This window comes from Glycine max, chromosome 13 (genome assembly GCF_000004515.6).
Source record: "Glycine max cultivar Williams 82 chromosome 13, Glycine_max_v4.0, whole genome shotgun sequence".
Classification (NCBI taxonomy): Eukaryota; Viridiplantae; Streptophyta; class Magnoliopsida; order Fabales; family Fabaceae; genus Glycine; species Glycine max.
Genome location: NC_038249.2, coordinates 15,963,735 through 16,241,664, shown reverse-complemented (window position 1 = coordinate 16,241,664; position 277,930 = coordinate 15,963,735). Strand labels below are relative to the sequence as shown.

Here is a 277,930-nt window from a genome sequence, read left to right as displayed (position 1 = left end):
AAAACTCGTTTTGCAGTCTTATTGATTCAAATTTTATTTCTACACTTATGAAGATTTGGTGTTGAACATTTGTTCACCTTATGTCATGTTATTAATTGCATTGTCAATTTGGGCATTCATGTGTGTAGCATAAATTATTTTATCTCATCTATTTCAGTGTAACAGTCATCTTAATATATCCACTATCTTGACATTTTGGAGTCTACTGCATCATGTCATAATCTGGGATTGGTAACTAAGGCCACAAATGCTGGCCTTGGGTTAGGTGTCAAAGTTTGAATAAGGGTCAGGTACGGTTTTTTGAATGAATGACCGTGGAAGAAGGGGTTACAAACCATTAATGTTTCTGGTGCAAAAATAGAGAAAAAAAAATAGCATTGAACTTTAAAAAATTGGGGGCAATTATGGGTTTGTACTCTTGTTCACCACTGTAGCTGTGATGACTATTTTTTTGTCTTAACCCTCCGGTTCATTGAGAAAAAAAGATCCTGACTAATTTGAAGTTTGATTGTGAGGTAAGTAAAGCCTAACCAAGAATTATTTATGTCAATAATCGAACTTGGGTAGTATCCGTGGTGGCTGTTTTGTTGCTTTAGTAGTTGTGACTTTGGGTATAATGACTAACCCAAAAATAAGATGTGAATGAACTCTATCACAACCAAATTTTTTAGCCTGATTGCTTTTTTGTAATCAAGTACTCTTGAAGCTTCTTTCGTAGTTCTTTACACATTTAAAATAGTGACAATCTTGCTTCTCGAAACAGTGTTTTCAAAGTCGGCTGCTATATGCCGCTATCCATGATTGATAATTGGGAGAACCACACTGCAAAAGGTAGTTGTTGTAGTTGAAGTTAGAGAGCCCTAGCACCTATACACATCATACCAAAATTCCATATTTTCAAATATCGCGTTGAGTTTCATACCTTGCAGTTGGATTCTAAAATTTCACCATTATTTGCATCCCTAGCGCTATGTGGGCACTGGCTGTGCACTAATTCCCTTACTAGTCTTGGATCAACTCTGCAATTCTACTGATGTCCCACTCATGCAGCTTGTTTGCAACTAAGAGATATATTGAAAAGATTTGACACCAATTGAGAAGAACATCTAGAGAACGGCATTACAAGTTAGTTTTGTAATTGGCCTTATAAACACTAGACCAGAATCCCTTGCTTTCAATGTAGGACCCAAGTCTCATACCTAGCAATTGGATCCTACCAGAGTTGCTTGAGTATTTTTCATTATAGCCGCTATTGTAACTGTAGAAGCACTTGTCACCTGTCATGCCATTACAGTGTTTCTAAAGGTGGCCATATAATGTTGCATTCTACTATTGATACATGTTTTTATTATATTGACTCGTGATGTTTACATTTTTAAGTGGATATTCTATTCTTAATTTAGTTTTATTCTTATGATACTAACTATACTTCCCTTGTTTCTGTCCTTATTTCCTTCTATTTTTGCAGCAGGAAGTAAGATAAGCTTAGTTCCCACATCTGAGATGATAAATTGTACAAGCCAACTGCTTTCTAAACCCCAAGATGAAGTTAACAGAAAAATCTTGAAGTTGCCAACATTAATTTTGGATCAAAAGGATAAAATGTTTTCAATGTTCCACTCTAATAATGGGTTGGTTGAAGATCCATGGGTTGTTGAGAGAGAAAAAGCTATGATCAACCCTTGGACGTCAGAGGAGAGAAAGATTTTCTCGGAGAAATTTGAAGCCTTTGGAAAAGATTTTCGAAAAATTGCTTCTTTCCTTGATCACAAGACAATTGCTGACTGTGTTGAATTCTACTACAAAGATCATAAGCCCAATTGTTTAGAGAAAGATAAGAAGAAGAAGAAGAAGAATATGAAGAAGAAAAAGGGTTGTAAGAGTCAAAAGTCAAAAACAGTCAAAACTGTCGTGAAGGTATTGGGTAAAAAAGGGAACCATAAAGCAAATGTTGATTCACAGAAGAAATCAATGATGGTGTGCGGCACTGTAGCTAATCAAAGAACACGTTCAGGAAGACTCCTCCTCTGGAGGAAATCCGATGAAAGCGAGAGGCTTGCAGCTGATGCATTGGTTGGTATGTGTGATTCTCTTTCACTTGAGGCTACAAGGCCACCATGCCAACAACCTGTGATACCTAACATTACTCATCAGGATATTGATGATGGAACTTGTGAGTGGACAGATGAGGAGAAGGCAACATTTCTTCAAGCTGTATCATCTTTCGGTGAGGATTTTAGGATGATTGCACAACATGTAGGAACAAAGTCCAAAGATCAGTGCAAGAGATTTTTCATCAAGGGTCAGAAATCCCATAGGTTGGATCTCATGCGCCACAGACTTGAAAATATTAGATCTCTACTTAATGAAATAAATCTTGGCAGGAGTGCTAACACTAATGATGCACGTGTTGTGGAGGCCATTGGCAATGATAAGTTAGACACAGAAACAAATGATCACCAGCCTTCGTCTGCTGCGAACTTGAGCCATGATAAATCCAAACATATGGAAGCTTGGAATCAGTTGATCGACTTAAATGAATCAAAGGAAATTAATAAAGAATTTGATCATGAAGATAAAAACATTGTTTCTAGCACATATAACGGTGAGTCTAAACTGGTGGACACTGATGGTTATGGGGTTGTCTTGTACAATTCTAATAAGTCGAGTTCAGTCAAGGACAAGAGAGCTAAAACTATGCCAGATATCATGGAAGTTGGAAAAGATAAAGGGGGAGATGCAGTTACAGAATTGGTGTCGTCTGCTTCTGAGATAATTGAACCATGTCACTCTCATTCTGTTGCTGAGGATAGACTAGTTTCTGTGATGTTGACATCATTTCCTACACGGCTCGATGATAAAGATGGTAAACATGGAGCTGATATGGATGATGATGTGGTTGAATTGAAAAGCCAAAGTCATGATTCAAACACCAAAGCAAATACTTGCTTATCATCTGTGGTAGTTTCTTACTCAGCATTGACTTTTGGTGCTGAAAATCAGTCCAAACTATTCCTGAAAAGGTCCAATTATTCAGGACTATCCATAGAGGATCCTCTCCCAACTGCAAATTCAATGTTACAAAATACCGTTCGTGCTGCGCATGCTGTTCAACAAGAGAAATCAGGTACCCGAGATGGACTGTCTTTTAAGGAGCCTGTTAAAAAACAAGTGAATGTGGATATGAGCTGCGTTGGTATAGTAACTGAACCAACTCTTTTGTCGCAGAAGTTTCCACAAATTGATGACCATCACAACACACAGTTGCCGTGTTTGTCAGGTTCAGAAAAAACGCCTGCAAATCATATTGTTTTGAAACTGTTTGGGAAGACAATGACCATTCCTTCATCCACTCAGAGGCCTGATTCAAGTGAAGATTCAAAGCATTTTATTGGGGAAAAAGAGAAAAAGAAAGAAGAGAAGTAGATGCAAAGCACCCCCCGTGAAGGATATTTACCCTCCTGGCAAACATTACTTTTGTCGTGCCTTGTTGTTATATAACTTTTTTTTAGTTAAAAACTTATTTGAAACCATATAATTATGAGTGAAATTCATTAAAGTAGAAGAGACTTATAAAGAGTTATAATTTCTACCGAATTTCAGTCAATAATAAAGACTATGCTACTATTATTTTTGTTTCTGTATATAGTATAATAATGATGGACAATTTGATGGGTTCTTATCGCATGCCTGCTGAAGCAGCAACTTTCTATTTGTTTATACAGAAATAATCATTCAATTTAGATGTCTCTCTCTTTGAACTCTTCTACTATGTGTTAGTTATAACTAGATTTAATTAATCTGTCTACATTGAAGAAATGTAATTTCAGAATTTGGTCTCTGAACTGAAGAATCATCTTAATTGTTTGTTAATTGCACGTGTTATCGAAAGAAGCGAGTTGCCTTGAGGCATTCAGATTCCACAATATGTGGTTTCACCAGAATTTTAGCTTTGATCTTACAAAATTGCAAATGGATCTCTATTTCTCAATGGTGTGGGAGGACAATTATGATATGGTTGTGCAAAAATCATGCGTGCATGAAGTATATATCTCGCTATTCCAAATAATCACCCTCTTCTGTATCATTTCACTTTGGTCTGTTTTCCAAAACGTTACAATTCCTTCGATTCATCTCTCTCACACACCTTAAATTTCAATGGTTTTGGTATTGTTCTTACATTTAGCTTCTAACTTTAGTTGCTTATCCTTCTTTTTTTGCTTCTTTTTCTCATTTGAGCTAAAATTACTAATTGACAACTCTACACAAGCTTGGCACAATGTTGATAACAAGACAAACTTCAATTGCTTCTTGTTTGTGACAACTTTGTTTTCATCCAAATGATTTTTTGCATGAGAAGGTTTTAAATAGAAAGAAATTAATTTTCAGGAGAAATAACTTTTGGAAAAATATATAATGCGCAACTAACCTGGTAGAATAATGTCTAGAAATTTTCCCAAATTATTATAAAGCAATATCATAATATTTAGAAATTGTCTTGTGAAAATACTGTTGTGGAACAACAAAGGAACGATAATTATGAAAAATAGATTCTTGGGATTTTTTTGGCTTGAGAAAAATATATGACATGTTATTAGGGTTAAGGAAACCCCCTATTAAATTTTCTAAAATTCTGAGGTGTCTAACTATTTTTTTAAAATTATTAAAATAGCATTTCAGCATAATTTCAATTTTAAAAATTAAATTGGAAAAAATGTTTCTATAATGATTTTTGGAGAAAATATAAGATTAAGAATTATTATTATTTTATTTACGGATTCAAGATTGTTTGAAAAATATGATTAGGCAATATTATTTCATCACTTGTACATTTATTTTTAAATTTTTGATACAATGGATCAAGTTATATATCTATATGATTGGTGAATTATATTTCTATCTTGCTGATTTTTCTTTCATATATCGCACAAATATCTATACTTCAAATATTATATTCCTGCATTTAGTTTCTTTTATATTTTAATGTTTCAAATTATCTAAATTATGGACTATAGAAAAAGAACACCACCAAATTACTGCGACGATGGTAAGTGTGTGAATGCTGCCTTTGAAGAATTATAATGGAAAAATTAAGGTTGTTGACTACTACTTTTTTTAAAATATGAATATTTGTATTTATGGATACACTACTAAAAAAGCACATTTTATGTTGGATGTTTACAACATTTTACTTCGGTTATCAACTGTCGCTAGGTGACGTGTAGAATGTTTGTTTGCATCTATGATGATAATTCCAAAACAACCGTCTTATCAAAACTACAATTCAAAGACAATTTTCAAAAAAATAACCGTCTTAAAATGACAACATTCTAAGACAATTTTAATGAAAACTATCTAATAATGTATTTTTTAAAAAAAATAAAAATTAAAAAATTGAATATTCTAAGACAATTTTTTATAGAAACGTCTTAGAATGAATTTTCAAAAAATAAAATAAAAATAAATTGAAGATCAATTTATGAAAATCATATTAAAATGTAGGTATTTTAAGACGATTTTTTGAAGAACCATAAAAAATCATCTTAGAATATCTTTTTTAAAAAAATAAAAATTTTAAAAACTTTTAAAGTAATAATAATTATCAAAAAGCACTTAGACATCTTTATCCTATATTGAAACTAATTGATCAAACATGATTAAAATTCAAAACATAGATAATCCAAGATAAATTATCCAAAGTTAATATCAACTATTTTCCTGGTTAGTATATATAATGTTGTGGCTAATAATAATAATAATATAACTATGTGAGGAAAAGATATTTATAGGATGTTGGTTTATTTACTATGTAGTGTGATGTTAATAATAAAGGGAACCGGCACAAACCAAAAATAATGGAGGTACACTAAAAGTGAGTATAAAAGAATAATTGAAATAATTAAAATTTTATGAAGTACTTTAAGAATTGAGGTCACAGGAAAAAAGGAAAGGATAAAAACAACCCGTGTAAATGTAAACTCTTAAAGCTGAGTACCTTTGATTGGCTGATTTTATTTAATATGTGTTCTGCATGTCAACATATAAGAAGCTGATCAAATTGAAGTTTTTAATGTTTAATAAACAAATTTATTTCGCTATCTTATAATTTAATTATGAATTATGCTATTTTAGTTAATTTATAAGTCTGTATTTTTATTCTTACCATTTTAATATATTTTTTGTCATTTTAATTTTTGATAATATATTTGATGTGTGAACTGGTTAATTAATTATTTCACCTCCTTCTATTAACTTTTCTCTTTAGTTTTACCAATATTAATTACAAGAATGCATAGTATGACATAGATCGATACAGTGATAGATAAAAATAAAGCATAGCTTAATAGATAAAGCATGCATAGCTTAATAAAAGCAACGACCCATTCCTTGTTTTTTGCCTAGTCTCTTATTCAATCCTCAGTATACGAACTTGTCCAACTTCTCAGGAGACAACTTGTCCCAATAAATTCTTGCGAGAAAGATAAGATGTTGGTTAGTTTTTAAAAAAATATCATTAAGTTATGAACATCCAAAAAGGGAAAGAGAAACTGAAGCTACAACATTCAAGGTTGAATACTAGTGCACAAATTACATCTTTGCGAGGGCATCTCAATGATTTGCATATTAAAAGGCAATAATAAAATGTGATTTCAGATAGGTACGGGTAGCATCATTGTTTAACCAACCTTGAGGCTTTGGGATAGATCTATTTCTAAAAATGACCTGTGTCGAGGTATAAATGATATCCACTGGTACATCATGGATTAGCAGCTTTTCAACTGGAATATCATCCACCAATTGGCAGTCATGCCCTGCAAGGATAGTTCTCAGTATGTTATACACCAAAAGAAGACAAATTGCAAATTTTACACATGGCAACAATAAACAGAGTAAAAAATTTTCTTGCAGCTCTACGAGTGACCACATCACACACCTTCACCACATTTTTTCTTGCCTTCAAGGGAACATCAGGAATTTGAGACACTCACATACATGATAAATTATTATTAGACTATTAGCAGGCAAGGGCACTGGTTTAGGGACAAAACTTATGGTATCTCATTTTGTTTACCTCAAATATGTCATTAAGGATTCTTGCTATTTCTCTTAAGTCTGGAGAATCATCCTCATGCATGGCAGCCATCAAAGGAGTCCTGAAATTCCATCAGGTAATAATTTCAATTTAAGATTTCGAGGATAATGGAACAATATGCACACTATAGAATATTTAATATAACATTTTCTGTCTAATAAACAAGAAGAAGAAAATATTTATTTTTCTTCATTTTCTCTTTATTTAAGTGATAAATGACAACCTCTTTCTTCATTTTATTTCTTCAAGACCAACTGCTTTGGTAATAACTCCACACAATTATTAAAAATGGAAGCAAGTCATCTAAGAGTTTAGGAATATAATATCAGTAGAAAATGCCAACACAGTATACATTATGTTCGCCGGCACAAAAAGGAAACATTCAAAATTACAATGTAGGAAATAGCAATTCTATTCATTTTTAAGGCATATAGATCAACTACCTTGATTGAATGTACAGGACCAAAGCTTTGTAAACTCCTCTTCAGCATCTTCTTCTAGTTCTAAATGCAGATTTTCATCACAATAATAATCATTACAATCACAACAGAAAGAAAAAAAAGATTAATTGTGATCACATAAAGTACTTATTCTAAACATGTACGTTGGAACTTTTAAAAATGTCAAAATCTTCAATAGCACTTTGTTTCTGTGGTTTATATAACTCAGTCCAAAATGATGGATAGGTCTGGCCACTTTTATAGCAAATTTCCAGTGTGATAATTGTATCCAGAAATTTCTCATAAAAACATTTCCAGAAGGTAAATAAATATTGCATTTTAATTAAAAAAAATAAATGAAAAGGGGGAACTTTCAGATGCAGCTCTAACACAATCATTCATACGTACCTATAATGCAGTATCAGAATCTGCAGTTCATGACAGCATTTTGCAATAGTCATGACAGCATTATCCTCTAGTTGAGGCTTGTCTTGAAGGAGGATTAGAGTTTGCAGTTTTGAGAATTTTGAAACTGTAACAGTCGTTTTTTTTTAATAAATAAATAATACAGTAATAAGTTAATAAATAAATAAATAAAAATATAATTAGGTCATAAATCTCCACTATATAAACAAAATGTTAACCTAGAGCAGCTTTTACAAAACACTTCTGCCCCTTTTTCTTTTCTGACGCACAAGAACCCTAACAGAGCAACCAGAGGAGGAGCTCTAGAGAGCACCAGAGACGCCACCATTGCTAACAGAGAACATTTAAGCGACTACCTCGAGGTAAGGGATGAGTTACTCACGCTTGGGGATTAGAATGAACATGTGTAGGGATCCCTAGAGGATCAATTTTTGGGTTATTTTGGGGTGTTTATGAATTTAATTATGTTTTCATGTTTAATCGCGGATTGAGTGTGTTTGATGAACCAATTGGTGTTCTGTTGCGAGTTTGTTGTGGGATTGATGTGTTTCTCTGTTAGGTGTGTACCTTAGGAATTAGAATTCTTTATAATTAACATAAAAAATTGTGTGGTGGTGATTTTGTTTATACCAGATATGTTGGCCTTTCAATCTTTTTCCTGTGCTAATGTATATTGTGTCCAGATAATTATTTTTACACCGCAGTGTATACGTGTACATATATATTGATACTGTTTTTTTTACAAACTGTATATTTTATTTCACGTGGGTAATTTCTTGTCATGAAATTCATAGGTGTAGGGATTGTTGGATAATTGAATTGGCTAAAATCATTTAAAGAAATTAACTAAAATTGTATTCACATTGTAATTAGGCATTTTCTTGATGTTGGCAACTTAGTTGAAATATATTAAAAATATAGGTATACATGTTGTTCATAGAAATCAATATGAGTATATATTTTATTGTTATATATAATTTGTATTTACTTAATAATATATTTGATATTATTGTGATTACTTTATATTAATATATATTTAATACTTTTTATATGTTATATGTGATATGTACGTTTACGTTTACGTTAATATATATATTTTGTTATATATTTTGAATATAATATACTTATATATATATTTTACGTGTATTTTATAGTTACTTGTTTATAAGCCTTGAAGTTAAATATTGTATATTATTATTATTATGATAAATTGTTATCTAATTGTTGAGTATATTTTGTAATTAGTTAGAGTGTGAAATGTTAGACTGTAGACATGAAATATGGTTGTGAATGAGTGTGTGATTGATATTTGTAGAGATATTACTTGTCATGTGAGTTATGAGTTATATAGTAACCCGACCACTGTGTACCTTGAGAGAACTTTTATGCGCAGTGTTAAAGAAAATTGTAGGATTCCTAGTTAGGATCCTGAAGGGTTAAACTGTAGCGCATTTTGTTAAATATGTTGGAATATAAGAGTGAGGTCGTGGGTATTATATAACTCATAAACAGTGTCTGCGTGCAAATAAAAAAAAAATATATTTTAGGGGTTGGACCTGAATCAGGAAGGTGAGGCCCAAACGGATTCTTCGGAGTCTAGGCCTTGGGGGTAAAGATACTCGGTTTGAGTGCTCCTTTAAGCCCATGTTGATCCCATGTGGTTGGGGCATTCTCGCAAAACAGAGTAACCCTGACTGGTCACCTTATGATGTTACTTAGTGAGAGTGACCGAGTATACCCATTGTGTGGTGTGCTTTGTCATGTACTCCTAAGCGCCCCAGTGTTGTTTTTCACTGACATGGTACCACATTGCATATAGGCTTGAGTCTTAGTATAATTGTTGCATAACGCTTGTGTTTGAATTTCATTAAGTTAACAATTGTGGTTGATGTTATTTTATGGAGTGTGTAAACTTGAATGGGTGTGAATAATGTGTGCGATTTTGTGCAGTAATGCTATTTATATAAATTCAGCTTTAAGTATTATATGTTTCACATGCTCTAATGTTTTATTATATACGAATGTGATAACTCACTCCCGGTGTGTGTTTGTGTTTGGGCTGATTGCCACTTTGTTTCAGGTGAGCCTTCATATGATGAGTCACATGCTAGAGATGGAGAGACTTAGTCTGTGATAGGGATTATGATTTACTGAATGATATAATTGTGTTATACTTTTCTTCTTTAGTTTTTTTTTATTATTTATTTAGAGTGAACGGCCTTGTTTTGAGCCGGGATAATCTTATCTCTTATTAAAAAAAAATATATTCTATTATGTTTTCACTAAGTGGATGTGAACCTTTACCCTTTTGAATTGATTTAAATTAAATGTGTTTAAAAAGAAAAATTATTAATTAATTTTGTTTTTTTTTTCTTCTTTTATTATTATGTGTTTATAATCTTTTAAATAAATTTTGTATGATTTATTTAATTAGTTAGTTATAATTGTAAGGGTAGAGGGTGTCACAGAAACAAGAGATAAGACCAAGTTATTCATGTTCTTGCTACACCTGAAGAGAGATGAATTGCAAGAACCTGTTATTACTACATTCCATGAACTCCACAATAACTACAAGCACTCCAAATATCAGTACCTTTACCAACACAGAATAATTGCAATTTAAAAACACTTCATGCCACTTAAAAACGGTTAGCCATGTTTTACAAGGAGCATTATAATTTTTTTTAAAAAAAACTCAATAGGGATTAGAAAACCATTTTTTAACCCCATATATATTACATCACATTCTCAACAGAAAATCCTAGCTTATTCTTATTTTAATGGAATAGAATCCTTATTGATCAAATCAGCATCCCAGATGTTCTAATATATCAGATGAATTAATCTCGGCAAACCAATTGATATTTTCATTGGTAAATTCAAAATATTACCAAAAATGAAGGAGAAACCAGTTTTCTCATATGACTTATATGCATACAAGAGTTGGAAATTTTAAATTTTCAATCCAATTCCATATGTTCGTATGCCAGACCTTACTTACAATATACCCCACCAACAGCGTCCTCACATCGAAAGTAGCGGGGAATCGAACCCACTAGATATGTGTCTGGTTCTTACTAACTGGACCGTGATAAAAACTTTAATAATAATAATAATAATAATAAAACAAGCAACCTCATCTCAATTTTGAGGTTTTAAATATCGGAGGCGATTGTGTTGGGGTTGATATCACGAACAAATGCAACTGATGTGGTCAAAATTGCAGTGGCGGATGGTTAAAACACCTTGATATTGTGGCCCAAATCATGGTGGTGGACCATTTTTAAAACCTTGGTGACAACAAGAGAACAATGTGTGTGTGTGTGGCGAAGCGTTAGTTACCTATTCGCGTGGACCAATGCAACGGGATCGAGATAGGACTCGGGGTTCCACAAGTAGCTGAGGCAGGACGTGCTGTAGCAGGCGCAGAGAATGCACTCGTACATCCCACCCAGCTTCTCCCTCTCCTTCTTGCTCTGCAGAATCTCTTTTCTCGGCACTGGTGGGCTCTTCCTCTTCAGTCATGGCTCGACACTCTTGTACTGATTGTAGAAGTTCGTCATGTCCATGACCAGGTCCTTGAAAACAAACACGTGCGGCAAAGGAGTGACCATCGTGGTGGCTGAGATTTTTTTTTTAGGGGATCTTGGTGAGGAACGAGAGGTCGTTGCAGCCATCGATGTTCATTGCACAGGAGCCGTAGATCCCCTCACGACATGAGCGTTGGAATGTGAGGCTCGGGTCAATCTCGTTCTTGATATTGATGAGTGCATCGAGGACCGTCGGCCCGCACTCCTTTAGGTTGATCTGGTAGTCCTTAGCTCGGGCTTTGAGGGGTTTTTGGGGTTCCAACGGTAGATTTGGAAGGTTTTGAGGGTTGGGGTTTCACGGGCCTTGGGCTCCACCTACTGGGCCTTCGCCTCCGACGCATGGGCCATAAGAATGGCCAGCTTGATCGCTGGCAAGGAGGGGACACGCTGCGCCGTCCTCTTTAGTAACTCCATCGCACTACTAAAAAATAATTTTTTTACGACGCACATTCTAAGGCGGTTTCCTAGAACCGTCTTCAACACCCATCTTCGTAGTTACGGCGTGATGGCGTTTTCGTAATTTTCACAGTTCCTTCTACGACAGGTGTGTTTAGCAAACCACCTTTGTTAATTTTAAAAACAATAAATTAAAAAATTATAGTTTGGTCCATACCTGTGCCCCCTTATACCCTAAAGCTCAGTTGACGCAAGTCATAGCTCTGTTGTCGTACCTCTCATCCTGTGTCTTTGATCTCCTCTGTCGTACCTGCCGCCGTGACCTCCTCTGCTGTGCCACCACGCCGGAGTCACCTAATCCCTAAACAAGCAACACGTCCTGCTCGATTCCCGCCATGGGCTTCCCCCCGCTCTCGAAGGTGTGTGGTTCCTCTTTATATTTTTCGCTTTAACATTTAATACTTGAATGAGGGTTTGTGGTAGTTTTAAGACAATTCTCGAATTAAGCTACGCTTGGCACTGTGTCTGCTATTCAGGATGCCGCTACGGCCAACCTGGTTGGGCTCTTTGAGGGTACCAACCTCTGCGCTATTGATGGTAATAGAGTTACCATTAAGGGTTTGTCATTTACAAAGCCGTAGTGGTTTCTAAGGGTTTTCTAGTAGTGTCAGGAAACCCTAGTGATTAATCTCATTGTGAAATGACGATTAAGATGACCGTGAACCAAAAGGTGGTAGTGGAAGCAGAAATTATCTTTCAGCACAACATTCTGATGTTGGACGTGAAGTATCATATTTGCATGGCACAAGAACACAACATGAAGATCGAGGTTTCACCAAAATCACCTCCACCTTCCGTTCCGATCTTTGGCTAAGTATGATTTTCCTCTTAACTCATAAACTTATCTACATAGGGTACGTTTGATTTTTTGCTTTGTCCCCTATCTTGATAACATGATTCCGTGTTCTTATGAATACTATGTTGATATACAGGTCGGTCGTTCGGGGAGGTTTGCACACCTAGTTTTGACGGTGAACTTGACCACCTACGAGGATCACTTCAATTTGTAATATTTATGTTAGCTATGACTAATTTAAGAGATAACTCCTGTAGATTTCTCATGTGTTTCCATTTATTTTGTTCAGGTATAGGATTGAACAAGAACTTGGCACTAAAATAAAAGAAATTCCACCACACATTGATTAGGTAATATATTGTTGGTATCTGGTGATAAATACTTGGATTGTATTCACAACCATGGTGAAAAGCATAGGTGAGTGTAGGAATTTTTTTCAATGCTGCGGTTGTAGAAATAGAGCATTATAAGTATGTGTAGAAATCTAGCCATTATATATTGTGGTGTAAATATAATTCTTTTTATGAATAACAATGCACAATATTGGATGTGTGTTTTAGCCTTGGATGACAAGTAGTGAGAGGAGAGGGAAAAGAGTGAGCACTGATATATGTGCAATTATGTTTAAAGTGGATGTTGAGAGAACTTGGATTTCGTGAATAATATTTATAGGTTGAGAATTGTGAATTAAGGAGGTGAGAGTATGTCTTACTTTTGAAATCAAAACATGTGTATACATGGCTTGCTGTAGTCTGCAGCATTATATGGTAGTTGAAGCAATCTTTCCTTTGAACTCTTCTTCTGGCTCCTCGGCTTGTGTTTACATCATGCACCTCTAACTTATAGTAGTAGATGCTGATTCTTCATATTTGTATGAAAAAATCCTCACGACGAGAGAGAGGGAGATAAAGAAGAATGTGTTTGAATTCTGAAAATATTGGAACATGTCTTCTACTACTGTGGTGGGGTGGGTCTTGGATGATTAATTTTGACAAGAAAACTATTTGAATAAGTGAATATCTCATCCATGTATATCAACATCAATAATTTTTTTACTGTGTAATATTTTTTATAATGATAAATTCAATTTAGGCAGAGGGAGTGTTGTATGTCTTAAAGGTCTCAACTCAGCAATGATGGTCTTATTTCAGGGAACATATCTGCATCACAAAGAAATCAAAGCTGCAATAGGTATAAAAATCACTGCCCAAGTGCTTCTTTGTGATATTAAATTGACCACTTTTTATGCTATTTTTTTTATCCAATTGTCTTATTCTTACAAATGTCTAAGCTTTGGTTTTATTCAGGGCCTTGAACATGCCATTCTTGGCACTGATTAATATGTGGTGAAGTCTGATGATAATCAGTGAGAGTGTTTTAAGTACAAGTATGATAATGACATTAACCTTTTCCATGGGACTCTCCAATCTTTAGCTAAAATGGCCAACAAGTTTGTGGTTAGCAGAGGATTGGAAAAAACAAATGGACCCCGACCTGTGCAGTGTTTTTCTCTTATTTCTGATTCTGACTATTATGAAGATGTAGATAAATTTAAGATTGTATTATGGTTTTGTGTACGAGCTTATTGGTTTCTTATATAGGTAATTCTAGAAAGGATTTGGTTGTCTCTGAATTCTTGGACAGACCAAAATTATCATTTAGTAAACCCAAACCTAGAAATCTGAAAGTCTTTCTATCAATTTAGTTACTAGATTGGAGTGATGAGAGATTGTAGTACCAAGGGTTTTATAATAATTGACATTCTAAGTATTCGTCAAATTGGCAACTATGTGGGCAAATGTTTGTGCAATCCATAATTTTTAGAAATTCTGTGTACATTTAGTTTAGGAATACTGGTGAAATTGTTTTATTAAATTTTTACTTTCTCATGGCTTTGATTTATGCTTATCTCTGTTTTTATTGTAATTATTCAGTGTTTTTTTTAAAATAGTTTCAACAGCATTCTTTTACTAAGTTATACAAGGGAGCCATGATAGAAAAGCATAATTTCCATTCAACAATGACTACTAACAACGCTACTGAGGAAGGAAGTGAACAAAAACAAACGTAAGTTCTTTTTTATCTGAGATGACAGATTTTTGGGAGTACGTGATCCTTTTATAAATATGTAATAGCATTCAAAACTTGCTATTGATTGTGTTTGTGTTATAATTTTGGATGCAGGAATGTTGATTAATTATATATATATAGATCATTTCTCCATTGTTTTGTTAAGATTATGGACTCTTAAAAAAACATTTAGCATAAAACACCCATGCAAAATTTTGTAATTTTCTAGTGTTGATGTTATATTTTGACAGGCAACACTTTGCAGACTAGTTGTTAACTGTTGATTTCTTGTTTCTAGCTAAGCATGATTTGGTTATTGAACAAGGACTCTCCAATGTTATAAAGTGGCCTTTTTTCTTATTGTCTAATTTTTACCTTGAGAAGTGGTTGTTGAGAGTACAATCTATGTTATCATACAACATATGCAATATTTTGACCCCCCCCCCTCCCCAAAATAAAATGGAAGACTTAAGAACTAACATAAATTTACTTCTATATATTTTTCTTCTAATGATTAATTTTTTTAAGGCATTTTCAAAATGCAGAGAATGTTAATGTCATGTGAATATATTGATTAAGGTTTAGCACTCTTCTCTAATTAAGATTCTATGTTGTCTATCATGGGGGTATGATATGATATCCGAGCAAAAGTTAGGTTGCTGCTTGATTCTGATACTTCAACCAAAATGGCAAGAATAGCAAAATCTTTAAGTCTCAGTTGTTGCAGTAGGTCACATTTCCTTGAAAATTTTCACAATTCAAGTCTCATATAAGATGGCAATAATCCACCTACTTATTAAATACTAACCTACATAGATATCCCTTGAGACAGTTGTCATTATGCTCCTTACTTTTTGAGGCAACATTATGCAGGATATCTGTAACTTTTATTGATAAGGATGGTGAAGAGAAGCATATCAAAGTCCCTGTTGGAATGTCTATGTTAGAAGCTGCTCATGAAAATGACATTGAACTAGAAGGCAAGAGCTTTGATTTTATAATTCTATTATTTCCCCTCAAGATTTTGGTCTTCTAAATACTGTTGTTTTTTTTTTCTTTTAAATGTTTGAGATAGCAGGTTGGTCATATTTGATCCATCTAGCCACCCCACCTGTTGGGTTAATTTTTTTTTTTTTTTGTTTAGTTATGCTAGAATCACTTTTCATTTTGGTAGTCTGCCTTTACTTTGGAAAAAGCTCGCCAAAAATGAGACTATTTTTAATAGGTTTAGACTCACTACACTTTTACTTGCCTACTTTAGAGACAAGTTCACTTGAGAAGAAGATTATCCCCTCCTTTGCTTATGATGGATATGCTGACCCTTCTCGTGTGCCTCATAATATTTCAATTTGCTCATAGCATATTCATTATTGATTTAGCTTACTTTTCATTTTGCCTAAGCTGATTTCCCTCCCTTGATAAACTCCTATACTTAAACTAGTGTACTTAATTTGCTTTAAACTATCAAATATTTGAAAATTTCATATTCATTGCATAAAATTTAATTAATTTCATATTGTCACGTATTTACTACAGGTATTTGAACCTTATTTCAACTCTGTAAATACAAGAAAAGTACCTCCAAATACAAAAAAAAAAAAAAAATTAACATCGGTTCTAAAAAGACCGATGTAGAATGCGGATCATTCTAAGACGGTCATGTGTGAAAGACCATCTTAGAATGCTCAGCATTCTACATCGGTCCCTCAGTAATAGTCGTAGAATGATCAACATTCTACATCAGTCCTTCAGAGCTGACCGTCGTAGTTTCCTCAGCATTCTACATCGGTCGTTGGCAACCATCGTAGTATAGGCGATCCCTTTTGACGACGGCCGTAAATCGATGTAGTTGGTCCCGAATAACCGATGTAAAAGACTGGTTTTCTAGTAGTGTTGCCATGGAACAATTGCAATTCATGGCAGGAATAATTAAAAAGGGGCTTAAAGGGTTAAAAAATTTGACCTTTTTAATTTTTTGGTTCATGAATCAAAGGAAATACCAACTTCTTGTGGTTGAGAAGTTGTTGGATCTTGGTGATAAGGACCTGAATCTAATCTGCATAATAATACAGATGAAGCAACTTTGCAAAAATATGTAGATAATAATAGTAATAACTACATGCGAAGAAGCAAAGTGAACGTCAAGGGAGGAGAGGAGGGTTGGGGAGGGGAATGGGTTTGGGTTGAGGTATGTGAGGATGAGAGGAGAGGAAAGGACGGGAGGGACCAAGAATGAAAAATTGAAAACGATAAATATGTGAGGAGATGAATGGACGCGAGGAAAGTAAAAACCCAGTCACGATGGTTACTTTGTAAACCCGACATTGAAAATTTAATTTCAAATTTGAAAAGATCTTTTAATGACCACCGCTACAAAAAAAGTTCTTTTTGAAAAATTATAATTATTTACAAAAAATATCATCGCTACCCCAATGACGACGATTTTTGGACAACCGTCTTTAAATGCGTGTCGTGAAAAACCTTTTTTTTTAGTAGTGATCACTTTTTTATATAAAAAATAAATTGAGACAGAAAAAAGAAAAAAAATTATTAATTTAATTGAAAACAGATAACAATATCGTGAAAGTGCTATAAAATTACTTATTAAAAACATATTCAAAACCATAAAATTATGAATGGAACTCATTAAATAAGAAGAGACTTACAAAGTGTTGTAATTATAATGAATTTCAATCAATAATAAAAAGTATGTTACTATTATTTATCTTTTTGTATAATATAATATGATGGACAATTTGATGGGTTCTTAAAGCCTGTTAAAATTTAGATACTTGTAATATGGCAACAACTTTCTATTTGTTGTATTGGATAGTTATATAGAAATCATCATTCAATTTCTCTGTTCTTCCATTTATTATTCAATCTCTCAATATCTCTCTCTCTGAGCTCTTCTACTATGTCTTAGTTGTGACTAGATTTAATCAATCTATCTGCATTGACGAAATGTAATTTCATACTTTAGCCTTTGAACTGACGAACCTTTTGAATTGTTTGTTTGTTAATTGTGTGTGTTATTGAAAGAAATGAGTTGGCTTGAGGCATTTAGATTCCACAAGACAACTTGATACATTGTTCAAGAATGTGGTTTTTCCAAAATTCTAGCTTCAATCTTATGAAATTGCAAATGGGTCTCGATTTCTCAATGGTGCTTGTCACAACATGCCCTTTTGCGGGCATGCGAGGCGAGGCTCACGGGTGCGCTTTCCAAAGGAGGAAAGATGCGCGGAGTCGCCACCAACATTTATTTGTGGGAAACGTCGGAAAAACCGAAGGAAACCGGTCAAAAACGAAAATTCTAAGTTCGGGAGTTGTATTTACGTTTGAGGAAGGTATTAGCAGCTCTCACGTTTGTCTCAAAGGACAACAGCCTATTTTTTAGAATTGTGGAAATTGTGTTACCTTAACTTTTATTTCTTTTTATTTTTTTGAGGTCGACAAAAGCGGGGACTTTTGCTCCTACGTACCCTCCATCGAAGAGGAAATCAGACCTACGTAGTTCTTTCTTAAGAGTGAATCAAGTGATTCTTTTTACTTGAAAGGTGATCATTTTAAGGCGTTGGACCTTAAAAATGATCCATTTACTTGATAAGGAAAATTGAAATGATAAACTTTCAAATCCCATTTAGTGACCTTTTTTGTGGACGAGCTTGACTAGGCGAATTGATTTTAGCCTTAGTTTCACTTTAGTTATTAATCAATTCGATTAAGAATGAGAAATCCCAAAGAGAAAACGTCCGATTGATTTTTCGTTTTATTTTACTAAAAGGTATTTTTTTATTATTATATTATTATTTTACCTCTTTTTTGATTTCCAACGTGGTTACGGCACGATCCAACGGTCGGAATTCATTTTAACAGAAATTAACGGATATTACAAATCAAATGATCGGTGGAAATTTATTTTATTTTTTGATTAGGCGATAAATGACTTAAATAAATGACTGAAGCACGTCAAAAAGGGGGTACGGAAAGAAAATGAAAATGAGAATAAAAATACATGAAACAAAATGTGGACCACCACACGTACATAGAATGAATTGAAAAGCTCGGTTTGAGGTACTTACCAGTTGAAGACTGAAGAAAACGAATAACGAACGATGAATGTCGAAGAACGGTTGAAAATCTTCACGTAATTACTCACGGAAACGTTACGAAAGCGCCTCGGCTAGGATTTTCTTCACGGAAACAATTTTCCTCAGCAATTTCAAGAGAATAAGAAGTGCCAAGAAGGGTGACCCCTTTCCTCTACACTTCTTCCCCTATTTATAGCAAAATAGGGGAGGAGCTTGCCACCCAGCTCGCCCAGGCGAGCAAGGTTGCTTCCTCCAGAAGCAACCGCCTTCTGGAGGAAGAAACTGGAAGGCCCAAGTGGGCTTGATTGCTATTTGTACCCCCCCCCATTTTTACTAAATGCACCCCCTTCTACTTTTTTTGGTAATTCTTTTTCCGTAACGTTACGAAACTTTACGAATTTCGTAACGACACCTATTTTCTTTCCGTAAGGTTACGAATCCTCACGGATCATTTATTTACTCTTTTTTAGCTTTCGAAGAAGTTACGGAAACTCACGGATTGTGCAAAAACACCTCCTTTTGGTTTCCGCTACATTACGGAATTTCACAGATCGTATAAGCCTGCTTCCTTTTGATTTCCGGCATGTCTCGGGACTTCACATATTGTGAAACAAAGGATGTCAAGTATCTCAAAGCGGAAGATTAAAGGTTGCATATCATCAAGTAATAATCCCCGGACGAAATTAGGGTATGGCAGTTGCCCCTCTTTACTTACCTTTTATCGGAGATAAGAGGAAAGTAAAGATAAGACACTGATTTCGTCTGTCTTGCCCTTTCCGTGATTAGTCTATGACGACTCTCGTCTCTACTCCTTCTCTTTCTGCACAACACAAAACAAAATACAAACAACAACAAAAACAACAATATTATAATATACATATACACGTTTGGCAAAGGAATCAATCAGGAAAATAAAAAAGATCACATTTCCCAGTCAAGAGGATCCGCACTTGACGATGAAAAACCCTGGAGAATGGAGGATTGCACTAGAGGGTCCTCACTAGTCAATCATGAAGTATGGCTCCAAACTCTTTGGGTGGAGGACGCATGAACGAAAACGCAATTCATGGGGCTCTGAAAAAAAGGGCGAGGATGGAGGATTGCACTAGAGGGTCCTCACTAGTCAATCATGAAGCATAGCTCCAAACTCTTTGGGTGGAGGATGCATGAACGAAAACGCAATTCATGGGGCTCCGAAAAAAAGGCGAGAATGGAGGATTGCACTAGAGGGTCCTCACTAGTCAATCATGAAGCATAGCTCCAAACTCTTTGGGTGGAGGATGCATGAACGAAAACGCAATTCATGGGGCTCCGAAAAAAAGGCGAGAATGGAGGATTGCACTAGAGGGTCCTCACTAGTCAATCATGAAGTATGGCTCCAAACTCTTTGGGTGGAGGACGCATGAACGAAAACGCAATTCATGGGGCTCCGAAAAAAAGGGCGAGGATGGAGGATTGCACTAGAGGGTCCTCACTAGTCAATCATGAAGCATAGCTCCAAACTCTTTGGGTGGAGGATGCATGAACGAAAACGCAATTCATGGGGCTCCGAAAAAAAGGCGAGAATGGAGGATTGCACTAGAGGGTCCTCACTAGTCAATCATGAAGCATAGCTCCAAACTCTTTGGGTGGAGGATGCATGAACGAAAACGTAATTCATGGGGCTCCGAAAAAAAGGCGAGAATGGAGGATTGCACTAGAGGGTCCTCACTAGTCAATCATGAAGCATAAATCCAAACTCTTTGGGTGGAGGATGCATGAACGAAAACGCAATTTATGGGGCTCCAAAAAAAAGGCGAGAATGGAGGATTGCACTAGAGGGTCCTCACTAGTCAATCATGAAGCATGGCTCCAAACTCTTTGGTGGAGGATGCATGAACGAAAACGCAATTCATGGGGCTCCGAAAAACAAGCGAGAATGGAGGATTGCACTAGAGGGTCCTCACTAGTCAATCATGAAGCATGGCTCCAAACTCTTTGGTGGAGGATGCATGAACGGAAACGCAATTCATGGGGCTCCGAAAAAAAGGCGAGAATGGAGGATTGCACTAGAGGGTCCTCACTAGTCAATCATGAAGCATGGCTCCAAACTATTTGGTGGAGGATGCATGAACGAAAACGCAATTCATGGGGCTCCGAAAAAAAGTCGAGAATGGAGGATTGCACTAGAGGGTCCTCACTAGTCAATCATGAAGCATAGCTCCAAACTCTTTGGGTGGAGGATGCATGAACGAAAATGCAATTCATGGGGCTCCGAAAAAAGGGTGAGAATAGAGGATTGCACTAGAGGGTCCTCACTAGTCAATCATGAAGCATAGCTTCAAACTCTTTAGGTGGAGGATGCATGAACGAAAACGCAATTCATGGGGCTCGGGAAAAAAGGGCGAACATGCTTTTTGCAAAGAAAAATAAATCATTCGCGAGAGCACCATATCTTAGAGAAACAATATAATTGTGCCAAGGGTAATCTTCCTTGTGACCGAAAATGAAAGGGCAGGATGTCAACATTTAGCTTCTAAATGAACATGCGGGGGAAACATCGGGCTAAGCTGAAAATAAATCACTCATAGTGTATAAAACTCACACAGGCAAGTGTTTCACCCTATTCCCAAATCATAACTGCACCATGACTTTATTTTGCACACGATTTCCTATCGAATCAAAGATCAAACGTACGATCACGGACCAATAGGATTTTCTCGAGGGTAGTGTTTTTTTGGAGAGGAAGCTGGGTGTTTCGGTCTTTTCCTCTTTGTTCATGTGAGGTGGGATATCGCTAGTCGAGAATGACTTTGAATGGCAATTCGAAAGGAAAAGACACCAAAAATGGGTTTTCCTTTGCCGACAGTCACTTATCTTGCCGAAAATTTATCTGGTCTGAAGATTTTCCATTCCCTTTCTTTCATTGATCGAGAATTACTCTATTTTCCTCCGATCTTTTCCATTTTCACTTTCTTTCGATCTTCGATCGGGAATCCTTCTTTTTCTTTCTTTTTTATTGTTCTTTTTCTTTCTTTTCTTTTCACTTCTTCCTTTCCTTTCTTTGGGAAATCGGGTTTTAGCATTCTATTTGCTCTCCCTTGAGGAGATTCCGCTGTCCTTTGCTTCGGGGGAAAGGATGAGGATTCTTTTGATAGGCCAAGGTTCAAAAAAGTCTAAGGTTGTGTTTCAATGGGATCTTTTATCGTGGGAACCCAATCTTGATATCTGGGGCAAAACAAATTTGGGTGTCAAGGTGTCGGTCTCGGGCCGAACTCCCATATTACTCCACAAGGCACGCGTGACAATGATGATTTGAAAACAACGTGCAAAATTAGTCATGGCTACAGCCAGGTGGGCACTCAAGCATCCTGTTTATGGCATTGTGATACTATGGTTGCGAATTTACACAAACAGACCCAACGTTTCCAAGTTATGTTCTTTCATCAGTTCAATGAATTCATCCATTCTTATCTCGGTTATTCCGGAAAATAAAATCTTAGCGTCTGTCCCTTGTTTCCAAAAGATACGTTTGCTCTTTACGAATGATTTATACTTCTTAACTATAACATGTCGACCTTCGCAGTCTTTCTCTATTTTTCCTTTTTGTTTCATTTTTATATATTCACAAAATTATACACCTATGGTCCTCTATGAAGAAATTTTTCTTTGTATATCTACACTCTTCTACATGACAAACGTTTTCTGTATACACATTGGAACTCTCTCTCTCTTTACGTCACATGGTCAAACCCTATTTACATTCAAAGATCTTTTACGTTTTTCTCCAACGCACACCTATGGTTCATACAAAAGTTTCTTTATATACACTCGTTGTTCACACACACAAGAATTTCTCTACACATATTTTTTTAAAAAAAAAAAAAAACCCTTCTATGCACATTTTCCTTTTTCTTTATATACGCAGACATTTTATTCACAACACTTCTTTCTTTTTTATCATGATTTTGGTTCATTTTATTTTTAGGACGACGTTCCTAAATGAAAAATTCTACGCGATTCCGGAATTTCAACAGGCACTATTGACAACAACGAAACAAGTACTAACGTAACGACTCAAACGATATGTATGTACAAAACAAAAGTCAATCAAAACGAAACAAACGTTAGTCCCTTAGTTAAACAAAAATAAAATGATACGTAACAGGAAAAAATGGAAACATAACATAAAAAGAAATACGGATCTAGGGATCTCCCAATCATGTGGCTCCGCTCCCTCCCAAGAAATCAAGCAAATCGATCATCTCCTCATTCTCGCGGGCCTCATCTGCCTCGTCGGGAGCCTCTGCTGGTGCCTCCGGCCAATCTCCGGGCCAAGCGACCTCTGCCCTGAACTGATCCGAAGTAGGGCATGGAAAAGAAGTAAAACCCTGGCTCTGTAGGTTGAGGCTTAGCTGGTAAAGACAGTCATGAGTCTGCATGTACGCCCGATGGTTGGCCGCCTGCTGGCGAACCACATGTCGTAAATACTGCTCTGAATCAAATGGCCCATCTGGGCCAGCCTGATGAGGTGGCGGCATGTCCGTGGCCTGTGGTGCATCACCTTGGACCTGTCTCTGCGTGCAGTACTTCTCAATAAAAGCCCGGGTGATGGGTGGCTGAATCACCTTGCTAGGTGCAACGGGGACTCCGAACGACTGGCAGAGTCCTGTGATCAGCGCGGGAAATCCCAAGGCCCTGTTGGACTTATCCGGGTCCAAAGGGTGCCGGGTAGGCGCCATACCTGCAAATAGATAGATGGCATCAGGAATCAACTGAGCCACGTGAATGCTCATCCGTGTCAGGATGGCGTACACCAGCTGACACTTCGGCAGGGGGAGGTCGGAATTATGGTTGCTGGGCTGGATGTTGCTGAGTAGCAAAGTCATTGGTGAGTATCAGAGCACCCCCAGAAAAAGCTTTTTTCACCACGAAAGGTCCTTTGTAATTCGGGGCCCACTTGCCTCGATTATCCTTAACAGCGTGGGACATCTTCTTCAGCACAAGTTCCCCCTTGTTGAACTTGTGCGGGCGTACCTTCTTGTCAAACGCGTTCTTTATCCTTCGTTGATATAGGCGTCCATGGCTCATGGCCGTCAAACGCTTACCTTCAATAAGGTTGAGTTGGTCGTAGCGTGCTTGAGCCCATTCTAACTCTTCTAGGTCTGACTTTGCTATTATCCTCTGAGAAGGAACCTCTACCTCAAACGGGAGTACTGCTTCCATCCCATAAACCAATGAATATGGCGTTGCCCCAGTAGAAGTTCGTACCGAGGTTCTATATCCGTGCAGGGCGAAAGGCAACATCTCATGCCAATATTTGTATGACACTGTCATCTTCTGAACAATCTTCTTAATATTTTTATTTGCAGCCTCTACAGCCCCATTCATCTTTGGCCGATAAGGGGTAGAGTTATGATGTTGGATTTTGAAATCCTCGCACATTCCCTGCATCATCTTGTTGTTCAGATTGGTGCCATTGTCAGTGATGATCTTCCTAGGGAGTCCGTATCGACAAATCAGCTCCTTCTTTATGAATCTGACTACCACACTTCTCGTGACATTAGTATAAGAAGCCGCTTCGACCCATTTGGTGAAGTAATCTATCACCACAAGAATGAAGCGGTGACCATTCGACGCTTTGGGTTCGATGGCCCCAATGACATCTATTCCCCACATGGAAAAAGGCCAAGGGGCGGACATAACATTCAGAGGATGTGGCGAAACATTGACATTGTCCGCGTATGCCTGACATTTATGACACTTCCTTACATGAGCGCAGCAATCGCTTTCCATAGTGAACCAGTAATAACCGGCCCTAAGGATCTTTCTGGCCATAGCATGCCCATTGGCATGTGTCCCAAATGAACCCTCGTGGATCTCCTCAATCATGAAGTTCGCCTCTTTGGCATCTACGCATTGTAGGAGGGTCATGTCGTGGTTTCGTTTGTACAGGATGGTACCACTTACAAAGAAACCAGTAGTCAATCTCCTCAACGTCCTTTTGTCATTGTCAGAAATCCTGGGTGGGTATTCTTTGTTCTCGACATATTGTTTGATGTCGAAGTACCACGGTTTCCCATCCCGCTCTTCCTCTATTGCATAACAATATGCCAGCCTGCCCTGAGATCTGAATTCGATGTACGGCAGATCCCCGTGTGGGGCAAGTTGAAACATGGATGTCAGGGTGGCTAATGTATCAGCCATTTGATTCTCTTCCCGAGGTATGTGGTGGAAAGAAATGTCGTCAAAGTACTTGGCTAACCTCAAGATGTGAGTTTGATAAGGTATCAACTTCGGATCCCTAGTTTCCCATTCTCCTTTCAACTGGCGTATCACCAAAGCTGAGTCTCCATACACTTTGAGTAGTTTTACATCAAAATCAATGGCCGCCTGAACCCTGAGGGCGTATGCTTCGTACTCGGCCATATTGTTGGTACAATCAAAACCTAACCTAGCCGTGAAAGGAATACACTGATCATCCGGGGATACAAGGACTGCCCCTACTCCATGGCCCAAAGCATTAGATGCCACATCTAAGCAAACAATACCTGCAACCTAGCGATTCGTCCCGTGAGGGCCAGTTTCTCAAAGATGTATTTCACGGGATCCATTTTGGAAATAAGCCACGTGGTATGGCTGAGCATGTACTGCCTAAGCCGATGTGATGCCCATACCAGAGCACAACACGTCCTTTCCAGCATTGAGTAATTCATCTCACATGCGGTAAACTTCTTGCTTAGATAGTAGATGGCTTGCTCCTTTTTCCCAGAATCATTGTGCTGACCCAACACGCACCCCATAAACTCGTCCAACACGGTCATGTACAGGAAAAGAGGTCTTCCTGTTACAGGTGGCATGAGCACCGGGGGGTTTGCGAGACTCTGTTTGATCTTCTCGAAGGCCTCTTGGCAGTCACTGTTCCACAGGACCGCCTGGTTCTTACGTAATAGCTTGAAAATGGGCTCACAGGTAGGGGTGAGTTGCGAGATAAATCTCGCGATATAATTCAACCTGCCCAAGAACCCCCAAACCTGCTTCTCCGTGCGTGGTTTCGGCATTTCAAGGATGACCTTCACTTTCTCGGGATCTATCTCTATCCCTTTCTGACTTACGATAAATCCCAGCAACTTCCCCGACTTTACCCCAAAGGTACATTTGGTTGGGTTTAGCTTCAGTTGGTATTTCTGCAACCTTCCGAACAGCTTACATAGATTGACGAGGTGTTCGCCCTCAGTCCGAGATTTGGCAATCATGTCATCTATGTAGACCTCTATTTCCTTATGCATCATGTCATGGAACAATGTCACCATGGCATGCTGATAGGTTGCCCCAGCATTCTTGAGCCCGAAGGCCATCACTTTATAGCAGAACGTCCCCCATAGGGTGACGAAAGTGCTCTTCTCTACATCTTCGGGTGCCATCTTTATTTGATTATATCCCGAGAACCCGTCCATAAACGAGAAAAGGGCGAACTTAGCTGTATTATCTACCAATACATCAATGTGTGGCAGAGGAAAATTGTCTTTAGGACTGGCTCAGTTTAAGTCTCGATAGTCTACACACATTCGCACCTTACCGTCCTTTTTCGGGACCGGGACAATGTTGGCCACCCACTCCGGGTATCACGCCACAGCTAAGAAACCTGCATCGAATTGCTTTCTTACTTCTTCTTTGATCTTCAAAGACATATCAGGTCTCATCCTTCTTAGCTTTTGTTTAACTGGGGAGGACCCAGGATTCAACGGCAACTTATGCTGCACAATGTCGGAGTCCAGACCGGGCATGTCTTGGTATGACCACGCAAAGACGTCTTGATATTCTTCAAGAAGGGTTATCAAGCCTTGGCGGATAGGTGCGGTCATACTGGTTCCCACTTTTACCTCTTTCTTCATTTCACATTCTTCCTGAGCGATCAACCTCTCCAACTCTGGTGAAAGGACGTCCTCCTCCTTTTCCTCGTTTATCGTTTGGCTTACATCTCGATCGAAATCGATCGTCAAACCCTCGTATCTATACCAAACAAAACAAGGAACGGACTTGGTTCCACAGAGGCGCAGCTCACCACCTCGAAGGATTGGAAAGCCGTTTCTAATGATTCTTCCACTGCTTCTACCTATGGTGCGAAGGAGGGGCAGCTCACCTACATATCCTCTTCACCCGATACTATCACCAAAAGTCCACCCACTGCGAACTTCAATTTCTGGTGAAGCGTTGAAGGGACCACTCCCAGCGCATGAATCCAAGGTCTCCCCAAGAGACAGTTATAGGCGGGATTTATGTCCATCACTTGAAACACCACATTGCAAGTAAGGGGGCCTATCTGAATGGGAATGTCGATTTCCCCCATCACTTCTCGCCAAGTACCATCAAAGGCTCGTACCACCATCGAGCTCGGTTTTAAACGTGATACACTAAAAGGAAGTTTTTCCAAAGTGGTCTTCGGCATCACATTCAAACTTGATCCATTGTCAATAAGTACCTTTGCGACAACATGGTCCATACATCTCACCAACACATGTAGAGCCTTGTTGTGTCCTCTCCCCTCAACGGGAATCTCTTTTTCCGCAAACGCGATATAATTATTGGTGGTTATATGATTAACGATGCCTTCGAAACCCTCCACTGAGATATCGTGGACTACATGGGCATCGTTGAGGACTTTTATCAACAGCGCACGATGAGGCTCGGAGTTTATGAGCAGTTCAAGCAACGAGATTCTTGCTGGAGTTTTACTTAGTTGCTCGACTACCTTAAACTCGCTTTGTTGGATGAGGCGGAGGAACTCATAGGCCTCTTCCAAAGTCACTGTTTTTCCTTGAAGACCCTCTTTCTTTTCAGCCCCTCTTACTACCGGAGGATCTACTTCTTTCGAGGGGGTAGCTACATCTGTGGGCTCTTGCACTATGGGCGCTTCCCCCTTGGAGGGCAACTCCACCGAGCGAGGGGAAGTGAACACCCGGCCACTGCGGGTCACGCCACTAAGGCCGGTGATGTTGGTCACCTTAATTGACAGGGAGTCAACTTCGGTTGCAACTCTTTCGCCGAACGCGGGAGGGGTATACTTCCACGAAACGACCTTATTGCTTTGATATGAAAAAGGCGTCGGCTTGGGCGCTGTCCGGGGGTATATGGGTGTGGAGCCGGTCTCTTTCCTAGTGAAACATATTACTAGGGCCTTGGGGGTTAGAGGAACCTTCTTTTCTTCTGACTGCATGCAAATCTGGGGTTCCTCCCTCCCTCCTTTGGACACTTCAAGCTGCCCCCAATCCATGAGCCGCTGAAGCAATTCTCCTACCGCGGGATAGGTTTCCATGTCGTGTGACTCCCCGAGGTGAAACAAACACTTGTCCCTTTCGCCTCCGCCACGGGAGACCATACACGCCGCTTGCAGCGATTGGTAGATGAAGCGTCTGGAAGTAGCTACCTCTCCTAAACTCTTTGCCCGCGATGGCCCATCCTCTTCGATGGCGTTCACGCTAGCCCCTCCATTACTAGCTAGCGGTTTAGTTTTAACATTTGGGCCTTCCTCTTGAAACGATAGCCAGCCGGCACTAATCAGGTGCTGTACCTTATACTTGAATGGGATGTAGGAGTAAATGTAATGTCCGGGAGCTCCACTATGGTACACACACTTGGCACCCGGGTCGTACCACTTGGGGTAGGGTGGCTGGAAGACCCTTCCAGGTATGGCCACCACCAAATGATTCTCCAATAATGAAGGTCATAACTCGGAGTATGCCATGGGAATAGGAGAGAAGTTATCTTTCGGGGGTGAGTGTTGTGCATATTTATAGCTTGCGCCGGGGGCCGTATTATTGACTGGCTGGGGAGCGGCTGGAGCTGTGCGTGTTGGCACTCTTTCTGCTGCGGGTGGTCCTTTTACTTGAGTCGGGAGGGAATTCCCGGCTCGGATTGAAAAGTTCGGGGGGTTAGGCTGGTATGAGCTTTGCATATTTTGGGGTGCTTTCATCCATGTTGCGGCGGTGGTGACCGCGTGGGTATCTCCTTCCTTTTTTCACGTGCCCAGCACTGGGGCTCTTCTATTGTTATTCGGGGCCGTGTTGGAGGCATATTCGAACTTGCCTTTTCTCAGTCCTGATTCAATTTTTTCTCCGGCGAAGACGAGATCCGCAAAGTTAGCTGGCATGTAGCCTATCAGCTTTTCATAGTAGAACGTAGGCAACGTATCTACCATGATTGTGATCATCTCCCTCTCCGTCATGGGCGGGACGACTTGGGTTGCAAGATTTCTCCATCTTTGGGCATATTCCTTAATGGATTCATGCTCTCGCTTAGTCATACTCTGAAGCTGGTTCCGATCGGGAGTCATATCCGTATTGTATTGGTACTGCCTAATAAAGGCAGTTGCCAAGTCTTTCCATGATCGGATCTGGGAAGCTTCCAGATTGGTATACCATGCTACAGCCGCTCCGGCCAAGCTGTCTTGAAAGAAATGGACCAACAGTTTTTCGTCCGCAGAATACGCCCCCATCTTTCGGCAATACATCCAAAGATGCCCTTTCGGACATGTCGTCCCTTTGTACTTATCAAAGTCTGGTACTTTGAACTTGGGAGGGATGACGATGTTGGGCACGAGACATAGGTCCGCTAGATCCGAGAATGGGTAATTGCCGAGGCCCTCTACCGCTCTCAGCCTCTCCTCAAGCGCATCAATCTTTCCCTTATCCTCTGCGAAGGGAATGGATTCGATTACGGGTGCGGGTGAAGATGGGACGTGGCGGACTATGTTTGGTTGGGGTAGTTCATGGGGGGATGGATCTTTGAGGTGGAGCAGGGGGCCGAGATGGGTATCTCCTTCCTCATCGTCTTGCACGGGATAGTCGGCATAAGGTGGGAGTTGCCCCTCGAAGGTAGGGGCTTGGCTCAAATCTTCCGGGGCGGCACGGGGAGTGAAGTCCAGAGGCAAGCCATAGGGGTAAGCTTGCGGACTATACCTCCGACCAAACACTGTCGTGTTTCTGTCTCGGCCCAGATTTAAGGCGGGTTGTAGCACTGGCTCCGCTTTCCTAGCTGTATTGGAGGCGGTTGACGTGGCTTTATCCTCTATAGTTTTCTGGAGTTTTAGCATGACCTCCGAGATGGAAGCCATTTGATCTTTTAAGGCCGATAGATCGGCTTTCATCTGTTCCTGCACGCCCTTTTCATTATCCATTTTCTGGATCGAGTGTTATAGGGGTGTCTTTGTGCTTTCTTAGTTATGATGAAATTCCTAAAGAAATAAACAACAGTGAGTATGCCACCAAAACTGAATATGCAAATGAATGATCGAAGCACTTGGATCCACCCCAAGGTTTTTTAGATAATGTGATGAGTTCAGAACTTCTCATTTTATAAAAAGAACAAAGATTTCATCTAGCCAAGATTATACAAAGGTGTTACAAGAGAACCCAACGGTTTCTAATTATATGGGCCATCAAATCTATCATGTGTTGCCAGTAATTGATTAGCCCATGAATCTCCTCGGGGGCCGTACACACTTCGGCCATGGCTTTTGCTTTGGCTAATAGACGCGGGAGGTCTTGACTTCCATTCAAGGTTAAGGCAAACCTATCCATCCACATAGTCGTTTCTTGATGCAATGCATCAATCACCCTCCCTCTTGCTTCTTTTTCGGCGTACACTTGTGCAAAATCCTCCACTAGCTTTTGTTCATGGGTCACAGACTGGTTCAACTCTTCCTTGTACTGCCCTATGATAGCTAGCATGCCTTGCTCTGTGGCTTCCAAGTGTTGAGCCAAACTCCTCTTGGACCTTGCGCAAGCAGCTAACTCTTCTTTTAAGATCATGCCATGCACCCGTGACCGGTCTCTTTCCTCTCTTTGGAGCTTGAGCTCATTATTGCTACCCCACAATGCTCCTCGGAATTTCTCTCGGCCATGTTCCTCCTTGCGGGCCCTTTTGGTTTCTTGTTCAAGGGCTCTTGCAGTGGCCGCGTTTTCCTCTTGTAACTCGGTGCACTCTTTCCGGATGTGTGTAGCAGCTGATTTGAATTTCTCCTTGGCGAGTCTTGCCTTCCCTAGCTCTAATTTTAGAGCTCGGACTTCTTCATCTTCCTCTGGAGCTTCGAAGTTCTCCTCATCGATAACTTTCAACTTGGAGAGCCAATCTAACCCTCGCGTGTGAACTCTTAGCCATCCATGATAACCACCGATGACGCCATTACGGATGCCCCTAAGCTCCTTGTCTTTCCTTAACGGACTTCTCCATGCCTTGTGGACTCTTTGTATAACCTTGAGACTTTGTGCGCCTAGATCCCTCACAAGGAGAGGCGAGAGACTCTCCTCTGTTGGCGCTCCCCTCATGGGGTACCCTAACTGTCTTATGGCGAGTGCGGGATTATAGTTAATGCAACCCCTTGCCCCTAACAACGGAATGTTAGGGTAGCCCCCACATGAGAAAAGTACTCCCTCCTTGCCTTCCTTCCATCGAGGAAACCAATTGATTGTGCTGCCCCCTATCCCAGCCAAATGTTGGTCCCAATCGACTCTTCCTTTTTCGGCGCATGAGTGATAACTTTGAAGCGGACACGGGTGTCTTGTGTCTTGTTGGAATAGGTGTGAAACCAACCACACACAGAGAGCGGGTAAACAACAGACAATCCGTGCACTGTTTTTCTCACACCTCTGGTCAAAGGTGTCAAACAAATCCGCCAAGATAGCCACCACTGGACTCTCCTTGCTATGGTGATATGCGAGGAAAGCATCAATCACGGCTAAGTCCACCAAACCGTCCACGTTCGGAAAGAGGACAAACCCAAAAATCAAAAAAGCTAGTATATCCGCAAACAGGCCCCACTTCTCTTGGCTCGCCATATCCCTTGCCTTGCCTTCCAAGTATTTCCGTGGCAGGCCTACTACGCCGTTGCGAGTTTGCTTCATGCGATCCAACTCTTTTGCCGAATCCCCGACCATAGCTGCAATCTTGCTCAAGGAGGGAAGAAACCCGGAGAAAAGATACGGTTTTCTTCCCCCAATAGGGCATCCTAGTATTTCCTCAAACTCTTCAATAGTCGGTACCATTTGGAAGTCCCCAAACGTGAAGCACCTCAACAGCTGGTCATAGTATTGGGCGAGGGATACGATAGCTTCCGTAAACACCTCCGCTGCGGTCAAATCTAGAATCTTTCCGTACACTTTGCGGAAGGCTTGCCTTTGGAGAGGTCCCATCAATCGTCCCAATTCCTTGCGGCTGGTGACATCTAGGCTCTTAACCTTGACTTGATAAAACCTTTTGCCGTTTTGATTTGTCCCCATCATTTACCTAAAAAGGGGTGGATCAAGACTCCGACATGAATGATGCAATGCGTATACATGAAACGGAAAGAAAACAAAACAAAGGGGTAATTCACACATACGAGACCGCAGAGATCCAATTTTAATGCTATGTTTTGGGCATGATGGCGCCTCAACGTAGTATTAAAAAAGTTACGTATTACTCTAAAGAAACCAAACATCACTAGCAAAACTATAAACTAGTGCTATTTACCAAAAAATGCATGAGAACGAATGGCACGGAGCGTGTTTGCTCTTTGCCCCTATTTGGGAACCTATAGGACAATATCTAAGGGTCTCTAATAACTACTCCCCAACAATTCATAACTCACACGGCTGTTTTCTAGAGGTATCATCACTCAAGATAATAATATTGTGGCGGTATGGAATATCAGCGACAACACATTATAAAGAGAGAAAGCTCTAGACGAGGTTTCACTATTATCAAGCAAGTCAGAGACCTAGCATGATGATATATTCACCTCCACTCCTTAAATTCCCATGAACCCGGGTGTAGGGCCCCTTTTTTTACTCAAACCCGTGGGTGCTTAGTGTAAAAATGTGGAAAAGACAGCAGTTATTACATTTTACCCAGTTTAATAAATGCACACACAAGGTTTCATAATTCCACAATTCCTTTAGAATAGGCCTAACTCACAAAAAGGTCCCCAGTGAAGTCGCCAACTGTCGCAACATGCCCTTTTTGAAAGGGATTAATCTTTCAAAAATATCGTTAAATTACGTACATCAAAATAAATAGAAAGACATTATTGAAAATCACGGTTAGGATATATTGAAAATTACTGTGGGAATACATCAATATATTTTCTAATTATAAGATAAAATAATCTTAATTTTTTTTGCAGAACACTCGTAATTTTTAACCAGTATCTTAAGCTACCAATTAGACTTATCCTAAATTTAAACTGGAAAAGATGCATTCTAATATTGACATAGGAAAGATAACAACTCACTATAATAGTTAACTTAAAAATTTATATCTATGTTCATTGTGTTAAATTTATGTTTACTTTGGACTATTTTTAAAGAAATAATCTTTTAGCATAATTTTTTTATCTTTTATATTTACGACTTTATTTCATTCTAATCTTTTTTTTTAAAAAAAGATTTAATTTTGATTTTTAGAAATTTTATTTTTTTCAATAATATCTATCATTACTTAATGAAAATGTTCTATATGTTTAATCATGTTATATTAATGATTATTGAATTTAACTAGAATACATTTATAATATAACTTTTTATACTATTATTTAATCACATTATTATTTGATTAATTTGTCAGATTTTATAATAATTATAGGAAAATTTATATTTAGATGGTTTTTATTAGTTCATATTGTAACAATTACATTACGTGAAAATTTAACTTATCAACATTTTTTATTTTAAAAATGTCCTACAATATAAATGAGGTATCATTTGTTGTTCTAAGCTTTAGAGCCAACCCATCTGGCTTCAATAATGATTACAAATTTTTTTATCCCAACGAATGAAGGGCCTAAAAGTCCCTAACCCACACAACCCAATTTAATAAGGGGCTAGGCCATGAAATAAGGGGTCATCTCACACCTTATGATTATTTTAGAAATGTTTTTTTTTATTACTTGTAAAAATATTTTCAATTCATTTTAGATTATAGTAGTTTCACCTCGATCTCAATTAGAGTATTTTTCACTTGATCTTGGCCAGAATATCTTTACCTCAGCCTCAATCAAAGTAGTTTCAACTTAGCCTTGAATAGAGTAATTTAAATTTGACCATGGATAAAGGATCTTCAACTCAGTCTTGATTATAATATTTTCAACTAAATTTCAGCAATAACCAAAGTAGTTTCACCCTTGTTAGAACATCTTCACCTCAACCTCAACCAGGACTTCTTCAGCTCAACTTTAGATAGGACATTCAAGTCAATCTCAACCAAAGAATCTTTAGCTTGATTTTGACTAGGACATTTTTAGCTTGGCCTTGAATAAGGCATGTTGGTTTAACCCTTAACCTTATTCGGAACATCTTCAGATTGACCTTGGCCAAAGTCATTTCAACTTGCCCTCAGCCAAAGCAATTTCACCTAAGCCTTGACCAAAACATCTTCAACTCAATCTTAACTAGAACATCTTCAGCTTGACCTCAGCCATAACAACTTCAACTTGGCCTCAACCAAACCATTTTTACCTTGGCTTCAACCAAAGCATCTCCAGCTTAGTCTCACCTAGAGTATCTTTGTTAAGTCAAAAGATATTTGTATCTTAATATAGATCAAAATCCTTAATTATTTTGATTAGATGCAAAAAAATACAAAAGGTTATAAAAGCTGCATCTTTTGCAATATCAGACTGCGCCTCATACATCTACATATATATCATCAAACGATGGAAGAGATGTGTCGTGATCTGATACAACATTAAAACGATGACATTTAAGACTTCATTTATTGCTTTGTATCTTGGATTCATTTTGTAGAGATGTTTTCATAAGATCTGTCGAATCCTATGAAGAATAAATGAAACTCAAGATCTGGAAGTTGCCAAATACCATCAAAAGACACACACTGATGTAACAAACCTGCTCTGACTTAAAGCAAGTGATTTTCTGCTATAGTGATCAACATGAAAGCTCACAAGAGAGGTTTTTCAATATGAAGAAGTACGTGCATTTAGGATTAAATGCTCCAACGAACACAATCTTCATAAGCAAGATTAAGTGAAGAAATCATTCGTTTAGAAACAACAGACACTTGTTGAAGAAGACCTATATATAGCAAAAGCTTTGGAGACATGGACACGAACCTACGTGTTTTCATTCAAATTCTTTTTGTATTTTTTTTTCTGTAAATTGTTGTATAGTTCGAAAAAGCTTTCAAAACACCCTAAACACCTTGAGAGAAAAGACTAAGTGCTAATATTGTATATTCATATGCAAGATGATTAATAGTTAGTTATTGTACAAACAAATGACAATCTGTTTGATTTATATGGAGCCAATAGTGACTTGGTAGGATAAAGAATACTGGATTATAACAAACTTAGTGTAGAGCTTGAGTTGTAAAAGTCAAAAGTGACAGTAATTAATACTTGTAACTTGTTGAAGTTAATGAAATTTGATAATTAATAAAAAACTAGACATAGTCTCAATGGTCGATACAAATTAATATAAATCTATGTGACTTATATGCTTTTATTTCTGTTATGTTTTAAGATGATTTGGGGTTTGAATTTGATTTTATGTTTAAAACTCTCGCAGCTTTACAAAATCTATTTTCATTGTTTGGAAGTGTGTTTATAAAACTTTGTCATTTATCTTTCAGAGTTTCTCTTCATATGATAATTTTATTTTTTAAAAAAAAACTTTAAAAGTTTTTAAAATCACAATTGAATCTCCTTTTTGTAATCTTTACCTTTATAATCTTCAACTCACTCGACTTTGAATACAATATTTTCAATAGGACCTTGATCAACACATTTTTAGCTTAACCTCAAGTCAAATTCTTAAATTTAAAACCTGGGGATGACCCAAACCACAAGATCCTACGAAAACATTTTTACGTGAGCCTTTTAGTTTTGTGGGCGTTTTTAGTCTTAGCCCAAGAAGGGTGGCGTGACCCATTTTAATTGCTCCAAATAAATGCTTGTTATGTAAAAAAAAACAAAAATGTTATCTTATAAATTTATAATAAAACTAATAAAAAAAATTTAAAACATCAAAATTGAATAAAATATTATTTATAGAAACTAAAATATAATATTTCATTCTAAATTCTTTTATACACCTATTTGCTCCTTAGAAGTTGATACGGATAGTGTTATAATTACGCGCAAGAAGAGCGTGAACTTGATTTTGTCACCGTGGCTCGTTGACAACATCCAACGACAGCATGCACAGTTGTACTCTGACCGCAGAATCTTGGAGCGAACCAACAAATGGTACCCCACCATCACAGCTTAACTCAATTCCTGAAAGAGAAATTTATATACACAACAAATTTTATAATAATTTTATAAAATACGAAAAGAAAAATGTTATTGTATAAAATATAAAATACTAACCACTAAACACTTTAATCAATTGAAGTAAGATTGTTTAATCAAAAGTGTCAAATTAAAATTTTCTGTATGTAATTATGTTAAATTAATAATTTCTTTTTATTATTTATAATAATTTATTTGATCTAAATAAAATTATTTTTAATGTTGAGAGTTTCACATCAAATGGTTAACGAACATGATAATTATTTATATAACTAGGTAAATTATCTCTTTATGAACTGATTTTTAAAAAGATCTTTCAGATGTTTTTGTTTTACTTTAATATGATATTAGAGGTAGGTTTGATCCGGTGGAAGCTGCCCCTTATGAACCCGCCGTATGACCTATACAAAAAATACTAACATATACTAGCATCATTTCTGAATGCATTGGATTATGCATTGTATATTAGTATATACTGTTGTTGGTGAGCGTGTGTAGACCAAGTATTTCTTTCCTGCGTTCTTTCTTTGTATTTTTTTTTCGGTTGGAGGGTTGTTTTTCTATTTGATTAATGCATTGAGATTGAAGACGTTTCATTTCACATGAGAGAGGACACTCTTTTGGAAGTTGACGTCCTAACAATTCTTTCCGACCCTCATTACTACAAGTTAAAATTTTAAGCTACAATAACAAGAAAGATGTCACCCACCACAAGCAATCTAGATATAAAAAAAGGACACTAACCAATTGTGATTAAAATTGATGAGTTTCCTCTTAATTTAGCCAATTTGGTTTTGTGCCTCTTCGATTGGCATTCTACGTTCATTTCACCCTTTTTCTTTATAACGTATTTTTTTCCACTTTATGCTAGTACCTTTTTCTTTTCAAAGTTTGATAGTGTAATATTCTTTAATATTTCCATTTTATTCTTGTTTCCCACTTTTTTCTACCATGATGATCGCTGGATTATCAGTATATCAAGCTAAAGTATTGTTAACCTTAGGCTTTGGGATACAGGTAATAAAAAGAAATGAAAAACGTTATCCCCTGCATTAAGACATGCATCATTTTTGTATATCACACTAATTTCTTCGTACCTTATCTTTCTTCCTTTAACCTTGCTTTTAAAAAAACACAGCTCAGTACATTAATTCGGTTTTGATGTGTCATAGTTTCACCTAGGTATTCTTAAAATGAAATTGAGACACCCATACGTATACTCCAAACAAAGAACACGACTACCTTGTGTGGTATAGGATGGATGCTATTCTATCAAATCATTAATACTAACACTGTGTTTAGTACATATGAATCATGAGAAAGAGAAAGAGAAAATGAAAAGAAAGAAATTGATAAGATGAAGAGAATCTTCCTTATTTGACTCAACTGAGCAACTAACGAGAAAGAAAAATACGACATGTGTCTCACTAGATTTTCGATTTTCCCTTTTGTGAGAGCTGAGGACTTTTGACGGTAATGAATAATGATACATGGATACTACTCTATTGTGAACATTTTATTAATAATACTCATTATTATTTTTTTAAACTCTCATAATATCGTATTATTTAGACTTAATATATTTTTAATCCTGTAAATTTAAAGTTCTATTTTTTTAGTTCTACAAATTAAAATGTGTATTTTTCAATTCCTAAAATTTGCAAAATGTTTTTCTTAATTCTATAATAAAAATCGTTTAAATTATACATCCAAATTTTCAAAATTCAGTTAGAAGAGACTAAGAAGAAACATTTGGTCAATTTAAAGGATTTAAAAATACAAATTTTAATTTAAAGTAAACTTGAAACTTATGAAAACAAAATTATATTTAAGTCTATTATTTATTCTAATCACATTTATCTCTTTTATATTTCTCTATATGTCAAATAACATATGTGTCTATCCATCATTTTCCAATTTATTAGCATCCCACTTCCCTTTGGATGGAACGAAGGGGATAACCGACATCTTTCGCTATTTTAGGTGCTCTGTTTTTGTTATTTTTTTGGTATTTGCCTCCAATAGAAAGTAAAACACTAGCCACAGAAGAAAGTCTCTTAACATTAGTATAGGCATACGGTGTGATAAAAAAACGCACAGCATTTACGTGAATCAATAAACATTTATTTTATCTGATTAAATAATATTCATTTTAATTGTTTAAAAGTAATGTCCATTATTTATTCAAATATGTTAAAAATAATAACATAAAAATAAAGAGTAATGTTAACATTGATTTTAGAAAAATCATATTTTTAAGGATAAAATCATCTATTCAAGAAAAAAAAATTATTTTCTCTCTTTTGACTTTATCTTCAATCAAAATGAAAAATTGTCTCAACTCCAACATGATTACCTTAGAGAAAGTGTAGTCTCATACAAATAAAAGAACGGCTAATTTTTTTTCATTATCTTTCTATTTTCTCTTTACATAAATTCTCTTATTTCACTTTTTCTATTTATTTTCTTTCAAAAGCAAAGTGTAATCATTTGGGACTAGTAGTTAATTGAGCAAATCCATTATCATTTTCTTTTTTACCTAACATGGTCTAATTGATTGTCATTATGATTGATATAATCTAAATCTATCTTTAATTGCAAAATGTACACATGGGAGGGGGTGTAAAATGGCCCCACACGGTTCATCCACAGCAATTTTTTTGAATCAAGAAGACTCCTCACAAGGAAAAAAAGAGATTCTATGACGCCAGCTTTTATGGATCCCACTATCAGTAACTGCCTAGCCAAAAAGATATTAGAAGAAAGAAAAAGAAAAAGTTTTGAATTCACATTTCACCCTCTCTCAAAAAAGTAAGTGCAATGGGAAATAATAAAGAAAAAGAGAGACTAGACAAAACCAAAACCCTTAAAAAGAAAAGAAAGCAAGTGCACTTGCCACTCCTCATGATCAAAGTATACACACACTGATGGCAAGAGAACAATGACAAAGAAAGAGACAAGTCTGGCTTTGAAACAGGCTACACTCCACAACCATATTCAATCAGCTACTGTAGATCTGTCTGTTGTACATTATTATGAGAAAATAAATGATACAAAATTGTTGGACTAGGGAGTTAATGAATCTAGCAAGGATATCTTGATATGTCTAATTGTTTGCACTTTGCATAACCAAATAACCTGAGATCAACATTTATTATAACAAATCTAATGTTTTAATTTGCGGTTATAATAGTGATTTGGTCATGTTCTTTGATATTATATGAAATTGAAGATAAGTTGTAGACAAATTGCAGTCAGAATTATGGTTGCAGATACCTCAAAATCCTTAATGTTGTGTCAGAAATCGTGTATTTAAAACCTTGGACAAATCTAATTCCATCTAACCAATGAGTCCTGAGATCTGTTTGATGAAAGAGAAAGAGATGCAGTATTTCTTATATCTTCATGAAGTACAATCATAATACATCAATAGTATGGCACAATCAGTCATCACAATGTCAAAATTAGCACACCAATTTTTTTTTGGAATTGTAAGGCAAGTGGGGGAAGCCAGCTTTAATCAATGGATTGAAACGAATTCAAGTGAAATAAGAAAAAGAAAAAAAAAAAGTAAAAACATGTGGATGGATACCTTTCATGCCCCTTCTGGTTCCCTCATCCTTGGAAAATCTGTGTTTAGATAAGAAGGCATTGGCCTGCCAAATTGACCATCCAAAGAAGTAGGCAATTTCCCCTTCTTTGGCCACAACCAGATTTTGGACACAGAAAAGCTGTCACCTTTACTGACACTACTAATCTTCTTTGCTTCCACATCCCCCTCCTCCACTGAAACCTTCCCATCATCAAGTTCCATTCCTTTGGTGAGCCTTGTGACTTGACCTTTACCAATTTCATCATGGTTCAAAGTCACCCTTAGGTCTGAATTCCCAACCACATATTGGTAAGACCCCATTGAGTAACACCTTCTTGCATCCAAATTACTACTACTTGTCTCTCCCACTTCACTCTCCCCACCCCCCTTCACACTCAGCTTCTTGAATTTCCCAAGCCTCACAGGGAAAACACCTTTCTCTTTCTCCACACTTTCTTCAACCACAACTGTTTTCTGCCTAGTATTGAATCCATTCTCCCCATTACAAGGGCACCCTTCATCCTCCCTCAGATCATCAAAGTCAAATATAGGGTTCTCAATGGAAAACCCTTGAGTGAGAAGTGTTCCTCTACAAAGAGGGCATGTGGAGTTTGACAAAAGCCATGTGTCTATACAACTGATGTGAAAGGCATGGCTGCACATAGGCAACAACCTGAGCTTATCCTTCTCAGAAAACTCACACAAGCAGACAGCACAGTCAAAGGGCTCCTTCAACCCCACAATCTCCTTGTACTGGAAAACAGGAAGAGCATCAATGAAAGCCTGATCCAAGCCAGAGTCATGGAGGTGGAAGAGCTGCTGAAGCTGCCTCTGGAGTGCATCAGATGTGGAAAGTTCTTGGTGTCTGTTGGATTGAGCAGATGCAGAAGAAGGGTGTTTTATGAGAAATCTAATAAGCAGGTGGAGGAGGCCAGAGATGAAAAACAAAACAGCAAGAACCACTATGATGAAAAGAACAGCAGGACTAATTCTGGTGCCAGATGGTGGTGGTGGTGGTGTTGAAGAAGGCAATGATGATTCCTTGTGGAAAGTAGCACCAAGAGGGTAAGGGGGTGAAGAAGAAGAAGAAGAAGAAGAAGAAGAAGAAGAAGAAGACAAAAGGGGTGGTGAGTAGCTCAAGTAACCATCTTTTTGCTGGATTTGATGCTTAACCCATACCATCTTCGAATGGGTATGGTCAAAAAACAACAACCTAGGATACATGTTTTCTGACATCTCATCTCATTTCATCTCACGGATCACAAAGGCAACAACACAACCATGAAACCATGTTCCTTCACCCAACACAATCATAGTCACATCTTGGCACCTTAATCACTTCAAAATGTTTTAGATTACACTCAAACTAGGGACACATACAAAGAAGTGAAGAAGTACATACATCAAGATGGGCACTTTATCACATACAAATTACAAAATAGTAATTTTCTCCCTTTATGTTTTTTTCACACGATGTGTTGAACTGAGCTCACCTAACTCGTATAGGGGGATGTTGCTTCTTGTGATGTTTTGAAGGTAGCAGAAGAAAGAAAATCCTATCTATCTTGTGTGAGAAGAGAAAGAAAAGTGAAATGCGAAGGTCTTTCTAAACGGCTGTATCTGAGTGTGTGATCCAAATTGGACAAATTGCTTTGTGGTTTGAGAAGGAAAGAATCCAAAGGGTGAAAGTGGCAGCAGTTCCCGAAGTGCGAGGTAAAGGATGACAGAAAGATACAAGCAAAATTCTAATCCCACTACCAATACATGGCGCGTGCCGCTCATCTTAGCCCTTGTATTGTAGTAGTATCATGTACCAATTCAAAATAAATGATAAATTAATTAGTACTTGGTAGGTTCCCAAATTATTTGAAAGCTTTTAACTAAGCTTATAAATTAAAAAATTACTGTATGATGAAGTTCTTGATTTTGCAACCTTTTGTGATTGGTTTTTTAAAACTGTCCAGAAAAAAATGATAATTTGCGGTAATTTTAAAATTTTAAGTACTTAAGTTAAAAAGAAAAATAAGAGATTTAATCATACTTTTTTTTAGCTTAAAAACTTAATTAATAATTAATAAATAATCCAGGTATTTATTTATTAATTTTACAAAATATCAATACCCACAAAACAAAAAGGATTGGCGCAGAGCGTAAGACCTGTCGCGTTTGGAAATTTCATTGTGGCTAAAATTTTTGTGAATAAGCTATAATCACATACTACAAGCAAAATTAATGTCTAATACAATAAAATCACTAAAATCTTTTACCCCGGAAAAAAAAACATGACACTAATTAATTTCAATTTATATACATGTATTTAATGGTTAAAGATGATTATATAATTTGTATATAATTATGTTCTTACTATAATAATTTGTGAGATAAAATTAACCATCATTAGACTTTTTAAAAAGGTCAAATTGTAAATTTGTTTTCCTTATTTATTTCTAATTTCGATTTTCCCCCCCTTTAAAATTATTTACACATTTAATCCTTCTTTTATATTCAATCACACAATTTTGATCTCTAAATCCAAATTTAGATGTTGAGCGTTACATGCTTACATTGACTAATACATGTCAACGGTTTAATGGGTCGACATTCCTTTCCATTCAATCTCTCTTCCCATCTTGCATCAATTTCTGACTCACCCTTCCATTGAACCGAGTAATCATTCCTTATATTCTTCTAGCTCTGACCCATGATCCTGTGATCCAATATGTTCTAAACCTCTTTGTCAAACTCTTTTCTAAGGACAAGAGGGACATGCTTGTCTTTTTTAGTTTTTATAAAATATCATCATCTATATGCAATGCTGCAACATAAAGGGTGGAGGGTGGTTGGGTGGGGTGTAGTTAGGCATGATTTTTTTGAGCCTATTAGCTATGGCTTTTTTTTTCACCTTGTATGCCAGGTTACACAGGCTAATGGGTCTAAAGTGGCCAAAAGTTTGTAATCGTCACCTGTAGGTGAGATTAGATTAGGGTTAGCGAGGTTTGGATCTGGGGAAATTATATGCAAGTCTAGGAAAATGGATGGTGAGTTAGTTACGAGTTACCTCAGGAGACGAAGAGAGGCTGGGAGTGGTGGAAATGGACACCATGGACGGGGTCGTCGTGCTCGTCAAACTTGTCGATAAGGGTTCCAATGCGGTAGTCCCAGAGTTGGATGACGCCGTTGTGGAGACTCGCCAGGATCCATGGCTGCTTCGGATGGAAACTCAGGCCCTTCACTCTGTTACTCTTTGTCTCAAATTTCATCAATATCTTCTTCTGATGTGGTTAGGGTTAGGTTTAAAATGAGATTAGAGAAGAAGGACAAAGGGAAGAAAGATCCATGGCCGTTGTGATGACAAAGTTTTTTTCACCTTGTATGCCTATTAGTTAGGCATGATTTTTTTTTAGCCTATTAGCTATGATTTTTTTTTCCACCATTAATGGATGAATCAGTAGTTGACACGTGTCAATCAACGTAAATTTATAATAATCAACGTTTAAATTTGAATTGAGAAACTAAAATTTCGTGATTGAATATAAAAGAAAGATTAAATGTGTGAATAATTTTAAAGGTGAATCAAAATCGAAATTAGAAACAATTAGGAGGATCAAATTTATAATTTTCTTTCAAAAATCATATCATTCACTGTTCCTCTCAAAAAAAAATTATTAGACTTTTCAATATTTTTAAGATTTTATTAATCACATCATTGAATATAATTACGTTTGTTTATTTTTGTCACTAATATATTTACACGTACAGTTATCGAGTATACGACAAGTGTATACCAAATCCTTACAAATAACAATAAAATGATAAGTAAATATTGTTAAATATTGTTCTTAAGGATCAAAACTTAATACTGTAAAACAATTTATCAAAAGTTAATTAAAAATGTACAAATACAATTTCTAATAGAAAGGTAACCTAATGTCCATCGTATATATTAAGTTCATTAGGTTTTATACACTAAATCAACACACTTATTTTATTGGGTTTAACTCAATAAACATATAAACACATGGTATTTTTTTAAAGTTCAAATTAAACAATTTAATAAAATAGAGCTCACAAGGATAAATATATTAAGTTATACATTTAACTCATATTTTAATAAAATAAAATGCACTAATCAATAGAAGACTAAATAAAGAAAATTCTAATAGTGAAAACTCCAATTTTCTATTTTGGTATCTACTCTTAATCATTTATTTCTTTATTGTTTAAAATCCAAACATGAAAAATAAGTTTAAAATGAGAGAGATTCCTACTAGAACTAGAATAATTTTAATCAAATAATATTTTCTTTCTCAATACCATACGACACTTTCTTGAGGGCAATTTAAGTAAAACATATAATTCAAATGAGTGATCCAAATTCTCAAAAAATCAATTGTGGAAAATCTACAATTTTCTTCAATGTGAAACTAAACATGTAAAAATATATATCTAAAATTAGTTATAAATCAAGAATCAATTTTCCAAAGCCAAATAAAACACACACTAAGTCTCTTTTTATTCTTTTGGAATTCAAATAATCATTGTATTGTTGAGAAACTTTAAGTTTTTCTTGAAGCATTTGGATATATACTAGCTTATTACTATATTTTATAAATAATTTTGATATATATGCTTAATGACTAATGCGACTCGTATGAGCGTTGAATCAACTTACTAATTACTGTAGTTTTTAGGACATGCTTGTTAGTTACAATAGTCTAGGGATTTCTTAGTGGAGAAGGGATCGGATCATATAACTCTTCTTAATTATATAATCTTTAATACTTCTATATTTACAAAATAGTCCTTCTTTTGGTTTAACAATTACGTCCATTAATTAGTTTCCCACGTTAAATTTGATAGGTAGGAATAATCTCACATTATGTTGAATTATGTTATTAACAATTGACTTTAAAAAAAGAAAATCTCAAAAGTGACAATGTGGTTAACTCCACCCAACTAATACATCGAATTTGTCAACCAAAAGGCTTTGAATAATTGATTCATATTAATGATCCTTTTCATTAGGTTACATGTTAGTATCACTGTAATTCGAAATTAAGGATTGCGACATCTCATTATTAATCTTGTGTACATTAAGATGCCACCCTAATTATTTACTTATTAGTCAAAAGAGGGGGGAAAACAAAAGGAAACGGGGATGCCTTTTAAGTCGTCTTTAATTACTCATTATGTATATCTTCTGTAGTGTGGTAGAAACTAGGAAATGTGTTTGTTTATTTTTTTCCTCTCAAACTTTGGCTTAAAATCAACATATTTATTAGATTTTTTGAACGCTTCTATTTAGGATGTTGCTTACAAGAAACGGTTATTTGGATATGCCAAGAGGACAGGATCGTGCTTCTTAATTCTTAAAAAGTTGGGTGAAGACTTTTCAAGGCAATTACAATATAGATATTGGATCATTATCATTGAATAGGAGGAAAATTCTTAGTGTGTAGAACAAGGATTTAATGCAACATGGTCCACCAATGCCTTAGGTTTCTCTCCACTAAATGATCATATCGTGTTAGCTAAATTCCTCAAGCAAGTAAACTAACCACCGTTGGGGTCACTATCTATGTTTCTTGGACAATGGAAATAAGCAGAAAGCAATGCTTTAAAAGTTTAATTTCTTCTATTCATTGATTTCAGGATAGCCGCTTTGCTCATTGAATCATACACAGTTGTTGCTTTCATACCATGCACGTGTCTGGTGAAGATAGAGAAGGATCAAGAGGGTTGTGGTGAAAAATATCTTTGAGTACTGTTACACATATAAATCATTCAAGTTTCTTCACTTAATAATAATTTAAAAATTTGGAATATGTCCTTAATAAAAGTGTATGTGTACAGCTAAAAGCAGTAATTACTTAACAAAAGAAGCTAAAAGCAGTCCCAACTCGCAAGAGTCTTTGACCATTGAGAAGCGATAATTAACCTGCAGTTTGATTATTTTACTTGAGATTAAGCGAATTCACCCTGAATTCAATGCAGTTTAAGTTTCTAGGTGGAAAAGATATTCAACATATGGAAACTTAACAGATAATAATTCTAGGAATGTAGAAATCAGATGGTTTCAGGAAGCAAACACAGTTAATTATGCAATCACTACCAACAACAAAAGCCATATCAATTAAGATTGGTTGAAGACCAAATTCTAAGAGATACTACTATTCATTGTGATGAGATTCCTCTTAACAATTTTCTCCAATGTCCTTATTGGTTTCTACAACAACACATGTCTCATTCACTCAAAAATTAAAAGACAGAATAATGTGCAACAAAAATATTCCGGTGCTTACTTGTATCACGATGACCGCACACGACGCATGGAGGTGTGCCACGAGGGAGACACTTTCGACGGTTGGTGAGTTACAAATGGAGTGAGGCCGGAGACCTAGGTAAGTAGATGAGCAGAGTGAGGGAGGCCAGAGAGTGGTTGACAGAGGACAAGTTGCAGACTAGATGAGCTCGAGGGAAAGTATGTTCGAGAGGGGGGGGGGGGGGGGCGGGGGAATGAGGTAGGGATTTCAGCCCTAATTATTTTGGGAATGAAAATCAAGACGATTTTATGTAAAACCATCGTGGTTTTCATTTCCCCTAATTACAAGATTATCACCAAGTGACATTTTAAGACGGTTTCTCATAACCGTCTTAGAATGTGCGCCGTAAAAAATATTTTTTATTTTTTTAATTATAAAATTGTCACTGCGTCATATTCTAAAACAATTCTGTAAAATCGTCCTAGAATCAACGTCATAAAACAATGATTTTCTAGTAGTGGATGCACTACAAATTTTTTAATATTTTTTTTATCCTTCTTCTTCCAAGCAAAAGCCTAACTTCTTATCTCCCACCACTTCCTCCCTGAACCTTCACCAAGCCACATCTCCCATATGTGTGTGCACACCACCCAACCAAGACACCATCAATTGTGTGTTGTTGCAATCATCTCTACACCACCTAGATTTGCTCACGCGACTGCTACCACCTCCCTCCACGACACATGCAAGCTCCCTGCACACCAGATCCGCTCGCTACTTCACCTCATCACTTACGCGATATAGTTATAGAATGAGCATATTCGGATGTTGACTTGATAATTCAAGTTTATCTTTTAGTTTGTTGTCACTTAAATTCAAACTTAATTTAAGTTATAAATAATTTAATAGATAACTTAGGGTTTTGTTATTCTTTTGTACTTTATATATACACCTCTTGAACACATACTAAACAATTGAATAAAATCCTATTTTATCTTCCCTATATGATATTAGAGTAATTCCAAGATGTATTAGCCTCAAATTTTTTTGTAAAAGGCCTTGGCACACCCACTCATTTTTTGGGTGTTGATCCCACATCACATGAACTATTTCTCAGTCAACATCACTATATTTGTGATCTTCTCCAAACCCACAACATGTGTGATGCTCGACCAATCAACACCTTTTATTGACCACATGCAATCTCGCATCAATTGATGTCTCTTACGATGGAACTGTCTATCGCCAACTTGTTAGCTCACTCTAATACCTCTCTCTCACATGCCTTGATATAACATTCCCTGTCAACAAGCTTTCTCAGTATATGAAGGCCCCTACTAAAATTCACATGCAAGCAGCCAAGTGAGTTTTTAGGTATCTCAAAGAAATAATAAATTTTGGACTTCAACTGTGATCGTCTTTAGATCAACATCTTCGTGCCTTTTATGATGTTGACTGTAATACCCCATTTTTCGTAAAATAAATTAAAAAGTGTTTTTTAAATAAATAGAGTTTTAGAAAAATAATGAAATTTTTGTAATTAAATAAATAAGAAAAAATAGTTTATTAATTAAAATAATGGTTTTAAGGTAAATCATGAATGTGTTTTTAGAAAATAAAAAGAATGTTATATTTGTTTATTTGATAGAGAGAAAATAGAATTCTTTTTTATAAAACAATAAAATAAAGAAAAATAGAGTAAATAATAGACTCAGAATACCCTAATTATAAATAGAGACATATTATGTTAGTTTTTACATTAAAATATGTTTCTATGTTCTCCCTTACATATTAGGTTCTCTCTTTTTTCTTTCCCAATTTTTATTTCCTATATACACTCAAATCTATCCTAGTAAAACTATGATTTCGGACTAGTTAACCGTTGGATTGTCCTAAACTATCCTTATTTAATAAGTTTTTAATTTGATAATTAACGTGATGTGAACCTTTTACTCACATAATTTTTTCTATTTATTAAATAAAATCTCTTTAATTAATTTCATATTTTTTATATATAATATTATATAAATATATATGTTAAGATAAAGAGTGTCACACATGCTATCATGGAACAACAAGATACACACTGCTGTAAGGATCAAAAGTCACAACTTGGTTTCAGTATCCGCCATCTAATTGTTGTTAAAGGACAAAAATTGTTAGATAATCTAGAATTATGATATGTTTATGACTTTGACTAACTTCTTTGTCACACATATGTATATTTAACTTAATAAAAAGATTTTAAATAGTTCATTGGACACAATTCAATGACACTCGATAGTATTTGCAACATCATATTAGAACGTAGTAATACTGATAAAAAAAAAATAGATTCTTAAAAATAAAAGTAATGATTTTAGGTTTTGGACAAATAAAAGTAAAAAAAATTATATAATCTAAAACTAAAATTTCCTTTATAAAAACTAAAAAAAATATTTCAGATTTTACAAGAATAGAAATAAAAAAAAACTAGTTCATTTTATAACATTAGAAAAACACATTTAAACCAAAATATATTAATGTAAAATACTATGCGATATCTAGCTTTACTAGATTATATCGTAGATTACAGATGACTTGTCTTATATCTGGGTAGAAATTTTTAGTTTCCCGATAATCTCAGGATGAGAATCTTAGATTATGTCTGGTTTTATTATTTTTAAAGAAAAATATAAAATAAAAGTAAAAATATGTTTGCTTATCATTTAAAAAAAATATTTTTTTGAAAATATTTTTAAAAATATAAAAAACTGAGAACAACGTTTTCATCTTCTTCTAAAGTCGTGAAAATATGGTGACATCTTATAATTTTTTTTTCGGTATATGTTTTCTAAATCTTAAAAATTTGAAAAAAACATTTTTTTTATAAAATAAAAATAAAAAATAAACACAAAAATTAAGGGTCACTTTAATTTTTTATGTTTGGTATTTATTTTAAAAAATTAACATTTTTGGAACAGATGTTTTTTTGAAATATTTTTTAACCAATTTCTTAAGGAAATTTTTCAAAAATTTTACTTTTTCAAGTTTATATTTTTTATTCTAATAAAATTATCATATTATTCTTATTATATTAATACAAATGATAAAAATATCAAATAACTCTTTTGATTAAAAAGTATTAGCTAAATATTATTCAAATAAATTTTATTTATTTTCAAGAAAAAAAAAATCTCTTGACAGTCGGTTATAGCTTTGCTTTGATTGCGCCTTTGAAGTTGTGTATTGCCAGGTGTTTACTCTTGCTTTGTCTTTTTCTTTCTTTGTGTTTCCTAAAATAAAACAAAGACGGAAAGACCTTCCTTGGCGAACATTCGAAATTGACGCTCTCCCTCTGCCACCCGCTTAATTTTCTAGACTCTCCTACACATCTCTCAATTTCTCTGCTCGCAAAAAAAATAACAATGAGCCCAAAAACTACTCCACCCTCTCCTATATATACACACCCCAACCCTACACACCTTTCAGACCATAGAAGCAAGTTATCTACACACTCTTCATAAAGTGTCCACAACAACACAACCTTTGCGCAGGTCACCAAAAATCTTAATAGCAAAACGTTCGAAATGGGTCGCACACTCACAACTGCAGCAACGTGTCTTCTTCTCTCATTATTATTAGTGTCCCTCTGTGTGACCACCACCACCAACGCCCTAATGCCATACACACGTAGCAGCACCCTCTGGGACACGATGCTCTCATCAGAGGACCCGTTCAGAATCCTGGAACACACCCCATTCAGCGACATTCCCACCACCACCAGAGGAGTGGACACTCTCGCCCTGGCACGTGCGGACTGGAAGGAGACCCCTACCGCTCACGTGATAGCGCTGGACCTTCCCGGCATGAAGAAGGAGGACGTGAAGATCGAGGTGGAGGAGAATCGCGTGCTGCGAATCAGCGGCGAGAGGAAGGGAGAAGAAGAAGAGGTTGAGGGAGAGAAGTGGCACAGGGCGGAGAGGACTAACGGAAAGTTCTGGAGACAGTTCCGGTTGCCGCTGAATGCGGATTTGGAGAAGGTTACGGCGAGGCTTGAAGATGGGGTGCTGAGGATCACGGTGGCCAAGTTGGGTGAGGATAAGAAGAGGCAGCCTAAGGTTATTGACATTGCTCAGAGGGATTCTGCTGCTGAAGATGTTAAGGCTACCAAGGCTGATATGTAATGTGATATGGCATCAACTAGTTAAAATGTTGTTGCTTAATGCTTATGTTTATTTTCCTTTTCTTTTTATTGTTTGTGTTTATACTATGAGTGTTGGAAATGGAAATGAAAATTGTGTGATGTTGTTTGAAATAAAATCTTGATATAGTTAAGTAAATAAATACATAATATAGTATAAAAACTGTTTTTTTTTTTAATGAAATTTTATTTATTAAAAATTATGTTTAGGCATTTTTCATTTTTGTTAGTATGGTAACCATCGCAGACGTATCAGTTTTATATTGCTTGAGGGTGTGTTTGAACACTCGTTTGTTATCTTAAAACTTATTTTTAGAGCTCCAAACTCATGATGACGTCATGTTTGAGTTCTTAAAAATTAACTCTACGATTTAGGTTTGGATCCGAAGTACTTTTGATTTTTATATTTTCAATAAAAATATAAAGTAAAAGTTACTATGGATTGATATCATCCAAATAAATTTATTTGAATAATATCAGCATATTTTTGAACAAAAATTGTCTAAACTTAAATCATGCTATGGTAAATTATTTTTTTATTATCAAAATTTAAGTTTATAACATATTTTTATTCAAACTTATGTTTTTAAATTTTAATTTAAACATACACTAAATGATTATAGAAAAAATTTAGTATTAAATAGTGGATGGGATCTTTTTCTGATCACATTTATGTAGAATTATTATAATATCCCGAAACAATATATAATGAACATAACATGACTCTAGATAATATATTTAAAAAAAACTTGGGATAATAAAAATTTCTTTTACTGAAAAGGGATAATATAAATTTTATAGTAACGGCATCAGCTTGTATGTGTGGCAATTATGTGTGGCAAATAATAAACAAACATATAAAAATATATTTGTCTGAGCACTTACCCTTGAATGATTTTATTAATTGTCATGTTTTGTTTTACATATCTCTTTGCAGGTCAAGAATGGTTCCACCACTCAGTTTCTCCATTATATCCAAAATCTTTCTTCTTGGGGTGATAGGGTAAAGGCACTTGCTTCGCTTGCTTTTAAAATCACACTTGTCAAAGACCTTTTATTATAAGAATGGCTGTTAATCAATTCTGGTCCTAGGAATCTTATGATAATTTGTGGTTCTTGTTTTGTATTTTGATGGCCATGTGTTGCAGCAAGTTTTATAGCGGAAAAAATATAATAAACAAAGAAGGAGAGATAATACATACACGGATAAAATAAAATGATTTTATTCTAAATCAAATTATTCTAAACAGCAATACAATAAATAATAAATTAAAAGTAAAACAAAAATTAATCACATAATAAGATTTTAGCAAAATAGAAAATTAAAATTGACTTATTCATGAAGTATAAGAATAATTTATTGACTAAGCTAATCCATAACTGAAACAAAGAAAAACAAACAAAATATATCGCTATAAAAGTAATTTAAACAAATTTAAATACTCCTCCTTATTTTAGGAACTGCAAATTCCAATTTTTTGTCTTAAGAGTTCAAATTTATTGACAAACAATAACTTATAAGTATTATAAAAAAAGAAGACAGTTATGGTATTATCAAAAAATAAATTCCATATGTATTATCACAATATTCGGTTTATAAGTATACTTTGAGCGTGGTAGTCTCAATTCTGTGTTTTCTTGATGCAAAAAAATCAAAGAGATAGACAAAAAAATCAAAAGTCAAAACAAGAAGGAATTAATTATTTAAAATTTCAAATGGGTTACTCAATTTAGTTTTGCTAAGGGTGGACCAGACTTGAAAATGTTTTTTTAGTAGTACTTCCATGTTTACCAATAAAATAAAATCACATACCAATTCCATTATTAGTTCTAAAGATTTGAAAAGATAGATTGAGACTTCCTATTTAAATTACATTTTTCTATTCTAATATGTCCCTACCAAGTTGCAATCTAAGCAATTCTGTCACCATGTCCAAGATGATGTCACCTACTTTAATTCGGGTATCTATATCTCGTGCCTAATCTGTTGTTGCCAACACACAGAAACTAGTTCTTATCAAAAGATTACTTATCTAGTGATTTAAGAATTTCAAAAGAATTCGTTTTTTTTCCAACCCTTTTAGTTAGATTGGGTGGTATATTGAGTAAAAGTTGAAGTAGAAAATCCATATCAATTCAATAGACAAAACTTGAAGCTAAAATTGTAGGCAAAACCTATGAAGAAAATTTGTAGAACACATAGTGTAAACATCAAGGACGATTGTTTGGTAAGAAGAAAAGAAATAAGGTGGATGAAAATAGAAAATATAAATAAAAACAGGTAAAAAATAAAATAGAAATAAAAATATTTAACTTAAGAAAAAATAAGAAAAGAAATAAGTAGGCGAATGAAAAAATAAGTGAGAAATAAAAAAATAATTGGACTATTTCTCTTTCACCAAACAAATTCCTAGGATAAACATCAACCAGAATTTAATAATTGCACAAAAGATTCCGTTCACATTGCATTACTTTTTTCTAAAGAAAAATAGCTTTTGTTTATCATTTTCTCCTTTTCTCTAGTAGAAAGAATATATATAATATGTTTTGTTCCTACTAAAAAAAGTATAATGCTGAAAATAGCAAGCAATCATACAGAAAATTGGCAAATTTTTTACTTTTCAAAATAACACTGTTCTCACTTTTATATCAACAATGCAATTTTTTTTCTTTTTTTTTTATCCCGTAAACTATTTTTCCGCATTTCTTTCTCTTCCTTTTCAATATTTCTCTTTGTTGTAGAAATTATTGTGAGAGTGTGAAGTGGGGATAACATTATAAATTTTCAACTCTTTTAAAGTATCCATCGAATAATAGAAATAATTATAAATGTCGTTATCATAAAAAAAATTATAAATGTCATTGATAGTTTGTCTTGTGTTATTGATGTCATTAACGTTTGTACAAATTGTAAATATTTCATTGTTTTTGTTAGTTTCATGCATAGAAATATGAATTTGATAGGAAATATGAATTTGATAATAATAACACCCACGGTATAACACTCCACTTCTTTACTTAAAAAAATATAAGGTTTTTATAATTAAATAAATAAGGAAAAATAATATTATTAATTAAAATAATCGTTTGAAGAAAAATAAAAAAGATATTTTATTTATTCATTTGATAAGAAATAAAATAAAGTTATTTTTTATAAAATAAATAAAGAAAGAAAAATAGAATACATAAAAGGCCTAGAGTATTCTAACTATAAGTCACTTATTACCTTTTACGACGTTTATACGCTCTCTTACTCTCAAATTACTTTTTCCTTCTTTCTTTCTCAAAATCTTTCTTTTTCTCGCATACACTCAAACATGTCTCAATAAAATGACGATCCTGGACTCGATAACCGTTGGATCATCATGAAATTTGAAAGCGTGGTTTGGAACTTATTTTCACACACCCATCGTTGGGATTTTCAAGATAACGTCTGTGGTGGAAGAAATGTTCCTCACATTGAGCTTTCTCTTTTTTCGTAGACACCCAAATTTATCCCAGTAAAACTACGATCCCAGACTCGTCAACCATTGGATCGTCGTGAAATTTCGACACCATCTTTGGATCCCATTTTCTCACATTCTCACCATTGGGATTTGAGAAATAATGTTTTTGCATATAGAAATTAGTCTCATACGTTGACAGTAAAATAGAGGCTACAATCTTTTTCCCTTCTCTCTAACGCTTGGAAACCCTAACAAAAAAAATAGAAAAAAGCTTGAGAAATTTTAGGGAACTGCTAGAGACATCACTATCACTACTGAACTACACACGTGAGCCCGCTTAGAGGTAAAAGATGAGTTTATCGCAATTGTGGTTAGAATGAACATATGTAGGGATCCTTAGGAAATCAAATTGTGGTTTATTTTGGGATGTTTATCGTATTGTAATTCTTCATGTATGATTATAATTATGAGATTGCAATATTGAGATCAAGAAATTGTGATTAAAATTGTGTGTAAGTGATAAATTGAATATGTGATGAATTGGGAGATAACATGTTGCTTTGAGATCATAACATTGTTATTGGGATTGAGTATAAGTGCAAAGTTGAACATGCGTTGATTTGTGAGATACACATAAACATGTGATAGTGGATTGTGACGTTGTGATATGTTAAAGTTGTGGACATGAAATTTGATTGTGATAAGTGTGTGGTTAACACTTAATGTGTTAATACTTGTGTTGTGAGATGTGAATTATACAATAATCTAGATGGTGTTTACCTTGATAAAAGTGTTTATGCGTAATGTTAAAGGAAAAGTGTAGGATTCCTAGTTAGGAACCTAAAATGTTAAATTGTAGTGCAATGTGTTAAAGCTGTTTGGAACACGAATGAGAGATTGTGTGTATTGTATAATTTATGAGCAGTATTTGCGTGCAAAAGTTGTTTTAGGAGTTGGACCTGAATCAGGAAGGTGAGACTCTAATAGATTCTTTGGAGTCTAGGCTTTAGGGGTAAAGACACTTGGTTTGAGTGCCCCTTTAAGCCTATGTTGATCACATATGGTTGGAGCATTCTCACATAACAGAGTGATCCTGACTGGTCACCTTATGATTTTACTTAGTGAGAATGACCTGACATACTCATTCTGTGGTGCGTCTTGTTATGTACTCCTAAGTGTCCCAATGTGATTTTTCACTAACATGATACCACATTGCATGTAAGCTTGAGTCTTAGTATAACCATTGCATAACGTCTATTAATTGTTTATTATAAAATTGATGAGTGTTGTTACATCTTGATCCGAGTGTGTAATTCACATGTAATGTGATTGGTGATTGAAAAATGAATTTTCAATGATAAAATGGTGAAGTGACGTGGATTGTATTGAGTTGAGTTATGTTATAAATACTTCTATAATATATTTTGATCATGTCTTTGTTTATTTGTATTTTTTTAAAATGTGATAACTCATTCTATGATGATCTTGAATCTTGTGTTCGTGGGAGTAGATGACCAGGTGGATGACTTTAAAGAACCTCATGTTAGAGGACGTTGGGATACAATACTCTGATAGGATGTGACATGGGATGAATTTTTACTTTAATTGCATGATGTTATTTTAGTTTATTTTATCTCACTGATTTAACAAAATTTCTTTTGTAAACTTTGATGGTTGTTCTGAACCGGATATATTTTTAATAAGTTTTATTTTGTAATATTAAAACGAATGTGACCATTTCAATCACATGAGTTCCTTTATGTTAATTGAATAAAAATATTTTTGTTAATTCCGCATTTTTATATATTTTATTTATTTATATGTATGTCGGGTAAAGGATATCACACATGATACTGCATTTAAGTTGTATCCTTTAAAAATTTAACACACATAATTAAAACTTAAATTTGAGATAACTACAAAAAGGATCTAAATTAATTAGTTGAACATGATGGATGAGTGATTGTGAACTCTATGTTATTTGTCTTAAATTCGTATTAAATAAATTCGACACAAATGATTAAATTAAACTGAAACAATATATATATATATATATATATATATATATATATATATATATAAACTAGTCAAGTGTGTTTACTAGATTGGTGTGTCTCAAAAACTGAAGGCAAAACAGAGAAAGCTCTAGCTCTGAATGATGGATAGAAGGCACTGTTACAAGGATTTGCTGCCTTTGGTGGTGCTTGTTGCCAACGAATGCAACAACACAGGCTTGTTCACTCTCTTCAAAGCAGCCACACTGCAAGGGATGAGCAACTATGTCTTTGTCACCTATGCCTATTCTGTTGCCCTTCTTGTACTCCTTCCTGTCACTTTTTTCTACAGAAGGTTTGCTCCAAGTCTTAAACTAACAAACATGTTTCTGAGTTCTAACTTTGAGTAATTGATGTTTGTTTATCATGTCTCTTTGAAGATCAAGAGTGGTTCCTCCACTCAGTTTTTCCATCTTATCCAAAATTGCTCTTCTTGGAGTGATAGGGTAAGTAAGGACTCACAGTTTCTAAAGCCTTTTAGAATTGTTTCTCTTTTTTGTGTTGACTTTTGGATTTTGATGCAGGAGTTCATCTCAGATCTTGGGCTATGCTGGCATCCGTTATAGTTCTCCCACACTTTCCTCTGCAATCAGCAACCTCACTCCTGCATTCACCTTCATGCTTGCTGTCATTTGCAGGTTCGCTACCCTATCTTGAATTATACTATTTGACATTCTATTTTTGTTTTTTTTTTTTGCTTTTATGTTTAGTTTTCATTTTTCTATTTGACTAGTTGACTTGAGGACAATATATGCATCATACATAAGAGTTTTTTTTTTATTTTTTTTATAGTATCAACTATCAACAAATCGGAATTCATATTAGGCATTACTTTTAAGGTAAATACTCTAAAAGTCAACTAATTTACTGATTGGATGACACTCTAAACTTTAGTAAAATAGACAATTTACACTTAAAATAATGTATCAAGCTTACTTCATATCTTTAAAGAAAAGGAAAAAATAAAATTTTTATATTAGTATATGGCAGAAGTACAACTCCTGGCCGAGCTGTTTCATTATTGAGAATGTGAACCCCACATTGACTTTACCCTTTTGGTGATTGGTATATAATTTCAAAAAAACAGAGGAAAGTATATAGTGTTTGATATACTTTTTCTATCATACTTCGTTATTGAGTAAAGTGGTTTTCATTAGAGAGTGGAACCAGTATTTCTTTCTAAATGAAACTGACACTAAGTTCATCCAATAATAGTGTACTAAAGAAAAGGGATTTGATTTCAGTAGAAAGTGCGTAAAGGAAGAAAGTAACAAAGTGCACCTAATCAATTTAAACTAGAATACCTCATAGATTTAACTCAAGTCAAGGATGAATGCACTTTTATTTTCCTTACTTTAAAGAATGCATGGAGTATGTATAAGAATATGAGTTCAATTAGAAAGCACTGACAGTCTACAAATTTTTACTTTTGACATTCAATCATAGATTGTAAACTGTTGATTATAATAACTACTTATTAGTAATCAATTTTAATTTTACTAACAGGCACATTCTTATTTTGTTTTTTCTTTCCCTATTACCACCACAAATTAAGGATGGAAAAGATAGCTGTAAAACGTAGAACAACCCAAGCTAAGATATTGGGCAGCATAATATCAATATTAGGTGCATTTGTTGTGACTTTCTACAAAGGCCAATCGATCATCATAGCAGATAATTCCCCTTCCATTCAACTTCCACAATCAAATGGCATTCTTACTTCAGTGGATAGAAATTGGGTCATTGGTGGCCTTCTGCTCACAGCTTGCAATATACTACTTACTGTATGGTTCGTTTACCAGGTATATATTTGTTGTTGTTGTGTATGGGAATGAGTAAACCACTGATCCTTAAAGAGTTATCTTCTCTCCTAAATGGTCTTTAAAGTAAAGCAAATTACATAAATAGTCTCAAAGTATTAGAAATCATGCTAAAACAAATTTTGGTCTTGAATATTAAAAAAAAAAACTTTCAAATACGTTTCATTTCATGTTAGAGAAGAAATTCTGAGCTAAAACAACTTTTGGTAGCTTTTACGTTGGATCAAAAGTTTTATACTGAGTTTTACTCCTAACCGATTTTTATAATAAAAACATTCAAACATAGATTACACCACTTCAAAATCAATTTTAATCAAAACCAATTTTACAAAATCAATTCCATTCAAAATCAATTTTGTCAATGCTGATTCAAACACGTACTTAGGGATGGGATTAAATTCATGAATATTCAATATTTTGGGGATTACTTTAAGTAGTTTTATTATTTGGAGACTATTTGGAAGAGAAGGTAATAGTTGAGGACGAAATTTATAGTTTATTCGTATGGAAATAGTCAATAAGGTGGTACTCAAATAATTTTAAATTCTGATATTCATTTTACAGGTTGAAATCTTGAAGGAGTTCCCGGATGAACTAACTATGGTCTTCTTTTACAACTTGTGTGCAGCCATTGTAGCCTCAATTATAGGCTTATTAGGGGAGAAAAACTCAAGTGCTTGGAAAATAAGACCAGATATATCACTGATCTCTATTGTTTGCACTGTAAGATACCCCTGAAATTTTTTGCTGTACTTCACCTAAAAAATACACTTAGGTTAATACAATTTGGTGATGAATGATGATACATTTTGTGATTAGGGAATATTTAACAAGTTCCTGAGTAGTGCAATATATGCATGGGGAATACACTTAAAGGGCCCTGTATATGTAGCAATGTTCAAGCCTCTCTCAATTGTTATTGCGGTTGCCATGGGTGTTATGTTCCTTGGTGATTCTCTATATGTTGGAAGGTTAGTATTTCTTCTTTCACATTTGGTTCTTCTTTAGATCATGGTGAAGTAATTAGGAAAATTTAGATAAATAAAACAATTGTCAGTCCCCTATCTTGTACCTGTTATGCATGATTATCCAGTGTTAAACCAAACAAAAATGGATTCGAAAAAATCTAAACTTAAGTTTGGCCGGTGGTAAATTGGTTAGTCATTAAAAAAGTGAACAATGCTCCCTTAATTCATTGTCAACTAGACAATGTGGAAGTGCTAGTCCCCATATTTCCCTAACCAAAAATTTATAACTACCAATGAAGCTAAGCTAAGTCTTTTTATACAGAATCGCTACATCTATAGAAACAGTTAAAACAGCTAATATCAGCCATGTGACCTCTTTATCTTATTCATCAATCATTCTCCAACTGGAGCTAGCCACTTTTGGTAATTTGAATACTCGTTTGTTATTTTCCATGTTCTGCAGTCTGCACGGATCAAAATGCTGTTCTAATTAGCACTTAATTAATGTCATTAAAACCCTTTGAATGTTCCAAACAGTCATGCAATCACTTTGAATTCCTACTGCTTCTGATGCATATCTGATATAGAAAAGAAGATAAGCAATTTCAATGATACAGTATTTGGCCTTATCATTTGCATAACATTCTTCCTGCATTCTGCAGTATAATTGGAGCCACAATAATATCAATTGGGTTTTATACTGTGATGTGGGGCAAAGCAACTGAACAGAAGGAAGAGGAGGAGGAGGAGGAAAATGTTGGTAGCCAGGAATCGTCAATTACTGAGAACATTCCTCTTTTGCAAAGCTATATAACTGTAAATTCTACGAAGAAAATAGATGGAAATGTATAGACCACCAACTACAGAGAAATGAGAATTTTCCTCTTCTGCAAAGCTACAAAATTGTAAATTCTGAATAGAAGACAGGTGGAGGTGTATAGAAGACAAATATAAACTGTTTGCACCTCTTTAGTCTTGGCATTGTAGAAAATCTTAGAGACCATTTTTTATCACAGAACAGCATATTGTTGTGAAGGTCCTTTGGTTTCATTGTTCCCTGAGTGGCCTAGTTGTTACCCCTTTGCAAGACAGTGTATGGAAGATTTTCAGCAGTGGTTCACTAGATTTATGGCAATGAATGGGAATGCATTTAGTAAAATTTCTTTGTTCTATGCCTTCATCAAGAAGCAAGGTTTTTGATAAATAGCCAGCTGTTAAAGTAAAGAAAACAATGAAACTATGCCTTATTTCCTTACCCCTCCTCTTTGCCAACCCAATTTCCACTTCTCTCAAGTGTGCATCTTCTACTTCTGCGATCTGCTATGGAACTGTGAGGCAGCTAGAAGAAATATATATGCCACTGTGTTTCATGTTTTCAAGTCATCAGATCAGACATTGCTAAAGTTATTGAATGTGCTGCAGAAATATCTGAAGTTGCTGCTGGGGTAGTGCAGGACATATATGAAGAAAGGGGTATTTAAAATTTCACATGCAGTACTTGTCTAAGCTTCATAAAGGAGCTGAAGAACAGGAAAATAATTAGAAAATCACAGTAGTTGTTCATCTATTTCATTTCATTTCCCAAATGTCTCCAGAACTTTCTAGAAATTATAGATAGGCAGTGTGTATGTGTGTGTAAAATCTGATTTGTATTATAGTATTTGAGTAACATTGGTAAGTTAATTTATAGAAGGCTGATGATGATGTAATTAAGATGTCACCAATTTTATTAAGATTAAAATAGTAATTGTACAGAATTAACTCTTAGTAAATACATATCCAAATTCTAAATATCTCTCAGTAAATACATATCCAAATGTCTCAAGGATTTTATATTGGTGAGATAAGGTTGTTATTTTTGTTGTTGTTGTCTGTTGATAAACAAAAAGGAAAAAAAGTGAAGGCTTAATGGAAGGAACCCTGATACAACAGTAAGGAAACTGTATTATAACCTGATTGTTGTTGTTTTTTGTTTTTTTTTTTTGACAAAAGAGGTTGTGGCAGAAACTAATGGTTGATGCAATCTCGACTAGGTTGGCACCACAGCAACCACCAGCAAAGCTCTGCACAGACCGAATGCATTAATCAAAAGATAGAAGAAAAGACCATACAAGGAACCAGGGGGGTAAAGAACCAAACCCTTGGAAGAAAGGCGAAGCTCTAACTAAACCAGTAATAAGGGAGAGCCTGTCTATCCTATACAAAAAAACTTTGTAATAAAAGTGTTGAGTACAAGTGTGAGGTGAAGTCCCACATCGGGTAGAAGTGGAAAGGTTGAACACCATATAAGTGAGGAGAAGACCCATAAACCTGAGCCTTAAGGTTTTGGGTTAGAGTGTGGTGTCAGGTCTCCTTATGTGGTGGCTCGTGGTCCACAGGTGTACCCCTCGAATCTCCCAACAATTGGTATCAGAGCCAGGCTACGATGTGGAAGAGACTCACACTTGAGGGGGAGATGTGTTGAGTACAGGTGTGAGGTGAAGTCCCAAATCGGGTAAAAGTGGAAAGGTTGGTGAGAAGCTAACCTATCTGCACAAGTGTTTCCCTCACGGTAAATATGTCCCGCAATAAAAGTCATCGATTTTGTTAGTTGCACAGCATTTATCCACCTGTTTTTGATCTGCCAAGGAACAATTCTGTGATTTTGGAAGGCTTGCACCACAAGGCTGGAGTTATATTCCAGCCACAACTTTGACCACCCTGTGTCATAGGCAATCTCTATTGCTGTAATAGCTGCCATGATTTCTGCAAACAAGGCATGCTTGATGCCTTATATTAAAAGCAAAACAACCCATCATCCCACAGCCTGCCATGCCCGGGGATCCTCTGGCCACTCCATCCGTGTTACACTTAACCATTCCTTGAAAGGAGGGTACCAAGTGACCTGCATAATTTGCACTTTTCTAGGGTGGCAGATCACACCTAACTCTTTCAACTTGTTAAACTCATCAATTGATGAGAACATGGAGCTCTTTGAAAGGTCACCAGCAAGCTCTGATTGTTGTTGGTTCTGTAGGAATGCAAGAATCTTTCAAAATGAGATGTCCTCAGTGCAATCTATTTGTCATGAAATTAAGAACCATGTTGCTGATATAGTTCATTATAGCAAAGATCTTTAGCCTTATAAGAATAATTCTTATTGTTGGAAATCCTTGGGTTGGAAACCTCCTAATTCTTATTGGATCAAGGCTAATGCTGATGGCTCTGTTAAGAATGATGGTTATATGGCAGCATGTAGGGGTGTTTTGAGAAATAGTCAAGACTTTTGGGTTGCTGGATTTGTTAGAAATCTTGGGGCATGTAGTGTTCTAATGGCCGAGCTTCATGGTATTGCTATTATTCTTCAAATAGCTTGGGATAATAATATAAGGAAGATATGTGTTGGAATCTGATTATGAAGCTAGTGTTGCTCTTCTTAATCAACCCTTAATTCAAACTCATCATTATGCAGTTATTCTTAGGAAGATTCATCAGTTCCTGCAGTTTGAGTGGGAGGTGTCTATCTCCCATACTTACAGAGAAGCAAACAGAGTTGCTGATGGTTTAGCTAACTTGAGTCACTCTTTCAATCCTGACACTTATCTTTTCCATGGCCCTCCTCCCAATTTAGTTTATGTTTCTAGCTTGAACCTCCTTCTAATAAGAAAAAAAAAGAAGAAAAAAGTTATCAATTAAAATTGTATGAATATTTATATTATCCATAATTAATATAAGACCCGAGTATATCATATTTTTCACTATATAACACAAAAATATGATATTTTCAATAATTTAAATAAACGGAAAATGTTTATTATATATAAATTCTTTTAAAATAAGCATAAGATTATTAAGCATTTATACTACTACATTTACACACATTGTATCATATTATTTTTCAATAAAATATATAGTTTTACTTAAAATATTTTATTTTAAAATGTAACTTTAATTTATATTATGCTAGTTTCAACATACTTACAACATATAATATCATTAAAAATTCTTAATGGAAAATTGATTTAAATATTGTGAAAAATTCCACTCTTTTAAGAATTTATTATAACTACCGTAAAAAAATATTATAACTAATATACTTTTCTATGAGTAGCTAATATTGCGTGATTATATTAAAGAGAAAAAAAAATACTTACATTATTAGCTCATTTTTCGTCTCATAACTATAAACAATACTAAATACCTATAACAACTCATGTTACACAAGCGCTAATAAAATTAAATTATCTATTAAAAATTATATAATAATTACTTTATTTTAAGTAATATTTTATTTCAATAGTTTTCATCTAATTTAATTAACTTTTATATTTTAAATTACTCAAAATATTATTTATAAATTTTAAATATTATAAAATAAATATTTTTTATTTACAATATAAATATAACATTTCAAATTCCAAAATTACGAAAATATTTGAATAGTCTAATTACACATTTAGTTCTTATAGTTTCAAACTTATCCCTCTAAATTTTACATTTTAATTCCAAAAAGATCATTGTCATTAAGTTTTTTTTAACTCTTAATTAAAGAATTTGAACAACAGAAATTTTTTGGAAATTAAAAAATGAACTTTAGGAACTAAATAATTCATTTATTAACTATAGTAACTAAAAATAATAAGTTTGGAATATATAAGAATTAAATGGATAATTAAACCTATTTGAATTTAACATAACTTAAATTAACATAAATTTCTCATGTAACTTCATAAATATTTTAAATACATAATAATCAATTTGATTCTTAAATTATTTTAAAATATTCAATTTATTTCTCAAGTTCTTAAAAGATTCAATTTAATCCTCAAATTTTAAAAAATAAACCAATTTAATCCTTTTCATCCAATTAAACTACCCAGCTAGGATTGCCAATTCCATTGGATATTACAAATTCTTTTCACAAATATATCTATAAAATTTTATATTAATCTAAAATTATTTGATATCTCATTCAATAATTAAAACTAAACACTCATATAATTTTAAAATATATAAAAATATGAATGATTTAATTTTTTATTATTCAATTTAAAAAAAATTAATACAAATAATTAATATAGTATATAATTATAATTCAATAGTTATATTAATAAAATCAACATTAGATAATTGATGGTGTAATTTTTTGTGTAAGTTACATTACAGTAATTTGTTTCCTCTATTATATATATATATATATATATATATATATATATATATATATATATATAATAGAGGAAACAAATTACTGTAATGTAACATAGTCTATACTATTAATTAAAGATTGTCAAAATTATAAAATCATAAAGGAAACTTAAAATAAAAAAAAGTAAAACTTTCAAAATTATATAATTTTTAATAAATTAACTTCAACTAATAATAATATAAAAAAATGTTGCTAACAAGATAGGACCAAGATATAGATAACTGAATAATGCTGTAGTCATTCTCAAAATTTTAAGCCTCATTTAAATTGCTTATATGAAAGTATTTTTTTGACGGGCAATGGAAAAGAAAAAGAATGAGAGGTTTTTGCCTCCGCCGCTGGATGCTATGATAAACTGTTTGATACTAGTTTGCATTCATGTATTTTTTTTTATCTATGAAACAGGGTTACTTGGGCATAAAATAAGACAAAAGTGAGGATATTGCTGGATGTAGACGACTCTCCATAGCAATTTAGAAATCTGCAGTTTAAAGACCCGAACTTGTTGACCTATTTTCACCTATAATTGTCAGGAATTTATTTAGGAATACTTCAATGATTTTTACTAATTTTAGTTCATTTTAAAGGCTGGATTATAATGGTTCACTAAAATTTATGTCACTTGGAGTTTAGGAGCTGGCATGGACCAAGAGATATGATATGATTTAACGTCTGAACTTATAATTGTTCACTAAAAAGTAAGCAAACTATTAGGTGTAGTAGGTTCCAATGAACAAACGGAGATTACAAAAACGGAGGTGTAGTATGATTTAACTTTCTCTGTTTCTCTCTCCCTACTTTCTTAATACCTGTTTCCCTGGGCTTGAATTAATCCAGCCTTTTCTATTGCTCTTTCGCTATGCTTGGATCATCACATGACACAGGGCTCTATATTAGCTAAAGCAAAAAAATTGAATGATCTGTGAGTTGAAAATTGAAATCACCTGTATGCAGGGTCCAGAAGGTAAAATCCCATTTGAGACTTTACCTAATCATGTTAATGCCAATAGAGAGCAGATGGCAATTACACTAAGTATGATCCGCTCTCATAGTGTTTCTGGTGACCTGCATGGTGTGCAGCCTGATCCAATAGCAGCTGACATTCTGAGGAAAGAGCCAGAGCATGAAACTTTCACAAGATTGAGAATAACTCCTCTTGGTATGAACTCTGACATGTTACTCTTCCTCATTCTCTTGAGTGCAAAGAAATTGCTTTGAATGGGTTTTTTCATGGGATGTATAGAATCCCCCTCCTTCAAACACTTGTTTGATTACAATATTTGCATATCTGGAAAATTTATAGTAAACTATAATTGTTATATTTTTTGTTTAGAGGCTCCGTCACCTGATGAAGTTGAAGCTTATGTGGTTCTGCAAGAATGCCTTGAAATGAGAAAAAGATATGTTTTTAGAGAAGTTGTTGCTCCGTGGGATAAAGAAGTTATATCCTGTAAGAATTAATGTCTTATGTGAGAGGCATGTGACTTATGTAGGGACTAATAAGTAAATAATTAATGATTAAGGACTAAATTGTAATTGGGCTTAATAGGAAAAGTTTCTAGAACTATACTTGATGGGAGTAGTGGTTATAAAAGGGGCTTAATACCCACTAACGTGGAATAAGGTCCCCTTCCTGACCAGAAAAGTGTTCTCTCTCACCCATAACCATCACGAACGGAGAGAGACAGAAAAGAAAGGTCAAAGGAAGTGAAATCTTATTTCTCTCCTCTTTCAAGGAAATCAAAGTACACCGGAGAAAAGTTCCTATGGAGAAAGATACAAGTCTTCCTAATGGAGAAAGGTACACATCATTATCTATTGTTGTTGTTTATTGATTGTTTGTGAGAATCATAGGTTTCAAGATCCTGTTGTTTCCTATAATTGAAAGTCTAGGAAACCCCTTAAGAATTTTTACATGTGGTATCAGAGCATGTGTTATGAAATTTAAGATTCTCCAAGAATGATTTAATTTCTCTCAATTATACATGAACCCTAATTATGAAATTTAGGAATAATTTAATTTCTTTCAATTATGTATGAACCCTAATTATGAAATTTAGGGATAATTTAATTTCTCTCAATTATGCATAAATCCTAATTATGAAATTTAGGAATTTTATTTTCCGCTGCATACATTGTTTTATTGGCAATATTTTATTATTGTTGAATACCAATTTTTGGAGAAAGATTATTTGAAAACTTATGATTATCGGAGAGAAAGCTGCACAACATGTATATATTAAATTTGGAGAAAGTTATTACTTCTAACGGTGAAAGAAAGGAAGCGTGCCTAAACGTAAATATTCAATTTCAATTTTGAAAAACTGCGCAGGTATGAAATTGCTATTTGCAACCTTATGTTTGCTATTTCCAATCCCACTTGATTTTTTTTTTCGAAAAATTATTGTTGAACGTGATTAAAGGATTGAAAGTTTATATCCTGTAACTAAATTAACGTGAATGCTTTGAAATTATTGGTAGCAGTAAATATATGTATATGTTACATATTTGCTTGAACGTATTTGAATGCAAAAACATAAATAAATACAAATATTATTTTATGGCCTGGAACAAAATTAATAGAATGTCTATGAATTGTTAATAGCAATAAGTATGTACAGGCCATATATATTTGATTGGAATTAAATGTATGTTAAATTTGTTAGTCACCAAAGTGGCCAAATTTGTAAGGTTATTTAATTCCAAATTAATAATTATTTTAATAATATTTGGTTGGAATTAAATGTATGTTGAATTTGTTAGTCACCAAAGTGGCCAAATTTGTAAGGTTATTTAATTCCAACTTAATGATTATTTCAATTACTCATAGAATAATGGATGCTAAATTATATGATTATTGGTTTATGGGTAATTGAAATTCATTGTTATAAGGCATTTATGGATCGCCCAAAGGTTGATTAATTGTTCTTATAATTAATGAATATAATTGTAGGCAATTTGTGTGTATCATTAGTTTTATTTATATGCCCAAAGGAAATAGATACTACAAATTGGTGCATATTTAATTGCCAAATAATGTTAAAATTTTATTAGTATCATTATGTTTGTATGTTGTATGTTGGTGTATCACCCAAAGGAGAACATCAATATACATTGTCCGTCATCTGAATGAATCATATGTATGACATGTATTTTATGTCTCAAAACACATATGTGAATTTTATTATGTAATACATGTTTTGAATTAATTGGATTCTTATGTATCATCTGTGCCAATTTTAATGGGCTTAACTTCTTTGACTAAAATGAGCAAGTCCAATTTCACCTCGGTGTTTTGGATCATGATCTTGCTATGTTGGAATAGAAGTTTGTTATTATTATTGATGCTAGTAACAATGAAGAGAAAGTCCATTATAAAACTTGGAAAAGATCTAACAGACTCAGCCTAATGTTGATGAGAATGACTGTTAAAAACAATATTAAGACAACTCTCCCTAAAATTGAAAGTGCTAAAAAGTTTATGTGATTAGTGGAAGAGTGCTCTCAAACAACTGATAAGTCTATTGTTGGGACATTAATGAGTACATTGATCACCATGAAGTTTGATGGTTCACGTACTATGTATGAACATGTCATTGAGATGACAAACATTGCAGCAAGACTTAAGACCTTGGGAATATAATGGTTGTGAATGAGAACTTTCTTGTTCAGTTTATTATAAACTCATTACCGTCTGAGTTTGGCCTGTTCTAAATGAACTATAATACCATGAAAGATAAATGGAATGTGCATGAATTGCACAATATGTTAGTTCAGGAAGAAATGAGGCTTAAGGATCAAGGAAGTCACTTAGTCCATTATGTTAGCCACCAAGGGAATCAAGGAGCTTGAAAAGAAATTTATGAAGAAGCATGATAAAGGCAAAGGATCATTAAAGAACAATGACGACCCTTTGCAAATCCAGAAGAAAGTTATCAAAGGACAATAATTGTCAATTTTGTGAAATTAAGACATTTCCAAAAGGATTGCCTAAAGTGTAAGTTTTGGTTCGAAAAGAATGGTGAGCTTAATGCTCATTTATGTTTTGAATCAAACTTAACTGTAGTTTCCCATGATACATGATGGATTAATTCTGGATGTATGACTCATGTTTCTAACATTATGCAGAGATTCCTTACAATCCAAACCATAAGCCCAAATGAGAAGTTCATTTTCATGGGGAATGAAGTGAAAGCTCCAGTGGAAATAGTTGAAACTTATTGTTTAAAACGCAACACTGGACCTCGTTTAGATTTACTGGAAACTCCTTATGTACCTAGTTTATCTAGGAATTTAGTTTCATTATCTAAACTTGATGTTACTGCATACTCTTTTAATTTTGGTAATGGATGTTTCAATTTATTTAAGCATAATCATCTCATTGGTATTGGTATTCTTGTGATGGTTTATATAAATTGGAAATAGACAGTTTGTATGCTGAAATTGTTTTAACTTTGCATCATAATGTTGGCACTAAACATAGTTTAGTGAATGAACGATCTGCTTTCTTGTGGCATAAACGTTTAGGTCACATTTCTAGAGAAAGGATGGAAAGATTAATAAAGAATGAAATTCTTCCTTATCTAGATTTTACGGATCTAAATATTTGTGTGGGTTGTATTAAGGGAAAACAAGCAAAACATACAAAGAAAGAAGCTACAAGAAGCACTCATCTTCTTGAAATTGTGCATACTGATATTTGTGGATCTTTTGATGTTAGTTCTTTCGGAAAGGAAAGATACTTTATCACCATTATTGATGATTATTCACGTTACGTTTATGTCTACTTACTGCCCGAGATTTCTTAGGCAATGGATGCCCTAGAAATTTACTACAATGAAATAAAAGGGCAATTAGACATAAATGTGAAAATTATTAGATATGATAGAGGTGATGAGTATTACGGAAGATATGATGAAACTGGGCAACACCTAGGTCCATTTGCTAAGCTTGTTCAGAAACGTGCATTTGTGTGCAATACACAATTCCCGGTACACCACAACAAAATGGTGTATCAGAAAGGCGTAATAGAACTTTAATGGATATGGTTAGGAGTATGTTAATCAATTAGACTTTACCCGTATCTTTGTGGATGTATGCCTTGAAAACTGCCATGTATTTGTTGGACAGGGTTCCTAGTAAGGCAGTTCCAAAGACACCTTTTGAACTATGGACAAATAGGATACCTAGTATAAGGCACCTGCATGTTTAGGGTTGCCAGGCAGAAATAAGGATTTATAATTCGCAAGAAAGAAAATTGGATGCAAGAACAATCAGTGGATATTTCATTGGTTATCCAGAAAAGTTAAAAGGGTATATATTTTATTGTTCTAATCATAGTATGAGAATTGTCGAAACTAGAAATGCAAGGTTCATTGGAAATGATGAAATCAGTGGGAGTACAGTTCCACGAGAAGTGTAAATTAAAGATGTTAGAGTGCAAGTCCTTTTAGCTTGGGCCTCTAGCAGTAATGTGATTGCTCCTTTTAGTTGTTGTTACAAAATTAATGAAGAGGAGCAACACAATAATAAACCCATGATGCATAATGAACCTATTATGGAAGAACTACAAGAAGTAGCATTAAGGAGGTCTCAAAGAGAAAGGAGACCAGCTATTTCAATGATTATGTGGTATACCTACATGAAACATAAACAAACTTAAGCATTAATGATAATGATCCATTTTTGTTTTCACAAGTTGTAAGTTGTGATAGTTCTGAGAAGTGGTTAAATGCCATGAAAGAAGAGATAGATTCCATGGAACATAATGGTGTTTGGGACCTTGTAGAATTATCAAAGGGTTGTAAGAGAGTTAGTTGTAAGTGGGTCTTCAAGACTAAACGTGACTCTCATGACAACCTTGAATGTTATAAGGCTAGACTTGTTGCTAAGGAATTTACTCAGAAAGATGACATTGATTATAAAGAGACATTTTACTGGTCTCACGAAAGGATTCCTTCAGTATTATCATGGCATTAGTAGTCCATTATGACTTGGAGCTACATCAGATGGATGTGAAAACTGCCTTTCTTAATGGAGATTTAGAGAAGAATGTTTGTATGGACCAACCAATAGGGTTCTCAGTTGAAGGAAATGAACACATGGTGTGCATACTAAAGAAATCAATATACAGTCTTAAAGCAAGCTTCCTGCCAATGGTATTTGAGGTTTAATGATACCATTATTTCCTTTAGATTTAAGGAAAATACTGTTTATCGGTGTATGTATCTGAAGATCAGTGGGAGTAAGGTTATTTTCTAATTCTGTATATTGATGATATCTTGCTTGTAGCTAACGATCTTGGTCTTCTTCATGAGACTAAGAAATTTCTCTCTAGAAACTTTGAAGTGAAAGATATGGGTGAGGTAAGTTATGTGATAGGGATATAAATATTCCATAATAGATCACAAGGATTGTTAGGCTTATCTCAGAAAGTATATATATCGATAAAGTGCTAGAGAGATTCAAGATGAAAAGGTGTTTAACATCGTCTATTCTAATTTAGAAATGAGACAGAGTTAGTCTCACACAATGTCCTAGAAATGATATGAAACGAAAACAAATGAAAGTAATTTTGTATGCATCAGTTGTTGTTGCATCTTAGAGCTGAATTTGTAGTATGTTTTGAGGCTACAATTCAAGCTAATTGGCTGCGGAACTTTATTTCAGGGCTTGGAATTGTCGACAGTATTGCTAGGCCGCTGAAAATGTATTGTGATCATTCCGCAGCAATATTTTTTGTAAGAACGACAAGTACTCTAAGGGTGCTAAGCATATGAAATTGAGGTACTTTGTCGTGAAGGAAGAAGTTCAGAAACAAAGAGTGTCAATAGAACATATTAGCACAAACCTTATGATAGTTGACCCTTTGAATAAGGTATTATTGCCCAAGACATTATAGAACATGTTGAAAGTATGAGCATTATTGTTATTGATGATCATTAAGTGTAATTTACCTTGTGTAATTTTGCTGACACTCTGAGCTCAATTATGATATGTTTCTGATTACCTGTTCTCTATGTTTGCATGCATGTTTGTGTTAGAGTAATGTTAACGAGTTTTGTCTTGAATGAAGACATTATGTTGGACCAATTATGTACTCCTAACTAATGGTCATATTAAGGAAAAAACTAATTTGTAGTACATGGAAGGGACTATGTCGATTAGATGATGTACAACCGCCATGACTCTAATTGGTTCCTATTCTTAATCATGAAATTAGGATGTACCCAATGTATAAAAAAATTTAGTCAATTTTTAATGCGCATTATGTTAGTTAATCTATTTATTTATTTAGTCCATAATGTTTATTAATATCACATGAGCCAAGTGGGAGAATGTAAGAATTAATGTCTCATGTGAGAGGCATGTGACTTATGTAGGGACTAATAAGTAAATAATTAATGATTAAGGACTAAATTGTAATTGGGCTTAATAGGAAAAGTTTCTAGAACTAACTGCTACTTGATGGGAGTAGTGGTTATAAAAGGGGCTTAATATCCACTAACGTGGAATAAGGTCCCCTTCCTGACCAGAAAAGTGTTCTCTCTCACCCATAGCCATCACGAACGGAGAGAGACAGAAAAGAAAGGTCAAAGGAAGTGAAATCTTATTTCTCTCCTCTTTCAAGGAAATCAAAGTACACCGGAGAGAAGTTCCTATGGAGAAAGATACAAGTCTTCCTAATGGAGAAAGGTACACATCATTATCTATTGTTATTGTTTATTGATTGTTTGTGAGAATCATAGGTTTCAAGATCCTGTTGTTTCCTATAATTGAAAGTCTAGGAAACCCCTTAAGAATTTTTACATATCCGACCCCAGCACACCCAAGCCTAACCCAGATCCATTTTTATACATTCCTGAAGGAAAGTCTGATGTGAGTTTTTTTTCTCCCACCACTGAAAACTTGGATCTCCCTATGTTATATGCTGTGATTAAATTAGTTGTATTTCTCTTGTGCTACAACATTATTTTGAAATGCAAGATGGGGTTATTCGTGTATATCCAGATAGAGATGGTAAGTAACAGGAATTTGTTATTGATAAACTTGGTAATTTTATCACCACTCAAGGTGGGATCTTATGCATGCTTGCCTATTACTTGCAGCAAAAGAAGAGCTTTTTCCTGTAGCTGATGCAACTACATTTTTCACTGATCTTCATCACTTACTTCGAGTCATAGCAGCAGGGAATATAAGAACTTTATGCCATCATAGGCTCAATCTTCTAGAATAAGTACATCTCTAATTTACTGAAACAAACTGCAGCCTATGCTTGTATTTTAATTACATACAAGAATCAATTGTTGTTTGACAATTTCTATATTTTTCAGAAATTCAATCTTCATTTGATGCTAAATGCGGATAGAGAATTTCTTTCTCAGAAGAGTGCTCCACATCGAGACTTCTATAATGTTAGAAAAGTTGATACTCATGTCCACCACTCAGCATGCATGAATCAGAAACATCTTTTAAGGTTCATAAAGTCAAAGCTGAGAAAAGAGCCTGATGAGGTGATATTCTGGATCTTGCTGTGATGTAACATACTCTGCAGTAGCCCCCTTTTTTCCCCTCTCAGATGAACTGTATGACAAAAGTGATAGAGCACAAATTGGATTTTTTTAAGAGTGTAAATATAAATTTGTGCATTTTCTTGTGAGTATTTAATGTAATAATATATTAATATAATTTAGTGTATCTATTAGCTTGATGGATTATGAAATGTTATTGATATGCCTGAAATGATTGGCTTATTGTCATCCCTTGTAGAAGTATGTAGCATGATGAATTATGTTATTTTTTAATCTCTGATACATGTGAATTATATATTTTACGAAGCTGATGTGCACTGTATATACTTTTAACATTCTCAGGTTGTAATATTTCGAGATTGGACATATCTAACATTGGAAGAGGTTTTCAAGAGTTTAGATTTGTCTGGGTAATGAGCTTTTGTAATTATTATAGTTATAATTGACTAGCTGTATGTTTTAGGAATTAATCATGTGCTGTCCTTTTTTAACAGATATGACCTCAATGTTGACCTTTTGGACGTTCACGCAGACAAGAGTACTTTTCATCGCTTTGATAAGTTCAATCTTAAATACAATCCTTGCGGTCAAAGTAGGCTCAGGGAGATATTTCTTAAGCAGGATAATCTCATTCAAGGTAACATTTTTTTTTGGGTATAACAGTCCTATCACCTGTGTTTACTTTAATCAAATTCAAAGTGGCTGAAATATCCCATGGTTTTGTGCAGTATTTTTACTTAATAAAATCTACTTAAAAGTTTCAAATGAGGTTTTTCTATCACAGATTAACATCATCCAAACTATGGATCATGTGCAGAAACTCAGCGTGCTTTTAAACCTATCAATATGACTCCCTAAACACCTGAAAGCACTCATATTCAATGTAGGGAAGTTTTCTGCACATGCCCGAGTGGGTCAATATACACTGGTTTGTGCATTTTGGTAGTGCAGAAGTTGTGTTGGTGTAGTTGGGTATTTTTGCATATGACCCAAAGTTGGAGGGCTTTCTTGAAGCCTATATCAATATTGTAGAATCCTGTATTGGACTAATTTCTTGAAGCCTATATCTTTTAGGTGGATGCATCTCAATGCTTGTTATGCAATATTATATCATCAATTTATTTAGGAAATGCAGTCCAGTATAATGTTCATAAGTATGAGGACCTATGTTGGCCAATGTGTTTGGACTTGTTGACAATAATTTACCATTTCTTGACTGTAGTTTATATATGCTCATCCCCATCTAGATGTTAACTTATTTTTGTGCCTTATTTATTCACAGATGGCTGAATATACAATATTAATATATGGTAGGAAGCAAAGTGAGTGGGACCAACTAGCCAGTTGGATAGTGAATAATGATTTGTACAGCGAGAATGTCGTTGTTAGGGAAACAGAGAAAAGATGCTGACTTCGAGGGCAGCAACCTCCAGCACAGGGGGGAAAGAAAGATCAAGGAAGGAAAGTATTATTTTTCTCATATCCTGCTTTGGTTATTTACATGTCTATATATAGGCTAATTCCTTCTAACAGATTGTATGAATTTCTATCCAAATCCAAAAGGAATCTAATAGAAATCTAATAACGATATTCTGTTATGCAGGATCGGTGCAAGCAAGATTTGAGGCTGATATGCAAAAGTGCTCTTCCAATTCTACCCTTCTCTGCTACACGTAATCAGCCAGGTAAACGGGTTTCACTATCTTTCTCTTGGTCTCTTCCTTCCTCTGCACCATGGATGCTGGTGTTTCCTGTGTATCTGGCATCTTTAATTCATGCGTAACATCCTCGGCCCCTTGAAAATCCACCTTGTCCTCAAGGTGGTATTCGTGACATAAGTGATGCCAGTTCTCCCACGTTGCTTCGTCAGGTGATAATCCGTCCCACTGAACTAGGACTTCCCAAGCTATGGGTAAGGTTCCCGGAATCTGGCGGCGTCTAAGAATGGTGAGGGGAGTCACCACTGGTTGTCCTTCTTCAAACTGTAGGGGCAGGGTGGGACTAGTAATCGAATCCACAGTGCCTATGAAAGGTTTGAGCACAGAACAATGAAATACAGGATGAACTCGGGTCCCCTCCGGCAATTGCAATCGATAAGCCGCTGCACCAATGCGGTCCACAATCCTAAAAGGCCCGTAATAACGCTTAGCTAGTTTCTCCCCACGGGCGTTTGACCCCCTGGCAGTCAACTGTCGACGTGGCCGTAGTTTGACCAAAACCCAATCATTGGGTTGGTAGACAACATCTCTGCGCTTTGCATCCGCAAACCTCTTCATAGTCTCCTGAGCTTTAAGAAGCTTCTTTCTGATGGAATGAAATGTGGTCTCCCTATCCACTAAGAACTCATCCACAGCGTCGTTCTTTGAAGTGCCGGCAAGGTAGTCGGGAAAGGTTAGGGGCTTCCGTCCATAAGTGATCTCATAAGGAGTTGATCCCGTGGTGGCAGACCAAGCTGAATTGTGAGACCATTCAACCCAAGGAAGGTATTTTCCCCAGGTTCCTTGCTTCTCATGCACAAAGGCACGCAGGTATTGCTCAATCACACGGTTAAGAACTTCAGTCTGTCCATCACTCTGAGGATGGTAGGCCGAGCTTAGCCGTAATAGCGTGCCACTGAGACTAAAAAGATCTCTCCAGAACTGGCTTATGAATAGCGGATCCCGATCAGAGACTATACTCCGAGGGAAGCCGTGAAGCTTGACCACGATGTTCAGGAAAAGGCTAGCCACCATGTGAGCGGTATGGCCGGTAGGCAACATCCCCAAGTGAATGCCCTTCGAGAATCTGTCAACAACAACAAGAATTACAGTGTTCCCTTTGTACACTGGAAGACCGACAATAAAATCCATGGACTGTTAGTGCTTAGCTCTACGGAGTTTTAAAAGATTGGCTAAGATTTTGTTAAAACATAAGCACTTAGACAATGAAGGAAAGCTGGAGTTGCTGCACATGATGTCCAACGTTATGTCAAGGAATAAGATCGGGCTGCACAATGCACAAGGCAAGATAAAATGTCAAATGAAGAATTGAAGTTGCAGGATCCACGATGTCGGATACAATGTCCTGACATCCTGCCCGAAAATACTGGAGTTGCTGCACAATGCATAAGTCAAGATAAAATGTCAAATGAAGCATTGAAGCTGCAGGATCCACGATGTCGGATACGATGTCCTGACATCTTGCCCGAAAATACTGGACACATAAATCTGTTATATCTTTAACAGATTATTGTGCAGTTAGCAAGAGATTAGATGATCTATCTTTAGGAACGAATTAAAAGATAATTAAAGTTCGAATTTCAAAGTAGAAGAGTTCGTTCAGGGATTAAAGATTAAAGATAAAAACTAAAAGATCAAACTGTATCTTTTAGATCTTTAAGTGCAGATTTTCAGGAAAATGATAGATCTCATCCAGCACAAGCAGTTGCAGCCCAGAAACGCACATTGCTATATAATCATGGAGGCTGCACGAGTTCTGTACCAAGTCCGGGATTGAAGAGTTATTTTGTGAGTTTTGGGACTTGAGTGTTTTGTGAGCCACCTTGATGGTACCCTAGCATCAAGTGTTGGACCTGAGTGTGTAGAGTTGATCTCTTGTGTGTAGAGTTGATCTCTAGTGTGTAGGGTTGATCCCTTTTGTTCAGAGTTGATCTCTGGTGTGTCTTTGATTTAATTGTAAACACGGGAGAGTGTTTGAGAGGGAGTGAGCGGGGTTTCTCATATCTAAGAGTGGCTCTTAGGTAGAGATCGCACGGGTAGTGGTTAGGTGAGAAGGTTGTAAACAGTGGCTGTTAGACCTTGAACTAACACTATTTTAGTGGATTTCCTCCCTGGCTTGGTAGCCCCCAGATGTAGGTGAGGTTGCACCGAACTGGGTTAACAATTCTCTTGTGTTATTTACTTGTTTAATCTGTTCATACAGTCAAAGACAATCTGCATGTTCTGAAGCGTGATGTCGTGACATCCTGTACGACATCTGTCCCCAGTATCAGAATTTCAATTGGTATCAGAGCGGGCACTCGAATTCACTGAGTGAGATCTAGGGAGATAAATTCTGATGAACATGGAGAAAGAAGGAGGACCAGTGAACAGACCACCAATCCTAGATGGAACCAACTATGAATACTGGAAAGCAAGGATGGTGGCCTTCCTCAAATCACTGGATAGCAGAACCTGGAAAGCTGTCATCAAAGGCTGGGAACATCCCAAGATGCTGGACACAGAAGGAAAGCCCACTGATGAATTGAAGCCAGAAGAAGACTGGACTAAAGAAGAAGACGAATTGGCACTTGGAAACTCCAAAGCTTTGAATGCTCTATTCAATGGAGTTGACAAGAATATCTTCAGACTGATCAACACATGCACAGTGGCCAAAGATGCATGGGAGATCCTGAAAACCACTCATGAAGGAACCTCCAAAGTGAAGATGTCCAGATTGCAACTATTGGCTACAAAATTCGAAAATCTGAAGATGAAGGAGGAAGAGTGTATTCATGACTTCCACATGAACATTCTTGAAATTGCCAATGCTTGCACTGCCTTGGGAGAAAGAATGACAAATGAAAAGCTGGTGAGAAAGATCCTCAGATCCTTGCCTAAGAGATTTGACATGAAAGTCACTGCAATAGAGGAGGCCCAAGACATTTGCAACATGAGAGTGGATGAACTCATTGGTTCCCTTCAAACCTTTGAGCTAGGACTCTCGGATAGGGCTGAAAAGAAGAGCAAGAACTTGGCGTTCGTGTCCAATGATGAAGGAGAAGAAGATGAGTATGACCTGGATACTGATGAAGGTCTGACTAAGGCAGTTGTGCTTCTTGGAAAGCAGTTCAACAAAGTGCTGAACAGAATGGACAGGAGGCAGAAACCACATGTCCAGAACATCCCTTTCGACATCAGGAAAGGTAGCAAATACCAGAAAAGGTCAGATGAAAAGCCCAGTCACAGCAAAGGAATTCAATGCCATGGGTGTGAAGGCTATGGACACATCATAGCTGAATGTCCCACTCATCTCAAGAAGCAGAGGAAAGGACTTTCTGTATGTCGGTCTGATGATACAGAGAGTGAACAAGAAAGTGATTCTGACAGAGATGTAAATGCACTCACTGGGAGATTTGAATCTGCTGAAGACTCAAGTGATACAGATAGTGAAATCACTTTTGATGAGCTTGCTATATCCTATAGAAAACTATGCATCAAAAGTGAGAAGATCCTTCAGCAAGAAGCACAACTGAAGAAGGTCATTGCAGATCTGGAGGCTGAGAAGGAGGCACATGAAGAGGAGATCTCTGAGCTTAAAGGAGAAGTTGGTTTTCTGAACTCTAAACTGGAGAACATGACAAAATCAATAAAGATGCTGAATAAAGGCTCAGATACGCTTGATGAGGTGCTGCTGCTTGGAAAGAATGTTGGAAACCAGAGAGGACTTGGATTTAATCCTAAGTCTGCTGGCAGAACAACCATGACAAAATTTGTTCCTGCCAAAAACAGGACTAGAGCCACGATGTCACAACATCGGTCTCGACATCATGGAACGCAGCAGAAAAAGAGCAAAAGAAAGAAGTGGAAGTGTCACTACTGTGGCAAGTATGGTCACATAAAGCCCTTTTGCTATCATCTACATGGCCATCCACATCATGGAACTCAAAGTAGCAGCAGCAGAAAGAAGATGATGTGGGTTCCAAAACACAAGGTTGTCAGTCTTGTTGTTCATACTTCAGCATCAGCTAAGGAAGATTGGTACCTAGATAGCGGCTGTTCCAGACACATGACAGGAGTCAAAGAATTCCTGCTGAACATTGAGCCCTGCTCCACTAGTTATGTGACATTTGGAGATGGCTCTAAAGGAAAGATCATTGGAATGGGAAAGCTAGTTCATGATGGACTTCCTAGTCTGAACAAAGTACTGCTGGTGAAGGGACTGACTGCAAACCTGATCAGCATCAGTCAGTTGTGTGATGAAGGATTCAATGTAAACTTCACAAAGTCAGAATGCTTGGTGACAAATGAGAAGAGTGAAGTTCTAATGAAGGGCAGCAGATCAAAGGACAACTGTTACCTATGGACACCTCAAGAAACCAGTTACTCCTCCACATGTTTATCCTCCAAAGAAGATGAAGTCAGAATATGGCATCAAAGATTTGGACATCTGCACTTAAGAGGCATGAAGAAAATCATTGACAAAGGTGCTGTTAGAGGCATTCCCAATCTGAAAATAGAAGAAGGCAGAATCTGTGGTGAATGTCAGATTGGAAAGCAAGTCAAGATGTCCCACCAGAAGCTTCAACATCAGACCACTTCCAGGGTGCTGGAACTACTTCACATGGATTTGATGGGGCCTATGCAGGTTGAAAGCCTTGGAGGAAAGAGGTATGCCTATGTTGTTGTGGATGATTTCTCCAGGTTTACCTGGGTCAACTTTATCAGAGAGAAATCAGAAACCTTTGAAGTATTCAAAGAGTTGAGTCTAAGACTTCAAAGAGAAAAAGACTGTGTCATCAAGAGAATCAGGAGTGACCATGGCAGAGAGTTTGAAAACAGCAGGTTCACTGAATTCTGCACATCTGAAGGCATCACTCATGAGTTCTCTGCAGCCATTACACCACAACAGAATGGCACAGTTGAAAGGAAAAACAGGACTTTGCAAGAGGCTGCTAGGGTCATGCTTCATGCCAAAGAACTTCCCTATAATCTCTGGGTTGAAGCCATGAACACAGCATGCTACATCCACAACAGAGTCACACTTAGAAGAGGAACTCCAACCACTCTGTATGAAATCTGGAAAGGGAGGAAGCCAACGGTTAAGCACTTCCACATCTTTGGAAGTCCATGTTACATTTTGGCAGATAGAGAGCAAAGGAGAAAGATGGATCCCAAGAGTGATGCAGGAATATTCCTGGGATACTCTACAAACAGCAGAGCATATAGAGTATTCAATTCCAGAACCAGAACTGTGATGGAATCCATCAATGTGGTTATTGATGATCTAACTCCAGCAAGAAAGAAGGATGTCGAAGAAGATGTCAGAACATCGGGAGACAATGTAGCAGATACAGCTAACAGTGCAGAGAATGCAGAAAACTCTGATTCTGCTACAGATGAACCAAGCATCACTCAACCTGACAAGAAATCCTCCATTAGAATCCAGAAGATGCACCCCAAGGAGCTGATTATAGGAGATCCAAACAGAGGGGTCACTACAAGATCAAGGGAGGTTGAGATCGTCTCAAATTCATGCTTTGTCTCCAAAATTGAGCCCAAGAATGTGAAAGAGGCACTGACTGATGAGTTCTGGATCAATGCTATGCAAGAAGAATTGGAGCAATTCAAAAGGAATGAAGTCTGGGAGCTAGTTCCGAGACCCGAGGGAACTAATGTGATTGGCACCAAGTGGATCTTCAAGAACAAAACCAATGAAGAAGGTGTTATAACCAGAAACAAGGCCAGACTTGTTGCTCAAGGCTACACTCAGATTGAAGGTGTAGACTTTGATGAAACTTTCGCTCCTGTTGCTAGACTTGAATCCATCAGATTGTTACTTGGTGTAGCTTGCATCCTCAAATTCAAGCTGTACCAGATGGATGTGAAGAGCGCTTTTCTGAATGGATACCTGAATGAAGAAGTCTATGTGGAGCAGCCAAGGGGATTTGTAGACCCAACTCATCCAGATCATGTATACAGGCTCAAGAAGGCTCTCTATGGATTGAAGCAAGCTCCAAGAGCTTGGTATGAAAGGCTAACAGAGTTCCTTACTCAGCAAGGGTATAGGAAGGGAGGAATTGACAAGACTCTCTTTGTCAAACAAGATGCTGAAAACTTGATGATTGCACAGATATATGTTGATGACATTGTGTTTGGAGGGATGTCGAATGAGATGCTTCGACATTTTGTTCAACAGATGCAATCTGAATTTGAGATGAGTCTTGTTGGAGAGCTGACTTATTTTCTGGGACTCCAAGTGAAGCAGATGGAAGACTCCATATTCCTCTCACAAAGCAAGTATGCAAAGAACATTGTCAAGAAGTTTGGGATGGAAAATGCCAACCATAAAAGAACACCTGCACCTACTCACTTGAAGCTGTCAAAGGATGAAGCTGGCACCAGTGTTGATCAAAGTCTGTACAGAAGCATGATTGGGAGCTTACTATATTTAACAGCTAGCAGACCTGACATCACCTATGCAGTAGGTGTTTGTGCAAGATATCAAGCCAATCCCAAGATAAGTCACTTGAATCAAGTAAAGAGAATTCTGAAATATGTAAATGGCACCAGTGACTATGGGATTATGTACTGTCATTGTTCAGGTTCAATGCTGGTTGGGTATTGTGATGCTGATTGGGCTGGAAGTGCAGATGACAGAAAAAGCACTTCTGGTGGATGCTTCTATCTGGGCAACAATCTTATTTCATGGTTCAGCAAGAAGCAGAACTGTGTGTCCCTATCTACTGCAGAAGCCGAGTATATTGCAGCAGGAAGCAGCTGTTCACAACTAGTTTGGATGAAGCAGATGCTCAAGGAGTACAATGTCGAACAAGATGTCATGACATTATACTGTGACAACTTGAGTGCTATTAATATTTCTAAAAATCCTGTGCAACACAGCAGAACCAAGCACATTGACATTAGACATCACTATATCAGAGAGCTTGTTGATGATAAAGTTATCACACTGGAGCATGTTGACACTGAGGAACAAATAGCAGATATTTTCACAAAGGCATTGGATGCAAATCAGTTTGAAAAACTGAGGGGCAAGCTGGGCATTTGTCTGCTAGAGGAATTATAGCAGCTACTGCAATCTGAACGTGCCCAAACGAATCACTTAACATTAATAGCACGTTCACTACTAAGCCAAAACGAATTCGACCGTTGCTTCACACGCCCCTCTATATTCCTCATTCAAACTTATATTGTTGTGGTAATCCCGTCTTCAGCATTTCCCAATAGCTCTCAGAAATTTGCGAAACCATTCCAAACGTTCTGCTTTTCCATGGCTACCTCACCAAAAGAAACTTCAGCTCCTGGTTCACCCTCTGTACCATCATCTCCGCACCAGGAACAACCAGAATTCAACATCCAACCCATACAAATAATTCCTGGTCAAGCTTCTGTCCCTGAGAAACTGGTTCCCAGAAGACAACAGGGAGTGAAGATTGCTGAAAACCCTAGCCTTGCAACAAGTCCTAGGGAAGTAGACACGGAGATGGATAAGAAGATCCGCAGTATTGTGAGTAACATTCTGAAAAATGCGTCTGTGCCTGATGCTGATGAAGATGTTCCAACATCCTCCACCCCGAATGTTTCTGTGCCTGATGTTGATAAAGATGTTCCAACATCTTCCACTCCAAATGCTGAAGTCCTCCCTTCACCCAGTGAAGAGGAATCAACAGAGGAAGAGGATCAAGCGACAGAGGAGATCCCTGCACCACGGGCACCAGAATCTGCTCCAGGTGACCTCATTGACCTAGAAGAAGTTGAATCTGATGAGGAACCCATTGCCAACAGGTTGGCACCTGGCATTGCAGAAAGGTTACAAAGCCGAAAGGGAAAAAGCCCCATTAAGAGGTCTGGACGAATCAAAACTATGGCACAGAAGAAGAGCACTCCAATCACTCCTACCACATCCAGAAGGAGCAAAGTTACAATCCCTTCCAAGAAGAGGAAAGAAATTTCCTCATCCGATTCTGATGATGATGTCGAACTAGATGTCTCGACATCAAAGAGGGCCAAGAAATCTGGGAAGAAGGTGCCTGGAAATGTACCTGATGCACCATTGGACAACATCTCATTCCACTCCATTGGCAATGTTGAAAGGTGGAAATTTGTATATCAACGGAGGCTTGCTGTTGAAAGAGAACTGGGAAGAGATGCCTTGGCTTGCAAGGAAATCATGGACCTCATCAAGGCTGCTGGACTACTGAAGACAGTCACCAAGTTGGGAGACTGTTATGAAGGCCTAGTCAGGGAATTCATTGTCAACATTCCCTCTGACATAACAAACAGAAAAGGTGATGATTATCAGAAAGTGTTTGTCAGAGGAAAGTGTGTTAGATTCTCCCCTGCTGTGATCAACAAGTACCTGGGCAGACCTACTGAAGGAGTGGTGGATATTGATGTTTCTGAGCATCAGATTGCCAAGGAAATCACTGCCAAACGAGTCCAGCATTGGCCAAAGAAAGGGAAGCTTTCTGCAGGGAAGCTAAGTGTGAAGTATGCAATTCTGCACAGGATTGGAGCTGCAAACTGGGTACCCACCAATCATACTTCCACTGTTGCCACAGGTTTGGGTAAATTTCTGTATGCTGTTGGAACCAAGTCCAAATTTAATTTTGGAAACTATATTTTTGATCAAACTGTTAAGCATTCAGAATCTTTTGCTGTCAAATTACCCATTGCCTTCCCTACTGTATTGTGTGGCATTATGTTGAGTCAACATCCCAATATCTTAAACAACATTGACTCTGTGATGAAGAGAGAATCTCCTCTATCCCTGCATTACAAACTGTTTGAGGGGACACATGTCCCAGACATTGTCTCGACATCAGGGAAAGCTGCTTCAGGTGCTGTGTCCAAGGATGCTCTGATTGCTGAACTCAAGGACACATGCAAGGTGCTGGAAGCAACCATCAAAGCCACCACAGAGAAGAAAATGGAGCTGGAACGGCTGATCGAAAGACTCACAGACAGTGGCATTGATGATGGTGAAGCAGCTGAGGAAGAAGAAGATCCAGCTGAGCAAGAAGAGGCAGCTGAGGAAGAGGAAGATGCAGCAGAAGAGACAGAACCAGATGATGATGATTCTGAAGCCACCCCATGACCATCAGACCTTTATTTTTGCTTTTACTAGTTATAGGGGCATGTCCCTTTGAACAATTGATTACTATTGGTCTGTAATATTTGCACCTTAAGTTCATGCATTCTACTTTTGTCAAATTCTGTCTAAAAAGGGGGAGTAATAGTATTAATAGTATTATGCTTGCTATTATGCATGATGTTGAGTAGTAGGATACTATGTATGATGTATGACAGTAGGATACGATGTATGCATGATTCATGATTTTGAGGGGGAGTTGTATGTATATGATTTTGAGGGGGAGACAAACTGCTGCTGCTGATGATGACTGGTGTAAGCTACTAGCTGATAGAAGATGCTGCAGTAAGAGCATGGAGACAGGGGGAGCAGAATGGTGATGTCACATGAGATGTCTTGACATCCTGAAAAGACTAGTAGCTGATAGAAGATGCTGCAGTGAAAGAGCATTGAGACAGGGGGAGCAGAAAGCTGATGTCACGTGAGATGTCTTGACATCCTGGAGAAGACTTGTAGATTTGCAACTTGAAGAATTTCCGCTGTGCTTGATTACTCTGATAATGAAAGTTGCTGATCCCACTTGCATAACTGCTCGTACCTGCTCAGGGAGTGTCTAAGTATGTTTTAGACAAAATTTGCCAAAGGGGGAGATTGTTAGTGCTTAGCTCTACGGAGTTTTAAAAGATTGGCTAAGATTTTGTTAAAACATAAGCACTTAGACAATGAAGGAAAGCTGGAGTTGCTGCACATGATGTCCAACGTTATGTCAAGGAATAAGATCGGGCTGCACAATGCACAAGGCAAGATAAAATGTCAAATGAAGAATTGAAGTTGCAGGATCCACGATGTCGGATACAATGTCCTGACATCCTGCCCGAAAATACTGGAGTTGCTGCACAATGCATAAGTCAAGATAAAATGTCAAATGAAGCATTGAAGCTGCAGGATCCACGATGTCGGATACGATGTCCTGACATCTTGCCCGAAAATACTGGACACATAAATCTGTTATATCTTTAACAGATTATTGTGCAGTTAGCAAGAGATTAGATGATCTATCTTTAGGAACGAATTAAAAGATAATTAAAGTTCGAATTTCAAAGTAGAAGAGTTCGTTCAGGGATTAAAGATTAAAGATAAAAACTAAAAGATCAAACTGTATCTTTTAGATCTTTAAGTGCAGATTTTCAGGAAAATGATAGATCTCATCCAGCACAAGCAGTTGCAGCCCAGAAACGCACATTGCTATATAATCATGGAGGCTGCACGAGTTCTGTACCAAGTCCGGGATTGAAGAGTTATTTTGTGAGTTTTGGGACTTGAGTGTTTTGTGAGCCACCTTGATGGTACCCTAGCATCAAGTGTTGGACCTGAGTGTGTAGAGTTGATCTCTTGTGTGTAGAGTTGATCTCTAGTGTGTAGGGTTGATCCCTTTTGTTCAGAGTTGATCTCTGGTGTGTCTTTGATTTAATTGTAAACACGGGAGAGTGTTTGAGAGGGAGTGAGCGGGGTTTCTCATATCTAAGAGTGGCTCTTAGGTAGAGATCGCACGGGTAGTGGTTAGGTGAGAAGGTTGTAAACAGTGGTTGTTAGACCTTGAACTAACACTATTTTAGTGGATTTCCTCCCTGGCTTGGTAGCCCCCAGATGTAGGTGAGGTTGCACCGAACTGGGTTAACAATTCTCTTGTGTTATTTACTTGTTTAATCTGTTCATACAGTCAAAGACAATCTGCATGTTCTGAAGCGTGATGTCGTGACATCCTGTACGACATCTGTCCCCAGTATCAGAATTTCATGGACAAGTCGTCCCATGGGCGATGCGGTGTAGGTAGGGGACACAAGAGTCCTGCAGTCTTCTTAGACTCATATTTTGTGATTTGACAATCCTTGCACTGAGCTACAAAGCGCGCCACATCCTCCCGGAGTTTGGGCCAATAAAAATTTTCCAGAATTCGAGTTGTGGTCTTCGTGACGCCGGCGTGGCCACCTGTGGGAGTGGAATGGAACTCCTGAAGAAGGGTCTGAATGAGGGGTAATTCGCGTGGAAGCCAGATACGTGACCTGTAAAGAATAAGATCCTGCGTCACAGTGTAATCTGGAAAATTAGGAGGGTGCAAGAGAATATTCCGGCGAAGGGTCTGGAAGTCATCATTATCATTCAACTGATTACGTAATTCCTTGAGGAAAGATAAACAAGGAACAGAGAGAAGCATTGTCAGGGAAGCGTTGGGGTCTGGTAAGCGTGATAAGGCATCCGTTGCTTGATTACACGTGCCCGAACGATACTGAATATCGTAATCATATCCCAACAGGCGAGCCATGTACAGGTGTTGTTCAGGCGTTTGTATGACCTGTCCCAGCAACTCCTTAAGACTACGGTGGTCGGTGATAATTGTGAAGTGGTGTCCAAGTAAGTATTGACGCCACTTCCGCACCGCCGTGGTAATGGCACAGAGCTCCCGGACATATGTCGAGGAACACAAGAGTTTTGGCGTGAACGGCTTACTAAAGAAAGCCAAAGGATGGCCCTGTTGAGAAAGTACGGCACCCATACCAACCCCGGATGCATCCGTCTCTAATGTGAAAGGCTTGGTAAAGTCCGGCAAGGCCAGTACCGGCGCTGTGGACAATGCTTCCTTAAGACGATCAAAAGCAATTTGGGCTGACTGAGACCATTGCAGGGGATCAGTCGTGGTAGCCTTTACTAGAGGTGCGGCAATCGTAGCATAACCCCGGATAAACCGGCGGTAAAACCCAGCCAGGCCGAGAAAACTTCGCAAAGCTTTGGTGGTTCTGGGTAGCGGCCATTGTTGTATCACAGATATCTTCGAGGCCACTGGTTCAACTCCACGGTAAGAGACAAGGTGTCCCAAGTATTCGACCTGAGTCTGAGCAAAAGAACATTTTGATAATTTCAGTACAAATTGATTCTGGAGTAATACCTGAAACGCAGTTTCGAGATGTTGAAGATGATCCTGGAACGAGGCGCTATACACCAGGATATCGTCAAAGAATACAATCACGAATTGTCTCAGAAATGGCCCAAACAAAGTGTTCATCGTGGATTGAAACGAGGAAGGCGCGTTACACAACCCGAACGGCATTACTCGGAATTCATAGTGGCCGTGGTGGGTGCGAAAGGCCGTCTTAGGAATATCTGCTTCGTGCATGCGTATTTGATGATACCCTTGAAGCAAATCTAATTTGGAAAAATAACAAGCGCCTCCCAATTCGTCAAGAAGTTCATCGATCATCGGGATCGGAAATCTGTCCTTGACAGTCACCGCGTTCAGAGCCCGATAATCGACGCAGAACCTCCAAGACCCATCTTGCTTTCTGACAAGGAGAACTGGGGACGAAAACGGGCTAGAGCTTGGCTGTATCAGGCCCTTCTGAAGCATCATGTCTACTTGTATCTCAATTTCCCTTTTCTGGAAATGGGGATACCGGTAAGGTCGCACGTTGACCGGCGATGATTGTGGCAACAAATGAATGTGGTGGTCAGTGTCACGGCGTGGCGGCAGGGATTGTTGTTGCTGAAACAGGGCATCATATTTGAGTAACAGGGATTGGAGTTCGCTAGGTAAGGTGGTGGTGTCTGTGGTGTTATTCTCAGATGGGAGCATGGTTATTTGGAAGCAAACACCGTCCCCCTAGCGCCGATAAAGCCGATGAAATTGGGGAGAGGAGATGAGCCTGAGGTTAGCGTCGTTATCCCCCTTCAATTCCACCAACCGACCTTGGTGGAAGAACTGCATAGTGAGGGTATTGTAATCCGTGAGGACTGGGCCTAGGGATTTTAACCACTCCACCCCTAGCACGAGATTAGCCCCTGAAATTGGTAAGACATGGAGGTCCACGACGAATTGAACCGATTGGATGGTGACTGTGATATCGGGGCAGACAGAATTGCACTCTAAGTTTTGACCATTCCCCACCATCACTCGAAGGGGAAGAGTGGAATGGCAGGGAAGACCCAGCTGGGAAACGAGTTCTGCTTGGATGAAGTTATGGGTGCTCCCGCCGTCGACGAGGAGCACCACCTGCCGGTCAGCCATAAGACCTACAAAACGTAAAGTCTCCGGGGCCACGTGTCCAGCCAATGAGTTAAAACTGATCTGGGCCTGGACCAGGTCAGTTGAAATAGATGGGGTATGAGGTGAAGGCGGGTCGGGTGGTTCGGGTTGTGGGTCAAAGTGGGCTATATCTGTATTAGGTGGTTCATCTCCCTCAGCGAGGAAGAGAAATACCCTAGAGGCACACTTGTGACCTCTGTGGTATTTCTCATCACACGTGAAGCATAGGCCTTTCTCGCGTCGGGAGGCAATCTCCTCCGGGGTTAATCGTTTCATGGCGGGTTGGATAGGTCGAGGGGGAAGGGTGAGAAGGGGTGCTGATTGAGTAACAGGGGAAGGAACTGGGCGGTTGAGGGGGGAGGGCTGTCGGTAGGTGGTGGCTGGGGGTGAGTATGGTGGGCGTGGTCGTGAGGAAGGCTTGGCATCCAACAATTTATCCTCCTGTAGTCGAGCTAACCCTGCGGCTTGGGAGAGCGTCAAGGGTTGCGACGCCTTGACTTCTCTGCGAATATCCAACGAGAGGCCGGAGATGAAGCACCGCAAGAGGAACGGCGCCGGAAGGCCAACCACATGATTAGCCAGGTCCTCAAACTCCGCGAGGTAAGCATTTACAGTGGTCTTTTGAGTGAGTTTAAAAAGAGCTCCGATGGGGTCTCCATACGGGGAGGGGGCAAAACGGGTTTGTAGGGCCTGTAAGAACACTGGCCACGAGGTGAGCTGGCCGTTACTGGTCATCCACTGAAACCAGGCTAAAGCTCGACCCTCCATGTAAAACGAAGCAATAGTTAAGCGTTCATGGGCTGGGGTATCGTGATATTCAAAAAACTGGTTGATCTTAAAGATCCAACCAGATGGGTCTGACCCATCGAACCTGGGTACGTCTAATTTCATCTTATGGATGGATGCAGGTGAAGGTGAAGGCTGGGAAGATGGAGCGGGTGAAGGAGTATGGTGAAAGAACGGAGGAAGGCACATGAGGAGTTCATCAATTTTGGCCGTCATGGAGGATTGTTGTTGGGTGAGCCGGAGGAGAGCATCCTCAAGTCTATCGGGAGGGGAAGAGGAGTCCGACATCAATGAAAAGCACCAATTGTTAGGGAAACAGAGAAAAGATGCTGACTTCGAGGGCAGCAACCTCCAGCACAGGGGGGAAAGAAAGATCAAGGAAGGAAAGTATTATTTTTCTCATATCCTGCTTTGGTTATTTACATGTCTATATATAGGCTAATTCCTTCTAACAGATTGTATGAATTTCTATCCAAATCCAAAAGGAATCTAATAGAAATCTAATAACGATATTCTGTTATGCAGGATCGGTGCAAGCAAGATTTGAGGCTGATATGCAAAAGTGCTCTTCCAATTCTACCCTTCTCTGCTACACGTAATCAGCCAGGTAAACGGGTTTCACTATCTTTCTCTTGGTCTCTTCCTTCCTCTGCACCATGGATGCTGGTGTTTCCTGTGTATCTGGCATCTTTAATTCATGCGTAACAGTCGTTTGGTTGATTCAGGTATTCTTTAATTATTTGTTTAGAGCACAGATTGGTTTTATTTCTCATAATGATATGGCAACAATTTATTATTTCTCCCAATCTACAAATTATTTTGGACTGCTAAATAATAAGAATTTGGGGAGCTTTTCCTGCTTTTCATTTATTGCCTTAATTTGCTCAGCCAATTATATAGTGTTAGCAATTGATGGTAGTTCTTATAAATGTCTTGCTGCTTCCACGGTTGTACAATGTGTACAAAGAAATGGGAATTGTGACATCATTCCAGAACATGCTCAACAATATTTTCATTCCACTTTTTGAGGTCACTGTCAACCCAGATTCACATCCTCAGCTGCATGTTTTCCTGAAACAGGTGTGTTATTCATCTACGTGACCTTTTAGAGTAAACAGCCAAAGATGAAGTGTCTTTAGATTTGTCCTCCAAAGATGGTAGTCCTCCAAAGATGAAGTGTCTTTAGATTTGTCCTCATCATAATGTTTGGTTCAGCTTAATCCTAGATTTGTACTGACAGTGTAAAAATAAAAATATTGTAATAAAAAAATATATGTTGAATACGTATATGTTTTCATTTATGTACTTTAAGTAAAACTTGATTTTAATCTTCGGATTTTAACTTTAATTATTTTGATTCCAGCTGGCTTTTTTCAAAAAGAAGTATTTTTTTTATCCTTACTTACAGTAAAAACTGTATGTGATGAAAGAATCACTATTTTTCCAAAATTCGGGGTCAAATTAATCAAAGTAAAAATATGAGAACTAATGCCAATTTTTAACCAAGTCAAAGTGACTAAACATATTTTACCCAAGAAATAATGTATGTACTCTAAAAGTATATATTTTTTATATTATCACTATATCACAAACTATCATAAATTTATTAACTTTTTATAATGAATCATTTTATTTAAACTTAAATAAAATAACTTAAAAAATGATTTTCTAAAAAAATGAATTTTTAACAATCGTGAATAATAAATTTGTTAACTTTTATAATTAGTGATTTTTTTTAAATCTAAAAAAATAATTTAAAAATACTTTTCTAAGAAAAGTAATTTTTTAAGAAACATACATGATTTGCTTCTTAAAATTATAAAAAAAAAACTGTTATTTTAAGATAAAATAATTTAGATCAATACATAAAAAATATTTTTTATCAGAAACATTTTTTTAAAATATAAGCTTAAACATATGGATCCAATAACTATCTTATAACTCATATTAAAGATCATTTAATTGATAACAGTTAAATTTATTAAAAATCATAAAATGAGGGATAGAAAAACTCGTTAATTGATAACTAAATGTGTTTTAAAAAGTGAGTCAATAGTACGTACGTTACGTTACTAGCATTTCTCTAAACTCAAATATCTTTATAACTTTATATAATTTTTTTTGTAGGAAGTGGCATATGTCACTGAGAAATAGAAATAAAATTAAACAAAAGAGTAAATTGCATTTCACTACCTTAAGATTTATCTAAATGACATTATGCAAACTTACTCAAATATTACACTTCACTATATATATATATATATATATATATATATATATATATATATATATATATATATATATATATATATATATATATATATAAAGTTGGGTACAGTATGTTTTAGACTTTTCTAAAATGATTAATGTTCAAATTTAATTCCTCTAGAAAATTTCATATTATTTTTTCGTCTATCTAATTTTAAAACGTAATTTTTTATCCTTACGAAAAAAAATACATCCTACACAATTGTCGCACCAATGTCATGAGAACTTTATTTTATTTTTACTGTTATTCTATTATTCACCGGTTCTTCTTATGACATACTATGATCACTGTTTTATTATACAACATACTATGTCTCCTTTGAGCAATAACTCCCTATTCTTAGACTACCATCGGAATCCTTTTCCAATGTTCTTCTTACGGGGTCTGAATGTGTCACTTTCTACTGATGATCCTCTCCAAATTCACTTAACAAAGGAACCATTGGTTGAAGAATATAGCATAGCTGCTTCTGTGAGCTCTCTGTCTCTCTCTCTCCCCCCCTCAATCTGTGCGTGGCATATGAACAAGCAATGCTCACAGCCAGGACATAATTCTTACTTTACAGGTGTGGAAGTTGAGCTCATGTAATTTATGTGAGATTGCCCATAATTCAGTTTATCAATCAGGTTTCTCACATGCTTTAAAGGTACATTTCTTGTCCTGATTCTCTTGTGAATGAAATCCTCTACCATTCAATGCAATTTTTTAAATTCTTATCCTGACATGTATCCAAGGGCACCCAGAGTTGTGATAGACCATAGATCACCATGACCCAATATGCAATATCAACATTTAATACGATTATCTTAATGTACTACACTCCATTATCTTTTAGTATTTTTTAGTTCGAGTTGATTATAGTTATTTTGGTGAAAATAAAATAAAATTCTACAGCCTGTTATAAATTTTTATTTAAATCTACGATAGAATATGGGGCACTGAACAGCAATACAGCATATTAGCTGTGAATATGTTGACTACAAATAGCTCTATTTTTTAATAGAGAAGACTCCAATTTGTGCCCTTTGACTTAGGTTCAATACCACTTGGTCTTCAAGCTTAAAATTACAAGATATCTTAACATTGTATTTATCCTTCTGTAGAGTTGTCTGTCAAACATCAATGGAAATTGCGGTGCTAAAAGCATGTCACCATTTGTTGATCTAATTTCTTCTTCAAAATAATTTAATTTATACTTCTCCAACATATTCTCTATGCTTAAATCTAGAGCACTTTGGTCCAGAAACTTAAAAAAATGTGTCAAGGATTATTGTGCATTCTTCAGAAAGCTGAGAGATTCATGTGTTTGAAGTTGGAGTGGGTAAACTGGACTTCTCGGAGAATCACACCACAAAAGCTACTTCTTATAGTTGGAGAGCCCAAGGCCGTGTAAACCCCACGTAGAATCCCACACCTTGTAATTGAATTCTAACATCCTACCACCACGCTCTGCAACCATGGAACTTTGTGGGATGACTATGAACTAGCCATTGACTTGTCCTTGGCAAACATTGGAATGTTAGCATCACCACCTGTTTTAGGTGAGAAACAGTGGAAAGCTTTGATAGAGTTATGCCATTGATACCTTGGAAGACCCACACCTCAAAAACTAATCGTTGTAGCCGGAGTGGCCAAGACCTTTTAAATCCCACATTAGAATCATTTGAGGGACTCAAGTCTCATACCTTACAATTGATTGGCTGAATCCTAACATTTTTCTTTCATGATGAAAGTGAAATGATAGTGTGAATCCAAATTAGGTTATTACATGAAACATACATACCTGTTACTAAATCATAGTGTTTTAAAACTAATCTGTTTCTTGTTTTAGTCACATTGGATTGGTAAGGAGTACTTCAAGAGTGGGTCACGCGAAAATGACATTCAGAGAACAAACATTCCTCACATCCGGTTGGAATTCCGTGATAAGGTATGGACTTATTTATGGTTAAATTATTTATTTAACTTCTTATAGCTGTTAATTTTTCACATGATTTTAATTAAATTACACTATTCATGTATGGTTGAATTATAAGGATCTTGGGAATGGGAAACAAAATTTATTATTTATTAAATTATGTTAATTACTTGAAGGAGAAAATTGAACTGCTTCTAGTTTCAATTTTCTATCTCTGATTTACATGGTTCTAAGGGCATTGCCATCTTAACAAGACCTTTTTCTTGGTGTGTATATTTAAATATGGTGCAAAATAAATCATGTGGTCCTGTAAAATTTTGCAAAATCTATTGTAAATGGTAGACTTTCATTTATTATGTAAATTCTTGTATTATGTAATTAAATAATTTTATAATTGTTGAAAATGATGATGATAGTTTTGGTTCAAATCAATGTATAGTGTCTTAGTTAAAGATACCATAAAGCAACAAAAAAAATAAAAGAGCACAAAAAAAAACAAATTTTAAGATGGTTATTCACATAACCGTTTTAGAAACTTGGACATAAATCGTCTTAGTATGTCGTTAGTGTACTTAGGAATCTACGACAGTTATGGGACTAATCGTCTTAGAATAGGATACATATTAAGACGATTATCAATATAACCGTCGTAGAAAGACAACTACACCAAAGACATATTAAGACGGTTGTTCTACAACTGTCTTAGTATCTCTAACCTTCTAAGATGGTTATGCTAATAATTGTCTTAGATTCTCATCTAAACAAACGAGATACTAAGACGGTTATTGGGAAGACATATTAAGACGATTATTGAAATAACCGTCTAAGAAAGTCACGTATACTAAGACGGTTATCAGAACCGTCGTTATATTTTTTCGCCATTTTACGACACCACTTTTTACGATGGTTTAAAATCGTTGTAAAATGTCTAATTTAACCGACTTAAAAAATATTATTTCCTGTAGTGTAGGTGCGCTATGCGCGAGAAGAGACAACATCCTCACTGGGTGGGCTGGCTGCGCGCTAAGCGTGCTACTCTTTGACTTATTCTCTTTTAGGGTTTTGCATCCACTAAGCGAGCTGACAGTCTCGTTAAGCGAATGAGGCTCGCTTAGCCAATTTGTCTCGCTGAGGGAGTTCATCAGCATCATTTCACATCTTCTTTTCTTTAACCTGCAAATTGAGTTAAATTCAACATTAGTTCACAAAAATGAAGTTTCTATTTTATAAATTCATAAAAGAATAAAAATATTTACAATTTCCACAAAAAAGAACCATTAATTAGAAGCTCATGAATAGCAATTAACTAGCGGCACCCACCGGACAGAAGCAGAATATGACTCTGAAACCATATTAAATTTTATAGTGCAGGCAAGGCATCCGAAAGGTCCCCTTAAAAACCGGTTCATAAGAGGGTGATCTACCCAACTATATAAACACTTATTATGTTCATAAATTACCTGATGTAGAACTATTCTTAACAAGTTTTCTAGATCGTGGTCATTCAAAGGAATTTGGACTCATGAGTCAAAATTTAGCATTCAAACATAACTATTAGAATGATAGTTCCAATAAAATTGAAACGTAATCATAAACTACAGCTAGATGTTGTATTGTTGTTCTTCAGTACAATAATTATTGGTTCTATTGAGGTAATAGATCATTCTAATTAGAGCTACATTACTAGCAAAACAGGTTAAAAACACAACAAAACTCTGTTGAATTGCAACCAAAAAGTGAAATTGGAAATAAAACTACCAATCACTTGGAGGCTAATGTTTATATCTCAAAAAGGACTCTGGTTCCTTTCGGATCTGTCTGGTACAGGTACTTGGGCTATATGTAAACAAACATATATGCACCTTAATAAGAAAAATTACATGCAACAAAATCGAACGTGTATGTGTACTAAAGCTTAAAAGTAGAAGAAAAATTATTTTCTAGTTTAGTAGTTAGTATACTCATACGCATTAAAAGCATTTCAAAGTTACCATAATAATAGCAATAAAACATATAGCTCAAGTACAGTATAACTGCAGTGCTGGAAGTTTATATATATTATTTTGAACATTTTCATTAACATTAACATTGAATGCCAAAGCTTAGTGTTCGTACTATTGATCATATACACGTGATACTAGGACAAATGAGTGGTCCCTCACCGATACAATTCTAATTAAAAGATATCTCTCTAGCCCCATATCTTGCTGATGTCATGGTCATAACTTCCTTTTTGACCACTTCTTAACAAAAGGACAATGGTCGAGTGTAATATGGTGTAGTGTTTGCTTAGTGAAATTTGGGTGAAACGAATGCAACATGTGCTGTGTACGAGTTTTGAAAGAAATGGGACATACTTGCTTATTTTCTAAGTAGGAATAGGACATGGTTTTGCAAAATGATATAATCTTCAACGAGAGACTCGAGCGGTTGCGCTAACGCAAGCCACGCTATAGCAGTCACAAACAACGAATCACAGAACACGAGGGACTCGAGGGTAATGTCCATACCTGGTTCTGTGAGGAGAGATGCAAGGGATTTTAAATCTAAGTTCAACAGCATGCACGTTTCAGCGCGTTCGTTCTTGACCCTGATATGACCTGCTTTTTGTTTGTACTAAGTAATTTGTTTTTTGTATTGTTGCTTTCTAAACCACTATTGTATCTCCCATTAATTTTCTTTTTACTCAACGGCTCCAATTCTTGTGTGTTACCAAGTAAAGAATTATTAACAGCAGCCCCTAGTGGCAGTAAACAACAGTTAATCAGTGAATAATTACAGTGTCTTTGGATTAATAAGTTCAATGCACCACAAAATTTAGAATATTCTTTATGTACGGCTTAAAATAAAATTACGTACTACAACGAAAAGCAGTATCAAATATATGACCAAATCTGATGTTAAGGAATTGTTGGGTTGAAAAGAAAAATCAGTGTTCAAGAAGAAATTTTCAAAAAATAGCGTGCATTTCACATTTTTTTCTAATTTAATTTAAATATTTATTCTTATTTTTTTCCATTTTTTTTCTTCCACAAAACCAATCAACTCCTAAAACTTTGACAAAGGGGATATCAAGTCATAGTGTATTTTGATATGGTCTAATAAAATGCAGAGTTTTTTCCGTATAAAAAATAAAATAAAAATGTATTAAATGTAGAGGGTTAAATTTTAATTCAACCAGTTTTTAACAATGAATTTTATTTTAGTCCCCATACATGGTGTCTAATGAATGAAAAAAAGAAAGAGATAAAAAATAAAAAAAGAAATTCAGAGATATAATAAAGGACGTGATAATAAAATGAACAGAGATGTAGAAGAAGAAAAAGAGAGGAAATGAAAAAAATGCAAGGGAGAGATAAATATGGAAAAATGAAAATCCTTTTCTTAATATATAATGATATTTTAAAGATATTCAACAAAAAAAAATAAAACTTTTTTTTGGTGAATGAAAATCAAAAAAGAGTAGCGTTCATTTTCGATGACGCACGTAGATTGAACTTAAGACTTGAAGATATGGTCAAGCCCTAGTAGCGACGAGGCCCAATTGCAAGTACAAAACTTCTAATACCCAAGTGCCTATAAATACAATTGCAACCTTAGCACGATACACACATTCATATTTAGTATTTACATTTCATCAAACTTAGCCAATTGTTGTTTCATCTAAAGATCAGTAGCTAGCAACCATGTGGTCTGCGGTAACAGATCCCATTAGAACTTTTTTTGCAAATTTTGTCCCCCATTTCATCCACAAAGACTTTCATGAAGCAGTGGCCAGAATGACCATAATTGACGCTTTCCTCTTCATTGTACAATATTCCCCTCTCCATCTTATTGCTATACTTGTTACCTTATTAATATAGTAATATGATATATGTTCATCACCTAGTTGATTTTTAATGCATTTATCAAGGTTTTATGCTGTGATCACAGTTACAGTAATAATTTTGTTGCAATTCTTGATATTACAAGAAATTATAGATAATATAAATACATCTGATGAGACCACAAAGTCTAAAAAAACCTTGACGTTTCAACTGAAAACGTGATCACATACTGTTTTTTAAAACCTTGACAATTTATATATGCTCATCATTTATAATGGTGTTTTTTTTTCCTTGCATGGCTTACACAGATTGTGCACTCCGTTGATAAGTTGGGGATATGGCCACGCTTGCCTGTTTTCTTAGGGCTATTGTACCTAGCGTTTCGCCGCCACCTTCATCAGGAATACAACCTCTTCAACGTTGGAACAACGCCGGTGGGGGTTAGGTTCAACCATTCTGATTTTCCATACAGAACAGCTGATGGAAAATATAATGACCCCTTCAACGAAGTTTCTGGCAGCCACGGAACTTTCTTTGGCAGAAACATTCTCCCTGTGGATCAGAAAAAAAAGGTCCACAATAACTAATTAATATCTCAGCCTATATATTTTATAAATTTCTTTTAATATCAGTCCTAAAATATAGCTGATTATTCAACTAACTAAAAGTGAAATAATTTAATTAGAAATTATTATACTATTATTACATGGGAAGTAATATATATATATATATATATATATATATATATATATATATATATATATATATAAAAGTTTTTAATATATAAAAGATTCTTTATATTCTAAATGCTAATTTTGATTTTTTTATGCTACAATTAATTGGTTTGAGACTAGATATTTCAGACAAGAAAATAAATGATAAGAAAGAAAAATATTACTACACTAGTATTTTTCTTAGGATATGCATTTGCTTATCTGATTGTAAATGTTAAGATTCGGTACTTGTATTTTCTAGCTTCGGACGGTATATATCTTTATGTAAATCTTATAGACATTTGATTTGTTTAAGTCTCATGATGTGTGGGGAAGGGATACGTGTTGCATTGTAGACAATTCTGTTACTAGCGGTGGAGGATTTCAATTAATTAGTGCATGTGTTTGGTTGCGCACGTATCTTGTGCATATTCAATGAATATCTGTTGCTTATAAAAAAGAAAAAAAAAACTCATGTTTTTCTTATTCATAAAATATTACTACTAGTTGAACTTAATTTCAATTGTTTTCAGTTGATGAGCCTATTGGTTTTTTTTTATTTTTATTTTGGCTATCATTCTCAAGGTGGGGAATCTGAAAGTATAATCTTTTTTGTGTGCAGCTATTGAAGCCAGATCCAATGGTTGTAGCCACAAAACTACTAGCTAGGAGGACATACAAGGACACTGGGAAGCAATTTAATGTGATAGCAGCTTCTTGGATTCAATTTATGATTCATGATTGGATCGATCATCTAGAAGATACCAATCAGGTCCTTATATTATACCTACGTATATACTTATGATCTCATATATATATATATATATATATATATATATCCTTTTTCTATTATACAAATCTCACCTAGTCAAACGTACACGTCACACACAAGTGAATTATGTTACATTTGAAGAATTATATAATTAGTCTGTCAAGTCAACTTTGCAATCGCCAACCATTACATTTTTGTTTTCGAATCACTCGCAAAAAAACTGAAAAATCACTCACATTTGGAAAAAGAATAAGAATTTTTTGTATGAATTTAATTAGAATTAACTGAAAAGTGTATAATTTAGGGAAAAAGCATTAAGATGCAATGAAAGTATACATATTTTTTATACTCATCCAAACATAGATTATTAAGCATGAAAAGATTATTAAAAGTCATGTAAAGTGATTTTCAATTGCATGATAGTGTAAATTTTTTTACACTAAAATCACTGCACATAAAATCATGCCTTTTTATTTACTCAACACGTTGTGATAAACTGATAATCAAGAAGATATTTAACTTGTGGAATTGTCGTGCATGTTTATATAGATTGAACTCATCGCACCAAGAGAAGTTGCAAGCCAATGCCCACTAAGATCTTTCAAGTTCTACAAGACAAAGGAAATTCCCACTGGCTTCTTTGAGATCAAATCCGGATCCTCAAACATCCGCACACCTTGGTGGTAAGATTTTATATATATATATATATATATATATATATATATATATATATATATATGGCCCCGTACGTGCCTCAGTCTATCAAAGGATATAAAGAAACTCACACTACCAATAAAACATAGTAACTTCTTCTGCCGGATGTGTTTTACTTTCCATTATTATTGCAGGTTATTTAAAACGATTACATCAAAGAGAAATCTTTAGATAAGAACCATTATAGTAAATAATCAAGCAATACGTTTTGTTTAGGGTAAAATTAACAGCTTCGTATGATTTTTCTTTTAATTCTACATCAATAATCACTTAAGTAGTTATTGTTTATGTATGCAAATAAATGAATTTGTGCGTGTTGTGTGTGAGTGTGTGTGAATATATGAAAAACAATAAAAACTTGGATGAACAAAAGTAGTTCAAATTAAAATGCCACTTGTGTAGCGGTTTTTGTTTGTTTAGGTGCGTGCATGTTTAATATGCTCATATAATATGAGGGGTCGAGCACATTAATTACGGGTACTTGGAACAAAAAATAAATATTAATAAGATTTGGAGGCTTAAAAAAGGTTTATTTTTTTGGGGTGGCCGAAAGTAATGTTGGTTAGAGTTTGTTTATCCTCCACTACATATCCTTATTGTTTTATTGGGTTGGATACGATTGTTTTCTAGTATCATGATTGATCTGATACTTATCTTCGTCACAAATTATTAATTGTGATTCAAGGGTACTTTTTAAGTTTAATACTACATATCTAAACTTGTGACATGTTTGAAGATATTAACGTCGTACGTGGAGCGAGTAGAACGTCACAAAAAGATATATACTACATGGGTTGAAAAGTATTATTGGCGGCAGAAGGAATTTGAAAAGAAAAAAAAAACATGGAAACTGAGGAATTCCACATGGGTTTTCATTAGAAAGGATAGGAAGAAGATGACGACCCTTATGAAAAATGGAAAAGGGATCGAATGGGAGCAATGATAGTAATCATCCATATATTAGTTCTTAACAAATTACTTGAATCAAGAAAATTAAGAAATTCTGATAATTGTTAATAATTAATCCATATGAAGTTTATATAAGATGCTGATTAAACTATATTGCCAAGATAAATTAAAATATACCATGACCAATAACGTGGAAAACAAACAAATATATATATATATATATATATATATATATATATATATATATATATATATATATATATATATATATATATATATATATATATATATATGTATATATATATATATATATATATATATATAAATGGTTAGTTGTTAAACTTGTTTAATTTGTTGATGTAAAATTTGTCCAATAAAAACAAAACTATCAATATAAATATAATAACCCAATGCTAATGATGTAATGTCTTATTTTCTATTTTATCTAATCAATTATTATATCAATTACCATACCAAATCAAACAACTAACCATTAATAAATACATTTTTTTAGTGCCCAATATAATTTTTGTAACTTTTCATTAAAAAAATATAATTTTTTAACCATGCTAGCATTCCTTCAAAAAAAAAAAAAACTTTGCTTGCACCTTGTATTTTATTTCATCATCTGGAATCACTTTGTATGTATGACAATCACAACATAATACATGTGAATATAAAACGTGTAACTGTAAATTTATGTGTATAGATTCATTATAACCTTTGAAGAGCTGATTTATGTATATAGTTCCGTTAATTAAAATATGAGCAGTTATTAATTAAGCTTGTAGTTTCTGAATAAGACTTTTAATTACTTGCATGGATTTTGTTGTAAAAAAAAAGGGATGCAAGCGTAGTATATGGAAGCAACGGAGAAGTTTTACAGAGAGTGAGAACTTTCAAAGATGGGAAGATAAAGATATCAAAAGATGGTCATCTTCTCCATAACGAAAATGGAACAGCAATTGCAGGTGACATCCGCAATAGTTGGGCTGGTGTTTCAACCTTGCAATCCCTTTTCATTCAAGAACACAATGCAGTCTGTGATACTCTTAAGGTATATATATTGACGCATGCGCATTTAATTAACACCTAAGGTGAATAGGAACTAATTAAGGTTACATTTGGCCAATTCTTTTATTTATTTAAACAATAATTCAAAGGATCCACACATTCATAGTTTATTTTTATCGTGTGTAAAATTTTCTTGCAACAAACATACGTCACGAACAAATTTAAAATTTGGTTTAGTAGATTGAAGGACACTCACGTGGCTGATCCAATATAAAATTAAAGTCATAACTATATATATACGCATGAAAAGAAAACACTAACTGTGTACATCTGTCTCTATTTTAATGCACTCATTCAGAAACATTATCCTCACTTGGGAGATGAAGAACTTTATCGCCATGCTAGATTGGTGACCTCAGCTGTGATTGCAAAGGTTCATACGATTGATTGGACTGTAGAGCTCCTTAGAACTGATACTTTACTTGCAGGCATGCGTGCTAATTGGTAAGACACTCTGAATGCCACAAGTTTCACATGTACAGCCACACTCATTATCGTTATTAATTTAGTATCATTTAAAAAAATTTATGTGTTGTAATTATATTTGAATTTGGTATACTATAAAAATAATAATACATAAATAAATAAGTTTAAAACTCATAAAAGAAAAAATACAAGCTAGCTTTTCACAGAAAAGACTTAAAAGATGAAATAACAACCTAAGAATTATAAATATATCCTATTTATAGAAGTATATAATAAACTTGTGAATTATATCTTCTTCATAATAATTTTTAAGTTTTTATTTTATTTTATTTTATTTTATATGAGCAACTTAATTTTGTAAAGGAAAAATCATAAGATTGCGTATATTTAAATTTTTTTTATCATAATATATGCAGAACAGAAGTATTTAACAATGCCTTTTTTTGTTTTGAAAATACTTGGTGATTTCAATCCACAATTAGTAGAAATAAAAAGTGAGGCAAATTAATGTATTACTTTGACAAAAATTAAGATAATGAAAATAGCATATAATTTATTTCTATTTTTTTTTTGTCTAACATATAGTTTTTTTTTTTCAGGTATGGATTATTGGGGAAGCCATTTAAGGATACATTTGGGCATGTTGGTGGAGTCATCTTGGGAGGATTAGTGGGTCTTAAGAGACCAGAAAATCACGGTGTCACATACTCTCTAACAGAGGAATTTGCGACTGTTTATAGAATGCACTCACTCCTACCTGATAACCTACAACTGAGAGACATATCTGCTACTCCAGGGCCCAACAAATCTCTACCATTAATCAAAGAGTATGATGATAACATTTTATATAGTATCACAATTTTTCCCCTTATATATTACAATATTATTTCATATGAGCACCACTCTATTAAAAAAGTAGTCATTTTAATTCCTCTGAATGCTTAATAAGAAAAATCTTTCTTATTTGGTAATGTAGAATTCCTATGAAGAATTTGATTGGACTGCAAGGAGAAAAAACATTATCTGAAATAGGACTTGCAAGGCAACTTGTGTCAATGGGTCACCAAGCTTGTGGGGCACTAGAGCTTTGGAACTACCCAGAGTGGCTCAGAGACCTCGTACCACAGGAAATAGATGGCACAGATAGGCCTGATCATGTGGATCTAGCTGCTCTTGAAAGTATGTTAACTTTATTCTAGCCTAATCTTAACCACTCTTTATTAAACTATGTGCACAAGGGACCAAGAAGTTGGGACTAACCCAATAATATGATATAATTTTTTTTTTTATCAGCAAAGCAAATGTTAATTGTTAGTATTGTTAGTTTTTTTTAACAGAGGAGATCAAATTAATGACTTTTTCCCTCTTTTCTTCTTTCTTAACTGTGCAACCCACCTTATATCTTCCAATAATATGATATAAACGATGCAGTTTATAGAGATAGAGAGAGGAGTGTGGCTAGATACAACCAATTCAGGAGGGCATTGCTGTTGATACCTATCTCCAAGTGGGAAGATTTAACAGATGACAAGGAAGCAATTCAAGTATTGGAAGAGGTATACGGTGATGATGTTGAAGAGCTTGATGTGCTGGTAGGCCTTATGGCGGAGAAGAAAATAAAGGGTTTTGCAATCAGTGAGACAGCTTTTGTAATATTCCTACTCATGGCAACCAGGTAAAAGCAATTAAAACTTAAAAGCACCCTTTTTTCTAACTTACGTTTATACACCTGCCAAAGTTGAATGCTTCCCACAAATCATATCACTTCTATGTTGTAAGTTTTACTAGTAATAGAAATGTTGAAGACATAATTAGCAGTGGAGCTTAATTGAACAGGGTATAAAAGGATCAGTGGGAAAAAATGTGAAAATTCTTATTTTATAGTATTTCATGGTGTGCTAAACAAAATAATATACAGTAGGTTATAAATTGTTTCTTTAATACAAAAAAAAAATTAAAAAAAATAGATCTTCCATTTTAGCTCTTAATTCTGAATGATATAGCCTAAGATCTTTGAGCTTTTGTGAAGTGATTTTGTAAGGCAAATTATAGTAATGAATAAGAACTTTTGCACATTTGCAGGAGGTTAAAAGCTGACAGGTTCTTCACAAGCAACTTTAACGAAGAGACATATACCAAGAAGGGACTGGAATGGGTGAACACAACTGAGAGTCTGAAAGATGTTATTGATCGTCACTACCCTGAAATGACACACAAGTGGTTAAACTCTTCAAGTGCTTTCTCTGTTTGGGACTCACCACCAAATACTCACAATCATATACCTCTCTATCTTCGTGTTCCCCACTAATTTGTTTGCCCTCACAATATCACTTTATTATTAGTTTCTTTTAGTAACTGGGTCTATTTGTGTGTTTGTATTTGGGTTTCTATCCTTTGTTGTATTTGAGTAACGTGTATACTTATCGTGCTTGTATTTAGTCTTCTTAAACAATGTTTCGATGCATTTCAGTTTATGGATGAATGCTAGTTTGTTTGTATCTTGATGTATTCAACAACAAAACAAAATTGTATTTAGTTGTTTTTTTAGTATGTTTATATATGTTACATAAAAGTTAAATTTTAGGCTTTTTTTTTATCACGATAATGGAATTTTCTTGAAACTCTAAACAATTTTGTATTTCATTTTCTTCGAGCGTAAAATTTTCTTGAACTAACAATATTCACACATTAAGAGTATGATTAATATATGATTCAATGAATTGGAAAACACCAAAAGTGTCTAACTCATGACAAAAAAAAAATATCTTAGGTGTGATTTCCAGAAAATGTGGGCTTTACTTATAGATATTGGAATTTTGAAGATTTAAAGATTGTGGTATATATAATACTTTTCCGTTAATTAAAATTAACAATTATTAAGCTTGTAGTAGTCTCTGAATAAGACCATTAATTAACTTGCACGGATTTGGTAATAAAAGGGATGGAAGCAATGGAGAAGTTTTACAGAAAGTGAGGACTTTCAAAGATGGGAAGATAAAGATATCAAAGGAACCAATACCAAATTTAAAGCTAAAATAGGAACTTCGATCCTCTCCAGGCAAGACTTATCATAAACGAGAACACATTTAACATTTCCACGGTAATGTAGCTGAAGCGATGTAAATCAATGTCAATATTACTTATAGCTGAAACATATTAATAGATATGGAACCACAAATCCCCCAATAATTAACTGACTATATTAAGGTGGTTTGCATTTCAAAATCCACAAAGGCTGAAATTCTATATGCTACTACATGTGAATTTACATATAGACATACTTCAGATCCACAAAGGCTGAATAACTATCTGTGAATCTGAAGATAGTTATCATGTCTAAAAACGCCACATACCAATTTAGACATGTAAAGAATTGCACAACATCAAACTTTCAAGTTATTATTTACATAAATTAAGCACAAAGTAAACACCACTTTGCACACGAAAGTATTTCACAGGAATACGAATACCATTTTAGATAGGTTATGAAGTGTAGGATAAATAAAAACAGCAACAGTATATACATGGGTCACGATAATAGACTCTTGTTTCATAATAATCATTTTCTTCATGTAATATTCCACTGGCAAATCAAACTCCAGTATTCTAATATCTGGCAAGCACAAAACAGAATAAACATGAACATGCACTAAACACAATTACTTTACATGATAAAAGTGTCAAATGCCTAAAGAGAACTTACATTATTAATATAGAGAACAACATACTGACATAGTGACATGAACTAATCAAAACACTCTGTATTACCATAATAGCTCAAATGATAACATTAGACATCTTCAACGGCAAGAAAAGATCAACAGTGAAAATAACCAACTTCCCAAGGAACACAGACAATTAATAAGAAAGAATTTCAGTTACTCCAACCAGATGTATAAAAGGCAAATAAATCTCCACACAAACATCCACCAAACTTTCCAAGACTAACCAAGAATTATTCCTCCAAATATGGAAAACTTCATCTGATTTTCTTCTCCTAGAAATACTTACGGAAAAGTTTATCCGAACAGACCTTAAACCAACATTCGTTCTTGATAGTTGATACACATATACAAGGGAGCAAGAGCAACTAATACTAGTAAGATAAATAAAGCAAGTTCCATAATCTATCAAATTCGGTGTAACACGACACCATCAATCATTACAACAAGAGAATTTCAGGAGGAACCAAAACCCTCCCTCCCAAACCATTCTCCAACCAACAACAATCAAATTATCTAATCTCATACTACTAACTTAACATTACAAAATTAAAAAAAAAAAAAAAAAAAAAAAAAAAAAAAAAACAAAAAAGGAAAAAGAAATTAGCAACTATGGAGTTCTGTAGAGAGTAATAAGAAAAACCGTCGGTCACGAGTCTACGTTGTTGCCGAGCACAAACGAGAAGATTTCCCGAACCGGAGAGAACTGTACGAGCGCAACATCCATAGCGTAACCGGAAACCGGAAGCTTCAGTTCCCTCAAGAGTGAGAAAGCCTCAGGCATTCTGTTTTGGGGGACATGGTGCGCAACGGAGCAATAAGGGATCCACGAATTGAAAGCAAATTCATGAGCGATTTCGATGCCTTCTTTTCTGATAGCGTCACAGAGCTGTGACTGAAAGTGGAGGAGGGAGAGGGAAGGGGTTGGGGCGAGGAAGAGGAGGTTGTTGGGGAAAGTGGCGAGGGATGAGAAAGTGAGAGGGAGAGGGTCGTGCTTGGAGGCGAACACTTTTAGGAGAGAATCGAGCTTGGAAGGTTCTAGAAATGGTGCCGAGAATAGGGTTATGTGTGGCCGAGACTCCATTTCTATCAGCTCTGTGCTGATTTGTCTCCGCGCCAGAACGTTCCATGCTTTCAGAACCTGATTCTCCAGCGCTGGCTCTAAGTATAGCTCGATCGCGAACCCTTGCTGCGACATTGCGATTCGATTCAGCGGATTCAAAATTAACCTAACCTAGCTTAGATCTCTGTGTGTGTGTGTGAGACTGACACACACAAACGATATTTGTTTGAAGAAAGAGTGGATGGTTCTGAACTCTGAAGTGAAAGCTGTTACCAAGTTGGGGCCTGACTTTGCTTTGGTGAAATCGTTGGGCTGCGTATTGCGTATTGCGTTTGCGATAGGACAAATGTTTTCTAAAACTCCCAAACTCCCAGTGTTCATCATGCCTTAAATTGGAAAATAATTAGTTATCACGCTAAAGAGAGCTATAAACGTCAACAAGTTTTTTTTTCTTTGATCACAAGTATTTTTAACCAGATTGAGCAATCTCATACTATTTAATCTATACATTATATAATCATTGTTTTTGGTTACTTACGAAGAAGATACATAAATAAAAAGAAGGAAAATATTATATATAATATATAGATGATTGAATTATGACCACATGAGTTGACAAGATTTCGATGTCTAAAACTTACTAACATAATATAATTGATAAATAATTTTATATTTAAGTTAGCACTTAATCACAAATTAGATTCCTAGTTCCTATGTATGAAAATACATAGTTCTTATGTATGAAAATACATCATTCATGCGTTAGAAGTTGGAAGAGATCAATCCTTGAATAGATCTTAATACTTCGGGGATTAATAATTAGGTTTCAGTCGAATATATCTTATTTAAAAAAAATCTTATATTATTAAATTGACTTTGTAAATTAATATTTTGAATTGTGTAACATTTTCATAGATAATTTCAGTTATTATTATTACTATTATTTTAATGTTTTAAACAATATTAATTGTATAAATAAAAATATATGCAAATAAAATAATTTCACACCAAAATATTAGAGGCTAGGGCTATGTTGAATTAATTATTGTCTGAAATCATGTATTAAATAATCTCGAACTAGAAATCCTGTATTTCAGACAATAATTTGTTTAACGTGTATTCAAGTTTTTTTTAGTTTAAAAAAATATATTGACACTTAATTATGTGTTAATTATATGAAGATTAATTGAATCATTATAATTTTAGAATCATTTCTCGTAATTTATGTTGTGTTTTGTTCACAACATCGATAACTAATTAATTCCAGCATCCACATTCACAATTGCAACATATTCGACATATTCGACAGCACAATTTAAAATAAAATAAAAATACATAAATATTTTATTTTTAAATATTCTACTAATATTTTTTATTTTATTTTTATCTTTTTCTTCTTATCATATTATAAATCTTATTATACTAATATATTTTTTTCTTTCTAGGTGTTGAATGGATCATTGGGGTGTTCATGTAAATTTTTTCTTTAAAATAAGTGATAATCGAGGACAATATTATGTACCATGGAAAAGAATGTATATTCAATTATGACTGTTAATTTTTTATTGGTTCTAACTACACATAAATGTATCTATTTATTTATCTTTCATGTAACAAATCATGTTTGAGCCTAATTAATAAAATTCAAAACTCATTCACCCTCTTGAGAACAGCAAGCAGCAACTCACTCCACACATCAATAGGACCAGGCAAGCACCAATGAGTGCAATCATTGTATCCCCTCATCCACTTATTCCCCCAATGCTCCCCAGGGTGGCCATCTGGCCTCATCAACATAGCCCTAGCAACGTCCACCACCTCAAACCTATTATGAAGCCCTAATTTTCCCATAATAATGCCCTCACTCCTTGCTCTCTCAAACTCCTCCATCTGAATGCCCCTCACTTCCCAATCAAACCTCCCAAAATCAACCTCACTCTCACTCACAGGACTTGTCCTATTGCAATACCCTCCAGTGTTCCAATCCCCATTCTCAAAGTGTGCCGGTGCAAATGTCCTCAACACTGTCACCATTTTTTTTCTTCCACACTCCTTGCATGCATTGATGTGTTTGAAGGCTGTTCTGAATGCTTTTCTTATTGTGATATCTGGGTTGTAGCTTGTGATATTTGGTTGGTTGCAATAGACACAACCTACTTGTTTTCCTGCTTCGTGGAGGTGCATCACTCGGAAAAACCAATGGCCGGCTGAGATTATTGCGTAGTCTAGGTTGGGAAGTTCGTTGGCCCAATCGTTGTCGACCTTGTCGAGCTGCATGTCGAAAATGCTTGTGCCTACTGTGCCGTTTACCATTCTCTCCTCGCCTACTATGAGGAACCTACTCCATACCATCGTGAGGGTGAAGTCGTGGATGGGGAAATACCATTTGCGGAACCTGTCTTCTGAGTCCTTGTGTATGTCCTTTGGAATTTCATCCTGCAATTTTTTCAAGAAACTTGTTACTTATACCCTTGTGAAAAGCTGAAAAACGTTCATACATAGATACTCATGTCTTATTAGATACCTAGAAAGAAAGAAAAAAAAAACTTATAAATATTTACTAATGTAACAAACAAAAAGGAGATATATAAAAATATATTATATTATTTAGGTGCAGAGATATTCATGTATTGTTAATTACTCCTACGTGAATTCAGTACCATCAATGGAATTGTTTATTATATACATTCATTTAGTGTCAGATTGAAGCCCCAGATTACGATCGTGTGACATGAAATGCAAGATTATTCATTTATATTCACAAAGTAATGGTGATAATAATTTGTGGGATAAAAAAGAAAATAATGGATGGACATATGCACCTTAGCCTTGAAGACACTCTCAACAAGATAAGAAAAGCAGATGGATAAATATTTGATGTAATAAGTAGAGAAAAATGACGAATACGAATTATGTCTTTATTTTATACGATAAGATTATGTTGAAGCTGGTAATTGAAAATTAAAAAATTAATTTATTAAAATTATGTTTTTAACTGAAAGTTGAAAGTTAAAAAGAAAACTTATTAAATTACAAGTATTTAGTAAAATTAGTTATTAAAATAGTTTAAAAAAATATTAAATGACAAAAAAATAATAAAATTATGATTTATTTAAAAAGAATAATAAAAAAATTAGATAAATTTATTGATGGCAAAAATGAAAAAAAAATTAGAAGTTAAAAGCTAAAATTTTTAAAAATATTACTTCAAACAAAGTTTCAAGAATACTCTACTAAGCAGCTACTAAAATATTTAATATATTGAAAATTTCAAAAACACCTAATACTGTTTTATTAAAATAATAGTATTTGCTAACAAGTTTATAAAGATAGTGGTACGTAATTAAGTAATTACATAGAAATAAAGTATTTATTATTTGAAGAATTCAAAAAAATTGATTACTTTTTAATTTCAAATTAATTAAAACATTTTAATGCCAGGTACTTATCAAATAGAAAACAAAAATAATCGAGAAATTTATTATGATATAATTGATTAAGGATTGGAATTAGTCTACTTATATACTATGATTGCTCTAAAAATAGATTATTGGCGACTAAAAAAAATTATTGGAGTCAATTGAACGTGGTACATAATCAGCGGGCATTTTGACAACTACTACTACTATTAATCCTTTAAAAATGGTATTCAAGTCTTCCCACCACCATCAAGAAAGAAAGTAAATTTGACATTAATTAAATTTTGAAACGTGTGGCCACTGAATCGATCACTTTACTCACACATGCCAACATTGCATATTAATTATCAAAACGTCCCCTAAGAGGAGAGTTCTTAATTTTGGGATATTTAACAAAACTAGCAAATAAATTGATTGGAAATTAGAAAGTTAATTAGCTGTTGAAAAATTAAGGAAACTGGAAGCCAATAAGCTAAGTTAACTAATTGAATTAAAATGCTGAGAAAAAAAAAACTAATTGAATTAAAATGTATGAATAAAACTAACTATTTAAACTGACAAAAGTTAGTTTTGTTAGTTATTATTAACTTTGTGATGTACAACTCTATGTAAGTTAGAGTGCTTATCTGAAATAAACAGAATGAATGAATAAACATTCTACAAGCTTTTATTGTTCTCCCTTTCTTCTTCTAGACAATTATTTTGTTTTTTGAGTGCAATCCCCAACAAACTAGTATTAGAGCTTATTAAGAGTGAGTAGACCACGTTCTTCGCTGCTGCAACCATAGTTGGAAATGGAGGATTTCCTGAAAATCTACCTGTTCTTGATGGCAAGAATTGGGGAAGATTGTTCAACTGAAAGTCATGTTTCTTTCAAGATGTGCTTGAAATTGTGCAATTTGATTATCAAGAACTGGGTGAAAATCCCACTGATGCATAAGTTGCCTACAAAGATGCAGTGAAGAAAGACAGCAAAGCATTGTTCCTGATAAATCAGAGTGTGGATGCAAGCATTTTTGACAAAATCTCAAAATCATCCACAGCCAAGGAGTCTTGGGACATATTAGAAAGATGCTTTATTGGTGGAGAAAAGATCAAAAAGGTACGTCTCCAAGACAATATGAATTACTACAAATGGAAGATGTGAAGAGGGTGATTGATTACTTTAGCAGGGTGTTGAGTCTCACAAATCTCATGAAAGGTTGTAATAAGCATATCACAGATGAGATGATCATTGATAAGATCATGCACACTCTGACCCAAAATTTTGATCACATTGTGGTTGCTATAGAAGAACCCAAACCCTAATCTAACTACTATTGCGGCACAAAAAATTACTCTCAATTATGTTAGTCAAAGACGAAAGAGACAAAATAAAAGGAGTAGTGATAAGAGACATTTATATGTGGCATCACATTCAAGGATATTTTCCCTTTTTATTCCTTTCCGTCTTCCCTTCGATTTTGTTGACAGGAATCACATTCCCCTTTCTATGCAAGCAAAGAATTTCGCCTCCATCAAAAGCCAAAACTGTGTGTTACGCAAGTGTGCAACGTGTAAAGAATCGATGCACTTGAAAATATGGCTGGGTATGGGGGGAAATTTTATTACATACATCACTTATTCATTGTCTCAATCTATTTTTACACGATATATAATTGAGATTTTTAATTTACTTAATTATGCGTCACATAGACATTAGTCAAAATCATAGTAGCCCTGAAGTATGTAATAATTTCTTGTATGAAACGTAGAAAATTTTTTAGCCCTCAAAGAGTTGCAATTGGTACAGTTATTTGTTGATAGTTAAAAAGTTTGGACACACTAAAAGAGGGAGATATAAAGAACTTCTCAATAGCAATGCCAAACCTCTTAAATTTCTAAAAGTGGCATAGAATTGTTCTGATTACTATTAGACACTAACCTGTGACAAGAGGCAGAGGAGGGAATCCACATGGTTTCTGGCCACAGAGTCACCAATGAAAGCCATTTTCTTGCCACGAACCATGTGGAGGAAGGTTCTGGGGTCGAACCTTGGAAGATCACATTGCTCAGGCTTCCATTTCCAATTGAGAAAATCAGTGTCCACTCTCCCTTGCTTGAAACAGTTTTTGCTATCAGGGATTGTAGTGCAGCTTGAATTGGTGTAATAGGTTGATGACCCTCTCAAAACTGGTACCCAGTTACCCTTAGAAAGGTCACATGTTTTCTGTTCTGCCCCAAAAAAAAAGTACACAACTTGTAAGTAAGGGAAATTGAGAACAACAAAATCAAATTAGCCTACATAAAGGGGAATCATGACCATGATCAAGGTTTTAAATTGCAGTCGTGATCGCAATTTCATCCCAGTCCTTGATTTTGTGAGAAATTGAACATATGCGTAGCCAGAATTGCAGTCATGTTGCGGTCACCAATACTCAAAATCTTAACATTACGTTCGCGGACCATTATTTTTTAAATCTAATCATGATCATTAGTGTGTGATAATTTTGTGACATACCCTTTTGTGGTTTGGATGGTGAAACCTTTGTTGTTGTGATGGGATGTTCTTCTTGCTTTGGATCAGAGGGATTTTCAAACATGTCATGGCCTTGATGGGGTGTGAGGGTTAAAGGGTTTGGATTATAGAGGAAGAACAAACTGAAAATTGAAGCCATTAAGAGAGAGGTCAAGACAAAAGGCACACCCTTCCCTAAGGTCAGACTCAGACATCTCTCCTTTTTGCCACTGCTATGATTATGATGCCTGTCCTGAAACATCGTACTAGATGTCTTCATGGTCTTCTCCAACATCCCTCTGACACTAGAGAGAGAGGGGCGAGAAAATGGTGGGGTTCTGTTTAATAATGTGAGAGAAGAGAACCATGAGAATCCAAAATCATAATCTGAGGAAATTTTGGTCTTAAGAAGGTTAAGTATTTTGTAACTGCCATTGTGAAACACTGAAACTTTGGGAATATGTTACTGCTAAAAGGGAAATAATATTTGGACACGAATAATTTTATGCTATACCATTTGTACACAATGTTGATATGGAAAAACCAAGATAGAAAAGACAGCAAAAAATGTTTTTCTTGTTCTATTTTCTAGCAACAAATACTAATTTTCTTGTTTATTTACATTCTTGTTATGTTATTTTTTTTAATTTATGTTTTCAATCCAATATATATCCCTTCAAAGATAATTAGTAAAAAAACAATTTTATTAAAATGTATTAATAGTATAAAAGATTTTTATATTGATTGTCATGTATGATGAGATGTTTAAATTTTATAATAATTATTTTAAGATTGTTTCTAATTGATCTTGAAAGTGTTTTAAAATATGAAAAATCATTGAATAATATATTAAAAATCATTAATGACCAATTAAATACCATTTTTGTTTCTTTGTGACCCTTTTCGATGTATATATATGGATATGTGTATGTGTTTTATAGTATTAATAAGGACAAAATAATTTATGTGGGTACAACTATTAGAATTCATTAAATATAACAATTAGTGTATTTTGAAAACAGATCAGGAATGCGATTTTTCACATCGAAATGAACATTATTAGTTCTAATTTTTGTATCAAATAATGAATACATGACAGTTCATGGTAACCCTTGAATAGAGATGGGTCCTCTAGAAGCAACCCTTTTTATTGTTGTTTTGTTAGTATTTGAGAAACTATTGTTTGTGAAAGAGCAGAATACTTGTGAGAAAGAGAAAGGCAAAAGAAGTGAGGCAGTGAAGTACTTTTTTGGTCAGAAGTGACACATGTCAAGGTACAATTAAGCAGTGCATGTGATCTTGTTGGGTGTGTGGTCCAGTCTCATACATACAAATACCCTCATTTCACGGCGCAATCCCTACGCTTTTGCAGTGTTAATGGTGAATGAATATGGTTATGGATGGTCACACCAAGTAACGTGCTTGTGGAGCAATTCTCACTGTAGGTGCGTAAGGACGGTTACTACCGAGACAACAATTGTATCCTCAGGCAAAACAAAAAATATATATTATAATGTTATTAATTTGTGAACGTTGGAGCACTGCTCTTTTGCAATGTATTTTTAAAATAAAAATCTCTGTTCTAGCCGTTACAATTTTTGTAATATAAATAGAGTACAATGTAAAAAAAAATTTACACAACGAAACTTTTAAAATTTATCTCATTTTATTTTAAAAAAATTCACAACTTTTACTTTAATTTATTTTCATTCCATGGATATAAACCAAAATTCTCGTAGCATGAATTCGTTGTATAATTTCAGGTCAAATTCTCAACATCCCACAAATCTAAATTTACAAAATAATCTACACTCACATTTCATTCATATCAATTTTCTATACACCAATCATCACCCATTAATCCCGTACATGAATGAAGGGTCTTCAACGAATACTAGTAGCAGACAAAGTAATGAAAAAGAATATGACAATATAATGATGTGTTGGCAACTAACATCATCATCTAATCCTTGAATCATACTTAGGAGTAAAAAGTTCATGATTCACGAGGACGTCATCACCAACTTCAAGCGAATCTTCAGAAACATATTTGAGAATATTTTTCAACAAAATTAATTATTATTTAATTATGTAAATTTTATTATTTTAATTATTCTCTTTTATATTGTGCTATTTGTGTGATATTATTTTAAGTAAAATATAATTTTATTATGTTTATATTTATATTTATATTTGATTTTAAATTTTAAATTTTTTTAACATCCGCCAAAAATATTTAAAAGTTCAATTAATTTATAAATAATATAATTATAAATTAATAAAGAAGTTATTAATAAAATATTATAATAAAAGCTTTTTGGCTGAACATTTTAAAGTAACTATTGAGTGTTGTTTCTTTGTAGAGATTTTTTGTAGAGTTGCTTGCATGTGTTGAGAAAAGTAAAAATAAATAATGTGTATATGAGAGTTCCATTATAAGCAATTATTTAAGTTGTTACAGCATAGATGCTGTAAGGGTGGATCAAAAAGACCAACGAGCAATCTACAATTATGCACACTTTTTTTTCTATCAGTACAGCTATACACGCTTTGACCCTTCTTTTATGCTACACTAGCATAACACACATGCACGGGTTACATTAATTTTATTTTTATTCCAAAATTATATGTGTATTTATAACTAAAACAATCTATTATTATATTATTATATGTGTTTTAAAATGTGGTTGGAGGAGAATCATACTAAAAGTGATTCATTAGATTCTTCAACAAAGATTAATTATCGACAAAATTAATAAATATTTCATACTAATAACATGATAAAAAATATGTTTTAAAATGACATGTTTTTCAATTTAAAAAATTAATCTAAATATAATCCAAAAACTAAATAGTATTAATGTAAAATATTAGACACGACTGATGTAAACAAATTTAAGTAAAAAATAATATTAATGCAATAACTAACTCATCTTAAGTAATTGATTATAAATGTAACAACAAATGATTTGTCAATTATTTTTATCAAAATATTATTAGAAAATTCAAACTCATGACATCAACGTTGATTTAACGTCACTTGAAAAAAAACCATCGTGAAATAAAATGCAATGATTTTGTAAATAAATACAATCATTTTATAATAGTTTTTTAAAAATCGTCTTAGAAATTACTGTTTCATGAAGGTTTCACGAAAATCGTCTTAGAATGATTGTCATTTCATGACAGTTTCCAAGAAATCATCTTAGAACACTGGCATTTTAAGACGGTTTTGTCATTCTACTAATTTTCTATCTCTCCCTCTAGTCTCTCGTGCTCTTGTTTCCCACTTTATCCTTTTCCCTCTCCAAACCCTCTTCATTCTTTTCCACAAATCCAAAACACTCCTAATGACTCCCACTGTCACTCTCTCTCCTTCGCGCCAACGTCAAAACCCATCTCCAACCCATTTTCTACAATGACGACGACTACGATAAGTCGAACGAGGAATGCGACGTGGTGAACATATACAGTGACCTTGAGGTCTTACGCCTCTACTACCTTGCCCTCCAACACCGCAGCTAAGAAGGTGCCAAAATTGTCACCATCAACAACAACGTCTTCCAATCCATCACCGGCATGGGCCTCATCTCTAAAGTCTTCAACCAATCAAAACTCAACCAGCTTCATGACAACCTCTCCATCAGCCATGTTCGCTACTCCATTGTTGCCCAGTCCATGCAAAAAAACATCACGTCCTTCGTCATCAACTATAAGACCCTCTGAACCAACCTAGAGGACAACAACTCCATCTTCACCACCACCTCCGACACTGAGGTTGTTCTCTACCTCATCGAAACCTCTAAACAAAAACCCTTCATTTTGCGAATCATTAACGCCTATGAAAAGCTCAAAGGGGCTTACTCTTTTGTCTTCATCACCGAGGACAAGCTTGTCACCGTTCGCAACCCTTTTGGGTTTAGGCCTTTGGTTATGGGAAAGAGAAGCAACGGTGTTATTGTTTTCGCTTCTAAAACTTGCTTAACCTAATTGAAGCGATTTATGAGAGGGAGGTGGTTGTGCCGCCTGAGAATTTCTACGACGACGTCGAAGCTCGCAAGTACACCTCTTTTTCTCATATTGTTCAAATTCAGGTTTTTCCCTTTTTATTCTTCTCATTCCCTATTCAATTTTCTTTCGTTGTGAAATTCATTCATTCATTAATTTCTCTATGCCAAATAAGTGGCACTATCAAAGAGAGCTCTCGAACTACTTGCTTTGCCTGATGACCACGTTCCTAAATTACTCCTTGATATCAGTAATTTTAATTTAATTCAATTTAATTAATATCTCTCTCACTTTCATCAAATTTTAATGGCTTATGAGTGATCGACGTAGGTTGTGGATCGAGATTTAGTGGAAAGACACTCTCCGAGAATGGACACCATTGGATTGAGATTGGCATTTCAGCATCAATGCTTAGTATGTTTATGTTCTGAAATGTTGTTTGTTATTCCTATCTATTTTGCATTTTTATATTTTTTGCTAACTTTATTTATTTTTGTTAAACTGGTAGATGTTGCGATGGAGCGAGAGGTTGAGGTTGACCTTTTACTTGGTGACATGGGTTAGGTATATATACTATTCACTTGATTTTTGCTTAATCACTATCATTGCTATTGCTATTCCAGTTCAATGTTATTGTGTTATAATTTCTAAAGACTTTCAATTTGCTTTTTATGTTATAATACTCTTCTGTGTGTGTTTTTTGGTCATGATGTTTGTGTGCAACGAACGAGTTATTCTTAAAAAATAACATTTATGCTATGCATCTTGCCTTACCATTTTTCTTTCACTTTGTCTTTGGTTTCGAGGTCTAGGAATTCGTCCTCGAGTTATTGATGGGGCCATCAGTATATCTGCTGTTCAAGTGTGTTTTCAACGTAAATGGCTATTTTATGTGAATAATTATTCCTTCACCAAGTTTGATAGGGAGCATCTCATTTTCATTATTAATTTTGTGGACATGTATATGACGAGGCAAACTTTTATATGACAATGCAGTGGTTATGCAATGCTGATAATTCCTCTCACAACCCTCGATTAAGATTGAAGTATGTTCCTTTACTTGTTTATTGTATTGCTTTTTATTTTATTTTTTCCAAATTTTATGTTTTGGGTCTCTTTAACTGTGTGGGAACTTGCATAGTTATGTGTTCTTTGCATCTCACTATCTATAGTGAGTTTCAATAATTTTGGAACTAGAACCTATCTCCTTTTCTCTGTTTCTTTAATAACATATAATCTCAATTTTTGGTGTAGGGCCTTTTTTACGTCTTTATACAAATGCTTATCTAATGGAGCTAGAGCAGTATTTCAAGTGTATCCTGAAAATATAGACCAATGTGAATTGATTTTAAATGCTTCAATGCATGTTGGATTTGTTGGTAGCATAGTGGTGGATTTTCCACACTGAGTATATAAATCTTATAATACTACTATGGCTCATTTTTTTAATAGAAATAATGCGTTGGAAACAAATATAGTATGTATTTTTTTAGTGTTTTTTTCTATGAGTCAGTACAATTGTTTTTTAATTGTTTCTTCTAGTTTTTGGTCAATAGGGTCATGTACTAGCAATCTCAATTTGGTAAAAAAAATATTCATGTATTATCTTTACCTTTTACTAAGATAACATAAAAGAAACTCAACTTTGGTCTATCGTGAAACTCAAATTTTGTCTATAATCCTCTCCTTTGTTCTTGTGTCACTATATGTTTTGCTTAGCAATATTCACGAAAACTCGCTAAAATTTAATGAATATCTCAAATGAATCTTAAGTTGTGTACTTTCTTCAGGAAAATATCCACCACCACTAGCTGAGGGGGAACCATAAAATATTTATCAAGGTAGCTAAATTATAAGATTAATGCAAGTCCAAAAGAATCAAGAGATAGCAATATTAAAGGCAAGTCTAAATTTGATGGCTTTTAACATTTTGAAAAACAAAAAAAGCAAGTAAACTCAAAATGATAGACAAAAATGTCCAAATGTTCTATCATATAAATTTTGGGGTAGCTGGTTACGATTATCTTAGCTACTCATGCTTAAAAATGTTTCCCCTAGAATGTGTAATATATCTAGACACTGATGCCTTATTGATTCACTCCTCACTTCCTTATAGTTATTGATTTATCACCAATTATGTACACTACTAAAGAAAAATTATATTTGACAATAGGGGTGTAGTATTTTATTTGATGTGGTTTCTAGCTATGATTTATTTCGAAAAGCATCATTTTTCCTAGCCTTCTTGAGCATGGTGTTTCACTAACTGGAGAACAATTGTCTTATTATAGTTCTAAGAGGAGGAAGGAGTTCCTTGTTCTCACTTGTGGCCAACACTCAATAAATGTGTCCATTTCTAAAGGTAAAAATGAAGATGGGGACAGTTACTCCGACAAGGATAATGAAGATGAAGAAAATCAGACAGTGAGTCTTGCCACATTTACGAATTCAATTTATACGATAAGTTCTTTAAATAATAATCTTCCTAAAAATATGGCTTTCTCTACCGAGCACCTGGTGTTAATTTTTTCTTTATTTGATTAGTTGATTGTATTCATAGATTACTACCGATATTCCAGATTTTGGAAATGCAGGATATGGACAAGTTATGTAAATGTTATTTTTACTTGTAATTGCTCACAAGCTTATGACTAGTTTACTTATCAGACAATAAAAATATTGTAGGTATGCATATAGGCATATGCTGTGGAAGAAACAAAAGTCAATAGGTATGCTATTTATTTCCTTATTTATCGTTTTGTTCATATTTATTTCAAAATTATTTTTACCTCAATTAATTCCACTAGTATATTACATGGATACAAGGGAAACAGTTATCAGGCTCGAAATGTGGTAGGGATTTTGCTATTTGGATTCGAAATCCAACTGCAGTATCTCCAAAACATATGTTATTTGTTTCAAAGATTTTGCCAGTATGTAGAGCTTAAAATGATTGTTAGTCTTTTTTCGTATATGGATACATTTTTCCTCACTTGTGATTTCTTCTTTCTGAGTTGTGTTATTTTTTCAGGTTTGACTTTTGGTCTATTGAATTGAAGTCACTCACAATCAAAGGTAAACCATATTCTTAGAAAAGTGAATTCTTCAAAGCTTGAATATTTCATATTTAAGACCTAGAGAGAGATATAGCCATATAGGTACTAAAATTTGTAGAAAACATGATCCATGGTGAGAACTGACCAATCTAACTAACCAATAAATAACAAGTAGTAAGGAAAACTAACTTAACCTTATTTACTTCATAATGGTTCATATTTGCTTTCTTCATCAATTTTTGTTCCTAAATGCTCTTGTTTTGAATATCCTTCCCATTTTCACATAGGTATTTAAAGAGTTTCATATGAGTAACTTTCTCTTTCCTTGTTGGTGTTTCACAGGTTATTCAAATTGGTTCTGTTGGAAAAGGTCTCTATCAAGGTGTTAAACTTTTTTTTACTCATACAGAAGGGGTGGGTCTTCATTGATCTGTCATTGAAGTTCTTTATTTACAATGTAGGAAGTATTAATGGATGGACCACCTATATTCATGTGAAACACATTCATATATATATATATATATATATATGAACAATTCTATGAGCGATTCTATGAGCGAGCATGTATCTCTGGTTTATGTTCTCTAAATTAGATGGACCACCAGTGAGAAAAATATCCTTTGCATGGTGTGTCTGATATATAAAATGTGTCAATTTAATTTAAAGGGTTGGGCACAATTATTTCATCACATGTTATAGCTACAATATCTCATTTACATATTCCTGTTTTCTGACTAAATTATTTTCAATACTATTTTTATAACAATTTTTAAAAATTAACAAATTTTAATTATGTGGTAAATAGTAAAAAAAAATCAATAAACAATTTATTGGTATAAAATTTTAATTAAATTATATTTTCATTCTTAAAAATAATTATTATAAAAATTAAAAAAAATTAATTACGTGATAAATAAACATTAAAAAAAAGAAAAATAAATAAAACAACATTGGTTTCAAAAAACGGTCTTCAAATGTATACATTCTAAGAAAAATCATATTAGAAATAGTACATTCTAAGATGATTCTAAGATGTTTGTTCTGAAAATCATCTTAGAAATTTTTTTTAAAATAATAAGAATTTCTACGTACATTGATATAAAAATCAAATATCTAAGACGGTTTTAAAATCGTTGTGAAAAGTCAATATTTTTCATGACGTCGATTTCAAAGACGATTAAAAACCATTATGAAAATTATCAAATAACTTATTATAAAAACCTTTTTCTCTTTCCAATTACCAAGTCAATCTTATAACTCATTGATAAATGATATTACATGTAAATTATGTTTAATTATTTATAAAAAAAATACATAGGTTATTTTCCCACTAAAAGTATATATAAATTTTAAATGATAAAAATTAGATGCCACTGAATTTAAAATTATTCTTAAAAAAATATTTTTAATAAAATATTATATCCTAATTATTTCATTACATTATTAGTTAAGAATAATTATTACAGTGAAAGTGAATCATGGTTTTAGATAATATTACTTTTAATATAACCCGTTGATGAATTTTTATTCTAGGTTTTAAGAAAAAGAATATATTTAATGATATGAAAAAAAAAATTTAATAGTTGTATAAGTCAGAAAATTCTTTTGATCTGTATAAGAAAGAATATATTTATTGGTAAGAAAAAAATATATTTCAAAATAATACATAATAACAAATATCATATATAAATTAAATTATAAATAATAAAATGTTTTTATTAAATTATTTATAATATTGATCACATAGAAATAAATATTGACTGTTATATTAAAAATTATTTTTTATAATATTATATATTATTTATAATATTTGTCTAATAATAATATTATAATGGTAATAAAAAGAAGTTTAAATATAAAGAAAGAAAGAGAGAAAAAAAGAAAAAGAAAGAAAGAACTTAAAAAATGTAAGAAGAAAAAAAATAAAAAAAAAATGTAAAAAGAAAAGGAAAAAGAGAAAAATGTAAAACAAAATATTGAAAAGAAAGAAAGAGAAAAAAATGAAAAAAAGAAGAAGAAAGAGATATTTGAGAGGGGAAAAACTTGCCAAAAATTGACATGCGATTGGAAATTTGTTACTTGCTTTACACTTTTGGTTATTGAATGTTATTGAGATGGGTTTCTATTTGATCAGGCAGTTATGTATATTGAAACTCAAATCAGGCTTACTGTTAAAGCTGGCAGATCTAAGAAGGAATACAAATTGTATGTTGTCTGACAATACAATGGAGAAGGTTAGTAATCTGATCCTAGCTATGGAAAGGTGTTCCATTCTTAGTCTCTTGCTTTGTTGCTTTTTTATATTTTGCGAATGTTAGATGCTCTGCTCACTCATTATGCTTTTGAATTTTTATATTAATATGCCTCATAACAAGATTGACAACACTTTGAAATTTATTGTGATGATGCAGCCACAATGATGCTCTTCGTTGCCTAATTGGGCCAATGGGTGCTCATGGAAGAAGAAACAGACCAATTTAAATTGTACTAAAACAGTTTTTGGCTCTGCATGTAGTCATTGGAAAATTGCACTTTGTTCATTTCAAAGTTGGCTCTGCATAAAGTTTTAGTTTTTGGCTCTTCAGACCAATTAGAAATTATGATGATAGGTATTACTTTTTAGATAGTTATTCTAAAAGTTGATTAACTTATTAGGGTAATTATTATAAAAGTCAATAATTTGATGAGATGACATTGTAGTAACTTCCTTGACTGTTTCATTTAATTTTTAGTTGATTTTTTATGGACCATTGTAGAAATAATTTTTGTTGAACTAATTAGAAATAATCAGTAGTTATTATAAACTTACGATATGGCAATGTGTAATTGGGTGATGCTGGATAAAACTTTTACACTAAAAGTGTGTTATCATTAAATTCTCTTTACTTCTAGTTTTACTATTATTTGTGATTTTCTTTTTTCTAATAGTGTAAGTATAACTATCTGTGTTTGAGATATATGAATCTGCTTGACTATGATTGTTAATATATTTGTTTGTGATATACTTGAATGTTTTTGCTAGTCTTATAGTCTAGATGTACAACTTGATATGGGTGTATGTGATAAAGGACTTTGATAATATCTGTGTGTTTACTCTCTCACCTTATAGTACTTTACTACAAAATCTCACTCCTTTTTCTATGTGTTCTGGTTTATCTCATGACGAACAGTAGATAGAGGTGGCAACTACCAGGGGGCGCAGCCAGGTGAAGTAGGAGAATGCTAGACATAGAGGCAGTTATACTACCTTGGGGATTTCCCGTGTTTCTCTACTTGTTTTGATTGCATCAGGTTCAGTGTATATACTACTTTGTAGGGATTTATATTTTGGTGATAACACTTACATGGCCATGTCACCATGTGACTTCTGAACTACTTTATTTTAAGGCTAAATATTTACTAGGATTTTTTAATGGTATATGCCTTTACTTGGATCTTTAATCTTAGACCTTTAAGTACAACTACTCAATAGGTACCTGAGGGTCACATAGGCTGAAGCCTTGTGCACGTTTTATTTACACTACTGGTTTACTTGATTTCTAAACAATTTATATACCATTGCTTAACAGGTACCTGTTGATAGCTTATCCACTTTCAAACTTCCCACTCAGTTATCCATTTGATTTTATTTTAACATTACGATATTTCAAACCTTTCACGAGAAATGTTAATTAAGCCTTAAATAACAAACATCCTTATTTACAATACCAAAAAAAAGAATCCTACTATTTCCCTAAACTCTTCCTCTAAGTTGTTCAAATCCAAATCCGGAAGAACAAAAAAATCTGCCCCTCTCGCGTATGCTTTCTATAGGCCATTGATTGAATTGAATTGAACTGGCTTCAGACGTGGAAGAGGTTTTGTATGATGGTTGGCCTAAGGGGCGAGTAACTGGTATCATCATATAAATAAAGTACAACCCTCTGAAAGATCTGCTTGAGGTCCCAAAAAAAAAAAGGAACATCTCACCAATATGGTGAACTCTCCTTCCACCGCTCTAATTCAAGAGTTTATTGTAAACTCTTAAAAGAGATGGAAGCTGAGAACAAAAGTGCTGAGCAAACGCAGTGTAGGAACGAATAGTAAGAACAGATAAGTAACAATTCCGTTCCCAACTCCAAGCACGCCACTAATATGCATGCATATATTGTTCGTGTTTTATACTCCCTCCAAGTGACAATAATCTTCCACTTTTTTAAGTGACTAGGCAACGAGGATCAATGAACTTTATACTTAGCAAAAGAGGAAGTATTGCTTGGAAGGAGAGTGCATCATGTCTATTGTACGCATGCATATGCTCACTTAGTAGTTAGTACAACTCATTATTTACGATATAATGAGTGTAAACGAATCACGAATGTATACTGTTAGAAATATGAAGAATTCAAAGGAATTTTACAAACCAAATCCAGTTGTGATACCAAAAAGAAAATGTTGCAAGTGCAAGGCGATAACAATAAGAGAGAGAAGTGACACATTGGCCATGGAGGCTAACCTGTGCATATATCAATAGCCAGAATGTGATAAGTGACAAAATTCCAAAGTCAAGACTACAGCAATAACTATATATGTAACAAAAGTTGAAAAAAAATGATTTAAAGAAGACAAACTAGCCTCAAGCTTAGCCAGTTCATACATCCAATCCTCTCCTTCCAAATGCTCGAGAGCGGATTGGGCTCGGTGCTGTTGCAGAACAGTCACAGTCAAACACTTGATGCCAATTTCTCTGATTCTAGGCGGCATTATCACACCTGCTGTTTTCAGTTAGATATCTACACAGGAAAAACATTTATCTGCAAGCGACAATCTGGGAGCAGATTCATACAAAACAACTGCATCAGAGGCCCTGATCGCTTTATCAAGTCAGAACTGAAGAGGCACATCAGCAACAAGGGTAGCATCTTTGCTTGTTGTCCATGGCTCAACACTCAAAATAATATCCCCAATTTTTCTGACATTTTCCAAAATAGCTGCACCAGAACAGATGCAATTTCAATACATTATAAGTTTTAAACTTTAAATTGAATAAGGATAATGCATACAACCAAATAAGGAAAATGCATGGCAGAAATACACCAGTATAACCAAATTGAACCCATACAGACAGAAATTTGAAGCATGTGTACAGAACGGTTGGTTTTATCAGAGTAGTGAGAATCTTCCAATATACAAGATACATGATTATTGCCCATTTACAAATGCCAGGTACATCAAAACTCATAGAGCAAAACAACTAGTAGGGCACATGGAACATGAAATAACATCAAGTACTGCAAACTAAATGACTGCTCAAAAATAATCAAAAGGGTTGAGAGTGTCAGGGCATAAACGTGGCTCACCTCTTGAATATTTGCGTTGAAGAGCCATGGCACTACTGCCATGAAGTTTGTTTGTAACCGAATCTCTCGGCTCCCTCCCAACCACCATCAGGTTCTTTTCTTTTCAATGCACCAGCCATCTGAAACATCTTCAAGTGGTCCTCCATCGAGGCTTGTGAATTGGGGACAGACATTTGCCTCAATCCTGAAGGCAATCTATCATCTCTCCGTTCTGTATCCATACCACCAGGGCCCGAATTAAGATCCAGACTTTGACTTGCCCATTTTCTGCTGTCAGGAATCACATTACTTGTACCACCTGGAAGACTCATAACATATGGACGGGGATATGTGGATGAAACAACACCACCAGGCCCAACTGGCTGTGAGGGCATGGTAGGAAAGCATAATCCACCCACAGTAGATGAATCCATAAATGCCGTTGAACAACCAGAAAAGGAGTTTGAAGATAATGGAAAATTGGTTTCAAATGGAAATCCTGGATAGGGAAAAGGTGTAGTAGGTGGATAAGCAACGGCTGGAGAGGATGAAAGCACTGGTCCTCTGTAGATTTCAGGACCAAAAGGAGCACTACCTGTAGGACCCATTATCCGTTGTGCCCCAGCACCAGCAACATAACTCTGCTCCCCTCTACCAGACAGAAGTGGTGGGACAGTAATTGCAGAATAAGAATTGCCTGGAGGAAACCATGCAGAATAATTCCCAAATTCAGCATTGTTTGTTCGTGTGCTATGGACAGCAGTTGGGAATGGTACAGTACTTTTCATCTGCTGACTACGTGCAGGGACTTCACTGCCAACTTCATCAAGGCCTGGCCCGTTATTTAAGTCAAAGTCTCTTGAGACACTTCCACCATTAGATAACCCACTGGACAACGAAGGCTTACTAGGTAAAGAAGGAATTTCCAGTTTGCTTAGCGAGAAAGTGCCAATTTCAGGAGTCTCGTCAACTTTATTTAAATCAAGATCAAATCCCCCAGTGCTACGATCAAGTGGTCCAGCTTCTAAAGAACCACGCAAACCAACATCCTCAAAACATCTTTCATCTGCCACATTTAAGTCAAAATCTAAGGGAGGGCGACCTTGTTTGATAGAAGTGCCGTCAACAGAAGTAATATCATTAGTAGTGGATGCTGTCTCAGCATTTTTCCTAGGTTCAGCTGGCCGAAATGCACTGGTAGCGGCTGACCCTTTCCAACCAAGCTCCCCCTTAATCCGCAATGGGTTTTCAGGTGGAACAACAGGCCCCTTTGCAGCAGATGCCACTGTAATTGAAGCATGGAAGCCCCCAGAGATGGACGAAATAGGAAAAGGCAATAGGCAAGGAACATGAACTGCAGATGATGTGATAGGATCTTCCTGCCTAGCAATCTCCCCTTGGCTTACATCATCAACAGGAAAGCCTTCATTTAAATCAAAGTCGAGTTTTACAGCAGTATCAGACCCAGCAGCAGAACCTGCATGCCTCTCTCCTGCAACCTCAGATTGATTTGCATCCAACTTTCGCTCACATGCTTTAAACACATCATTCTCTTTCCTAGGCATTGTTGGTAAATCTGGCTGAACTGATGAGCCAGAACACTGACCTATAGCCTCATTTCTGCCCATAGTATCTTCAGCACATTCATTAACATCATCTGAAACTGATAAATCCTGCTCCATTCTTCGTTCATCAGGCTCAATCACAACTGACTTCATGTCATCAGCATTTTCATCCCTAGATACCATTACAGCATTACCAGAAGTAGGTGACTCCTTTTTTAAATATAAGGACTCACAGTTTTCTGCAATTGGAGAGGCCTTTTGCACTAGTATACCAGTACCTGTTGCTTTTTCTGAACAAATCTGGTTCTCATTATCCACGCCTGAGGATAACTCAGCTTGCTTTTCACCTGATTCATTTTCAGACTTAACACTTGCAACAGCTTTTGGAACCAACAATTCCTCATTCTCAATGGTTCCCTCATTCATGTGATCAACCTTCTGATCATCATCAATAGAGGAAGTGCATGACTTTAATTTAGAGTCAGAACCTCCGAGGTCTACATTAGTCTCCTTTTTATCTGGCAATATAGTTTCAGAAGTATCCTCTTTGATTTCAGGCCGTAAGCATGGACCTTCAGCATTTTGTAAGAAATCTGTAGGGGAGCTATTTATCTGAGATCTACCATCACCACTTTTCTCTACACAACTCGATGAAATGGCTTCACCATCTCCTGAAGTCGTAGCAGGATGCCTCAAATCATTTTTTATCTGCAATGAATCAACTGTATTCAAAGGATGCTCTGCAATAGCCCCACCATCCAACTGTGAAACAGTGCAACCAGCTGCTTCAACAGAATGTTTTAACTTGAAATCATTGGCTGAGCTCAATTCATCTGCAGGAAGAGACTTTCTCTCAGGGGATGACATGGGTGAGGCATTTTCAGATCTTGATATTTCCCCTGCAGCCACAGTAGCTAGTAGGTTCATTCCATCATCTCCATGGGACGCAGATGCACTTGCTTCAGAAATCTTCACACAGCTTTCAACTAATGCATTCATGGAGCTTAAATCATAAGTCTGCCCTGATCTGGAAACAAATCCAGATGACAAACTAGTTGGTTTTGATGTTTCTTCTACCTTATCACCATCTTCATTAGCCCTGCATCGCTCATCGAACATTGGAGGGCCCTTACCTTCGTCAACACCAAGCAAAGCTTCACTAGCATCGCATGCTTCATTCATCATATTTGACACATGGGTCAGCAAACACTCGGTTTTAGTTTTCACTCTTCTGTCCTGGTTCTCATTCCTGTCGGCAGGAGGCGAAGCTTTGCTGCACATGATACCTGATTCTTCAAATGAGCCACCGCTAGCTCCCCTTGAAGGACTACGACCAGTGTTTGGCAACCTGAGAATTAATCGCTGATTATTCCCTTGATCAGTAAGGGGCTGGTCGGCTGATTTTTCATGGGAGACTCGAGTTGGTGAAACTTTTTCAGCAGGTGAATTCTTAGCTGAATTTTTTGCAGAGCTGTGCTCCTTCGGACCTACTGCAACACCAGCCCCATGTAGACCATTGCTTGATTTGCGAGTTCGAGACACACCACCAGGAATTTTGCCCACACTCGTTGACACTGCAGTGGAGCTCTTCGCATCTTCCCTGCAAGAACCAATAGCTTTAGCATGTTCACTAGAACAAGAGACACTGTTATTTTGAGATTGACTAGAACTGCTGCTCCTCTCCTCCTTGATAGGTGTCAGAGGCAGATCTGACGCTGCGGCTCCAACCAAGACTTTACTGTTTTGATCTTTTGAGTTACCACTCGCTGAGGTAGTCATTGACTTAGTTGAGCCAGGAGATGAAGAGGACTTGGACAATGCTTCTCCAGAACTTAACTTAGATTGGGAATTTTTAGATATTGAGGGTTGAATTGAAGAGCTCTTTGCAACATTATCAGAGGATCCTCCTCCTGTTTTCCTATTTCCAACATGAGGAGACTCAGAATTTGCTGGCTTTGCTGGCCAAGACATGGCACGGTTTGAACCAGACTTCGAATCATTCATATTCATTTCAGCTTCCACACGTCTCTTCCATGTATCCACTAGACTCCTAGCTTTCCTCTGAATTTCATAATTTTTGTGGGTGCGTAAATGATTAACAGACTTTCCAACATTACAGGTTTGCAGTGCATGAAGGTTCACAGGAAGCTTATCCAACGCACGAAGTAAAGCTAACAAAAATTCGTCAATGGACTTATCACTTTCTTTAGGCATATTTCCATCACTGATTTTGCCCTTGTGGACCTCCTGCAGCCATTCATCCAACACAGGCAAACCCCTGTGCTGTACAAACCCGCATAGACACTCATACCGGTCCGTAAGTGCAATTACATCGACAAGCATCATCCGCCCTGCCAAATCTATTTTTTTATCACCACTATCAGGTTGCATAAGTTGTACCAGTCTGTCAACTGCCTCAAAGTCCACAAGCCCACCTTTATTATCAGTTATTTTAGCAATCTCAGACTTTAACATGCTCTCCGGTCTGAATTGACCAGAATCTCCATCTTCTACCTTAAATAACCGCTCCTTTTTAGATGAATCAGAACCCTGATCACCCCGCTCTCTTTTTTTCCCCTTACCCTGTGCACCAAAGGAAGAACTATTTTGAACGTTATCGGAACCAGATTTCAATGACTGCGTTGATGTTGGACCATTCAAGGGCTTCGGAGAACGGCCTCCTGACTGCACAGCCCCATGCATTTCTAGTTTTGTCTTGTCTAATAGCTGGTTAACTTCTTCCTGTCGTTCCTGAATTCATCAACCGATCAATATGTATAAATAAAATAATTATACACAATTATTCGACAAAAAAAAGAGAGAAGAAAACTAACATTAAGGTAATCTTTATCGGTTAGCCACCATAAACAATTGTTCTCAATGTCATATACTCGTCGACAGACAAATGCGGATATCCCTGAAGGAAGTTCAACACCCTTACGAAGAAATGCGACTTTACACGGATGGAGTAAGGATGCAGCAGGTGTTTCATCCTTGTGAAAGGAGTAAAAAACTTCGTTTGGAGCAGCTTCCAGTACAATCCCTTTAGCAAGCTTCAAATCAGCAGGTCGGTATAGCCAATTTACTTCTAAACTCGGACTTTCTTCTTTGTCAAATGTTAACTTGCGAATTATTCCAATGAAAGGAGGGGAGTCCCTAGGTGGCTTGAAAAGTGCACAATCACCAGCACGAATCTTGCGTCCATCCTACAATGGACAATAACAGTGATTAAATAAAATAAATCTACAAATATTCAAGGGTTTTAAAGTAATCTATTCTGAATGTGGTTGAAGCAAATTAATTAAGAGAAAATTAAAGTAAATAAGCAGAAAAATATCAGATAACACAATAAGTAATGAGTTATCAAATGCAGATAGCAACTATTGCAAGCCAAAAAATACTTCATAAACGGGAAACAAATTATACATTATACATGAATAGAAATTTAGAATCGGATACCAGGAACACACTTCACAAACAGGATTTACATACATGTTAAAATAAATTTTAAGTGAGAACAAGGAATTCTAATTCAATTTCAGCCACTCCTATGTTATTAATTCATTCAATTCTTTCAATAGCACAGTAGAGCTGTGAATCTGATAAAGACAGAGCCATCCTCTAGATTTCACCCAAAACCCGATTTTCTAAATGAAGCCCAGTCAAAAACGTAGCACACAATCAATCCAATCCAATCCAACCATTAAAACACATGTACAACACAGAGCTCAAAAAAATGAAAAAACAAATCAGTAAGAAAAAAATAGAAGTTCCCCCAAATCAAACAATAAATCGCATAACAAGTCAACAAGGGAACCTACAACGACTGTCCCTCACGTTGCTGAGATTTCCATCATCCACACAAACACAAACAAAACCCAAACAAGACAACATCTCAAGCACAAAACAACCCCAGTAATGCCAACCCCAATATCCGTACAATCAAAACAAAAAAAAGTATATTCCCCCAAAAAAAAACACATAAATTAACTAAAAACCACATATCATCCAGATTAAGATCGAGGAAAACGAACACCCAAACCGATAACAACCTTTATCATCACAGCAAAAATAAAAAAATTAGGTCAAAACGAACAGAAAAACACGAACATCAGAAACAGCAGAGATTTCCAAATTATTTTTAACAAAAAGAAAAAAATCACATAATCGAGAAGCGAGAACAAAAAGCGCGTGGAAAATCCATCGAGAAATTCATCGGAAACGCAGCGAAAGGGTTAATAAAAACGGTTTAGATTTATATGTGTATGTATATATACTTTGCATTTAAATTGAGACGGTGAAGAATCGATGGCTACAGTGGTCGGGTTGGCAGGTACAGGCCACATGTGCCGATTGTGTTTCGACTGGTCACCACAGCACCCATGCATAATCCGCCATCTTCCGAGTCGATCCGAGCTTCGTCCCTGAAAAGAAACATCAATTCGAAATCGAATTTGGCACGCCTCCTCCTCAAAACCCTAGATTTGAAAACCCTAGATCAAGCGCGGCGTCGCAGATCTCCTCCTCGAATCCGCCATCGGGGAAGAAGTGAGAGGGGTTTTTGCTTTTTCAGGGCTCAGTTTCGGTGTGTGTTCCCCAATTATCAAGGGAGGGTTCTTGTTCGTCGCGCTCCAGATCGAGCGATCGAGGTGGAAATAGCGGAAATCCAGCGATTATGTGCGAAGGAACCGCGACCGATGAGAGAGAAAGTCGAAGAGAGAGAAACAGATTTGGTTGGGGGAAAGAGAAGAGGAAGCGAAACGGCGAGATTTTGTTGAGAGGAAAATATGGGAGAAAATTTTGGGGATTTTTTTTTTTTCGAGTCTGGTTGGGAGTGAGAGAAGAAGAATGAAAGAATAAGGGAAAGAAAGAAACATAGCAAGAAAAAATATGAAAATGAAATTACTATTATTATTGATTGATCGCCACGATTCCACACCCTAAAAACGATGTGGGCCTGCTAAACGACACCGTTTGCTGCTTCCGTTACGGACTCACATATCTTCTGCCTTGTGCGTCTACTTTACTCCCTCCTATCTATGGGACCTTTTTCGTTTTTGTAACATCATCTAATATAATCTAATTACTCCCTGTCTATAGTTATTAATGTGGCTTAAATATGGTAATATTTTTTTAACTAATATTTAACTTGTTTAGTGTACATAATGGATAAGGAGAAGTAAAATTTATTTTCGTGATTTGTATGTTTTAAGAGTTAATTTCATGATTTTTTTAATGTGAGAATACTTTATTTCAGATAAATAAAATAAAATATAAATATAAATATTTGTTTTATATAGTTAAAATTTAAAATAAATAAATATTTATAAATATATAAATTATCAAAATGGATCAAATTATATAACTATTATATTATTTTTATAACTTGATATAGATTAGTTTTTTATCAATTCAACTATTAAACTATATTTATATATTATAACAATTATTTATATCAATTTTTGTTAAAATTGAATAACAACTGAAAGATAATCAAATAATTTATATTTTAGTATATTTTGAAATATTTATATTAAGTTGATTTTAATTTATATAAAAAGTAATAAATAATATTTATTAATATAAAATTTTGTATATATGATCTATATGAAAAGAACTTTTAATCTAATAATGAGTTTTAAGAAAATATTATTCAATTTAAAGTTATAAAATTATGTAATAATTATGAAATTTTATATATATAATCGATATGAAAGAAACTTTTAATCTGACACATTTTTTATTTATGGAAATTTGTTGTGTGTTGTCTTTATTTTTATAAATAAGAGATCAAATATGAAAAAATTTCTATGAAAAATAAAGAATGCGTCTAACATATTTCTATAAACGAGTGGGAAAAAATTGTTTCTTGGAGGCAAAAATATTTTTTTTCTACTTATAGGAATTAAAAACACATATATTGTTAGACTTGAAAATAATATTTGTCTAGTAATATATGTTTCCTTTTAGTTTTTATAAAAAAAATCAAGCGATCTTTATGGAAATTCTTCTTTTTGTTTTAGGTTGTATAGTATAAATTTAGGAATAGATGTGATTATGCTTATTATCCAAGCTTTCCATTCGACCAAAGTAAAGTCTTGGAGACTTAAAAATAATTGATTAAATTATATAAATCTAACTCATTCTATGTCTTTCTTTATTTCTCACATTTATTATTATGAAGATAATTTTTGTACAGATAGATTTGTCACTCATGGTATTATTGCTAATTATTTAATTTGGTGAGATTTTCTTTCATCTTTTATTCAAAAATATTTTTTTAAGAATAGATATGTTATTCCTTATTTCATATTCACATCATTGTACATGAGTTTTGGTTGTTTGTCCTCTATTGATGTTTATTTTATCTTTGATCTTTAACATAGTGGAATGTGTTGTTTTGGTTGCTAAAAAGTTCTGTGTCAATATAATTGGAATTGTTCTCCTTAATTTGTGGTAACATAACTCTAGATTTTGATTAAAAATAGTATATTTTCTTTCCTTAAATATGCGATAAATTTGCTTTTAGTCTCTATTACTACTTTTTGTGGGGACTAATTCAAAATCAACTAAATATTATGAGAGGTAAAACAAAAATATGAATAGAGAACAGAAATCAACATTGCAGCTACTTTGGGCTTTCAGTCCCTTTACTTCAGCCTCAGAAAAACATTGCAGCTTCTCATTTGTATTATGTCTTTGTTTGATGTATATGGTAGCAAATGATCGCTCTCCTTAATTATCTTGGGGGTTATTCCATTTTTCAATTACCCCCGTTACTATAATTACTTTCCCATTAATCTTTTCTGGTACATACTTTTCCGTAATATAGTGTGGGAGTTTGATATAGTTTTATGGCCAACAATTCCACGTAAATGACAATTTCATCTACTATGATCAAGTGGGCTCAAAATCAATAAAAAAAAAAAAAAGAAGAAGAAGAAAGTGGGCTTAAGAGGGGGGAAAAACTATGATCAAGAGGTATTTATATTATTTTTTCGTCTTTGACGACAATTTATTTTTAGGTGGAATGGAACAAGCTTACTTTCTCGCAATCAAATAATTCTTAGTAGTAAGAATAAAATGGAAAACAAAAAAAACTTAGCAATGTAGTAAAATTATGTTGCTCACCGTGAAAAATACTGGAATGAAATTACAATGTGTTCTACAAGTGTGTGTGTGTGTGTTTTAATGAAAGCACGGTATAACGACTAATTTTACTTTTTAGGCACAAAGAAATTAAAAAAAAAAAAAAGATTGTATCTTATTTTTATCCCACCCTGTTTGACTTTAGGTAAAATCATTGAAGATCACAAAGTTTTTTCACCAAAACTTAATACAAAAACATTTGAAAATTTAAAATGAAAATATACTTCTAAATTATTATTATTATTATTATATAAATTAGAATCTTTTTTTTATATACTTTATCAGTAGAAAGGTGAATTCAGATGCTCATTTCCTTGCTAATATTGAGGTTCACCAACCTCAAACATTTTGTATTCATTTCCTTTCTTCTCTTGCCCTTGATATTATCCTGCTTAGTGATACTCTAGGGTAGTTTTTTATGTTTATTTCTCTGCAGAATAAAAGAAAAGTATAAAAATTTTATACGATTAAGTATAATTATAGGCATAGCATACAATATCAATAAATCAATTATAAAGTTATATACCGTTTATTTTTTAAAATATTTTTCCCTTCAAGAATTTAACAATTTTTTTATTTGATTTTTTAACTCATATATTCACATGATAATATTAAATATAGTAATTAAGGTCATTATATTATAATAGGTATATTTTCTAATTAAATTAATCAAATAAACCATTAAATTTTAAATATATTTTGATTTTATATTATACGATAGTATTATTAAATTTTATGAAATATCTTTTATAGTTATATGTTTTTTATAATTATTGAATTTCTTAAATAATCATGATAATTTTAAAATAATTATGCTAAATCTATATTATAATCACAACACCAACAATAATAATTAGTTATATTACCTTAATACTATTATATCGAATCAATCACTATTCAGTTATATATTTTATTTTATGGTGATAAAAAAATATATTTTACTTTATATATTATAAAATAAGATTTTGTCGCGGAAATAGATGTTACGTGACATCACCATTTAGATTCTTTTCTTGGTTAAATTTCATCATTTTTTGTTTTTATTCATAAAATATATTATTATATTATATTATAGTAACTAATGTGTTTATAATAAGTCAATTAAACTAATTAAAAAGTCAATTAAATCATTAAATTTTGATTTTCTATAATAAGATAATAATATATAAAAAATTATTTTTTTTAATTATAGAAACTTTAATTTATTATCTCAGTTGCAAAATAACTTACTGTAAACACTAATATTATCGTAAAAAATAACAATTGATACTGCCTTAAATACTAATTGATTGCATGTCAATAAATAAAAACTAATTTATTCAAAAAGAAAAACTAATCATTCTACTATTCATCTATATTCATAAAAAAAATTATTTCATTAATGATTGTAGGGATGAACACATTTATGTGATATTTTTATATACATTTCAATTTTATTTTATTAATAAAATAAATTATGGGTATTTATTGATAAATTATTTTAATTATATTTTTTACTTTTGATTATTATATTATTAAAAATAAAATGACCCTTTTCTAACAATATTATTATCTTGAAGTATAAGTTAGAATAATAAAATAAATATTGTAAATAGTACAATTGTTGAAATAAATAGTGTTGAAAATAACCAAAATAATAACAATAAAATAAAACAAAATAAACTTATTACATATCATTATAAATATCTTTTAATAAAATAATAAAAATGTAAAAACCCTATCTTATGTAGAAAAAGAAAAGAAAAAAGAGATAAAAATAATTAAATCCTACCTTACAAGTGGAAGGAGAGGGAAAAAAGATCTTACCTTATATAGAAATGATTAAAAATAAAATCTAAAAAATATTCAAGGACAAAAAAATAATAAATATAAAAATTTAGAAATTAGCCTAACGTTTCAAAAAATAATAAAAACTACTAAAATAACTAGAAAAAGTTAAAAAACTAATTAAATTGTCTTGTCAAACATAAACTAAAATAATTTGCTCATAATTAATTCAATTAATATTAAAAAGGTAACTTATATCGTGATTAATTTAATTTTAATTAAAAAGTAACTTTAAAAAAAAATTAACTTGCATCTGCAATTAAATACACAACATAAATAAGTTTTTGTTGTATATTTCATGTGAAATACTCAATGGAAATATGTTTCCATTAGGGGTGTTGGGGGATTAGGGGTGTTTGGGGATTGAATGAGATTGATTTTGAAGGAAAAACTATACATTTTAATGTGGGTATGGATTGAATTAGATCAGTTTTAAAAATTAAATCTAAAATTTCATCCAATCTAATATAAAATTTTGGCTTTTCAAAATTTTGATCTATTCGGTTTTCAAATTTTTGGATCGTTTTTTTTTTTCATTGGATTGGGTCGGTTCATAAACGTCCTTAGTTTCCATCATGTTAATATTTTTCCTAAACAATTAATATATACAATGAAAACAAGTTTTGTTGTGTTGAATTTTGATGAAAAATTAACTCAAGGAAAACATGTTTTCATTGTGTAATGCAAAGTCACACCCCTATACACACAACAAAAACACCTTTATATCAAAGGTAATTTTATTAAAAAAAATGAAAGTTAGGGTGAACTTAGCAAAAAATGGGTGAGAATAACAATGCCCTTCATTTAATTTCGGTATTTGTTTTTTTTATAAAATAATGATAGTAATCATAAATAAAAATGAAATGATTATAATGGTTGGGAGTTGTCTTTTTATAGAGTAATTTTAGGGTTTAAAGATAAAAAAAATTGTATCAAATTTGATTACAATAAGATTTGTGGACTTTTCCATTGATCCATGTGCTGCAGTTTCATGCCTTATGGTCAGGAGACTATATTATATTTTTATTTTACTTTTTTATAATTATTAAATTGTAAAAATAATTTTTAATATTTAATTAGGGGAAAATTAGATTTAATTAATTTTTGAAATATTTTTACCATAATTTTTCATATATTTTTATGAGTCTTTAGAATTTTTACATTTATAGATTAATTATAGTAATTATTTCTCATAAAATAACTAATTAATTAGCTATTAAATCAAATTTTTGTAACAGTTTTATCTTTAAAATAGCATGTTTTAAATTAAAATAAGTTAATTATAAATTTTAAAAGAATTTTTCCCTAAAACTTACTATTCAGTTGTCTGTTGCATTTTAGGAGTACATAACTTATATCACAAAAACTGTGTCCACAAAAAAATATTAAAGAATTTTCTTAATTATTATATTTTTTAACATATATTATTTTAAGGGATCAAATCTCAGTTAGAAGTAATAAATAATCTTTCTAAGAGATCATAAACACATATAAAATAAATATTTTTTTTAATATGATTTATTTCATACTACCTAAATGTCAATGAGAATTTCAGTCATAAAATACTTGATTAAGTCGTTATCATTTATGTCATTTATTGTTGATACTTAATTATTATTAATTATTTAGAAAGAATTGATGATTTAAAAGGAGTTTTCTTTTCCGTTGTTACCCTATTATAAGCAGTTGCTACCTGTACGTCAGTCTTATAAAAAACTAACGATCAAAACTAGGTCGGGACTTTCTAATAGGAATGCAACTGTTAAAATCAAGTTTTAATATCCTCATTTGGTTCACCTGAACAACACAAATAAATTAAGTTAATAATCTATGTGTTATAGTAAGCACACTAAGTTAAGAAACTAAAAGAAAAAATTATTTATTACAAAAATTATAAGAAAATATAAAAAATTATAAATAACACAATTTTATACCCTTCAATAAAAATATTTCTATTTTAAGTTATTTAACTAAAAATATGGTTAACATTCATAATTTATCTCTAAAAGTGGTGGTGTTACATAATAACTTAGAATTGATTTTTTTTTTTCTTCTTGTTGTGGTACTTTGGTACTTCTTTTAATAAGTTGACTTGTTCTTCTCTTTAACTTGTCATAGCTGATATTAGAGCTATATTTGTTACCTTTTTCACAATAAATGCTTCAAACATTTGAAAAGACAAAGAAAGATATAAACGTTAGAAAATTGGTCGATTTTTGAGAAAACATTTTGAGGTTTCAACACATAGGATAAATTTGTCCAAGTTATATATAAGCAATGGAACGTATAAGAGGTTCTTCATAAAATCATTTATGATATAAAAGATATGAACATTTTATTAAAATCATATACCTATATAGAAAAGCATTGGACGACTTATGTTAAACAAATATTGGACCCTCACATACATAGAACAAATAATTCTAATTAATCACAAAGCGATATGTTTTATGGACGCTTATGGTCCTAAAACACTTATGTCCTGCAATCTTGTTAGAACTTTACAAATTTTAATACTCTTTTGTTATAAGCAAAACATTTTTAAGGATTAGACATTTCATACGTCTTTAATTAGTTCCAACATTCCCCTCCAAACACTTGTCATTTTGTCACTTTTTGATGATCGATGTATGACTCTAGTATTGATGATATATAATAACAAATTATCACTGCCTTAGCTTCATGAAGTTAAAGAGAAATATAACCACATGCAGGAGCCATTTTATATTGATAAAGGTAATATAAGGACTATAACTAGGATTTTTTTCATACAAGGATTAGTTCATAAAGTAATATCACCTATATATAGGGACTAATTCATAAAGTTGTATCATCTATAAGGACCCAATCATGGATTTCTAGTCATCTTATCGCCAGATGTTTGTACCATATGCATCAATTGTCACATTAGTGCTATATGTTTGCCATGTCAACACCATTAACCACATAATCAATAATGTTAATGTTAGGGACCAAAACTTACAAATATTTTTCGTATAAAGACTAGAACTTAGAATTGTGTCAAGTATAAGGATGAAATGAATAGTTAAACAGGAATGAAACTAGGTATATCATTTGAGGGACATTTGCCCCCTTAAAAAAAACAAAAAGTTTCATAGTATCTAGATTTACCTTTTAGTAGTGTCTACTTAAAAGAAAATCCCCCCTCCTCTACAAATTGGCCCCGAGTAATTAAGTCTTCCACAACCAACTAATTGAAGGGATTAATCATGTTAACTATTTATCTTTATTTTAACTTCTTTTTTTCATTTTAACATTTACTTTTACTTTGTATCCCTCTAACTATAGTATATGTTAAATTTTTGTCCTCCTAATAATTTGTTTTTATTCATTCATTTCACCGACGATGACTTAAATTTATAACCTTTTTAATTTAGGATCATATATATCCTCTACTAGATATATTCTTATTTGAGTTTAAAACATGCATAAATGATAGAATTTTGAGTTGATTTTTTTTAAAAGTAGAGCCAAACAGATGTTACTTAGGAATTAGGATCAACCAAAAGAATATTTATTTTCACATTTTTTTCAAATATGAGATCTTATTTTTTTTAAAAATTTAGGCATATATCGTTGGAGCCAACTATATATTGCTACTCAAATTTATATTAAGTGTCAAACCATCTACAATGTAAGTTACTTAATGAGTTATTTTAAAAAAAATATTATTTTAGTATCACACATGAATTTGAATTGTTTAAAATTAGAGAGAATTATTTACACAAATAATTATTGTTAATGGGTTACTTAAATATAAGAAAAAGAAATAAAATATTTATAAATTAAATAATTTGTTAATAATAATACTCATTGAAAAGAAAGATTGAAATGACATAAATTAAATTATTTATTTAAACACCGAAGCTCAGTTTGTATTTTGGGTGTCAATAAATGAAACAATTAAATATGACATAACTCCTCGACGGTTCTAAGATTCTTCTCTGCTGCTTCCATACACAAAATAAGTAAACCTGCATTTCGCTTTTGGGCAAACAAAAAGCCTTGAAGGGGAACAGTGAATTTTTTTTGTATTGTAACTCTGCAAGTGCAGAGAGCAGTTTATGGTTAGGAACATGCCTTTTAACACACAAACCAAAACAACCATATTGTAGTACAATGAAAATCCAATAAATGTCACAAGCAGTAGGTCCACCACAGCATTTGGAATGCCCTTATATATATATCATCATGCAAGGTACTGATAGTGATAACACGCACACGCATCAGGAACATGCACCATGCAGCCAGCTAGGTACCCCCGAATTAATTGAGAGGGCTATGTATGAAATTTCAATTTTCAAATTTAACATCACCCTGCAAATAAAAAATGGTTTGTAAATATGGGTTTCTGATATATTTTTCTTTTCTTTTTTGTGTCCAAAATATATTTTCAATTGAGAGTAAAAAACTAATTTCTCAATTTCTGTTTATTAAGTAATATGCATGAGCTATTTTAAATTTTTTGAAACGGTAATGCAAGTCTTTAAATTAAAAAGAAGACACTTTTTTTAATAGATACTCAAGTATACATATGAACCTAAAGATCTAATTTGTGACGACATATTTAAGGGATGTAGATATCTCCTAAATATTCCACATACACTTATGTGTTTTATGTGATTTTGATGATGTATGATGGGTCACACTCCACCTACTTTAGAAATGGTATAGCACACAAGAGAGTCAAGGTCCTCACATGCTTTGTCTTTTCCTTCTTTGTTGTTTATGATATGGTTGACAGGCTTGTTTGTGCTTTGAGGCTTTTGAGAAACCCCATAAGGAAGAGAAACCGTCCAAACCCCACGGGTCTTCGATGTTGATGGAGGAAAGTGATTGATTATGTTGTTGTTTTCTTTGGAGGTGTTTAAATGTGTTTTTCCAAAACTGACTCTGAAAGCAACGTTTGGGAGCATATCAAAAGTACTGTTCTCTCTCTCTTCTTTGTTTTGATTAAGACATAATTGTTTTGTTTTAATAAACCCCCCATCCAAACTCACATATTATAATATTATCTTATATTATGTAATATGTATGTATCATATAACGTATAGAGATAGATGAAAATGTTGGATGGTAGTTAGAAAGAGGAGTGGACAAGCATTAACAGTTCTTCATGAAGGATGATGGCCACATCTACATGTGGGTTACCTGTTATGATTGTGACTCATGTTAATGATGATTGTGACTCTTGTTAATGATGGTCCATTCATTTAAGATGGAAAACAATTCATGTCATTCTATTTGATAAGGAATATATTAGTAACAGGCTTTGGTACCATATGGAAAAAAATATTGTTAATTGACATTAACTGTGTTTTAATATTTTATGAAATAGATTAATCAATCTTTTCTGTTTCGTTTTTTCAAAAAGGCAAAATTCTTTTTTACTGAAGCATCATTTGTTTGATTAATTAATTTTCTAATCTACCTTTTCTTTTTATATTTTTTATTATTTTTGGGGCCATTGGTTGCAAATTAAAAAAAAAAAGATCCTGATATGAAATAATTAATCGTTACTTTTAGAGATTAAAAAAAGCAAGCTAATTTTTGTATGTTTACAAACATCACTATTTTTAAAAAGAAAAAGCATATGATTTTATGTGAAAGTTATTTAAAATACTTTCTAATTTTAATAAATTGCAATTCCTTAAACTTCTGATTATTTTTAAAAGCGCGTATAGAATTTTTTTCAAGTAATTATTTTTTAAAAATTAATTTTTATATAGCAAACGGGTCCATAAAAAGTTAAAACATGTTGCAAACCAGTATGTCTGCCAAGGCTCATAAATTGTAATTACTGAGCAGTAATAAGTTATGAATGACCAACTAAAATTTTATGAGAAAGATCAGCCAATTATAGCTCGTGGTATATTATGTTTAAAAAGATAAAAAAAAAATGTAAACATTTTATCTCAAAATGTTTATGAAGTAATTAAACGCAACACAAATGTCACTTTAAAAAAAAAAAAAGAAAATTGTTTCCGCGTGTGTGTTTGTTTCCATTTTCTTTTCCAAATCTTTTCAAGATAAATAGATAATATCATTTTATTTGGATTTTGATATTCAACCAAATGAAAGATCAAAATCTTTTGGGCAGAAAGCGTTCCATTTTTAATTTTTATTAATTAGGGGTTGGAGTCTTTACTCTATTTTTTTTAATGTAACACTGAAAACTTACGTTAAAAATCCTTAATTAACATTAACCAACACCCTTCCCTTTTGCATTTTTTTTTATAAAATTTTTCTAATATGTGTAAGTCGATTTAAGGTGCATGTCAAATTGTCAATCGTCATTATCACTAGTCTTTTTCCTTGTAATAAACTTCTGGTATAATGCAACCTTTCGGTCACAATCTGCTAGTAGCATATGATGCATCATCGCCAACATTTTCAAATTCCAAAGTCTGATTATTAGATTAATTAACAATCCAAGAAGACAAAAAAATGGAGAGAGGAAATCCGGCATGATTTCAAATTATATTATACGTCTCTTTCTTTCTATTTTTAGTATTCTTTTTTATGAGAAAATGGTCATTCCCAATACGTATAGCCGCACAAATTTCTTGAATCTATCTTATGCTAAACAAAAACGTGAACATCACAAATTTTATTATATCCTTGAATAGGTGATTGGGCCAAATCAATAACTTAAGTAGTCAAATAAATTTACATAAAATTTAGCTGTAGCTGGCCAAGTCAGGTAATGACTATCTACCAATGTAAAAATCAACTTGACCCAAAATAACATGGAAAAATCTTGTTTCATAATTGATAAAACGCTTCCTTAGGGATTAAGAGTCAAAGCATTAAGACAAGGGCTACAAGAGTCATGCAACAAAATTTTGTAGTATTATTACTTCTTGCAGACTTAAGTATAGGGGACATTTTAAACACAATTAATGAATTATTCCTTGACTTCTATCAATTGCCAATGTAAACATCAATTCTAATATTTTTATTTAATAGGCTACTAAGTCGTTTGTATTGTATCAATGTGAAAGTGTTGATTAAGATGAGATGACCTCAGGGTACAAAATTTGAAGTTGGAGGGAGGGGGTGCGTGTTTGAGTTTACAAAGAATGGAGGAAAGGGGGGGTGGTGGTGGAGATTGAAAACGAAAGAATTTGACCAGTTATGGCAAATGACAAAAAAATTATAATAACATAGAAAAATTGTAGACACGGAACTGCTTTTGATGCCTTCATCATTTAACTATATGCATATATTGATGCATGTCTCTTTCAACAACTTGTTTTTCGTTTTAGGGATGTTCCTAAAGTCAGTTCTTGCCCCCTTGAATAGCGGTGCCTGATGGCTTTGGACCCTATTTGGTGGGCCACCATAAAGGAGTTCATTTGCCACTTGTCTTTGTTTTTTTTTTTTCTTGGAAAGCCCACTGGACCAACAAGGTTGATAGTCTTCTTCCACTCCTTTTTTTTTTTTATTACTTTTTCTTTTGCCTTTTTCTTACCATTCCTAACACTTGTGATACACATATATTAGACATTGCGCAATCATGATAATGTGGACCAACAAGGTTGATTACGGTTGGTAGATAACTGAGTGATGTAAACATGTTGTTAGAAATTCGATTTCTGATCATATATATATATATATATATATATATATATATATGAAAAAAAACTTTATTAAATGAGAAAAAATCTAATTCAGTGATCTATACTTCGAAAGAAAATATTCTTTGGTTGGAGATAATCTGGTGGAAATAAAAATCATGATAATGTGGTTTTGTCACTTTTTGGAATGTGTCCTATTCAATAGTGTTTTTCATTTAGCATCTTCTGTATTGGATGCTGGTTGTGGGGCCCAAAAAGTGAGTAAAGGTTGGAGAGTGACTGAAACCAATCTAACCATAGCATAATAATAATAATCATAATAATGCCCATCTTGCTAGGGAACTTGATGGTGTTGATAAGATAAGATACACGAATGTGTGCCACTGCCACTATGGCTCAATGATTATATATGAACACAGGAAGAAGCAGTGAAAAACTTTCCTTTGGGTGATGAACACCTTTTAAGGGACTCTTAACATTGAAGGTCAGTGTCAATATCTGTTTTTTTATGCCAAAAGTTATTCATTTTCCAGTCTCGCTGTAGACTTGTTTCCTCATGAATCTGTGTGTTTAAGTGTTAAACTATTCTGGTGGTGATGGTAAAGCAAAATAGAGTTTGTTCACTTTGATATACACACTAATATCAATCAGGGACAAGGTAGTACTTATCAGCTGGTATTCTGGGCTTGTGTAAGGTATGGTGTTTCATTTGACAGGTTTGGTTTTGTTGCTCATTGGCTGTTTTAGTACAATTCTTTAAGAGAATGAATTGAAAAGTGACATTCAACACTAGTTGGGTGCCCACTATATCTTCTAGCCAAGAGCAAGAGACTAATTCCTCAAAGTATGGAGATCCAATCAAGGGCCTGATCTTTCAACAAATATTTTTTCATACAAAAACCTGAGAATCAAACTTCTGAGATGCTTGAGATATGATTATGTATCAACCATACCCCACCACGTTGGCTCACTGGTTAGGTGTATAAATTATGTTCTTTGAAAACTTTGATTTGCTGAGTAGACAATGTCAGATGTTTTCCAATACTCCAAAGTCTGCTAGATTATGTTGTGTTGTGTTGTGCCTCTTCAGTCTTTTGTATTGTTGTTGAGGTTAGGTTTTTGATTTTTTGAATATGTACTTACGGTTGTCATAGGTACGTCAACATGACTTTATATTTATTTAATTATTTCTCATTTTATTTGGCAAATCAGTCTAAGATATAAATTTCCACAGTCTATATATCCTTCCATATTCACATGTCTACTTAATCGAAATCGTGGAACAAGGCACCAGTAATAATTAATTGCTTTCCAAAAGTCCAAGTTCAAATTCAGCAAAGTCTTATTCAATGTTCACATTACTTTATTCTTTGAACATTTCAAAATCTCTCCAAACACGATCAACCTAGTACATAATTTGTTTTGACTGTCCATGATATTTTCTGGTGCATTTGAAAGAACACTGCAATGAACTTAGACCATAGAGTCAAGTCAGAAGCCATCATGCAGCCCTATTGCTCTGGCTATGTCTTGAATTTTTTTATTTTGGCTTTGGTGATTTTACTTTGGCTATTTATGAACCAATAATTTAGTGTTCAAATTTCAGCACAGTATTTATTTCTTGGGCATAGCAATGATTATAAATAATTTAATAGGCACGCATGCAGTTCAATATTTCACCTAATGGTATGGTTATGGCCAGCTTTATATTAAACTCTTCAAAATGAATAAAAAATGATGAATTCAGATTTTCTTTAATCACTGTCAGCTATGCTAATAATAAGTTATTCTCCAAATACTTTGGACTTTGAATGTTATGTTTTCTCGCAGTGTACCTATCACTAATTGAGCTTAGCTTCAGATCAGGCCATTCCAAGATTGTAAATGCTTTTACAAGAGTAAGGAGTAATAAGAAGGGATAATATAAATAAAAAAGCATTAATATTTTCATCTGTTGTTAATTCTCATATATCATAGCATAATTAAAAACAAAGGGTATGCACTTATACTAGGTGTAGTGTATTTATATTAAGGAAGAATTGCATTTGCAGCTATTATAGAGGATCAATGATCTACATGCAGTTTTTGTAGGCACTTGCTCAGAATCACGCAAAAAGGTCTGCAAGGGTCTCTTTCACTGTTGAGATGTAAGAAATGTAGCTTCCAATGTTTAACAAGTATCACAAGGGGATGGGCCAGATTCAGTTATAGTGCTTATCCTCATAAGAAAAGGGTGTAATACTGATACTGAGTGATTAACAAAGGGAAGACATGCTTGATCAAAATTTCTGCTATCATGTTAATAATGGTCACATAATTGCTGAAGTACAAGTGAATAGAGATGGACATGTTGAATAACATATAAGTAACAAAGACTCACATATTTAATTACAGTGTATTCGATTTCGCGTTTAAACGTGATTTGATGTTTATTTGTGTTTAGACACGTACCAAACACACAATTTAATGCTGCATTGCATTTAGAGGTGGTTTGGTGTGGTTTACTTGCCTTTAATTAGACACATAACCGAAACACACATTTTAATGCTTTAAAATTTTAGGATAGATGTGATGTTGACTATGTTTGTGTGTTTCACTTCTTAATTGGAATTCTCCCTAGTGTTTTACAAATAGTGAACCTGGCTGCCATTTGAATTCAGTGCTCAAGTTAGTCTCTGTTTAAAAAATGTCTTCTGGTTGCTGTCAAGGCTCAAGGGAAGACCAGTGACAATGGAACACATGAATGAGAACTGTTGTTATGGTTATGAGATAAACACTCAACTATGATTTCTTTAGGTTTCATAGTTTTTTATTTTAAAAGTTTAAATATGTTTTTAAATCCTAATAAATATTTGTTTCATTTGCTTTCTAATAAATTTTTGTTTTATATTGAATCTCTAATAAAACAACATTTTTATTTTTTGACGTTGATACTTATTTTTAATCCTTAATAAACTAGTAAATTTTGTTATTGTTTTCTGATAATTTTTTTTTCATTTGTTATTAATTGGGACTAAAATAATATTCATTAATTTATTAAAAAATAAATATAAAATTTATTAATTTATCATAAATAATAATAAAATATCAAAGATAAAAAATAAAAATATTATTTTTTTTGGAACTCCACACAATTAAAAAATTTATTAAAAAATAAATATAAAATCAAATATTTATTAAACATTAAAATATATTTAAACCTATTTTAAAAGTAGAATTAAGGATTCATGTATACACGGAATCAGACATCATATTCATATCACAGTTATCCAACTCCAACACTTCTTTATTCTTTGATCTCTCTTAATCACACCGTCAATTTTATCTTAGTTTTACTTCTCTTTTGTCTCTTCCTATCTCTCTTTAGAGTTTCTCATTTTGGAATCACTGATGGTGATATAAAGAAACTTGTTTTATTTTCTTTTCTTATAAATGTTTATGAAAAAATTTATCCAAATTACTGTAGTAAGATAATAAAAGAGTCTATGCAAGAACAGTTTTTTCAATGGATGATGCAATTACAGTTGTACACTTATACTGTATTTTCAGTTCTGTCAGGTTCAGAACTCTTGGATGTAGCTTCGACCTGGGGAACATTTACCGAAACAGTATAGAACAGTAACAACATATGGGAAATATCTTCCTAAACTTAAGATGAAGATGCATTTTTGTCTCTGATTAAACCTTAATTCAGTGTGCCACATTGATGAATGAAGTAAACCATTGGAGCATGATTAGAACCTCAAGGGAAAAAGGAACAGATGTTCTCTGCAGAGATATTGCCTAATAACTAAATCCTCAAAAAAAATTATTTTATGCAGTCCAATAATCCAAAATAATATTAAAATTCTTGTAAGGTCTGCATCAATTTCACTATAAATAGAATAATATGATTTATCTAAATGAGGATATTATTCGTTGAAGTGTTTCAGTGAAATAATTATAAATGAGGATATTACTGAGAAAAGATAATTAACGTTTTCTTAATTTTCTAAACTGATTAAAATGTTTTTAGACAAATTAAATACTTGAAGAGAGATATATAACATGAGAAATTTAGAGGCTACACTCTAAAACTACATATTTTTACTTGCCTTTGTCCCTTGGTATTTTTCAAAGCTCTGAGCATAGTTACTAACATCTTAATCTTTTGCGATTGATTTGTGTACGACAACAACCACAAAATATTTCAATCCCGTGTGGTGTTTAAGTGCATGTTTGGCTTCATGTAAAGTTAAGAGACATGCTCAAAATATGTGAATTATACAGACAACAAAGAATAGTTTCTCTGTTGGAGGTGAGTGTGACGTTCTAGATTGGATTCCAAACACATACCGCATGAGTTAAACAGCATATAGGTCATTTGAACCAAATCATTGTTTCAGTGATTTCATAATCATAATTTATAAGTTAAAATATGTCTTCAATTTTTAATAAATATTTAAATTTTATGTTTGTTTTTTAATATGTTTTTTCCTCATTTTTTATTTATGTTTTTATTTTTGATCTTTAAATTTTTTTTAGTTCTAATAATTTAACAAAATTTGTATTTACTTTTGGATAATTTTTTTTATTAACAGGAAACAAACAAATTTTTTTAAAATTATTAAGGATTAAAAAATTGTTAAAAAACAAAAATAAAATTATTTTTTTATTAAGAATTCAATGCAAATATTTTTTTAATAAAAAAACAAATATAAAATTTGAATATTTATTAAAAATAAAAAAATATATATTTTAATCTGATTTATATTAAGCAGGAAATATGTGAATTATAGAAGTAAAAAGAGTAGTTTCTCGATCTCTTAGATTGAATTCCAAACACACTACTGCATTAATTAAACAAAGTTGATTCATATAGGTCATTTGAGCTAAATCATTGTTTTATTGATTTCATAATCATAATTTATATTAAGCAGAAAATATAATGGTACTTTGGAATTCACAAACAGTCAAGGGAATAGAACCTAACTAGTAATTAAGCAGTGGTGGTGGGAGGCAGGTAACCTTATTATTACGACAATTTTGAAGCGTCAGAATTTCTAATCACATTACCGACCATAAAGACCAGGAAAGGTGAGTTTCAATTAGTGTTAATTTCAGATAAATTTTCACATATTTAATTTTATTGTTTATAAATATTTCAGAACTAATTTGGAGTCTAAAATTGATTCTAAACTAAAGTAACCTTAAATAGATAAAAAAAAAATATTTAACTTAAAATACTTAAACATAAATCACATTATTTTAAAATTAACTTTACAAAATCAATTTCATCAATACTCATTCAAACACACTATAGAGGATATTTAAGGAAGTCACCCTAATAATTTTTATTTTATTTTTTTATTAACTATAAATATCCTCCACAAGAAACGATTCGAATAAAACTATTACTAGCAACCAAATTTTTCCTTCAAGTATTTATCCTAATTACATTCCTAGGACTCATTCAAAATTATTAGTTAAACTGAAATAATCTTACACTAATTGAATCATGCTTTCAATAGTCAATTTGATAAACCTGATTAACGGTGAAATTGTGAAAAACACTGACTGTTACCTAAGGATGTTCATAGCCTCTAAACAAATGTAAAACGACTAAAATCCAACAATTCATCATTCAATCCGCAAAGCTATGACCCTCGCAACAGACGATGTGTTCTGTCCAAAATTTAATCGATTTGTGTTGGCAATACGAATTTATCAGTCCCGTCATAAAAGTATATTGGTCTTGAAAAGTCGCCATGTACACACACACACACTAATTGATACCTATATTTGTATACTCGCTATACACACACACACAAAAAAAAAATAGTTATTTTCTGCTTTCATTAGTTATCTATAATTGATTTATAGTTGACTATTGTTATACTGAAATACCCAGTTGCCTTCCATGTAATTAACAAGATTCTATGCTATGCAACCATTTCCTTCACTGAGTTGCAAATCAACGGCTTCAATAAAAGGTTCTTAAATAGCTTTATCCTTTCCAGTTCAAAATACAAGTCATGATTTACACGTATATGAGGATAGAGCTAAACAAATTACAAGCATCAGAAATCAACTGCTTACACATGGTGACATAGGCACACCACACGGTTATGGTCTTTTCCGAAGAGCTAAAGCCAATAGATAGCTGAGAGCCGAATCAACAGATGATAATGCAACAATAAGCATTGCAACAAGTATAAGAGTCAGAATCGCAGTCCTCAGCTGCAAAGGATTCATAAAAACATGCAATCATTCAATACATTTTCATAAATTAAAAAAATGAAATAAAAACATATGATGGATGTAGTGGGAAGCACTATGGTGAAACTATAAATAATGAACTAATTGGCATACCGTACTACTAAAGCTTGGCCACTCTATGTATTTAAACTGGCCAGGTTGCTCAACCAAAAATACAAATATATATCTTAGCCCCCTGAAAAAGAACAGATGGTTTACTAGCAATGATTGTATTTTTCTATAAAATTCATAAGTGAATTCTGCTAGTCTTTAATTAAAATAAAAATAGTTTCAGTTCACACAGCTAGTGTCTCATTACACTAATGCAATTTGATGACAAGTTGAAGTTTTGTAAATACCATATGACATCCTTGATCAATGTTAGCAAAAAGGGCTCCTGAGGTAAATCATCATCGTAGCTTAGATGATGATCATTCCTTGCAGCAGACGTCACAAATTTGGTGCAACTATGGTTTGCATGTTTTTCTCTTATTTTTATTCTAAAAATCTGCAAATCACAAAGCATGTAGTATCAAATGATATATTGCCACAAGAAACACATGCACAGATGCATAAATTGAAGGAGAGTGAAATAAGAATATAAGATGAGGGAGATAAGCAATAATTACCGTTTGTGATGTCAGAGAAACATCTCTGTGATAATCAACTCTTGCTGGAAACTTTGATGGCAGAAAAGGAGTACCTTGACAAAGGAAAGCTACAGTATATCAAGAAATATAAAGTTAAAGAGGGAGCAAAATAAGCATGCCTATGAAGAAACCAATGTAGTCAGAAAAAAACCTGAATAGTTCAGTGGCAACGAGCAAAGAATCACCATTTTGAGACTCAAATATTTGTTAAACAATCATGACCAATTCAATGCATGGAAACCTGCATAACCCAACTTAGTTATTAATAAAGGTTTATGCATCATCGATTCATCATTCATCTCAAAATCAAAACCTTTTTTCCTCATCTTTTCTGTGTATAAGCAAGAACCTTAACAATTGAAAAAAAAGTAGCCATTGTGTATAAAAAATAAATGAATAAGCAGTAGACATATATCAAGCATATCAGAAAAGAAAAGAAAACAAAGGCTTTAATCTGTTGAATATATTGATAGCTTGTGAGATTGATTCAACAGTCAAAGTGTCTTACAAATTACACCTTAAATTTCTTGAGACTTCATATAAAAAAAAAAAAACAAAGATATTAAGATTCCACTAAACCAAGAATTATAACTGTCAATTCTTGCTTATGATGCTATAAACACGAGCATATAAGGCTTCTGGAAAGCTGTCAGCAAGTATGAAGAAAGATCACATACTCGTCAAATGTATCACTGTATTCTTTTTTTTATTAATATTTTTTTATAAAACATTTTTCCATGAAAACTCAGCCAAAAATCATGAGCAATCAATGTACAGACTGGGTAAAATAATACCAAACCAAGTTATCATCCATCCTTCGATTGTTATTTCAAGCTCCTAAATTATTCTGTGTAAAATTAACTAATTTGAAAGGGGTTGGGGACAACTAAAGTATACTGAAAATAGGAAAAGCATTAACATCTAAAAGATCAGAGAATAGAAAATAGATCCATATTGAAAGAGTTTCTTGAAATAAATATATATGCAAACCATCATCATGCGGTCTCAACTAAAAGATTTTAGGAAATATCTGTCACTAATCATCTGCATTTGTAGCAGCTCTTATCTAGGAGTGTTTCTGTTAACCAAATAGATTTGAAATTCAAATAAGTTTGTGATTGTAAGCATTACATGAATGACATCAAAAGACTCTACAAGTCTATACAAAACTCTAAGCCATAAGAAACCAACCAAGATCTGTCAATGTACAACAGTCATTGCAAACATCATCACCCAAGCCCAGTCAATTACACTGAAGGATAAAATAAGACAATGAACCAAAGCATTCAATATCAATTAACTGTTTCAAAGTCTAATGGATAAAATCATTCAGAATTTCCTTCTTATCACTAATTCACTTTTTCTCTTGTCCACTAAAATGAAATATTTCAGGATACTGTCTAAAAGATTAGTGGCATCCTATTCTTTATATTTTGTATTATTGAATGAAATTTCATGTCGGCCCCACTAAATTACTTGGACTCACTTTTTTATTACTAAAGACAGCATAATCCAATAATAAATAAGATATTAAAAAGAGGTGTCAAAGAATGTATTATTAACATTTCTCTTGCTCCCAATTTTGTAGACTTGCACTACACACACACACAGCCTTTTGTCTAAAAGGTTTAGAAAGGAATGAAAATGATGAAACTTAACATATATTCCAATATTCCATAGCTACCTATTTCCACATACACCAATGAGCATCAGACATGAGACAACATGCCTAATTTTTATTAACATTCAACTTAACACATCTATATTAATACAAAATATCTTGCTTGAATAATGAAAAGGTCCTTCAAGTTAGTTTCTGTTTCTCTTTGCACTCTATCATGTGGCCTTAGCAACTTGGACTTGGTCCTGTAATACCATCTAATTAGCTGCTATCTTTGAAAAAAAGGTGGTGTCAGATACCCAGAACTATAAGATGTTTGAACTTTGAAGTTGCATAAAACTAGGAGAAAGAAGATCTTGGCGGCTTATTGTTCAATGCACCAGCAGTTGGATTCAACCTACAAGCACCTAAACAACAAAACAAAGTCTAAAAACAGGAAGAAAAGAGAAAGGGAGGTCTTCACATTTTTTCCTGCTTTTGTTATTTACATATGGTTTCTTTTCGGCCTTACTTCCTTTTAGAATGATGATTAGAACAAAAGTCCCACTTTCTCTATCTTATCTCTTCTCATCATTTTATCAACCCATTAATGGTTCCCAATACAATATAAGAAAATTTAAATCAATAAAATAGGAAGAAAGAGAACAGAGAGAGCGGGGGAAGAGACAAAGATAAGTGACCTTCTTGGCTGCTTCAGTAAATTATTGGTAATCCTGTAGTACAGTTATTATATCTTGCACTGAATTATTTTAGTGGATAGAACTTGTATATGTAAAATTTGTTGTGGAAAACGAACATGCTTTCTTGGAGTAGCAGGACCATAGACGTTGTGCGCTGCATATCTCTTTAGCCTTTACTACATTTCTTACATATTTATTTCCCGCCATTGTTGAAATTTTGACTGGAACAACTACAATTCAAAACTTTCATATCAGATGTGAATAACAATATCCTAGGGGAGATCGAGGACTGACTATAGGGAAGTAGCTAGACAAGAGTACTTGTTGCTGATGATGAGATGGTCAGGACAGAAATGAAAAAAAAAAAGATCAAGTATAGACATATGTTTGAGAAGAGAAGGCTACCAACCTACACTACCTTAGCCTCCCTTTGTAACTTCCAACTTCTTCCTCCTGTCACTATCCTTACTATTTTTTCTTTCTACCCCTATTCACTTAAACAATTGGACCCATAGTCAACAACTTAACATTGATGGATGATGATGGATACCTTTTCAGCTGAGCATTCTTAGATGACACACAAATGTGTATATGCCATTATATTTACCATTTGGGCAGGACATTGAACAACTGTGTTAAAAAATCTCAAGCCGCCGCCTTTATTTTATTTATTCTTCAGAATTCTAATTAACAGGTTTTCATCAAATTTAACAGCATGCATAATTCTCAAAGCTACCTAAATGGGTTCTCCCCTTGATACTCAAAACAACTACAATAACAAATGTGAATGCAGCAAAGGAAAAATGCACATGTTATTTGAATTCTGGTTTGTGAACGAAGTAACAGAGAACAACTTCAAAGGAAGAACAAAACACATATAAAAGAACCAAGCAAGCACTCTGATTGAAGAACTGAAGCAGTGAATCAAGAACCAATAAATCCCATAAGACTTTTATACCAGATAGGTACTCAGCCTATGCCGAAAACCCATTATACCCCAGTAATACCTTTGGAACACTAAAGCATGTTCCATGATAGGTCTCGGCATTCAGACCTGCCAAATACCAAACACCAGGTACCTGTTCCAAGGCCGAGTACCTAGTACCATCTATAGTAACAAGTACCTGGCCTAGTCAAGTACTGTCGTCCCCCATGGTATCAGACACCTGGTTTGGCCGAATGCCTAACACCCCTTGTGACATCAGGCACCTGGATTGGCCAAATACCTAACACCCCTTGTGACATCAGGCACCTGGATTGGCCAAATACCTAACACCCCTTGTGGTATTAGGTACCTGGCTTGGCTGAATGCCTAACACCCCTTGTGGTATCAGGCATCAGGCTTGGCCGAATGCCTAACACCCCTCGTAGTATCAGGCACTCAGCCAAGTCGAATACCTGATACCCCTGCTAAGTATTTGATCTGGCTGGATGTATCCTCATCCAATCTTTGGTAAAAGTTTAAAAGAGATCACCTGGATTAACTGGTAAAGAATCATTAAGGGAGAGATCAATTCCTTGATGATAATTATAAGGACATTACCTAAAGAGGCAACCTTGAGAAAAGGCCCATAGGTCTAAGGTCCACCAAGGTATATATAAATAGATGTGTGAATATCGAGATAAGAACACAGTTGATTCTCATTTATTACCCTTGCTTATCGCTCTCAACCAAGACCTGACTTGAGCGTTGAAGTGTCTTTTGGAGGTACCCACCCCTGATTGGTTAAGTGCTACTTGAAGAAGGAGGAAGAATACCCAGAGGAGAGGAAGTCAGCAAGGAAGAAAATTACCTGTCTATCCCTATGGAGATACAACTTTCACATTTTCACAGCATAAACAATCAGCACCCCCACCCCATCAATTTGTTTACAAACAGAGCCTATGTGAGACTCATTACTCAAGGCATCATATGTCACTAAAACGCAGAGAACAGGTGACTCAAAAGTTTCAAACACTTTGAGAACCATCATCCAGCATGCATATTCATAATCACTACAAGTCTACCTTCTGGCCTTTTATAAAGCAAGTTATGAGCAGAAAAAAAATGGAGATAAAGACAAATCCAAAGCTACTGAAACAATGGTGGCGGAAAATACCTGACGGTGTCGGAAATGGCTGAGAGGATGCTAGGAACGCCTACGGCGAACAACCACAACGGTTAAACTTGTTCTACCGAGGCGACAACTACACTCGCGTTTCGTTCCGGGTGAGGAAAGGAAATGATTAGGAATGTTAAAATTGGTTTAGATATGTTTTTGTGCTTTTTTTTCATCTTTATAATTTTTTTAAAAATAATTATTGTAAATTTTATTACTTTGCTTTAGTGTTTTTAATATTTTTTATTTCTTATAATATTTTTTTGATTTTGAATTGGTCCATTTGAGAAATATTTGATAAGAGATAAATATAATTAATTTATATATTCCAAGAATAAAAACAAAAACATGAATATATATTACAAGAATTAAAATAAATAACAAGAATCAAAATAAAAAATATGAGAATCATTTAAAAAATAACGGGGTAAAATATGTTTAAAATTCTTGTAAAATTTTAAAATATTAATTTGGTTTTTATAATTTTTTTTATTAATTTGATCCGTGTACAAATTAAATATATTTTTTATGGTCTCAAAAAATCTAAAGTGATTGAGAAATTTAATACAAATGAATTAAATAATTTGTAATAGTTAAAAATTTAAAATGAAGTAAATAATTTTTTGCATCTAAAAACTCCAAAAAATTGTAATTTTACATCACTTTCTAGTAAGATTTGGGAAAATATATAGCAACAATGAAGAATGGTGTCTCCAGGGTGTGCTCTAGAAGATAAAGAGAATGTAATTAAGTCTATTAATCATGTAAGAGAATCATATAAGAGAATTATTATAGAGGATCATAAAAATATGTTTGATTTTTATTGGGATCAAATTAATGAGAAAAATTTTATAAGGACTAAATTAATACTTTTTCAAATTTTATAGGAACCTTAAACATATTTTATCCAAAAATAATTTTATAAGAAAAAAAACTAATTAGAAGAACACAAAATATATTTTAAACCTTTAAAATTTTAAAGGGTTGTATTTGTCCATAAAATTTATCAAGAGATTTCCAAGGATATAGCTCATATAAATGTAGCAAGTATGATAGATCTTCTTTATTTAATTAGTATCATTTTGTCTTTTAAAAAAATAATCGCATTAGTTTGAAGGTTAAATTCACCAAAAAAAGAAGTTTGAATGTTGAAATCGCAAATCTGATAAAATCAAATTGGTATCAAATTTGGACACATAAATCCACAAACCTTATAATAATATTTTGTGAGAAGTTTATTATCATTTATAAAATCCTCCATGCCCCTATTATATAACACAGGGAATGTAAACTCAACCGATGATGGTTTGAATCAACTCAAAATTTCTATTTAACTTTTTTGCTTTTTCATAAGCAAAAATTTCATTTATTGAAAGGATACCTTAGCATAGGTTAGGATAAGAGAAATACTATGAACATATTTTTTAACATACTCTTTTGAATATATTTTATTTAAATGGTTAAAATTTATTATAAATTACAATATTTTGTGAATTTCACATCATATTTAATGCTATTTTTTTAAATTTTGTAATTTTCAAAAAAAAATTAACCAATAAAATAAAATATAATATAAAAGTGTGATAAAAAATATATTACTAATATTTCTCGTAGTTATGAGATGATAAAGTATGGTAATTAAGACGGTTATATAAGTAGAAAGGCTATAAGTCGAAAGGGTAAAGACATGTTGGAACAAATCAACCACTTAAAAGATAAAACGCATCAATATGTCCTCTCATAATCTTGATCAACAAGGCCCACACACAAAATTCTAATATAATTCTTAGACAGACACACTGCAGAATGCTTTTTGAATTTATACATGGTAACGGTTCAATTGAGCTGCTACTGAAGAATTTCTCTGCATTCTGTGCCTTATCCTTAGCAACATAATGTGGCACGTGGACTCTTCACTAAGGATGCTCAAGCTGGTCAAGTATCACCTCTCCTAGACAAACATGGGGAGGGTGTTGTCAGGTGATTAGGGGGCATACATGTTTGAAGTTTAATAGTATTTTGCTACCTTACTTGCATTTGGCACGTAGCATGTTACCCTTGTCGAACATATCTTATGCCACTATGGACTAGTTGGTTAATGACACATGTGGGTTATGTTTGCACCAAGAGAAGTGGTTCCTTTTGGACGCTTGATTCAACATGTTTCCTAACTATGATAGGACGGATTGAGTAAATAAGGATTCAGAAGCACTATTCCTAATTTGAGTTTAGAGTTTGGGTCCGTTTGTTTTATTTTAATTGGAAGTATACTCAAATTAATTTAATTCATAGATTTACATTGAAGCGTATGCATAATAAGAAAGAGTTGATTTTGCGTGTAAAACAAAAAACCAAGGTGAGTTTAATTCACCGCTAACCCAAACTTACACTAATCAAACTACTTAAATAAGTTTTATATGTTCATGAATAAAAAATATAAGAATTTAAAAATCAAGTTAATATTTAAGATTTTTTATGAATGATTAATTTTATTTATAAATTATATGAATTTTCAGATGTGGAAATTCTATCTAAACAAAAAATTGTGGAAATTCTAAATACATTCACTACTAAAAAAGTAATTTTTTATGATGCGCTTTTTAAAACGGTTCCCAAAAAACCGTCTTAATATATAAAGCGGTGACATTTTTGTAAATAATAAAATACATATGAGGATGGTCTTATCAAAACTATGTTAAAAATGACTTGAAATTAGTGTCACTCTCCCACATGAGCCTTATCCTCGTTGTCACACTCGGTCTTCAAGTGTTCAAAGACTATTCACATTCACTACTTCTCCTTCCACAAGACCTTCTCCTTCACTTCGTTACCATCTTCATTCTTCTCCACCACCTCACTTTTTGTTTTCCTCCTCGTCGTTTAGGTTACACTCCATCAGAGCCTCCTCCCAAAACAACCTCGCGTTTCACACCCCCTCTACTCCAAACCCTAACCTCGTTCATCGTCGCCATTGCCTTTTTCTTCATTTGCTTCCACAACACACCCCCTCGTTCTTCACCTCGCACCGGAACGCGTGGCTGGCGGAAGAGAAGTGCCTTCGACACCAGATTGATGCCACGACGGAGGAGATCGCGCACCTGGTGGAGCTCGATGACAGAGGAAAAGCATTTTTGGGAACAATAATGGCTTTGATTCAGAGTCTGCAACACCCAAATGAAACGACAATGACCAAAACAAAAAAAGACATTACCGAGAGAGCGATGATGCTGGAAGAAACGACGTTGATTGACTACATAATGGAGGCAGCATCTAGGTCTCACTTCTCTAGCCTGAGACTCGATGGCTAGGTCCCATCCTCCGCCACCGTCGCGTCCTCCACTCCCGATTCAACCCTAACCCTAAATTCCCTTCCCAATCAACCCTTCGTCATAGGTCACTACTCTTTTTTTTTTTTTTCTTCACACTTTTCTTTCCTTCAATGTTCCAATTCCAAAATTAAAACGAAAATGTGATTCACACGTGTATGTAGGAGTTTTTGGAGGTACTGCCTCGAGCAAAACCACCGTCTGCGATATGATCATTCAACAACTCCATGATCACCGCGTTGTCCTCGTAAATCAGGTATCTTTTTTTTTCTTCTTTCAATTTAAATTAATTAATTAATTTATAGTAAATTTTGTTTGAATTTATATTTTATAATTATAGGACTCGTTTTATCACGGGTTGAATCCTGAAGAGTTAGAACGTTTTCACGAGTACAATTTCGACCACCCCGATAATTTTCAATTGTACTCACTTTATGTGTGTGTGGTTGAGTTTAGGATGAATAAAGTTTCATTTCTTTGTAGATGCTTTTGACACGGAGCAGTTGTTAGAGTGCACAAGGAAGCTCATCAGTGGCCAGGGCGTGCATGTTCCCATTTATGACTTCAAGAAGCACCAATGCTCTTTCTGATAGTTTTCGCCAGGTTTTCGATTGAGCACTTCACTGCATGCTTTGATTGAATATTAGGTATAGACGGTTACAATAATGTGGATAGTTACAATAATTTATACTGCGAATAATGTGGATAGTTACAATAATTTAAAATATTTTTAATTTTTTTTAAAAAAACACATTCTAAGACAGTTCTTCGAAAAATCATCTTAGAAAGAAAACCGTCTTAGAATCCTCTATATATTTTTATTTTTTTTATAAAAAAATGCATTCTAAGACGGTTATCTTAAAAATAATCTTAGAAAGTGTACCATTCTAAGACGATTTTTAGCTAAAAACCGTCTTAGAATGATATCTTTTTTTAAGACGGTTGTCTATTGAACCATCGTAGAAGGTGCAAGTTTTCTACTAGGTCTCTTACAACGATGGCTAATAATCAACGTAGAAAGCCTTTTTTGTAGTAGTGATTTTACTTAAATGACTAGGAACACATGGCCTTGAAAGTACGAAAGTGATTGCAAATGACAAGAACTTTATTTTTCTTTTCAATCCTACGGTGTTGGGAAAGCAAGTGGTAAACATAAACAGTATGAGGATTGGAAACCTTAACTCATTAAAAAAGATAATGATATGTAGGACGAGTTCTAGCGTGTGAAGGATGAACTGAGTTTGGCAGGTGCTAAATAATAATATTGTGCAATGTGATAGGTTAGATATAATCAATGGTTCAGATAAGTGAGGATTATGGTGGACATGCTTACACCAGAATAAATTAAGAAAAAATAGAATCTATCGTTGTCCTCTACCATTTTTCTTCTCTGTTGTTGGTGACGTCGACACCGTTCATGGTCAGGTGCGGTATCTCGCAAGGTTTTTCCTCTTCTCAACAACAAACGCAAACGCATCGATGTAGATCTTCTCCTTTTGTTTCTTTTTTTGCATCTCGTACTCTCGTCAACGGAAAAGATCAAACATCACAACGACATCTGCATCAGCATCGATTTTTCCTGTTTGTGAAATGTTACTAGACATTGGAGTTTTCTGAAAAGGGATTTTTGTTTGAGGGTTTGGCTTTTGTGAAACAACCAGATTGACAATAGGGAGGTAGAGTAGGAGAACTGTGGCGTTGGAAGAACCAGGTCAAGTGAGCACAACGTCATTTCATTGTCACAACACACACCCCGAAGCTTGTGCCCCTAATCGAAGCACCTGCTAGAGAATGATATGGAAAACCGCAAATGTGAAAAGGCAATGACTCTCTTCACACCTCTAGTTAAAAAAATTTTATTTTCATCCAAACAAATATTTTAAAAATTTAAGAACACACTGACGTCGAGTGTGGAGGACGCTGACGATGAAGCTGTAGGAGTTGGTGAGGTGAAGGGGACAACAACAAAGGCAGAAAGAAAAAAAATTGTTTTAGATTTAATTTGATGTAGATACTTTTATTATAATTTTTCACTTATCTTAACTGTTAATTCTAGAACCCATCAAATCAGACGACCAGTTTAGGTTTCGCACCTATCAAACTCAATTTTTCTTTAGCACAATAGAACTCATCTATATGTAGAACCTTTAGTGTATATAGACACTTTTACACACCATACATTACATTCTATCTCTCTTTCATTTTTTTTATCATAACTTAACACTTTTTTCCACTCTGAATGTTATAAAAAAATTGGTGTTCATCGATCTTTTCTGGGTTAAAATTAGAATTGACTCGATTCATCGTCTAGTTCGCAACACTATTAATTACATGCCAAATTAAAATCAAATGGATGATGTTGACAATGCCAAAGTCTAGAGGTAGAGTCCAGCTCTCAGGGCAACAGCCGGCGAAGAAGCCAATTAGTTACACAAGAAAAGCAAGACTGAAATTAAAATCAATGTCCAAATAATCAAATAAAAATGAAATAAAGAAAATACTGAAATTTTCATATATTTTTTTGTGTGTGCACCAAAGTCGATAATATTAATTTTTTTGTAAGATATTTTTTAGAAATTTATTTGGGTTTTTATAAGATATTTTTTTAATTCATAAATGCATTAATTATTTTTTTCCTATGTATTTTTATTTAATTATTATTTTTCCAAACATTAATGAAAAATAATTAAGTGAATACAGATAAAAAATGATAATTTTAAAATTATGGTATAAATCATTCACATATTTAATATAATTAACTATTTTTCTTAAGACACGTGAATTAATTAAAATGACCTTATAGTTAGGGATAGAAAAAGTATGTTGAAAGATAATACCTAATTTGTGGGGATTCACAATTCCCAACCAATAATATTAGTCATTAGTACTTTTGATGATGAATACTTTGTATCAATATCTTTATGAAAAAAAGGTCTATCACCAGTAAATTGTTTAAAAGCAAAAAGCTTGAATACATTTTTTTGTCATTGTAATTTAGCGCATTTTTTCCTTTTCTTCCATGCAATTTTTTTTCTTAGTTTTAGTTATTATCAAATGTTTTTGTTTTATTTTTCGTCCTTAAATTTATTTAGATAATGTTTTGAACAATAAAAAAGTGTTTTGAATAGTGAAAAAATACTAATAAAGTGTTTTAAAGACAAAAGACAATAAAAAAACACATTTTACAAGAATTAAAATGAAAAAATAAAAATTATAAAAACAAAAATGAGAAAAACACAAAATTACAAGAAGGAAAAATGCATTTAAATTATGTAAAAAAATTGCATGCACGCATCCAACAAGCGAAACTATCAAAAGGGGACAATTATTTTTTGAAATTTACCAAATGAGGATAAATTTTAAATTAATACCTACAAAGGAATAAGTCGTAGGATATCCTACAACTTTTAAAGCCAAAGTCATAAATTAATTGAAAACTTTTGTTTTTTTTTTTTTTACCGAAATCATAAAAAAATAACTATTGATTTTTTTTAATTACAACTTTAAAGTCATAAATTTTTTAATATTTTAAAAAAAAATATTTAGAAGTGGTAATGTTTACAACTTCAAAGTCATAAATTTTTTAATATTTTAAAAAAATAATATTTAGAAGTCGTAATGTTTACAACTTCAAAGTCATATTTTTAAAAAAAATTAATTATTAACGAATTTAAATTAGTTTTAATTTTTAATTTATAGTTCAATGTTTTTAATATTTTTGTTACCAATATTTATAAATAATATTAACTTAAAATTTATCAAATAATATTAAATTATTTTCAAATCTTTTTAATTAATTTTTATAGTTATCATTAAGTAAATTAATAATTTCACACAATATTATTAATGAAAAGTAGTTGTTAAAATAAAAACAACATAATACATTAATATAAAATGAACAATACAAATTAAACACAAGTATAATGTTAAAAAGTAAAAATAATATTAGCCGTCAACTTACTTATATGGATAATTACTACAATTATGTTTTTCAATTCTACACAATGAGTATTTCTTAGACCTATTTAAAATTAATTCGTTCATCTCATCATGCATACGACTAATGATTGACCTTCTTGTGGTATTTCATCGTTTCGAAGGATCAGACATAAAATATGAATCAAATATTAAGATCATTTATCTTTACTTTCATTTTAATATTTTTATTTAAATTTAACTCTTTTATTTACATTATTTTTTTATTTTATAAAGCAAATAATAATACTTAACACTAGTAAAAAAATATAAAATAAAATAATATAAAAAAATAAAAAATATTAAATAAAATAATATAAAAATATATAAAATATTAAATAAAATTATAAATTAAAACTAATTTAAATTCATTAATAATTAATTTAAAAAAGTATGACTGAAATGGTAAATATTTTTATGACTTCTAAATACTATTTTAAAAAATAAAATGTTTACAGCTTATTAATTAAATATACGTACAGTTACCAATAAACTATAAACAAAAACTGAAAAATCTAATTCCTAAAGATGAGATTTCAGTCTTAATTTCCTTCTTTTCCTTGACAAGTTATTTTCCTATCGTGTCTTCTTATAAGAAAACAATGACATTTGGAGCATTAAAGACGAGGAAATAGACTTCTGGCTTTTTCAAAGAGATCTGCTCGCCGTGAAATGATACTATATATCACTCATGTCATATCTATAAATAATTTGTAATTATTTAAAAACAATATATTTGTGGTTAGTTATATGCTTAATACAGTTGGTATAATTATTAGTATTATAGATCTACAAAATATATCTATTCTAATAAGTTAATATGTTAAATAATTGCCATATTATATTGATGAAAATAATACTAACACTTGATATTTTTTCTGTAAGAATAACATTTTTTTAATAAAATTTGTATAACTATAGTTAGACGTCAACCCTAATAACATAGTATATATAAAGGTAAATAGGTAAATTTATCTTTAAAAAGTGTAATGCGATTATAAATTGATTCATAAAAGATGAAAAATATAAATTTAATTTTTAAATTTACAAAAAATGTGATAAACTATTTTTCCCGCCTTTAAATTTATGAGATCATTTTATTAATGAGTTATAATATTCAAGGATCAACTTTGTAATAAGTTGTATTTTTTATTATCAATTTCATATTAAGTTGTAAAGTTTAGGAGATAATTTATTATTAAATTATTTGCAAGATTAATTTATCACATTTTTACACATTTAAAAATAAATTTAAATTTTTTATGAAACCAATTTATCGACATATCATAATTTTATTCACAAATTTAATTATTTATTTTTTATATAAATATATAATTAACTGAAACCTAAGATATTCAGTTTTCACTATACGCTAACTGGGACTTAACACATACTAGCATACTACTTGGATCTTGGGAATGTGTTATTAATTGGAGTTAGATTCATTAGACCACATGCATGATTATAAACTGCGATTTTATTCCGCAACATAAATCAATTCAAATAAGGAGAAAAAAAGGTTATTTTATTAGGTGTGAGAATAAAATCAAAACATTGTAGATCATTATGAAAATTAAATTGAAGTATCTGGAGTCTGTCAATGAAAGAGACGAATTAAATTATACACTAGATTGATGTGGACAGCCATAACCAGGGTAGCTCATCACATGGGGCTCCTTTTGTAAGGATTCTAGCCTCACATGACTGTGTTCAACTCAACCACCTAGACAACAAATCTCGTTGAAATGTACATAATGTATGTGCCCATATTCTGTGCTTCTTTTGAAACCCTAGTTCTTGTGGGGTTTGCTGGATAAAGATGTGGTTGCTGCGTTACAAAACCACCGAACCAAATAAACACTTGCATGCCCCAGGTGTATTCTTTCTTTCAGTGAGGAAAAAAAATTCAAAACATTGAGTAGCTAGCTAGTGTCTCTCTCTCTCTGTGTGTATATATATATATATATATATATATATATATATATATATATATATATATATATATATATATATATATATATAATAATAATAATAATAATAATAATAATAATAAAGGTTTTTGTTCTTCTATGTCTCCTTAAACGAATGGAGTTGTGCCCACGTAACACCATCAAAATCTCAATTCGGATAAGGAAAAAAACCATTATCGATCATCTTTTTTTTTTTTTTAATTTATTTTTGGGTTTCATTTTTGTTCTAGTTGTTGTTGCTGAGTTTCTTTAGCTATTCATTTGGATATCGATCCACCTTGATCTTTTGGACATTAATGGTATTAATTAAAGTGATAAAAGTTTTGTTTGGAAAACCTTTTAATAATTACTTACAAGAAAAAAATTAAGAAGATAAAATATGAATTAAATTTTTTTTTTTTTGAATCAAGAAATGAATTAATTCAAAAAAACGATAAACACAAGACGATCGCAACCGATCCAGCCCCAACAAGCCAAGAAAACAAAAAGACCAAGGAATTGGTTCTAAGCTAAACCAAAACCCCAAAAAAGAACCTATATCATCAACTCAGCAATATACCTCCTATACCTCTTTCTATTCCACACTCTATAGATTATCGTACTGATAATCGAATCCTCAACTTTCCTGTTATTTACATTTCCACCAAAAACCCTATGGTTTCTATAAGCCCAAATATGATATATTGTTTCAGTAAAAGCACATTTGAGTAACATAGCACGCCATCCCTTTCCTTTACACTTCCTAGTAATCCAATTCAATTCTTCTGACCAAGTACTTGGCATATGAATTATCTGCAACCAATTAAGAACCGCAGTCCAAATAGTCTTTAACTCAATACAACCAAAAAAAAGATGTTCATGGGATTCCATAGAGGAACAAAAAGCACAGTTAGCATCAACATTCAAACCAAATTTTATCAGGCGATCTTTGCTAGCAAGCCTGAAGTGACACGCCTGCCACAAACAAAAAAGAGCCTGCGGTCTGGCCAGATTGTTGCACATTAGAGTCCTCCAACTCATTTTCTCACTTTCCTCAAACAGAGCCAAATAAATTTTTTTCATTTTAAAAACATCCTGCATTCTGGACTGGTATTGCAGCAACAGGGGCCTCAACTTCATCATGCTGCTCATAATCCAAGAGTGACTCTTCTTCAAAACCATGCTCCAAATTGATTGACCTCGAATATAGTACGTGTGCAACCATTTAATCCAAAGATTATCAGATTTATTACAGACATTCCAAAGTAATTTCAGGATACTGATTTTATTCCATATAGCTAAGTTGATGATGTTCAAACCACCATTAATCTTCGGACTGCAGACTTTTTCCCAAGCAATTGGAGACTTCCTAGAAATGTTGCTATTACCTATCCACAGAAAACTCCTACAAATAGCATTTATTCTCATGATCACAAATTTTGGCAGGGGCAGACATTGCATCCAAAAATTGATTGTAGCAAAGATGACACTTTGAATAAGTTGCACTCTACCAGCATAAGAGAGAAGACCAGCACTCCAATGAGTAATCCGACCAACAATTTTATCTATAAGAACTTGATAATGCTTTATGTTGAGTTTCTTGCTGGATAAAGGAATACCAAGATACCTAAAGGGCATTTTTCCTTCTTTAAAACCAGAAATAAACAATAATTGCTTTTTGACATTAATATCAACAGATCCACAGTATATGTTGCACTTTGAAGGATTCACATGAAGGCCCATAGAACGGAGGAAAGTGTTGAACTTGTCAAGCATAATCTGCACTGAACCGATATCACCCCTGGAAAAAAGGAGAAGGTCATCCGCAAAACACAAATTAGTTATCTTCATCTTCTCACATTTAGAATGATAATTAAAGTTAGGAATTTTATCCAGTTGGCTTAGAATTCTGTTGAGATACTCCATAACCAGGATGAACAGCAAGGGGGAGATAGGATCCCCTTGTCTAATTCCTCTCCTAGCCTCTAATCTTCTAGTGAACCTCCCAATGATATTAAAGACATAGGTGACAGATCTGACTGCGATCATGATCCACTTGATAAACTGATCAGGAAAACCAAGCTCTCTCAAGATATGCTCCAAAGCATCCCAATGCACCGTATCATACGCCTTTTGAATATCAATCTGCAACATACATTTAGGAGTACCATGTTTCCTCTCATAGCCCCTAAGAAGCTCAAAAGCCAGCAGAACATGATCATGAAGTTGCTGACCTGGAACAAAGGCAGCTTGATTCTTTCCCACTAAAGTGTCAATAACTTTACTCAATCTATTAGTTAACACTTTAGAAATAATCTTGTAAGCAGTAGAACAGCAAGAAATAGGCCTAAAATCTTTAATCATCTTAGCTTCCTTATGCTTGGGAATAAGAGCCACCACAGAACTATTGAAACCTTTATGAAGCCTATTACGAAGGAAAAAGTCTAGGATAGCTTCTCTCACATCACTACCAACTATGCTCCAAGCATCTTTGAAAAAACCCACACCATAGCCATCAATTCCTGGAGTTTTATTCACATCCATACCTTTTATAGCTGTATCAATCTCAGCATTCGAAACAGGGCCAATGAGCATATCTCTTTGAAATTGATTTAGAGTATTGCCATTCCTAATGGCAGGAATGTTCAGACCAGCCAGATTGCTCTCACTAGAACCCAAAAGAGCACTGTAGAACTTTAAAACTTCTTCCTCGATATCCTCATGAGAAGTTATGCAGCTCCCATCCTCTTTAATCAGAGATCTGATAGCATTATGCTTATATCTACCTTTGATAGTAGCATGAAAGTAGCTGTTATTACCATCCCCCTGACGAATCCAATTAATCTTAGCCTTTTGTCTCAAATCACTGTCCTCCAACTCATTGAGTTGAAGAAGCTCAGAAGTCCTGTCCTTTACCCTGTTAATGTTATCCACATTGAATCTATCTCTGCATAGATCTTCATGAGCTTGCTGCAAGTTTCTTCTAGCTTCATCAATTTTCTCCCTTAGGCCATTTAGAGGACTGCTGAGGTTTTTCAGAACAGATTGAAGTCTACTGAGCTTAGTCCAAAGTTTATACATAGGATTACCATGTACACCCAAGTTCCAATTCTTCTTAACTTCATCATGGAAACCATTCAACCTAGCCAGACTGTTTCTATACTTAAATCTACCCCTGAGCCTGCTACTTTGATCTTTACAACTGAGAAACATAAGGGCATGGTCTGAAACACTAGGAGCCAAAATTTTTAAAGTGGAATCAATATGCATTTGCAGCCAATCGAGATTACCCAAAAATCTGTCAATCCTAGAGTATATGGTATTATCAGCTTGTCTGTTGGTCCAAGTAAAGAAATCTCCACAAGTATCCATTTCATACAAACCAACTCTAGACATCATCTCTCTCAAATCAACATATTCAGACTCAGTTACATCTCTGCCACATGAATTAAAATTTTTTCACAAGTTAAAATTATCTTATGAATAAGTTGAAAATCAACTTTTGAAAAAGATAAATGAAAGAATTCATATAAATTAATTTATACATAAATTAATTTTAAATTATTTTTGGGTGTGTTTCTACATTTTTGTTGTTAACAGAGTAGTTTCACATGATGATAGTGTAAATGTAAATCATGCATATACCCCTTCATTATTTTTATGGACACGCATCAAGCTACACTTTTAATTATTTTTTTTTTGTTACCTACACTTTTACATTCATTATATTGCATCAGCTGAGTAAGGTCGCATGAGGCATGATCACCAAAATTTAATCAATTACACTATCTTTCCTTTTTGGTTAATTTTATATATACACACACACACACACATATATATATATATATATATATATATATATATATATATATAATTTCATTTTTCTTTTCCTGAAATCAGACAAAAAGTATTTTTTTACACACAAGTTATACTGTTATAGTATTCAATTTAGTAGCTTAACATATATATTCAATTAAAATACTTGTAGGTTTGCGTAAGAAGATTTATTTTGCATGTGTTTAATTACTCTACTGTGTAATGTCTGGTGACTTATGTGAACAAAGTTCTAAGTTTGGAGAGTTAATAATTACCAAAAATACTTAATTAAAGTATGTAAATTTAGATAATTATCTCATGTTTTCTTTTATTTAGAACCTTATTTGTGTCTTTTAATTATATAGATTGTGAATGTTTAGTCTTAGATTTTAGTTCATTATTTTGATAAGATATGCTTGCTTATTGATGAATTATTTTGTAGGAATGGAGATTGGATTGAAAGGCAACTTAGAATAAGAAATGAGAAAGCTTAAAGTGAGCCATAGAGGAGGAATTTGTTTAAGCCCAAAGAATTTTAGCTTAAACTGAAACAAAATGAATGTGGAGTTGCAGAGCATCAAAATTTTCTTAATCCCAATTTTTTTTAGCTTAGGCAAATTTTTATTAAAGTGCAGATTTTTAAGGATATTGTGCGCCCTTTTGTGGAGGTCATGCTTGTGTGTGCGCCCTTTTGTGGAGGTCATGCTTTGCTGTGTAAAAATCCTTCCTTTATGCAAGAAAGTTCTCTCCTTATTCTTTTCGTTCATTTTTTTTCTTCCATCTTGCTTTTGGATGATATTCATGGAGATGGGTATAGTTAAATCCTCAATTGTTGGGGTTAGATTGCAACCAATTCTTATACTCTCATGTATTTATTTTCAAATTTAGTTATATATTTATATTGTTCTTCAAAGTTAGCTTTTTGTTTTTATGTTTTATGTTTATTATGGATTGGTCACTTGTAGCTTGATTTTTAGATGAGATTGTTATTAAAAAATGTTTTCTTTATCTTGAACTATGAAAAATGACCATTAAACCTTGAAGCTAAGAATAAGATGTGGGTTATTGATTATCTTTGTGCCATTAAACTTAAAACAAACTCCTTTATTAAATATGCTAGAGATTGACATTTAATAGAAAAACTTAGACTCTTTTCACTTAAGGAATTAAGGATTAGAATATTGTTTTTAAATAATGATTGATATTAACATTGAATCTCAAGTTAGGTATCATGTTTTAGTGTAAAGAGAGTTTGGTTCGGTGAAATCTAATCCTTATAATTTTCTTCATTTGATCTTTATATCGTTTTATTGTATATTTATCTAACCCCCAAAATTATTTTAACTTTTGGCTTTATATATATATATATATATATATATATATATCTAGTCTCCGAATTCTATAATTAATACTAATTTTTATCTTTGTATTTATGAAAATACTCAAACTTTAGTCTGTAAAACTAATATTTTTCTCCTTATAAAGGCCTATTTGTTTTTATTTTTCTTAAAACTATTAATAAAAATATGAAACTACCTATATGATTTAAAATACTACTTATATATGAAGTAATTAGAAATTTGATTTGTACATAAATTTTGCAGAAGAAAATATATAAGAAATATAGAAATAAAAGACAAACACAAATAAATAATAAAAAGTATTATTAGAATAGTATAACTTAAACTAATTGTTTGTTTTGTGTGAAATTTCTTGATAAGTCTTTTTTTGCAAATTAATAAGAATTTAATATATATTAGAGTAAATGATGGTATTATATATATAAAAAATAATCAGATGGCCTTAACCCAGCTTATTGGCTTGAAAATGGTAGCCTCTCCTCACAAATTAATTCCACTATCATATCTCTTATTCCCAAAACAAACAACCCCAAGACCATGCATATTTTTCTTTGTAATATCCTTTAAAAAATCCTTTCCAAAGCACTTGCAAACCGCTTAAAGCCTCTTATCAAGAAATGCATTTCAAAGGAGCAATCAACTTTTGTAGAAGGGCATTCCATTCTTGATAATGTCCTTATTGCCTCAAAGGTACGTAATTCACCATATGATATACAAGACCATGGATAAAAATGGTGAAATGACTTTGAAAATTGACATCAATAAAGCCTTTGATAGAGTGGAATGGAGTTACCTTTTCTGTGTTATGTCCAAGATGGGATTTCACAATAAGTGGATTAGCTTGGATAAAGCTTTGTTTTGAATAAGTGAATTATTCAGTTAGGGTTAATGGAGATTCTGTAGGACCTATTTCTCCCATGAGAGGACTCATGCAGGGTGACTAAGTATCGCCTTACTTTTTCATTTTATGTACCGTGGGTCTTTCATCACTTCTAAAAACAACTGGGAGTAGAGGTGATATTCACAATATCAAGGTGTGTAGGTGGGTTCCTTCCTTCTCACATCTCTTATTTGTTGATAATTATTTTGTTTGCAAGGTTGACAAGATAGAATCCAATATTCTAAATGTTTTGGACATTTACAAAAAAGCTTAGTCAACTCATAATTTTTAGAAATTAGAAATCTTCTTTAGCACCAACACCCCACATTCTCATAGACATCATATCTTCTCTTGTTTGGGTGTTATTGATTAGATGGACAAGAGCAAATATCTTGGTCTTCCTTCAATTATAGTGAGAAGCAAGAAATCAATCTTTGGGTTCTCGAAGGAAAGACTTTGGAAGTGCATCAACCATTGGGTCACTAAGAGTGTGTTTGGTTTGTATTTTTATTTTCTGTTTTTATTTTCTGAAAATTATTTTTATTTTCAAAATATTAGAATTCTGAAAACATATTTGGTTTGACATCTTGTTTTCTGCTTTCAAGAAATAAAACACTGAAAATGCGTTTTTAAAAGAAAATGTATTTTTATATTTGCTTAAAATTGCATTCTTTGTCACCGCGTTTTTATTTTACCCAAAATGAGGTTCCTGATTTCAACTAAAAACACTGAAAATGAGATTTTATTGTTTCTAGTTTTTGGTTCGTTTGGAAAAATATTTCTACTGAAAATAAAAACAGAAATCCAACCAAATACATTTTTATCACTATTTTCTATTTTCAGTGAAAATGAAACAGAAAACAATCAAATCAAACATCCCTTAAGTATCTATCTAAAGCTGATAAAGAAATTCTTATCAAATCTTATGCTCAAGTTATTTCCTCTTATTGCATGAATGTTTTCTTGCTACCAGCTTCCTTAGAAGACCAACTCCTGAAGAAGATGATGAATTCCTTTTGGTAGGATAACAAAAATGGTTCATCTAGAGGAAAACAAAAATGGTTCATCTAGAGGAAATAATTGGCTTAACCAGGAGAAATTGACAATGAAAAACATTTTGGTGGCTTAGGTTTCTATCATCTCCATGGATTCAATCTTAAAATGCTATGGAAGCAAGTGTGAAAATTTTCCACAAATGAATATGCTATTGTTACTAAGATATTCAAAGTTAAATATTTCTCACAATGGAAGTTTCTTGGATGCCCCTCTAGGGAATAATCCAAGTTATGTATGGTATAGCATTCATGCTTCACAAGTATTGATCAAGAGCGGTTTGAAATGAAGAATAGGAAACAATCACTTGATAAATGTGTGGAATCAACCTTCGCTCAAACATGACAACAACCTTCATGTCACGACCCCAACACCAAGTGGTCTTGAGAATCATACAGTTGCATCCCTTATTCATCATGATAGTTCATCTTGGTCCCTGGACTTGTTGCGACAAATTTTCAATGCCAATTATTCTCTTGCCATCCAATCCATTCCTTTATTATATGTTGCTTCTGATGATAGTTCAACTTGGAGTTTCACCAGGAATGATGAATATTTAGTTTGCACAGCATATCGCCATCTCATGGAGTCTATGCTTCAGAATGATCATCTCAAAGTCGAAGGAAAATGGCAACTTCTTTGCCAGCTTCATGTCCCTCCCAAGGTTAAGCACTTTATTTGGCATTTACGATGGGATTTCTTACCAACCAGACAACGATTAAAAACCAAAGGAGTCCCTTGCACCAACCTTTGCTCTTACTGCAGCACAAATTTCGAAAATGCATGGCACGTTATGTTCGGATGCAAGCAAGTTGAACATGTTTGGGAAGCTTCAGGCTTGTGGAGTTTGTCTCTGATCATGTTTTTGGTGCTGAAAGTCTCAACCAACTAGTTTTCAGTTTGTTGGAGTCGCTTAACACAAATCAACAACAGATTTTTTGCATGACTTTATGGTGTATTCGGTACCATCGAAATCAATGGATATGGGAGACGTGGATACACAACCAACAACTTCAGTTCATCTCGCTTTGCATTGTCACTATGAATGGTCCAATGCCCATGCCTTCAACAGACCAGATCGTGATCTTAGACAACAACAACCCCCTCCTTCTTGGTCAAAATCTCCCTCGGGATTTCTCAAGATCAATATCAACACTGCGATCAACAAATTTGCCAATTCACTACATTTTGAAGGGTATCCTAAACCTAGAGAGGCAGAGGCAGTGGGTCTTTTGCATGGTTTAATTTGGTCTCATCAATTTGGCCGCCAACAGATTGTGTTTTGAGCTTGATTGCAAGACGGTTGTGGATGGAATCTTAAGAAGTTCCTCTAGAATTATAGACTTCAATGTTCTTTTATCAAAATGTAGAATTTTACTTTTTAATTTTTCAAACTCTTTGGTGAATTTCATTAGGAGACCAACAAATATTGTTGTCCATTCTTTAGCAAGGATATTAATATTTTATGCTTGTATCCAAGTTTTTGATCATATTCTCAGTTGTATCTTTCATCATATTATTAATAGTTAGTCTTCTTCCTTTAAAAAAATATATAGAATAAATATAAATAATATTATATATAGAATGATACATACCAAGTTCTTAACGCTTTACTATTCGTTGTGTTACCTAATTAATCAGGTGATTTTGAACACCGCGTGATAACCTAATCCCACCGACACAGTTTTGATGCCAAAGCATGTCCAAAAGATACCTTGTGGGTCTACATATAGCATTGCAAAATTACGGAAAAAAAATGTTCCTATGATGGTTTTATTAGAAACTTGTTAATAATACAATTCTCAAATATGCTATATATATTCCTTCCGGAATGCACTGAGATCCAAAACTAGAAGCATCACGCTGGTGCATGCTAGCTCCTAGTAGTGCAATTAAATTATGTCATTATTTACATTTGAGTGAAAGGGTCAAACATATATGGCTAATTGGTAACATTTTTATTCGTGAATCCATCTTATCAGATCCACCATATTTGGCTCTACTGTCCTCTGTCTAAATTTAATTTGCATGAAAAGCCTAAACAAAGTCAATGCCATTTGCCACCTTGGTTAGTACTACAGAAAATATTTGCATCAAACTAAACAAAGCTAGCTGCACCCAAAAGAAACAAAAAATCTATTAATATTTGATCTCTCTAATTTTCTTTTGTTGGTGTGAGTCGATCTCGTTAAAATAGGAGTTGAACACACGATTTTGTCAACTTGCTCTTGGCTGTTTTGACTACATATCAAATCAAATTAAACCCCTAAACACGGCATCAATGATGGCACAAATTTTCCCTTATTCAATTTGTCATATTCATACATGGCTAGCTACTATGAGATGATCTGGCTTGACTTTTTGTCTTAACAAAATTTAGATAATTTTATAGATTCATTGCACACAAACTACATAGGACATATAATATATACACGATACTTCGTTCAAATACATACACAAAAATAAGAAAATCTCTGTACAGAGGACTCATGTAAAATTCACTTAATAATAATAATTTTAACAAGTTTAATGATTGATAATTAAACAATCATAAATTCAATGCACCGATTGAGTGTAATCATCCAATACCTACCTGAAACCATTGAAAAAGGTTAATAAACTCTTTCTGCACGTACCAACACAGGAAAAGAAAAAATAAATATTTTATACAGAAACATATAAATTATTGATTTAATAAACAAACAGTCAATATTATACTTTTTATACTGTTATTACAATGTCAAACAATCACACCTACTCTTTTTACATGTACCAACAAAGAAAAAATAAAAGACAAACATTTTGTTCACAAATATATATCTTATGAGTTTACCAATAAATTATTTATTTGAGTGATACCCAATTTGGTATTTTTAAGAGATCTTGAGTTTGAATTTTATGAATTAAAAAATATAATTAAAAAGAATATTCCACCAAAAGTGAATAATTAAATTTTCTAATAGAAATTAATTTTTTTTGTGAATGACAAAAATTAATTATTGACAAAACAAATGAATACTGAATAATAATTATAATATAAATTATGAGTTTAATAAATTTAATATATATATATATATAATTAGGATGTAAGTGAACAGTGAATATATTATTTAATTATTCATAAATGATTATTATTATTGTTGTGAGAGAGGAGAGGAAGAGGGAAAGAAAGAGGGAGGGAGATTTCTGTGGGGATTCGTTTACACGCGCAGACAGTGCAAATCTGTGCATCCAGCAAACAAATAGCAATTCCCCCTGTGGGGTGATCTGCACTTTAGCTGTATCTTATTGTCACCCTACAGAGAGAAAGTTTACTGTGTGGTGAAGTTGCAAACTCTTTATGGTGAGGTTACTTATGTGTCCACCTAACATTGCTCCACATGCCAGCCTGTTCCTTCACCTTACCTCAACTTGCCAATTAACCAATCAAATCACACATATCCTAAGAATAAAATGCACCAACTGTACAACTTACTATTGCTTTCCATCCCATGTTAGTATACAAAATAATTATCATTTTAAATTATTTTATATGAATAAAAATAAATAAATAACAAAATAATTTATAAAATTAATTTTATATTATTATTAATTAATTTTTAGATTTTTTAATTTATCATTAATATATAAAAGACATAAGTAAAAAAAATATTATATTAAAAAATTAAAATAATAATTATTTTAATATAATTTTTTGTATAGACACTGAGAAGGAAGTATTATATTTTTAGGCTATTCTCACTGTGAAGCACTATTAATACCTAGCTTAAACCTGTCAAAGTGTATCTCTCTCTCTCTAAATCTCTAAATAGAGTGGTAAACTCTAAACTCAGAATAGCATCAGAGTTTCTCTGAGATTTGCTTTAATTCAGGTTTGAAAACAAACTATTACGCAGAAAAAGAAAAACTCATATGGGAATGACCCTTATTGAGTTTTTTGTTTCTTCTCTTTGATACATTCACGATGTTGAGGAATACTATCTGATTTGCTTCAATTGTTATTGGTGAGCATTGACCCTCTTCTCAAAATCTTCTCTTTATTTCTTTCTTTCCTTCCCGAGAACTTGAGTTCCTAGAAAAAAAAACAAATATTGAGAGAGAAAGAGAGTGATGGCACCAAATACTGAGAAGTCTAGTAACAACGACTTCACCTTGTTGCAAGTTCATGATTCGGATTCTCCCATGTTTCCAGAGAAGCAGAAAGCCACAAGCCGCAAGCAGTTTACTTGGTTTCTTCTCCTTAAACTCCACAGAGTTCTGACATGTTTGTCATGGCTGACCAATGGTCTCAAAGCCACTTTTGCTTTGGTCAAGAAGCGCGTTTCATTGGCTGACATGAGTGATGAGGGCCCTAAGAGTAGAGGAAGGTTGTACAGGTTCATCAAAATCTTTCTTGCTCTCTCAATTGGAGGCTTGGCCATAGAGATCATTGCTCATTTCAACAAATGGAACTTGCACAACATGATTCAGCCTTGGGAGGTTCAGGGTCTTCTGCAATGGTGCTATGTGGCTTGGCTCTCCTTCAGGGAAGACTATGTTGCTCCTCTAGTCTTGATGGTCTCAAAGTTCTGCATTGTGCTCTTCTTGATTCAGTCGCTGGATCGCCTTGTTCTCTGCCTTGGATGCTTCTGGATCAAGTACAAGAAGTTGAAGCCAACCTTTGATGCAGATGCATGTGATGTTGAGGATCCTTCAAACTTCCCAATGGTCCTTGTTCAGATTCCCATGTGCAATGAGAGAGAGGTAACAGAATCAACATTGCAGCTTGCTATGACTATGATTAAGATTATGATTTTTTTTTATCACAAATGTTAGTTAGTTAGTTTTGTTAGAAATGTCATTTGGAAGATTCAAATCCGGGACCTCTCCCCCTCCCTTCTCCCTTCTTCCTTCATCCTTCCCCAACTATTGGACCAACCTTATATCTCCTAAGATTATGATTATGTCCTAGCCTAATTTATTAATTAGAAGAGTCTTATGATTGGTAGTTGTGGCAGGCTAGTTTAGAATCATGATTTCCAATTTTACTAATGAAGCTGAAATATTAAATTCTTTTTAATGTAATTAAGGTTTATTCACAATCAATCGGTGCTGCTGCTCAACTTGATTGGCCAAAAGACAGAATATTGATTCAAGTGCTGGATGATTCGGATGATGGGAATTTACAGCTGCTCATCAAAGAAGAGGTGGCCTCATGGAAAGAGAAAGGGGTGAACATTGTGTACAGGCACAGATTGATTAGAACTGGGTATAAAGCTGGGAATCTTAAGTCAGCAATGTCATGTGACTATGTCAAGGACTATGAATTTGTGGCAATATTTGATGCAGATTTCCAGCCCAATCCTGATTTCCTCAAACTAACCATTCCCCATTTTAAGGTAGGTTCTAACACTTTAAGCCAGATAAGGACAAGTTACATGTTTTCTATGTATGGTTTAAAGTCTAAAACAAATAATTGAAGAATTTATTATTTATGGACTTTTCTTTACAGGGAAAACCTGACTTGGGCCTGGTCCAGGCTAGATGGTCCTTTGTGAACAAGGATGAGAATCTACTCACGAGGCTCCAGAACATCAACTTGTGCTTTCACTTTGAGGTGGAACAACAAGTTAATGGCTACTTCCTAAATTTCTTTGGATTCAATGGAACAGCTGGTGTTTGGAGGATAAAGGCTTTGGAGGAATCAGGAGGGTGGTTGGAGAGGACCACGGTTGAGGACATGGACATAGCAGTTCGAGCTCACTTGAATGGATGGAAGTTCATCTTCCTTAATGATGTCAAAGTTCTATGTGAGTTACCAGAGTCTTATGAAGCTTATAAGAAACAACAACATCGTTGGCACTCTGGCCCAATGCAGCTTTTCAGGCTATGTCTTCCTGCTATACTAACTTCCAAGGTATTATTACTTTTCACTTCTCTTTCAACTTATTCTACATCTTTCTGGGTTTAATTTCTATGCACTTTTACTCTCAACCAATCAGAAATTATTGTTGGTATAATTTTTAATATAATTATTGTAAAAACCAATAAACTTACCATACGACTATATGTGATTCAATCAGTGTAAAAATCATTTACAACATCAGTGCATTGGATACACTATTTACTTAATCGAGTTTAATTTCTATATATGGCCAATGTAATAATTTTACACAGTCAACCAATATAAAATTATGGTTTGCATTACTTTTGGGATAATTATTATAGAAGTCTAACAAACTTATCATACTTTCAATGCATACACTGTTTATTCAATCTTTGTACAATTAAATGTATACAGTTTTCTGAATTCTTATTTGTTTTTCTTCTATGCAGATATCAGTATGGAAGAAGGCTAATTTAATATTTTTGTTCTTCCTGTTGAGGAAACTTATACTTCCCTTCTACTCCTTCACCTTGTTTTGCATCATACTACCCTTGACAATGTTCATACCTGAGTCTGAACTGCCCCTTTGGGTGATATGTTATGTCCCCATCATCATGTCTTTCTTAAACATCCTTCCATCCCCAAAATCTGTCCCTTTCCTAGTTCCTTATCTTCTATTTGAGAACACCATGTCAGTTACAAAGTTCAATGCCATGATTTCTGGATTATTTCAGCTAGGAAGTGCTTATGAGTGGGTAGTGACAAAGAAGACAGGGAGATCCTCTGAATCAGATTTGTTAGCCTTGGCTGAGAGAGAGTCAAAGTCTTCAAATGAAGAAAAGATTCTGAGAAGACACTCAGAGTCTGGCTTGGAGTTATTAGGCAAACTTAAGCAATCAGAAGCCCCTTCAAAGAAAAAAAGAAACAGACTTTATAGGAAGGAACTGGCACTTGCACTTCTTTTGCTCACAGCATCTGCAAGAAGTCTTTTGTCAGCACATGGTGTTCACTTCTATTTTTTGCTCTTCCAAGGATTGTCATTTCTCATAATGGGTTTGGACTTGATTGGTGAGCAAGTGAGCTGAAACAAGAAGTTGAAAATTGTTTTACTTGTTTTTGACACCAAAACTTGGTTGAGTCCAAATTTCAGTTGAAGTTCATCAAGATACAATCGTAAGATTACATAGCACCTGGCAAGACAATGAGATATATAGAGTAAAGTTGATTGTCCCATCATAAAAATATAAAGAATAATAATGATAATAAGCATTGAGGATCATAGACAAACAAATGTAATTTTTTAATTTCTTTTCCCATTTTTTGTGTAGACTTTGTCAGGGAGTGATGATTTATTGGCTTTTTTTTTTTTTTTGTGGATTTTCACTTATGTAAAGCTTTAGGATTGAGAGAATATTGTTGGAACATAACTGTATCTATTGTCTTTCAGAATAGCTTGTGAAATGAGTAACATTTTCTCTCTGATATTGCTTACGTGTTATTAACTTATTAATTAATTAATTAATAATATTCTGTCTAAAAAATAATTTAATTAATAGTATGATAACTCTTACTGTACTAGTTGTCTTTCTGATTCAAAAGAGAGGGAAAAAACAGTTGAGAAGAGAATCTCCATAATAAGCAGAAAAAAAAGTTATAATATATACCCTGCTTAATAGTTTGAAACATATACATCAAACACAAAGGAGTAGAAATACAAAGAAAATAGAAAGGAATGTGACATAAGATGAGTGATGTAATAGAAAAAATAAAATAAAAAATTAAGTTGTAAAAAAAAAGTTAGAATAAACAAAATAATATTTTCAAATGAAAATTTTGGCATATCAAAAGATATTATCCATCCAATTCTAAACTTTTTATTATAACTATCTCCATTACTAAAAAAAAGTTAACGATTCATCTGTTTATACCTTGTGTAAAGAACCTTTTTAATTAAAAGATATGTCTAAAAAATTTATAATACTTGTATTATTTTTTAAAATAAATATAAAAAACTATTAATACTTTCCTTCATAAGTAAAAGTTATACTTTTTTATATTTATTTAATTTAATACCAAATTATACATAATAATAAAAATTATAAATTATGTTAACAATCGAATTTACCCTATTCTTTCTAACATGTTATATAAGTTTTAATTTGATTCAGTTTGAATCCAAATAAACAGTTTATCAAAATTTGAGGTGACCTAAAATATTAAAATAAACCTGTCTTAATTCATTTTCATATTATAAACATATATAGAGGAATCAACGTTAAAGGTAATTGAAAGAAAGACCTTTGATTGTTAAACTTCTTTTTCACCTGGGATTTCTTTTCTCTTCACACTGTTTAATTATGTATTATCATATCATTAAAAATATTTTTTTAATATTAATTGTGAAAATTATGTTTTCAATAATTAAACAATAGAAAAATCATTTATTTTAGACCATAAATCAACATTAAATCCATGAGATAGTTTTTTCATTGTCATAAAAATAATATTTAAGCTGCATCTTTCAAAAAGATAAATATTTATTATTGTTTTTTTTTATCTCTAATCTTATTACTCATCATTCCCAAAATCCAAAAAGTGAGAGAAAATAAAAAAAAAATCGTTTTTAAAATTTTAGTTAAATATGATCGGACTTTCTATTCTTTTTGATGTTTGAGCCATGAAAAATAATTGAGATAAAAAAAAAACATATTTAAGATGTGTTTGATTTAGAGAACAAAATTTTTTTGATGAAAGAAAAAGAGCTAAATTCACATGTTTTTAAAATTTGAGATCTAAATTTATCAATATGAAAATATTGAGACTTAACCATGCTAGACACTAGACAGAAAGTGTAGAAATAAAAACACATTTGGAATATGTTTGATTTAGAAAATAAAAATAAAAATAATAAAAATATAAAATAAAATTTTAAATTAAAGTAATGTAAAAAATACGAATCTTACTTTAAGAAAAAATATATAAATTAATAATTAAAAATTGAAATTCGAATTGAGATTCGAATTAAATATTGGTTGATGTTTTATTCGAAAATTACGACAATTTAATTTAAATTTTTATGTTGTAAGAAAAAAAAATAAAGATAAAAATACAAAATTTCTCTTTGTTTTTCTCTCCTCCATCTAGAAGTTAACACAAAAATGGGCCTTCGTGTGCAATTGGGCCTTTCGCTTTTGTGTTGCTAGCAACAGCTAGACAGGACAATACAGTAGCACACGGTTAGTCTTTAGTCAGTTGCAGTTTTGACATGCTATCTCACTCTGTCGCTTTCACTCAACATAGCTTCTTCTCATCAATTTCACGAACTTCGAAACTGTTGCTTTTTTCAAAACTCAAAAACAGGTTTTTCTTTCATAGTATCACAGAAGAGAAAGTGATTCTAGAGGTGGGTTTGTTCACTATTCAACGTTTAACATCAAATTTTGGGTTATTTGTTACCGTGATATTTTTTGTTGTTGTTTTTCTCAACCATGATCATACCTTTGTGAATGTGACTTTTCAGTGTTGTTGCAATGGCTGAGGAGAAAGACGCTTTCTACGTTGTAAGGAAAGGGGATGTTGTTGGCATCTACAAGTCCTTCAGTGACATCCAACCTTTACTTGCATCTTCTGTATGTCTTCTTCCAACCTTCTTGTGTTCTTTCATGGTGTAAAGTTTTTGTCTTTTGGTTTTTTCTGCATTTGGGTAGTGATACTTTCTGATGTTGAACTTTTAAGCCTCTGTGTGCTTTATTAAACTTGAAAAAGTAATTCCTTACCACTTAATATGCATTGCAAATGTTGAATGTACACCCCCATTTTTGCGATATATGAGTGGAAGGAAAAAAAGTGAACGAGAGAAAAAAAATAAACAGAAAAAGTGATAAGTAAATGATATGGTGTGAATTGAAGAGAAATAGAAAGAAAAATGAGGTGAAAATGAGATGGAAGAGAAAGTGGATGTAGGACAATGGTAATTCTTGCAATAAAATTTTGATGTTGTTTTTTGATTTCTTGAAACGATCATGTTTTCCTTGTTTTTTGGTTGCAATAGAAGTTAGGGGGGTATTGTTAGTTGAGTGTTTGCATATTCCATGCAGGTGTCTAGTGACCCTGTAAGTATTTACAAAGGGTACTCGTTACCTCAGAAGACTGAGGAGTACCTTGTCTCACATGGGCTCAAGGGAGCCCCTTATTCTATTAGTGCAGCTGATGTGAACGAGGGGCTTTTTGGAAGACTTGTTGCTTGTCCTTATCAGGTTCGAGGCACCCTTTCTTATTTGTCTTGATATTGTTAACTTGAGCTCTATGTTGGAACTTTTGCCTCTCATTTTTTCGTTGGATTGTAAATGTGTAATGCATTGAGGTTCATCTGTAATTATCATAATTTCTGATAACAGTTTGGGGAGCATTTGCTTGAATTTAGATGATCTTGATTTTGCAAAATTAATTTTGGTTAAAATTGATTTTGAAGTGAACTAAGTTATGTTTGTAAACTTCTATTACAAAATCAAGTTTGTCATAAAATTTAGTATTTTGTATAAAATTCTCAACACAATAAAAGCTAAATGTGAGTTGTTTATTCTAGAATCTTGTTTAAGGTCATTTCCTCTATGAAACATTATGCATGTTTTTCCAAACGTGTGGTTAGAATGAACTCATGGTGAGATAAACCGAATTACATTGCAGTACCAAATATCCAATTAAACTATTTTTCTCTTTTGTAACCTGGGGATTAAGGCTTTTTAAACTTATGTTATGTTATTTGTGTCTCTTACAATTGAAAAAGTCTAACCTCAAGAGGAGATGAATTTTCTTGCAGGATCCATATTCATCTGGAGGAAGAGCTTTCAATGTGAGTTCCTCATCAAGAAACTTGCAAGGAGCCATTCAGTTTGACACTGGCGTAAGTTATCGATGTTGACATATCCTCAAACAAGAATTTGCACTTATATTACTGAAGAAATGCTATGATTTAAGTGAAGCACATTTGGAGCTTGGGCTGAGAATGAGTTGAGTCAAGTTTGACTTGACTCAGCTTGGCTGAACTCTATAAGAGTTGGCTTGCTTCAAACTCAAGTTTAGGTTTATAAGAACCAATTTTTCAACTCAAGTTGGGTTTGATTTAAATTCAAGGACTATTTGGTTCAGTTCATGAGTTAGCAAGCTCAAGTTCTTAAAACTTATATTTACTTCAGTATTTTTTTGTGCAAAAATGACTGTAAAATAAAATGAAATAAGATTAAATTGAAATGACTTTTTGTGAAGTCAGGGACTAACATAACCAATGCTTACAATATTAACTAATAAGGACTAGAATGGGGGTTTACTCCAGATAATTATATTATCAAATGTACTTATACTTTTATATATTTAATATATATATATATATATATATATATATATATATATATATATATATATATATATATATTAAAAAACTGTACCAGAAGTACCAAGGTAACAGAATGTTTTACAACTGAGGCCAGAAACAATTCGCCTGGTTACCAAGTAATAACACCATTGGGGCATAAATGCAAGATATCGAAAAGTGTAACCATTGCCTGAAACCAAAACATCCCTCCTCTACACATTGATTTTAACCAAAAAGTACTTCCCCTAATATAGATGGATCCCTATAATTAAGGTCCTGCAATACAACTCCCAACAGAATACAAAATAAAAGATTTCCTAATTCCCAAACATAACTTACTATCCACGAAGCAAGGGAACCAAAGCTTCCGCCAATGTCTCGAGCCTTTGAAAAAAGGAAAAACTGCCGTAGTAATTCTAGCTTCCACGGATACAAGCAGCAGGGTTATAAGCCCATTTGCGAACGAAAAGTTGAATCCTGGCAGCCTGCTATTAAGCCAACACCACGAGAGTAATAGAACCTCCTCCAGTAGTGATTTCATGTTTACTGCAGTGGGATTAAAAAGATAGTTATTTCTCTGCTTACAGACACAGTATATTGCTGCACACCAAATGACGCACCAAAATATTACTGCAGTGTGTGTGCATAGTTAGTCATGAACCAAACGAATTGAATAATATTTGGCTCAAGTTCAGTTCATTTAATTAATGAGCTTAATTTTTAGCTCAAGTCTAACTCCTTTAGTTCTTGAACCAAATTCATCAAGCTAATTAATGATTCTAGTTTCGAACTAATATGAAGTTTGTTTGGTTCATTGCCACACCTATTTGGAGCCCTATTATGTCAGGTATTTTTCTGATGTGAAAGTTAAATTGTATGTTGCTGAGGTCTACCTGTAGCAATCAGTGCCCTATTTTGTGGCAGGGGAGGCCTTCTGTTGTATGTGATTTTGGCTAATAGGGATCCAATAAAATTAGTAACATTAGCACTTAGCACTATGGTCTCACACTCTTACTGTTTGGCCAGTTGATAGTGTGTTTGACCTTAGTTACTGTCTTTACCTTCTTTTTCTTTTTTGTTCAGAAGCTGGCTGGATCATTTTCATATCCACCAAATTCACTGAGGAATCATACACTAGGTGGATCCCAAGCTGAGTGGTCTTCTTGTGTAAGCTGGTTTGATTATTTTTTGCATTGCTAATTGCTAATATCGGCATATACACTCTACTACATCATAATTGTGTAAGTGCCTTTATTGATTATATAATATATTTAACAACTGTCCACGTAATTTACATTTCCCATGATAATATTTTGTGTAGTTGCCTGGTTGGTGACTGCCCCAGCTCCATGTCAATTGCCTGATTTTCTTTTTTTGGTAGCTTATCTGCAAGTGATAATAAATGTATAGGTTCTGGAAGTTATATTGAAATCTACTATAACCTTTTGGCTGTTTTATTTAACTAACTTCTTTTGAGGCATTCATAAATGATCTATATCTTAAGGGCTACTATGTGAAAATTTAGTTGATTGTTAATTTATCATTGATGCAACTCTAAAATTTCAAGCATACTATTCTAACATGCGTATGTGGAAATAACGATTATTGTAGCTGAATGCTAGTATAATAAAGTTGCCGTTGGGACCATTGAGTCAATGCAACAGTTAAAATAGATGTCTCGATTGACACTCTAGTGTGGTATATATTATCTTTCTTGGATGAGTTGTAATAAGACTCATTTGTTCTAAATATTTTGACAAATCAATGAATTTTACACTTCAGGACATTTTGTCCACTAAAAAATTCTTTTAGACCTTATATCTTTGAGATGTGGTGGCAGCACATGTGCATATGATCAGAGGGCCTTTAAATTGAGTTAAATGTTAAGTTTTATTGTATATGATGCTATGATGGCCTCTCTTGATTGATCTCCACCTCTCTTCCTAGTTGGAATATTTTGTGTACTTTATCTTTTAATAATACAACAACAAATGCTTACGTCTCTATTTGCAGCTTTCGTGTACCCTTCATTTTGATGGTGCTTCCAAAGGAAATCCTGGACCTGCTGGTGCAGGAGCTATACTGCATGATGGGAGCAAGGTGTTTCCTGTCTGCAACAATTCATTTTGTTAAGTATATTTTTTTGACAGAATGTAGCTAACTAATTGGTCTCTTCTTAGGTCTATCGGTTGCGTGAAGGAGTGGGCATTCAAACAAATAATGTTGCGGAGTATCGAAGTTTAATACTAGGATTGAAACATGCCCTTAAGAAAGGTTATAAGCACATTATTGTCCAAGGAGACTCTCTGCTTGTCTGCAATCAGGTTTGTTATATTTACATAGTATGCATCTCTTAGTACTTTTCAGTTTCCCCCCTTTTTTTCTCTACCTCTTAACTCTTAATCTGTGTTTCATTACTTACAAATCATCTGGATGGTAATAAAAAGAAAACATGCTCTAATTTTAAAAATATAAATTACACGGATACTTGAAATTTGAAGTAACAATATAGTTCCTACTTTATGAGCAACATAAGCACCTCCCCTCCCCCAAAAGAAAGGTTCTTTGGATTCATTAATTCATATCCTTCCTAATGGTCAGATATTATTGAGTTGAGTTGAGATTTACCAACAATTACTCTTCAGCTTTTATACATTTTGTGACCACTTTACCGTCTTATTATATGATTGCTGTTGCAACAGATTCAGGGTTTATGGAAAATCAAAAACCAGAATATGGGTACCTTGTGTGCTGAGGCCAAGGAGCTGAAGGATAAGTTTCTGTCATTCAAGATCAGTCATATTCCTAGGGTACCACTTTGTCATTGCTCTATATTTAATATTTACTTACAAGTCAGGAAATAATGGCCAACTCTTCTTCCCCATTTTGTGGGTGATGATAAGTGGACAACTCTTGATAAACAAAAGATGAAGAGGCTGTGGACAACTCTTCCAACTCATACTGTTTCTCATGGTTTTTAGTTCACATGCCTTCCTACAAAAGAGGCCATGTGATTGTTAATGTCTTAGTGCCAGGTTGGATAAATTTTTCAACAAGAACTTATAAGAGAAGAAAATAAAAGGGAATGAGGAGCTAAAATGGATCAAAATTTTCCCACAAGTTAAAAATCAATTTATTCATCTCTATTTATTGGAAAGTTAAATGAGAGAGCTTTTAAGAAGTTGAGGCATATAAGTTAATTTTAATTAATGGGAAAAGTTTTGATTCATTTTACTTTGTTTCTTTTTATTTTTTACCTCTAATAAGAAGTATTGTTTGAGATGTTTATCCAAACTGATCCATAGTTGCTAGATTTTATACTATTTATGTATGTGATTCCTATTAGTCTGTATGTGTATAATTATGGTCACTAGCATCAGGCATCCTACTTATACGAAGACTTGCATGCAGCTGTCACTATATTTATCCTTTTGTTTTTAGAATACCACTCCCATATTTTTTACCTCACTGTTTGGTAATCTATTTACAAATGACGTGCCTTTTGTTGATGTTTTAGGAATACAACTCTGAAGCTGATGCTCAAGCAAACCTGGCCATAAATCTCAGAGGTTAGACACAAGGCTCTTCTGAGTTCCCTATATGTTTTAATTGTTATGTTTTCATTATAATCACAAATGTGCTAACATTGCCTTGATTTTGTTCTCAAAAAGTTTGTTATAAAATAGCCTAAATCACTAACCTATTATCCCTTTTTAAATTTTATTTTCATGTCCGGTTTTGGAAGGGGAAAATAAATTTTATTGGTTCCTAAACTTTTGCAGCTTGTGAAGTTCAAGAAGATTGTCAGTTGCTTTAATGCTCAACTTTGGTATGCTTGTGCCTTGCTTTCAGCTTGTGAAAATTCGGGTGCATTTTAGCTGTAGATGACCTTTTTTTTTTTTGTACAGGCAGTGCCTAATTATTTGGGACTTGGGACACTGCATGCCACTGATAAAGTACTGTTGGCAATTTCAATTTGTTAGTCAATGTGCTATGACATGTAGCATTAGCTTTAAGACTCAGTGGTACTTAGGATGGTGTTGTCTCAGCTAATGTAACACCGTATTGTAAGTAACCATGCATGTTTCTGAATCTTAGTGTTATCTGTCTTCATTCATTTGCTTTAACTGGTAAAATGAGTGTAGTAACTCGCTGTTATTAGTAAGTAACATGAGTGATGTTGCTTCGTGTCATGATCCCAAAATGAAAATTCCTTTCAAATATATTATTTGTAAATTATGCGTGATTAGTTACTACAAATGAAAATTCTTTTTCTATAAAAAAAGGATAAAATGAGATTTGGCTATTCTATTGTATGGCAATGCTTGATGGTTATTCGTGCTATTTTTTTATTTAATTATTATTGAACGACAAACTTTTTATCCATTTTCTTTAGAATATTTGATCGAAGTCTTGTTTGAGAGTAGAGAGGTTTTTCATTTGGAAAGAGGCTTTGTAAGCAGTTAGAAGCTTTCTTAGTTCCCTTTATTTCAACAACGTGAAACAACACATTTGAGGGAAGTGAAAGGGTGGGGTGAGTTTTTTTAAAAAAATTCTTATTTGGCGCATAAATTTGAAGGGAAGGATAGGAGAGGAAGTGATGATAACAACTTTTCTCTTGGTTGTATTCTCTAATTATTATTAGATGGTTGAGAACTATTATGTATTTATGATCCCAATTATTTCATACATGACACCATTGGATGTTATTAATTTTTCTTTATAAATCAAAAGTTTGAATACAAATATAGGGAATGTCTAAGATTATAACACTATTTAACAACTTTTCTATCGTTAGAAGGGGTGTTCATCGTTATAGAATACTTTTGAATTTGAATTTACTCAAACCAATTTAAGCAATTTGGGTTGAGTATTTTGTGTACGTGGATCAAATCTAAATTAATTCATTAACTTGAGTTTTGATTTATAAAATCATTAGACTTTTTTTTTAATATTCAATTACTATTATTATTTTTATAAAATATATAGAATATATATTTTTAAATTGGAAAATCATCATTGTTATTCTTAGATTATTAGTCATAACAGAGACTAGTGGTTACAATACATTATATTTACACAAGTTCAATGATTGAATATCTCTATTGAAAGTTATTTAGTATTTTGTTTTTTTGTACTACGAAGCTTAAAAAAATTGAGGATAGGATGATTTGGCGAAATATTAAAAGGTTAAAATGAATGTTGTAACTAGCAATTAAAATTATTGATATTAAAAGGATGAGACATGTACATTTTGAGTAACACTATATGATAGGTATGAAGTCCTGAGATTTTATGTATTTACTTTTATTTTATTCTTTTTATATTAGTTTATAAATTTGTGTAGGGAATATTAAGTTTTATGGTAAATTCAAATGTATTTTAATAAAATTTTAACTTATAAAAAATACTAAGTTTTAAAAATAATAAAAATTAATGTCTTGACTCGTTAATCATACTCAAACCAACTTGTTTGTTATTGGTTTGGATTGAGTATTAAAAAAAATGTAAAAAAATTATTCAACCTAATCCTTTAATATTTGATTGAGTTGGATCATGTGCGTAAACATTTCTACTTGTTGGAGAATTAGAAAAAAAAAAAAAGAAAAGTTATTTATAATTTTTTAAGGTAAAATTGTAAGTTTGATTTTTTTTTAAATATTTTATCAAAAATTTTGATTTTTTTTTCTTCATGATTTTAGTTCTAGATTTTAGAAAATATATAATTTTGTACATATTTTTTTCTTTTACTTTTTATATTAATTAATTAAATTATTTTTTAATTATTCAATGTTAATTTTTATCTCATCATATTACAGTGTCATTCTCACACTCCTGTTCTCTATGCTCTCACTCCAAATTTTTGTTATGTATTATATTTAAGGGATGTCTTTCTGTTATGTATGTAGAACAAAGGCCCAATGGCTTATGTATATGTTTCAGATACATAATGGAAACAAATTTCAATTTAATAGATTACACAATTAAACCTTGTTTCCCTCAAGAATATTTTTATATAAAAAAAGCCAAAAAATAAAATAAAATTGGGATATGACTTATGAGAATAAGAAAAAAGGTTTGTTATGACTTATGACTTAAGAGGTGAGTGGTAGTTTTATGGACAACATGGGAAATCACCAATTTATTTGTGAGAGTATACAATGATGTTCTTTTCTTTCTGGTGTGGATAGATAGAATAGATAGGGTGTGGGAAATAAGAACAGCAACTTCTCTTTACTGTGTGTGAAAAAAATGGCCACACTCACACTTTTATCATCTCTGTCTCTGCGCTCTTCTTCTTCTTCTTCTTCTTCTTCTTTTACACTCTCTTCTTCTTTTTCTTCTCCCTCCTCCTTTGCCTTTTTTTGTAGCTTCCCCTTGCGCTCTGCCACTTCATCATTGAAGGTACAAACAATTCAGAAGAAGAAGCGCGTGGTGAAGGCAGTGGAAGAAGATACCCAGCAAGAACTCAACGCTGCTGATGACTCTGAACAACCATCAACCTCCGAAGCACCACCCGTTGTGGTTCCCGTTTCCCCATCAGATACTCTCACCATGTTCTTTCAGGTACATCACTGCACTTTTTCTTTCTTTCTTTTTTTCTTTTTACATCAATTATTAGTTTATTGTGTGCCTTTTGCAATTTGCAATGCCCATTTAAATTTTTATTGCAGGAACCTTGTATATAACTAGTATGTTTTTATCAATGTGGCTTTGAATTCGACTTTTCAGACCTACCCAAGTCACAAAGTTTGTTCTTTTTTTAACTCAGTGAATGAATTTGTACCTTTTTCCTGCAATTGGGGGTTCTAAATGATATAGGAATTGCATGAAATTAGATCACGGATAGGACAAGTTGTGTGCCTTTGAAAATCCAGACGGGACCAAGCCAAATAAGTTAGAATAAATACCAGTTAATTCCTAAAAGATATAGCATGTAAATAACGAAATTAATCAATGAAAGATAGAGCACCATCGTGTTAGTCCCTGAGAAATGAGAATTGCCACTTAAGTGCTTGATATTCGCTTTCTGTTGTTCAAATTCGTCCTAGAGTTAACAGTGCTGGGGACAATTTGACCGATGAAGTGATATATGTGTGTGTGTGTGTGTGTGTGTGGGTTATTGACTCTCTTTTATTGGATTCCTTGTTGTCACATAAGATTTTAGAACACTCACTAATTTTCACTGCAATCTGAATCATAGAATCCAACTTAAGTTCTTAACTTATTTTTAGTGGGTTTCATTTTATCTCTCCATTCACACAAGAACCCTCGTTTTGACCTGAAAATTTGATTTTATAATGGTTAAGAACTAACAGAAACACCTGCATTAGAGTTGCTCGAATATGTTTGAATTATATCATTCAAAGGCTAAATTGAGGGTTTATTCAATAAACTAACCCTAGTGCCCTCCCATCATGGGCCAATGGGCTAAGGTCTGAACTATATTACTCACACAGTCACACTAATCAGTGTTGTAGCTGTCTAAACCTAAAACAGATGGATTCATGGATCATTAGATTACCCGGCTGAGTCGTATTTTTTTTCCCTAAAAAAATTGTGCAATTGGATCTTCAGGTAGATACAATTCTGTTTGTAACTATATCACTTTTCTTGAGACTAACTGTTTACTTTTGCACATTTTAAGGCAGAGGGAACAGTGAGTGAAACAGCTATTCCAGCTTTGACCAAAGCTTTAGAGGTATCTCTATGAACTTTCTAATCTTTTTTTTTTTGTTGTTCAATCGCTTTAATGTGAATATAAATTTGATGCAAATACACCTTTTTTTTTTGGTGTTGTGAGTCTTCATATTTTCACTCATGTTATTTTGTTCTGAGTTCCTTGATAAACATAGCTGCAATAATACTTCTTATGATTTAGTTCCTCATTTTAGAATTATTCCTCTGAAAAAGACATGAGTGGTTGTTGTTGGCTGATTTCCTTTTACTGGATGATGATGTAGGAGACTAAGAGTAATTTAAGGTATCAGATGTTAGTGACATTTATTTAGACCCAGTATTGTATAACTTAGATTCAAATGTAATTTAAAATAAGACAATCCATACTATATTAGTGAAACCATGGTCAACCTAGTTTTTGAATGGGGGAAGAGGGGAAATCTCATCACATACGGTTCAGCTGTGAGACTTGGAACTCCTTTTTATGTTTGAGCATTTGTCTCCTCTCCTTTCTATAAGCCTAGCTTGTAGTAGCCTCTCGTCTGCGTGATTGGATTCAAGTGTAGGAATAACATGGGCACTATTGTAAATATATGCCACATTATTTTGGCCATCCAGAAAGTAAGCTTGTCATGTAACCAAATACTGCTTTCTCAATGGAGATGATTCAACGGGGAGTATGTTTCTTTGTTTCCAGCCACAACAATAGTTTAATGTAATAATGGGCAGGTCTCTTATTTATATGCCCTGCATTAAGGTTTTACAAATAGAAAGCTTTTAATTCAATTTCTGCAAAGGAATTTGTTGGCCACTTCTTTGATTGTTTTCTTTCTTCTTTTGCCATATTGTCATTGTCTTGGGGAAATTTTCTTGTTGCCCTTAACACTTGGTTATAATTGTTCCATTATATATTTTTATAGGAGACAGAAGGTGTTACAGATTTGAAGGTTCAGCTTGCTGAAGGACTTGCAATTTTAGAGGTATAATTCAAGTACTTTTATACAATTGCCAGTTGACAAAAAAGCTTAATTGTGTTAATTTTAAATGATGAACTCTAAATTCTTGATTTTGGATGATCTCCCAACATGAGTTAAACTATTTGGCTTACAGGTTGGCACCCTAATGGAATTGAAATCTTTAAGAATGTCTCCTAATAGTTATCACGTAATTGAATTGTTGAAACACATATTCCTGATCAATATAAAACTTATAAAATATAATACCTTGCCATTGAGCTTTTTATACGAGGGATGTAACTATCTATTAGGTAAACATTGTCCAATGAATTTAATTTTACTTAATATCATTAATGATTTTTTGTGCTCTTATTCAGTTGAAGAAGCAGACAACAGTCCAAGCTACAGGAGTGGCTTCTAGTCTTGTAGAAACCATACAAGGTTCAGGCTTTAAATTACAGACATTAAATCTGAGTTTTGAGGATGAAGAAGTTGCAGTTGCCTAGATTAAATGTACTGGTGTAATAACAATAGTTTGAGGGAGGTAAAAAAAAGGGTTTAAAGAACTTGCCTTTCACACTTTTTTGACTAGAGCCTCCAACAATCATTTTGGTTTGTATAGGGCTGACTGAGGGTATTGGTTATTATTGTTGTTGTTCTTGTTATCATTATTGTTATTATTTCCTGAAAAAAGTGAGATTATTTGATGATGAAAGCCTTCAATTGATAAAAATGTGAGATTAGGACCATGGATGACTACATTACATATAGACCTGTAAGATTCAGAAGTTAATTTTGCTAAACATTCTTTGCAAGAGGGAGGAAAAGTATCGTGTATGAATCACCACGTATCATCTGTGAAAAACTGAAATGGAGACTAAAGAGTATCCAACTAAACTAATATACTGAAAAAGGATATTGTGGAATAAGCAAATCATACAACACAAACGGGACAATGGGAGGGAAGAGTCAAGTTTTAGTTGCATAATAACTTTTTATGACACCTGACTAAGGGTATTCTTGTCCTGTATATAGGGGTGTTTATGGGCATGGATAACTGAGGACCTGACTTGATCCAATCCAATTAGTTTGGGTATTTTTTTTTGTCCGGGATTTGGGTCAAACTTGAACCAACACTCAAATCCGACAATGCATAAGATGGTTTTGTTTTTGAACTCCTGAATCAACCTAATCTGATCTGACATTGTACGAGACGGTTCTGTTTTTGAACCCATGAATCGATTCAACTTGATTTGTACTTTCTAAATTAAGAAATACAAAACATTATAGTTTTCTGTTAATTTTTAACTACACATTAATTTTTTTCTTTTTTAGTTGTTACTTTTATTTTTATTTTTATTCTATTTATGTTTTCTGATGGTAATAAAATAATTCATTTCTATCTAAAATAAAATATTGTATTGACATTGAAATCATTCATTTTATTAATCAAATACTATCACAATTTGATCTTTTTGGAGGAAATTTGGTCATTATATATTACAAAGCTCTAGACAAAAACAAATTGTTGTTCTAAAAATGATGATGTCTAGGGTGGAGAAGGTTAGAAAATGGTTAACTGTGGTGAACCCAATATTTTAATGTTACTTGCAGTTGTGGGTTTTTTTTTTTAATTTTTTCACCGGTGATTTAATTTTTTAAAAAATATTGTAGGGGATAAAAATAACCTTAATGAAAGATATGTATAATCAAATGGCACATACATCAAAAGAGAGAACAATATTCTAATGCTAGTGGGGCATTATAGTTTTTGCATGACATGAAGATAGGCCCATTGATGTTTGAAAGACACATACTTGATGAAGATGGGAGATTGCAACGTTTATTCTGGTGCGATGGAGAAAGCCAACTTAATTATGAAGTCTTTGGTGATGTTGCGTTTGATGTCACTTACCGTAAGAACAAGTACATATTTCAGTTCGTCATTTTTTCAGGTGTCAATCAAGCAGACAATTGTTTTTGCAACTGGTCTTGTTTCCAACTAGGCAGAGCAAAGTTGTGTGTGATTGCTGGAACAATTGAAGGAAGCTATGAGAGGGAAACATCCAAATTCGTTCATAATTAATGGTGATTTAGCAATGAAGAATGCAATTAGGATTGTGTTTCCTGAGTCTCACCACAGGACGTTCCCAAACTGGAATGTGTATTATCGATACAGGGGATCTTTCAAGTGAGAAGATCCATCGACCTGAGACTAAGAGAAAGAAAGGTCTATCTATTTTTTAGTTATTCAGTTAAACCAATGATTCCTTATTGGAGCAGATAGCAACAACCATCTCATCTGGAAAAAGCCATCTTTTTCTCAATAATGTCTTTGTCATTTGATCCAATAGCGCTTCGTTGGATAGGAACAGATTTGATAAATATGGATAACTCTCAGATAGAGTATTAGAACGGAAATAGACTTTGTGCATGGCATTTACTTTGGAATGTGAACAACAATGTTACCATACTTGAAAGAGATGCATGCTAGGAGATTATGATGTTGGTCATTTTGAGGAATTGTGGGATGAAATGATACATAAGTTTGAACTACATGACAACAAGTGGATGAATGATTTGTATGAAAGGAGGAAGATGTGGGCTACCTCTCACATTAGGGGTCATTTCTTTGCAGGACTAAGGACTACTTCCCGTTGTGAAGCATTTCACAATCATCTTGGCAATTTTGTCCACTCAAAGATTGGTTTTAGTATATTTGTTGAACAATTTCAAATGTGTTTGACATACTTCAGATTCAGGGAAACTGAAGCTGATCTTGAATCTGATTATGGTAGTGACAAACTGCAAACAAGGTTTCACTCACTTGAGAGGTCTGCATCAGAGCAATTCGCTAAGGAAATGTTTTTACAATTTTGAGTTGTTTTGTCAAAAGCAGCGTGCTTAATGATGGTCAGGGATTGCCACCAGACGCCATTTTGTTCCATTTATTTTGTCTCTAAGTACTGTGATATTGGGAGCATTTGTCATGTTTCTTATTGTCCCTTAGTTGATTTTAGGTGCTTTTGTATGAAGATGGAATCTTTTGGGATGCCTTGTGATCATATAGTGGTGTTGCTGGTGTTTCTTGACTTTCGTGAGGTGCCAAAATGTTTAGTATTGAATCGGTGGACCAAAAAAGCCAAGAAATCAATAATTGGAAGATATGTGGATAGCTCGACTTTTTGGGATTCTAGTCCTGTTTCAAGGCATGCTCACTTGCATTTCCTTTTTACAGAAATGGCAGAAGTTGCCCCTCGTTATGAAGATGACTACAACGATGTTGTGAACATTCTTGTTCGACAAGTTATGAAATTAGGCAAAAACATGGGAACCAGGGTCATGCAGAAAATAAAGACAGTTAGACTGTGCATGATACAGTAGAAGATCCATGTGTTGTTAGAACAAAGGGATGTGGTGCTGGTACAAGTAGTAATGGAGGCAAAAGTAAGCAGACTAATCGTTGTGGCAAATGTGGCTTACTTGGCCATAGTAAAAGGTCATGTACTAAAGGCAGAACAAATGTTCAAGTGTCACAATCTACTGGAGATGGTGCATGTACTGCTGACATGGTATTGTTATGTGAACCTCATGTGTAATTCATTTATACCTTTTGGTGATTGTAGCAATAGGATTTGTTATTTAACTAATCTTACACTTTTATTATTGTTATTTTGAAGGAAGTGGATACTTTAGTGGGTTCTACAAGTTGTGTTGTGTTGTTTTGGATGAGGATTGACATTACAACTTTGCACTTTTTTGGACGTCAGCCAAAGTTGAAGATTGTCGTTGTTATATGGATGTTGAAACATTGGGTAGGAGAACTGTGTAGAAGTTTTTCAGGATGCATGTGTAATGAATTGTGTGCATGACCCTTGCTTTGGTGATTTCTGTCTTTATAATTACTATATAACCAATCCCTCTTGGATTTGTTTTAGCACTTCACACCACTTAAACATCTATGTGTTAGTTTTAAAACTTTTTTGGAACCATCCCATTTCAATATGTCTTCAATTTATAGAAATTATTATAAAGCAAGTTGCTAAAAACAGCTTTTGCTCAAATCCCATTTGTATAAAGTGTAAACTGCGAACTTATAAGCCAGAGGCCTTATTGAGTGCCAGCAAAATATTTGATGTTGAGGTGATTGTACTGCAAGAAATATCACATGTATACAACCTATTTGGTATTTTTATCAGAGGAAGGAGGAATCGCAGGTGGAGATATCTGTTATGGCATGAAACATTTGTGAATATTTTGGTTTTGGAGAAATACCATAGTTTTTAGAAACCAATCCTTTGATGCAGGCGCCATTTTGAATGTCGTGAAATCCTTATGTTGGCAGATGTTTTTATACAAAAGCAAATCGGAGGAACATGTATTCTTTTCTTCGTCGAGTAACAACCCATTACTGTGTCTTAATACATAGTTATGGTACTCTGCAACATGCTTTTTGGAAGTTACTTGGCCTGAGGTCTTTAGTATTCAAGCCTACAATGACTTAAGGATTTAAACATCACCTATTAAATGAACCACTTGTATAATAATATATGTATTAAATAATTTTGCTTTAAAAAAAATTAAAATTCGATGTTGATGGAGGGTAAATTTTGAAGAGTCTATCTATAATTTATTTTGGATTAAATTACAATTCCCAAAATTTCTTTATACACGCAGGTGATAAATATAGACAAGCACTAGATGCATAATTACCTAACCAAGGGCCGGTCTCATAAACCTTAAGGGAGTGGCTATTTACACATCCCATCATTACTAATATACTCTTGTTTGCAATTCTTTTCCCCACAATACATTCACCGGAATAACATATGACTTTGCAGTCTCCGTCTTGAAGAGAAAACTTCCCCAACTAAGTAACTTGCGAGAACCATCAATCAACGGTAGATCCTAAGCACAACCTCCTACTAAAATACTTGTCTTTTGGAACAAAAAAAATTCTAACATAGCATTGGTAAACGAAAAATGGGCCGACTTTAACGGAAGAGACTAAGGGACATGCTAGGTGCATCCAGCAATTAGGTGAATGGACAAAATTACCCTTGTGTTAAAAAAAATAATTTCTTCTTCTGGAAGAAGGTTCTTCCGATAGAACAATTTGTTCATCCGGAAGAACCTTCTTCCGATAGCTTCTTTGGAAGAAGGTTCTTCCGGTAGAACAAATTCTTCCGGTAGAATAAATTGTTCTACCGAAAGAACTTTCTTTCGGAAGAAGGAATTATTTTTTTAAAAATTAGTTTTATTTTCAAACTTTGGCATAAAGGTAATTTTGCTCATTCACCTAATTGTTGGGTGCATCACTAATCTTGCTGGATGCACATAACATGTCCCAGAGAATAATTACCATCTCACAAAAAAAAATATACAATCCTGTGCATGATGAAATGGGCTAATATGATAAACGTTGCCCAATTAAGTAATAGTGTGGGTGGTCTAATTATTTTTATTTTAAACCTCTCATTATTATTGAAAATACTTAAATTTTCGTAATTCGTTCAGCAAAATTGTTAATTATGACATTTGTTGTTTCACAAAGTTTTAATTTTTTTTTGCAAGGGATTATTTTTTAATTAATTTTTAAAGTGACTAAAATGCATACATACCGAAAAAATCTAAAATTCATGTAGAAAATGACTTTTGATATGATTTTTATGCAGAAAAATACCTAATAACATAAATAATATGTCCACAAATTTTATTGACAACAGCCAAAGGGTTGAATTTTAATGTTTTTTTTACCAAAGTGATGAAAATTTCAAAAATTCATAAACATGGAACATGAAGACTTTTCTCTTCCAATCCTTTTTATGAAGCAACAAACGATGCCTAATGCTAATTTTGGGTTAGTGCCTTGTGCTTTGTTTAGTCGTTTGCTAGTTTAGCTAGGTGCCCGGTGGTTGGTTTGATATTTAAAATGAAAACAATAAATACTTAAAATTCAAATTGTGTACCTTCATGTTTGTTCTTGAAGAAAAAAAAAAAAAAACTTCTTCAATAGTGAGAATACAGTACGTCTATCAATGTCTCTTTATCTTTTTTACTTAAAAATAAAAACTATGAAAAATCTTTTTACTTGAAAACATTACTAACATAAAACAAAAGATAATTGTCAAATAATGACATAACTAATTACGGTAGTCATATCAAAGAAATAGAAATAAAAACTATGGTGCACGATAGAAATAGAAAAGAAAGGATTGTGCACAATGGAAATAGGAAAAAAAAATACTATTGTGTACGATAGACAAAAAAAATTATTTTTTTCAAGAAATAATGTGGATTTTGGTGGTTTTTCTACAAGAATCAGATTTTCACGTGAAGATCTTTAACTCTAATAATAGATCTTAAGAAGATCAAATCTTGAAGTTAAGATTTCCTTTCAAGAATTACTATTGGAGATGACCTAATATGTAATAATATAATTTTATTTTTATTTTGTGGACAACTTTCACATATAAAAAAATGATATTCTACAAGTATAAATTTGATTAAATTAAATCATCTAATTTAATTATTAAACAAATTATTTTCTTTTATAAAAATTAAAACACTTTGTATGTGTGTGATCTTATATGTTCAATACTAAACTGATAATAAATTAATCATAATTAATTAAGTAATTAAGGTAAGCATATGCCAACACTCTTTAGGGTCCGAATAACATGAACTAACATATTTTATCTTCAACAATTAAGAGAAGAATAATATAATATTTCCTTCCACTATATATACAACTCAACATTAACGCTAAAGTATATTGAAAGAATGACTTAACAAACTTTTTACTTATTTCATTCAATTGTCATGATCTAGGTCTTAATTATATCATTAATTCTACAAGTATTTAATCATATCTAATATTTATTGAAGTGGTATCCTAAGACGTGTTTGAAATTAAAATATAAAAAATAAATTATCAATTACTATGATAATCTTACGTCAACGAAAACTATTATATTAGCTTTGAGAACTTATTTCTTGAAAAATTAAGATTCCATTAAGATTTCTCAATTGAGTTAGTGCAATGATGACATCTACATGTACATCATCTATATATGAAAATTAATAAATGAGATTTGTTAATGTTTATCCAATTCACAATAATCTTATAATCAACAATAATTTACATTAAAATTATAAAGAATTTGTTTCTCATTATCATAATTTGTATCATGTTAAAAAAAATTATATTTAATCAACCACTTGTCAAATTAACAATATAATAATTTGATAAAATTTATGATAATAAAATAAAGAATTATTATTTACTAAAATTGATAACATGATTCAAGTGTATGGCAGATAAGAATTGCAATTGCAAGGATAACTTGTGAGATTTAAATCCTACTTCAAAAAATTAACACATAACATTCTTAAATTAAGGAACCAAATGAAAGGAGAGCCTTCGTAGAGAAGAGAAGAGACTCGTGTGAAAGTCTTGTTTATGTGCTCCCTCACTTTAAAGAGAAGAGACTCCTGTGAAAGTCTTCTTTCGTTACATGTTTATGTTATTTATTGAAATTTCTAGATTTGTCATGCCCACCACTCTCTCTTCTTAGTCAGGGATTGTTAGATAGTCATATTATTGTACACTTTTCCCCCGAACCTTAATTTTTTTTCTAGTAATAGCAAATTGGGGGATGTGCTTTTCTGCAATTGACAATAACATATGGGATCCAGTAAATTTTTTATTGTAATACAATTATAACCAAGTCCATAGCATAGTTGGTGATAAATTATGAATAATCAAGTCCATAGCATAGTGGTGATAAATAATCAAGTCCATAACAATTATAAAAAATTGTCACAAGAGCATTTATCTTTATACACTATAATTTTTATAAATAATTATAAATAATCAAGTCCATAGCATAGTTGTGATAAATTGAACAATTTTTTTCCTAATAATTATTTAAATAGTTATTTATACATGTTGCACTCCCCCCGGTCTATAAACAAAATCCTTAAGGAACAACTTGATAAATTTTTAAATGAGTTAGACTAATTAAATTTGGCCAACTGATAAAGTTCTAAACTACTTTTAAATGTGCTTAAATATTTTTCTTAAACATGACACCGTAGGTAGTATTAATTACCAATCACAAATGAAACCCATAATCATTCATTAAACGCAAATCTCCGTTATGAGACTATAATAAAAAATAAATCAATGTAATACATGCGTTTATCCTAAAAAAAAAAAATCCTAATGCACAACACTAACCTTTTAAAACACTACACCAACTATAGTAAAAAACCTAAAAATTGCTAACTATAATAGGACAACTGTAGACAAAAAAGGCATCATCGGTTCAAATTGCTAACTATAATCCAACGAACATAATTTATATTCCTTGTTTTTAAAAGTGGGACTTTTGGAATTACCACAGCACAGTACAGGCTGGTCTCTAGGATGGCTATTGATTTATATAACAACATAAAAGTTAACTTTTACAAAAGGCTGAATTCATGTTCAGACACGAAACCTCTATTGTAGAATTTTGGTTTCCCACGTCGAAGGTCTGCTTTTCAAAGTCAGAAAAAGGTTGTTTTACTAGATACTATAATGCTATGATGGTCAAATCCCTCAAATCACACCTATGCAAGTGCAGATGTGTACAAAATATGCCCTAATATCATGTCAACTCATTAAATAACTTTTGTAATTACCCGGGAAATGGAGAAACAAGTCACCTTGCCCTACTTACCACCAACCGATCGAAACACTCTCTACTATCACTTGTTCTTCTTATCCGACTCCACAACAGATACAAGCCTTCTTGCAGAGATAACAATGGCAATCAAAAATTGCAGAGAATCGTGTTAAAGCCAACTTTGCTGTCATCATTGGAAGCAACGATGTAAGTTTTCAGCTTTGACATCAATACACATTCCAATCTCTTTTTTTTTTTTTTTCTATACAACCCGATTTTTCCAAAACATTAGCATACCTGTTCAAATTATTTTACCAGATAACGGTAAAGATTCCACGGTTCTTCTATAAGAAATAGGGAAAAACTCTAGGTGTAACTGTTATCATTGAAGACAAACATGGGAATTTTTTCTCTGCCAACATCTTAATAGACAAAACCAAGGGGAAGAAAATTGTATTTTTTGGCGACAACATACAAGACTTTTGGTAGCGTTAAATGCTGGAAAATCTTTTGGTATCGTGGGAATGGTATGTTTGGGATTGGGTGGTACTAGTTTTGTAAAACATTCAAGTTGGTAGAGGGTGATGTCCTGCACCTTATCAAACCTAGTCATGAAGACGACATTGCAGTGTCCGTTAAACGACATATGGCATGTTAAATATCTTAATATATGTTTATTCCTTAATTCTGATTACAATTTTAGATTGATAACATGCTTTCATGGTTGCTCATGATTTCAGCATCAAGAAACCTTATAACTTGTTATCCTTCAAACACCTCATTTCAATTTAAATTATATACACGCTAGGGCAACAAATCAACTTAATTGTGATGTATCATGTTATGCGTTCAAAATTCAAGGACTCTCTTCACATGTACAACACGATATCCCAATTTGTTCTTATTTAAATTATTGATAAATTCCACATGGAGTTAAGCTACAGTCATGGCCTCACCTGTGCATAAAGGCCATGTGCTAAACAATCCTTTCTTGTCTTGTGACTAGACCGATTGGGCGTATGTAATTCTCATTTTTTCGTGACTTCTTTAGTAATGTTTTTTACTTTATTGGTCTGAGGCTTCACAAAATTCACTTTGGACTTGTTGTATTAACTGAAAACCAGTTAATTACGCAACAATAATTAAAATTAATTAACTTAATTTAAAATAGTTATTATTTATAACTAAATACATTTAATTTTACATATATGTATGTAACAAAGAAAAAAGTTATGAACACAATATAAAAATTAGAGAATTTTCTTTGTAATGTATACTCACAAATACTAAACAAAAAATTAGTTCCAATTAGTTTTAATTTTATGTGTAACAAAATTAATTTTTTAACAATTATTATTTATTAAAACTTAAACAATTATAATGAAAAAAAAATAATTCCCAACTCCCTTATAAAATTTATGGATCCGTCAAAATATGTATATATATATATATATATATATATATATAATTTAGACTTATAAAAAAGTTACTATTATTATTCAATATTTAATATATATACGCTAACATGATAAAAAATAACGTAAGCATCTACAGTGTTCCTAATTCATTTTTAGGTCATTAGCTTATGATAAGTGGTTTGTTTTAGTTTCAAAACAAAATGACAAAATATATATAATATATTCATATTATTTGTCTTTATTCATATATATTTTTTCAATGTCAACTATTTCAAAATACTGCTCATATCATATGTCTAACAACTGATTATACTTTCAAAATTAAATTAATTGAACCAATAGACAAATACAACGATACACAAAAAAGAAGGTCGAAATAATGCAAACTCATATTAAAATGCCAAATTGATGTATATACCTCCATATTTCGGTAAAATACATTCCTTCTATATTTTTATTTTTATTTTTAAAAAAACATTTATGTTCAACACCTTGTTGTGAAATGTTCACATATACAACAGACCCCAAACAAAGTAACTTTAAGGTGCAGGAAGTAACAGCCCTATTTAGCCCATGTCTCCTATAGTCCTATGCGTGGGTGGGGCCTGAGTCTGTGACTATAGCTTAGCTCCACCAGTCCACCTGCTATGTAAAATTAATTAAAATAAAGATACATTGGGATAAAATGTGATACATGCCAAGAGAGTTCCCATTTAAATACACTCACATACCTACTAAATAAAGTGGTTAGATTCTCTAACAATTCATACTCCATGATTCACATATAATCGGAACATTTCATCACCTTTTAACCAACAACCAAATTTCCTACACGACCATGTTTGGGGTCATTACCAATTTGATATGTATCACCGGAACTTATCTGTTGCGACACCAAAGGCTCTACCAAAATGGATGGCCATTTTAGTTGGAGCCATTACCAACTTGCATCTGCAAAATACAAATCCATTTTAATTACCACATCAATACCTCATCATCATTCACATTATCTAAACCATACCAACCACATCAATGAATTCTTCCTCTAAGACCACTACGGCAATTCAATCAGTGAACATACACAAACCACAACAATTCCAAATACAAACAACACTAGTCCAAAATTATTAGAAACCACAACCATTAACAATACATAATATCATAACAAACCAAATCAAACTACAAAACTACACTACTAGTCATGCTATAATATGCATTTCATCAAATTCAAACAACTATTTCTACACATGAACCAGTCAAAACACCTCAACAAAAGTGCCAAAAGGAAACATCAATGCTTCATACATAGTAACTAATTATAATAATCAAATTCACAACTACCCAACAACATTACTAAAAATTTCAGAATCAATGTTTACTAACATCTCAATTCATTCATGGTGACACACACTCAAAACTCAAACATTACTTTATCAAAATACCAGAATCAATGTCAAGAAATATATAAAAGAAATTAACTCTCAATAAACGAACCTTCAAACTAATACAAATATACAAATAACCAACCTATACACAGTATGGCTGTTTCAAAAATTAACAATTGAAATCAAATTTAATATATAGTAATGATGTCTAGCATGGACCACCTTATTAAGAGGTCTATCATGGATTATTATTTTTAACCACTACATCAATCTAGTTATTGTGGGTCATGCCACACCTGATCCTGAAAAGTCTCACTGGTAAATTTTTCGACCACTAGTCACCGCCGTCGAAGGTGATATCCGACGGTGGACTTTCATTTTATTTTTTCTCCCCACCACCAACACCTTTTCTTTCCTCTTCTCCAGCGAGTTCTGCACACACCACTTTGGGGACCTGAACTTCTCCGACAATTACATTCCAGCGACGATTACCAAGCCTGCAATCATATTTGAGAAACTCAGATTTCAAAAATAAAGGTAAGATCTAAAATCAAAAAGCTACAATTGAAACATAAAGAAGAAAAGTAAAAAAACAACGACGATGACATTGAGGGAAAGGGGATCATCAGGGAAGGAGTTGAGAGTTGCGATTCTCTTTTATGACCTTAGGGAAAGAGAAAGGTGAATATTAGGTTCACATACCCTCGGGGTCCGTATATCATCAAACACTAATAAATCAATATTAAATCCTTAAACCGATAGTTAAAGTTAACATAAAAGATAATGTGGTAAACAAATGGTGAGTGCTTCTCATTACAAAATAATGTGAACTTATATATCTATTGAACAATTTTATTTCATGTCAATTGGTTTTAATATGAAAATTAACATATTATATAAGTTATATTTCAAAGTGTGACACAGTCAATATAAAACTTGAATATTTTTTAACATTTCTTAGAAATAATTATTAACCTTTAATATCAAATTGTGTCTTAAGAGAGGATACACTTAAAAAAAAATGTTTAGAAGCGAGAACCTAAAAGAAAGAAAAACACATGCACATTGCAATGTGGACGTCTTTCAAGTTGTAGTAGTTATTACTCCTGTGTTACTTGAGGGAGAAAGTCAGAAAGCTCTTCCCATTGGTCTCTGTTTCTTCTTTTTACATCTCATGTTCTCTTCATGTTTTTATTCCGAACAAACCCGCGTTTATGTCTTATTCATGAATCATTATAGAAGAAAAAAATCTATGCTATAGTGTATAGACTATGGTGATGAAGAATCAATATTGTATATGTAATGTTCCACTAAAATAGTAGATTATAGCATCAGATCCCAAATAATGATGTTTCAAGGAAACATCACCTCAATCACACATTGCTTAACTTATCGACTAGTTATTGGATGGCCAAGGGAGAACACCAAATACTTTATAAAGAATATAAAAAAAAAATTGAAAACTGAACTTCCCAAGAATAACTAACATTTAAAAATTCCAACAATTAACATAAATAGATAAATAATCATTTAATTCTTATAAGTAACACTCATCTAAGAATCCGTCTCTGTATAAAAAAATAAATAACATAAGTTTAATTTTAGTTTATTTTTAATATAGACTACATATATTTTTATTGGAAGAAATTTTATTCGAAACAGAAAGACAAAATTTTAGTCTTTACTCTTTATCCACCTTTATTAAGAGACCAATGTATTAACAAGGTTGTGGTTATATAGAGACTATCATTTCAATTTCTCTTTTTGGGACTGATTCATAAATGAGTGTCACATATAAGAACTAAATGTTTATTTAAACCAAAAAATAATAGATAAATACCTTAAATTTCCGGTTAGAAACTCCAACAACATAAATATTACCTCGTTTTTTTCTCTAGAACATTTTTATACATTCCCTTTGAAAACCAGAATTATCATAAATTAACATGTTCTAATGCATTGTTGAAATAATGAAAATAGTGTACGAGAGACAATTTTAAATGGCAAAGGCTTATACTATATCATATATATGTAGAGCATGTTGGTACCGTGCACTTTTTTTTTTTAATACATGATACCCTATAATTCATTGGCAAGCACATGTTCCTTGTTTGATTTATCTGGATTACTATAACAAGAATAATCATCAATACTTGCACGAGAAAGTAATTAAATAATTAACACTAAGAAAGAAATCAGACAGCAACAGAAAATAACATTGAAATAAATAAAATTATTTGAAATTGGCTGTCGTCTTCTCATAAAGCATTAGTCAAAAGTTCATTTAAAATTTTTAAAACAAATATCATTCTTTTCACATTGATATGCTCTTGATGGGGTAAAAAAATGCAGACCAACTTGCTTAGAAAGAATTTTATTCCGAAATAAAAGTGTTTGAATGCAATAATATATTTTATGGATCTTTCATGGGCTCACAGAGAAACAATAGACAGGAGTTCTCTTTGTATAAGTATGATAAAAATACATTTCATATAAAAATAGATATAATTTCATTAAAAATAATATATTTTATGAGAAAATAGACTATGTTTGATACTATAAAATAATTTTATATTATCATTGAATCAAATCTTATTATGGATGATAAATTTGTTAATTTTTATGATAAATATCTTAAAAATCATATCATAAGTGATTTATAATTAAAAGACGGTGAAAATTATTTTATAAATGATAATTAAACTCATATTTTATTACATTTAAAATATTTTCTCTACTCATAAATATATATATATATATATATATAAATATAAAATATTACATATAAATAAATATTTAATTTTTTTAGAAATTGAAATTTTATTAATTTTAATGCTTGAAAAAGTTAAAATTTAATAATTAAAGGAATGTAAGAAAAGCCGACAAGATATAGTTGTCTCTAAAAAGAACTGAATTTTGTTCCCTCCTCAGCTATCTAATTTTTTTTTGGCCCCCTTTAGTCATGGGGCCTCGACAATCGCATCGGAAAACAGCTCCTAGGACGAGCCCTGTTTTCCCTTTCATGTTGTGTTTAGAAATTGAAAGTGGGTTACGAATGTATACGGATTGGGTTTGGTGAAACCTATAACTCAATTTAATTAAATTTAAATGAGTTAGTTTGATCAGTTTTTTAAGAAAAAAAAATTAAAACTCAACTCAACTCTTAGATTTATGGGCCAGACCATTTAAATTTATCAATTATTTTTTAAAATAATATTTTTTATGAGCTAGCATTTTTATTAAAGAGAATATCAAACATAGTTTCAAAAATAAGGAGAAGAATCAAATTATTATTATCATCATCACATAAACTAATATATTATATTATATTTAATATTGTTTAAAATTTGAAATATAATAAATAAATTCAAGAACCGCACACTTACAAAGTTTTAAAACCCAAAAACTAAAACTATTACAAGATAGTTTAAAAATTCTAATATTATCAAATAGTCAAATGAGTAGTGTAGTTGAAACTTTAATTAAATTTAAAATAATTTTGAAATAAATTTAAAAGTAAAATAGATGTTCTACTACCCTTGGGAGTTAAAATTCTAAATTCTTAAGATTGATTAAGTGAAATCATGAGAAATGAGAAAAGAAGAGATTGTGTTACTCTTGATTACTAAGTCTAATAATAATAATAATTGATTTTTATAAATTTAATAATAATAATAATAATTTAATACAAATTAATAAATTAATCAGTTTAAATATTAAAACTTGTTACACAACTTAGAACTTAACAATTTAAATGAGTTAGGTCAAATTTAACTTCAATAAAAAAAAACTCAACTCAAATTATTTAAATTAATTTAAGTCAATTTGAATTCGTCTAAATCTTTACACGAAAACACCCCTAAAATGTGCATTGCAATTTTCAAAAGTACGTTTTTAATTATTACACACACATAACCTTAGTCAACTAAAAAAATGATTGCTTTAATACGTGGAGAATACACCATTTTTTGTCATAAAAGAGAGTGCAACAGCACTTATAGAAGTGTTGACGTCATTTCTCTTTGCAGTCAAAAGTTTCAATTTTAGGCTAAATTGCTAGTCACATTAATTATTAGTTATCACCTTAATTCAAAGGTATAAAATTAAACTTAAAATATATTTTTATCCTTAATAAATATTTAAATTATATGTTTATTTTTATGATAATTTATTTTATTAATTTTTAATAAAAGAATAATTTTATTTTTAATTATTGATATTTTTTAATTCCTGATAAACTAACAAATTTTATATTTATTTTATAATTTATTTCATTTGTATCAGTGCGTTAAAAAAACATGGAGTAGTATATGAAAACATGGAGTAAAAATAACACTAAGACACCTCCAACTAAAGTGCTTGTATTATTTTTGCTTATCAAACCATGATGATAAATAAGACTTTTACATTCGAATTTGTGTGTATTAATTTAAGCATTCTTCGAGCAGCAAGTGTTTATTTGAGCTCACTTCTTATCTTTTATACTTTTTTTTGTCAAATTATTAACAGTAATATTAATTAAAGAAACAACTAACAAAAATAATTGAATAAAATGTAATGATTTTGTATCTGTAAGACTCATTTAGCAATTTTTTGAAAGCTGATATGTTAAAAAAAGAGTTATTTAAATTGTAAAAAAATTAATAATATGTAAGAACCCACTTATAAGTGTTAAAAAAAAGATAAATTATGGTTGGAGATTGACTTTGATGAATACCAATTTGTGCTCAACAACATGCACGTCCCCTAAGATTGACTTATCAAATAATTGGGGTCACCCTCTTTTTTGTCATGTCAACAAACTTTTTACAAAATAAAATTTCGTGTCTGCATGCTTGCTTTGGATAATGGACCCGTTGTACATGTACTGATGTACATGAGAACATCAGACCTACAGCAAGAGTTGAGCTGGTGAAAACTTGGAAATTTGGGTAAAAATATTTTTGGTGCTTGTATAATTTTAAAAATTTATCTTTTAGTTTCTGTTCAGTCTTTCTATTTTAAGATTTTTTCTCTCTCTAAGTTTAGAATACGTCACTTTTAATTATTAAATGTTTTAGATAGTACTTTATAAAAAGGTGTAAAATGATTTAAATAAGTTTAAAATAAAAAATGAACATTTTAAAATTACAAGCACTAAAAACAAACAAATGTTTTGAACATGATCGAGTTACATACTTACATGCATGCTACCCTAAAAATGAATATGTGTGTGTGTGTGAGTGTGTGTAAATGTGTAGTACTGCCTTAACCAGCAGTCTAAGTTTATATTTTAATAAACGCTTTGAATGTATTTTTGGGTATTGAAGTTTTTTTTTAAATTCTTTATATCTTTTTTATCTTATGATAATTTTAAAAGAAATGTAGCGGATATTTAAACATGTACTTATTTTCATTATGATAGTTGAAGGGCATGCACCTCCCCTAATGCATGGTGGAACAAAAGTGGTACGCATTTTCTCATACTTCTAAAAACTTATTTTCTTAGAATAAATAAATTATTGTAAAATTAAATAGCGTTGAATTAGACGAATATTTGTTTGCTCAAGCATGTGGATAATAATAATAATTCTTTTAAAAAAATATTAACATCATGACTACATACCCCAGAGGGGACAATGGCCCAAACAATAAAAAGTCAGGATTTGGTAATGCGGTTGTCCTGTCCCATCATGGAATGGTCTTGCTAATGCTAGGTTGGCAATGGGTCTTTGAATAATTAAGGACTTACTGAAAATAAAATAAAGAAAGAAAAACCTTAATTTTATGGACATGCGTTTTGTTATTGAATATAGATGCAGCACACTGTTAAGAATAAATATTTTTTCATATAACCATGGGAATCCTATGGTAACCTTGTTGACATGCCAATCAATGTTGGCAACGAGGCATATTAGAATTCGGATTAATTAGGAAGAAAGAAAGAGATATATTGGTCATTGATTCGGTTTGTAAAACAATTATAATCTAGTCGTATCTGTTTTCCTCATGTGCTAGCTATAAACACATTAAAATGAATTGATCAAGCACGTTTTGTTTAATGGTGCTAAACATAATTTGATATTTTAAATATATATATTAACAAAACACTTTAAATTTTATAAAGAAAAATAGAACGTTTTTTTCCCAGGTTCTTGCTTAGGATGATATTGCTCTATTAATTTGATAATTAGACTTGTATAATTAGTAACAATCTAAGATTTGGATGGTGGTGATTTTCCTTGGTGGGAGAACGGAAAAGAATCGATCAAATTTTATTGAATTTCGTTGTACTTAGTACTTAGTACTTACTATTGATAATTTGATATTCAATAATAATTGCAATTGCGCGTGTGTACAAATATGTCAAACATTTATTATTCGATAACTAATAAGCTTATCATATTCAACCATTTTGTAAGTGTAAAGACGTATCATATTTATAGTGTTTCTATTAATATATACAGTACTGTACTAGTAGTGTGTAATTAAATAACGAAATCTCCTTCCGAAATAATGGAAAGAGTGCATTAATAAAGAGGTCCAGCATGCATTCTTGTTTTATTTAATTTAAAGTTGCAGTAATTAATAACTCCAGCACTCAGATCTAGTTGGAAAAAATATGATATAAGCAAAACGGACATGGGTCGATTTTAGGCAAATTGACTCTAGCGAGTTCCTTTCATAAACTTATTTGTAAAATGATTTATTTTGAAACTTTTTCTAGAGAGAGTTATTTTTTTGGAGGCATTTCACCAATTATGTGGTTGGTGGTGGAGAATTTATCACTTAATTTTGAGTATTTTGACATATTATAAATCTTAAACGAATATTTTTATAAAAAATTATATCTATTTTAAGTTCAAAAAATTTTCTATATAAAATAACATTTCGTCATTACGAACGGAATAATACGTCAAGTGATCTATATCTCGCCAACTCCAATGGAGCATTCTCCATTACCCGTTACCTGTCCAACTCGCCAACATGACTAGTAAAATGCCTCCAAAAAGTTACCTTCTCCTAATTTTTTTTTCAAAACAGACCCATTTTAAAAATAAATTTCTAAAAGTAACCGCTTTTGTCAATTTGTCTCGATTTTACTGTCATCCCTAAATCTGACCGCAAAGACATGTCGACCATTCTGATTGAGGCTGTTGGACATTGCACATGATATCACATGTCCTACTCCGAACGTTGGATGATGTTTACGCTATTACTCATTTACCAATATCAATTTAACATGTTTGAGTTTGACAACTACCCTATCTAGTGATAGATACATATGAAGGCACTTATTTGTTTGAATCGTATTTCATCGAGCAATTTGCTAAAGAGGACGTTTGATAGGAGAAAGATTTTTTGTTTTTTTAGAATCATAGGTTAAAAAATTTAGGTGGTGTTTTGTTTGATTTGCTTCTGTTTTTATTTTTTTAAAAAAATAGAATATAAGAGTAAAAATATTTTTGTTTCAAATTTTAAAAAAATATTTTATCGAAAAATATTTTAAAAAATAGACTCAAAATTAAAAACAACAAATGTTTTTAATTTTTCTAAATAAGTGAAAATATGATAACACTTTAGAGTATTTTTTTGTTGATAAATATTTTTTAAATCTTGAAAATTTAAAAATAAAAATTATTTTCAAAAAATGAAAATAAAAAATAAAAAACAGAAAATAAATACTCAAATCAAGACTCATCTTAGTTTTTGATGTTTGATAGGTATTTTTTAAAAATAAAATTTACTAGAAAAGATATTTTGTGAAAATGTTTTTAATCAATTTTTCACGAAATTTTTTTCCATGGAGAGAGTTAGAAATTTTATTTTTTTCAGTTTAATTTTTTTTATTATGATAAAAAAATTATATTTTTTATTAAATTATATAATATGGTAAATAATTTAAATAATTAGTAAAAATATGTGTAACTCTTAGATTCTTAGAAAATTTATCTAAATTTTTTTAATAATCAATCAAATAAATTTGATTGATTCAAAAAAAATATAATTTTCATGTCATGATTATTAAAAATTATGATTTCTGAACATGAAAAACTTCTTTAATACTGAATGTCCCTAAAAGTAATTTTTTTTTTCTTTTTTTCTATAGTCCTTCGTTCTCAAAACTCTTTTATTGTACCATATGAATGGAAATTACAATGAAAATGTTACATTTAAAATTATTCACATGAAGGAAAGGACTCTTACTTGAGTAGCGTCCTTAAAAATAAATACAAATATAATTTTTATTTAATTGATAAATATTAATTATTAATTTATTAATTTTTGTTAGTGAAAAATTTAAATTCACAACCTATCTCTTCTTTTCTCTCTTTTATCATCAAACCGGCTTTATATTTAGAAAAATATAAATAGAACTTAAGTCATTGAATGGGTTAATCATACAAATAGAAAGATAAATCTATGCCATTCATTAATTTCAAATGACTATATCTAACGGATGAGAAACACTTTTCTACAGCGTGAGATATTTTGGACTCCCCCACCCTAACCTCCGTCATAGTTTGCATAAGAAATAGCTCTTCAAGTTTTGACAACGCATGAATTGAAATAAATGAACATATTCAGTCCTTCTTTTTCATCGGTTTACATTTTAATTTTTATTTATCTGGTTATTTAAAAATTAAATTTTTAAAAAATATTTTATATATTTATTATAAAGAAATAAAACAAATATAAAGAAAATAAAAAAATATCACCATACTGATTATAGTTTTTAATTTACATTTTTTAAGTGTAGTATGATTTACAATTAATACATAAAACTTAACTCTGTATATAATTATTTTAAGAGAAGAATTTTTTTTTTTTATAAAAACAAGGGAAGAAAGTATTGTTCTTTTTACCGAAAAGGTAGGCGTTTTATAAGAGAATTGCGTCAACCCATGTCAAGTAACGTGTCTTGTACTTCAAGTTTCCAACTTGTCCGTAATAATAGCATGGACATAATTAAAATACAATAACTAGTGTATTGTGTTTATCTTGAAAAAACCAGTGTATTGTTTTTCAATTAAAATTTATATATTGTTGATTCAGGTAATTAGAATCAAGATATAAATATTAAAATGGAGTTCATGTTAATGTTGATTTATTTTCAAAATTTATAATAATTACATTACCAAGCAATTTATGTATAGTATAAATTCTAGTTGATTTATAATGTAACTTTAGACGGAAATTAAATTCTTAAAAAAGAAAAATTGGTTACTAACTTTTTAATTTTATTTACATATTTTATTCTTATGCTGTCATACTCATCATCGACGGATGTAGCACAAGGTGACATGACAAATCGGGCACGACTATCAAGAAGTGTTGCATCGCTCCTTGGTGTTGATGATAATTGCGATTTCTGCATTGCAGGCAGCAGCTAGCTGTTTTTTTTCCCCTTCTTTTTCTTTTAAATTACTTCACATTTTTAATTTAGTTGATAATTATCAACAAATTATTGGTTTAGATTATATTAGATTTAATTTTTTTAAATATTATCTTAAATTTAATCTTATATATATAAAATAAAATAAAAATAATTAGTTAATTTTTTTATAAAAATTAATTATTAACAAAATTTAAAAATATTTTACATGAATAAAAAATAATAAAAAATTTAGGTTAAATGTCCTATAGTTTTAAGATTCTTATATTTTAGTCTTTGTATTTTATATTTTAATTTTTATTTAGTACTTATCATCAAAATATAAATAATATTATCAATTATAATTAATTATAAAAATATTAACGAATAATTTGTAATTAATTTATTATAAGATAATTTGTAATAAAAAAATAATTAATAATTTATAACTAATTTTTTTTTATATTTTTTTTAGTAAGAACTAAAAGGTAATTAAAATAAAAATTATAAAAATTAAAAATATCACTTTTAAACTATAAAAACTAAAAGAGAATTAAAATACAAATTATAAAAAATAAAAAAAAATATTTTTAAATTATAAAGATTAAAAGAGAATTAAAATATAAATTATAAAAATTAAAAAAATTATTTTTAAATTATAAAAACTAAAAAAATAAGAATTATCAAACTATAATTTAACCAAAAATTTATTTAATAATTTTAATAGTCCTGCGATGGAAATAAATCTTCATTTTCTCTCTGCAATGATATTATCACGACAAAAAAATTCTATCCAATTCAAGTTTATTAATATAATATTTTTTTGTTATAAAATGAAAGTTTTAGAAAGTTAATGGTGACATTGGAATAGTACACATATAAGATTGTATTGTTTTTACCGCAGAAAATTCACTCCCGTCTTTCAGCTATTTTTTTTAATGATAATTAGACAAAAAGGTTGAAAAAAATAATTTAAAAATTTAATTAAAATACCATAAAATTCACGAACATACATAGTAATTTAATTTTTCTTTTAAAATAAAAAATTAAGTGAGCTAGAATTTTGAAAGGTCATTAGAGTGAGAGAAAACTTTTAAATTTAAATAACTTATAAATTATCTACTACTTTATTAAAATCTTATATAAATTACCTACCAATAAATCGATACATGTTCACTGTTTGTTTGGATTAAATTCTATTTTCTCAATCAATTTCAATTTTACGTTAAAAGGTAAAATAATAGATATGTGTTTCTATTTTTCGAATTCTTCATCTTGATTTTAAGAGTTAGAATTAATTTTGATAGCTTTTATCTAATCATATATACTAATAGTATTACATTTTGCGACAAATATGTCCAAATCTTATTAACTTTAAATTACTGCATGCAGCTGTTTTCCTCTTTATAAAGTTGACTTAAAAAGCTGAGAAAGGAAGGGTTAAATGATCGGTACGGGGGTGACAGTACCATTTGGCCATAGTGCCCCTCATTTTTAGTCACATCCCTGCATCTTATGAGCTGTGACCAGACCAGGTAGGTGATGTCACTATATGCTTAGGAGTTAGGAGGGTTCCTTCAACTAGCTAGTGGCTACTCATCAAATTCATTTTTTTTTTTTATATATGAAATTAGTTTATGATTTTGGAGTCGGAATAATTAGTGCATATTTGGATTGTTGGGTCCTAACTTAGGCCAGTATTTATTTTCCATAAGCATCACATTTCTTATTTTTAGGTGAATGTACATTGAGTTTTGTGTTATCGCATCTCAAGTGATAAAACAAACATAATTTTAGTACATTATACATACTTTTTAGTTTTTTAAGCTTAATGTTACAAGAATAATCACTTATTTTCTAGAAATATTTCAAAAAATTGAAAGAAATGAATGCTTATTTATCTTAAAAAAATTGAGCTAAATAGTCATTAAATACTTAATATTTATTTTTCATGTATTATATAATATGTGCTAGTTTAATTTTCCATTAAAAACACGTAAAATATAATTATTACTTTTTTTTCTTTATATATTTAAAATTCATGCCAACAAAAGATCAATCACTTGGATGTACAATATCATTGATTAAATATCAATAGGAAATGAAAATAAGTAAATCATAATTACAATGACATCAAACTATGATCACGATTTAGTGCATGTCTGAAAGGATGAATTTTTTATTTATAAATATGCTTTTAAGAAAGACTTGATTAGATTATATAATTAATTATATTTGAATAGATGTGAAAAATTATTACTTTTTTTCATTAAAACAAGTACTGATTTACCATTTATAATCTAGACACACCCTTAATTCAATCTAGACAATATTTGACACATCTTATACTAAAGTGTTTGGTTATATGTATACTCACCTTTGAAAGTCGTTAAATGTGACTAAAGAAAATTCATAAATTAACTTTCAACAGTAGTTGCATTAGAAAAACAAATAATCTAAATATAGTAGCAAGTTATAGTATGTTTGAAATAACAGTAACAAACTAGTTTGCAAAACACACTTGTTTAAGAGACATGTTTGAAATCTATTACAAAATTATGTTTGAGAAAAAAGTTATTTTATCAACAGATTAAGATTTTCTGTTTTATGTTTATTTTATTTTAATCTATTTGATTTATATTGAAATTCGCATTGCAGCATTTTCAATTATAAATCTAACATGCTCTGAATGTTTTGAATTAATTTGAACTAAATGATGAACACCTCTTCAACTTTAACCAGCTTAATAAATCTCGATCAAATTAAATTCAAAATAATGTCATTACTTTGACTAGTGTGTGTTTGTCAAACCAAGATTTCGTCAGAACATATGTCATGGCTCCAAACTTCTATGGACTACTATATAGTATATATACTATAGTATGGCTTTGGTTCAAATTCTCAAAGACAGGCCCTGTGTAGAGCTCCATACATTAGTGGGAACACGCACTCTTTGTAAGAACAATGTATTAAGATAATGCTAGTTGTGTAGACACAATGTTAGAGGCACGTGGGTGGAAGCTGTTTGAGTCAGTTTAATTTGGTGACAGCTAGGCATTAATTCACCCCAGCCTATACCCTAAAAACGTTTTCTTCTTGTACCGGGCATAACTTTTTCTCATCTCTTTGCCCATTCTTGCACCTCTATATAAATCAACAACTAGTTGTTGCTTGGAACAAACAAATTAACACTGAAGAATAGCTAGTACTAGCTCTTGACCCTTCTTCCCACCTTTTTCTGGTCCCTCCTAGAAATGGCTTCCAATTCCATTCTTCTTCTTTGTATCTTTCTTGTGGTTGCCACAAAGGTATACTTTTCTATTCCACTTTTCATAGTTCATACACTTATCATTTTCCCATCCACACCAAGAACCTTAAGTGTTTTTATTTTAGTATGAATATTCACCATTATGTTCTTGTGTAGGTTTTTTCCTATGATGAAGATCTCAAGACAGTGGTATGTTGACTATGTTCACTCGTATAAAAATTTTCCTTTCAATTTTGTTTTGTATCACTTTGATATACAAGCATCCTTATTTATGATTGCTCTTTTTAATTTGTCATTATCCGCGTGATTTGTTTATTTTCTGAAGAGAGGTCCAACTAGCCAGCTTGTTTAATGTGGTAAACTTTATTGATGCTCCTAAAAAAAAGGAAACAATAGCTGACAACACCAATGTGTATGGCATTCCAGTACTATATATGTACCATCGAAAATGCTTTATATTAAAATGCCATACACAGAAGAAAAATTAAGTAGAAAACAATTTGTAAATACCAATGTGAAAAATGTAGAGATATAGTTAAAATGTAGCACACCATTTTTTCATTTTTCATTACTTTCACTCCTTAATTTCTTAACTAGGACAATCTCTCCTTGACATAAATATGGAAGGTATCTTAAACCAATCAAAGATATACATTCATTATTTAGTAATAGATTGCATCTTAATTTTGTGACATATATACACAAATACATTAATGTAAGAGGTGTGAATACATGCATGTAGACATTAGCATACATAAATTTTGTAGTTAAAAGGCTAGAAATATGTCATTTGGTACAGGTTCCTGCACCTGCTCCACCAGTGAAGGCACCAACTCCTGCCTCTCCAGTGAAATCACCATCTTACCCTCCAGGGTCAGTGACCACACCAACTGTTAAGGTGCCCCCTCCTCCTCAGTCCCCAGTAGTGAAGCCACCAACTCCAACACCAGCCCCTGTTAAGGTACCCCCTCCACAGTCCCCAGTAGTGAAGCCACCAACACCAACATCCCCAGTGGTGTACCCTCCTCCTCCTGTTGCTCCATCTCCACCAGCTCCTGTAGTGAAATCAAAGAAGGGTAAGTTGGTACCACATTTATGTCTTTAGTAACTTTTTTTTAATATATATAATCTTTAGTAACTCTTCTGCAGTCTCTATTGTAGTTCACTGAAATGATTGTCACAATTTTTTGTGCTATTTTAATTTTTACGTTAGACATAGAATAATGGTATTTATATAACAATTTGTATAACCTTTTCATTATTGTAAATAAAAGAGGATAAAATGTGTGATAAAATATAATATGTTTGCAATTCCATAACAGAAATGTTTTATATTTATTCTGATTTGATTACTGTAAAATGTTTTTGTTTTACTTTAGGTTCTTACATTACTGTTTAGTTTTTATTTTAGATCTTCACTCTGATAATAACTCATCTTATATTGAAATATTTTTATTTTACAACTTACTGCTAACCATATTATAATTATTATTATATAGTATAAATTATAATTTCAAAATTAAAATGAAGAACTATATGGATTAAAAAATGGAAAAAAAAAATCTTAGAGAAGTTATAATACATGGATTAAAAAATTAGTTAAGCCTTACTTTTGTTTTTCTTTTGTCTCTGTTACCCGTCTTCAACTTTTTGTCTTTGTTATCCTTTTTCACATCTAATGATGGATGTGAGAGAAGAACAACTGTACTAATTGTTAATGTGATATTTGTTTTTACGTGTTGAACTGTTAAGTAAGATCTGGTGAATTAATTAATGGCACGTGGTCTTATTGTTTTGCAATTTTTTCTTGTGGGTGCAGATTGCATTCCACTATGTGATTATAGGTGCTCATTACACTCAAGGAAGAGATTGTGCATGAGAGCATGCATGACCTGTTGTGACCGCTGCAAATGTGTTCCTCCTGGAACTTATGGTAACAGGGAAAAGTGTGGCAAGTGCTACACTGACATGTTGACACACGGCAACAAATTCAAGTGCCCATAGAAGCCTAATATCTAGCTAGTACCTTATTACCTATGTTTTTTTTTTTTGTTTAAGTAATTAAGTTTGAATCATGAGTATGTGGTTTGAGTTGCTAGTGTATTTAATAACCGAGTGATCATCATAAATTATACTAGTTATCGTGTTAATCACAATAGTCAACACTGTTTGTGTTGTCTATAGGATCCATTTGTGGTCCATGAAAAAGTTTATATTCATATGATTAATATAAGGAAGTATTTGCTGTACGAAATTCAGGACTATAATTAATATGAATATGACCTTGCTAAATTTGATTCCTTTTTGGGCACATCTTTTTGAGATCATATTAGTTGGGTGGGTGAGATATCCTTTTGTTGGCATGGATTCAGCCATGGGGTCGTAATATTAAATCACCTCCATCTACCACTCTCAGAATGGCTTGATTGAAATTGTATTGAGAAAAGCAAAACAGAATGCCTTAAATCAAAGCACTAAATTTCAATGTCAGTAACTTAAGCTATAAAGGAAAAGTCTTTCCTGGTTGTGGCATTGGATTAATCATAGTATAAGCAAGTTGTCTTGGAAGTAAAGTTGGGCATATAGTATAAGCAAGTCGTCCTGCAGATTTTTTGTGGGCTAAATGTACTGGTCCCTATATATAAAAAAAATAAATTAAACTTTAAGCAATTATCTAAAAAAATCAAATTAAAAAAGTAACTAAAAATCAAATTAAGAACTCTTGTTATCATTTTATACAATTGAAATGAAGGGAAAATGAAAAACACAATTGTTTATTTTTATGTATTTCATTTTTTGAATAAATTACTTACTCACTTTTGTACAAACTATGCTAAAGTGGAAAAGAAAAAGATTGGAGAAGCCTACTAATTGGAAACAGCAATCTTCCAATAATTACCTTAAACCTATGCTCTTGTGTGGTCTTTTTTATACCAGATAATGTTTGATTGTTTGATTTATTTTACTTTCTACTTTGATTATTTATGAAAGTTATTAAAAGCTATTTTTTTATTATCATTTTTCTAATAATAAATAGGACAATATATATAATAACATTAAGCTTAAAATATTTTATTTAATATAAATTAATTAATTTTCAACTTAAAAACAATTACCACTGTACTAATACGTTAGCTTAAATCAATTCATTGTTTTATTAATTATGATTTTTCAAAATTTTTTTACATAAATCAAGAAAAAATTAATTTCTTTTTTACAAATATATTTGTAACAAATAGTATATGCAGTGTATGTTGGCAAATTATAATAACTAGTGTTAAAATGCACCCGGGTGTAATTTGTTAAACGTGATTGTTTCATTTAGAAGGTGTAAATTGCTAACGTATTTCTTCTGAAATCCAAGCTGATAGCAAATCCCATATATATATATACATATATATATATATATATTGCTAATTTTGACTCGAGTTCTTAAAATAATTGTCATAATTCTGGAAAGCTTTTCCTGGAATTATGTTAGCATAGTTTCAAAAAGACTTTTATGAAAGTATAAAAAAACTAGTGTACTGTGGATTCCCGATTCAGGGATGGAGTCATGTTTTTCACCTTTCTCGTCGTCTTTTTCTCCATTTGTGTCTTTTTCCCTACACAAGATGTGTCAACGGTGGTGTTGGGTGGTTGGGTGGAGGGGTAGTTTTGTCAGTTTCGGTCTTTTAGGGGTGCAGGAAGTAAGAAACTAGTGCAAGAAGTAATTCTCTTTAACAGCATTTTCCTCTCATAGTGGTCTCTTGTTTCGACCTTCCTTTGTTCCCCCATTGCGTCAATCTCTTCCTTCTACATTTGGGTTTCTTTATCTTCCAAAATTCCAAAGCAATACATTTATGCTCCCAACAATTTCCTCCACTTTCCCTTCCAATTTTGTTTTCCTTCACTTACATAACACCATTGATGTCTCTCTTGTTTTATATATGTAGCTATGCACGGTTAGATCTTCATTTTATCCAAGTTGGTGCAACAAAACATACTTTTCAAACCTCAAAATAATCGCATTCCATAAAGTACTTTTCAAAATGTTAAATAACAAAACAATGTTATGAAAAGTACTTCCCAAAATGTGATTGAATTAAGTTCCTAAAAATACTTTCCAGTATGTTAAAAATAAATAAAACAACATTCCAAAAAAGTACTTTCTAAAATGTTAAGAAAAACATAATGGGTTTCAGAAAGTATTTTCTAAAATAGTATCACATTCGGTTTCACCAAGTGTGTTCCAGAATTGAAAAATAAAAATAAAAATCTAGTCATGGCTCATCCACATAGTTTCATAATTGTCCGTGTTTTCCTTTTATGACAAAATTGAATATAAGCCCTGCAATAACAATATTAAAGTATTTTACATGTATGATGAAATTCAATATAGGAGTGTAATGAAACAAAATTAAGGTAAAATTCTAATACCTTTTACAAACAAAAGAGGAAAAAAATGATAAAGTACTTTCCAGAATGTTAAAAAATAAAACTATGTCATGAAAAGTACTTCCCAAAATGTGATGGTATTAAGTTCCTAAAAATACTTTTCATTATGTTAAACATAAATAAAACACTGTTCGAAAAAGTACTTTCTAAAATGTTAAGAAAAATATAATGTGTTTGAGAATGGAATAGTATTACATTCGGTTTCACAAATTGTTCTCTGTAATTGAAAAGTAAAAATCTCGCCATGGCTCATCACACAGTTTCATAATTATCATATTTTCCTTTTGTGACAAAATTGAATATAAGTCCTACGATATCAATTTTAAAGTATTTTCCTTGTTTGATGAAATTCGATATAAAAGTGTAATGCAACAAAGTTAAGGTAAAATTCTAAGACCTTTTTACAAACAAAAGAGGAAAAAGATGATAAAGTTTTAGGTAATAATGGAGATAGAGTATAGAGAATAGGGTTTATACCCCTTTTTATATAAAAGGGTAATTTTGGTATATAGGATATTTATGACAATAAAGAAAAGAGAAAAGGAGTGTATTTAACAAAAATGGACTGTATTTAGCAAAATCCATCATAAAATTTTGATGAGGCCCAACACTAATTTGAAGCTAATCGGCCTCCAAATTTACCGAAGGAGCTTCGTACCAATCTTTCTTTTTTTTTTTTTTTTTTTTACAGAACCAATCTTAATTTATAATACTCTACATATTTTCATATTAAAATTTCCAAATAATATATTGATAAGAATTTCATAAGAATATTATCAATTTCAGTGGGTCATCTGCAATAATATTTGCAATGAAGTAAGTTTACAAGATTTTTTCGACATGTCTTTTCACTAGGTGATTTTAAATGAGTTTTACTAAATAAAGAAATAAAGAATTAGTTTGGACGGAGAGAAAGAAAATAAGGAAGATTTTATTTTAAAAAATTGAAATTTATATTATTTGGTTGAAGACAAATGTGTAAAAAGACAGGGAAAAAAAGGACAATTTAAGAACTGAAATATTTATGACAATTTAAACTTTTCTTCTGTCTCATTTATGACAGGGAAAAAAGGACAATTTAAACTTTTCTTCTTTGTCTCATTTTTTTTCTCTTAACCAATTTTTTTTACAGGAATCATAAAATCAACTGAGTAGTAAAGCTTTTATTAGAAAAAAGTAAAAAAAATAAAAATTACATTGCCTGTATTTTTCATCCAAACTTAGTTTCCACGAAAACCTCTTCCTGTAGCTCTACAGGGGGGATTCACTTGGATGTCATTTTCCTGCTATCTCATTGTCAACTTATTTAATTTGGAGTAGATGATGTTTTTTTTTTTCCTGAAAAATAGGGGGTAAATGATGCTTTAGGTCCCTAAAAATTATTAATGTTTCAATTTGGTTACTGTAATTTTTTTTTTTAATTTGGGTCCCTTTTGTTTTGATTTTTTTTCTCATTTTAAGCACAATCTAAACCACTTTTTATATTTGTATAAAGCATGATCTAAAGCATTTTAAGGATCAAGAGTGATACTATTTTTTTCTCAATTGAACATCATCACTCATAAAATTAATTAAAATATGTTTGTGATCCTTAATAAATACTTAAGTTTTGTGTTTACTTCCTAATAATTTTTTCTTCATTTTTGCTTCCTAATAAAATAAAAATTTTATTTTTCATCTTTGACACTTTTTTTAGTCCCTGATAAATATCAAATTTTGTATTTATTCTTTGATAATGTTTTTTCCTTTGTAATTAGTCCCTTTGAAAAAGACTAATACCAAATGAAAAAAAAAATATCAGAGATTAAACATAAAATTCGTTAATTTATCAGGGATTAAAAAAAAAATTTAACGACAAAAAAAAACAAAATTGGTACTTTATTAAGGATTCAATATAAAGAAATTTTTTATTAGGGAACAAACATAAAATTCAGGTATTAAAAATATATTATAGTTTAGAAAATTTAATTTATACCATACATATGTGTTGTTTATAGATTTGTTTACTTTTTTTATCAAACATAACTGCATCTTGAAATTTGAGATGATAAAGTTGTTGCCTCTTTTTATTTTTTCTTGACTAATTTGTATGTGTATTAGATTATATATGCCATTGTACAACAATAATATATATTTTAAATTCTAATTTAAGGTTGTTTATATTGAATTTTGAAAATATATGTTGGATCAAAATTTTAAACAAGTTTATAACTATGCTTCTAAATATGTTGAATTTTATTAAACTTTAAATCTTAACAAGTTTACATGTTTTTGATTTTTTTTAAATATAGACCAGGTCATGCGAATCAATTGTTGTCTCAGTGGGTCGACTCCTAACCTAGTGACCGAGTGACCCAATATCCCAACTCAGTGAATAACATGTGTGAGTCCAATAACCTTGGTCCAAATCAAGATCTATATAAAATATAATTGGAATTTTCAATTTACAAAATACAATTGTGGAGGAATCCGTATGAATGTTGTGTGATAGATTCGACGTTGAACTTTATAAATATGTTGGTGGTGAAAGAAGGTGGGGATTGTTGGAGGATGGTGGGTTTTTATGGTTACCCCAAAAGTACTCACAGAAGGGAGTCTTGCGAGTTAACCCGAAAACTTGTTGAGGATGGTTCTTTCCCCTTATGCATTATAGGGGATTTTAACAACATAGCCACGACGAAGGTGAAGAGAGGGGACCCAGATTGTCTAGGGTGGTTTATAAGGGATTTTTGTGAGGCACTGATGGAGAGTGACTTTCCGAATATGCCTATCGAAGGTTATCCATTTACTTGGTGGTGTGGTCAAAGGGGTGTTAGGGCAATGAAAGAGCAATTGGATCGTGCTGTTATTTCTAGGAGCATGAGGAAATTATTTTCCTCATGTTATCTTAGGAATCTATTAGTAGTCTCCTAAGATCATAGCCTTATTTTATTGGGGCTATATGATAACTCAATGGATAGGGGTACCACAGGCTTTGTTTTGAGAATTCCTGGTTGAGGGAGCCGAATTTACCCGATATTGTTGCAAAGGAATGGAAGAAGGAGGTGAGAATGGTTCTAGGGGAAAGAATTGATGGTTGTATAAAGAGCTTAAATCAATGGGGTAGAATGAAGAGCTTTGAGTTCAAACATATAGTGGGGGAGTGTTGTCGTGAGATGGAAGTTTATGTGAGACAGGATAATTCCCAATCCTAGGCTAGATACATTGTTCTTCAATAAAAGTTGGAGTCTTTATTGATCCAAGAATACAATTATTAGTGATAGGGAAAAACCTTCTAGCACTACGATGGTGATAAGAACTCGAGGTTTTTCCACCCCTCAACCACATCTAGGTGGAAACGTAATAGGATAAAAAAGTTGACGAAAGAGGATGGTCAAGTATTAAAGGATCAAACTGGAATGTGTGAAGTAGCTAGGGACTATTTCAATGATCTTTTCAAGCAACCTCAATTTTATGTGATCCAAATATTGAGGTTCTTAGGCCTTGTATCTCAAATGAGGAAAACAAAATTTTAATAGCTCCATTTGTAGAGGAGGAGTTTCGCGAGGCTATGTTCCAAATTCATCCAAATAAGGCGCTTGGGCCTGACATGATGAACCCATGTTTCTACATGAGCTTTTGGAGTACATGTGGGAAGCATATTTTTGAAGCATGTGAGAGCTTGGCAGAGGATCGTGTCCTCCTTCATGGTTTAAATGACATAAACATCACTTTTATACCAAAATGCAAAAATCCCACAACTACGAAAGACTTTCATCCTATATTGTTGTCTAATATGGCTTATAACGTGTTCTCTAAGGTGTTAGCAAATAAACTCAAGCTAGTGCTCCCAAATTGTGTAATGGAGGAGTAATTAACGTTCATAGATGATAGAGTCATCAGTGACAACATCTTGGTAGCAAATGAGTTGGTGCATAATTTGAAATATAAAATGAAAGTTCAAAAAAGAGAATTTACTCTTAAGCTTGATTTTAGCAAAGCTTATGATAAGGTTAGCTGATCTTATGTTCGAGAGGTTATGTTAAAGCTGGGCTTTGTTGTGACGTGGGTGGAGTTGGTGTCTATGTGCCTTGAATCAGTTAAGTATTCAATTCTTATGAATTAGGAGAAGGTGGGACCAATTTATCCTAGTAATAGGTTAAGGAAAGGGGATTCATTGTCCTCTTACCTGTTCATTTTATGTGTGGAAGGCCTATCGGCTATGATCAAGAGGGTGGAGAGTAAAGGAGAGGTGCCTGGTTTTGGGTTTGTAGGAATGCCCTTCTATCAGTCATCTGTTGTTTGCGGGTGATATCTATTCTTTGAAGCATCCAATAAGGAGTGTATGAGTATTCAACATATTTTGAAGATTTATAGAGGAACATCACGTCAGGAGATCAATTTCCACAAGTCAAAATCTTTTTTATTAGAAATACATATGATCCTATTCGTGTTTTAATCTTGAATAACCTGGGAGCTAGATAAGGTTTTGGTTTGAGGAAGTATCTAGGATTACCTTCCCTGATAGGTCACAATAAGAGATCAATTTTTAACTATGTGAAGGATAGGGTTTGGAAAAAAATCCAATCTTGATTAGGGAGGTTCCTTTCTAAGCAGGGAAAAAGGTAGTGATTAAGGTTGTTCTGCAAACTCTATCATTGTATTGTATAGGTGTGCATTTGATAACAGAATTTATTGTTGAAGAAATTCATATGATGCTTAATGCATTTTGGTGGGGTTCACAAAATAACTCTCAAAAGGGGGTTAAATGGATGTGTTAAGAAAAGCTCACGATAAGGAAGGAGGATGGGGGTTTGAACTTCAGGGATCTATATGATTTTAACCTAGCTTTTTTGGCAAAACAAGCATGGAGGCTCATTGAAAATTATGACTCTTTAGCTACAAGGATTATTAAGGTCCAATATTATCATGGTAGAAGCTTCCTTCAAGCTAACTTAGGCCATAGTCCTAGCTACTCTTGGTGAAGTATTTGCACAAATAAGGACCTAGTATTGTTGGGAAGTAGGTGAAATATGGGTAATGGTAGCCTCATACTAGTGTGGGGTGATGACTAATTACGAAATGATGAGCATCCTGTCATTCCCACACAAGTCTGGTTGTGCTTAATGATATGGTAGTTGGGAGCCTGATAAAACACAAAGAAGGATGTTGGAATGACGAGGTAATAGGTAATGTTCCATAACATGAAGGCATTGAGGTTGTTCATAGAGTGCCTTTATTGGATGTTCATAGTGAGGATATGAGAGTTTGAAGGTGGAGTAAAGATAAAAATTTCTTTGTAAGATCAACTTACCATGGCTAGGGGGTTGCTTGATAATGAGCATTTGAAGAAAGAAGGCTAGTGGAATTTGGTGTGGGGGATTAAAGTCCCCCCAACGATTCGTCATTTTATGTGAAGGGTGTGGCGCGAGTGTATGCCAACGAGGACCAATCTCCATAGGTGTGGGATAACATGACTAGGTACGTGTGTGTGGTGTGAGACAAATCTTGAGAATTGTTGGCATGTTTTTCTAAGCTGTGACGTAGCTCAACAATGTTAGTTGACGAGTGATTTGTGACATGTGGTGGATGACACCATGGCTGATAATTGATGTGCATAAGTAGATTATGTAATTAAAACATATAAGAATTAGTAATATTCTCCCATTTTATTGCTTCTTTTTGTGTGAATCATTGGAATTTCAACATCCTCTAAGTTTTTGTGCATTAGATGCCTTAAACTGCTAAATTTATACTGTTTTGGTGGTTTTTGTTTTGTAGAAACACAAGCAAGGGATAGGAAGAGAAGTTGAAGCCTGAGGATTCACACTCAGTGCGCTAGGCTCGCTTAGTGAGCTGTTCTCACTTAGTAGGAAGGTCCCTGCTTAGTGTGAGGAAGCAGCTTGGAGAGTTTGAAGTCATGCGAAAGGGTGCTTAGCTCATGTTGCGCGCTAAGCGCCCAGTCACTTACTCGCGCTTAAAGTGGGATCGCGAAAAGTCTCAACTCAGAATGGTTTAAGTGAAAAATAGAAGAGAAAAAGAGATATTCATGTAGAGACAGTACAGAACCCTAGAGCTCGAGGAAGAAGAAGAAGAAGATAGCCATTGGGAGCCACTCCTTATCCACTTATTCATCTTCATTCCATTTCCCTTCATATTTTCCACCCTTTTTGTATAGTTAAGTCTCTCATGACAATGAAAGGCTAAACAACCCATTGTTGGGGAGCTTTTCACCAAACTTTCTTGATGTAATGACTCTCACTATCTATTTAATATTATTACTAGTTTCATTGTCTCTTTCTATGCTTATTTCCATGTATTTGGTTTAATCACCCATTTATATGCTATGTTAGGGTTAGGGCATTGGAAAATGTGGTTAATCCTTAGAACTGGAATAAACATCTAAAATGCTTCATTGCTAGGGCTAGTGTGAGGTGGTTTAGCCTATTTATACATCTCTATTAGTCATGCAATTCAACTAATTTAATTCTTGAGGGATTAAGAAAGGAATTAGGGGAATTAGGCTCTCTCATGTAAGGAATCACGGTTAGAGTACTTCAATAGATGTATGTGATAACTAGAATACTATTAAATAGAGAAAAATTAATTATCTTATGTCAAGAAAAGTTTCGGTAAGAAGCCCCCAACATAATCAATTCATATGTTCGCAATTCTTCGTCATTCCCAGTGTTTGTTTTCTTTGCTCAGCCTTAGTTTAGAATCATATAAATATACAATTTACAAACAAAATCATTTGAATCCCATTTCTTAAATTCATTCATTAATTGCACACAAATTGGATATACACCATCTTAAGTACAAACAAAATCCTTGCGGAAATGATAATCAATCTTACCGTTTTAGAATGCTACTTGGACGATTTGGTGCACTTGCCAACGAGTTAACAATGGCTGAAGTGGAAGGTTTCATTGATTTTGTTTTCATGATGCTAGATCGCTTAGAGGAGGAAAAAGATAGTATGTTTGGTGATTCATGCTCCCCAATGGTTCATGATGCTAGATCAAATTAGGATCATGCTAAAAGAATGTCCAGACTATAAGGTTTGTTTTGTTAAGAGACAAACAAATCTAGTTTCCCACACTTTGGCTAGGGCATTTAAAGGTTATGCTATGAAACACACCATTTCATGTTTACCATAATAATAATACTAATACTAATAATAATAATATAACAACCCCCCTCTCTCTGTTTTAGAACTCCCGAGAACCCCTCCTTTCCCTCTCCTAATTCCTTTCTTTCAAGAATCCACTCCCATTTCTTGAGCCCTCCCTCTTCATCCCAATTTTTCATCTCTCATCCTTCTACTTTTTATCTTTCATTGTTCCAAAATTCATCAAGTTTATTGCATCCTTGTGGCACTCTAAAGCAAGGGAATGTGGTTGGAGAAAAAAGGAACAATACCCATCTCCTTAAAATTCTCTATTTGATCTATTTAAGGTGAATCTATAATCCATTGAGTTAGATGAGTATTTTATAACATAGATTAGTTGTGGGTTGTGTGAGATGGGTTAGAAAGCTAAGTATTAGGAATTATTGTAGTTTCCTTAAAACCCTATGTATGTTAAATTTGAGAATTTTGCCTAATCTCTTGTTCTTTTTATTTTAAATGCTTAGATCTTGTGAAAAAATACAGTGGTTGATCCTTCCAACGACATTGGAAGGCATTGATTGCATTCTTTTTGGTTGTGAGCAACTAATATACTTAGTGACACTTTTTAAATTCTTTTAGGAGAAGCAACTAATCTCCAAAATATACTCTTTTGCGATCTTTCAATTCTAGGACTATATGAGAATGGAGTAAAATTTTTATTTTCACTTGATTGAAATTTATTCTTTAAGATTCTTAATAGTTTTGATAAGGTATTTAAAAGTGGATATTGAATTATTTTATTTATTTATTGTGAGTTTATGATTGATTACCGTTCACTACAACGAAAAGATAATGTAACCTATGAGTCGAATATTCATTGTATATATGTTTTTTGTTTGCTACAACAAATAGATAATGTAGCCTATGAGCAAACACTCTTAGTATATATGTATTTTTTTCCCGTTGGCTGTAACGAAGAGAGAATGCAACCTATGGGTTGGATACCCATAGTTCCTAAAGATTTGTTCACTACAACGAAGATATAATGTAGCCTATGAGTTAAATGTCATAGTTCAATAATTATCGTTCGCCATAACGAAGAGATAATGTGGTCTATGTGCACATATTAGAATGAAAGTTTTTACAAAATTGTTATTCTTGAATACAATTTTATATGTAGTTCTAAAATTTTTCAAGGGAGTATACAATAGTTTCTAAAAGTGAGTTGTATTGACTTCGCTTTTATTTAATGTCATTTAAATTCTTTTTGAATATAAAGACTCATGTTATGTTTGTACTCTCTTTCCTGTTTGTTTTATATTTTATGCTTTCACTAAGTCTTTGTGACTTACTTCTTTCTTTCATTTTTCACCCCTTAGATACACAGGTGGTTGAGTAGTCGATTTCCTTAGCTTTACTAACTTATTGAGGAATTTGTTTATTTTTTTGGTAAGTCATCATTATGTTTGATGGAGAGTATTTTTTGTGACTATAATATAATGTAACTATAGGGATAACACTAGCTAGGCTAACAAAATTATAAAGTGTGTCATCATAGTCCAAGAGTGAGTCATCACATTCTAGTCCTTAGTTTTTTTACTCATTTTTTCATGTATTGCTGAAGTGATATGATATAAGTTTTTCAATTTCAATTTTTTTTAATAACACTTAATTATAGGCTGAGTAGAGAGATTGATTGGGATTATACTAATAGTTGAATTTAGGATTAACTAATAAATTTCTCTTGTAAGAGAAGGTATGGCATTGACATTTGTCTTTTATTAAACAGTAAAAGAATATTTTTTTATAAAATAAACAAGACTTAGTTTCAAACACTACAATCATATCCTATCTGTTGGTGTTTTTAAACTAACGAAACTCACAAAAATAGTATAATCATAATGTTTTTATAAAATTAAAAGATTTGATTAAATTTTTTGATAATTAAGGAATTCAAATGAACTTTTTATATAATTAAGCCTGTCAAATATACAACACGACGCGCTTATGAATTTACGATGGTAGTTATGTACATGCAAATATGCAATGAGCCAATGACCATAAACTTTTTTTTTTTTTAACGGAGATGTCAAGACTTCAATTCACTTATCGAATAAAATAAGGTTGACGCGCTTTGTTGTTGACTTGCCAAACTCTGATGCTTTTCTTGGCAATGGATTCCACTCTTTCCTATTCTTTTCCACTGAGTTTCCCAAAGCCACGGCTAGACTTTTCAGTTTTCACCCCCTATTAATAACAAACCATTACCCCCACCCCTCACAATCTTCATCTTCAACTCAGCTACTCCTATTTACACCCCTCAAATCTGCTTTCAACTTTCACACTCACACCACCACCATGACCCTTCCTCAATCGTACGTTACATATTATGTCTTCCTAGATTCAATCCTAGTACTTTTGTTTTTGTTGGATTTTGGTTTGTATCTGAAGACTCATTAACATGAACCGTTGAATTGAATTTGTTTGTGTTGCAGATTTGGCTGTGGACTTGTGCAAGCACCCTTGGTGACAAGCTCTGGTCTTCTTACTAAAGTTTGGAGTGTTATCTCTTCTCGTGATGAAGACATAGTTTCATACTCAGGAAATAATGGACTGTCCTTGAAAGTTTCTGAGGATTCGGGTTTGACGGTTGTTGCGTTTGAGGTCAACCCGGATTTTGATCTTCAATCTACAGTTGTTTCTTTCTCTGATCCCAAGGAGAATAATTTGAACCGCTTTGAGTTTCTTTGTACCAAGAAACATCCAGATTTCTCTGTCAACAAGTCTGTAGTTGATCTTTTTTCTAAAAATCTTCCGAGGCTTGATGAGTTGAAGTCCAAGGTACTTTTCCTCCTTCCCCTTTCATTGTTCTAAGATTTTGATTTGACCAATTGCAAGCTAGAACATAATTGCAAGATGGATCATAATAGACTGATTTAGGTATTAAATTGAATGTTTGACCTGCATGAAAATTTTGTGCTACAAATCTGGAGATGAGATTTTTTTTTTGTATAGACCAAAGGTATCCTTCAGTGGAGGTAGTTATGCTTGAGCCTGCAAGGACCACTAGGGGTAAAATGAGTTGAATTTTACTAATACTGTAAACTTTTAAAGTAATTGTTACAAAAATTTAACAATTTTCATTTATATGACAATTCATGCTTTCAATTGATGTGTGGAGTTTAAGAGTTGGTTTGATTTTCTTCTTACTTTTTGGTTTTGAAAACTGTTTTCTCAACGGTTAATTTCTCATCCAAAATCTATTATGTTTTGAAAATTGTCTTTTACAAGTGTTTTAAAAACCAAAAAACAGAAGGGGAAGATGTTTTCTCATCCTCTTCTCCTGTTCTGTAGTCCAAGCTCAAGAGTGTGTGTGGTTCTGTATGTAGTGAGACATGAAGTTAGTGTCAGTTTCTGCTATCTTTGCTTTTTTTTTTTTTTCCTGAAAACTAAAAACAAATTTTGAAAATACAAAACAAACACACTTTGTTTCTTTTAATTTTCTGGGAATTTATTGTTCTTCCTTTATAAGTCCTTATAACAATCGTTACAATCCTAATCCTAATGCAGATTGATAGCTCCCCTCGATTGATTGTTACTGGACGTGGTCTTGGAGGACCAATTGCTTCTCTCTTCACTTTATCGCTATTAGGTAACAAGAATTCCTCTGAGAAAAAGAAACCCCCTCTCTGCATCACCTTTGGTTCTCCCCTTGTCGGTAACAAAAAGTTTCAAGAAGCCATATCACGTAGTTCTACATGGAGTTCTTGCTTTCTACATGTGGTCTCTATCAAAGACCCATTTCTCAAAAGATTGAATCCTGACATCAAGGATTACATGCCTTTTGGGACATTTCTCTTCTGCTCTGATATAAGTTCTACCTGTTTTGAGAACCCCAAGTCTGTTTTGGAACTTCTTGTGATCTCAATCAAAGATCAAAATCAAGCATTTCCGTCCATAGATTATGGCAACATTGTGGGAAATCTCTATATTAAAGCAATTTGCAAGGACTTTACCCCACGGGGGCAGGACTTTACTGATTCTAATTCACTGCGTGCAAGTATCCGTTTGCAGTTGTGGGCAGCACTAGGATTGACACCAGATATGCAGGTAGCTGAATATCATTTATTTCTAAAACGCTTGTATTTTAAGTAAACCTCATTAGACTAGTATTTGGTAAATCAAAATTTTCCTAATCTCTTGTCTGTAATTGATTTGGCCAGCAACAACACCTGAACATTGATATAAATGCTTTGGTAACAAAGTTGGAAAAGCTGGAGAAGGAAGTGATCTTCCAGAAGGGGAACAAATTTGATCCATCCAAGAAATTGAATGTGATGAAGATAGAAATGGCCAAACTTGAGTGGTACAAGAAGTATTCCAAAAATAATAAGATTGGCTACTATGACAGCTTCAAGAGGGGTATCTCAACAAGCGACCTAGATGTTGTTCAGTGCCAGAAAACCCTCAGAAATTACTGGATTGACATGGTTGCAGAGGCAGAGCTGAAACCTCAGACAGAAGGTGCAGCTTTTCGTACTCGCTGGCTTTTTGGCGGAACTAATTACAGGAGAATGTTTGAACCCCTAGATATTGCTGAGTACTACGCGAATGGTGGTAAAGACTATGAGGCTAAGGGAAGATCTAGACATTATATAGTGTTGCAGGAGTGGCTGGAAGAGGATAAGAAAGAAAAAAGCAATTCAAACAGTACAAACAAAAAGGATGTGGAATCTATTTTAACTTTTGACTCTTGCTTTTGGGCACATGTTGAAGAAGCTATCCTTTCATGCAAAGTGTTGAAGGATGAACAATCTAGTGTGACAGAGAAGGAAGAGGAAACTGGGAAGTTGCTTGAATTCGAGAAGTATGTTTATGGGTTGCTCACGAAATATGAAGTGTCATCAGAGATTTTCCTAAGGCAAAGCAGCTACATGATTTGGTGGAATCAGTATAAGGCAATTAAGGGAACTTCTTATAATTCAGCACTCGCAGACTTCATGAGCAATCCCGATCATTATAATGTGCTGTATATTAAGGGAACTTATAATTTCCCCCCTCAGGCTTAGTGATTAGTGAACGTCCGTGTGGTTGAACAGTGTAAAATAAATTGTGGTTTTATCTCACTGTGCACCTTTTAATAAGCTTTTTTTATATTTTCCCTTGTTGATTTTTGTTAAGGATCTTGGTTTTACCCTCCCTTGTGTTGTGGTATTGGAAACTCATGCAATTGTCTTGACTTGTGATATTGGAAACTCTTGCAATTGTCTTACCTTGCAAACCTTCACTCATTATTCTTGAAAATTTAAGTTGAGAGCAATGGATGCAGGCTAGTTTGTATTAATGTAATCTGAAAGGCTCGCTGTGAAAAATCTTATTTTTTGATGTTAATTTTCTAGCTATCTCAATTTCAATTAGAAAATTGAACGAGTTTGCCATCTATTTGATAGAATGAAGGAATAAGAAGCTAGAGCACGATAGAGAAAATGTAAGTAGACGAGAATGGGAAAAATTGAAGGATATACGAAAGAGAAAATGATAGTTATATTTTAGTTCATTAGTTGTGCGAACATGATGCATGGTATACTTTTTGTGAGTGTATACCATCTCTCATTAGAATCTACTTTTATAATAACTACTTAAAATGTCATACTTAATTTGATTTTTGATTAGTTTAAACTAACTGTGCTATGTGAGTTTTTTTTGTTGACAGAAACAAGCTCAAGGCTTTTCATTACTAATCAACTGAGCAATGCAACTTGGAACAAGGTGAAAATATTGAAGATTAGGATTTGATGGAGCCACTCTAGCTAGGCCATGAGCTGCACCATTTGCTTGTCTTCTAATAAAACCAATGGCTAAAGGTTTGATTCTGAGATAAGAGTTGCTGACATGCAGCAAGGATAGAACCCAATTCAGAACCATCAGTAACAAGAATTATAAGTTTATCAACAATGACTTTACAATCTAACTCAGTGCGCATTCTGTAAACCCAAGGAGACAACAGACTTCATAGCAGATAAAAGTCATGGGTTAGTCTATGAAGATATAAGGTTAGTCTAGTGGCGAAGGGAGAAGAAAAGGGGGAAGAAGTCGTGGGTTCAAATCCTCCCACTAACAAAAACTAACAATACTAACGATTAACATTTGTAGATCAATACACTTATAATAAAATCACCACAATCATCTCTAATACAAAATCCAAATCCTGTGTGCTATTTCTATCTTGGAAAAACCCTGCTGCATCCACAATACACTTATAGGCTCCAGCCTGAGGAGTCCAATGAAGTATATCATTGACAGCAACATGTTCCTCAATATTCACATAAATCTCCTTTGCATGAGACTAAACTGTGCTATGTGAGAGTTAAATTCTAAATACAAATGTAAAAATAACTTATAGTTACTCATCTTTTAATTACCATTAAACTCCTTTTCTTTCCTTATAAGTTTGTCTCATTGCTCTCTTAGAAGCTTCTTGCATAGGGGCATATATTTACTTGCATAGAGTGGCTCAATTTCACTGTCAATAGTTTGTTCTGCAAGTGCAACGCGGTTAGTTTGCTACTTCCATACGCACCACATACCAACAAGCATCGATAGTCTATGTCATATTGACTAATTGACTTCCTCGAAACACCCAAGAACTTGCTCACAGCTTTCTTAGAGATGCTCGTGTCAAACTATTTTAAATTGCTAAATCAATTAAACAAATTAAAAACTCAATAAATCTTTAATTGAATAAAATGTAAATTGAAAAGATTGTACTTTTCTCTGAAAAAAAAGGATTGTACTTTTATTTGATTTTTGGTTCCAATGTTTAAAACAGAATTCAAACACAAACATATTAAATTTAATTATATATATTAGCTTTATATTTTACCAGCATATAAACTTGAAATTATTTTGATTTATCTTAATTTAGACAAAGTTGTGGTTAATTTATGCGAAGATTTAATAATTTTTTATACTGAACTTTTCTTTAATAAATATTGTTCCTCAAATAAAAATTAATCACTAAATAAATAATTTAATTTAAATATATTGATAGTGTAAATTCTTTTTATACTATTCAATCATATAGATATACCATTTCCCTTCTTTACAATGGCCTCAACTTCAGGTCCATATCATTGATCAACCCGTAACATTTTCACTTCTGTCAAGAATTCACTGCATCACAAGTTTGTAGTTCTAAGTTACCCGTGCCACTTTAGGAATTAAGCACCATGACACAGTCTGCATTGTATGTGATAAGTGAAACATTCTTCCTTCCTTATTTTGTTTTGGTTTTTTACCTGATTTTCATGTTGGAACACACACTGTTCTTCACTCAATTGCAAGAGATGCAATTCACTCCCTCACACATTCACTTGTGTATCACTCACTGTTTTCTAAGCATAGAATTGCACACACACTAGGAATAGCACTAGAGACTGAAAATGATAGAATGAAAACAACTCTTTATTAAGATGTATGATTGCCTTTTTATACAAGCAAAACAAAGTAACAACCCTTCACTCTTAGGCTAGCACTTCTAACAGAATTTTAAAAATCTGTTACTCTCTCTTATATACAAAGCCAAAACAGAATTAAACTCTCACATTTCATAGTATTACTTATTATGTTGGTTTTTTTTTTTTTTTTGTGCTTGTGGTTGCAGATTTAGCAGTGGAATCGAGCTTGCATCCTATGTGACAAGCTCTGAAGTTCTTCTTCGCAAACCATGGGACGTAATCATGTCCCGTTGTGCAGGCACCATTACAACCGAGGGAGAGGGAATATCATGCAAAGTTTTTAGAGAAGCGGGTTCGGATTTGACAATTATAGCGTTTGAGGTCACGCAAGATTCTTCTAAGTTTCAAGTATGGATTTGGTTTCATCTAAGGCTCTCAGGGAGAAGAATTTTCATCACTTTGATTTTCTGTCCACCAAGAATGCTCCAGATTTCTCTGTTAACAGCACTACATAAATATTTGTGGAGTTTAATTGTGAGAGCTTATATTATGTTCATAAATTGTTTAAAACTTATTTCAATAGGTTCTCCAAATAATTTATGAAAAAAAGATTAAAACGTATAGGAAAATAATTTAATTTAATTTTTCTTTCATTATATAAACAACTTATGCATAAGTATTTGTTGGGAATGAGAAGGTTATATGAGTTATTAATATTTAAGAGAAATAATGGAGAAGGAGAAAATATTTGAAAAAAGATTAATTTTTATTATCTGAAAATTTTGACTTCAGTTATAAATGACAACCTTTCCCTTTTTTATAGGTTATAAGAGAGACTTTTAGATACATAAAAAAAAATTCACTCACTTTAAAGGAGAATTCTACATATTTCTTCCAACTGTTTTTAGTTTTATACCTTTCTCCTAATTACTTAGTTCTACACAATTCTACTAATTACTTGTTAAATATATTTCTACGCTTTGAAATAGTTACACATAAAGGCTAAATCAAAATTATATTATTGAATAACATTTATGCAATATACACGAATTCAATAACTTCTTAATTAAGGTTTTTACCCAAAGGCAACCTACCACTGAAGTGATTTAAAATACACATATTCATATGTTTATATTTTGAAAGCACAAAATGTTCCCGGGTTTATAATGTTCTTCCTCAACAAAACCTTATCGCATTCTTAATGGTTAATGCTGAGTAATGGCTCCTTCGATTGATTGTTACTGGACATGCTCTGGTAGGACCAATAGCTTCTCTCTTCACTTTGTTGCTGTTAGGTAACATTGGTTCAGGAAAGAAACGCCCTCTCTGCATAACCTTTGGTTTTCCTCTAATCGGTGATAAGAAAGTTGCTAGAATCCATATCACGTAGTTCCACATGGAGTTCTTGCTTTCTACATGTTGTCTCTTACAAAGACCCTCTTCCGAGAAAATTGAATCCTCACACCACTGCAAGGACTTTATCCCACGGGGGCAGGACTTGACTCATTCTAATTCACTACGCGCAAGTATCTGCTTGCAATTGTGGGCAGCACTAGGATTGACACCAGATATGCAGGTAGCTTAATATCATTTATTTCTAAAATGCTTGTATTTTAAGTAAACCTTCTTAAAAGAACACCAGAACATTGATATAAATGCTTTGTTAACAAAGTTGGAAAACCTGGAAAAATTCATTGACCTGAAAAGGACAAAATTTGATACATCAAAAAAATTGAATAACATGAAGATAGATGTGGCACCCTCTATCCTACACATATATACACTATTAATAAAAGGAATAAGAATATGAAATTAATTCAAAGTTTTTAAAACACATTTAAATAAAAACATTTCAAAATGATAAAAGACTCGCATTCACTTTTCGAACATCATAATAGAATGTGTCTAAATAAATAATAAAATCATCTCGACTTAAAATAAGGTCGTCCAAGACTTCATGCAATTAATATAGAAACTTATGCTCCAATGTCACATCCTATCAGAACATTGTATTCCAACGTCCTCTAGCATGAAGTTCTCCATAACCATCCACCTAATCATCTACTCCCACGAACACAAAATTCGATATTATCACAGGATCCAAACACAAACAATACACATATTGATTTTTCACATTCCTAACTAATACAGAGAAACAGGACAACATAGATATACATATCATATAAACGAAATACAACTTACTTAAACATAACCATGTCATTCCACCACTTCTCGTGTAACATCACATCTCAACACAACATGTCTTATTCATTTTCACATCATTAACTTATTCAAGGATCAAACACTATTACTCAACCAATCAATATCAATCAATACACAAGTATTATGCAACAAATATACTAAGACTCAATCATATATGCAATGTGGTATTATGTCAGTGAAAAATCTCGTTGGGCGTCCAGGAGTACATGGCAAGACAAACCACACACTAGTAAGTCAGATCACTCTCACTAGGTAAACTCATAGGGAGACTAGTCAGGGTTACGTTGTTTTGCGAGAATATTCTAACCATGTGAGATCAGCACATGCTTTAAGGAGCACTCAAACCGAGTGTATTTACCCCCAAGGCCTAGACTCCGAAGAGTTCGTCAAGGCATCTCCCTCCTGATTCAGGTCCAACCCAGAAAATATTTTAGCTCACAGACTCTATCTATGAACAATACAAAACACACGACTCCTCAATTGTTCTCAAAATAATTTTATCTCGTCGAGCTTATGCTTATACTCATTGAGTCCCCACAGTAATTCCCATCACAATACTCGTTGCGCATTAACTCGTCGCCCTTAAAGGGTCTTATAGTCGTGTGATTGTACGATTCATAGCTCACAATTCAATGCATACAATATCTCAATGCACATATATATTACAAGTCAATACATATTCAATTTATCACATACACTCGATCTCAATCACAATGGTATAATCCCAAACTAACATATTATCACACCTTATGAATCATATACACTTTACCTATGAACTATGCAATACACACAACTACTCAATTATTTTTAAAATCATTTTAACTCATCACGCTTCAAAGTGATTCAATTTTTCGGGTTCCCACAGTGGATCCTATCATAATACTCGTTGCACAAAAACTCATCACCCTTAAAGGGTTTTACAATTGTGTGATTGCACAATTCATAACTCAACTCAATACATACAACATCTCAATACACATGTATCTCACCACTCATCACATGTTCAATTTGTCACTTACTCATGATTTGAATCACAATTTCATAATCTCAGTACAACAATTTATCATGCCAATCTAGCAAATATTGTCCAAAGTATAAACAATTTAAACAAAAATTTTTCTCACAACATGGGGAGTAAAACTCCTCAAATAATTTCACACAATCATATAGGAAGAATTTCAATACAATAAATATACCAAAATAAATCTCAATTCTATCCTCTAAGGATCCTTACACATGTTCATTTTAATTTCAATTGTGATAAACTCATCCCTTATCTCTAAACGGGCTCACGTGTGTATTCCGTCAACGATAGCGACATCTCTAGTAGTTCCCTGAAATTCCTTAAGTTTTTCCTTTATTTGCTCAGTTAGGATTTTCAAGTGTTAGAGAGAAGAAGAAGGGATTGAAACCTCTAGTTCACTCTGTCTACGTGCGATAAAAATTTCTCCCTCCATAGACATTACGTTGCAAATCCCAACAGTGGAGATGTGCGTAAATGCATTTTGAACCTAGTGTTCAAATTTCATGACAATCCAACAGTTAAAGAGTCCGAGATCTTTGTTTTACTAAGACATGTTTGAGTGCATGCGGGAAAAAAAAGGTTTGGGAAGAGGAAGAAGGAAAAACGAAATTGAGAGGAAGAGGAAGCGTAGAGACGTATCGTTAGTCTAAAAACCAACTTAATATATCTCTATTTATACCTAAGGTACTCTCAGCTTATTATTTATTCTATTTTTATTATTTTATAAATAAGAACTCTATTTTATTTCCTATCAAATGAATATATAAAATATATTTTTTTATTTTTCTTCAAACCATTATTTTAATTAATAAAGTTATTTATCCTTATTTATTTTAATTATAAAAATCACATCATTTTATTAAAATTATTTATTTTTAAATAAAAATTCTTTTTAATTTATTTTATGAAAAGTTGGGTGTTACACTAAATGTGACTATGTCACCATTTACCCCGACATATATATAAATAAATAAAATATATAAAAATATTGGTAAACAAATTCACGTGGTTAAATAGTTCACTTTCACTTTACTATTATCAAATAAAACTCATTAAAAATATATTAGGCTCAAAACAAGGCCGTCAAAATTTACAAAAATATTTTGTTAAATTAGTGAGATAAAATAAAATAGACTAACATCATGCAATTAATATAGAACTTATGTCCCTATGTCACATCCTATCAGAGCATTGTGTCCCGACGTCTTTCAGCACAAGGTTCCTTAAAGCAATTCACCTAGTTATCTACTCTCCCTAACACAAAGATCAAGATCATCATAGAATCCAAACACAAACAACACACAAGGAGTGAGTTATCACATTCCTAACTAATAGAGAAATAAGACAACTAGATATACATATCATATAAATGAGATACAACTTACTTAAACATAACTCACGTAATTCTATCACTTTGTCATTCAAAATTCACTTTTCAATCATCAATCACATTACACAAGAATCACACACTCCAATCAAGACATAATAACACATCAATTTCATAATAAACAATTAGTAAGCGTTATGTAACAATTATGCTAAGATTCAAGTCTATATGCAATGTGGTATCATGTCACTGAAAAACCACCCTAGTGCGCTTAGAAGTACATAACAAGACACCATAAAATGAGTATGTCAGGTTACTTTCACTAAGTAAAATCATAGGGAGACCAGTCAGAGTCACGTTGTTTTGCAAGAATACTCCAACCATGTGGGATCGGCACAAGCTTAAAGGAGCACTCAAACCGGGTGTATTTACCTACACTCTGAATAGTCCGTTAGGACCTCTCCCTCCTGATTCAGGTCTAACCCCTAAAACAATTTTTGCATGCAGACACTGCTCATGAATTATACAATATTCATGACCTCACACTCGTGTTTTAAACACGTACAACACACTGCGCTACAATTTAACACTGGTTCCTAAATAGGAAACCTATATTTTTTCTTTAACACTCCACATCAACACTTTTCTCAAGATAAACACTGATCGGGTTATTGTACAATTCATAGCTTACAACACAAGTAATGTCATATCAAGTGTTAACCACACACTTATTCACAACCAAAACTCATTCACAATTTCACATCTTATAATGTCATAATCCACAATCACGTGTTTACACGTATATCACAAATTAACACATGTTCAACTTTGCACTTATACTCAATCTCAATGACAATACTATAATCTCGAAGCAACATGTTATTCCACAATTCATCACATATTTCATTCATAGACACTGTTCATGAATTATACAATACCCACGACCTCACACTTGTATTTTAAACACGTTCAACACATTGTGCTACAATTTAACACTGATTCCTAAATAGGAAATCTACACTTTCTCTTTAACACTATGCATAAACATTTTCTCAATATCAACGTTGGTCGAGTTATTGTATAATTCATAGCTCACAACATAATTATTGTCACATAAGTGTTAAACACACACACTTATTCACAACCAAATATCATCCTCACAATTTAACATCTCATAATGTCACAATCAATCATCTCACATTCACATGTATCTTACAAATTGACACATTCCACTTTATACTACTCAATCTCCATCATAATATTATAATGTCATTATAATAACTTATTACATCTCATAACTCATATACACATCACACAATAATAATATTTGCATGACACAAAACATATATATGTATAAGTATATAGTAAATAAAACTACATTATTTTTTTAATCAAAGAGTTTCTATAACAATTAATTTAAGATTACATCAAAAGAAATTACTACTAGGAATCAACCTTATAACTTGATTTAATTTATTATTTTAGTATATATATACACACAACATGTTGATTATCCTCGTGGAAAAATTAGAACAAGATAATAATTTGTATAAAATAAGTCATTGAATAATATTATTTAGAATATAATTTACGTTAATAAAAAGAACTCAATTTTTTAAGAGTTCACATTCAACATAAGAACACATCAATTTCACAATAATTTCTTATTGGGACATCAACTGGTTCATCAAACATATATAATTCACAGTTATAATTATAAGGATAAAATAAAAAATTACAAAAACACCCCAAGACTCATTCCAATTGATAATCTAAGGATCCCTACATATGTTCTCATTAATTCCCAATTGTAACTCATCATTTCTTTAAAACTCTATTTATTTACAAATACTAATTCTTTTAAATTAGTTTAGGAAAAATAGGATGATACAGTGACCAATTCTTTAGGTATTGGTTACTATGACAGATTCAAGAAGGATACCTTAATGAGTGACCAAGATGTTGTTCTGTTGCAGAAAAACCTCGGAAATTACTGAAAAGACATTGTTGAACAGGCAGAGATGAAACATCAGACAGAAGGTGCAGTTTTTCATACTCCTTGGCTTTATGGTGGAACTAACTACAGGAGAATGGTTGAACCCTTATACATTTCTGAATACTACATAGAAGGGAAAAAAGACTATGTGGCTAGCGGAAGATCTAGACATTATGAAGTGTTGGAAGAGTGGTTGAAAGAAGGGAAGAAAGATACAAGCGATTCGAATGCAAACAGTACAAGCAGAAAGAACGTGGAATTAATTTTAACTGTTGATTCTTGCTTTTGGGCATATGTTGAAGAGGCTCTCCTTTTGTGCAAACAATTGCAGAATGTACAATCTAGTGAGAAAGATAAGAAAGAGGCAACTGAGAAGTTGCTCGAATTCGTGAAGTATGTTTATGGGTCGCTCAAAAAATATGAAGTGTCACCAGAGATTTTCCTGATGGAAAGCAGCTACATGACTTGGTGGGATAAGTATAAGGGAATTTCAGGTAATGAAACACTAGCAAGCTTCATGATCCCAAGGGAGATTATGTTTTCCCCTGAATATGCATGTGTGGTTGAGCAGTGTAAAATAAACTGTGATTTCATCTCACTATGAACCTTTTAATCCTTTTGCATTTCCTTGTTGATTTTGGGTAGGGATCTTGGTATTACCCTCCCTTGTATTGTGATATTGGAAACTCTTGCAATTGTCTTTCCCTTGCAAACCTTCACTCTTATTCTTCTTGGAAATGTAAGTTGAGTGTAACGGATGCAGGCTACTTAGTATTAATGTAATCTGAAATGCTTGGTATGAAAAATGGACTGCTCAGCAAATGAGATCAGTAGTTTAATTTTGATACATTTTCAGTATATAAAGATATCTAAATTGTGATAACTAAAAACCATCCTAAATACAAATTTTATAATGAGTTCCATTGACATGTAGTGTTAATACAAAACTTTATTAATAAATCAGCAATCATCGTTAATAAAGTTTTACAATAATTATTATAAGTGTAATTGTTTTTTGAACTGACAGTGCATTATGATTAAGTTAATAGTTTTTTATGCTTTAAAAGTTACATTTCTAAGATTTTAGATGACATCGTAAAATTAGTTTAACAATTCATAACCACTTCTATTTTTCTTGAAGACTTTGAAAGATCAGTGCCCCTTCAATTCCGATAGAATTTGTGCACTCATTTTGATTCTAGTTTAGACTCTTTATTAAGGACTTGGTTCTTTTGAAGTAAGCATATTGCTAGGTGGACAAAACCTATATCTAAGTTTATGTTTTTCATACATATATACTAAACCGTTTGGTAGTGTCATATTGTTTATTCTGCAACCGTACAACTTGCACACTACGATAGTCTATTTGGGAGTTTGGAAATATGTCACATAGACATTCCTTTCAAAGTCAGGTCGTCTGTGTTTGAGTAGAAGCTTTTATTATTGGCATCAGATTTTCCTATTTTATAGGCACGTTTATGACCTAGCAATGTGAAACCAAGCACATCATATGACTTGACTTCAAAGAAACACCGAAGAACTTAGAGATGTTCATACCAAGCTTTTTTAAATTGTTAAACCAATTAAAAAAATTAAAAACTAATAAATAGTTAATTGAATAAACTGAAAATGGAATAGATTATTTTTTTTATTTGATTCGATTTTTGGTTCCTGTGTTTAAAACTGAATCACACGGCAAACATACATTTCATTATATTAATTTTTGTATTCTACCTTCAAATAAACTTGAGGTTATTTTAATTGATGATTTATAATATAGGTGAAGTTGTGGTATGCTAAGTTTGATATTTTAATTTTTTTATTCATATATTTTACTTTTTTTCTTTAATAACATTATTCCCATTAATAAAAATAAGCCACTAATTAAAGAAATAATTTAATATAAATATATTGCAGTGAAATTATTTTTTTACATTATCCAAATTATTAATTTATTAATTGTTATGTATGATAAAATTATTAATTTTTATGATAATTACTAGAAAAATTATAACTAGAGTGATTTCAATTTCAATTTGATGCACACCTTAAAAATCTTTACAATGATGGTTTATGAAAATTAATCTCCTATTCCTGCTATGATTCCAGACTTTGCTATTAATGAAATTTTATTTGTGTATTGATAAAAAATGTATAAAGCACCATTCCTTGAAAACAAATTAAAAAACAAAAAAGACAAAAGCCAACATAACCAATATCCAAATTACAGAAAAGATTGGATTAATTGTTTCAGATTCAATATTACTTCAAACTGATCCATATTAATTACCAAACTGCAAACCTTTTTATTAATCGAATCCAATTATTTCTATCTCAAAACCTATTCAAACTAAATGCGAATACTTTTTCTAGAACGAACACAAGGACTCCATTAACAACCTTGAATAAAAGGGAGAAGGGAAAGGAAAACAAAAGATGGTGACAAGAATTATTTAAAAAAACATCATGTCTAGGCAAATTTTCTCATCTGGAGTAGTTTTAGAAACTATTTCTCCAGATGGGGTTGTTTTTAAATTATTTCCAAGAGGGGACAGTTTTTTTTACGTGAAAAGCATGTATGTAGGACCCAAATCGTCAGAACCAATAGCGAGTTTGGTGTCCTTGAACAAATCGTCAACGTCAATGGTGATACCAATGACCAAATCGCCACTTAAAATGGCGACACACGCAGCTTTTGGGAACCGCCAGTCAAACTGGCGAGTTCCGTGAATTAAGCTTTTTGATTTTGGTTTTGTTTTCTTTTGCTGAATGATGAAGCATGAATTGGAAATATTCAACGATACGTGTCAGGTTGTGAAGCAGTAATTATGACGTGAGGGATTGAGCGATACCTCTGTATGTAAATTAAAACAACTTATATCCTTTTATAGAATTATAAATGAATACAAAAAAATTAACATTCGATTCGATTTAAATTTGAAGATAATAATACAACTATAACAAAAATATTTTAAAGATAGTATGGGATTTTTTAGAAATTAAAATAAAATAAGATTTAATTTGAATTTAAAGATAATGAAGTATTCTGAATAACAACATTTTTTTTATTACAATGATAACAATAATTAATACAGTTTAATGCCAATTTAAAAATATAATTGTAAGTTAAAATAACTATAGAATTAAAACTAATTAAGTTAATTTGATTCATCCTACTAAAAAAAAGTTAATTTGATTCTTTTGTCAATTTTTCATATTTTATCATTTTATCTAAATATTCTGCAGAGTTATGAAGATATAAAATAATTTCAAAAGCTTATAAATATTAAATATAAAATGTACCAACATGATGATATTTAAAAGATTTTACAACAAATTATTTGAGGATAGGAAATTTTAATCTTTATTATTTTGAGTGAAATTTATTTTTTAGTTAGTAAATTCGAAACAAAAATAAATAAAAATTTATTTGTTCAATTTTTGTAAAGTTTGTAGGTAGAAAATGAAAATAACGTTTAGATCAAATTTCTTTAATTTTAAAATAAAAACTAATTAATTTAAAGTAGAAAACAACTAAAAAATTAAAATACGATTAAGTTTTATTTATTTTTTTCTAAAAGGTATTTGCCCACTCCCGTAGCCTATATAGCGCGAGGTCAGTTCCAATTTATGCTTCATGCTTTAGCAAGGCAGTTCCCAAAAACTGCGCATGTGTCGCCATTTCAAGTAGCGATTTGGTCACTGGTATCGCCATTAACGTTGGCGATTTGCTCAAGGATACCAAACTCGCCACTGGTTCTGGCGGTTTGGGTCCTGCATACATGCTTTTCACGTAAAAAAACTACCCCTCTTGGAAATAATTTAAAAACAACCCCATCTGGAGAAATAGTTTCTAAAACAACCCCAGATGAGAAAATTTGCCTCATGTCTAGTATAGAATTTTACTTGGACTACCAATTGTACGTCTACGTACCAAGTTGTCTCAATTTTATGATAAAAATCATAGATGCGGTGTTGACTTGACTTACCTTATTCCCGTGTTTACAATGGCCTCAACCATTCAGTGACTTCATGCTCATTATTGATCAAACCCATATAATAATATTTCTTCTTCATAACCATCATCTGTCAAGAATTCACTGCATCACAAGTTTCTAGTTCTAAGTTAGCTGTGCCACTTTACGAAACAGCATGACACAGTCTGCATTGTATGTGATAAGTGAAACATTCTTCCTTCCTTATTTTGTTTTGGTTTTTCACCTGAAAACTCATAAACATGAACTGCTGATTTTCATAATATTACTTATTATGTTGGATTTTGTGTGCTTGTGGTTGCAGACTTGGCAGAGGAATCGAGCTTGCATCTTCTCTCACAAGCTCTGCAGTGCTTCTTCGCAAACCATGGGACGTTATCACGTCCCGTTATGCAGGCATCATTACCAGCGAGGGAGAGGGAATATCATGGAAGCTTTTCAGAGAACCGGGTTTGGATTTGACGATTTTAGCGTTTGATGTCACACAAGATTCTTCTAATCCTCCAAAGGAATTGGTTTACTCTAATGCTTGCGGGGAGAAGATTTTCCGTCACTTTGAGTTTCTGCATACCAAGAAAAGCCCATTTTTCTCTGTTAACAGCGCTGCAATTTTACTCTTGGATAAAAATTATGAGCAGCTTGATCAGTTGAAATCCGAGGTACATCTCCTCCCTTCCCTTGACCAGTTAAAAATTGTTTACTTAATTCGGAAATTTGGATACTGAATTGCATGTTGTATCTGTGACTTGAATGAAAAACAAGGTATTCCCTGTGAATCTAGAACTACAAGTAATGTGTGGTTGATCAAACTTATTAAAATTAAATAACATTCCTACATAAAATTTTGTGGTGTTTGTGAGAGCTTAAGTATCATATGTCTATGAAGTTCTAGTGGGATAAGGTGTTGTTGTTGTGGAGAGAGCTTCAGTATCATATGTCTATAAGGTCTGTGTGGATAAACTTTTCTATGAGTACTTATAAGATAATAAGATGAAAAAAAACTTCTCTGTAAACTAGCATTTACCTATGCATAAGATAATTTGCAGAAACTCTATTGTAAATTACGTCAGTGCTTTTATTTTCTGCAATCAAACCCACTTCTGTTAAATAATGACATGACTAACTTGTTGCCATGCTACAAAAATTATATCACATGGCAATCTATATCCCCATGTTATCTTTCTTTTCTTCCTCCTCCTCTGTTTTGCCGAGAATTGAGCATGAAGTTCTTGTTAATTTAGTTTGTATGATTAACGAATGAAAGGATGCTATATGATAATTAATCTGGTGAGCTTATTTACAGTTTATTTCAACTTATTTTAATAAGTTTTCTAAATAGTTTATGAAAATAACTTATATGCAAATAATTTAATCTTATTTTTCTTCCCTTATTGAAACAACTTATACATGACAAACACTTATTCAATAAGTTCCTAATTAAACTGTTTACCCAAAGGCAACCTCTAGAAGTGATTTATATTACACATATCAATATGTTAATATTTAGAAACCACAATATGTTTCCGATCATACATTGTTCTTCATCTACAAACCTTGTCACATTCTTAATGGTTAATGCAGATTAATAGCTCCCCTCGATTGATTGTTACTGGACTTGGTCTTGGAGGACCAATTGCTTCTCTGTTCACTTTATCACTATTAGATACCAATAATGACAAAAAGAAACCCCCTCTATGCATCACTTTTGGTTCTCCCCTTATTGGTGACAAGAAATTTCAAAAAGCCATATCACGTAGTTCAAATTGGAATTCTTGCTTTCTACACGTTGTGTCACTCAATGACCCACTTCCAAGGCTCTTCGTTACAAATTCACCTGCTGCATCGACTCCTCAAACAAGTGCCTACATGCCTTTTGGAACATTTTTATTGTGTTCTGATGTAAACTCCACTTGTTTTGAGAACCCTGACTCTATTTTGGAACAACTCATTGCAATGGGCTCAATCCACACTCAGAATCAAGGATTTCAGTCTTCTGACTATGGAAATATTGTAGAAAAGCTAAATGATAAAGTAATTTGCAAGGACTTCAGTACAACACATTTGCAGGTATGTGAATATCTTCTGTTTCTTGAACAACTAGAATTATCTAATTCTAATTGAGTCTTATTTAGACTCGTTATGTGTAATAAGACTAGTATCTTGGTAATTGTAAATCAAATTTTTTTCCTGATCTTGTTTCTAAAATTGACTTGGCAGCAGCAGAACATTGATACCAATACTCTGGAAACAAAGAGTAAAATACAACAAAAATTCATTTTCCCAAGGAGGGTAATTATTTATCCAGCCAAAAAATTGAATGAAATGAAGGTACATATGGCCCAACTTGAATGGTACAAGAAGAAAACAAAAAATCAGCGAATAGATACTATGACAGCTACAAGAATATGAACTCACCAATGGATAATGATGTTATTTACTACCATAAAATGCTCACAAATTACTGGGAAGAGATGGTTGAAGAAGTAGAGATGAAGCCTCAGAAAGAAGTTGCAGCTTTTCACACCCGCTGGCTTTATGGTGGGACTAATTACAGGAGAATGGTTGAACCCCTTGCTATTGCTCAATACTATAGAGATGGGGGTAAAGAGTATATGACTCAAAATAGGTCTAAACACTTTGTACAGTTGGAGGAATGGTTAAACGAAGAGACAAAAAAAGCCACAAGTGATTTAAGCAGTACAAGTAAGAAGAATGTGGAAGCACTTTTAACTTTTGACTCTTGCTTTTGGGCACATGTTGAAGAGGCTCTCCTTTCATGCAAGGAGTTGGAGGTTGTGAGAGAGAAGGAAGAGACGTTGAAGAAATTGGTTGAATTTGAGGAGTATGTTTATGAGTTGCTCAGGAATTATGTTGTATCACCAGAGATTTTCTTGGCGCAAAGCAGCTACATGCGTTGGTGGAATAAGTATCAAGCAATTAAGGGAACTTCATATAATTCAACACTCACAAGTTTCATGAATGATGCAAGGAAGCGTGAGCAGTATACTTTGGGAGCTTATGATTTCCCTTGATGCATGATAACCATCTTATATATAAAGCATGTCTTTCAGAAGTGTAATAAATGAGGATTTCATTGAGAAATTAATTACTGGTGGATTTGGTTGTTTTATTATTAATAAAATTTTATTTCTATTTAAAGTTGTTTAGTGTTTATGCTGGTTATTGTGATCATTACGGAGCTTTTCATAGAGGCAACTGGGGGCAGCTGTCCCTCCATTTTAATTTTTGTCATAGCAATGTTGCACAATCTATCATTTTTTTCCTACATAAGAATGGTTGAACCCCTTGTTATTGCTGAATACTATAGTTGCGGAGGTAAAGAGTATGAAACTAAGAACAGACCTAGACACTTTGCACAGTTGGAGGAGTGGTGACAAAAGCCAGTACAAGTAATGAGGAAGATATTTGTGATTTGGATTGCAATTGGGATTGGGGTTTCTATTGGGACTGGTGTAGTAATGTTGTTGATAAGGATCTTGCTTCCATAGCGGGTTATAGTTCACATATTGACCAGCTTTTGCTTTCAAGCAATGGGTTGAACGATGTAGAAGAGAATGAAGAGAATTTAAACACAAGAAGCAAGAACAACGAAAAAAATAATTCCTGCTATGAAGCATGTATTGATGAGTTACATCTTTCCTGCCAAGGGTCAGTTAAATTAAGCAGAAAATATAAAGAAATTTGAGTTACATGTTGACGAGGCTGTTCTTTCCCACCAAGGGACCTTTGCTGTCAAGGAATTGGATGAAATTTTAAATAGAATGAAGGAAAATGTGCAAACTATTTTAACAAGTGATTCATGCTTTTGGGCACATGTTGAAGAAGCTCGCATTTCATGCAAAGAGAAGGAATTAAGAGACATTACAGAAATTGGTTTTGTTTGAGAAGTATGTTTATGGATTGCTCAAGAATTAAGAAGTGTCTCCCGAGATTTTCTTGCCGGGAAGCAGCTATATATATATATATATGTTATGGTGGAACGAGTATAAAGTTATGAAGGGAACTTCTTATGATTCAGAACTCGCAAGCTTCATGAAGGATGTTAGAAACTACGAGCAGTATGCTATAGGGGATTATGATTTCTTTTGAATTATATTGACCATCTAAAAGTTTGATGGTGAAGGTTCCTATTATTTTTCATAAAAAAATTTAATCTCTAAATTTTTTAAAAACTCATTATTTTAGATCCCAAAATCTCATTAAATAAATTTTTGTTTAGGGACTAAAATCTAAAATTTATAGAAGTTTAGAGACTTTAACTGATTAAACAAAAATTTAGAAGGTAAAAATCTAAACAAAAAAAAGTTAAATGACTTGAGAAGTCAAACTCTTGTTCAAAGAATAAAATTGAATTTCGAAAAAAAATTAAAGACTTGAAATTTTGTTAACCCAAAAAATATAGGGAGAGTGTTAGCAACCACCTAAACGACATCACGACTGGGCCCGAAACTGCAGATACAAGGCCCAAACGAAGAACATCGAGACCCAGCTACCTAATCGACTACGAGACATGATGGAAAGAAGAAGCTTCCATAGTTAGCTGTTCCAAGTAGTTAGGGTAGTTATCAATTCTGTTATCGATTCTGTTAGTACCGTTATTCGGTTAAGAAAGCAACATAACGTCCTTACCTTGTATAAATACTCGAATATGCAATAATAAAGGGCATGAAAAAGTTACGTAAATGTTCTCTCTCTTATATTCTTAGGAGGTTACCTTCCCTCGAAGCAAGGCCCATTCCCCCTCCCGCTCTCACTCGCAACCTCTGCTCTTATCACTGGTCCGACCTGCCGGCGCTACGTCCACCATGGCTGACCATGCAACAAGGAAAACTACCACCGATAGGCTTGAAGAAGCTATTACTCGTCTCTCTAATAGCCAATCCTCCCTCCTAGATAAACATGCGGACCTCGTTGACAAGTACTCTGAACTTTCCGGCAAGGTGGATACACTTCTTGATCATCTCCACCTCCGATCTCCGGCTCGAGAGCACCATGGGACCTCTTCCCAGTTTCATCAGCGTAACTCCGTCAAGTTGGACGTCCCTAGGTTTGACGGACGTGACCCTATGGGGTGGATCTTCAAGATCTCACAACTTTTCGAATACCAGAATACGCCGGAAGAAGAAAGAATCACTGTGGCCTCTTTTTACCTTGACGGAGCTGCGTTAAGCTGGTACCAATGGATGTTTAGGAATGGGTTTATTACGTCATGGTCAGGTTTCTTACAAGCCCTCGAATCCAGGTTCGCTCCTTCCTTTTATGATGACCCGAAGGGGGCGTTATTCAAGCTAACACAACGAGGCACGGTTAATGAGTACTTAACGGAGTTTGAACGGTTGGCCAATCGTGTTATTGGCTTACCCCCACCATTCCTATTAAGCTGTTTTGTTTCAGGTTTAGCACAGGATATTCGAAGAGAAGTGCTAGCTCTCCAGCCCATTTCCCTTCCCCAGGCCATGGCCCTTGCCAAGTTACAGGAAGACAAGATTCGTGACCGCCGGCAAGCACCACCACGAGGTCACAATACACCATCACCATCCTATGCTCCTCCTAGCCGGAAACCACATTCTACATACGTTCAAAGAACTCCAGAAGAAATGGCCCTTCGTCGAGAAAAGGGGCTTTGCTACAATTGTGAGGAAAAATGGAGTTCCACACACAGATGTAAAGGACGCGTTCTTTTATTCATCGCTGACAACCCCTCCTTGCTACCAGATGAGCCCAACCCCGAACCTCCTTTACTGCCGGAACCGATTCCAGCGTGTCCCCTCGACCTAGACACAACCTCAGATTTTACTTCCCCTCACGTGAGTCTCCACGCCCTTTCTGGCCTCCCCTCCTCCGAGACCTTCCGACTCGTCGGAATCATCAATCATTCCTCCCTCACCATTCTCATAGACAGTGGAAGTACCCATAACTTCCTTCAACCCCGACTTGCCCAGTTCCTTCATCTCAAAACCGAAAACACAAACCCACTTCACGTCCTGGTTGGCAACGGCTCTGTCCTTGAATGCAATCAAGTTTGCCGTGCTACTTCACTTCTCCTTCAGGGCCACCAGTTCACGGTCACGTTCCATTTGCTCCCTATCAGTGGTGCGGATGCTGTATTGGGCATAGAATGGCTACGACAATTTGGGCCTGTTATTACTGACTACACCGCGTTTTCCATGAAGTTCACCCATATGGGCCGGCCCATTGAATTACACACTGATATCTCCACTGGACCAAAACCAATTTCGGCCCCTCAAGTTAAACGGTTATTACAAACCGGATCCGCTTCAGCCCTCTTCCACTTAAAAATGATACCCGACCAACAACCCGACCCATTACTTCATCTTCCTCACCCGATACCTGCGGTTGAAGCTCTTCTCACTCAGTTTCATAAGCTATTCCGACAGCCTTCATCCCTTCCTCCCCCACGATCCATCGTCCACCATATCAACCTCCTACCAAACACAACCCCAATAAATGTAAGACCGTATCGTTACCCACAATTCCAGAAATCCGAAATAGAAAAGCAGGTCTTAGAGCTCCTCGAATCCGGTCTAATCCAACCCAGTATGAGTCCTTACTCCTCGCCGGTATTACTTGTCAAGAAAAAGGACGGAACCTGGAGAATGTGTGTCGATTACCGAGCTCTAAACGCAGTAACAGTTCGAGATCGGTTCTCGATACCCACGATCGACGAACTTCTGGACGAGTCAGGAGGCGCTGCCTGGTTTTCTAAACTCGACCTCCGGCAAGGGTTTCATCAAATACTCATGCACGGCCCTGACGTGGAAAAGACTGCCTTTCGAACCCACCAAGGGCACTACGAATATCGCGTAATGCCCTTTGGGTTATGTAACGCGCCGTCCACTTTTCAGGCGGCAATGAATACCTTGCTAACGCCATTTCTGAGGAAGTTTGCCGCGGTTTTTTTCGATGATATATTGATATATAGCAGGACACTAGCTTCACACCTTCACCACCTCGAGCTCATCTTCCAGACTCTTCTTCAAAGCCAGTACCATCTAAAAAAGACCAAGTGCCTTTTCGCTCAGAAGCAAATCGAGTATTTAGGGCACGTTGTGTCCGGCCAAGGAGTCGAGCCGGAACCCTCCAAGGTCCAAGCCATGGTGCAGTGGCCCACGCCGTCCTCAGCCAAGGAACTCAGGTCCTTCCTAGGACTCACAGGTTTCTGCAGAAAGTTCATTAAGAACTATGCTATGATTACGGCCCCCCTCACTTCCCTCTGCTCCAAGGAAACATTCGAATGGCCCTCGAAAGCCCAGTCCGCGTTTGATCGATTAAAGGCAGCTATGACTTCAGCCCCAGTCCTTGCGTTACCCGATTTCGATGAACCATTTATCATCGAAACAGATGCTTCCGGCGCCGGCATGGGCGTGGTTCTAATGCAGAAAGGCCACCCTCTCGCGTTCTTTAGTAAGCAATTCGGCCCACGAATGGTTCATGCCTCCACTTACGTCAGAGAACTCCACGCGATAGTAGCTGCAGTCCGCAAATGGCGCCAGTACCTTCTGGGCCATCCTTTCACCATTTTTACCGATCATAAAAGCCTCCGCGAGCTCATGTCCCAAGTTATCCAAACACCTGAGCAACACTACTATCTTTCTAAGCTTTTGGGTTTCGACTACACGATACAATACAAGGTGGGTTCCTCAAACGCAGTTGCGGACGCTCTGTCCCGTACTACTCCCTCCGGCGAGTTCCTACTCCTATCAGTGCCTCACCTTGACTTCATGCGTGACTTATGCAACACCCTCCATTCCAGCAACGAATTTCAAGAACTATTCTCCAAGGTACGTGACAACCCTGGTGACTTTCCTGACTATCGCATTCATCAGGGACTCATCCTCTTCAAGAATAGAATCTGGCTCAACAGCGATAATCCGTCCATACCTAGCCTCATGTTCGAATTTCACGCAACTCCAATCGGAGGCCATCTCGGAGTGACCAAAACCACCCATAGGTTAGAGTCTAACTTCTTCTGGTCCTCATTACGAAAGGACACCAAACGATTCGTGAAGGAATGCACCACGTGTCAGCAGACTAAGTCTAGCACACAGCGACCTGCCGGCCTTCTTCAGCCTCTTCCGCCACCGACTGGAGTCTGGGAGGACATCTCCATGGATTTCATTACCCAACTCCCTTCTTCTCACGGTTATACTACTATAATGGTAGTTGTCGACAGATACTCGAAGGGTGTTCACCTTGGAGCTCTGCCGTCGAACCACTCAGCCTTCAAGGTCGCTTCCTTGTTCATCGATATCGTCTGTAAACATCACGGCTTCCCGAGAAGTATTGTCTCCGACAGAGACCCAATCTTCCTCAGCTCCTTCTGGCGTGAGCTTTTCCGACTCAGCGGAACGAGACTCCGTATGAGCACGGCTTACCATCCACAATCGGATGGTCAAACTGAAGTCATGAATAGGGTTCTGGAGCAGTATCTCAGATCCTTCGTTCATGCTCAACCCAATACCTGGTATCGTTATCTAACAATGGCGGAATGGTGTTACAACACCTCCATTCACTCCAGTTCAGGAATGACGCCATTTGAGGTCATCTATGGCAAACCACCACCAACACTTCCGCATTACCTCCAGGGAGCATCTACGAACGAAGCTGTGGATTCCATGTTACACTCACGCCAAGAAATTCACCGAAAGCTGCAGCAGCGTCTTCGTAAGGCACAAGACGCCATGAAGAAAGTAGCAGACGAAAAACGCCGTGACGTCAACTACAGCATCGGCCAGTGGGTCTACGTTAAGTTACGACCCTTCCGGCAGCGTTCCGTCGCAGGTTTAATACACCCAAAATTATCCAAAAGGTATTTTGGGCCATTTCAGATAAGTGAACGTGTAGGGCAAGTCTCATACAAGCTCAAGCTACCCGACGAGGCAAGAATCCACCCCGTATTCCACTGCTCACTACTACGCGAGCATCACGGAACTCCACCCACCCAACCCGATCGCTGGCCCTTACAGTTTATAGCTCACAAACCCGTCGCACGACCCTTGTGTATTTTGGACTCTAAACTCGACACTTCATCCTCTCCGCCAAACCAACTTGTGTTAGTGCAGTGGGCGGGACAACCTCCTGAGGACACCACCTGGGAGTCATGGCCGGAAGTTCGCGACCTTCACCACCTTGAGGACAAGGTGGTCTTCACGGGTGAGGGTATTGTTAGCAACCACCTAAACGACATCACGACTGGGCCCGAAACTGCAGATACAAGGCCCAAACGAAGAACATCGAGACCCAGCTACCTGATCGACTACGAGACATGATGGAAAGAAGAAGCTTCCATAGTTAGCTGTTCCAAGTAGTTAGGGTAGTTATCAATTCTGTTATCGATTCTGTTAGTACCGTTATTCGGTTAAGAAAGCAACATAACGTCCTTACCTTGTATAAATACTCGAATATGCAATAATAAAGGGCATGAAAAAGTTACGTAAACGTTCTCTCTCTTATATTCTTAGGAGGTTACCTTCCCTCGAAGCAAGGCCCATTCCCCCTCCCGCTCTCACTCGCAACCTCTGCTCTTATCAGAGAGTCACCGTAGATTTTACTGATTGATGAAAAGCAGCTACATGAAATGGTGGACTAAGTATAAGGGAATTTAAGGTAATGCAGTACTAGCAAGCTTCATGAGCAATCCTCATGATTATAGTGAATGTCCTGTCTGGTTAAGCAGTGTACAATAAATTATGATTTCATCTCACTCTGCACCTTTTAATCATTTTACATTTCCTTTGTTGATTTTGCGTAAGGATCTTGGATTTATCTTCTCCTTTTGTGATATTGGAAGCTCTTAATTACTATCGTCTTTCCCTTACAAACCTACAGTCTCATCCTTCTCAAAAATTTGAGTGTCTGACTACAAGAATATCATGCTTAGCAAGGGAAGTTAACGACGAAAAAAATCTCTCTCTAGCCAGGATTTTGTGAAGGTAACATCTCTAGCTAATGAAGGATTAGAAAAGGATCTTTTCAATCACAATTTTCTTTCTGATCAGAGAGGAATTAGTGATAAAATAAAGTGTCCTTACAAATCTCTTGTAAAAATTATGCTAATTTTAACAAAGAAATTATTCCATCGCAATTTCCTAATAATATCTTTATAAATTTTAGATGAAAGAAATTTTAACACACGCTAAAAAAAAATATTTGTTGCTAGTTCTTCACAAAGGTGATTAATTATTTGAAAATGTTTGTTGCTAGTTCTTTACAAAAGTGATTAATTATTTTTAGCGAGGGACTACGCTAATCCCTCCCAAGGCATACTTCTATTTTGCAAATTAAGTTTAGTATGTAAAAATAATATGAAAAAAATAAGTATTATTAATTTAATAAATAATTCTTCTTTTTATTAAAAAATACTATGAATAAATAACAGTATTACTTAGTAGCATAATTTAATAAATTGTACAAATACATTATAAACATAAAATATGCATTAGATGATATATATTAGATTTTAAAATTATTTTACATCATAAATCATAAATATTACTCACATAATAATAATATTGCAATTTAGAGATTTTTTAATTAGATATTTTCACATAGTAATTAACACATGATTCTCAATTTGAATTTTTACCCTCGAGTCTATCTTTATTAGACATTTTATATCTGTTTTTTAAATTTTTATTATAATTTAATGTCTTATTACCACTTTTATCACAATTGATTATTTATTAGTAAATTTCAACCAATAATAAAGAATATGTTCAAAATAGTGTGTTATCAGCATTTTTCTAACTAGTTTTTAGCTTGTGCATTGCAAAGGATAAATATTTAACTAAATTTTATAATAAATAAATATTTTTAAAATATATAAATTAATTATATTATAATTTAAATCTATAATAAATAAATATTTTTGTACTTACAAATTAAGAATCTTGCTATCTAGGGTTCTTAAAAAATTGGTTAAGGAACTAAAATGATGAAGTATTTAATGTGAAAATCATAACAGAATATAAAACAATCATGAGCGTGAAATTTTGTGCATCTCAATACAAAAATTTCATTTTACTTTGTTAACCAATATCCTAAAAATACTTATTAGTATTTATTATAAGAATGTGTTAGAGAGTCTCTTGTTAGCGCTCCTCTTATCATACATTAACCTAATTGGAAAGTTTAGCCAAGTGTAAAAGATAGACTCATCACATGAAATCATAATTTAAATTTTTACACTATGATCATTACATTATTGACTAATTAAAATTTATCAAATATATAAATTTTATAATAAGAATTTAATATACGTGTATTATTAGTTTTAAACTTTTTCTATTATAATTAATTAGAAACTATCTGTTGATATATTTTTTGTAGTTATTCTAAAATAAGAATTTAATATACATGTATTTTTAGTTGAATTTTTTATTATTAATTAAAAATTATCTTAGATATAAGTTTTTATATAATTAAATTTTGAAATTCTTACTATAAAAATCATATAAATGGGCATTGTTATTGGCACCTCCCAATTTACTATTAAAGCCTTACAACTTTTTTCTTTTTTTTCTTTACCAAAATACTCCTAATGGAAACAAGTTTCTATTTATGTTAATTGCTTCAAAATTTAACACAGAGGAAACAAGTTTCTGTCCGGTTAAATTGTTTTTTAAAAAATAACCCAATGGGAACAAGTCTTTGCTATGTTATTTTTATAGATTTAGGGGTGTGAATTCAAATAAACAAATAGAAATAAGTTTCTTTTGTATTAATATTTTTTTTAAAAAAGAAAATAAATAACAGACAAAAAAGGATATGAAATCAAAATACACAAGAAAACCAAGTTTTCACTAAATAACACAATGAAAACTTGCTTTCCTTGCATTCAATTGAAAATATTTACCATGACCGAAACATATAAATAGAGTTAATTAAGTTTTTACTTCTTAAATTTTTATTTTTTTTAAATTCAACTTTTAATTCTTAAACTTTTATTTGACGGGTCAAAGTATCTTAATTATTTTTCATTAAAATTTTTAGTTCTTAAATTTTTTTTAGTCATCAATATCCTTCAACTTTTAAAAATTTTAATTTTTAATCCCTAGACAAAAATTCGAACCCCATTATTTTTATTTATTTAATGAAAATTTAAGGGATAAAAACTGTATTTTTCAAAAATTAAAAACTAAAAACCTTAATGAAAATTGATAAACATTAATCAGTGAAACAAAAATTTAAAAACAAAAAATCTTAATAAAATAAATTAAAAAACCTTAATCAATCAAATAAAAATTTAAAAATTAAAAACTTAATTAATCCTAGCTATAAACATTGGTGGTACCACCACAACCTCCCTATTGTCTCTATAATGAATATCACCATCACCACTAACAGTTCACTTTGCATTGGTTAAACTGGTTTTATATTTTCTTAATTTTATATAATATTTTAATAGTAATTAAATGATAATATAGATAAAAAATAATAAAAACTTTAGAATTTTAAAACATCAATAATTTAAAAAGAAAACCTAAAACATTAAATTACTGATAATAACTATTAGTTTCCTCATCGTGCAAAAACCAATTTCGATCCTCTCCAACTCAATTTTCTTGAATCATCACGCTGTCAGAATTTAATCCTTAAGCTTTACAACAAAAATATTTAAATCGCTAAATTTATTATTATACAATAATTAGAGAGAAAAGAATATAACGAGTAAATTATTATTTTAGCTTCTAAAAGTGTAATGCCCTATCACATTAGTTTCTTAAACTGTTTTTTAAAAACAAAATCATGAAATTTTCAATTATTCATCTAAGTCTTTAAATTTAACAAACAGCAACAGTAATAATGCGAAAACCCATCCAATCAAATACAGAAAGCTATATCCATGTATTTCCTTAAATCAACCCAACCATCTTTAATTCAAAAAAATAGGTCTTGAACAGAATTGTTAAAAAAGTAAGTTCTTTAAGTCGATTTACGTCGACTTGGTCGGCATCCAACAACTCCTCAAACGAAAGGCCGCCATAATTCTGGGGAGTGCTCGATCGACCAAAACTGGGGAATATTTTCAATAAGATCTAAAATTTTCTTTGTAGGCTTAGGCCAAAGAACTTATCTTTGAAGCCTTTGTATGACCAAGTATACAAATTCAATAGTCTCTGTCCGTGGACACTATTGACCGACACCCATGCTGTTTTTTTTTTTGTGTGTGTTTGTAAATTCAAAAAAATAAATTTTTTTATTAGTCAGGCACAATTGCTATTCCTAGGCAACACATAGAACCTTGAAATACCAAACAAACACCCAATTATTATTGTGTGTCTGGATGAAGCAATTAAAGTAGATAAAATATTTTATTTGCGATATTAAAATGCCTTTTTATAAAATAATTTGTTTGGATAAAATATTTTAAAAGTAATTAAAATGTCATTATTTTTTAAAGCATTTTAATAGACTAAATTGGGAGAATTTTAAATTCTTACAAAAAATAGAAAAATTAAAATTCTCCATCCACAAACACGCTCAGAGACCTCTCTTCCCCTCTGAGCCACTTACGCAACGCTCTCTTCCCTTCTCAGCCACTCTCTCACGCTCTTTCCCCTCTCAGCCACCACTCTCTCACCTTAGGATGGCATAGCCTTAAAGTTAAGGGCGAGGTTCAAACGAAGAAAAGCTTATGGTGGATACCTAGGTACCCAGAGACCAGGAAGGGCGTAGTAAGCGACGAAATGCTTCGGGGAGTTGAAAATAAGCGTAGATCCGGGGATTCCCGATATAGGTCAACCTTTCGAACTGCTGCTGAATCCACGGGCAGGCAAGAGACTAAACCGTGACTCTCTCACACTGCACACACAAGTAAGTTTCCTTTACGATTTCGACCCACTCTCTTGCTATGTCACATGTTCATTTTTTTCATTAATTTGTGATTTATTTTTTATTTAGTTGTTTGATTTCATTGATTTTGTATTGTGGGTACTCATTGTTTGACTTCTATTTAAAATATATAATTATCACAAATAATAAAAATATAAGTTTAATAATCTTAGAAAATATAAGTTAAAAAAATATAAGTTTAATAATCTTAGAAAAATACCAAAAACATACTCCTTCAACAGATACTTTAACTTATTAATTACAATTTATTATAAACTATTTGGAGTCACAGTTATTAAATAGGAGAAAGTGTGTCCCTATATACTTCTAAAGACTAAAATAATCTATACTCAAATAGTAGTCTAATGGACGGTTTGATAGGAGAAAATGGGATTTCCTGCGCTCATATAAATAACTACGTAAATTCTTAAGCATAAAAAATAAAATTTATAAAATAATAAAATAAAATATACTACTTATTACAATTAAAAAAAAAAAGATAAAAAAATAGATCAGTTACAGCTGAAGGATCCTGCCATTGTTTGCTAAATGCAGCAGGGAATCTTAATCCAGACCGGAGAGTGTCTGTATTTTGCAAAATCACAGCAATATCCTCCGCCCCACCGCCATGTTAATCTAGATTGTACGGCTAAATAACTAAATATTAATAAAATTTATTTTTTTTAATTTTATTTATAAAATACTACCAACATTTTTTAATCCGGAGTAAAGTTTAACAAAATAATTATTTCTAAAAAAAATTAAACTTTAATATTATTAAGAAAATTGAATCTTAATACATTAATGATAATCCATTGATTAATACTATTGCCAACTAAAAAACGATAGCCGTTGATTGTCGCCAATCCATTTCCAGCAACAACATTGCCAGCCCACAGCGCGTCGCGTCCCCACTCGACCTTAACCAAACGCACACATCCCGTGATTCCATCTCCCACTCCCCCACACTGGCGCGTGTCCCTCACTCTCCACCTCCTTAAACTTCATCACTTACTACTCACTACTCATCCATTCTTTTGTTTTCTTCAAACATCACAACAATGTCTCCATTTTCTCTCTTCCTCTTCACCACATTGCTATCTTTTCTCGGCGCCGCCAACGCGCGACTCACCTTGGACTTCTACAAGGACACTTGTCCGCAGTTCAGCCAGATCATAAGGGACACCGTCACAAGCAAGCAGATCGCCAGCCCCACCACCGCCGCCGCCACGCTCCGCCTCTTCCTCCACGACTGCCTCCTCCCCAACGGCTGTGACGCCTCCATCCTCCTCTCCTCCACGCCCTTCTCCAGGGCCGAGCGCGACGCCGACATCAACCTCTCCCTCCCCGGCGACGCCTTCGACCTCGTCGTCCGCGCCAAGACCGCCCTTGAGCTCGCCTGCCCCAACACCGTCTCCTGCGCCGACATTCTCTCCGCCGCCACCCGCGACCTCCTCACCATGCTCGGCGGCCCCTTCTTCCCCGTCTTCCTCGGCCGCCGCGACGGCCGCACCTCCCTCGCCTCCGCCGTTCCTGACCACCTCCCCACCCCCGCAATGCCCATCTCCCAAATCACACAAATCTTCACCCACCGCGGCTTCTCAATCGAAGAATTCGTGGCTCTCAGTGGGGCCCACACCGTCGGATTCTCCCACTGCTCCCAATTCGTCACCAACCTCTCCAACTCCTCCTACAACCCTCGCTACGCTCAGGGGCTTCAAAAGGCTTGTGCAGATTACAAAACTAACCCTACCCTCTCCGTCTTCAACGACATCATGACGCCCAACAAGTTCGACAATGCTTACTTCCAGAACCTTCCGAAGGGTTTGGGTGTTCTGAAATCTGACCATGGTTTGTATAGTGACCCCACTACGAGACCCTTTGTGGAGACTTTTGCGAAGGATCAAAATAGATTCTTTCAGGTTTTTGCTAGGGCCATGCAGAAGTTGAGTCTCTTGAATGTGCAGACTGGGAGGAAGGGAGAGATCAGGCGCAGGTGTGATCAGATTAATTGATTTTTTTTATTTATTTTTTGTTGTTGGAATTTGATAATGAGATGAGATTTTATAATTTATAATGAGAATGATACCTCTGTTGTTGATGAATTTGATGGTTTTGAGGTTGATTATTTATACATACTACATAGTGTTTATGAGGTGGAAAGTGAATGGGGGCATTGGGGTATTTAGATTTGAGGAGTTATTGTTGTTCTTCGCCCTCTTGTTCTTTGGATAAATGATGAGTCTGAGTCTGGTTCTCGAATGTAATATTATAAGATTTAATTAATAAAATTTCTCATTTTGAGCTCTCATTCGTTTTTGGAAGATATTGGAAGCTAGTGTTTCGGTTTGAGATTCCACTTGATTAATGATATATATAATGGTGAAACAATTCTTATTTCAGAAATTAGCTTTTGCCATAGAGTTAGATCTAAAACTAAATTCTAAATGTCATGAAGAAAAAATAAGCTAAATTATACTAATATTGTATTAGTGTATATCATAGTGATTGTTGTTGAATATGTTAAGCTACGTGTTATGGTTTTTATTGCAGCATTCACGTATGTCTAGTCATGTCAATTTCATACTACAAAAGATGTCTTGCTCTATGAGAAGTGTGTTAAAGATCTCATATTGATTAGTATTAATGTTAGAATAGTATATATAAGTTGGAATAATCTTCACCTCATAAGCCAATGGTATTGAATTAAGTTCAAATTCAAATTTATATCCTCCCTTAACTAACTATATGGTGAGAATAGTATATGTGAATGAGAGACAATTTTCACTTGATGAACTAGATTTTAGGGATAAATTCAAGTTTCAAGAGTCTGTATTGATTTTGGCGAGCAGATCAGTAGTACTGTAGTTTATTCATCGATAATGGATATAGATTTTACTAATAGATTTGTCATGGAAGTACGCATTTTTTGTTGGATAGTGTAATTAGTGCTAAGTTAGAGGTTGTAGTAAAATAATAATTATGCGGAGGATGCGTAATCAAGTTATGATCTGTGCTTAAATAATGAAAACGTTACTGTGGGTGGGGGGTGGGGGAGAATTTGGCAAAGCAATATTAAAATGCAGGAGATACCCTTTTGATTTTGAAAAATACATTTTGTCTGCAGTGTAGCACAAGTTTTGTCCCTTAGGGGGGTGTCTTGTAACAGCTGGTTTTAAGGACCATGCATGTGCATACATTATATATACGCCCATTTTATTATACAGATGCAGTTGTTGCGGATGTTTTAATGTAACAGAGGCGCCGCGTACGCTATATCTAGTTTCTAGATCAGTTGAAACTAACTGAAAGTGATGAGATTCATCTTCAAGGCATAGAGATTATTGATGAAGTATACTCTATCAATTCTAACAAAGTTTTATGCACGGTTAGAAAATCAAACACCTATATGTTTAAGAAATTTAATCATTTACTAATTATATTTAACCTGGAATATTAAGTATTCCTTCAAGTTTTATAGAAAAAAATATAATTAAAAGAAAAAATTTCAAAAAAAAACAACTATTAATTAAATTTTTTATAAAAATTAATTATTGATAAAACTAGTAAACATTTTATATCTGATACATAAATCATCCATAAAATCATCACTGAAGTTTTAATGGTGAAAGTTATTAACTTAAAATAACTGTTGAGTTTTTAGGAGGTAACTTTTTTTATTTTGACTGAAGGCATGGGGTGCTTTGACTATTGGGTGGGTTTTTTAAGTTAAAAAATGTTGAAGTGAAATTTGCGGTGATTGAGGAACGAAATCTAAACCGACACTGGCTTTGTGTTTGGTCAAATGATGAATGTGCAACCCCATAATGCAGTTAACGTGGGACCTGGTATCATGGTTTCTTTTCCATACTCCACGGGGCAGAGTTGCTTATCATTCTTCAGGACGTTAAACATCTTTATTGATTATTGCCGAAAAGAAAACTTTATCATGGAATCCGGAACATCTTTGTGATGGTTTTATTTTGGTACACGCGGTTTGCTGTTGTTTCCAGACCAATTAGGTTTGTCTCCCATTTTCAATAAAATAAAACTCTCAAAAGGATTCTCTGTTAAGATTTTTCTTGAGTACTACCTTTTAAAAATAATGAATTTCATACTAGATATCATTATTTAATTTTATTAATCTCAAATAAAAAATAAAATTATTTTTAAAATATCTTTTATTAAAACTTATTATCATAAATAAAAGAGTCATTAAAAATAAAATTAAAATTAAAATTAAAAGATAAATATTTAGAAATAATAGCATTAAATAAGATAAGATTATTTAAATTTATTTATATTTAAGTTTAACATATAATATTTTTTTTATACATAAGTCCAGAGAGAATATTACAAAAAGTGAACTAGATTGAATACTAGAAATTTAGTTTAAATGTGAAATAGAAATGACTTGCATAATTAAAGTGACACATGTTAAATAGTACAATGTACTAAAACATTTTTCTTCATCCTAGGGCATCTAATCTAAATTTTTTTTTAAAAAAATAATGCTTAACTATTTAACTGTTCTCTTTTGCATTTTGGAGATTCCTATCAACTGACCCTTTTCTTCTTTTTTTTGGAGGGGGATGAGTGTGGGGACAAACAAACTATCCCCTTTCTTTATGAGCCCCAAAATTTGTTCATTTGGGTCTCAATAAATTGTTTGGGGTCTCAGTATATGCGATTGAGAAATGCGAGGGGCCTATTCTGGCAGATCTGAGATGGAAGTGGTAGATTACAGTTTTTTGGATTTTACTTCCTACACTTCCATCTTGATCCTGCACCCCCCTAATGAAAAGAAATATCCCTCATCCTCTTCACCAACACCCCCATGCAGGACAAATCTTTGCTATGCCTGCACTGCAGCCACCATATTTTTGTCTGTTGAAGTCTTTCTGGGGAGCCAAAAGCAAAAAGGAGGGTGTAGGAAGTGAAAGAGCAGTATTTTTGGCTGGCATATCTTGATTACATCTTCACCAACACCCCCCATGCTGGAGAATCTCCACTATGCCTACGCTGTATCCATCGTGTTTTTGTCTGTTGAAGTCTTTTTGGGTTCAAAAAGTAAAACGGAGGGTGCAGGAAGAGAAAGAGCAATATTTTGTTGATTAGTCCTTACCTTAGTTGCGTTATTAAAGTAGGGCCACAACTACCCTGCATCCCATAAATATCAAGCACCGCCCTCTTTACATTTGGAAAATATAAAGAGACAAAATTATCCTTCCTATCTTACCTACAACTACCCTTACCCTCGTTCCTTTTCAGTTCCAACGGAATCATGATTTTGTTGTGTTGGGGATACAACAAAATTATGATTCCGTTTTATATTTGGCACAAATAAAACATAATTATGTTCCTGTTAAAACAAGAATGTTACATTGTAAAAAATATACAACAAAAGGTATTTACATTGTAATATAAGTGGGTGTGAAAAAAAAATCAAAATGGAAATATGTTTTTGTAACAATAGAAATGTTAATATATTTCTTTTTTGATATTTTTTTTATACCCCCACAGCAGAAACATATTTCTGCTAAAAGGGCATTTTGGGGAAAAAATATTTTAATGCACATGAAGTAATCCTCCGCGTTGTCTCCACAACTAATCTATCTAGTTGGAACACGTTGAAAATGAAAAGGGTATAATATATGAGCTTAAAATAAATTCAGATACCAAAACTTTGAGTGAAAAAGGAAAGAAAAAAAAAAAAAAGAGAAAAACCCAAAAGGGAAAAATAACCCGCTACAGTCTGTAGAAGATGGAATAAAGTCGTAGCATAAGCATATACACCGACGCTCCTTCAGCACTTTCTGCTCCAAAAACATCAACTTTATTACTCTTTCCCCTTCATTTATTCAATCAGCATCACCGTCCTTTATTTTCCCCAGCTACATAAATCTAATCAACAATGAACTATCACAACCTCAGTTCAGCTGAAAAACCTTCGCTATTTCCATCCCTCTAAACCCAAAGAAAAAAAAGTTAAAAATGAAAGAGTTTAATTTGTATGATCTATCAGTATACTTTTACACAAATATTTAATAGGAATTTATCCTCTCATCACATCTATATGAATATAATGACGTAATAATATGATTAAATCCTATTGAAAGACTATGTAAAAAAGGTTAACTTAATTATACCTTTTATCTCTCCTTTTCTCAATTTCTTCAATTTTGTTCCTCCATTCTTTTTCCTACAAATTTGATTTTATTATTCTAATTATGCAATTTTGGATGATTTGTTAACTTAATATGCAATATTTAATAGAAACATTATTGTAATGCCACACCAACATTTCTATCAAATATTGAATGTTAAATTAATGATAGAGCAAGATCACACAATTAACATAATGAAGATCAAATTTGCCAAAAAAAAATTAAAATAAATAATAAGGAACAAAATTCATAAAACTAAGAAAATCAAAATTATAATTAAGTAAAACAATTTACACTGATAATACATATAAATCAAATTAAAAAGAAAATACTCACATTTACCAATTCTTCATCCAACTTCAAAAATGATAAAAACAATGGAATTTTTTTTTTTAGAAGAAGAATCCAAAAGCAGCCTGTGAACCAAAAGAACCTTAATTAACAACCTAATCTTAAAAAACCAAACATTTACATTTTAACAAAATATTCAACTGTACTCAAAACTGGGCCGAGTTAGGAGTTGAGTCGTCCAACCCAGCACCGAGTCTAGTCCTAGTCCGGCAAGGCAATCCCGAGTCGAGCAACTCCTCCCAATCCACATGATCCTCTTCCTCCACTTCCTTGGCCCTCATAATCTCCAATATCTTCCTCACCTTATTCCTAGCTCTCTCAGTCCCCACCTTCTCCACCTTTTGCATCACCTCCATCACCCCAGCCACCTTCGCCACTGCCTTAAACCTCAACCCGCCGTGGCTCAGCGCGTACATCACCGACACGCAACTCTCTCGAGTCGACCCGCTCCTTGACTCGGCCCCACTGAGCAACCCCACCAAACACTCCACCATGCCCGCATCAAGCATCGTGGCCCTCCCGTCCGACCCGGAACCCAAGTTCCCCAAAATCAACAAAACCCGACCCGTCATGTGACCCGACTTAACCATATTCAATAGAACCGGAACCGAACCGAGTTTAACCATCTTGGATCGGTTACTCTGGACCAAAGACAAATGGTAAAGCGCCAATGCCGAGTCATGCCGAGTCCGCTCGCTCTCGGATCGGAGCATGTGAAGCAACGGTGCCAAACCCCCCAAAACCCCAATCGCGGTTTTGTTATCATCATCCAATGCCAAACTAAACAACGCGCCCGCACCGTGCTCCTGCGCCTCAGAGGATCCAAACTTCAAAACCTCGATCAACGGCGGAACCATCCCCGACCGCACGATCTTCACTTTATTACTCTTCTCCAACGAGAGGTTCACCACCGATGCCAGAGCGTTCACCTGAACGTTCACGTGCTTCGACAAAACGAGTGAGCGTAACGCGGAGAGTAACCGAGGGGTGCAAAGTTGAAGCCTTGTTTCTTCTCTTATTCTCGTTAGTTTTCTGAGAGAGATAAGCGCTTCTTCGATTGCATTGAGTTGAGGGTTTTTGAGCTTTGTCATGATCTCTTCTTCTTCTGGGATTGTCGCGGGTTCGAGTTCTGAAGACGAAGGTGAAGAGTAGTAGCAGCAGCTCGGGCGCGTGGAGAACTGAAGCGGCGGCGTTGAGGCCGAGGTTGTCGCTATGGATTCCTCGGAGCTCGTGTACAAGTGTGTCGGCCTTATGGGAACCTCGGTTTCCGCGTGGTGGCAGAGGTTCTTCACTGGTGGGTTTTCGTTCAGAGAATTCAAAATCAAATCTTTGTCGGAGATTTTCTCTGGGTGTACGAGGTTTGCGTTGGAGGAGATTAAGGTTTGTACGAGGTGGTTGTTGTTGTCGGGGTGTGGTGGGTTTTCGCTCAGGGAGTTCAGAATCAAATCTTGGTCGGAGATTTTCTCTGGGGAGGGGTTTGGGTTTGTGTGTACGAGGTTTGTGTTCGAGGGGTTTATGGTGTGTACGAGGTTAGGGTTGGAGGAGATTAAGGTTTGTACGGGGTTGTTGTTGGGGTGAGGAGGAGGTGTGTGGGTGGATTGGCACCATTTGAGGATGGCTGATTTGAGGGCGAGGTTGGGGATGAGGGTGGAGAAATCGGGGGTGGTGCCGTCGGGGAGTTGAGGGGTAAAATTGACATTTTTGCAGGCTTCGACGGAGGAGCGTTCGTAGGAGTGGCCGGAGGAGACGATGACGGGGTCGAACATGAGGGAACGCGAAATAGGACAGAGGAATTCTTCTGGTGGGGTTTGTATTTGGGTTTTGGTTTTGGTTTGGAAGAAGATTTTCTTCCATTTCAGCTTTGGTGTGTTGGGGGTGGGGGTTATTGGTTCTGATTCTTTTGGTGGTTTTTTGGGTGATGATGGCCATTTCTTGTGGATTGTGAGCTTCAAGCTTTGTTGAATCTCCATTGGGATGGTTCAAGTTATGCCCTCTCTCACACGGTTGAATGTGAGAGAGTTAATTGAGGGGTGTCATCGGAGTTTCAATAACATTGGGTCTTTTGTGAGTTTTGAGTTGATGGGGTTACTAAAATTAGGTGATAGTGTTTTGGGCTTTTAGGTGTGTTGAAGAGTAGAGAGGAAAGTGTGTGTGTGACCGAAGTGATGACTCGGTGTTGCAGTTGCAGGGAAGGGTGTGGGAGAGAGAGAGAGAGAGAGAGGTTTGGTTCCTTTGCTTTTGGAAAATCTGCCCAATTGGAAAGAGATTGAAGGGAAAGTTGAGGACTACATTGAGCACTACACTAGCCTGTGAATATAACTAATGATGGTTAAGAATAATGTTTTTTTTTTTTACTTATAAAATTAGACTACATTAACCTGACAATAGACAACTCGTGGAAATATAGGTATTTATATATTTATATAATATAATTAAATTTTAATCTAGATACGTGAGGATTAGTTTTGATTTGTATGAGTCCTATTTCTTTTACACTCATACATTATTTATCCTTTTTATATAACAAGAAGTGGCTTTCAAACAGTATGTGTGAGAGATAATTACTACGCGTGGTAGATTGGCTGTACAATGTATCCAGAGTATGTATACGGGGAATAGAAGAACACAAAACAAAAGTGGCTTCCAAACTGGTCCAGCATTTGATGTCAACGTGTAGAGATTAGAACAGATGCGTCCAAGCCAATAGAACATTACTCCTTTCGAGTTTTAAAGTTATCACTTACCAGCTTTATTTGGTTAAAACAACTCTGGCCTTTTACCCAATTTTGAACAGTCAAACAATGCCTCCATCGTTTTTGATGCCAATACAATATATATACTTACTTGTTGGCCTTGAGTTACAAATGTTGATGAAGTAATAACAAACCACGTTTCTAAATTCTATAGCTGGGATTATGATTAATGGCCATGTCCTCATTTCCCAGTCTGTATCAAACAGAACAGATCTGGAAAAGCATTAATGGTTTGGAAGAACTCTAATGAAAAATTATTACATAGTCTAAAATCTTTACACAACATATAGTCGATTTTTTTTAATTCATAAAGAGTTAACAAAACTCAAGTATGTATCAGATAGAGATTGATTGAGATGTAATTCATGACTAAAATAATTTCTCAAAAAATTTCCTTGTTGAAAGGCAAAGGAGCATAGAATAAATTATGGTAATCACTCTAGTTGGGGAGGAAGCTCTAGCATGAGGGCACTTTATGTGAGAGGACAGTGCCACATATTCCTTTGAGGCAAGCCCGCAATCAGCACAAAAAGGTAAAAAATAAAAGGATGTTCTTTTGTCTTCGCCAGACCCCACATGTAAAACTTTGCAACTTGTAACTGTTTTTTATGCATACTTTTGTTAACAAAAAACGTCAAATGGTATCTTAACATGCAATGCTTTGCATGGAGAAGGTTGTTTTTCCAACTAAAGCCACAATTTCGTATATCATTTAATTATTGCAATCTTAATAGCTAAGTCTAAGTCGCACTAAGCACCCTGATATGAGTGTACGTAATTGGTTGGACATATTTGTTTACCTCACTTTATTTGCTAAAAGTGATTGATTCCTTTTTGCATTTTCCTGACCCACCCCCCATTCACGTCCTCAAACCATATCGTGTTTTTTTCCTCTTTCTCTTTACATTACGTTACATGGTACAATTATCGAGTTTTGCATTCTTCCTAAGTGATTCAATAAGTGTGCTCCCAATTCTTAAGCTTCTGTCTTACTTAAACATTTACAACCTAGAAGACATTATCAGAATATTTTAATTATTGGGTTGATCCACACACCACGTGATAAACTTAATAATTCATATTTCAATTAAAATAAGTCTTATATGAGTCCGATGAGGGAGAAACGATATGTCCAGCTTTTATCACTAATGTTTTTTATTTAATACGTTGTGTGAACTTTTCACATACTAGGTGGTGGGTCTCTGACATTTTATTTTCTGAAATTTATAAATAACTGCATAAAAAATCTCATCCATTAGAATTTCTGTTTTATTGTAAAATAATATAATTTCAAGCACCGAAAAGTAATTTATTACTCTTACAAATCAAAACTGGGAATAGTTATTTTTATCATGTACCTTATTAACTGTATATTTATTTCAATTTATTGTAAGAATTTTTCTTACAGTTGTTTTGAGAATATTTTTATAAAAAAATGTTTTTAAATTAATTTGTTTGAAGAGACACTACTACAAAAGCAGCTTACTACGTCAGCAATTCAACGACGGTTTCAAAGAAACATCGTAGAAGCTCAACCGGTGGCATATCCGTAATTAAGGGCTTCAGAACAACGACGTTTGCGGCTACCCGTCGTAGACATCCAACTGTTGTGGCGATTCGTATTTAGCTGGGTAAGTTACAAAGACGGTTTTTTGGAAAGAACTGTCTTTGTATCGTAAATGATAGCACGTGGCAAGCATTTGAGTGGGCCGACGAGTATACAAAGACGGTTCACTGGCGAGACCGTCGTTGTTTTTAAAGTACTTTCACGTGGCTGCCACGTGATTTGAGGATTTAAAATCCAAAGACGGTTTTATCCAAATACCCGTCTTTGGATTGTTGGTGGTTTCACGTGTAGGCCACGTGATTGGAGGCGTTAAAATACAAAGATGGTTTTTGGCTAACACCCGTCTTTGTATGGTTACAGTATAAACACGTCATCAAAGACGGTCCTACCGCAACACCCATCTTCGTATTGTTTGTGGTACACGTGGATTGCACGTGATTTAATGCGTTAACATACAAAGACGGGTTTACCCGAAGAGCCGTCGTTATATGTTTAGTATAGACACGTGGTGGCCCCCTGGTGGTTGTTGTTGTTGTCATTCAAAGACGGTCTTTGGTAGGACCCGTCGTTGTATCCTAAATTGTATCACGTTTACGACACGTGCTTCTTACTATCTCTTACGTTGGCGCGCCGTATCACTTCTTTTCTCCATTTTTTCGACTACTCATTATTGCTTTGGCGCCCTAGCTACACAGAGCATCTTCTCCGACAAAGACCATCGTCTCCGACAACCACCATCTCGTGTCCGTTGCGTCTCGTTCCGTTTGAAGCCGCCGCCGACAAAGGTATGGGTGCATTTAGCTCTTCTTTGTGTATCCCTTCATTTGCATGTGTTATATTCCTTCATTCATGTTATGATTCTGCTTCGTTGTCGTCTCAGACCCTTGGTTGTTGTTGGTTGTCTTCATTGTGGTCTACATTGTACTGTTTAAGGAAGATAAGCTGGTTCCATAAGGTAAGATACATTGTGTGTTTTGTGAGAGAAAGTACGATTTTTGTCTACCTTCTTATGTAATCTGCAGCTATGGGTTGTAAATTTTTTTTTTTTTTGCGTTTCAGTGGGGTTTATGTGGGGCTCGTTGATGAAGCTGACTTGCGAGCAGTGAGTGAACGACTTTCGGGAACAGCCTGCTGCCATCCTTCATCAGTGGTGTGTCATCCTGTGCCACATTATCAGTTTCGTTGAGCGTTTGGTCTAAGTTAGTACACTGAACTTGATGAAACCCATGATGTTTAATTTGAGCTTCAGATTTACTGTCTTCATGTTTAGTTGTGTCTGTAATTGAATAAACTGGAGAATAAATTATATATAAGTATGTTGTTTGTAAAAGTTTTATTTAATGAATTACATAAGTAAATTGATTTATTTTATAATTGCCGTTAAGATGAAACATTTTGGTAGTTGCAGTAGCTTGTATGAAATGTTATGAGTACTGATGGAAAGAGTTGAATCTCCCTCTGAACCCCTTTTCAACTCATCCCCTAACTAACTCTCTAATTATTCAACTAACTATGGGGGTTACATATTAATACTGGTGATTTTTTATTCTGATCCTGGAAAGGTACTTGAGCCACTTTTAGAAGTCCTAGAATTAAAACTGAACATCTTAACTTCATCAAAAGAAGGGTAACCACTGTATGGTAAAGCACATTCAGCTCTAGACCACGTAGTAGCTGATCTTATTTTTCCAAGCAAACTCATTTCCATGTTATCTTCATCAGACTCAATGCTGTCAATTTCCACCTCCAAAATTTTCACAACCTGCCTCATTGTTGGTCTAATACTAGGGTCTGTATGTGAACACAACAAACCCAAATGAAGCAATCTCTCACCTTCCTCTATGGTGTATCCCCCTTTAGCCTTCAACCTTTCATCAACTGCACTGTGCAATTGGCCTTGCACCATTAAGGACATCAGCCATTCAATTAGCCCCGACTTATGTTCTTCAATAGGTCTTCGTCCGCAAATTACTTCCAACACCAATATTCCAAAACCAAACACATCAGACAAAGTTCACGTTGTTCCTCTTTGAATCACTTCAGGAGCAATGTATCCTAGTGTCCCTATTACTCTTGTTGTGCTGACCACTTGTCCCTGATAATCATGCATACGAGCCAATCCAAAATCTCCCAGCCTTGCATTCATGTCCTTATGAAGAAGAACATTGTTTGCTTGAATGTCCCTATGCAAGACCTTAACTTCCCAACCCTCATGCAGGTATAGAATCCTTGTGGCTACATTTTTCAAAACTTGAATCCTTTCTTCCCATGTTAGCATCATTCCCTCTTCACACTCAAATATCCATTTATCTAAACTTCCATTGCTCATGAAGTCATAAACTAGAATCAAATTTCCCTTTTCTTTTTTGCACCAGCCTCTTAATCCTACAAAATTTCTGTGCTTCATTCTGCCAAGGCTTGAAACCTCGGCCAAAAACTCTCTCATCCCTTCTTCCCTTTCTTGAGGAATTCTCTTGACTGCAACTTCTACCCCATGCAAAACCCCTTTATATACCTTCCTGGTCCCTCCTACAGCAACCACATTCTCTTCAGAAAACCCTGTTGTTGCTGCATCGATCTCATGGAAACCTATCCTGTGAGGCCAATACTCCAGTTCCCAATCTTCAACTTCTTCTTGTGTCTTTCTTCTGCGGAGAACGAAAAATGCGACATAACCAAAACCAATGATTAACACAAACACAATACTGGTGACACCTACCGCGAAAGCTTGTGCTCCAGGAAACCACTTTTTATGATGAACAAATGAAGGCAAATTTTCTGTCACTAATGTATCACCAATTGAAAAATTTGAATCACTAAAACTCCAAGCAAGAATCTTAGCACTGTCTATTATCCTCCCTGTTGAATAATTATTTGATATCAGTAGTGATGTTTTTGTTCTTCAACTGGGTGTTGACATCAGCCACAAACAGTTCACTTTTCCTGGTTCCTGATGCTGTAGTAGTCTTTGTATTGTGAAATTTGAAATTAATATTGTTGCAAAGGCAGAACAATGGAAATTTCAAAATATGAAAGTGCGAACTCACATGTGGAAATCTATCAATGAATTTTGCTGCATTAGCAACTTCAGTGGCAGCTCTGATTTCTTCATTTGTTGCCCCATCCTTACCATAGGCAATGTTTTCTTTGATGCTGCAACTGAAGAGTATTGGTTCCTGACTGACAAGGCCTATAAGCTTTGGTTAAGGATTGACCCCAGGCCTAAACCAGCAACCACTCCATCTTGCACTGCAGTCCTGTAAGCTTTGGTTAAGGATTGATTGTATTGAGCTATAGCTTGACTCTCGCCTGTAAATGATGCAACCTGCATTGGAGGAATGTGTATCTTTTATATTCTACTGTCTACAAACATGTAAAAGAACAAGATTGACAAGTTCCATTATGAAGATTGGCATACTTGTCGAATTGAATCAATTGTGCGCTCTACTACAGTTGCTGCTTCAGAATAAGCTGCTTGTCCATGGGATGGCAACTTTGCAAAAGTAAAGCTCATCATGGAACCAGAGATTACAAGAGGTGGAATACAAGATAGAAGGACAAGGGTTAGAAGCCAACCCTTGATGAATGCTATGACTAAACGTCCTAAAAAACATGCCACACACTGTATGAATTTTCCTACCTGGTATTATCACACAAAGGATAAAGAAAAAGTTAATTTTTATTTTTATTTTAATTTTGTTGTAGAGGAAATAGTGATGATTTGGTAGTTGTAGCTTTTCATTAATACCTTCTCTCCTAGGGCTTCTTGAATAAGAAGTGTGTCACCTGACATCCTTCCAACAACCTCACCAGTATTGGTTTCCTTGTCAAAGAAGCTGATATCTTGCCTTAAAATTGCTCTGAGGTATAAGCCTCTTATTCTTGCTGCTTGTCTCTCCTCGGTGGACACCCAACAAGCAACCTCTGAGTAATCGTTTACCCAACATATCCAACCATGAACACTCCTTCATACTTGATTCACTTCTTGTTTGTTCTTTTAATTGGTTACTTTCATCCAATAGTCTTCATGATGCAAACCATTTACCTTTCAAAATTTAACCTATACCTCAATTTTTTTCTTGTGTTTTTCGTGTAATTATATAATGAAAAGAGAATTTATCTCTAACTTAGAGATTTTTCATTTGTTGTTTGTATAAATGCTGTTAATAAAAATACAAAGTATATATCCCTAACTTTTGGCTTGTTGTTTATATAAATGTTGTTACTAATGGAACGTGATTGAAATGAAGATAGTAAGACACAAAAATACTTTGTATAAATACTGAGGCTTGAAATACTCCTTGTGATTATTATTAAGAGAGTGCAAACTAAAGAAAATATTACTGAACTGAAATGGAACAAAACACTTTGGTTAAAAAACCTTAGACTTGATTTCAGCTGCTAGCCCTTATGGGTAATCCACTATTCATTATAGTAAATGTTAGTTAGTATCTTATCACATCATGCTAAAAAATGATTATGTTGCTCTAGATCAGTATCTGTCTATGATCTATGGTTCCGATTTATTTTATATGCAACTTATGAAATTATAAGACTGACTTGGTAGGGTTGAATTGTCGATCTAAATAAAAAGAATTTTGTTTCAACTTGAATCTAATTTAGGAACATCTCTAATAAATTATAAGGTTGTATAAATGAATTAAAATTTATATATTCTCTTTTATGATCTCTAATTAAACTATGAAAAATTAATAAAATAACAACTAAGAAGTTGTCTATACTAGTATATTCAATTTTTTTCTTCCTACCCTTAAAAGTAAGAATCTGTCTTAATTTATTTTGCTTTTCTCAATACATCATAGGACCTATTTTTATTTATTATACCATGTGTTTTTTTATACATGTGTGTGACTTGCTTGGTCGGCTTTTCACTCAATGAACAATACTAGTGGCACTGTTTTTTTAACAGTATTTTTATCATTGATTGAAAAGGTTTAAAATTTATTAGGTGATGAGTACTACTTCTAAATATATATACAAAAAGAGTTATTAAATGGCCTGTGTGATCCATCAAAATTCAAGATTTTTAATAATAATATATTTGAACCAATCATATAGATTATGTTGAAGAAAAAGATCCAGATAAATACAGTGTTACTAAAATGGTCTTCATTCCTATTAATTATTTAAGAACTTCAGTTTAATTCTAAACCATCATTTTGTTGAAGTTAGCAAGAGAAACAGAAGGGTACAGCAGAGGGGGCTTGGTGGGGGCTTGTTGTCTATTGTAGGGAAAGGTGGGGGCTTGTTGTCTATTGTTTGTTTTTGTTCCTGCTAGTACAAGATTCCTTCTATGTATATCTTGAAGTACCTCTGGTACTTTTTATTAATATAAATTATCTTTGCATTTCAAAAAAAAAAAAATACTATTTAATACCTTTAACAACTAGAAAGAGTAAAAAAAAAAATAATAAGAACAGAAATACCAAGATATTAATGGAAGATCGGAGCATCCTGGTCGTGTACGTGGGGCTGGGACAGGGGTTACAATTACGCAATACTTTGGTCCATCATCGTGTCGGTCTACCAGTTCATCAAACATCATTGTAGAACAGTTGGCTGATATAATTGGTAACCTAAAAGAAGAATGGCAAAGACAGGCTGAACAAGAAAACATTAAAAGAGAGGAGGTGTGGATGAGGAGGGTTGAAGAGGAAAAACAGCGCACTATGGACACATTTAAAGGACAAATACAAGAAGCTATCAAGTTGGAGTTGTCACAAATTGTATCACAACATTCAGCCCCACTTCAGCCAAATGATATACAAGTATTAGCAGCAAGGGTAAGCACGAAGGGAAGCTGTGCAGCAGCAGAGACAAATGCATTAGCTAAAAAACCCTCTGAGTTGAATGTTGAATGGTGACAATGTCGGCCTGCATGTAACCGTTGAGAACTCCAACAAATTAGTGGCAGTGGGCAAACGGTGCGACAGTTTTGGCACCATCCACAACGTGCCCTATGCTGATGATGTTGTTCGCGTGAGTGTGGTGGAAGTTATTTTCGGTGATGCGGAGGTTCCAATCCCTACATCAGAAATAAAGTTTGTCAAAGAAGCTTTAGGTAGTTTTGTTCCATGGCCAACACATTTGGTCAAACCCATCTTGCCTGAGGTACGTAATAACATTAATTCCTATAATTTAAAATGGTTACTTACGTAAGTCTTTTTTAAATGTTTTGTACTCCTGTAGGAAGCAGAGAAGGATGTGAGCTCACCATTGAAGACTGTTGAGGAGGAAAAGGCAGCTGAGGTTATTGATCCATTGGGAGAGTTGGTGAAGAACTTGTTCGACATTTACCAAAGGCCTGTTGAGGTGTCATGGGATGGTGCTAAATTTGGGATCAATAATGTCAAAGATGGCTTCTTCATCACACACGCTGATGTGAGCGAGATAATATTAGGAGACAAGTGTTTAAACATCTCCATTCTACAACTATGGCTTATGTAAGTGTATACCCATATTAGCTCAAACATTTGTACACTGTAGAATTGAGTTAGCTACCTTAAATAACCTATTAACTGTATTTTATGAAACCATGAATTTTACATAGGTTTATTCATGATTGGAGTGCGAGCATTGGTTATGGACCATTGTATGGGTTCCTTGAACCTCAGTGTATCCACAATGCAAGCAGTAGACGTCAAGAGTGTGAAAATTACATTGGAAGGTGGTTGAAGGAAGCAGGAAAACAAATTTACATAGCACCTTATTTAAACCAGTAAGTTGAGCAAATAATGTTGGTCGAGTACGGTAATGTTTAACATATTGACTTAATGAAGTATCTTTACCTGTTCAGGGCCCATTGGCAGCTCGTTGTATTGTGCCCAGGCGACAATGTAGTGGTTTGGTTTTGTTCTTTGAAGAAGAAGCCGGATGCTACCATCAAGGGTGCAGTAAACAGGTTAGTGCTGCCTCTACCGTGCCTCAATACTCCTACAACAAACCACCAATGATCGTAATGCTTTGTTTCTATTTTGAAAATAGTGCAATGAAATCAGTCACCAAAACTGCAGAGGGAAAGCCACCTCAGCATGGGCCTCAGTGGATTGAAGCAAAGGTACATGTTTATTTAAATTCCAAATGCCATATGGATGTCATTTCTGTTTGCGTTGACTGAATTCACAACGTAATGTGTGTGCGTATGTCGTGTAGAGTCATGTTCAAACAGGAAATTACGAGTGTGGATACTATGTTATGCAATGGATATGGTGCATCGTAAGTGGTGGATTGAAGGATGACTGGATTCACGTATGTTTCTGATTATTGATTTACTTGTTAATGTAATTAGACGTCATTACTTTTTACCTGATGCTATGTCATTTACTAATAAATTCATATATACATGTGCAGTGGTTTTCTGATCGATCACCGCTAACAGAAGAGACCATGACCACACTCCGGCATAAATGGGCGGCCTATTTTATCCAAATGAAGAAATGTGAACCAAGAAAAAATTTGATAACTTAGGAACAGTTTTCGTGTAGGCTAGAATTTTATTTGTCTGCTAAGAACAGTACATTGTTTAGATAACTTGAGTTGTATATTTAATTTAATTTTCTCTCAGCTTGAACAATTTCCTATCCAGCCCTTCAATGTGGCCGTGTGCCTTGAACAGTATATTGTTTCAGTTAATGCTTGAGTTGTATACTGAATTTAATTTTCTCTCTGCTTTTTGTTTCACTTAACATTTGATAACTAACTTTTTTGCTTGTACTTAATTGTCTATCATAATGTTGTCGTGTCATTAACTTTTACTGTTACAATTGCTGACTTTAAACCCAGCTAGGTAACTTACACTCAGGGTGGTGCTGACAAGGACTACAAGGAGTGTTATGAATGTGGCTGATTTAGAGGTTCAGCTCCTCCAGAGCAAGAAAGGAAGACCAAGAGAAGAAGATCTAAGATAAGGAATTCCCAGCTTTTTCATTATTAATCCTTATGTTATTTACATAGTATTTATAGATCCTAGGAAGGAATAATTTGCTTCTAGAATTGGTATAATCCTAGGAATATTACATAACTAATTCTGTTATGGCTGCTTCCCCTCAGATATACAGCATCAGAAGGAGGATTGTGGAAAATTGCGTGAGCTGCAAAATTCTCACTAGATTCCTTCAGACGAAATCCTTCAAATAGGTGGGCTTTTTGACCTTTCTTTTGAGTATTATTTCCTTCTGCACCCCTGTGTTTGTGAGTTCACCCTCTGTCATTGCTGTTATGTCTCTGCTGCCCTCCATTGAAGCTTCTCTGTTCATAACAAGGAGGTACCCCCACCTCCTTTGTTTAAACCTGCAGGTGACCTGAAATTACCATCAGGGTGGTGGTCACTTTGTTGTTCCTCTAAATTACCATATTAAAGTCTATGATCTATTGGGTTTGTTTGTTCTTGTTGTTGCTACAGGGGGACACATCAACCAAGCTGTGACCTTCAACAGATCTTATTACAAGGTAATCACTTCAATGAACAAATGGTTGAGTCACTAGGGATCCTTAATTAAGCTCTGTGTCTTAATTTAATGACTTTAAAATCAACAGACATTATATATCATGCATGTATCCTTCTAAGAAGCATTTTCATCTGCTTTTAGGATTTTCAAAGTGCTTATATCATCTTTTTATTCCTTAATTATGTGCTCTTATGATTATATTTGACTAATTAAATGTATATTTCTCCCGATTATTATGATCAGGTTCAAATTATAGGACAATTGTGCACGTACTATAACCTGAACAGCCATCCACAAGGCTTGGGTTAAAAATAAAACCGTGGAACCAGCACATTATTACTGCACAATTTGCTGTTAAAAAAAAAAAACATTCCACGACGGTTCTAAGGAAACGACCGTCGTAGAAACGTGATGTTTCTGAGACGGACCTACAAAGCAAACCATAGTAGTATTAATACAAGTCTACGACGGTCCATGCCATACAACCGTCGTAGAACACGTTTATCTCAACGACGGTGTTGTTACGTGACCGTAGTAGTATTAACACCGTCTCTTACGACGGTCGTCCGCAACAAAACACCGTTGTAGTGATAGGACCCTTCTACGACGGTTCTGGGAAGACAACCGTCGTAGTCTGTTGTTACTTCTACGACGGTGGTGTCCCCATGCCCGTCGTAATCTGTTGTTACTTCTACGACGGGGCTGTTGACAGCCGTGTTTGAATTGTGGACCTTACTACGACGGTCCTTTGGAAACAACCGTCGTAGAACAAGATTATGTCTACGACGGTGCTGTCCTTATGGCCGTCGTAGTCTCTAGTAAGTTCTAAAGACGGGGCTGACCGACAGCCCGTCTTAGAATTCTGTAATATCTACGACGGTTTTCTATAACCGTCTTTGAAAGCCATCGAATTTATTACGTCGTCGCAGACGACGACGGTCTTCAATCGACGTAGTATACCCATTTAAACCGACGTTGAATTCTGCTTTTGTAGTAGTGTATTGAAATAGCAGTCAGTCAAAACTGGAACTATTTTTGGCTGGAAACAGATTCAAAGCTCCTTCTTCATGCTTACTCCAACCCTCTTTCGGTGCCTTGGAATATTTACACTAGATGGTTGAATTATATAAATTACACTGCGAGTATTAGTTTTAGAATGTCTAACATTTTCCGTGAAGACAATGCTTGTGCTGACAAGCTTGCTTCTTTTGGTGCACAACATACAAGATATATTTGGTGGGACTCACCATCATCTTTTCTTTCCCAGGAACTCCTTAGGTAAAAGAATGAGCTCCCTTCCTTTAGGTTCTCATAGTCTATTTACTTTGGATATGGTTTGACCCTACCAATTGTTTGTTCTCTTTTTCCTTCAATATATTCAAGGTGAGTCTTTTGGTGTTGCTGAGGGTTGAGGTGCCATGTCAATCCTTGTTAGCTTTAGCTCATCTTCCGTTTTGCTACTAAAAAAAAAGAAGAGAAGATGAGGAAAAATAATAGAAGTATATCATTATACCCTCTAGTGTAGGAAAAGGTAAATGAACAATAATTGGGAAAGGGGGGAAATGAAGAAAAATGATTTTATATGCTCTTTCATCTCTCATTCTTCTCCTCAAATTTCGAAATCAGAAAAGATAAGTTTTAAAAACTTCATCCCCTTCACTTCCCACAATACACATTTTATTGTTGCTGAAAGATATGGGTTGTTTTCAGGGTGGAATGTTCAATCCCCACTTCTTTTTTCTATTTCTAAATAACAATTTAGTCTTAAAATCAGTAGTATAATTGAATTTTA

At 33.6% G+C, this 277,930-nt stretch overlaps 19 protein-coding genes, 5 long non-coding RNA genes, 1 other non-coding gene and 3 pseudogenes across 40 annotated transcripts in view; 18 read left to right on the top strand and 10 right to left on the bottom strand.

The window, feature by feature from the left end:
• LOC106795485 (nuclear receptor corepressor 1) overlaps positions 1–3,844 on the top strand; it is a 4,520-nt gene extending 676 nt beyond the window's left edge. Inside the window, exons 2-3 of the mRNA XM_014765534.2 lie at positions 1,469–3,370; positions 3,831–3,844. Coding sequence (XP_014621020.2) covers positions 1,469–3,370; positions 3,831–3,844 — 1,916 coding nt within the window. The remainder of the gene's footprint in view (positions 1–1,468; positions 3,371–3,830) is intronic.
• Positions 3,845–7,115: 3,271 nt separating this feature from the next.
• LOC106794217 (uncharacterized) lies at positions 7,116–8,066 on the bottom strand. Its single transcript, XR_001384378.2, has 3 exons — positions 7,942–8,066; positions 7,537–7,596; positions 7,116–7,154 (listed from the first exon to the last, which is right to left on the bottom strand). It is a non-coding gene; the product is annotated as an uncharacterized lncRNA (long non-coding RNA).
• A 3,231-nt stretch (positions 8,067–11,297) lies between these two features.
• On the bottom strand, positions 11,298–12,342 carry LOC100804926 (succinate dehydrogenase [ubiquinone] iron-sulfur subunit 1, mitochondrial-like; annotated as a pseudogene).
• Positions 12,343–39,592: 27,250 nt separating this feature from the next.
• RFP1 (RING-type E3 ubiquitin ligase) lies at positions 39,593–41,435 on the bottom strand. Its single transcript, NM_001317637.2, has one exon. It carries the CDS (start codon positions 41,054–41,056, stop codon positions 39,824–39,826), a length of 1,233 nt encoding a protein of 410 aa, NP_001304566.2. The 5' UTR covers positions 41,057–41,435; the 3' UTR covers positions 39,593–39,823.
• A 7,964-nt stretch (positions 41,436–49,399) lies between these two features.
• On the top strand, positions 49,400–50,385 carry LOC100809008 (17.6 kDa class I heat shock protein). Its single transcript, XM_003543338.5, has one exon. The coding sequence runs from the start codon at positions 49,653–49,655 to the stop codon at positions 50,247–50,249; it is 597 nt and encodes a 198-aa protein (XP_003543386.1). The 5' UTR covers positions 49,400–49,652; the 3' UTR covers positions 50,250–50,385.
• Positions 50,386–55,797: 5,412 nt separating this feature from the next.
• Positions 55,798–60,347, top strand: LOC100811686 (WAT1-related protein At3g28050). Of its 3 annotated transcripts, XM_003543343.4 has the most exons (7): positions 55,798–56,061; positions 56,147–56,212; positions 56,291–56,404; positions 57,322–57,568; positions 58,151–58,309; positions 58,406–58,557; positions 59,217–60,347. In XM_003543343.4, exons 1-7 carry the CDS (start codon positions 55,868–55,870, stop codon positions 59,404–59,406), a joined length of 1,122 nt encoding a protein of 373 aa, XP_003543391.2. In that variant the 5' UTR covers positions 55,798–55,867; the 3' UTR covers positions 59,407–60,347. The 3 variants fall into 3 exon arrangements, with proteins under 3 accessions (XP_003543391.2, XP_006593634.1, XP_006593635.1); XM_006593571.3 differs by lacking the exon at positions 56,147–56,212 and having other exon boundaries at positions 55,812–56,061; XM_006593572.4 differs by lacking the exon at positions 56,147–56,212 and having other exon boundaries at positions 55,850–56,061; positions 57,273–57,568.
• A 3,965-nt stretch (positions 60,348–64,312) lies between these two features.
• On the top strand, positions 64,313–65,274 carry LOC102659674 (AMP deaminase-like). The gene is made up of 2 exons (XM_041008715.1): positions 64,313–64,898; positions 65,073–65,274. Exons 1-2 carry the CDS (start codon positions 64,655–64,657, stop codon positions 65,198–65,200), a joined length of 372 nt encoding a protein of 123 aa, XP_040864649.1. The 5' UTR covers positions 64,313–64,654; the 3' UTR covers positions 65,201–65,274.
• Positions 65,275–71,459: 6,185 nt separating this feature from the next.
• Positions 71,460–72,941, top strand: LOC100805466 (uncharacterized). Its single transcript, XR_005888132.1, has 5 exons — positions 71,460–71,758; positions 71,848–71,975; positions 72,073–72,252; positions 72,613–72,680; positions 72,765–72,941. It is a non-coding gene; the product is annotated as an uncharacterized protein (transcript).
• A 609-nt stretch (positions 72,942–73,550) lies between these two features.
• LOC121173384 (uncharacterized) lies at positions 73,551–89,178 on the top strand. Its single transcript, XR_005888133.1, has 3 exons — positions 73,551–73,955; positions 88,469–88,550; positions 89,024–89,178. It is a non-coding gene; the product is annotated as an uncharacterized lncRNA (long non-coding RNA).
• A 1,349-nt stretch (positions 89,179–90,527) lies between these two features.
• Positions 90,528–92,234, top strand: LOC102659768 (AMP deaminase). Its single transcript, XM_014765327.3, has 3 exons — positions 90,528–90,683; positions 90,778–90,858; positions 92,044–92,234. Exons 1-3 carry the CDS (start codon positions 90,579–90,581, stop codon positions 92,185–92,187), a joined length of 330 nt encoding a protein of 109 aa, XP_014620813.2. The 5' UTR covers positions 90,528–90,578; the 3' UTR covers positions 92,188–92,234.
• Positions 92,235–95,732: 3,498 nt separating this feature from the next.
• On the top strand, positions 95,733–103,100 carry LOC100817200 (alpha-dioxygenase 1). Its single transcript, XM_003543354.5, has 10 exons — positions 95,733–95,939; positions 96,266–96,529; positions 97,293–97,442; positions 97,992–98,125; positions 99,909–100,122; positions 100,438–100,583; positions 101,165–101,392; positions 101,542–101,744; positions 101,997–102,240; positions 102,648–103,100. Exons 1-10 carry the CDS (start codon positions 95,817–95,819, stop codon positions 102,871–102,873), a joined length of 1,932 nt encoding a protein of 643 aa, XP_003543402.1. The 5' UTR covers positions 95,733–95,816; the 3' UTR covers positions 102,874–103,100.
• A 1,565-nt stretch (positions 103,101–104,665) lies between these two features.
• Positions 104,666–105,750, bottom strand: LOC100777475 (uncharacterized). Its single transcript, XM_003543365.5, has one exon. The coding sequence runs from the start codon at positions 105,483–105,485 to the stop codon at positions 104,937–104,939; it is 549 nt and encodes a 182-aa protein (XP_003543413.1). The 5' UTR covers positions 105,486–105,750; the 3' UTR covers positions 104,666–104,936.
• A 1,082-nt stretch (positions 105,751–106,832) lies between these two features.
• LOC100806002 (protein ALTERED XYLOGLUCAN 4-like) lies at positions 106,833–111,661 on the bottom strand. Of its 2 annotated transcripts, none has more exons than XM_026124917.2 (3): positions 111,270–111,661; positions 110,694–110,978; positions 106,833–107,786 (listed from the first exon to the last, which is right to left on the bottom strand). In XM_026124917.2, exons 1-3 carry the CDS (start codon positions 111,354–111,356, stop codon positions 106,995–106,997), a joined length of 1,164 nt encoding a protein of 387 aa, XP_025980702.1. In that variant the 5' UTR covers positions 111,357–111,661; the 3' UTR covers positions 106,833–106,994. The 2 variants fall into 2 exon arrangements, with proteins under 2 accessions (XP_025980702.1, XP_003543831.2); XM_003543783.5 differs by having other exon boundaries at positions 110,694–110,983; positions 111,270–111,660.
• Positions 111,662–114,671: 3,010 nt separating this feature from the next.
• Positions 114,672–118,340, top strand: LOC100806528 (uncharacterized). The gene is made up of 8 exons (XR_001384232.2): positions 114,672–115,360; positions 115,605–115,688; positions 115,783–115,838; positions 116,081–116,149; positions 116,271–116,320; positions 116,529–117,698; positions 117,960–118,003; positions 118,306–118,340. It is a non-coding gene; the product is annotated as an uncharacterized lncRNA (long non-coding RNA).
• A 4,474-nt stretch (positions 118,341–122,814) lies between these two features.
• On the bottom strand, positions 122,815–130,112 carry LOC112998769 (uncharacterized). Of its 4 annotated transcripts, XR_003263872.2 has the most exons (5): positions 129,491–130,110; positions 128,048–128,419; positions 123,670–127,964; positions 123,156–123,300; positions 122,815–123,081 (listed from the first exon to the last, which is right to left on the bottom strand). XR_003263872.2 is itself a non-coding variant. In XM_026124971.2 (4 exons), exons 1-3 carry the CDS (start codon positions 129,599–129,601, stop codon positions 123,702–123,704), a joined length of 4,737 nt encoding a protein of 1,578 aa, XP_025980756.2. In that variant the 5' UTR covers positions 129,602–130,112; the 3' UTR covers positions 122,815–123,300; positions 123,670–123,701. The 4 variants fall into 4 exon arrangements, 3 of the variants coding, with proteins under 3 accessions (XP_025980756.2, XP_025980757.2, XP_025980755.2); XM_026124971.2 differs by having other exon boundaries at positions 122,815–123,300; positions 123,670–127,955; positions 129,491–130,112; XM_026124972.2 differs by having other exon boundaries at positions 122,815–123,300; positions 129,530–130,111.
• An 11,834-nt stretch (positions 130,113–141,946) lies between these two features.
• Positions 141,947–144,449, top strand: LOC102660453 (uncharacterized). Its single transcript, XR_001384020.3, has 2 exons — positions 141,947–142,274; positions 143,873–144,449. It is a non-coding gene; the product is annotated as an uncharacterized lncRNA (long non-coding RNA).
• Positions 144,450–147,732: 3,283 nt separating this feature from the next.
• LOC100790097 (uncharacterized) lies at positions 147,733–153,234 on the bottom strand. Of its 4 annotated transcripts, none has more exons than XM_014765324.2 (7): positions 153,078–153,234; positions 150,979–151,208; positions 148,829–148,918; positions 148,657–148,730; positions 148,387–148,535; positions 148,142–148,223; positions 147,733–148,009 (listed from the first exon to the last, which is right to left on the bottom strand). In XM_014765324.2, exons 3-7 carry the CDS (start codon positions 148,863–148,865, stop codon positions 147,896–147,898), a joined length of 456 nt encoding a protein of 151 aa, XP_014620810.1. In that variant the 5' UTR covers positions 148,866–148,918; positions 150,979–151,208; positions 153,078–153,234; the 3' UTR covers positions 147,733–147,895. The 4 variants fall into 4 exon arrangements, with proteins under 4 accessions (XP_014620810.1, XP_006593636.1, XP_003543436.1 ...); XM_006593573.4 differs by having other exon boundaries at positions 148,657–148,745; positions 153,078–153,232; XM_003543388.4 differs by lacking the exon at positions 150,979–151,208 and having other exon boundaries at positions 148,657–148,745; positions 153,078–153,232.
• A 19,982-nt stretch (positions 153,235–173,216) lies between these two features.
• LOC100808124 (xyloglucan glycosyltransferase 4) lies at positions 173,217–176,782 on the top strand. Its single transcript, XM_003543785.4, has 4 exons — positions 173,217–174,180; positions 174,507–174,815; positions 174,929–175,333; positions 175,753–176,782. Exons 1-4 carry the CDS (start codon positions 173,548–173,550, stop codon positions 176,386–176,388), a joined length of 1,983 nt encoding a protein of 660 aa, XP_003543833.1. The 5' UTR covers positions 173,217–173,547; the 3' UTR covers positions 176,389–176,782.
• A 1,760-nt stretch (positions 176,783–178,542) lies between these two features.
• Positions 178,543–184,897, top strand: LOC100796237 (uncharacterized protein Mb2253c). 5 transcript variants are annotated; one of them, XM_006593576.4, is made up of 11 exons: positions 178,544–178,706; positions 178,824–178,932; positions 179,401–179,559; positions 180,123–180,206; positions 181,761–181,841; positions 182,688–182,774; positions 182,855–182,998; positions 183,377–183,484; positions 184,192–184,243; positions 184,457–184,503; positions 184,583–184,897. In XM_006593576.4, exons 2-10 carry the CDS (start codon positions 178,834–178,836, stop codon positions 184,489–184,491), a joined length of 849 nt encoding a protein of 282 aa, XP_006593639.1. In that variant the 5' UTR covers positions 178,544–178,706; positions 178,824–178,833; the 3' UTR covers positions 184,492–184,503; positions 184,583–184,897. The 5 variants fall into 5 exon arrangements, with proteins under 5 accessions (XP_014620808.1, XP_006593639.1, XP_006593640.1 ...); XM_014765321.2 differs by having other exon boundaries at positions 178,545–178,706; positions 181,758–181,841; positions 184,587–184,897; XM_003543399.3 differs by having other exon boundaries at positions 178,546–178,706; positions 181,758–181,841.
• Positions 184,898–186,766: 1,869 nt separating this feature from the next.
• Positions 186,767–190,058, top strand: LOC100500408 (uncharacterized). The gene is made up of 4 exons (NM_001250661.2): positions 186,767–187,241; positions 188,323–188,376; positions 189,275–189,334; positions 189,688–190,058. The coding sequence occupies exons 1-4, from the start codon at positions 186,927–186,929 to the stop codon at positions 189,814–189,816; spliced, it is 558 nt and encodes a 185-aa protein (NP_001237590.2). The 5' UTR covers positions 186,767–186,926; the 3' UTR covers positions 189,817–190,058.
• Positions 190,059–199,707: 9,649 nt separating this feature from the next.
• On the bottom strand, positions 199,708–201,499 carry LOC100801383 (uncharacterized). 3 transcript variants are annotated; one of them, XR_417393.4, is made up of 3 exons: positions 201,392–201,499; positions 201,082–201,282; positions 199,708–200,351 (listed from the first exon to the last, which is right to left on the bottom strand). It is a non-coding gene; the product is annotated as an uncharacterized lncRNA (long non-coding RNA). The 3 variants fall into 3 exon arrangements; XR_003263807.2 differs by having other exon boundaries at positions 199,708–200,042; positions 200,132–200,351; positions 201,082–201,491; XR_003263806.2 differs by having other exon boundaries at positions 201,082–201,478.
• An 11,814-nt stretch (positions 201,500–213,313) lies between these two features.
• On the top strand, positions 213,314–215,659 carry GASA21 (gibberellin-regulated protein 21). The gene is made up of 4 exons (NM_001248895.2): positions 213,314–213,448; positions 213,565–213,597; positions 214,208–214,484; positions 215,228–215,659. The coding sequence occupies exons 1-4, from the start codon at positions 213,395–213,397 to the stop codon at positions 215,410–215,412; spliced, it is 549 nt and encodes a 182-aa protein (NP_001235824.1). The 5' UTR covers positions 213,314–213,394; the 3' UTR covers positions 215,413–215,659.
• An 11,420-nt stretch (positions 215,660–227,079) lies between these two features.
• LOC100809557 (senescence-associated carboxylesterase 101) lies at positions 227,080–230,181 on the top strand. The gene is made up of 4 exons (XM_003543424.5): positions 227,080–227,310; positions 227,431–227,776; positions 228,506–229,045; positions 229,159–230,181. Exons 1-4 carry the CDS (start codon positions 227,294–227,296, stop codon positions 230,002–230,004), a joined length of 1,749 nt encoding a protein of 582 aa, XP_003543472.1. The 5' UTR covers positions 227,080–227,293; the 3' UTR covers positions 230,005–230,181.
• Positions 230,182–238,912: 8,731 nt separating this feature from the next.
• LOC102665508 (senescence-associated carboxylesterase 101-like) lies at positions 238,913–239,566 on the top strand. The gene has a single exon (XM_014766342.3). The coding sequence runs from the start codon at positions 238,988–238,990 to the stop codon at positions 239,564–239,566; it is 579 nt and encodes a 192-aa protein (XP_014621828.1). The 5' UTR covers positions 238,913–238,987.
• Positions 239,567–242,993: 3,427 nt separating this feature from the next.
• Positions 242,994–246,116, top strand: LOC100808648 (senescence-associated carboxylesterase 101-like; annotated as a pseudogene).
• An 11,741-nt stretch (positions 246,117–257,857) lies between these two features.
• LOC100817030 (peroxidase 31) lies at positions 257,858–259,141 on the top strand. Its single transcript, XM_003543438.5, has one exon. It carries the CDS (start codon positions 257,894–257,896, stop codon positions 258,845–258,847), a length of 954 nt encoding a protein of 317 aa, XP_003543486.1. The 5' UTR covers positions 257,858–257,893; the 3' UTR covers positions 258,848–259,141.
• A 4,114-nt stretch (positions 259,142–263,255) lies between these two features.
• Positions 263,256–265,676, bottom strand: LOC100775869 (U-box domain-containing protein 40). Its single transcript, XM_006593578.4, has one exon. The coding sequence runs from the start codon at positions 265,318–265,320 to the stop codon at positions 263,497–263,499; it is 1,824 nt and encodes a 607-aa protein (XP_006593641.1). The 5' UTR covers positions 265,321–265,676; the 3' UTR covers positions 263,256–263,496.
• A 3,242-nt stretch (positions 265,677–268,918) lies between these two features.
• LOC100809728 (L-type lectin-domain containing receptor kinase VII.1-like) lies at positions 268,919–273,236 on the bottom strand (annotated as a pseudogene).
• Between the last annotated feature and the right edge of the window lie 4,694 nt (positions 273,237–277,930).

Coding starts and splice junctions, on each gene's coding strand:
- LOC100775869 (XM_006593578.4), bottom strand. CDS start 265,320: ATGGAGATTCAACAAAGCTTGAAGCTCACAATCCACAAGAAATGGCCA.
- LOC102659674 (XM_041008715.1), top strand. CDS start 64,655: ATGATCTGTGAGTTGAAAATTGAAATCACCTGTATGCAGGGTCCAGAA. Junction 64,899..65,072: donor ATTGAGAATAACTCCTCTTG/GTATGAACTCTG, acceptor TTTTTTGTTTAG/AGGCTCCGTCACCTGATGAA.
- LOC112998769 (XM_026124970.2), bottom strand. CDS start 129,601: ATGCATGGGTGCTGTGGTGACCAGTCGAAACACAATCGGCACATGTGG. Junction 128,420..129,490: donor CGTCTCAATTTAAATGCAAA/GTATATATACAT, acceptor TGTCCATTGTAG/GATGGACGCAAGATTCGTGC. Junction 127,965..128,047: donor CCGATAAAGATTACCTTAAT/GTTAGTTTTCTT, acceptor TGATGAATTCAG/GAACGACAGGAAGAAGTTAA.
- LOC100817200 (XM_003543354.5), top strand. CDS start 95,817: ATGTGGTCTGCGGTAACAGATCCCATTAGAACTTTTTTTGCAAATTTT. Junction 100,123..100,437: donor CAGTCTGTGATACTCTTAAG/GTATATATATTG, acceptor GCACTCATTCAG/AAACATTATCCTCACTTGGG. Junction 101,745..101,996: donor GGATCTAGCTGCTCTTGAAA/GTATGTTAACTT, acceptor TAAACGATGCAG/TTTATAGAGATAGAGAGAGG.
- LOC100809008 (XM_003543338.5), top strand. CDS start 49,653: ATGGGTCGCACACTCACAACTGCAGCAACGTGTCTTCTTCTCTCATTA.
- LOC100777475 (XM_003543365.5), bottom strand. CDS start 105,485: ATGTCGCAGCAAGGGTTCGCGATCGAGCTATACTTAGAGCCAGCGCTG.
- LOC100790097 (XM_006593573.4), bottom strand. CDS start 148,865: ATGGTGATTCTTTGCTCGTTGCCACTGAACTATTCAG. Junction 148,224..148,386: donor TTGATCAAGGATGTCATATG/GTATTTACAAAA, acceptor GTTCTTTTTCAG/GGGGCTAAGATATATATTTG. Junction 148,010..148,141: donor GGCCAAGCTTTAGTAGTACG/GTATGCCAATTA, acceptor AATCCTTTGCAG/CTGAGGACTGCGATTCTGAC.
- RFP1 (NM_001317637.2), bottom strand. CDS start 41,056: ATGTCAGAAAACATGTATCCTAGGTTGTTGTTTTTTGACCATACCCAT.
- LOC102659768 (XM_014765327.3), top strand. CDS start 90,579: ATGTTCTTCTTACGGGGTCTGAATGTGTCACTTTCTACTGATGATCCT. Junction 90,684..90,777: donor AATATAGCATAGCTGCTTCT/GTGAGCTCTCTG, acceptor CTTACTTTACAG/GTGTGGAAGTTGAGCTCATG. Junction 90,859..92,043: donor GTTTCTCACATGCTTTAAAG/GTACATTTCTTG, acceptor TTCTTGTTTTAG/TCACATTGGATTGGTAAGGA.
- LOC100808124 (XM_003543785.4), top strand. CDS start 173,548: ATGGCACCAAATACTGAGAAGTCTAGTAACAACGACTTCACCTTGTTG. Junction 174,181..174,506: donor CCATGTGCAATGAGAGAGAG/GTAACAGAATCA, acceptor AATGTAATTAAG/GTTTATTCACAATCAATCGG. Junction 175,334..175,752: donor CTGCTATACTAACTTCCAAG/GTATTATTACTT, acceptor TCTTCTATGCAG/ATATCAGTATGGAAGAAGGC.
- LOC102665508 (XM_014766342.3), top strand. CDS start 238,988: ATGAAACATCAGACAGAAGGTGCAGTTTTTCATACTCCTTGGCTTTAT.
- LOC100809557 (XM_003543424.5), top strand. Junction 227,777..228,505: donor TTGATGAGTTGAAGTCCAAG/GTACTTTTCCTC, acceptor ATCCTAATGCAG/ATTGATAGCTCCCCTCGATT. Junction 229,046..229,158: donor GATTGACACCAGATATGCAG/GTAGCTGAATAT, acceptor TGATTTGGCCAG/CAACAACACCTGAACATTGA.
- GASA21 (NM_001248895.2), top strand. CDS start 213,395: ATGGCTTCCAATTCCATTCTTCTTCTTTGTATCTTTCTTGTGGTTGCC. Junction 213,449..213,564: donor TTCTTGTGGTTGCCACAAAG/GTATACTTTTCT, acceptor GTTCTTGTGTAG/GTTTTTTCCTATGATGAAGA. Junction 213,598..214,207: donor ATGAAGATCTCAAGACAGTG/GTATGTTGACTA, acceptor CATTTGGTACAG/GTTCCTGCACCTGCTCCACC.
- LOC100796237 (XM_014765321.2), top strand. CDS start 178,834: ATGGCTGAGGAGAAAGACGCTTTCTACGTTGTAAGGAAAGGGGATGTT. Junction 181,842..182,687: donor AAGCTGAGTGGTCTTCTTGT/GTAAGCTGGTTT, acceptor CTCTATTTGCAG/CTTTCGTGTACCCTTCATTT. Junction 183,485..184,191: donor AGATCAGTCATATTCCTAGG/GTACCACTTTGT, acceptor TTGATGTTTTAG/GAATACAACTCTGAAGCTGA.
- LOC100500408 (NM_001250661.2), top strand. CDS start 186,927: ATGGCCACACTCACACTTTTATCATCTCTGTCTCTGCGCTCTTCTTCT. Junction 187,242..188,322: donor CTCTCACCATGTTCTTTCAG/GTACATCACTGC, acceptor GCACATTTTAAG/GCAGAGGGAACAGTGAGTGA. Junction 188,377..189,274: donor CTTTGACCAAAGCTTTAGAG/GTATCTCTATGA, acceptor ATATTTTTATAG/GAGACAGAAGGTGTTACAGA.
- LOC100811686 (XM_003543343.4), top strand. CDS start 55,868: ATGATGGATAGAAGGCACTGTTACAAGGATTTGCTGCCTTTGGTGGTG. Junction 56,405..57,321: donor ATGCTTGCTGTCATTTGCAG/GTTCGCTACCCT, acceptor CCACAAATTAAG/GATGGAAAAGATAGCTGTAA. Junction 58,310..58,405: donor TGATCTCTATTGTTTGCACT/GTAAGATACCCC, acceptor TTTTGTGATTAG/GGAATATTTAACAAGTTCCT.
- LOC100817030 (XM_003543438.5), top strand. CDS start 257,894: ATGTCTCCATTTTCTCTCTTCCTCTTCACCACATTGCTATCTTTTCTC.
- LOC100806002 (XM_003543783.5), bottom strand. CDS start 111,561: ATGTTGGAGAAGACCATGAAGACATCTAGTACGATGTTTCAGGACAGG. Junction 110,984..111,269: donor ACCATCCAAACCACAAAAGG/GTATGTCACAAA, acceptor TTTTTGGGGCAG/AACAGAAAACATGTGACCTT. Junction 107,787..110,693: donor TCCTCTGCCTCTTGTCACAG/GTTAGTGTCTAA, acceptor AAAAAATTGCAG/GATGAAATTCCAAAGGACAT.